This window comes from Streptopelia decaocto, assembly GCF_964273445.1.
Source record: "Streptopelia decaocto genome assembly, chromosome: 22".
Classification (NCBI taxonomy): Eukaryota; Metazoa; Chordata; class Aves; order Columbiformes; family Columbidae; genus Streptopelia; species Streptopelia decaocto.
In genome coordinates, this window is record NC_138677.1 from 5666054 (window position 1) to 5908868 (window position 242815).

General features: G+C 60.5%; 24 protein-coding genes and 2 long non-coding RNA genes across 42 annotated transcripts; 11 read left to right on the top strand and 15 right to left on the bottom strand.

The window, feature by feature from the left end:
• Window positions 1–2400: 2400 nt before the first annotated feature.
• On the bottom strand, window positions 2401–4634 carry LOC309448853. Its single transcript, XR_014185868.1, has 3 exons — window positions 4400–4634; window positions 4000–4087; window positions 2401–2463 (listed from the first exon to the last, which is right to left on the bottom strand). It is a non-coding gene; the product is annotated as an uncharacterized lncRNA (long non-coding RNA).
• A 5310-nt stretch (window positions 4635–9944) lies between these two features.
• Window positions 9945–14131, bottom strand: DHX58 (DExH-box helicase 58). Its single transcript, XM_082070884.1, has 12 exons — window positions 13944–14131; window positions 13637–13838; window positions 13355–13545; window positions 13034–13150; window positions 12661–12787; window positions 12395–12577; window positions 12055–12311; window positions 11702–11851; window positions 11303–11464; window positions 10959–11149; window positions 10748–10844; window positions 9945–10517 (listed from the first exon to the last, which is right to left on the bottom strand). The coding sequence occupies exons 1-12, from the start codon at window positions 14109–14111 to the stop codon at window positions 10338–10340; spliced, it is 2025 nt and encodes a 674-aa protein (XP_081927010.1). The 5' UTR covers window positions 14112–14131; the 3' UTR covers window positions 9945–10337.
• Window positions 14132–14777: 646 nt separating this feature from the next.
• KAT2A (lysine acetyltransferase 2A) lies at window positions 14778–21463 on the bottom strand. The gene is made up of 18 exons (XM_082070996.1): window positions 21208–21463; window positions 20187–20310; window positions 19952–20097; window positions 19670–19759; window positions 19377–19558; window positions 18960–19151; window positions 18697–18803; window positions 18480–18587; window positions 17957–18093; window positions 17648–17856; window positions 17447–17573; window positions 17125–17235; window positions 16902–17045; window positions 16674–16788; window positions 16539–16575; window positions 16338–16401; window positions 16059–16143; window positions 14778–15843 (listed from the first exon to the last, which is right to left on the bottom strand). Exons 1-18 carry the CDS (start codon window positions 21445–21447, stop codon window positions 15650–15652), a joined length of 2412 nt encoding a protein of 803 aa, XP_081927122.1. The 5' UTR covers window positions 21448–21463; the 3' UTR covers window positions 14778–15649.
• Window positions 21464–22409: 946 nt separating this feature from the next.
• On the bottom strand, window positions 22410–23335 carry LOC309449098 (heat shock protein 30C-like; the record flags this gene model as incomplete). The annotated part of the gene is given in 2 exon segments (XM_082071013.1): window positions 22410–23314; window positions 23316–23335. Coding segments are annotated over 2 exon segments (771 nt in total). The 3' UTR covers window positions 22410–22563.
• Window positions 23336–24139: 804 nt separating this feature from the next.
• LOC309449099 (heat shock protein beta-11-like) lies at window positions 24140–24988 on the top strand. Its single transcript, XM_082071014.1, has one exon. The coding sequence runs from the start codon at window positions 24252–24254 to the stop codon at window positions 24837–24839; it is 588 nt and encodes a 195-aa protein (XP_081927140.1). The 5' UTR covers window positions 24140–24251; the 3' UTR covers window positions 24840–24988.
• A 2058-nt stretch (window positions 24989–27046) lies between these two features.
• RAB5C (RAB5C, member RAS oncogene family) lies at window positions 27047–38934 on the bottom strand. The gene is made up of 6 exons (XM_082070748.1): window positions 38849–38934; window positions 31059–31302; window positions 29921–30072; window positions 29518–29640; window positions 28702–28795; window positions 27047–28225 (listed from the first exon to the last, which is right to left on the bottom strand). The coding sequence occupies exons 2-6, from the start codon at window positions 31222–31224 to the stop codon at window positions 28110–28112; spliced, it is 651 nt and encodes a 216-aa protein (XP_081926874.1). The 5' UTR covers window positions 31225–31302; window positions 38849–38934; the 3' UTR covers window positions 27047–28109.
• A 1331-nt stretch (window positions 38935–40265) lies between these two features.
• Window positions 40266–52040, bottom strand: KCNH4 (potassium voltage-gated channel subfamily H member 4; the record flags this gene model as incomplete). The annotated part of the gene is made up of 16 exons (XM_082071002.1): window positions 40266–40727; window positions 40811–40887; window positions 40966–41072; window positions 41405–41772; window positions 41871–41918; window positions 42873–43087; window positions 43185–43434; window positions 44095–44294; window positions 45010–45204; window positions 45815–46022; window positions 47178–47335; window positions 47538–47781; window positions 48581–48708; window positions 48891–49022; window positions 49152–49385; window positions 51965–52040. The coding sequence occupies 16 exons, from the start codon at window positions 52038–52040 to the stop codon at window positions 40266–40268; spliced, it is 3102 nt and encodes a 1033-aa protein (XP_081927128.1).
• A 279-nt stretch (window positions 52041–52319) lies between these two features.
• Window positions 52320–69523, bottom strand: GHDC (GH3 domain containing). The gene is made up of 12 exons (XM_082070865.1): window positions 69176–69523; window positions 68958–69088; window positions 68294–68870; window positions 67871–68054; window positions 67721–67792; window positions 67464–67597; window positions 67246–67334; window positions 57215–59707; window positions 56782–56985; window positions 56228–56303; window positions 54808–54917; window positions 52320–52857 (listed from the first exon to the last, which is right to left on the bottom strand). The coding sequence occupies exons 1-12, from the start codon at window positions 69390–69392 to the stop codon at window positions 52420–52422; spliced, it is 4725 nt and encodes a 1574-aa protein (XP_081926991.1). The 5' UTR covers window positions 69393–69523; the 3' UTR covers window positions 52320–52419.
• A 458-nt stretch (window positions 69524–69981) lies between these two features.
• On the bottom strand, window positions 69982–86543 carry LOC309448994 (signal transducer and activator of transcription 5B). 4 transcript variants are annotated; one of them, XM_082070897.1, is made up of 19 exons: window positions 86421–86543; window positions 76094–76230; window positions 75130–75286; window positions 74967–75056; window positions 74403–74577; window positions 74191–74321; window positions 73946–74097; window positions 73720–73875; window positions 73454–73633; window positions 73254–73341; window positions 72992–73114; window positions 72759–72851; window positions 72436–72642; window positions 71959–72053; window positions 71761–71891; window positions 71475–71630; window positions 71267–71318; window positions 70929–71036; window positions 69982–70859 (listed from the first exon to the last, which is right to left on the bottom strand). In XM_082070897.1, exons 2-19 carry the CDS (start codon window positions 76219–76221, stop codon window positions 70733–70735), a joined length of 2349 nt encoding a protein of 782 aa, XP_081927023.1. In that variant the 5' UTR covers window positions 76222–76230; window positions 86421–86543; the 3' UTR covers window positions 69982–70732. The 4 variants fall into 4 exon arrangements, with proteins under 4 accessions (XP_081927023.1, XP_081927020.1, XP_081927022.1 ...); XM_082070894.1 differs by having other exon boundaries at window positions 71460–71630; XM_082070896.1 differs by lacking the exon at window positions 86421–86543 and adding an exon at window positions 86263–86286 and having other exon boundaries at window positions 71460–71630.
• An 8031-nt stretch (window positions 86544–94574) lies between these two features.
• On the bottom strand, window positions 94575–110601 carry STAT3 (signal transducer and activator of transcription 3). Of its 2 annotated transcripts, none has more exons than XM_082071165.1 (24): window positions 110480–110601; window positions 104644–104790; window positions 103794–103938; window positions 103559–103657; window positions 103068–103163; window positions 102900–102981; window positions 102406–102500; window positions 102047–102198; window positions 101023–101181; window positions 100828–100920; window positions 100072–100131; window positions 99814–99843; window positions 99590–99683; window positions 99462–99509; window positions 98949–99032; window positions 98768–98866; window positions 98521–98656; window positions 98351–98403; window positions 98168–98262; window positions 97746–97885; window positions 96781–96993; window positions 96544–96586; window positions 96106–96218; window positions 94575–96017 (listed from the first exon to the last, which is right to left on the bottom strand). In XM_082071165.1, exons 2-24 carry the CDS (start codon window positions 104769–104771, stop codon window positions 95962–95964), a joined length of 2313 nt encoding a protein of 770 aa, XP_081927291.1. In that variant the 5' UTR covers window positions 104772–104790; window positions 110480–110601; the 3' UTR covers window positions 94575–95961. The 2 variants fall into 2 exon arrangements, with proteins under 2 accessions (XP_081927291.1, XP_081927290.1); XM_082071164.1 differs by having other exon boundaries at window positions 96778–96993.
• A 414-nt stretch (window positions 110602–111015) lies between these two features.
• Window positions 111016–125484, bottom strand: CAVIN1 (caveolae associated protein 1). Its single transcript, XM_082071212.1, has 2 exons — window positions 124893–125484; window positions 111016–113545 (listed from the first exon to the last, which is right to left on the bottom strand). The coding sequence occupies exons 1-2, from the start codon at window positions 125310–125312 to the stop codon at window positions 112868–112870; spliced, it is 1098 nt and encodes a 365-aa protein (XP_081927338.1). The 5' UTR covers window positions 125313–125484; the 3' UTR covers window positions 111016–112867.
• A 2683-nt stretch (window positions 125485–128167) lies between these two features.
• Window positions 128168–155069, top strand: ATP6V0A1 (ATPase H+ transporting V0 subunit a1). 3 transcript variants are annotated; one of them, XM_082070711.1, is made up of 20 exons: window positions 128168–128426; window positions 128631–128709; window positions 129407–129504; window positions 130035–130163; window positions 134155–134258; window positions 135050–135176; window positions 136394–136476; window positions 137097–137190; window positions 138394–138606; window positions 139240–139390; window positions 139592–139731; window positions 140468–140625; window positions 141043–141133; window positions 141925–142043; window positions 142344–142560; window positions 142686–142793; window positions 145832–145939; window positions 148003–148120; window positions 148584–148755; window positions 153486–155069. In XM_082070711.1, exons 1-20 carry the CDS (start codon window positions 128310–128312, stop codon window positions 153577–153579), a joined length of 2520 nt encoding a protein of 839 aa, XP_081926837.1. In that variant the 5' UTR covers window positions 128168–128309; the 3' UTR covers window positions 153580–155069. The 3 variants fall into 3 exon arrangements, with proteins under 3 accessions (XP_081926837.1, XP_081926838.1, XP_081926839.1); XM_082070712.1 differs by having other exon boundaries at window positions 134173–134258; XM_082070713.1 differs by having other exon boundaries at window positions 134176–134258.
• A 1397-nt stretch (window positions 155070–156466) lies between these two features.
• On the top strand, window positions 156467–160497 carry NAGLU (N-acetyl-alpha-glucosaminidase). The gene is made up of 6 exons (XM_082071003.1): window positions 156467–157041; window positions 157258–157405; window positions 157488–157634; window positions 157831–157916; window positions 158169–158425; window positions 158576–160497. Exons 1-6 carry the CDS (start codon window positions 156662–156664, stop codon window positions 159790–159792), a joined length of 2235 nt encoding a protein of 744 aa, XP_081927129.1. The 5' UTR covers window positions 156467–156661; the 3' UTR covers window positions 159793–160497.
• A 345-nt stretch (window positions 160498–160842) lies between these two features.
• Window positions 160843–162516, top strand: HSD17B1 (hydroxysteroid 17-beta dehydrogenase 1; the record flags this gene model as incomplete). Its single annotated transcript, XM_082071129.1, has 6 exons — window positions 160843–160939; window positions 161050–161211; window positions 161499–161678; window positions 161754–161847; window positions 161950–162133; window positions 162221–162516. The coding sequence occupies 6 exons, from the start codon at window positions 160843–160845 to the stop codon at window positions 162389–162391; spliced, it is 888 nt and encodes a 295-aa protein (XP_081927255.1). The 3' UTR covers window positions 162392–162516.
• A 220-nt stretch (window positions 162517–162736) lies between these two features.
• On the top strand, window positions 162737–167030 carry COASY (Coenzyme A synthase). Its single transcript, XM_082070596.1, has 9 exons — window positions 162737–163468; window positions 163795–164009; window positions 164117–164248; window positions 164496–164685; window positions 165098–165162; window positions 165591–165675; window positions 166232–166329; window positions 166417–166563; window positions 166818–167030. Exons 1-9 carry the CDS (start codon window positions 162865–162867, stop codon window positions 166860–166862), a joined length of 1581 nt encoding a protein of 526 aa, XP_081926722.1. The 5' UTR covers window positions 162737–162864; the 3' UTR covers window positions 166863–167030.
• Window positions 167031–167254: 224 nt separating this feature from the next.
• MLX (MAX dimerization protein MLX) lies at window positions 167255–172489 on the top strand. Of its 2 annotated transcripts, none has more exons than XM_082070603.1 (8): window positions 167255–167445; window positions 167790–167826; window positions 167923–168025; window positions 168694–168800; window positions 169063–169162; window positions 169384–169483; window positions 169857–170058; window positions 170417–172489. In XM_082070603.1, exons 1-8 carry the CDS (start codon window positions 167381–167383, stop codon window positions 170561–170563), a joined length of 861 nt encoding a protein of 286 aa, XP_081926729.1. In that variant the 5' UTR covers window positions 167255–167380; the 3' UTR covers window positions 170564–172489. The 2 variants fall into 2 exon arrangements, with proteins under 2 accessions (XP_081926729.1, XP_081926730.1); XM_082070604.1 differs by having other exon boundaries at window positions 167340–167445; window positions 167923–168012.
• PSMC3IP (PSMC3 interacting protein) lies at window positions 172010–174597 on the bottom strand. Its single transcript, XM_082070607.1, has 8 exons — window positions 174478–174597; window positions 174304–174407; window positions 173770–173859; window positions 173594–173705; window positions 173324–173469; window positions 172870–172923; window positions 172565–172624; window positions 172010–172489 (listed from the first exon to the last, which is right to left on the bottom strand). Exons 1-8 carry the CDS (start codon window positions 174509–174511, stop codon window positions 172430–172432), a joined length of 660 nt encoding a protein of 219 aa, XP_081926733.1. The 5' UTR covers window positions 174512–174597; the 3' UTR covers window positions 172010–172429.
• Window positions 174598–175130: 533 nt separating this feature from the next.
• On the bottom strand, window positions 175131–183086 carry RETREG3 (reticulophagy regulator family member 3). Its single transcript, XM_082070597.1, is given in 11 exon segments — window positions 175131–176647; window positions 177184–177316; window positions 177660–177739; window positions 178158–178295; window positions 178664–178748; window positions 179356–179482; window positions 180555–180585; window positions 181732–181838; window positions 182796–182985; window positions 182988–183002; window positions 183005–183086. Coding segments are annotated over 11 exon segments (1407 nt in total). The 5' UTR covers window positions 183072–183086; the 3' UTR covers window positions 175131–176213.
• A 92-nt stretch (window positions 183087–183178) lies between these two features.
• On the top strand, window positions 183179–191393 carry TUBG1 (tubulin gamma 1). The gene is made up of 11 exons (XM_082070599.1): window positions 183179–183326; window positions 183616–183728; window positions 184404–184571; window positions 184801–184869; window positions 185770–185849; window positions 186448–186574; window positions 187396–187482; window positions 188073–188222; window positions 189259–189411; window positions 189948–190109; window positions 190691–191393. Exons 1-11 carry the CDS (start codon window positions 183278–183280, stop codon window positions 190886–190888), a joined length of 1356 nt encoding a protein of 451 aa, XP_081926725.1. The 5' UTR covers window positions 183179–183277; the 3' UTR covers window positions 190889–191393.
• Window positions 191394–192252: 859 nt separating this feature from the next.
• Window positions 192253–200180, bottom strand: PLEKHH3 (pleckstrin homology, MyTH4 and FERM domain containing H3). Of its 2 annotated transcripts, none has more exons than XM_082070838.1 (13): window positions 199909–200180; window positions 197575–197630; window positions 196844–196932; window positions 196475–196669; window positions 196173–196330; window positions 195936–196059; window positions 195296–195593; window positions 194990–195197; window positions 194657–194784; window positions 194416–194530; window positions 193395–193844; window positions 193121–193312; window positions 192253–193032 (listed from the first exon to the last, which is right to left on the bottom strand). In XM_082070838.1, the coding sequence occupies exons 1-13, from the start codon at window positions 200059–200061 to the stop codon at window positions 192853–192855; spliced, it is 2346 nt and encodes a 781-aa protein (XP_081926964.1). In that variant the 5' UTR covers window positions 200062–200180; the 3' UTR covers window positions 192253–192852. The 2 variants fall into 2 exon arrangements, with proteins under 2 accessions (XP_081926964.1, XP_081926963.1); XM_082070837.1 differs by having other exon boundaries at window positions 194648–194784.
• A 1617-nt stretch (window positions 200181–201797) lies between these two features.
• On the bottom strand, window positions 201798–204172 carry CCR10 (C-C motif chemokine receptor 10). Its single transcript, XM_082070857.1, has 2 exons — window positions 204101–204172; window positions 201798–203066 (listed from the first exon to the last, which is right to left on the bottom strand). The coding sequence occupies exons 1-2, from the start codon at window positions 204110–204112 to the stop codon at window positions 201984–201986; spliced, it is 1095 nt and encodes a 364-aa protein (XP_081926983.1). The 5' UTR covers window positions 204113–204172; the 3' UTR covers window positions 201798–201983.
• A 2232-nt stretch (window positions 204173–206404) lies between these two features.
• On the top strand, window positions 206405–214925 carry CNTNAP1 (contactin associated protein 1). The gene is made up of 24 exons (XM_082071064.1): window positions 206405–206505; window positions 207666–207767; window positions 207935–208128; window positions 208229–208376; window positions 208569–208772; window positions 208844–209028; window positions 209115–209258; window positions 209557–209818; window positions 209898–210047; window positions 210136–210307; window positions 210384–210490; window positions 210577–210696; window positions 210830–211033; window positions 211294–211450; window positions 211550–211677; window positions 211759–211926; window positions 211994–212212; window positions 212290–212529; window positions 212607–212843; window positions 212969–213096; window positions 213182–213275; window positions 213385–213618; window positions 213701–213748; window positions 213823–214925. The coding sequence occupies exons 1-24, from the start codon at window positions 206427–206429 to the stop codon at window positions 214011–214013; spliced, it is 3915 nt and encodes a 1304-aa protein (XP_081927190.1). The 5' UTR covers window positions 206405–206426; the 3' UTR covers window positions 214014–214925.
• A 259-nt stretch (window positions 214926–215184) lies between these two features.
• On the bottom strand, window positions 215185–228371 carry EZH1 (enhancer of zeste 1 polycomb repressive complex 2 subunit). Its single transcript, XM_082071015.1, has 20 exons — window positions 228327–228371; window positions 227639–227759; window positions 226997–227125; window positions 226637–226756; window positions 225724–225844; window positions 225333–225506; window positions 224370–224472; window positions 223793–223956; window positions 222894–222985; window positions 221977–222157; window positions 221163–221359; window positions 220665–220756; window positions 219724–219764; window positions 219271–219396; window positions 218540–218718; window positions 218212–218307; window positions 217567–217648; window positions 217368–217448; window positions 217000–217084; window positions 215185–216917 (listed from the first exon to the last, which is right to left on the bottom strand). Exons 1-20 carry the CDS (start codon window positions 228335–228337, stop codon window positions 216857–216859), a joined length of 2256 nt encoding a protein of 751 aa, XP_081927141.1. The 5' UTR covers window positions 228338–228371; the 3' UTR covers window positions 215185–216856.
• Window positions 228372–228548: 177 nt separating this feature from the next.
• On the top strand, window positions 228549–234721 carry RAMP2 (receptor activity modifying protein 2). Of its 9 annotated transcripts, XM_082071070.1 has the most exons (9): window positions 228566–229160; window positions 229613–229651; window positions 229813–229839; window positions 230149–230290; window positions 231120–231446; window positions 232172–232250; window positions 233022–233132; window positions 233421–233523; window positions 234162–234299. In XM_082071070.1, exons 1-8 carry the CDS (start codon window positions 228854–228856, stop codon window positions 233472–233474), a joined length of 1086 nt encoding a protein of 361 aa, XP_081927196.1. In that variant the 5' UTR covers window positions 228566–228853; the 3' UTR covers window positions 233475–233523; window positions 234162–234299. The 9 variants fall into 9 exon arrangements, 8 of the variants coding, with proteins under 8 accessions (XP_081927196.1, XP_081927199.1, XP_081927200.1 ...); XM_082071069.1 differs by having other exon boundaries at window positions 229032–229651; XM_082071073.1 differs by lacking the exons at window positions 232172–232250; window positions 233022–233132; window positions 233421–233523; window positions 234162–234299 and adding an exon at window positions 230389–230509 and having other exon boundaries at window positions 229030–229651; window positions 231120–231246.
• Window positions 234722–235081: 360 nt separating this feature from the next.
• VPS25 (vacuolar protein sorting 25 homolog) lies at window positions 235082–238168 on the top strand. Its single transcript, XM_082071048.1, has 6 exons — window positions 235082–235201; window positions 235312–235457; window positions 235600–235653; window positions 236395–236483; window positions 236985–237060; window positions 237534–238168. The coding sequence occupies exons 1-6, from the start codon at window positions 235155–235157 to the stop codon at window positions 237644–237646; spliced, it is 525 nt and encodes a 174-aa protein (XP_081927174.1). The 5' UTR covers window positions 235082–235154; the 3' UTR covers window positions 237647–238168.
• Window positions 238169–240664: 2496 nt separating this feature from the next.
• On the top strand, window positions 240665–242123 carry LOC309449135. The gene is made up of 3 exons (XR_014185907.1): window positions 240665–240804; window positions 241661–241846; window positions 241989–242123. It is a non-coding gene; the product is annotated as an uncharacterized lncRNA (long non-coding RNA).
• Window positions 242124–242815: the final 692 nt, after the last annotated feature.

A 242815-nucleotide genomic window follows, 5' to 3' on the forward strand; every position in this document is an offset into this window, starting at 1 on the left:
GAGGAGGAGGAGGAGGAAGAGGAGGAGGAAGGGGGGATGAAGGCAGCGTGCGCGCCGCCGCGATGTGTCCCGTCCCCCCCCCACCGGCGCCGTGCGCCCGTACGGGGTTGGGAGGCGGGGGGAACCGCGGCGGCGCATCCCGGTGCTGCATCCCGCAGCGGGGCCCCCCCTCGGTTCGGGATGCCCCGGGCTGGGACAGGGCTGCTGCAGCCCCGCTCAGGGGAGCGCAGAGGCACCCCAAACCCTGCCCAGAAGATGTGGGAGGTCAGTAAGGCGCATGGCTGGGCACACGGAGAGGGGTGACCCAGCAAGGATATTGGGAGGACACTCCGATTTTGGGGCACGGAGGTGCCCAGTGGCACCAGCACAAGTCCCAGTCCTGCCCACCGAGTTTTCCCCTTCATCCTGGTGTGCGGGATGAGGGTCCCCGGCCCTGGAGCGCCAGGAAGGTGGGGAGATAGAGGGAGGGTGCAGGGAGATGCTGTTTGCTCTGAAATCATAGCTGGAACGCAAGGCACCCGCCAGGCAGAGGCTTCTCTGCTGACATACAGCTGCCTTGTGCTAAGATCAACATTTTTTTGAGTGCAAAAGCATGTGTTTTCCTATCGTTGTCGTTGTTATTAATATTTTAGCAGCTCCCAGAACCTTTAAGCGGGGCCGTGCAGTGTTGACATCGAAGAGCAGATATAAAAACGACCTGCTCCCCACCCCAAGGAATATACTGTCTAGACACATTATATAATCACATTTTGCCCTCCTCCAGGACATTTTTTCTTGCAGAGGATCTCAAAGCACTTCGCAAAACTGCTAATGAAGCTTTGCAGCGCGGCTGGGAGGGAATCGCTGCGGCCCGGAGCACTCTTCTCCAGCACAGATGCACTCAGGGGCTCTGTGCTCCAGGAGCTCTCGCCCGCTTGCTGCTTTGCCTCCACTAAAAAGTACAATTGTTGCCAAGATGGAGAAGTCTGGTCAGCCCCGTGAAGTCTCCAGCAGAGGGGTGGATGCTGCTGGAGATGAGGACAAACCCTATGGCTGAGAAGGGCTTGAGGACTCGCAGCTACCGGGGAGAAATGAGGAGCGGGGAGACCAGGCTTGGAGTTCCTCTCCTACAGACCTGGAAATAGCTCCTGATGTTGCAACACAAGCGGACGGCCCAGCAGCACTGGGTTAGCCCTGTCCACACCAGGAGCCCCTGTTCTCGCACCACCAGAGCCGGGGCTGTGTCCACGGGTCAGCAGCGCGACACCACCGAGCCCCAGCCTGGCTCTCATTAGAAATGACTTTGATTTTTAAGAATCCTTTCTCCCAAGCTTGGTGCATTTATTTGCCGTGCCGACTGATGTTCACAATGTAAAGTGGTCTTTTTTTTTTTTTAGCTCCCTATAAATAATTACAGGCACTCTAATGGATCTCAAACCTTGCATTACCTTAGCTGTCGGGAGCTTGAGGATTAAGGTGTAGCCGTCCTCTCCAAGGAGCAGAGACAGGGCTGCAGCTCCTCCACAGACTTCGCTTCGTTCCCATTACCCTTTACAGCCTCATCCTGCCAGGAAAGGGGTTGTACCCCCCTTCCATCAGCAGGTTGGGGTGTCTCACCCAGCCCACATCTCCCAGCATTCCAGCACTGGGGAGCACAGAAAACTCACTCCCCCTTCTAGCCAGTGAAGGGATCAAACAGACTTTGATGATTAAATTACTGATGAAAAAGTTTTCAGTAAACACTAATATCACAATCTGTTCTTTATTTCCATACAACCCAGCCCTGCCTCGCTCCCGTCTCCTTCCCACACAGACCCAACCTCAACTGCCTTCAAACAAAACTCCAACGGGCTGTGAGCAAACTTGTTTTCCCATCCAGAAACGCAAAGACAGGGCAAGGCAATCAATGCAATATGCACCTCAGCAGTGCGCTCCAATCCTCCCAAAGACCCCTCTTTTCTTGTGTTTAGCTCAGCTTCTCCCCAAGATATTGTTTGTGCCAAGGCCAACGGAGACTCATCGCCCTTCAACCTCTTGGTTCACTGCAGATATCTCTGAAAACGAAGACAAACGTCTAAACAAAGAGAAGGTCGTCCCCAGCTGCAGCACAGAGAAACGCTGTGGGACAGATTAGCGGGGGAACAGCACATCCAAACCCCCTGCGCTTGCTCACGAAGGTTCTCCCACCCCTGTGCTCGCTTCACAGCAGCTTTTTGCATTCAGAAGAGAAGAAATGAACCTACCAGGCAACACGGCTCAGACTTCGCCTTCCCTCGCGTTGCTGGACTCCAGCAGCTCGCATTCAGTAAACAGGAGGTTTTACAAGGAACCCGACGCTGTAGGCACTCAGGGCAGCGAGTGGGGGTCCCGCAGCCCGGGGGGCTCGGGGTGGCTCCATCCCAGCGTCACTTTCCAGGAACCCTCCGTGCTGAGTCCTGCCAAGCTGCTCCCGCAGCTGCCGCGGCCATTCAGCAGCTGTTAAGCCTGTAATTGTTCATCAAGTCATCTTTTGGTTTTGATGGTGACAGCAGCACTGTCAGGGAATTAAAAATCTTTTCAAGAGCCCATAAAACTTCATTAATGTTTCAGCTCCAGATCAATGGGGGAGGGGGGGGGGTGTCTTTGCAGCCAGAGGTGGGGAAATGGGCAGCAGAACGTCTCGACAGCCAGAAGCGGTTGAAGAAATGACACCAAAATGATTCCCTGGCTCTGACCTGATGCCGTTATTGGTGATCAACCATCAGACAGGGCGAACACTCACATTTGGCTTCAGAGGAGCCCACGGTGCCCCCAGAGGGAAAGGTTCGCACTCTGCGAGAGAAGCTGTAAAAACGGGATAAGCTCTTCCATTTTTCCCCATTTATACAGCCCTTTCCACACCAGCACTTTGCAAACAGCTCGTTAATTAAATCTCAGCACTCTTCTGCGAGACGAGGCCGTACCAGCAGCTCTCCAGGGTGCGTGGTTTGAAGATCAACCTGAGCTGAGCTCCCATGGGTGCAAGAAACCGCTCGCTGCGTGCAGGACAAGAGGGACCCCCAGCACCTGGAACCCCCCCCTCCCATGGCACCCGCACCCCAGCCCTGCTCCCCGTCACCGCTTGTCCTCGCAGCCCCGTGTCACCACCAGCACCTCGGCTCCCACAACAGGTACCAACAACCCGGCGGTAGCGGCGAGACTTCTATTCTTTTGTGGCCGTTGTTCTTTCCTTCCCATTGTAACTTTTAATTAAAATCTACAAAAGGAAGATAACTAAGTCCCTCTGCATAATTGCGGGGAGTAAATTTTATGGTATAGAGAAGTGGTTTTAATTTTTAATAGACTTATTTTTAAGGAAGAGCAACACTTTGAAGGGAGCCGAGAGTTCTGGTAACGTTATCAAAGGCGAGGAGAGAAACAAAGATGGGTTTATTACATGTTTCCTATAAAACTGTTATTTTAGGGGAGTTTTGTGCTTCCTCCTAATGAGAGATGAATTGCACCAGCTTCGTTTGCTGTAGGAGGAAAATTAAAATGAAACTGATAAGAGTCCCAGCCTCTAGCTTCTGACTTACCTCCCAATTATAAATGAAAGCTCACAGGCATTCCAAAGATGGGGCTTGATGTCTACATTAATTATAAATAAATTATCTACACTTAATGTTTAAATGAAATTCCAGATAAAGCTTTATATTTAGAAGAGCGCTGTATCAGCGCATAAATATTTATGCAAAGAGGCTGGACGAGCTGAGGCTGCTTCGGTGCGACGGCGGAGCGGAGCCGGAGCTCTGGATGGGCTCTGGGGGGGACAGAGCCCATGGGTGCTGGGAGGGGAGCAGGAGAGCCGTGTCCCAAACCCAAATCACCACCTGGTTTTGCAGAGGGGAGGCACAGGGACACGTTGTGGCTGTGCCACATGTGGAACAGCAGTGACATCCCCTGCACGTTCCAAGGTGACTGATGGAAGGGGCGTCAACATCCATCCTCCAAGTCCACGTCTTGTTGGGACACGTCAGAGCTGCCCCAGCCCCACACACCCACCTGTTCCTGAAGGTTCCTCCTGCCTTGGAGCTCACGAAACACCACTGAAGCCAACTCCGTCCCAGCAACAAGGGGCAATGGTTTGAAGCTAAAGGAGGGAGATTGAGGCTGGACATGGGGAAGGAATTGTGGCCCTGAGGGTGGTGAGAGCCTGGCCCAGGTTCCCAGAGAGGTGGTGGCTGAACCATCCCTGAGACATCCCAGGCCAGGCTGGACGGGGCTCTGAGCACCCTGAGCTGGTGAAGATGTCCCTGTCATGGCAGGGGGGGCACTGGGTGAACTTTGAAGTTCCCTTCAACCCAAACCATTCTATGATAACAATTTCCCCACAGAACAAACCCACTCTCTGTTCCTTCCCAACCCCAGGGACCACCAGCACCTCCCACCCAGCACCACTCACCTTTTAAGCCTCAGCCCAGGGTGGGGAGGCTGAATGGCCCCACCTGGGCAGAGGTTTTCAGTTCCTCAGCAGCAAGAAGGGACATCAGCTGTGCCGCAGCGTTTTCCACAGCCTTGCCTCAGCTGCTGCAGAAAGTTTTATGGCTCACACACGTTTGGCTCAGGCTTAAAAGGAGACATTTTTTATGCTTTAATGGAACTGGCATGGAAGAGGAGAAGTTTGACAGGCCCATGGCTCAAAACTGTAGAAAAGCAGTAAAAGGGAATAAATAAAAATTGCAGAAGTTCAGATGATGTCTGGGCGGGACAGACCCCACCAGTGTGCTCCAGCCCCCACCAGTGTGTGCTGGTCCCCCATGGTCCTCACCCAGGACACGAAAAGCATCCCAGTGAGGGCAGAGCATCCCAGACATGGAATAGTGTCCCGGATATGGAATAGCATCCCAGATATGGAATAGCATCCCAGTCTGGGCAGAGCATCCCTGATACAGAATAGCATCCCGGCCATGGAATAACATCCCAGCCATGGAATAACATCCCAGTCATGGAACAGCACCCCAGCCATGGAATAGCATCCCAGTCATGGAACAGCATCCCGGCCATGGAACAGCATCCCGGCCATGGAATAACATCCCAGCCATGGAACAGCATCCCAGCCATGGAACAGCACCCCAGCCAGGGTGCACCATGCACGTGTGACCCATTGGCGACGGTTGGGCAGCCAAACCCTGGTGCAGTTGGCCAGGAATTGCAGGAGGGTCACCTTTGGTATCACAGCACTGCACAGTTCTTACTCTGCAATGAGAACGGTATCTCATTTCTTCCTCAATTAGCTCCTGATTATCAGTGTCCCAGGGCCCCTTTCCAGTCTCTGTTTAATGCACCATTAATAATTCATTCCTCAGATAGCAAGAACGCAGCGCGAGGTTAGGGTTTTGTGACTAATAAGTATCAGAGCAACCCTCATCTCCGAGGGACAAACGAAAGGAACAGAAATTAAAGCAAAAGAATCAAAGATAATATGCTTTGTGGCCTTTAATCAAACACCGGATAAAGGTTTTGATTACCGGGTGCGGAACACACCGCTGCAGGGGGTGGGTGGGAGGCACAGCCCGTCCTGACCAAGGGGCTGTAATATCCCACCGCACAGCCCGAGGTCCTGCAGGGCCTCAGGGAGGGTAAATGACTTCGAAACACTTACAGGAACATGCGTAATGTGCTTTTTTCCCCTCCAAAACTGAGCATCCCAGGCTTTGGGGACAGAAAGTACAAACCAGACCTGCCCAGCTGCCCAACTGGAGCATTGGAGCATCTGTGTTACATGCGCTGTCCCTCCTGTGAGCCTGGCAAGTGTCACCTTCTCACATAAAACACACAAAGGACCCAAAAACCGTGATGCAGAGCGGCGCGTGTCCCGCACGCGATGGGGAGGAGAAGCGGCTCCTTGTTTCTCCCACCAGCACCACCAACACCACTCCGCTGGGCCCCGTTCTGAGTCACAGGAGAGAAACCACGGGGGAAAACCAAAAAACAAGTAAACAAACAAACAAACAAAGGCCAAAATAACCACGGCTCCGGGAGGCGAAGCAGCCGGGCGGGAGAGGGGCAGAGGCAGCACCGGCGTCTTGGCAGCTGCGCGTTAAGTGTGACGGGTTTCTGACAGATCCAATTATAAAGCCGAGTCTCAGCAGAATCGCAGCCCTGCGATTTAGGGCATGAAATTCTTGTTTGGGAATTTTCCGAATATTGTGACTTGCACCGCAGAACCCCGTGAGCCCCGGGCTGTGCCGGCACCCACCAAACCACCCGTGGGTCTCCCCCCCAGCCTGGTGCACCCCCTCCCTTCCCCATCCCAGTCACATCTGGTGAAGGGGCCCTCCAGCCATTACACAAGTGCCACCCAGCAGAGACACCTCCCCGAGCCCCCCAGGGTGAGCAGCCCCTGATCTCAGCATCCCCAGCGCAGTGCCAGTGGGGACCCCCAGGGGACAGAGCCAGCGCTGTCCCCGCCGCGCCCCAGGCATGTGCCCCCGGTGCCACCGGCACAGCTGGCATCCCCCAGCCACAGGCCAGGGAGCTTTTTTAGCCTAAGCAGAATAAAACCACGGCGATTATATTTCATGCCTCCCCACTCAGGGCGGGAGGGAAATTGTTTGATGCTAATCCCCTTGTTTAATCCACCGGCAACCTGATGTGCTAACAGTCAAGATTAACTCCCGGCGGGGAATCGTTAGACGTGGGTCATGGGGACGGTGGAGCAGAGTGAGATGAGGATGTCCCCACCAGGATGTCCCCACATACTTTGCAGGTTCCCGCGTGCTCCCGGCAGCAAAGAAGAGGGGAGGTACGATCAGCCTGGAGAGGGGGCTTTTGGTTTTCAGGACCGAGTCCCTCCACAATGAGAAGCATTCACCACGCTGGAATTTCCCCTGGTACAGAGAGGGAGGCTCCAGCTGTCCCAGGAAAGGTCACCTCGGGGGCTGACGTGCTCCCAGGCTCTGCAGAGATATTGTGTGACAGTGAGACTTTCAGAGGGGCCCAGGAAGCAAAATTCAGCCCCTCATCTCCCCTCACCCACGATGCCACCAGGCCAGCGCCTCGGGGACAGGACGAAGCACCCCCCATGTCACAACCCCACTCTTGGGTGCCCATGGTCCAGCCAGGGCATCACTTGGAGAACGATGCTCAAGGATCCTGCTCCAGCCCCTCCAGCCTGATTCTGAGTCTCAATTTGTCCGACTTTATCTTCAAACTCTCAGCTCTTATTATTCCTCTCTCAGCTAAGTTAAAGAGCCCTTTAATACCTGGCAGTTTTCTCCCTGGGAAGGTACTTGCACACTGTAATCAAGTCACATCTCAGGCTACTTTTCGATAAGCTAAACAGATTGAGCTCTAAGTCTGTGCTAAACACCCAGCCTCGGGAAAGGGCCAATCTGAGGCGCTGCCAAGCACAGCGGAGCTGGGCTTTTTTCAGCTGGTGCATTGAAAGGTGAATTGTTGCTTTCTGATGCACCGATGACAAAGAAATGGGCTGTATAAAAATAAATCATTGCATTGCCCTCGCTCTGCTCTGTGAGCGCACACAGCTGCTGGAGACACCAGGGCTGCTGGGGCTGCGTCCATCCCCACACCAACCCTGCAAAAGAACAGGTGGAAAACACCTTTCTCGCACTTTTGCCAGCAAAACTTGCTGCAGCAGCTGTTTGCTGAGGGGCTAATGGTGCCTGTCTCCACTTACAGGCAGGGAGTTATGATGGCCGGGAATGTAAGTGCTTCAGGGAGCTGAGATAAGCAAAGATGCTCTGAGGCACAGACTTAAATCCAGAGGTTATTGGCAGGGGATGTGTCAGCGCTCAAGAACCAGGCCAGCAGCCCTCTCTGATACCCAGCTATCGACAGCGCAATTGGAGTGATGAAGTGGGGCTTCAGGTTGATTTAATCACAGGACGAGCCTGCCCAGGGCTGCACCAAGGGCTGGGTACAGCTGTCACTCTTCTTGAGGACACGGCCACGCTGTGTCACAGGGAGAACGGAACAGGGTGGCACAGGGCAGGGTACAGCACCTTGGGGGAGCAGAGGGACAGGGCAGCCCCACCACACACAGACCTGGTGAGACATGGACTTTCAGTCTCCCCGAGTCCCTGTGGCTCCAAAATCGGTTTATCAGCACACTCCAGACCCGAATGGCTGATCAGAGGGGATCAGTCTCTCCCTGCCTCAGGCTGAGGGATGCAGTGACAGCCGGGGTGGATTAATGGGGTTGCAGGGATGCACATCCCTGCACCCTCACACGGGCTGGCTTGGCCAGAGGCAGCCTGGGGACTCAGCCACGCAAGGCCAGCTCTGAAGGACACGGACCCTGAAGGATGCCGGCCCTGAAGGATGCGGGCCCTGAAGGATGCGGGCCCTGAAGGATGCGGGCCCTGAAGGATGTGGGCTCTGAAGGACACTGACCAAGGTCGCAGCACCAATCGCTGCAGCTCAGCTGTTCCCTGCCGTCAAGCCCAAGGTGACCGAGCCCCCCGGAAGGAGAAGCCAGGTGGGGGCTGGCATTAAAGCTGAGATGCACAGGGAAGAACAAGCAGAGGCTGGATGCAGACCCACTTCCAAAACCTGCAGAGTCCCACAGAGCAGTGCTTGTCCTGGCCTTCTACTTCATAAGGCCAGATGCACACCCTCAAAAACAGGCAAGTTTGGGTCAATGTTACAGAAATTCTGGTTTTGAGCACCAAAGTGGACAACCTGGTCCATCTAGGCTGGTGAGAGGTTGTACCACGCATTGCTGCAGGCACCCATCAGGTTAACTCACAGCCTGGATTGCCTGAGCACAAATCAGGGCAATTTGAGCTTATCAAAAAGGATCTGGGGTCCCTGCAGGAGGGATCCTGCCTGGGGAGAGGTAGGAGAGGCCATCCCAGCCCACAGAGAGCTACAAATAACTCAAACGGCCTCGTTACCCACTTTCTGATGAACAGGAGATTGATTTCATGTTTCCCCCGGGGCTAACACCACCTGAAACTGGGCTACACCTCATTACAGCAGAAGCTGTTTTCTGCCGTTAAAGTCAGGCAGGAGTTTGCTCCAAGCACGCATCCTTGCTGGAGATAATGGTCCATAGTGAGAAGCCCCGGTGGTACCGGGTACCGCACTCCCAGGGGTGGCAGCCCAGAGAGGGGCTGAGATTTGGGCAGACATCACTCTCGGGCACCCAGGTGCCCCTGCCTGCACCCGCAGCCGCCGGTAGCCGGTGGAAAAGCCGCCTCTTGCCCTTCGCGGCAGCTCCTTGTGCCGGTAGGACCGGGCAGGGAGCACGGACAGACCGCGCCCCCCCGGAGCGACGCTGAACCGGCCGAACAACCGCGCTGCTTACCGGCACCGACACGCGTGGTGGGATCCCGCGGGGAAGGGACGCGCACGGAGCGGGTGCGATCGCCGCAGCTTCTTCCGCAGCCGCCGGGCACCGGCGGAGCATCCTCGGCACCTCCCGGCCGGACCCGCTGCCCCGGGCGTCCCCCGGCTCTCCCCGGGCATCGCCCCGTCCCGCGGCCGGGCCGGGCCGGGCCGGGGTTTCCCTCTAGCGACCGGCGGCGGGAGAGCACACGGGGAGGGGAGCGGGATCCGGGGCTGCAGCATCCCGGTCCGGCCGCGGGGAACCGGAGCCCCCGGTACCGAAAACCCCCCGAGGCCGTGGTCCTGCCGCAAGCCCCGCGGCCCCCTCAGGCTCCTCGGCTGGGAACAGGGGGTTCTATGGACCGGCATCCCCGGGGCAGCCCCTGCTGAGCCCGCAGAGCCCCACGGGGACACCCGGAGCTGCCGGGACATAAGAGCCCAGCCGCCCCGGATGGGCTGAGGCTCCTTCCATGGGAGGGTTCTACAGAGTGATAAGACGGTTGGGGTTGAAGGGACCTCTGCAGATCCCCCAGCCCAACCCCTGCTCACACAGGATCACCAGAGCAGATCACAGAGGGTCCTGTCCAGGCGGGTTTGAATGTCTCCAGAGAAAGAGACCGTGTCTGCGCCCAGCAAGTGAAACTGCCACCACTTCCTTCGGTCCCAGTGCATACACACATTTTTTAATGGAGGACCATTGCATTCCCAAAGCGGATTGCCGGCTGCCAGAGAAACGCTGCGCCCATGGGAAATGGCTGGTTCTGGCAGGGTCATGGATACAGTCCCCAGCATCCGGCAGCTTTTGGGGGCAGGAGGGGAAGGCAGCATCCCAGAGAGCAGATGCCACCAAGCAGGAAAGGGTTTTGGTACTTTCCCATCCCAATGTCTCAAAGTTTTTGCATGGACTCAAAGTCTCCTCCTGCAGTCACAGGCTCTAGCAAGGGATGCTACAGTGGTTCAGTCCAGCAAGGAAAAGAGGAGCCTGGAGGGTGGGTCCCACTATCCCAGGAGATGGCCTGGGAAGAGTCCTCCTGGGAGCAGAACCCACGCTAGAAGGACAGGCCGTGGGTGCTGGAGCAGTACTCCACATAGTCAAACTCCTTGACAGGGAACGTCACAGCGCTCCACTTCTTGTACCTCCTCTTCTCAGCCGGCGTCTCCACCACAAAGTTTTTGATGCAGAGGATGGGCAGCTTCACCTGCCGGTAGATCATCTCCATTCCCCAGTCCTGTGTGGGCAGGGAGGGGACAGTCACGCAGCGTCCTGGGCTGCAGAGCCACGCACACCGGGGATGGACGCAGCTCCTCGCTCCCGGGGTACGTCCCCAGCCATGTCCCCCAAGTGTGTCACACACACAATGTGTGCTGAAGGGAGACACAGCTCCATTCCTCAACCAGGAGCTGGGGCACAGGGCATGGCCGCTCCGGCCCCGGGGACATCCCCACTCGCCGCGCTCACCTGGCTGCACCCACTGCACGAGATGCGGCAGCCGGGCTCCCAGTCCTTGAAAGTCCGCTGGAATTGCATTTTCCCAGAGGAAACTCTGTAATACAGCCTGCAAGAATGGGACCGAAAGATGCTCTAAGGATGATGGGCCAGGAGACAGATGACCACAAAGCCCCCCTGACCTGGCTCTGCCCGCTCCCCCTTACCAGCACCCCGCTCCTACCCGAAGTTGGGGTTGACGTTAACGTGGTGCATGCCCTCCACGGTGCGGAGGTCGCTGCCGCGGCACACCGCCGTGTTGCAGTTGACGCAGTAGAGGTAAACGGCATCGGGGTCGTGCAGCTGCCGCCTCTCGCTGACCCTGGCCTCCTTCAGCAGCCAGCTGGCCACGGCCGCTCGCTGCAGCTCCGCGATCTGCAGGGATGGAGGGAGGACAAGGCCATGGGCAGAGGGAAGACATGGCAAGACACAGAATCACAGGCTGCTTGGTGTTGAAGGGACCTCTGGAGATCACCCAGTCCCACCCTGCGCTAAAGCAGGTGGCACAGGGTCGCGCCCAGCGCCCACCTTGAGGCGGTATTCCCGCTCAGGCATGGCTTGCACCGCGCGGATCGCCCGCTCCATCAGCTGCACCAGGTCCTCGTTGAGCAGCTCCCGGGAGACCTCTCTGCTGTTGGCTTTGGCGAGGACCGAGTAGACGCTGTTCTCGGCACGGGCACGGCCCCGGGCCTGCAGCACAAGGGCCAAAGGTGCTGTCAGCAGAGCAGGGACATGGCCAACCCCCCGCACCTCCCCGTGCCGCCCATGAGGATGGATCCACCCTCCACATCCCGCTAAGGAGGTGCTCTGCCAGCAGCTGGGCTCACCCCCAGGATGCAAGAGCCCTCGTGTGCCATCCCCGTGGCTTTGGGGCATCCCCCCACCATGGGACCAGGCAGAGCAGCCTAAGGGAGCCCAGGCAGCTACCTGCATCATGGCGATCTCGTTGGTCATCAGCCCATAGCGGACCACGATGTTGCACTCAGGGATATCCAGGCCCTCCTCGGCCACACTGGTGGAGAAGAGCAGGTTGAGGGCTCCCTCTCGGAACTGCTTGATCACATCCTGCTGCTCATTCTGGGAGGAGAGGGGGTGATGCTGAAGCAGCTGCGCAGGGCTCTGTCTCCCTGGCAGCACCGTGACACCCACCAAGTTTGCAGAGAGGAGTAGAATCATAGAATCATCTTGGTTGGAAAAGACCCTCAAGATCGAGTCCAACCATTAACCCAACCCTGGCACTAACCCGTGTCTCTACAAACTTAATCTCTGCATCCGCTCACCTGCGTCATGTGCTTGGTCTGGTTGCTGCAGCCGGCGCCGGTGAGGACGGCAGCCCTGACGTGCTCCCCGCGGAGCACGGCCGTGTCCTGCAGCCAGCTGAGCAGGCTGTGGGCGCTCTGCCGGGTCTTGGTGAAGACGATGCCACGAGAAGTACCCAGGGGCTGGAAGTGCTCCTGCAAGATCTGCTCCAGCTTGCCCAGCCTGGGATTCTCATAGCGCTGGTCCCTGGCAAACGCCTGCAGGCTCCTCCTGTTCTCTGTGCCGGTGAGTGGGGTGTCAGGGGAGGCTCCTGCCCTCCCAAACGCAGCCAGAACCAACCCCTCCATGCTCCCACGTTACCCTCAAACGTGGCGGCGAGGAACTGTTCAGTGGGGTCCTTTGTGTCCCTTTCGGTGGCATAGAACTGCTGGAGGCACTGGAAGGCATCGATCATCCGCACCGTGTCGTTGATCAGCAAAGCGTCGTTGTACTTGCGCAGGTGCAGCGCGCACACCCGCGTCTTGCGGCAAAACGTCTCTGCCGCTGGAGAGGGACAAGGACACGCCGCGGTCACAGCCTGGCCCCACGGCTGGTGGCTCTGCCCCACGGCACCGCCGCCTCCTCACCTCTCTTCTCCACCTCCACGATGCGCTGCTCGTAAATCTGCGTGCCGAAATCCTGCGGCAGGGCGGGCATCTCCATGTACCGCTGGATCTGCGCCATTACCTTCTTCAACCGCTCGCCAAAGGGGTCCTGGGAGCAGAGAGGGGCTTAGGACCCGAGGAATTGGGGACATTGCTCCAGAGAACCTTGGAGGTGCCTGGCCCAGGGTCAGGGGCTGTTTCTACAGCAGGACCCAGGTGGTTGTGGGATCCCCCTGCACCAAAGCTCTGGATAAAGTGATTCCTCTCCCTAGCCTGAGATAAAGAGATAAAGGACGGAGGGACACAGCCCCACGGGTCTTGGGGGTCTTGCCTTCCACCCGCCGGCGCCCCTCACCTGCACTCTCTCCTGGCACAGGTCGTACTGCTTCCTGGGCTGGGGGACGTGGATCTGCAGCTGCTCCACCTCCTCCTGTGCCGACGTGATCTTCTCGGTGTCCAGGTTGGCACAGATCTGAGAGGGCGAGACCCCACAGCCAGCCCTCAGCCCAGGGGATGCGGCACATGGCGCTCGCCGGCACCCCGGCGAGTTGGGGACATCTCCCCCAGGCCACCCAGCTGCCCAGCGCCTGCACGCTGGGTTATCAACACCCACCCAAGGGACACCCCAGGAGAAGCCACGTCAGGGCCACCCACCCTGTCTCAGCACAGGACCCACCTGCAAGATGTGCTCTACAGCCCCCTCGAAGGAGGTCGCCCCCCCGGTGCCGGGGGACGCTGTCAGGCCCAGGACCTGCGGCAGGTCCTGCTGCCCACGGAGCTTGCGCTGGAGGTAACTCAGCATGATTTTGTTGTAGACGGCTTCCTTGTGCGTGTGGTGGCACTCGTCTATCACCAGGAGCGAGAAATCTGCGCCGGGAGGGGAGCGGGGTGAGGAGGCTCAGCCGAGACAGTCCCACCCCAGCCTTGGGGACAGAGGCAGCGGGGGTCCCGCACCCACCCGTCAGCTCCACGTGCGTGTCCTCCTCCCCGCTGACCAGCGCGTTCTGCAGGATCTGGGCCGTGCAGATGACGACGTCGCTCCGCTTCACCACGGAGGCGAAGAAGGACTTTTCGCTTCTGTCCCCGCTGATGGCCGTCACCCTGAAGTCCTTCTGCAGCACGTTGAACTCCTTCTTGGCATGTTGCTCCACCAAGTGCACCTGCAGCCCCAAGACCCCGCTCAGCCCAAACCCACCACCCAGGAGCACCGCCCGGGAGCTGGCACCCCATTGCCACCAAGGCAGGGGACTGGGGACGGGTGGCACCTTGTTGACCAGCACGGCCACCCTGCCACCCTGCCGGCTCTCCAGGTGCTGCCGGCAGACGTAGACAGCAGCGCGGGTCTTGCCGGCACCCGTGGGCAACCAGATGATGCTGTTGTGGCCACGCAGGGCCGGGGTCACGGCTTCCCGCTGGTACCCCCGCAGCTCCATCCCGCTCCTGCTGCTGTCGGGGGCGGTTCCATCGGGAAACGAAACTCGGGGCGGCGCATCCTGTCCTACCGGAGCCCCAGCAAGGGGGGCTCCGCCGGCCGCAGCGCCGCGAGCGGGTGGGCAGCAGGGCCGGGCTGAACCGGGCTGGGGGGCACCAAACGGGGGGGCTGAGCCAGGCTGGACCGTGCTGCCCACACTGCCACCCCCCCCACTGCAGTGCCTGCCTGGCTGCAGGGGCCCGGGAACCCCCCCTGGGAGCCCCAGAGAGAAACCGAAACCAGGCAGCCTGTTCCAATGCCCCACAGCCCTTTACAGGGAGGAATATTTCCCAAGATCCAACCTCAACCTCCCCTGGCGCAACTTGAGGCCGTTTCCTCTGCTCCTGGCGCTTGTTCCTGGGGAGCAGAGCCCGACCCCCCTGGCTCCAAGCTCCTTTCAGGCAGTTCAGAGATCAGAAGGTCTCCCCTCAGCTCCTGTTCTCCAGCTGAACCCCCCAGGTCCCTCAGCCGCTCCATCACACTTGTGCTCCAGCCCCTCACCAGCTCCGTTCCCTTCTCTCCACTCGCTCCAGCACCTCAGGCTTTCCTGTGAGTCTTTCCTGTACACGCGCCCTGAGCAGCCCAGGCTGCCACCTGCGGGGTGACACACGGACGCAGCCGGTTCTGCACAAGAACATTTATTAAAAAAAAAAAAAAACAACAACCAAACAATCAACCAAACAAAACAACAGTCAAGTGGAACGGGGTGGCAGGGGCTGGTCCCACCCCCACGAGGTCAGTGAGCCGCAGGGCATCACCAGCGCCCACCCAGCGATGACAGCACGGGGCAAGGCAGCAGGGGACCAAGCAAGGGTGGGTGACAATCAATGCAGGGGGGGGTGCTCCCCAGCCCAGCACCCACCGAGGGGCAGAGGGAAAACAGCCCACGAGGTGCAAGGAGGGGGGCGAGCAGGAGCCGAGCCCACACGCAGGGGCAGGGGCTGGGCTGGGGGCAGACGTGCTCCCAGGGGGAGGGAAGAGCTGGTAGAGGCAGCTGCGGGTGCGGAGGCAGAGCCCCCATCCCCGCAGGACCCCAGCCCACGAGCAGCAGCTCTGCCCGCAGGCTGGGCAGGCAGGGCTGGCCCTGCCGTACATTCAACAAGAGGGACAGGGGCTGCCTGTGCACGGGCAGAAGCAGGAAAACAAACTGCCCCATCGTGGGGAGCCGGAGCAGAAGGCACGACCCTGGGGAGGGGGGAAGCACCAGTGCTGGGGGGCTCCCGGCCCCCAGGGAGAGGCAGGAACTCAGTGCTGCCCCTGCCCCGGGTAGATCCCAATGAGGTGGCTGGAGCCCTGCTGCTCACACCCCCATAGGAAAGGCAGCCAACAGCTCAGGGATAAAAGCACCAGCCCCCCCAGGGAAGTCCCAGCTCCCCCAAACTGCTCAGCAGCATCAAACCCTCCAACAGCCGCTGCCCACGGAGCAGGGCTGGGGCCCACAGGCTGCCCTGTCCCTCCCACAGGGGTCCGGTGACCAAGGAGAGTCCAGGTCAGCCCCCCCTACTTGTCAATGAGCCCCCCCTCCTTGAGCTTGAAGTAGAAGAACTTCTCCAGGGTGTTGGCACACTTGCAGTAGTCGCTGTCGGGCGGGTTGTACTCGCGGCAGTTGGTGATGATGCGCTGCAGGTCAGCGATGAACAGCTTCTTGGTGACGTAGTAGCGGTTCTTCAGGCGCTCGGTCATGGTCTTCAGGTCTGAGCGGGGGGAAGAGTCAAGTTCTCAAGGCCTCTGTGCCCCCCCACCCCAGGCTGGACACCAACCAAGAGTTCTGACTCAGCCCTCTCTCTTCTGGAGTGGCCTGGGGCTTCCAGCACCCCAACCATGACTCCCAAGAACAGACCCCACAATGAGGGGTCTGCAGCCCCTCCCTCCACCATCCTGCCCCGCGGTTCCGGGCACAACCACCTACCGATGGGGAAGCGGATGATTTCGTAGTAATCCGGCGCCTCCGACTTCTTCACCGGCTCCATGAAGGGCCACGCGCTGGGGTGGGTCTGGGGACAGGGTGGGGGCAGGTTAGAGCAGCCCCTGCCTGCCCCATCACATGGGGGCCCTGCTCCCCATGCCCCTGGGTCACCCCCCTTGCCCCCCGCCGGCAGAGCCAGGACAGCCTGTCCCAGGGGACGCAGCTCCGAGGGCCGTTGTGGGGACAGGCACCCCGGAGTGGAGGGTTCCCTCCTGTCTGCACCTTGATCTGGGCCAGGAGGTTCTTCAGGGTGTTGTAGAGCTGGTCTGGGTCCTTCAGCTCTTTTCTGCGGGACAAAAAGCAGCGTCCACCAGTCTGAAGGCAGGCAGACTCTGCCCACCGCCCCAGCGCTCCCACCTCCCCATCACCCAGCACCGGGAGCAAGAAGCAGCCCAAGCCGAGCCCCCACTGCACAGCACTCACCCCTTCTCCTTCCCCAGCGGTTTCCATCCCGTTTCTCCTAGAAGACAAGTGTAAACATCAAATCTTCCCCACATGCACAGAGGACAGAGCCCTCCTGCAGACAGCCCGTCCCGAGCAGCCGCCAGCCGGACTCACGGATGCCGGGGACGCTCTCGATGGGGATCTGCCGCACGCCCTCCTTGAAGCAGGTCAGGCCAGGGTAGACCTTGCGGATCTGCGCTTGCTTCCTCTCGATCAGCTTCTTGATAATCTGCAGTTGGAAGGGGGTGCTCAGGGCTGCAGGATGCTCCAGGGACCCTTCACCAGCTCTATTGCCCTTCTCAGAGCTCACTCCAGCGCCCTGGCAGCACCCGTGGGACAAACCTCCTTCTGCTTCTTGATGATGTGGGAGAGCTCAGTGTAGGGGATGCGGGGGTTCAGCTCACACTCCATCAGGGTTGCCCCCTCATAGTCCTTGATGTACCCCAAGTAGCGGCTCTTGGGGACTTTGATGTCCTTAGAAAAGCCCTAAGAGACAGAGGGGCAGGTGGGAGGGGGCTGGGGGGCAGTGGGGCTGAGGGGAGGCCCCCCAAGGGAAGGAGCCTACCTGCTTCTTGAAGTAGCCGATGGCATACTCGTCCGCATAGGTGAGGAAGTAGAGGATGTTGTGCTTGATGTGGTACTCCTTCAGGTGGTTCATCAGGTGCGTCCCGTAGCCCTGGGGGAGCCGCCATGAGCCAGGGACCCCCCCAGGTCAGACAGGACACATGGGCCCTCCCACCCACAGACACCTGGAAGATGCCCCAGAGCAAGCAGTGCGGCTGGGGCCAGCCAGTGCTGAGCGTATCTGCGTTGTGACACCCCCACGCTGTCCCAGTGAGACCCATCTTGCCCCCCAAAGCCCCCACCGCCCACCTCCCCGCTCTCACCTTCACTTGCTCATTGGACGTGACGGCGCAGAAGACGATCTCGGTGAAGCCCTGGGTGGGGAACATACGGAAGCAGATCCCCCCGATCACCCGGCCGTCCTTGATCAGCGCCAGGGTCTTGTGCTTCCTGCAGGCAGCACGGCCGAGGATGAGACAGGAGCCCCCCACACCAGCCCCAATGTGCCCCCTCCAGCCACGCACGGGTCAAAGACGAGGCGAGTGATGTACTCCTTGGGCATGCGGGGCAGCTGGTGCGAGAAGACGTTCTGCAAGCCCACCAGCCACATCAGGATCTTCTTGTTGGATTTCTGCGAGAGCGAGTTGCCGATGACGTGGAACTCGATGATGCCGCGGCGCTCCTCCAGCCGGGCCGTCTCGTCCCGCGCCGCGTTCGCCGACAGCAGGCTGGTCTGGGAGGGAACGGGGGGGTTTGTGGATGCCAGCACAGCTCCAGCAGCTCCGCGGGCCCTGGAGAGCACCGGTGTCACCTCAGTGTCCCCCGTCATGTACCTCGGGGCCCAGCATGGCAGCGGGGTCCGTGATGGTCAGCATGACCTCGTTCACCAGCTCCATGGGGATGTCGCCCATGACACGGATCCGTTTGGCATCTTCCAGCGTCAGGCTCTCGGGCAGCTTCCGCTTCTCCCCTGGGGAGCGGAGCAGAGCGGCACATCCATGGAATCATTTTGGTTGGAAAAGCCCCTCAAAATCGAGTCCAACCGTTCCCCCACCCCTGTCCCTGCCCCATGTCCTGAGAACCTCCTGTCCGTCTGTCCAGCCCTCCAGGGATGGTGACCCCAGCACTGCCCTGGGCAGCCTGTTCCAATGCCCCACAGCCCTTTGGGGAAGAAATTGTTCCCCACATCCAACCTCAACCTCCCCTGGCGCAACTTGAGGCTGTTTTCTCTCGCCCTGTCGCTTGTTCCTGGGGAGAGCAGACCAGCACCCTCCATGCTACAGCCTCCTTTTTCAGCACTGGCAGGGACCAAGGAAGGTCCCAGTTTCTCCAGTGCTGGGCTCACGCCGTCCCCACCTGGCAGGGGCTCTGGGGCGCTGGTGTCCATGCTCGCAGCGGAGCTGCTGTTGCTGAGCTTCTTGCTGAAGAGCGGAGTGGTGGGCACAGCGACGGTGCTGACGGCAGCTGGAAGAGACCAACCATGGCCATGAGTGCCGGAAAGCAGCGGCGGCAGCCCAGCCACCGCCACAGCTCCCCCACACCACAGCCCGTTATCCTGCAGTCCCCGAGATACCTGGACGAGACACCAGCTGGGCACCCTCTGCAGCCGGCACGGTGAAATCAGCCTCCCAGATTGGAGAGTTCTCGCCGTAAATCTCCTCCTCCAGCATGGACAGGAACCTGGTGGGGAGCGGCACGTCGGTCGGTGAGGGGGAACCGGGCAGGCACAGCCCCAGAGCTCCATGTGCCACAGGAGAGGGGAAAGGAGACGATGATGGAGGAGGAGGAGAAGGAGGAGAGGGGAGCATCCCCAGCCATCCCTGCATGGGCACCTACTTGGGGAAGTGGGTGAGGATCAGCGTTCGCTTCTCCGGCACCAGCTTGTCCTTCTCCACCCGGAACTTCTCCAGCAGCTGCCGGCGGGTGACGGTGAAGATGGACTTGAGGAGGCTGCGCCCGAAGACGTGGGTGGTCTCGTAGCGGGGGAGGCTGTCACAGCTCTGCGGCACGTGGCAGTAGCACAGCCACCTAGGAGACAGGAACACGCTGGGCCCAGTGACCCCAGAGCACCCGCATCTCTCGTGGGACAACAGTGCTGGAAGCAGGGACGAGGAGAGCAGGGGGGGTCACGGTTGACATTATTTGGGGTTGGAAGGGACCTCTGGAGATCACCGAAGACCCCAGGAGTCGGGGTCAGCCCCACACAGGGGTGGGAGGAGCGGGCAGACCCCCAGGCTGGCTCAGACCCCTCACCTGGTGTAGTTGACCTTGTAGGTGGCCACATCGTCGTTCTGTGAGCGCTGCCGGAACTGGGACGGTGTCTCCAGCTTCCAGTAGTTGAGGCAGAGCAGGAACATCTTGGAGAGCTCGTACATCGTCTGCCGCTCCTTGGGCGGCAAGTGGCTGAACTTGTACTGGACAAAGTTCAGGACGCCCTGGGGAGAGGAGGGGGCTGTGGAGGGGCTGCACGGGGAGGGGGCCGTGCCAGAGCAGCAAAGCACGGGACAAGTTATTAGTGCAATGAGTGAGCATGACAGCAGCCTCACCTGCTCGATGTTTGGTTTCTCAAAGGGGGGGCTCCCCAGGGACCCCTCCACCACTGGCTGGCTCATCTGCAGGATGCATTTCCGCAGCAGCTGCCAAGGCACCATCAGACACGGTTACTGAGGTCCCAAAATCACGCACACCATGAACGGGGGAGCAGCAGGACGTTGCTGCACCAATTCATGCAGAGGACAAGCAGCAGGACAGCCGCAGCGAAGCTGAGGGACCCTGCACAAGCCCCCCCTGTGAGCAGGGCAGCAAGACATGCCCAGCCTTAAACACACCTTGAACAGGTAGAAATACACCTGCTTGGTGTCCGTGTCCTCCTCCTTGTGCACCGACATGAAGAGGTTCTCCACGTCCACCACCATGCCCAGCAGGCGGTTGATCTCCTCCTCCGAGACGTTCTCCAGGTGGGACACATGGTCCGCTGTGGCAGAGAGAAAGTCACAGTGAGACTGGGGGGGTCAGCACCGCTCCCCCTCCCCGGGGCCACCCCGGGCGCCCCGTGGGGTTTACCCAGCGCGTGGCCGCAGCTCCGGCAGGGCTCGCTCAGGTTGGTCACCGGCTGCTGCAGGTCCATGCGGGGGGCGGTGGGAGGGTTGGGGTTCTTCCAGCCGTTGCATTTACAGGCATCGTTGGCCTGGGACAAGTGTCAGGAGAGGCCGTCGCGCAGCGGCCCATGTGCTGCTTCGCGCCAAGGCTGCCGCCTTCTCCAGCCAAACAGCTCCCCACTCCTAAAGTCTCCTTCACCCATCCCTGTTCACCCACCCCAGCTTTCCTCAGCTCCCAGCCTGCATGACCCAGCACCCCAACACTTTCTCACATTTCTCCTGTGCTCAGCCCCAGGATCCTGCAGCCCCTGCCCATGGATGTTCCTGCATCTCCCTTGCACAGCTCAGCACCTTCCTCCTGTATCCCCCAACCATGCATCAGCATCTCCTTCCTGCACCCCATGCACGGCCCAGCACCCCTTTCCTGCATCCCCCAACCATGCATCCCCCTCGATCACCCCCTGCACAGCTCAGCCACCCACTCCTGCACCCCCCTGCCCATGCACATCATTGGACCACCCTCCCAAACCCACCTCCTGCATCTCCTGCCCATGCATCCCCTTGCACCCTCTCCTGCACCCCCTGTCTAACTCAGCAGCCCCCTCCTGCAACCTCCTGCCCATACACGCCCCTGCACCACCCCCTGCACCTCCTACATGCTGCTCCTGTATCTCCTGTGCCCAAGCACCCCCTGCCCAGCTCAGCACCCCCCACCCATACACATCCTTGCATCCCCACCTCCTGCACCCCCTGCAACCTCCTGCCCAAGCAAGTCCCTGCATCACCCCCCTGCACCCCCTACATGCATCTTCTGCCCATGCTCCCCCTCTTCTGCACCCCCTGCCCAGCTCAGCATCCCCCTCCTATGCACGTCCTTGCACCCCCCACCCATGCACGACCTTGCACCCTCGCTCCCGCACCCCCACCCATGCACGACCCCTCCTGCACCCCCCTCGCCGGTTCTACCCGGTGCCGGTCCAGCCCACCTTGCAGGCCGAGAAGACCCCCAGTTTCTCCAGCTTCTTCCCGCGGGGGAACCCCCGCACCTGCGCCTTGCGCTGACTCGCCCGCTGCTGCTGGCTCAACCCGGGCCGCGCCGGGTCGCTGGACCCCGTTCCTCCTCCCGTCGCCCCCGCCGCCGTCCCGCTCCCAGCCCCGCCGCTCCCCGCCACCGCTCCCGGACCCGGCGGGGGCCGCCCGGGCTGCGCGGCCTCCGGCTCCGCCATGCCGGGCTCGGCGTGCGTTCCGCGCTCACTGCGCCTGCGCGCCGGGAACGCCGGGATCGGTAGTTCGTTGTTGGGTGGGGGGGCCAGGATCCGGTGCTCCCGGGGCCGGCGCACGCCGCCCGCAGCCCCGGGCGGGAGCGGAGCTCCCGCCCGGGGCTGCGGGCGGCGTGCGCCGGCCAGGGAGAGTGGAGGTCCAGGCCCGACAGGCATCGACAACACCGGTCCCGGTGCCGCGGAGCCATCACTGCCCGCCTGAGCCGCCCCTCCGGTAACCGGTACCGCGCCCGGTTCGGCGGCACTGGTTCCTCCAGAGCGCGCTCAGTACCCCCATAATCTTCCAAATATAGAGTGCGGCCCCGCCTTCTCCGCCATATATGGAGTGCGGCCCCGTCTTCTCCGCCAAATATGGTGCGAGGCCCCGCCCCTCAGCCTCATTGTAATAAGAGGTGTGGTCACACCGTCGCGCCGCGCCCCCTCTGCCTAATATGGAGTGTAGCTCCGCCTATCAGGTTGTTTAAATAAGCTAGGCCCGCCCCTTTTGCCCATTTAAGGGAGGCCACGCCTATTTGGCGGTGGAGGGGCGTGGCTTGGCCGCACGCCGCGTCGCGGAGGAGCGGGGAGCGCCTGGAAGTTGCCAGCAATGGAGCGGGACGGGGGGGCACGGAACGAATGATGCCGGGGCGGGCAGGGCACGGGGGATGCTGGCACTGGCAGGTACCCCCCGGGAGTGTTCCAGAACCATCCCGAAGATGCGGTTCGGCTGCCCAAAGGCTGCTGGGGGGGATGCTCAGCACCGTGTATGTGCTGGAGTCCCTCAACCAACCTTCCCGCCGCTCCACCGAGGCAGAGCTAGGGACAGGTGCCAGGGACATGCCCTGTGCCAGCACAGCCCGGCTCCCTAGGCTGCCATCCCACTGCACAGGCACAGCTGGGAGTCTCGCAAAGCACAGAAGCCACACAAATAAAAGGCAATAATATTTATTACATATCAAAAAAGCTACATGTTTTGGGCAGAGCCCCCCCAACCAGACTGTCACGCAGTCCCCATCACAGTCCCGCTCTGCGACCGGCAGCTGCCCCGGTAGCCGGGCTCAGCCCGGCCCTGCGCTGCTCCCATCACGCCTTGGCGCGCTCGGCTCCGTCGTCGGTGCTGGCTGCCAGCTGTGCCACCGCTGGCTCCATCTGGATGGGCACGTTCCTCTCGGGGGCGGCCGGCAGGGCCAGTTTGGGGGCCTCGATGCGGAGCTGCCCATCCTTGGACAGGGAGCAGCTCAGCGCCTCGGCGTCCACCTCCTCGGGAACGTCCCACTCCCGCTTCAGCACCTCGTACTTGTAGGAGAAGGAGCCCTTGTCATCCGTGCTCTGTGTCTCCTTCTGCCCCACCAGCACCACCTTCCTGCCCACCACCTTCACCGACAGCTGCTCGGGCGCAAAGTCCTTCACGTCCTGGCAGACGGAGAAGCCGTCCCCGGAGCCCTGGGTCAGGGCTGCGCTGGTGCTCGGGGCTCGCTCCGCGGTGATGCCGATCCGGCTGGGGCTGCTCCCACTGCTTAGAAGCTGCTCGAAGCTGCTCATGAACTCCCGAGCCCTCTCCATCTCCAGCCGCAACTCTCTCTCCAGCTCGGCAAAGAGGGTGCCTGGATGCGGCCAAAGGGTGCGGACGGGTCCCAGCCACGGGAAGAGTGAGCTGGATGCGGGCGGCATGAAGTGCAGGCGGCAAAGCATCTCTGCTCCCGGTGTGCGCTCCCGGTGTGCGCTGCGGGTCGGCTCCGTGCAGGCGCTGGAGCGGTTCTGGGCTGGCGCTGGGGAGCGGCGGGTTTTATCCTCTCCTGCCCAGGGGTGTGCCCCTTCCAGAACACTCTCTCCCCACGCACTCTCCCAGAGCCATCGCCTATTTTTGAGAGGCTGATTATCCGTCAGCTGAAATAGCAGCGCCTGTTTCTGGAGACGAGTCACACGCCACAAATAGGGAGCTGCAGTCACCGCTGGGAGCTCGGGTTTCCACAGAGCCGTCGTGGTGCAGCGGTGCCCGCGGGACCACCGGCCAGGGGGCGCGCAAAGCCCTTCCCGTGGCCCCCACGCTGGGGTCTCCGCAGAGCGCAGGTTGTGCTGTGCCAGGAGCTTGTCGCTGCACCCAGCACAGGGACAGTCCCCTCCTAAAGCAACATGTCCCTATGCCACCCGCTGCCAGATGCCTCTTGCACTTTCTAGGGGCCTCCATTCCCAGGGGATGCTTTATGGTCTGTCCCAGCACCCCACCTGTGCATCCCACCCATGGACGAGTTTCTGGTCTCACCTGGCGGCAGCTGAGGGTCCTGCAAAGGTGGGGGGGGGAGAGGGGCTCTCCTGCCTGCAAATTGGGGGGGACAGGCCACAGGTGAGGGGGCGAAGGCCGGAAGGAGAGGGGCCCAACCCGGCTCCCTGCCTGGGGAATGGGCCAGAGATTTTTGGCAGGGGCGGCTCAGGATTCCCGTTCAGAGGCTGAGGTGATGCTGCTAATTATAAGCCAGGAGAGCGGAGCCGCAAGACTCAGGGCAAAGGTATGTTGGGCAGAACCTCCGAGGTGCCTCTCCTCGGGGATGAGTAACAAGAATTAGCTGGAACGGGCTGGAAAGAGCCGAGCGCTTCTCCACGAGGGTGACGTGATGGGCGGGACGAGGCCGCTCCTCCCCGGGCAGGGAATAAAAGCTGCGGGCGGCAGAGCTGGGGCATCGCGCTCTCAGCTCAGCGGAGAGGTGACAGCGACACCAGCGACAGCAGCAGCCGCAGCAGCAGCAGCCACAGCAGCAGCAGCCGCAGCAGCGATGCTTTGCCGGATGCATCTCGCCCCGTTCGCCTCCAGCTCCCTGGCCAGCCGGCTGGGCACCGTGAGGACCCTCTGGCCGCACGCAGAGACCATCTTCAGCGAGCTGCAGCAGGAGATGGAGAAGGCTCGGGAGTTCATGAGCAGCTTCGAGCAGCTCCTGACCAGCCACGGAGCCAGCACCGCCATGGAGCGAGCCCCGAGCGCCAGCACCGCGCTGGCCCAGGGCTCCGGGGACGGCTTCTCCGTCTGCCAGGACGTGAAGAACTTCGCTCCCGAGCAGCTGTCGGTGAAGGTGGTGGGCAGGAAGGTGGTGCTGGTGGGGCAGAAGGAGATGCAGAACACGGATGACAAGGGCTGCTTCTCCTACAAGTACGAGGTGCTGAAGCGGGAGTGGGACGTGCCCGAGGACGTGGATGTGGAAGCGCTGAGCTGCTCCCTGTCCAAGGAGGGGCAGCTCCTCATCGAGGCCCCCAGACTGGCCCTGACGGCCGGCGGGGAGAGGAACGTGCCCATCCAGGTCAGCCCTGCAGCACCACAGCCCGGCCCAGCCCCTGAGAGCGGAGCCGCCAACAAAGCCCAAGCGTAACGGGAGCAGAACCTACGGTGCAGCAGGACCAGAGCGGAGAGCAGCGAATCTCGGCTTTTAGCCCAGACAAGCTCCACCAGCAATTATCTCTCTCTTTTTTCACTATACTGGAATGCTTTTGTATCCAATAAAAATACTTTTGCATAGAACCTGTTTTGCTCTCCTTGTGTTGATTGATAGGGAGGCTGGGCCCTGCTCTCAGCTGGTTAAGCCGGAGGATCTGGATGTGCAGAGAGGGGAAAAAAACCTCTCTTGGTGCCTCAGGGCAGCACGAAATGGGGCCGAGAGTGGACCCAGAGCAGGGGAGGGATCTGCAAGCGCTGTGATGCTGGGGAGAGGCAGGAAGGTTTCAAGGGGGGAGGATCAGCCCCACTCACCTGTACCGGGGCAGGGCAGCTCTCCCGGGTCGCTCCATCACCCCCTCATGCACTGACGCATCTGCACCAGCCCCACAGCCCCTCCCTGGGTGCTGGAAAAAACCACAGCAGACAGCCTGGCTGGGTGCTGGTGCCCCTGTTGTAGCCACACTCGGCTCCCACAGAGCTTGGAAAGGGGCTGCAGGACCCCCCGAGAGCCCAGTGGGTGGAGGGTGAAGCACGACTGCAGACGGTGTTTAAGCAGCACAGGCAGGCTCAGGCTCAGGCCCGGGCAGGCAGCAGGTATGCGGGCAGGCAGCAGGTATGCAGCCGGGCACACCTGTGCAGAGCCGCTCTGCAGCTCGGACAGCCCTTCCCAGCCGGCAGCGGGGAGGGTTTGCTCTGCAGAGCTCTGCTGCACCCTCTGCAGCCAGTGACAGTCCCCAGCCCCACACCGAGCGTCTCAGAGAGTCCCCAGCCTGGCACCGAGTCCTTTAGAGGGTCCCCAACCTGGTACCGAGTCCCTTAGAGGGTCCCCAACCTGGTACCGAGTCCCTTAGAGGGTCCCCAATCCACTTCTGAGTCCCTTAGGGGGTCCCCAACCCAGCACCGAGTCCTTTAGAGGGTCCCCAGCCTGGCACCAAGTCCTTTAAAGGGTCCCAAACCTGGTACCAAGTCCCTTAGAGGGTCCCCAGTCCACTTCTGAGTCCCTTAGGGTGTCCCAAACCCAGCACCGAGTCCCTTAGAGGGTTCTCAGTCCAATTCCAAATCCCTTAGAGGGTCCCAAACCTGGCACCAAGTCACTTAGAGGCTCCCCAATCCAGTACCGAGTCCCTTAAACAGTTCCCGGTCCGATTCCAAGTTCCTTAGAGGGTCCCCAACCCAGCACCGAGTCCTATAGAGGGTCCCTAGTCTGATTCCGAATCCCTTAGAGGGTCCTCAGTCCTATTCCAAGTCCCTTGGAGCATCCCCAACCCGTTACCGGGTCCCTCCCAGCTCAGCAGCAGGTGCTGAGGCAGCAGCCAGACCCCCTGCGGCAGCTGCAAACCCCCCCACGCCATGAGATCCAGAGCTTCCTACGGGGCAGTTAATGGCTGTTCAGCACCTTTTGTGCCCCTTTTGTCTCCATCCTCACGTACTCATTTTGGGTGCTGCCCACAGTCATGTCCCCCTACCCTGGGGCACTGAGACTCAAGTCCCCTCCCCCGGCTGGGGGGCAGGACCCCCGGTGACCAGCCGGGGTCCCCAGTCTGGAGAAGCTTCCGCACCATGTTCGTGGTGACCACAGCCAGATCCGACCGGGCTGTAACATGGGGCTCCCACCTGAGACTCCACATCCATCTCCAACCAGCTCATCAAACCTGCAGTTTGACTGTTGCCAGAGCGCTGAAAAATTGATAAATCCCCCTTTATAGTCGACTTTCTGCTAAACAGTCCTGGTTATTCCGTTTGGAGCGCATCACCTCCCTAAATTGCGTTCTGGGGTGCCTCTGTGAGACATCCCTTAGGAAACCACAGAGATGGAGCCCCAGAATCCTCAGAGAAGCCAGAAAGAGCCCAGGGGAAGAAACCAGCAGATGGCAACAGCACCTCACGTTCACCAGATCGCTGGGACCGGGGAAGCCCAGCACCATCTGTCCCCCAGGGGAAGCGATGAGACCTCAGGTGTCCCACAGAGGCCCCCAGCTCCTCAAGGAAGCAGCACCCAGTGAGCAAAGCCCCTGGGAGCCCCCCTGGACCCCCACTCCACGTGCAGCTTGTGCTCCAGCCAAGATGTCACCAGCCTCCAGCACAACCGTCACATTCTGCTCCACTCCCCTCCTGCTTCGAGCTGATTAAGAAACATGAACATTGTCGATTAGGACAGGTTTATAAAAATTTTTCTTTGTTTATCACACAAAACTGAAGTTCATGATGAACGCCAGAGTTGACAGTTCCTCTTAAATACCAGTATGCATAAGACATTGCATTAGGCACTAGGCAGCAGCCAACATCAGAGTCTGGCAACAGAAGCCATTTTAATACCTCCCTTCATACTTTGTGGATTTACAGGCTTTTGCAATACATATTGTTTCCCACTGGCAAGTTATCAGAGGTTTCCCCCACCCCACCTCTGTACATCGGAACCATGTGTGTTCACACCAGAGCAGGGTCAACAACATTAGTGGCATCACAACCATCCAAAAAAAGGACAATTTTCTATACAAGATCTTTTTTTTTTTTTTTTGCAAAAGTTGCAACAGGATTAGTGCATTACAACAGAACTGGAGATAGAAAAGAGTTGGCATGCTAGAGTCCAACACAAATAAAGACAACAGGCAGCTAGTTGTATGTACTATATTGACAAGATACTGATTGGTTACATGAAGAAACATACAATACAAAATACAGAAGAAACCAGTTTTGCTTCCCTCTGCCCCACCCCAGAATACTCATGATTGATTTGGTCAATAAGTGGCTGAAAAGCCAGAGTTTGTCACTATAATGCTACAGTTTAGTGGTTGTTCTAGGCAATATCATACTGGTATGAGCCTCAGCTTTTACACACGGGTCATTTTAAACAAGGTTTTCTAGTCTCAATATCCCTTTGTTTCCAATAGTGAACTACAGTACTGTGGGACCTGGGTGCCGCTGGCCCCCACCCACGGGCTGGCTGGGCAGACACCAGGCTGTGCATCCACCACCACCAGCAAGAGGGAAGAGCAGAAGTTCATATATTAAAAAAAGTGACTTAAGACTTAGAATTGAATTAGTATTTGTACAGAAAGGTGCAGGTGGAAGAACTCCCCTCCAGCCTATGATCAGAAAGGGATGGAGAAATCACAGCAGCCCCCGGCGGCGGCCGCTCTACGGTAAGTGCGATTGTTAGCGTGGGTTCCAGTCACGTCGTTCGGGGCTCGGTCGGGGCGGCTGCTCAATTGCTGCAGCACTGGCTCCTGCTGGGCTGACTGCTCTCCTGAAGGTCAACCACCCGATTCCTACCTGGCCCTCCAGGAGCGTTCTGGGGTTCATTTTTTGGCAGTTTCTTGGCTAGAAAGAAAAACCAGACATTAGTAGGCTAACAGAGGGCAAGCTGCTCCCCGCTGTGGGTCACAGGCTGGCTCAGCCCCGCTCTGACCTAAGGCTGTAAGTATTAAATATAGGACTGGATGCTGCCAGCAGCGTGAGTACAGCAAACCAACCCTCCTAGTGCTGTCAATTCCTTACCAGCCTGGATAAAGGGAGAGAGAACAGGCTTTGCAAGGCAAAGGCTCCAAACTCTCAGTGAACAACTGTTCACAAAAGTCCAGCAAGCCAGGTATCTAACCCAGTAAGAGCCTCCAGACCCCAGCTGATAAATCTAGTTGACTTTCTGCTAAACAGTTCTGGTTATTCTGTTTGGAGCATATCGCCTCCCTAAATTGCTGTCTGGGGTGCCTCTGTGAGATATCCCTTCGGAAGTCACAGAGATGGAGCTCCCAGTCTCCATTGCTACTCCCACCATCCCTCCGCGCACCAGCCGTTACCTATTGCCATGAAGATTTCGTTCACATTCATCGCTGTCTTTGCCGACGTCTCCATGAACAGCAAGCTGTTGTCATCTGCGTATGTTTGTGCATCCTACAAACAATCACATTAGAGTGCTCAAGGCATCCTGCCAAGAGGAGGTCCAAGCAGCTTTCACCCGTTGGCAAACTGAACACTGAAGAAACGCTCTGTCCCACCCCAGTTCCCCAACTGGGACAACTGGGAGACCCACAGTGACAATATCACGTGGCTGGTGTCCCAGCACTGAGCTGGGGTACAGCAGCACAGGCTGTTTGTGAGCTGCTTGAGCCAAATAAAGACACAGCGTGTCCCGAGCAGCACGACACCTTGTACTTTGGTTGGCTGGGAGAGTAACACACACTGTAAATGCACCACAAGCAACCCAGGGCTGAGATAAGAGCTTCTCACTGAATGTTTGACTTAGACAAGGAGAGAGCTGTGAGGAGTAGAGAACAAGTTGGGAATGATTCTTTACGTGTCTTGTATCTAAGAGATCCTGCTTCATAAAGACAGCCCCAGGTGAGGAAGGCACCAGAGAAGGCTGAAGCTTGTGCTCTCCGCACCTTATTCTCCACGTTTGTCACGTTACCAACAAGAGCTACAAGTGCTGTGAATGGAGTGCATGTGAAAGACAGGCTGAAATTCCCTTGGAACGGCATCCTGGGGTCCTCAGCAGCATAAATCTTGCCTCTGGCTCTCCCTCGAAGCGCTCCGCACATGCCAGCACCTCCATCGCTTCAGCAAAAAGCTGAGCTGACTTGCTCAGGTAACAACTGATCTGGATTCCCACTCACCTGGAAGTCCACAGCTCTCTTGGTAGCAAGGTCTGCCTTGTTTCCTGCTAGTGCAATTACAATATTAGGGCTAGCCTGCCTCTGCAACTCTTTCACCCAGTTCTTGGCTCGTACAAATGTGTCCTGGAAGCAAAGAGGAGGCAGCAGTCAGGAAGGGCAGCCTCTTACAAACCCACAGCGAAGATATGATTAGAACAAGTCTTTCCTGTAAGAAGTGTTCTGCCTCTACAGCACTTTGCAGCAGGATCCTCTATCAGCTTAGCCTTGGGCAGACTGAGGAAGAGGCCGTTAGTTTAAGAAACTCAATACCTGCAGAGACTCTGAACCCCAACGCTCTCCCGTGGAAACGAGAAGCACCAGCAAACACAGCCCAGTAACACCCAGAGCCCTCCCCAGCACTCACTGTGTTAGTGATGTCGTAGACGACGATGGCCGCCTGGGCGCCCCGGTAATACATGGGCGCCAGGCTGTGGTACCGCTCCTGTCCCGCCGTGTCCCATATTTCAAACTTCACCGTTGTGTCATCCAGGCAGACCGTCTGTGTGAGGAAGGCAGCTGAAAGACAAGGTGTGTGTTAGCCTTCCCTGCAGCCGGAGCGTCCCCGCAGCCAGGGCCAGGAGCTGGGAGCGGTTCTGCTTGCGCGTGGGAGCGAGCAGGAGCCCCACACAGAGGCCGTTTCAGTGCGGTTTGCTGTGGAAGTTGCAGCTCTTTGTCATAAGCTCCTCACACACAGGAGCACAAGAGCCACCATGCAGCTGACAGGGAGGTGGCCCACAAGCCCCGGTGGCCACAGGTGCAGCAGAGCCACCTCCTCTCACAGGTGACACAGTTCAGCTGCAGCGTCACCAGCGAGGTGCTCCCCAAAGCTCTGAAGTGAGCCCAGTTAACACATCACTCCCCAATTTAGTAATGGGTTATTTTCTTGCTTATTACAAATAGGATAAAGGCACCAGCCCTGGATACAGGCTGAAGCAGAACAGCAGAGTCTGCACAGCATTAAGCCCTTTGTGCCCATACTACAGCTACACTTACTCCCTGCATGTGTTACTATAGGGACAAATCAAAGCTTTTCTCAGCACAAACCTCCCAATATTGCTGCCCAGAGACCCGGGTGCTGACCAACCTTTGATTAGTGACACTGATAATGATTTCAAGCTAAAGAACTACTAGACCTGAAAGGGCTGTGGAAGTAGTTAATAGCATGAGGGTAGAAACAGCCTCAAAATCCCAGGTCATGGTCTGAAAAGATAATTAAGGGCTATAAACCAAGCTGAAGCGCTTGGTTCTAATTAGAAGCAGGAATTCAAGCACTGGAAGTGAAGATGCCTTAGAAGCAGAAGGCACAGTTGCCATAGCATTATTCTCTGCTGCGCTGATCTTCCCACCAATTTGTAAACCAGAAGTTAAAGCATTAGCTGCTTGACTCTATAGCAAAAAGAACCCAGACCAGACTGAAACAGTCATCATTACTTGTGACAGCCCTGGTGTGCATTAGTAAGGGCAGCACCTTGTGGCCACAGGCACCTGGAGCCAGCACTCACCTCCAATCGTGCTCTCCTGGTACTCGTGGAACTGCCCCTTGACGAAGCGCAGGACGAGGCTGGACTTCCCCACCGCCGACTCTCCCAGGAGAACGAGTTTAAACTGGCAGATTTTGTTCCCAGCAGCTGGTCCGTTCGGCCGGGCAGCTCCACCTCGACCTGCCATCGTGGCCTAAGCGCGGGGGCGCCGAGCGCGGAGGATGCTGCAGGCTCTGCGCTGGATCCACCCGGAGGCAGGTTGCAACTGGGAGAGGAGGTCAGAGTTAGCGACGCGCTCCTGGACCTGCTGCACCAGTTCGAGAAGGCGGGTTTGACTCCTGCCCACGGTGGGAAGTTATCAGCTGCATGTACCACAGCAGCATCAGGCTAGTTCTGTCCCTAAGCAGCATCTGGGATGTCTGAGCCTCCCTGGAGAAGGGATGTTGGTAACACAGGCTTTCCTCCCCACCAGTGGGCCCTCCAGCACTTCCACTGGTGTGTAGATGTTACACATACCTTGCTAGGGTGAGGCAAGTAAAGAACAGCCAGCACACCGACCGGTGTCATTAGAGCTGCATCTATTAAAACAACAATCACTTGGTTCATGGAGGTAACTAAGGTTGACCTTTAGCTCCTTCGAGTTCACAAAGCAGCGACTTCAGACTGTCAGTGCAATCTGGAGCTGCTGGGGTGCCGCACACAAGCCGCAATGGGAAGCAGCCGGTATGTCAGCCCTTCAGATGAAGGGGAGTTCCTACATTCAGTCTGTTGGCTCAGAGGCGCTCACACCAAGCCATTCAACACTGCACCTTAGAGCAGCCCTAAAAAAGGCCTTTGAAGCGCTACCTGGCGCAGGGAAATCCCTTGGCAGCAGCCGCTCGCCAGGCACACGCTGAGTATTCAGAGAATAAAAGCAACTACTGCTCCCCGTGCCTTGCTGCAAACGGCACAAACCGCTGACCGAGTCTCGGCAGCTCGATCCAAGCGCGGAGCCAACACCCAGCCCTTCCCACACCCCGTCCTGGTTGCCTTATTGCCCTTATTCCACACCGTTCCAGGTCATCAGGCTACTGGCCACATTCTTGACGAGGAGACGGTTCAAATCCAGCTACGCTGAGCAGTAAACAGGCAGCACCACCCACAATCAGCTGCCATCCCACCTTCCCAGCACCAAATCTGTGCAGAAGCACCAAACCACAGCGGAAGCAGCAAGACAAGCTGTCGCACAGTTAAACACGAGTCTCAGTCCCTTCCTAAGCACTGAGCTGGACTGCACACAGCAGAGAGCAGGAGTGTTTTCCAAGTGCACAGTTACACAGATTCAGGGACGTTTCCTGTTCTCATCACAACTCCCACTTCCTGACAATGATAAATGCTACACCCCATCGCATCTGTTCTGTATCGCCGCTTTCCCTCCAAGCTTCTTGTTCACAGAGACAACTGCAAAAAGAGACAAAATCCCCCAAACGCTGGTTTCTCCTTATGGTGAGTCCTGAGTGTGCCCCCAAGGAAACTCTGGGCGTTCACCCAGAACACCAGCACTCGAGCACACTCTGACCTGCAGACACATTCCACCCAAACAAATTGTTTTGACCAGGAGGCGAGTGAGAAAGCTGCTGTTAAGCAGCACCGTTCACTGAAGCTCACGGGTAGGGACGAAACCACGAGGAGTAACTTCGGTGCAGCGAGATGTGTCAGTAGCCCGAGCTGTGAAGAAGCCGTTGATTCGAGTGGCCTGTCCAGGCTTGGGTTAAGTCAGTGACGAGACTGCAGTTCAGAGCTGGGTCCTTGCAAAGTCCAGTAACACCTGTCAGGAGCCCCACCTCCTCAAAGGCTATTTTGACAGGACAAAAAAGCTTGATAAGAAGTAAATCAACACCTTGTTTTGCTGGGCAGTGAGGAAGCGGCATTTTGCAGCTCTGGGCAGGAGCGTCTTGGTTACCACCAGGCTGGAGAAGCACATCAGCAGCTCTACATCTATCAGCCTGAAAGAGTTCCCACCTTTTAGAGCTTCTCCTCCGACCAGAGTCTGCAAGGGAGCAGCTTTTGCTTGTTTAACCTTGTATTAATTTCCCCAGGCAGTCTATTAGCAACACGTAAGCTCTGTCGCTGTTGCAGACTAATGTTCTGCACATTAAATGCCGTGTCCACATGACAATTACCACATTAACCCCTGCATAAGAAAACTGCTTCACAAGCCTCCCCAGCGCAGGGGAGCTGCTGGTTTAGTGTCAGAAGTTACAGGATCTGATATGTTTGCCCTGTGTTCACTACTCTGGAAGCCGGCAATCCACAGAAACCCAGCCCTGAAGAATCTAGTTACCCAAGAAGATCGCCGCTGCTCTCATCTACGCAAGGAGCCATTTCGCTGGGGATTTGTTGGCTTCAAATCAAAATACTCAAGACAAAAGCCCCAGTGAAGTATTTATCTTGTTAAATAGCTGACAGCATTACATTAATTTCTTGGCAAAGCAACCTCTGAAGTTACTGAGTGGTTCTGCTCCACCTAACACGGGACGGGCAGCACGAGGCTGCTGCTCCCCCACTCCCACCCAGAACCGGTGACCCAGCTTTAGGACCCAGATTCACATGCCAGGGTTGGGTTAACGGTTGGACGTGATGATCCCAAGGGTCTTTGTGAACCAAAATGATTCTCTGATTCACAAGCAGCTTCCACAAGCAGGACCAGCATCAAGTGTGATAACACGGACTCCACGAGCCCAGATGAGCATGGCGTGGACCATCAAACCTGACTTCCCAACACATTCATATGATTAATAAGAACTCCAAAAGCAGGAGGGTCCACACTGCTGAGGAGGAAACAACAGGTCCAGCTCCTACCAACGAACCAGGAAACAGAATTGTAAGTACACACCTCAGTCCCATAAAGCCTGATCGGTTTTAATACTTCACCTTTCTCCAGACAAGATGCACTTCCCTCCACAAACAAAGACCACTCAGTCTCTTGATCAGTGAGGCTGTAATCTGGAGCTTCAGGAACAGCTCTGAATTGGGGAACCAGTCACTGCAGTTGTCAGGAGCTGCGCTACAGCCTTAAAATGTAGATTCCCAGACCTAAACCAGCCCAGAGAGCAGTTTCAGGAGTATTCTGATGGTTGTTAAACTACCAGAAATTAAAGTCACAATTTCTCTGTAGAGCCTCGTGAACAAGCCTCCCAAAGACCTGGGCACACTGAGTTTAATTTAGAGGAAAAGATTTACACCAGCAAAAAGTTAAATTACTTTTCGTTGGTAGCTAGCCCTAAACATGCATAGCAGGGTCTGTAACACCAGCTCCTTTTCATGCTTTTCCCACGTGCATCTGCTTCCCGACACCTGCAGAGCCGCGGCCTCCAAAGCGGCCCCAGCAGCCGCTGTTTGTTCAAAGCAGCTTTTCAAAAACAAGTTCTATCAGAGGTTTCAAGGCTGCCACCCCAGTTACCACTCGATCCCACACATGCTGGATACAGGAGGGCACAACATGCAGCCGCCCCTGGCTGCGCCATCGGGGCCGAGCCAGCAGCAGAGACCTCCCCGTCGCCCCTGAGCCCGGGCTGTGGAGCACACTGAAATGAGGGATTAACAAAGCCTTTAAGGCAATACAAACCCAAGGGAAGAAATCCTGATAAAGGCCAAGTCTCTGCTGCTTCTCAGGGTTCTTAAGTGGCCAAACTGAAGGTCTGATCTGGACGGGCAGCGATGCGCTTGGGCAAGAACTGAAGATCAAGCCGAATCGGAACACATTGCTAAATACACAAAGCTACTGCGCAGTTTGAGACCAAATCTCATCTGCGAGATGGCATCTGCTCGAACTAGGCAAGGCAGCTCTAAAACTGTTTGGAAACTGTGAAGCCAGCGTGCCCTACAAAGCTGATCTGGCTTTGGAAGACAAGGCCAAGATCCCAGCCTGCACGGCTGAGCCAAGCACAGAGCTTGGGCCAGCAAAGGGAACTGTGCTGCTCCCTCAATCCACCTTCCACCCAGTTTAACCCCATACACATCCCCTCCGAAGGGTTTCCTAGGTTTAAGCAGTTATCCTTTACCACAAATTCTTGAAAATGGCTCATGAGGTAAAAAGACATTACACTTACTGATGCCACCTTGGAGCTCCAGGTTTCATACACAGAGTTGAGTGGGACCAGCAAAAAAGAGTTATCACCCCGTTGGGTCACACAAGGAAGTTCCAAGCCTAGTCCAGTGGGGGTTTAAATTCTGCAGAATAGTGTGACTAATTGCTTTGGAAAGTGCAGTTTGTGTCTGTCAGACCAGCACAGCTGAGCAGAGAAGCGCACGGCAGGCGGAGGTGGCGCACGGGGCCACCGACCCCACAGTCGTGTTCACACAACAACAAGCGAACTCACACCAGACCCGAGCGAGGGAAACTTTCAGCACAGCTTCAGTCAGGCTCTACTTAGCTAAGCTTGGGCACAACACACTTGCAAAGATTGCTCTAAGAAGAGTGGAATGAGAAACATCATGAAGAGCAGGGTAAGATGTTTGTGGAAGGGTTTTGCATCATATTCATTTCACACCAGCTTCTCCCTAGTTGTCCCCTGTCCCCAGATTAACTCCCCCATGGAGGCCTCACCTACTTTTAGTGATCCTTGATACTGCAGGAACTTAATCCTGGTTCACAGGAGATGAAGCTCAGCTAGGCTGAAGGAGCAGCTCACCAGCAGAGTCTGGACCAGCTACAAACTGAACAACAGCATCAAGTTTTCAGTTCTGCAGACAAGACTCTTTATATTGCCGCTGCTCAGCACACCCTCAAAAGACACTTCATTTTGACCAGAAGCCCTGTGAACAAGGCAAGATCACGAACAACACAAAGCAGAAAACTGCCATCTTCACTGCAAGAGTCAGTGACCTTCATATTATCTTTTCCAGACTGCACAAAGATCTCTCGCCTCCAGCAGCTCCTGATTTGGAGCTCTACCAAACAAAAGCAAACACAGAAGTCGGCCTTTTCTTATCTGTTTATGCAGAACTACTCCAGCAGCTCATTCCCGTGCTCCAGGGGAGGAAAACGCTCCTTTTCGGATGTAGATGAAGCTTTATTCTTTCCCACACTGTCACTTCCAGGAAGGTTCATTGTTTCTGGCCAGCACTTGGAGTGGTTTCACGGTATTAGTCTGACGACTTAACAGAACTTACATAAGAGGACTTCAAACTTCATACCCCAAGGGAAGAAAACAGCTGACTCCACCGTTTCTACTCTCTTCCAGCTATGCTGACTGAGACTTTGGGCTACACCCACTTCATTAGAAGCCTTCCCATTTCATTTCCTCTGTCTGAAAGCACTTGGCATTCTTTCCACCCCCCCTCCAGGAAGATGCCACGACCACCTACACAAGAAATCAGGATCAAGAGCTGATGACCAGCAGGGCCTAGATCGATTCTAGAGCTTTACTGTGATGGAGATAACTCCACTGTCATCACAACACTGAAGTGTGGCCACACACACCAAGTACAAAAACATGACTAAACGGTTTTGTTTCAGACGATGCCCAAACCTGGTTTCACCAGGAAAGGGACCTAAATCAAACAAGCGCTATCAGCACCTACTTAGCCTGGAGGTACCTACACTGCCTGGCACTATCTTAAAACAAATGTTGCCTAAATTAGGCTGTAGTCTCAAAGACTGCCTCTAGAGGTAGATTTTTTGCTACAAAAGTAGTTATTCAGGCATAGTGTTGAGACCCAGGAGAAGTCTGAGATTATTTCAGCACCAAGACCCAGTTACTGAACCTAAGCGTTGCTTTTTTTAAGCTCCCAGCTCTGACTCGGGCTTTACCTGCTCTCCTCACTCCAATAACGCATTAAGGCCAACATCATCTTGTAGCTGCCTACGCTGCTCCAAATTCTTCACCCTTTTCAGTCAGTTCTTTCACTTTAGTGTCCAGCTACGCTGAAAAAATGCAAATACTTTTAGAGTCAAGGTAGTAGTGAATGTTAATGGGATATTCCACAGAGTTTCACTCAGACAGCACATGTCAAGCCAAAATGAACCAGAAGTATCTTTTTTTTTGGTCTCAAGCAGGCTGCAGAGTAGGGTCAGGATTCCCAGCTTAGTGCAAAGCAGAACTGATGTCACACCATAAGCGGGACAGCTCAAATACACGTTGACCCACCGCACATAAAAGCTAAGAATAGTAGATGCAACTTGTTCCACATAAGACTTAAAATAGCACCTCGGTGTATTCTCTTCCCTCCGATTTCCTTACGCGCTTGGAAACAGCCAAGGTCAGAAATCCAACAGCCACGTGCAAAAGCAACAAGTTAAAGGTCAGCAGAGAGGGGGTCAACACCGCGTTTGGTGTCGCTGCCAGAGCCGTTCACAGCGAGAACCACAGTTCAGTTCACAGAGAGAAACTGCGACTGTCACAGGTCCCACCCAGACACCGGGGGTTTTAGCAGCACCTTGGATACTCCCGGGAATAAGGGATTTAGCCCTACAGACCTGTTGCTCACGTGTAATCGGCACCGCCAGCCTTGGCACGATCACACAGCGACCGCGCTCCCAGTGTCGCTCCCGCTGCCCAAACCCCCCAGCGCAGCCTTATCTCCAGGCGCTCCCGGGCTCCCTTCCAGACAAGCTACAGAGCTTCCTCGCAGACTTTGTGCTCCACTTTTCACACCACAAACAGCCCTCGGGGGGAGCGCAGGGGCTGCGCTTGTCACCAGCGGCCATCCAGAGGAGTCTCCATTCCCCCAGCACCTATTTTCAGCAGGCAGAGTCACGTCCCCCGCTGAGGCGGCTCCCAGGGGCACAGCCGGGCTCTCACACTCCACAGTTTCTAGTCCCACCTCAGCAGCTGAGTGGCTACAATAAACTATTACCCCACATCTGTCCTCGCAGGTGCCACACCTTCCCCAAATCCCATTTACATTTCAGTCATCGCTACCAGTGATACTTGTATTTCTAATTATTAGGCTGTATTTCAAGGAATCGCAGAACTCATAGTTCAGGAGACAATTAAGGCAGCAACCTTTAAAGATCAACCAACCTCACAACCATAGAATTGTTTTATAAGCAGAGCTTGTAACCATAGAATCTTTGTACTTAGTAAACATACCCTATTCTTAAAACTGCCATAGATTTACAACATATTCTTTTAAAACAGGTAACTGAGAAGCATGCGAATGTTGCTTAGTGCTGCTTAAACAGGTAGCTTGTGTTAGAATAGGCACAGAATATGTTAATGGGTGTCAAGAATTGTAATGAATATGCAATTTTTCTGTCAATATAAGCCACGTATGACCTCGGGATTAAGAAATACTACTTTTAAAACCTTAAAACGCGGTTGTAAGCGTCCGTTACTTTGCCGAATTCACGGTATCAGCGGACACACAAAGGAGCTGGGGAGGAGCAGCCGGGCAGCCCAGCCCCGCAGCGGCCGCTCGAGTCCTTCCAGCGGGCGGGGAAAAGCGGAGCGGAGCCCGCACGGCGCGGACACGGCGCTCCGGGATCCCCGCCCGGGACGTGCCGATCGTGCAAAGGGCGCAGCTCCCGCCCCGCGACCCGCCGGGCCGGGGAACCCCGCGGCGAGCCCGGGAGCCGGCCGGGGAGCGGCACCGCGGGCAGCCCCCGAGCCCCCGCGCTACCGGGGGCGGCGCCAGCTCGCTCCGAACCCCGGCTCCCGCAACCCGCTCCGCTCCCGCCGCGGGGCGCACGGAGCGGCGCCGCCCCGCTGCCTCCCCCGGCCGGACGGACTCCGGGGCTGCCTCGGGAGCCGGGTCCCCAGGCCGCGCACCGCCAGGGCACCGCCCGGCCCCGCCCGCCCGGAGCCGCCGGTCCCGGCCCCACTCACCGCCCGGAGCGCCGCTCCCCCCGCCGCAGGTGAGTCTCGCAGGCCCCGGCCCTCACTTCCGCCTTTACCCGTTCCGCTTCCGGATCCGCCCACCCCTTCCGCCAGCAGCTCGTCGGCCACAGGCAGCGGGACGTGCCAATCAGAAGCGCCACGCCCCCCCGCCGGGGCTCCGCCCCTCTCCCGGCCTCACCGCGTCACGTGAGCCGGGCGGGGTGACGTCAGCGTGCGCCCGCCGCGGGGGGCGATGGGAGTTGTAGTCGGGGAGGGGACGCAGGGAGGCGGGTGCGGGGGTCCCGGGGAGTCCCCGGCGGGTTTGCGGGAGCGGGGTCCCGGTGCCGGGGAGTCCCCGGCGGGTTTGCGGGAGAGGGGGTCCCGGTGCCGGGGAGCGAGCGGCGGGGGAACCGCGGGCAGAGACACACCCGGAGGCTGGGCTGGAAAAATAGAGCCTTTATTTCCCGTTGGGGCGGGGGTAACGACGTCAACTGCAGCGGCCGGAGCGGCGGCAGCGGCGGCGGGAGGCGCCGTGTGTCCCGGACACCCCCTCCCGGGGACACCCACCCCCGAGCCTCCGAACCGGCCCCGCGGGTCCCGCTGCTCAGCCCCGTCCCACGGCCGGGGGTCCCGGGAGGGGCTGCCGGGTGTAAAAAAAAGACCTCGTGGGCATAGAGTATAAAATCGTATCAAAATCCCTGCTGGTGTCGGGCTGGGGCGACCGCTGCACCCTGGAGGGCTCCCGCTGCACCCGGGGGGGCTCCGGCTGCACCCGGGGGGGCTCCCGCTGCACCCTGGAGGGCTCCCGCTGCACCCGGGGGGGCTCCGGCTGCACCCGGGGGGGCTCCCGCTGCACCCGGGGGGGCTCCGGCTGCACCCGGGGGGGCTCCCGCTGCACCCTGGAGGGCTCCCGCTGCACCCGGGGGGCTCCCGCTGCACCCGGGGGGGCTCCCGCGGCCACGTCCCCGGGGGGCGTCGGGCTGGCGGAGTCGGAGAGCGAAGCTGGTGTGTCCTGGGTAGCGAGGAGGGCAGAGGGGGCAGCGGGCGAGGGTCCCCCAGGGTGAGGGACCCCCAGGGCAAGGGTGTCCCCAGGGCAAAGGACCCATGGGATGAGGGATCCCCAGGGTGAGGGACACCCAGGGTGAAGGACCCCCCCACGGTGAGGGATCCCCCAGGACAAGGGTTCTCCCGGGGCAAGGGACCCCCAAGATGAGGGTCCCCCCAGGCTGAAGGACCCCTAGGACAAGAGACCCCCAGGGCAAAGGATGCCCAGGATAAGGGTCCCTCCAGGGCAAGGGACACACAGGATGAGAGTCCCCCCAGGGTGAAGCATCCCCAGGACAAGGGATCCCCAGGACAAGGACCCCCCCAGGACAAGGGTCTCCCGGGGTGAGGCCCCCCCGGCGCCACCCCGGTGCCCGCAGGGTCAGTGGGAGCTGACCGAGCTGGAGCGGGGCTGCGGGTGGGCGCGGGGCCGACCGCCGGCCGAGCAGCCGGGGAAGGAGCGGGCAGAGCGGGGCGGCAGCAAGAGGGGCTGCGAGTCCGAGCCATGGCGGGGGTGCACGTCTGGGGTGTCCCCCCGCAGCGGGCACGGCCCCTCGGTGCCCACCCAGGGGCTGGCGGTGGCGTGGGCAGAGTGGCTGCGGACGGGGCAGCGCTTGGCGCGGGGGCTGGCGGAGGGGGAGCTGTGGGAGCTGTGGGGCGCGGGGGGGGGCGAGGGGGCCACCTGGGCGGAGGGGGGGGAGGGTCGGGGGGGTGTCGCGGAGGCTGCGGGCAGGCGGGAGGGGCAGGGGGGGGGCTGGGGGCGGCCCAGGCGGTTCTGGAGCAGCTCCATCATGCGCTGCAGCTCCTGGCTGAGGTGCGAAACCTCCTGGTTGAGGTGGTTGATCTGGAAGGGGAGGGAGAGCGGTGACCACCCGTCGATGCCCCCGGGTGAGCATCCCCGGTGCTTTCGGGGGGGCCCTGCCGCACCTCCTGGTTGAGCCTCCTGACGTTCTGCTTTATCTCCTCCGCTTCCATTGCCAGGGCTGGGCTGCTTGTGTCAGTCCCTGCTGAGGAAGACACAGCTGGTGACAGAGGGCTCCCCGAGCCCCCCATCCCCACGGCCACCGCCTCCGGAGTGGTACCTGACGTGGGGGAGTCTCTTGCCACGCTCTGCAGTGGGGAGTCCACGTTGAAACAGAAGGTTTGTGGCTCCGATGTGCCCCCGTTGTCTTCAATCCCGTCCACAACTCTAAGACAGGGAGGGGTCATTGTCACCCCCTGCCCCTCTGCCAGGGGCCTCCCAGAGCCCCACACAGCCCGGCTGGCACGGCGGGGGAATGAGCTGCTGGCGTAGAATCATAGAATCGTTTTGGTTGGAGAAGATTGTAAAGATCGAGTCCAGTTGTCACCCCACCCCTGTCCCTGCCCCAAGTCCTGAGAACCTCATGTCCGTCTGTCCAGCCCTCCAGGGATGGTGACTCCAGCACTGCCCTGGGCAGCCTGTTCAATGCCCCACAGCCCTTTGGGGAAGAAATTGTTCCCCAGACCCAATCTAATCCTCCTCGCGTGTCCCAGCCTCACCTGGGGCTGAGGTCTGGGGAGCCGTTGGCGTGCAGGGAGGGGATGAGGAGCTTGGGTGGCCTCCTGCTCGTGCCGCCCCCTCGCTCCGGGAGCCGGGCGTCCCTCCGGCACTGCGGCGAGGGGCTGCGGCCGCGGCTGCAGCGGGCGGGGGAGCGGCAGTTGCGGCGCAGGGCTGAGATCTGGCACAGCTCATCGCCCAGGAGGCTGCTCAGCGAGCCGTGGCGCGCCGGGCTGCTCAGCTGCGGCAGCAGCAGCTTGCGGCGGGTGATGGTGGTGGGCGAGTACTGGAAAACCTCGTCGGGTTCCTCCTCGTCTTCCAGGATGGAGGGAAGGGGCTTCTCCGGGGCAGCACCGCTCTCCGGCCGAGGCTGCGGGCGGGTGTGGGGTGGTCAGGGCTGGTCCCGTGCAGCTGCCAAGGTTGGACATGGCCACCCCTGCCCCGTCCTCTCCCCGGTGCGGTACAAACCTGTGGTGTCTGTGACAGCCGTGGGGACCGGGAGTAGCGGCAGAGCCCCTGTGGGGAAAGCGGACGATGCTGGTTCAGCAGCACATGGACCCTGGCCGCAGGCAGACACGGTGCCAGGCAGGTGTCCATCCGCTCCCCACTGGCCTCTCAGTGCCCCCCTGAACGACCAAACCTTCCCCTGGTCCCACACATCAGCCCCGTCCGCATCAGCCCCTTTCCTGCTCTCCATCCTCTGCTGCTCTTGTGACGCTGATGAGCTGCCAGACCTTGGTGTGTGTGTCCTGAGCTGGAACCTCATCTGCACCCCAATTCCCAACCCTGGCTCAGCCCGAGAATCTGTCCCCGGACAGAGGGCGCCCAGGGCTCCTGCAGGACCCCATCTCTGCTGCCCTTTAGCTTGTTGCTTTTGCGCATGCCCAGCTCTGTTTGCCCCCATCCTTGGTTCATTTATCCCTCTCCTGGGTGATGGACACGTTGCAGCTCTCTGGGATCTAGAGAGTGACCTCCCACCCAACTCGACAGAGCCTGGGGGCGGTGGGTGCTGGGGGGAGATGCTCTGGAAGAGCCCCCAGCTGCTCGGTGCCAGCAGCAGAGCCGGGGGAGGAAAAGCGCTGCAGAGCTATTTCTGCAGTGGAACAGCCCCTCGGCAGCGTGACTAAACCTGGCAGCCCCCAACGCCTCCTCCTGCGCACCGGGGGGGCCGTGCCCCGGCTGGCTGTCCTGCGGTGCCCCCCAACTCCGCTCCACCCCCATTTCCAAGCCCTCCATCCGCCCCAGCCTCCTGCATTGCAAATGTTCTGGCTTCCAGTTCCCTGCGTGGAGCTGAGAGGAGACGGGACAGGATGTACCTGCCTGGCCGGGGTCCCACAGCCACAGCCCCCAGCCCTCATTTAGAAGCCTGGGGACCACGAGCAGGGACAGACACACTCCCCTTCCATGGCCGCGCGGACCCCCAGACTCGCGAGGATGGGAAGGGACCTGCGAGGGAGGACACGCACCCACCTCCATCTCGCTGCCCTCCCGCAGGTTGAAGGTCAGGTCCTGGTGGATGTCGGCCGTGAACTTGCTGGCGTACTCGGGGTAGAGCTGCAGCACCTCGCACAGCCCCCGCAGCCCGATGTACTGCAGGTCGCAGTAGGTCAACGCCTTCACGTCCGCGTTGGTCTTGATCACTTGGTCCGTGCTGCACAGGTCGGCTCCGATCAAATCCCCTTTGCCTGCAGGAGGGGACCGGGGTGCGCTGATGGGGTGAGCGCTGGAGCCCTCGCCCAGCAGAAGGGGCTGGGGGGGGGAGCCCACGCAACCTGCCCTCACCCAGGATGGCCAAAACCACGTTGTCCTTCAGCACCTCGAGGGAACCGGAGCAGACGAAGTAGTTGGCCTGCAGCGCGTCCCCCTGGCGCAGCAGGTACTCCCCCGGCGCGCAGAACGAGGTCTTGATGTGCAGCGAGAGGGAGCGCAGGCAGCCCCGGCTGGCCGTCTCGAAGACGGGCAGCTGCAGGATGTCCTTGTTGAGGTGCATGGCCACGTCGGCGCGCAGCTCATCGGGGAAGTCGTGCAGCAGCTGGGGAGAGCGGAGCCGCATGCTTGGGGGGCAGGGGCAGGGAGAAGCCTCCCCACAGCCTGCTTGCCCCCAGGGGCAGGTTCCCCACCGCAGGAGAGCGTCTCACTGCTCAGCTGCCCTGACTGAGCCCAGGAGTCCCGTTTGGCAAACATGGGACAACTGTGGCTGTGGGATGGGCTGCGTGTGCTCCACGTGCCCATTGCACCCCGGTGCGGGCAGGAACCCGTCCCCACAGCTCTGGTCCTGCCAGCAGCAGGGGATGAACACGTGCATGTCTGCACACGCGTGTGCACATACAGACACACACACTTGCGCTCTCATTGCTGGCCCTGCCAGCCCCATCGCCCCCATGCTGGGGGCAGGTTGGGGGGCTGGCCCAGCCCAGCCAACATAGAATCACAGAATCATTTTGGTTGAAAAAGCCCCTCAAGACCATCGAGTCCAAACATTCCCCCACCCCTGGCACTGCCCAACATCCCTGAGAACCTCATGTCCGTCTGTCCAACCCTCTAGGGATGGTGACTCCAGCACCGCCCTGGGCAGCCTGTTTCAATGCCCCACAGCCCTTTGGGGAAGAAACTGCACTTCTCTGAACCCCCTCCAGCAGCTCAAGGTCTTTTGTCTTGAGAGGCCCAAAGTGAACACAGTAACATCTCCCACCTCGTTAGCATCAATGCCGTTGTTCACCGACCAGGTGGTCTGGAAGTACTCCAGCATCCTCTGCTTGAGCTGCTGGGGCAGGCGGTGGACGCGGATGAAGTCCTTGAGGTCCTTCATGCGGGTGTGGTAGAGCGAGCGGCGGGAGTACATGCGCTGGATGATGGCGGTGACGTTGCCGAAGACCACGGCGTGCATCAGCGCTGGGGGCCGGAGGGCAGCGTCAGGCCCAGCGAGGGGCCGGCCGGGGGGGCTGCAGTCTATGGGGGGCCCAGGAGGGGTCTGGGGTCTGCCCCCCCCAGCAGCACGGGGCCGAGGGATGCGGCACGGGGGGCTTCTTCCCTAACCCCAGCACCAGGGTCCCTGCTGCATCCACTGCTTGGGCAGCCGGAGGTAGAATCATAGAACCACAGAATCACAGAATCACAGAATAGTTTGGGTTGAAGGACCTTCCCAGCGCCCCCAGTGCCCCCCCTGCCATGAGCAGGGACATCTGCACCCGCTCAGGTTGCTCAGACCCTGTCCAGCCTGGCCTGGGGTGTCTCCAGGGATGGTTCAGCCACCACCTCTCTGGCCAACCTGGGCCAGGCTCTCACCACCCTCAGGACAACAATTCCTTCCTCATGTCCAGCCTGAATCTCCCTCCTTTAGTTTAAAACCATCACCCCCTGTCCTACCACAACAGGCCCTGCAAAAAAAGTCTGTCCCCATCTTTCTTATCAGCCCCTTTTAAGTCCGGAGAGGCTGCAATAAGGTCTCCCCGGAGCCTTCTCCAGGCTGAACACCCCAGCTCTCTCAGCCTGTCCTCCCAGCAGAGGTTTTCCATCGCTCTGATCATTTCTGTGGCTCCTCTGGCCCCGCTCCATCAGACCCGATGTTGCCGGAGCCCCCCGCGCCCTGCCCCGCTCCCCTCCTCACCCCCGATCAGCATGGTGCAGATGGAGAAGATCTTCTCGGCGTCGGTGTTGGCGCAGACGTTGCCGAAGCCCACGCTGGTCAGGCTGCTGAGGGTGAAGTAGAGGGAGGCGATGTAGGCGCTGCGGATGGAGGGGCCCCCCGCCGAGTTGTTGATGTAGGGAGCCTCCAGCCTCTTGCCCAGCTCGTGCAGCCAGCCTGCCAAGCACAGCCGGGGCTCAGAGCCCGTCGGGGGGCTCGGGCTCCCCACGGCTCCCGTCCCTGCCCTGGGGTCTCCTCTGAACAGCCAGAATCGCTGCCTGCCCCGTGGGACCGTCCCCTGTGCTGCTGGCAGGAGGAACCCAGGAGTCATAGAATCACGGGATGTCCTCAGTTGACCCACATGGATCATCGAGTCCAACTCCTGTCCCTGCACAGGACACCCCACAGGTCACACCGTGTGCCTGAGGACATTGTCATCTCTTCTTGAACACCTGTGACACCTCCCTGGGGAGTTCAGTGTCCAGCACCTCTGGGTGAAGAACCTTTTCCTCATGTCCAACTGACCCTCCCTGGCACATCTTCTGCCGTTCCCTGGGTTCTGTCACTGGTGACTAAAGAGAAGAGCTCATCCCTGCCCCTCCTGCTCCCTGCTGAAGCTGCAGCCCATGAGCTCTGCCCTCAGCCTCCTCCAGGCTGAACAGACCCAGGGACTTCAGCCGCTCCTCATACGGCTTCCCCTCCAAACCTTCACCAACTTCACCACCCTCCTCCGGCCCCCTCGGTGCCCCTGGCCCATGCAGCCCCTGCGGACGGGAGCCCCGCTCACCGATGTCCCAGGTCTGGGGGTCGTTGCTCTCCATCTCCTTGCGGCCGATGACGTACCAGATACAGGCCATCCAGTGGGCCAGCAGCGCGAACATGGACATGAGCAGGGTGAGCACCATGGCGCTGTACTGCGAGTAGCGGTCCAGCTTCTGCAGCAGCCGCAGCAGCCGCAGCAGCCGCACCGTCTTCAGCAGGTGAACCAGCGAGGTCTGGGGAGCGGGGCGGGCGGTGAACCTGGAGCTGCAGGCAGGGCTGGGGGGGGATCCTCCTCCACCTCCCCCCGGGACAGGGACCCTTGGCCACCCCCCACAGCTGCCAGGAGGGTCATGGAATCACAGAATCATTTTGGTTGGAAGAGACCCTCAGGATCATGGAGTCCAGCCATAACCCACCCCTGTCCCTGCTCCATGTCCTGAGAACCTCACGTCCGTCTGTCCAACCCTCCAGGGATGGTGGCTCCAGCACTGCCCTGGGCAGCCTGTTCCAATGCCCCACAGCCCTTTGGGGAAGAAATTGTTCCCAGATCCAACCTCAACCTCCCCTGGAGCAACTTGAGGCCGTTTACCCTCATTCTGTCAATTTTACCAGGTTTTGCCATAAAATAGGAAGAAGGCACCGCAGCTTGCCCAGCACAGGCAACAGCAGCGATGGCCCCGGCCACGGCTACGGCCACGGTTGTTTTCCTGCCAGCAGCACCGCTGGTGCATGAGCAGAGCTGAATTTGGCTTGGGGGGGCAGCACCATCCCCAAGTGCCCTTGTCCTCCCCACACGCCGCTCTGCCTCCAGCGAGCTAATTACAGCCTCTGCGCTCGCCTCCCTGCCCCAATTAGCAGGGGATGGGAAGGGGTGATGCCAGCATGCGCTTGCGCAGCTCGTCACACCCGCTGTGCCGCTGGGTCCCTGAGAGCCCGGGGAGGCTCAGGGTTTGTGACCAGCACGTGCCTGCGCGTGTGGCCACCCCCTTGCCAGAGCGGGCAACGTGCAAAACCCCCTTGCTCTTGATGGTGTGTGTGCATGGGGTATTTATATTGGGATGCAGAGCTGCTCGGCAGCCTGGGCGCTGGGTGCAGGGCGCTGGGTGCAGGGCGCTGGGTGCAGGGCGCTGGGTGCGGGGTGCGGGGTGCAGGGTGCAGGGTGCTGGGCGCTGGGTGCAGGGCAGGCGCCTGCCTGCAGCTCCTGGAGCGCTGCCTTGGCATTTACTGTCATTTGGGGCAGCCCCTGGTTAAATTGAGATGCGTGGGAGCCCTCCCGCTCCAGCTGCCATCCCTGCGGCCCTTGTTATCCGCGCCGCTCCGGGCACGTGCGCAGAGCGGATCCCCGCAAATGGGGCCATCAGCCCCCCGCACTGTCCCCCGCCACTCACCACGGTCACGTTGAAGACGTAGAGCAGATCGAAGGGCAGAGCGGCGATGAGATCCACGAAGAACCAGGTGGCCACGTAATGGATGCAGATGGAGCGGGGGTCGTACACCACCTGGCCCGACTTGCTCACGTATGTCGTCCGGAAATTCAGGATGATGTCTGCGCCGGGGGGAGCAGGAGCAGCCCTCAGCGCCCCCGCCGTGCCCAGGGAGCTGGACCAGTGTCCATGGCCAACACAGGACACATTCCCGGGGCGCTCAGCACCAGCAACAAGGGCAAAGTGATGCCAGCTCCACTCTCCATCACCCCTCTGGCTGCATCCCTGTCCCACCCCGTGTCCCCATCCCACCTGGGGCCCTACCCAGGATGAAGAGCATCTCCACGGCGATGTCGCTGACGATGGTGCTGCGGGCGGCCGAGAAGCTGTCCTCCGTGCCCGTGAAGCAGACGTTGTAGGGGACGGTGATGGCCACGTAGAAGGTGGCCAGCAGGATCAGCCAGTCCCAGAGGGCTTTGAAGATGCTGTAGTGGAGCAGGATGAAGCGGGACTTCTGCACGGAGGCCACTTTGTACTCAGGGATGGATGACTTGTTCTCAAACACGTTCTGGGGGAGCAAGCGGCAACGTGGCACACGGACAGCACAGGGGATATCGCAGATGAGGGGGTGGAGGCCACCGCAGCCCCAACCTCCTCCTGAATCCCACCAGCCTGGCCGACACCCCAATGCCATGGTGATGGACGCACATTTCCAATGGGGCACGTGGGCTGTGCTGAGGTCACCCTCAGAGATGGGCACAGAATGCCCAATTACGGCACATCAATTAACGCTGTGCAAATGCTATTAGCGGTAATCCACTGGCACCGCCAGCTGCTGCACAGAACCCTCCCAGGTGCCAATTCATGTGCTGGGGCAAAGCCACCCCCACCCTCCGCAGGGACACGGGACAGCTGGAACCCGGCGTGGGCGAGGGGAGAGCCCCAGCACCCCCAATTCAGGATGGGCACGTGTAGACTCCTCGCCTGCTCGCCAGCTCTGTGTCCCTGGCCACTGTGGGCTGGTGACAGGGCCCTGCCCTGGTCCCGTCTGTGGGCAATGCCCATCACTTGGGACCCTGCAGCCACACGAGCAGGCTGGCACAGAGGTGACACCGGTCCCTGCTGCTGTGGAAGCCCCACGGCTGCCGCAGCCTGGTAACGGTGATCCCCAGGGCCAGCACGCTGTGCCAACAGCGAGCAGCTGGGGCTCCCTGACAGCAGACGTGCGAGGAGAGACACAGCGCGGCCAGAGCTGCTGATCCGGGCACCCGCTGGTCTCTCTGCTGCTGTCGATGAGCCACGTCTGCACCCCGGGCCATGGTGTGGATGCTGGGGATGGAGGGCATCGCGGTCCCGTGGCTCCTTACGCGGTTGATTTTCATCTCCCCGCGGTCCCCTCGCGCGAACTGGCTGCTGAGGCGCTGCAGCACCGTCCGGCCCTGTCTCCGCGCCGCCCGCAGGCGCGAGCTCCCAGGTTTCTTGGTCTTCTGCTTCTCTGCAGCAGACAATACACGCTGGGTTAGTGGGAGCACCGGTGCACAGAGCAGGGCTGTTTTGGGGTCCCCTTTTCACACAAAGGCAAGCAGCACCCAGCAGGGAACCGGAAGCCCCTTTGCCGCATGTCCACTGTGCACACCGCTCCCCAAATCCTGTCCCCATCCCACAGCCGCCGCTCACCCTCCTTCTTGTCACCCAGGTGGCTCCTGCCGCGGCTCTCTGTGATGTCCTTGAAGGAGAAGAGGAAGAGCACCACCTCCCCCTTCTCGTTCTTGATGGGCATGATGTCCAGCAGGCACCAGAACGCGGTTCCTGCGTGGAGGAGAGGGGCGGTGAAGGCAGGACAGTCCCCCCGCTGCTCGGTGGCTTCACCTCGGGGCCAGCACAGGGTTGACCCCCAGCCGGAGCAGCGGGCACGTCCCATCCCCGTGCACCACTCACCACCCTTCTTGTAGAAGCAGACCTCGGTCTGGTACTCCTGCCTGCCGTCCAGCACCTTCTCGATGCGCTGCAGGACGGGCTCGCTGGTCTCGGCCCCGTAGAGGAACCGGCAGCTGCAGTTCTTCTGCATGACCTCGGTGCGCGCGAAGCCGGTGAGGTCGCAGAAGCCGTCGGAGCAGTAGACGATGGGGAAGCCGCGGCGGACCTGTGCGTTGGCCAGGATGAAGTTGCTGTCTGAAAGGAGACGCAGCTGCCCCTGAGGGCTTGGGGCCACCCTGGGGGGCACAGAGGGGAGCCCAGCCCTCCCAGTGCCCCGTGGGTCCCTCTGGGACGAGGAGCCAGGTCTCCATCCAGCTGACAAGTGCCCCCGGCTACTCCCAGAGCTCAACCATCTCCTGCACTGCCACCCCAAGTGCCTCGTCCCGGGCAGGACCTCAGCCCCATTTGCTGGAAGGGGAAGGAGCCTGGATCCAGCTCTTGGCTCCCATCGCCAGAGACGCGATCCCGAGCGAGGCGATTCACGCCTCCCCCTCACCATCTGCTGCTCCCACCTCCCGCCAGGGCTCAGGCAGCTTAGTGCGAGCAGCAGCAAACCCGGCCGGGTCCTGCCAGCCCAGAGGTGCTGGGCTGCGGTGCTGGGACCCCCAGCCCCAGGAACGGCACCGCGGCACCGCGGCAGCACCCGCTGAGAGGGTGGGAGAGAGGCCACGAGCCTGGGGTGAGCCAGGGCCCCACGTCGAGCCAGCACAGGATGGAGACACAGGGGAAACGCAGCGTCCTTGGTCTGTCCCAGCACCGCAGCATCACTCCTGCCCCGGCAGGGAGCTGGCACCAGGCAGAGAAAGTTCTTTCCAGCCCCCCAGCAGCCGTTTTCACCCCACAGGCCCCCAGCAATGGGTCAGGCAGGGGCTCTGCCCCTGGGGCCACAGCAGCTCCTTGCTGCAGGCTCCGCGCCAGCGGGACAGATGGCATGTTCTAAAAGGGTGCCAAGAAGTGGGGTGTGCGGCCGGTGCAAGCTGCGTTTGCACCCAGCAAGGGCAGCCCAGGGTGTCCCCAGCCCTGAAACACTCTCCAGCCCACAGGTCCCCAGGCCAGCACCCCTGCACCCCAACAGCCCAGGCAGCACGAGCCTGCAGATGTGTTCTACCCCCTCTCGCAGCAAAGGAGAGGAGAGACAGCAGGTTACAACACTCACACCGACAGCAGAGCCGTGCCGGGCAGGGCAAGGGCAGAGGAGGTTGCGGGAAGGAGGGGACGGCAGCCACAGGCAGCCCTGGTGCGATGGGGGTGCAGCGGGGCCACCACAGCACAGCTCAGCCCAGGATTAGCTTGGGAGAAGCAAAAATAGCTTGAAGCTGTGACTAAGGCCAGATTTTGGCTCTGGGGAGCCAGGATTATGGTGTTGTCCAGGATGTGTTATTAGAAAAGAAAAAAAAAGGGCTTGCCTTTGGGAGCAGCTCTGCTGGGAAGGGGGAAGCAGCTCTGGGGGGCTCGGCAGCCCCTGACTCGGTGGCCAGCCTGTCCGGATGGGCAACCTCAGGCCCAGCGGGCAGCGGCTGCCTGGGACAGGCAGGGTTAACTCACACCGGGTATCACTGCGGCTCAAGCCCCTCTCCATGGCAAATAAAGCCGATAAGAGACACATCAAACCCTCAAAGCTGGACTCTGTTTAAAAGCGCCTGCCTGGGAGGCAGGTGGGTGCAGTTGCAGGCAGGGTGCTGTGGGGCAAATCCCATCTCCTTGGGGAAAATTCCCAGAACTTTGTGTCAGGGCGTTGCAGGCAGGTCCCAAAGGGACCTTTGTCCTCAGAGGGCCAGATCCAGTCCTGGGGAGCCCAGGGCCAGCAGAGCTGGGGACACCGGTCCCTGCTGCCTCCGGGTGTGCTGCTACCAGCACAGCACAGCTGGGGGATCTCCCAGGCAGCTCAGCAGAGGGCCAGGGGCATGCGGATCCTGCCCCAGCACAGCATCACTAGTGTGAGGCACATGTGGTTTTCTCTGGCACTTCTGGGTGCAGCTCAGTCTGAGCTGGGAGGGCTCCGGGGGGCTGGATGCCTTGCTACGCATTGCAGTCTCAAAGTTAACACCCCAAACAAGAGCTCCTCTGGGCAAATGACACCTGTGTCAGCCGGGGTGCTCCGCACCACACCAGGCCAGCCCAGCATTGCGGGCGATGTGTGTCCCGGGGGTGCTGCCGGTGCCTCAGCTGTGCCATGGGAGGTGGCTGCAGGCTCCCAGTGCTGGTTTTGTGCTGGTCCCTCCCAGCAAGGTGGGAGACAAAGTGGGAGACAAGGGGGGAGACAAGGGGGTCTGGATCCCTGGTCCCGCCCGGCCCCTCCCGCCGCGCCCGGGCTCTGTCCCTGGTGCTGAGCGCGGCCGCGCCCGCACCGACCGCGGGTACCGGCACCGACTGGGGACACCGGCACAGACACCGCGGGTACCGACACCGACTGGGGACACCGGCACAGACACCGCGGGTACCGACACCGACTGGGGACACCGGCACAGACACCGCGGGTACCGGCACCGACCGCGGCACCGGCACAGACACCGCGGGCACCGGCACCGACCGCGGGGCTGCCCAAAACACCGGCGACACGGGAGGTCGGGGAGCACCGAGCCCGGTCACGGACGGTCCGCGGGACAGGGTGTGGACCGTCGTGTCCCGCCGAGCCGCGGGGGCTGCGGTACCGGGACCAGCCCCGGCCCTCCCCACCGCTTCCCGGGGGCAGCGCCTCCCCCTGCCTGGGCCCCGCCGAGCCCAGCGCGGACCCTCCCCGCTCCCTCCCGGCCCGGCCCCGGTCCCAGCCCTACGTGTGCCATCGAAGCGGGTGGCGATGGTGTCCAGGAAGGTGTTCTGCGGCGCCAGCAACCCCTTCATCACCGGCATGGTCCCGCCGGGCCGCCCGCCGCGGGGTTGCGGCCACGGGGATGGGCTCCGCCGCCGCCCCGGGCCCCTCCGCAGGTGCGGCCCCGGCGCCGCGGGCTGATCCCGGCTCGGCCCGGGGCTCCCGCCCCGCCCCCGCCCCGCCCAGCGGCACCGGGAGGGGCCTCTGCCCCGGGGGACACCGGGTTGGTGGTGTCCCCATCCCCTCCCCAGAGAGAAAGCAGAGCCGGGTAACGTCAGGCTACCTTTTATTGTAAAAGGTCAGCAGCGCCCTGAGCAGGCTCGGCTGGGGCCAGGAGGTATGTAAAAGTGCTATTTACACCAAGCTCTGGGCGTGCGGCCCTGGGGGTCCCCTCTCTGCTCCCGCTGCCCCTCACCCCTCTCAGTAAAAGCTCTTTGCAGCTCCCTGACTCTTGGTCGTGTCCTTCCCTGAGTGTCCCTGGCACTCCCTGGGGCTGGCCGGGCTGGTGTCACTGCCCCGCAGCGCTGGCGTCGGTTGGGCGTCCGTGTCCACGGGGCAGCCCGATGCGCCATGGCAGACGGTGCCAGGGCGCTCCCCGCGCTTGCCCATGGTGAGGATGCCCGCGGCGTGGTTGCCGGAGCTGTGCAGCAGACGGTAGAGCCGGCTCTGGAAGGCTGGTGGGACGCTCTTCCTCTTGCCCAGCGTGAGGATGCCGGCGGCGTGGTTGCCCATGCCGTACAGGAGGTCGTAGATGCGGCAGGAGCAGGTCTTCTGCCGGCAGCACTCGGGCAGACTCTGCCGGGCAGTGGCCGCGGAGCAGAGCAAGAGCAGGAGCAAGAGGCAGGCAGCGCGTTGGAGCTGCCGGAGCAACAGGCAGTGTTAGTGCAGCCGGCACACAGCTCTGACCAGCAGCCAGACATTGGTGCCCTCACCAGCACCCCTGCCATGCCCCAGCAAAACGCAGCCATGGGAAACACTGTCCCCTTGTCACCAAGTGCCACAGGATGTCAGGGACAGTGCCCACACCACTGTGTGCCTAGCTCTATCCCAAGGAGGGCTGAGCCCTCTGAGTGGCTGCTGGCCATGGTTGGGGAACCCTGGGGAGTTATTGCCGCACACTCGGGGCTTCCCAAGGAACCAGCCAGACCCTCCTGCTCCTCCAGGCCCCCAGTACCCCATCCCAACCTCCAACCCATCCCCACGAGCTGCAGTGTCCTGGCCCCACCTTGGCGCTGGGCACCTCCATCCTTCCCGGGGTCTTCAGGCAGCCGAGCGGTGCTGGGGCATGTCCCACCGGGCAGCTGAGAGTGCAGCGCCCTGCGCCGCAGACACCGCTTTATAGAGCCCGGCACAAAGCGCTGCCAAAAATACCGTCAGGGCCGGGCGGGAGCAGCCGGTCTCTGGGAGACACGGGCGTGCGGTGGCTGGTAGCTCGGAGACCGGCCAGGCCTTTCCCCTCATTTGCAGCTCCTCATTGTGCGGGGACCGGCGGGCGGGCGCGCCGGCCGCAACGTGTGGCGCTAATGAGGCTGTAATTGCCCGCGGGCCCGGCGGCCGGCCCAGCACAAAGGGGCTGAAGGTCGGCGCTGGGGACGCGCCGCCCGCTCCCGGCAGCGGCAGCACACGGGCCCGGTCTTGGTGACTCCATTAGACTAATTAACTCCTTGAACAAAGGGGTGCTGGGCAGCCGCTCGGCTCCATGACGTCGGGAGCTGTCACCCCACCAGGGTCCCCCGTCCCCAGTGCCACCCTCCATGCCCTTTAGTGCCCCCCTCCTGCGTTGGTCCCATGCAGGGAGGGAGCAGCAGGGTGGGTCTCTCACACTTTATAACACTTCGCAGCTGCGGTCCCTCACCTGGGAGGCTCTCGCCCTGGGGGATGAGCCCCGGTGGTTCCCTGATGTCAGAAGCCACATCTGCTGCCCAAGCTGGTCTGCAGCCACCCCGCTGCACCCCTGAGCCCTCAGCCCCTCTGCACAGTGGGGGCCTGGGGACGCCAGGGCAGGAAAGAGCCCCACTGCTCCATGGAGAGGGGACAAGGACCAGCCAGGACCCTTCTTGCCAGGCAGGTTTTCCCCAGGGCTGGCAAAGGCAAAACCCATGGTCCTGCATAGGGGCAGAAGCCCAAACCTGGGGCTGCTTTTACAGGGCGTGGGGTCAGGCTCAGCAGGCTGGGGGTACATGCACACAGGCCGGCATCCCCACCGGTCCCACAGCAGGGCACTCACTCCAGAAGCAGATGGGAGGATGGATGAGGCCCTGGGAGCTTGGGGGTGCAGACAGGAGCACGGACGCCCCCTCTGCAACCTCTCTGCCGGGCCCCCACAGCCCCTCGGCACGACAGAGTGCAGGCACCAGCCCCACACGCATCCCTCCCCACACAGCTGTCCTCCCTGGGCAGGCTGGGGCTCCCTTATCCCGGACCCTGCGGCCAGACGGGTGCTCAGTCCGGACCCCCAGCCCCATGCCGGGGTCAGCAGGACGATGTGTCACCCCCTCCTTCCGTCTCAGGGATGGGGTCCAGCGGGGCACGCAGATGGGAGGACTCCGGCGAGGCGGCGCCGTTCCTGCCGATGCCGCAGGACTGCCCCGCGTTGTGGATCTGCCACAGGTTGTCCAGCGCCTCCGCCTTGGCGTGCTTGAGGAGGTCAGCCTGGCCCTGCGCGGGGAATTGGGGGCTGATGGACCACAGGCCACCCTGCTGGCCACCAGCGCACAGGGAGGTGCGGGGGGTCATTGGGCATCATCCCCGCTGCTCATGGAGCATCCCCGGGGGCTGGGGAGGGGAGGGGTCCGTGCAGCCCCTCACCTTCAGCACCGTGATGTTCCAGGCAAAGCTCTCCAGCGCTTTCTGCAGCTTGCGGCCCCTCAGCCCCTCCTTGGCCTCGATGCGGTGCAGCTCCTTGTGCAAGTCCATCCCTGCGCAGGCAGGAGCATCGCTCAGTGCACAGGGACGGCCACCCCCCACCATGGACGGGGACAGAGCCGGAGGGACCCCCAGCACAGGGGTGCAGGTTGGGTGGGCTCCCCACTGCCCAGCAGCTCTGAGTGCTCTCCATGCTGGGACTGACAGGCTTGACGGAACTCCCACCACCCCAACACCGCGCTCAGCCCCAGCCCTTGCTGCTTTTGGACCCCAGAGACCAGAGGGGTAGCAGCTTGGCTCTTGCACACCATTGCCCACCCGGGGGGCTCAGAGCGGGGCTGCTGCCCCCCCCAGCCCTGCCGGAGTGTGGCCCCCGCGCCGTGCACCGCGTGACGTCCTCGTGAGCGGGTGCTATATTTACCCCTCCTGACGCAGCAGCGGCTCCGGGCCCACACGAGGGCTCCCACGCAAGCCCGCTCGCCCCCGCGCTGTCAATCAGCAACGCCCCCCCAAGCCCCGCACCCCCCAGGCAGCCAGCACCCCCCGGGCCCCACCGCATCCACCCGCCAGGTACAGCCCAGGCCGGCTTGTCCATGGTGCAGCCGGGTGAACGCGGGAGAGCCAGCACCCCGGGCACGGCGGTGGGGGTTACAGCCCCCCCAAACTGCCGCCTGGCAGCAGCGGCAGAGCCCAAAGCCAAGAGCTCAGGGAGGTTTCCAGGCTCCATGCAGGCAGGGAACAAACAGGGCTGCTGGCAGCAGGGCTGGTACTGGCGGGGGGTGGCAGAGCGGGGCCCCCTCCTTCCTCCCCGGCCCCTCCAGCTCCTGGTGGCTCTCCCGGCCCCACGGGGAGCCCCCACCCCAGCCCCCTGTGCACTGGGGTGTGGCCAGGGATGTCCCCAGGGATGTCCCTGTGGGCTCTCATCCCGTAGAGCGGTCACAAAGCCATTGGTGCTGGGAGTGGGGCTGGGGGTCCCGGGCAGCTGCTGGGGTGGGGGGCAGGATTTGGGGGGGACGGGACTGGGGCGGGGAGGCGGCAGCACCTGCCTGTGTGGGTTCAGCCATGTGTCTTGGAAGTCGTAACATTCAGTTGCCACTTCTACCGTCAGCCCCAGTCTGTTATTTCTGGTGCTAATTATATTCTGGCATTTGGCAGCTAATGACTCTTCCCTGCTTCCTCATCAGCCTCCTCCGCTCCCCTCCCCTCTCTTCTCTCCTCTCCCTCCCTGCAGCCCACCCACCCAGCACCCTGCCCTTGCCACCCCAGCACCCCGGCGGTGCCCAGACCCCTCGGGGACATGCCCGGTCCCCTGGGTCTGTGGCACAGAGCAGCACCAGGGTGGACTTGTCCCCCCAGCACCCACCTGCCTGCTGTGCCTGGGTGAGCTTCCCGTACACCGCGTCAGCGGATTCGATCAGCGTCCGGCTGGTCTGGATCATCTGGGGAGAGCGGCGGCGTGAGGAGCGGGGCAGCCCCCGGCCCCACGCACCCCCCGGCAGAGCGATGGGGAGCAGGGGCTGCTCCTCGCCCCGGCGTGGGGGTCTGTCCCTCCTTGTCCCCTCACACACATCCAGGTGCTGTGTGAGCAGCGCCGGGCCGGCAGCCAGGGCCCCCCCTCCAACACAAAGGAAGGAAGCGGCTCCAGCTGCGGCTATTAATGGGATTTCTCTGGCCAGGTGGGATCACAAGATGCCCCAGCAGCTGGTCCCATGCAGGATTTGGGCAGCAGGGGGGACAGGGACTATGGGCTCCCAAGCCCGCGCCTTGATGAGACTCCTCCCTGGGCAACCCCTTGCGCAGCCTCCCCCTGCACAGCAAGTTTGGGGTCCCCCATCCTTGGCAGGGCGGTGGTCCCGGTGCCACCAGCCCTGCAGAGCATCCCCAGGGGGAGCTGAGCCCCGGCAGGATGGCACTTACCGTCTCGTAGGCGGTGAGGACCTTGCGCAGCAGGTCCGGGATGGGGCCCTGGGCCTCCATGGGGGGGTACTGCTCTGCCAGGTTGAGGGTGACGCTGGGCGCGCTGTCACTGTGCAGCAGCCACGTGGCCACCGTCAGGATGCACTGCTTCATGTTGGCCGCGGGCGTCAGCCCGCACAGCTCCTTGAAGGAGACCAGCGCGTTCTGCGGGCAGAGACCAGCATCAGGGGCTCAGTCCTAGAGGGACCCCAAGAGCCGCCCCGCTGCCAAGAACAGCCTCATTCTCCCCAGATCTCTGCTCAGGGTGAGGTTCTACATCTGCGCTCCCTGGAGCTGAGAAGAGGGGATACATCTGGGCTCCCCGCTGTTCGTGGTCCAGCCCCATCCTCCCCCGCACAAGCCACGTCCCCAGGTGCCTCTGCTGGGTCCGTACCTGCACGTTCTCCCGCAGGTCGGTGGCCTCCCGCAGCGGCTGGGTGGCCGTCCGGAACACCTCGTCGATGGCCTTGATGCCCGTGGCCTTGGTGGAGGTGTACTCCCGCACCCGGCGGCCCCGGCGCCCCGCCAGCCCCCGCCGGTGGCCCTTGCCCCCCCCGCCGCGGCGGTCAGTGATGGCCACGTGCACGAAGAGGGTGGCGTGGGGCAGGGGCTCCCCGGCCAGCGACTGGAGGGGCACATGGCGGTAGCCGGGCTGCAGGCACTCGAAGGGGATGGTGTACTGGGCGATGAACTCGTCCCCGATGTAGTCATCATCCAGCACGACGAAGCGCAGGACGGCCAGCTCCGGCAGGTTGATCTGGAACTCCAGGCTCTCGTCGAAGATGGGGTTGTCCCCGCTCTGCAGGGCCGTCTTGGTGCGGTGCTCGGCGCAGTCGGCAGGGATGCCATGGATCTCGGCGCACACGTACGGCTCCACCACCTCCCCCTTGGCCCCTGAGCCCTTGGGCTTGGGCAGGTTCTGCCCGCTGATGACCTTGAGGTGCAGGAGCTGGGCCGGCACCCCGGGCAAGGAGTCCTTGGCGTTGGCACTGAAGTAGGAGACCTCCTCCCGCATGATGGCAGGGCGGAGGACGTAGCCACAGGCTCCGTTCTGCCGGAACCAGCCCACGTTCAGGTCCATCATGAGCCCCGGCGTCTGGTAGTTCATGGCCACCATCTGGCAGCCGCATTTCCAGAAGTCCTGGGGGTTCATGTTGCTGGCGTCGATGCGCATGGGGCTGGGGTAGACGCGGGAGAGGAACCGCTTGTTGTAGCTCACCAGCTCGGCCGGGCACTCGTTGGCGAAGCGTCCTGCCTCCACCTCGCTGAAGGAGCACATCTCCCAGTAACGCTGCCCGCGCCGCGAGCTCTCAAAGTCCTGGAAGGGGACGGCTTGGCAGAGGCTCACCAGCTCCGAGAGCTCCCGGCTGAGGCGCACCCGCCGCGGGCCCCCCGCCTCGGGTACCTCCCGCTCCTCCTGCCCCAGCCGCCGCGCCAGCTCCCAGCCTTCCTCCTCATCCGACACCTCCCCCTCGCTGTCCTCGCAGCTGGGCGGCAGCTTCTTGCCCTTGATGAGGATGCGGCCCTTGAGCTGCTCCGGAGAGGGCAGGTAGGACGCGCTGGGGTTGGGGGGCTCCAGGTAGAGCTTCTCCCCCAGCGTCTTGCGCAGGCACTGGGCGGCGAGGCGTTGCTGGGGGGCCGAGCAGCGCACCACCAGGCAGAGGATGAGGGGGTAGGCGGAGGCGGCGAAGGCGTGCTGGTCGATCAGCCCCACCACGGCGCGGAAGGGCACGCAGGAGGCGGCCGAGGGGCTGGTGTAGACCACGGGCTCGCCCTCGGGGCCGTCCCACAGCACCAGCTCGATGCTGCGGCAGCCCAAGCCCAGGGCGCTGACGTAGCCGCTGATGTCCGAGCGGCCCCAGAAGTTGTCCTCCAGCAGGCAGGCGCTGTGGGCAGAGCTGATGTAGTAGTGGGAGAGGGGCTGCGCCATGTCCTGGCACACCTTGCGGTGCTGCGGGTCGAAGATGGAGCAGTCGGCGGAGAGCAGGTAGCGCGTGAAGCCATCGATGGCCAGGTAGCCCTTCTCCCGGCCCTCCTTGGAGGGCTCATACTTGCCAACGATCTCCAAGCACTTCTCCTCCGTCACCCCCTCCATGCCCTGCTCCACCTCCAGGAACATCAGCAGGTCCTTCAGGCCCAGGTACTCCTTGTTGCTGGAGAACTGCACCAGCAGGAAGAAGATCTCGGGGCGGGTGCAGAGCTCGCAATACGCCTCCACAAAAAGGTCACAGGCCACCTCTGCACCCGAACGCTCGCTGGCCTTCTGCAGCTCCTTGAACTTCAGCTCAATGGTGGAGGTCTTCATGCCTGGGTTGAGCGCTTTGATCAGCTGCACAGCCCGGGACACGGGGATGCGTCCAGACTTCTCCAGGTCGGCGAGGTCAAAGACGGAGGAGATCCAGGAGGTCCGGAGGCTGGGGTGGCCAGTCCCCGGCGCCTCGGGCGTGTGCTTCCCATAGGACACCAGGTACCGCAGCCCCATCACCCAGGCACTCACCACATCGGCTGAGTTGGCCACCAGGTCCAGGGACTCGTAGTTGTCTCCATAGATGATGGAGAAGGCGCACTCATCCGGGAACTGGTCGGAGAGGCCGTTGCTGCGCAGGACGGGTGTCTTCTTGCCCACACGCACCTCTTTGACCGACTTGATCTCGATCTTGGCCTTCTCCGAGTCCTTCTTGGAGGGCTCCCAGCGCACGGAGCGCATGTCGGCGTCCAGCACGAAGAAGCGGCTGTACATGCGGGAGTTGGAGCGCACTTTCTTCAGCTCGCAGCCCTCCAGCATGAAGGAGATGCAGGCGGCCGTGCTGTTGATCTTGCGGTCGTTGGGCATGGTGCTGAAGGACACGGTCTTCTTCTTATGTGGCGGCCGCTGCCGGGAGCCGTCCTGCCGGGGCGGGAGAAGGAGGCAGAGCCGTCAGGGATGGGGCAGGCAGCACGTGCCCCGCCAGCTGCCATCGCCCTCCTGCTGATGCACCCCAGTGTGTCCCAGTGCCACACGAAGCCCGGTTTGCCCCAGTCCGACCCTGTCCCCAGAGGCTGGGAGCCGGCTCCAGCCTGGCCTCCCCCATGGCTTGCTGCCTGGCTTATTTTAACTCTGCTTTCCTTCCTTCCTTCCTGCTCCCGGCCCTGAGCTGGAGCTTTCTGTGCTCGCTCACCCGCTGAGGCACAGCCATGCACAGCCATGTCCCCATCTCCCCAACATGGGGACACCAGAGGAAAACAGGTGCCCAGCAGGACCATTCTGTGCCCACAGCAGCCCCATCCCTGTGGAGGGGCACACGCCACGGCCCCTCTCGCCTTCCCCTGGCCACCGACCCCGAGGGGTGCAAGGCTGCCTGGGGCACCCCGGGGCGATGCAGGGGCACAGCTGCTCCTGGGGAGCCCCAGTCAGACCCCCCCACTGCAGGACAGCCCCACACACTGGGGACGAGCGCAGCCCACAGCCCGTCCTGCAGAGCCCGCGGCTGCTGCTGCCTGCGTGGGGTGACGTTGGGGACGGGGTCTCTGTGCCCCGTGCCCGCAGTCTGCCCGTTGCCCTGCATCAGCCCTGCCCCTTGGCGGGGAACGGGGACCCTGCTGCCAAGGGGCTGGAGGGGGTGGGGGGAACGAGGGGGAACAGCAGGGCTGGGAGCATATTATGGGATGGATTTCATTAAGTAGTGCAGCAGGAGCTGATTTAATCCACGTCTTCAAGATTATGGTGAGTCACCTCTAATCTGGTGGTGTCGCTGGCATAGGCAGGTCCTGCTCAGGTGCCTGGGCTGGGGACACGGGGGTGTCCCCCCCCGAGAGCTTCCCCACCTCCTCGCTGCTGGGGCATTTGCTACCAGCAGCAATCTGAGCACCCCACTGACAGGCAGCCCCTGCCCCCCCGCGGTATGACGGCCGGCGCCGGGGAGCAGCCCCCTCCTGCCCCAGACCCCGAACCTCACGGACCCGCTCCCCGCCCCGGCGCACCCCACCCCGGGCGGCTCCGCACCGGGCCCCACAGCCGAAAACAGGAAACCCATCCGGAAAGGAAACCCGGGCGGGGGGGCTGCGCACACCCTGCACCCCCAGGGACCTGCCTCCAGCTGCACCCACCACAGGCAGCCAGAGCCCTGCCCCGTCATCCCCTGCTTGGGGTGAAAACCTGAACCCCTGTCCCCCAGGGCTTGGGCAGCTGCAGCGCTTTGGGATGCAGGTGCGCAGTGCAGACCTGAGCGTATCCCATGGCACAGGGGCTCTGCTTCCCCCATCCGCACAGGTGAACCCCCAAACCCCAGCAGGACCTCCTTTTGGCTTCACACCCCGGTTCAGGCACCGGTGGGGAAAAACTGCTGCTCCACAGCAGCCCCCTGTACCGGCGCTTTCCAAGTGGGCACCAACCCTGGGGACACCCCACTAAGTGTCAGACGTTGGAACGGGCTGTTCAGGGAAGTGGTGGAGTCACCATCCCTGGAGGGGTTTAAAAGGCAAGGTTCTTAGGGATGTGGTTTAGTGCTAGAGTTGGGTTAGGTTATGGTTGGACTCGATGATCCCGAGGGTCTTTTCCAACCGAAATGATTCTAATGACTCTAAGCGCTCCGCGAGGCGCTGGCAGGAGCGGGACAGGCAGGAGCAGCGCAGGCAGAGCTCCATAGGGTGACCAGGAGGTCAGCAGAGGACGCGGCAGGAGGACACGGCACTCCCAGCTGCGGGAGCCCGGAGCATCCCCGCGCACCGGCAGGAGCAGGGCACCCGCTCGCCGAGCTGCCGGGCTGGCAGCGAGCAGGCACGGCTCTTGTCAGCGCTCCCGCACACATCGCACCCACAGAGCCCGGCTCTGCGGAGGAAAGATGCACTGACCGCCATGCCAGTGCCAACCGCGATGCCAATGGTGAGCGCAGGCATCCAGCTGGGCACGGACAGCACGTCCGAAAGCAGCTGCCTGCGCCGTGCCCCGCTCTGCACCTCTTTAGCCAATTACCTCTGTGATTAGTGCCCTGGCAAGCGCGGCAGCCCTAATCTCAGCTGCAACGTGACTGCTGCCGTTACCAACCAAGCAACCCACTTCCAAGTGCAGGGATGGGGAAGGGCCCATTGGCCACCCATCCCTTCCCATTGTCCCCCGACGCCTGGCTTCAGGGGTTCCCCACCACACAGCAGGAGACAGAGGAACCGAAAGCATCTGGAGCTGAGACGTCTTGACCGCTGTGGGAGAGCAGGACCGTGGCCACCCCAGCAGCAGGACCCCGCTCCTGGCCATGGGATGTGCGGTGGAGCGACGGGGCTGTCCCCCAGCTTGGCTGTGATGTGATGCATCCGCAGCCGGTTTCCCCAGGTCCTGGTTCCTCCCGCTGCCCCCATCCCAGGCTGGGCAGCACGAGCAGAGATGCAGGCGGCAGCCGGCAGCACCGGAGCGGAGGCAGTGGGAGGCCAGGCACAGCCAGGGCTTTTCTACCAGCGTTTGTTTCCTGCCAAGAAGAGAGCGAGTGACACATCCACTTCCCGCGGCACCAGCTGCCACTACCCAGTGAGGGGCCGTGGAGCCGGAGCCCCGCGCAGAGGCACCGCACGGCTCCCGGGGCTGGTACGGGGTGGGGAAGGGGCCCATGCAGGGCACAGGGCAGTGGGACACGGGGGAAGGGTCACCTCCTGCAGCAGGAATAGATCCAGTACCACCACAGTCCCACTCCAGCATCCTCCCAGCCCAGCACAGCCCCAGCCTCAGCAGACCACAGGGAGCAGATCCTCTAGCCGGGGCAGGGGGACGCGGACACCCAGCACAGCCAGCCCTGGGCTCCCCCTGCACCAGCACAGCTGCTGATTCTTACTTTCAGATTCACTCCTCCAGCCTTTTCTGGAAATCCCAAAAAATAACAGAGCTGACAGCTTTTCCCACATGTGCGTCCACTTCACAATCTGACAGCCCCTGCCCAGCCAGCTGCCCCACTGCCCATGGCTCGTTTGTGCCCGCGCTCCAGGCTGTAGCCAAACTCATGGCACTGGGTCCCCTCCCTGTCCCACTCGCCATCATGGAGGGGAACAGCAAAGCTGCCACAGACCCCACAGCAGAGGAGCGGCCTTGGTGTCCCTCGTGGGTTTGGGGTCAGGCAGCTGCTTCCCAGGTCCTGTGGGGGCTGGTTGGGGACCCAACCTGCTGCGGGTCCCCCACAGACCCTTCCTGCCACCACCACCCTCTCCCCAGTCACTGTGCAGAGTCGGGCTGAGCCATGTCCCCCCAGACAGGGAGAGCCCAGGGTCCTGTGGGACCACATGCCTACGGGATTTTGCCCTCCAGCACAAGGGCAGGATCAGGCCCGGATGGAATTGGAGATGCATAAGGGACCGGCACAGGCTGGGGACACCAGCCTTGTCTGACCTGCCCCAGTGCCCCCTGCCCACCGCTGACCCTGGGCGACCCAACCTCCACATGAGGACAAATCCCTCGGTGACGCACGGTGGTGACCGGTGACAGGGGATACACCCAGCCCAGGGGTGAGGGAGGCATTTGCCTCCAGCCCGCAATCAGTGCCCAGGAGGAGCAGGTGACCCCAGCAACGTCCCAGAGGAAACCACGGCACAGATGGCACACTGGCACTGGCCTTCAGGTGCACGGGAGCACCGGGAGGTCTCCTCACCGTCACCGTGCTGGGCAAAGCCTGGCCAGTCTCTCAACAGTTTGCAGCGAGAGCCTGGGTGGGCGCTGGGGGGGGCACAGGTTCCCTCTGGCCACCCTGGGGATAAGCTGAAGCCTCTGCCCGGGGAACCAGGTCCTGGGGGCAGGAGAGCATGGCCGGGCCAGCACCATGGGAACAACCCCCACGCAGGGTATTAATAGCACCGGAGCAATCCCGGCTTAAAATAGGCTGCCAGGAGTGGGGAGGCGGGTCCCGGGCGGACGCGACCTATTGTGTCAGCGAGCAACGCCGGCATAAGCACAATTAGCGGGGGCTCATTTAGGAAAGCATGCATGTGACCCACTGCCCACCTGCACAGGAGATCCCCAGAGACCCTCCTTGGCCCACGGCCCCACCGGTGCCCACGCCACAGCTTTGGGGAGGTGCTGGGAGCAGGCTGGGAGCTGGCGAGGCTGAGCTCAAGGCTCAGCAGCTTCGCAGGAGGGACCATGGGAAAGCAGAAGGTTTTGGGAGACAGGAGCAGGCGTCTCCTCACCGACACCCATGGGTGCCCTGAGCAGGACAGGGCGATGCTGCGGTGCGACTCCCATGGCAGCAGCAGCGTGGCCGTGACCCATGGGAGCGGCAGCGGCCGGACGGGGCAATCCAGGGCTGTGCAAAGTGGACAGGCCTGGCCCGGTAACGCACGAAGCCCAAACCAAGCTTTGCCCTTGGCGCCCCACAATGCTGGGCAGGGCGATGGGATGCTGTGCCAGCCCTAGCAAGAGCATCCCCGGCGAACCCGGTGCCGCGGGCAGGGGGCAAACCCCGTGCTCGGCCGGGCAGGCGACCCCCGGACACCGACCCGGGGCTGCAGCTGCCCCGCGGCTCCACAAAACGGCCCCGCGGGTGCAGCGCCCGGCCGAGCACGGCGGGAGCCCGGGGGAAGCGGCGGGCACGGCGGGCATCGCGGGCGGGCAGGGCCGGTGCCCGCCGGGTCCGGGTCCGGGGGACGCGCAGCTCCCGCGGGGGACACGGATGAGCCCCCCCGAGCCGTGCGCAGGTGCCGGGTAGAGCCGGTCCCAGGGGACACCGGAGCCCGCTCCGGGGACGGGAGGGGAGCGCGGGAGGGGCCGGTGCGGGGCTCTCACCTTCATGATGCTGGCGCGGGGCGCGGCGGGCGCGGGGCTCCGCTCCGCCGAGTCCTCGCGGCTGCTGCTGCCCGAGCCCGAACCGGGGCTGCCGCCGCCGCCACCGCCGCGGGGCCCGTTGGGCAGCGGCGCGGCGGGGCGGGGCGAGCCCGGCGGCGGGGCGCCCCGGGGCCCCTCCGCCATCCCCCGCAGCCTCAGGGCAGCGGCCGCCGCGGGGCCCCGGGCGCCCCCGGAGCCTGCGCCCGCCGCCGCTGCGGGCTCAGTGGCGGAGCGGGCGGGAGGCGGCGCGGCCGGGAGGAGGGGCCGGGCCGGGGCGGGGACGCGGATGGGGACGGAGCGGCCCCCCCGCCCCGGGCTGCAGCGGCGGGGAGTGGGGACGGGCACCGGGCACCGGCACCTCCCGCCGGGGGGGCCCCCCCGGGCCTCCGCCCAGCGCCGCAGCGCCCGGGCCCGGCAGCCGCCCCATCCCGGTGGGAGCGGGGCCAAGCCCGCACCCTGCAGCCGGGCACCCCCACCCAGCACACACCCTGCAGCCTGGTACCCGAAACGAGCCCGCACCCTACAGCCTGGCACCCAAACCCGGCACACTCCCTGCAGTCTGGTACCCAAAACAAGCCTGCACCCTGGCACTTAAATCGACCTTGTACCCTGCAGCCTGGCACCCAAACCGAGCCTGCACCCTGCAGACTGGCACAGGCAGCAGGACCAGCAGCTCCCCCTGGGGTCTCTAGGTTGCACAGATCTCTGCCAACCCAGGCTCACAGCCCCCCCAGGCATCCCCCGACCCGGGCACAGGCACCCACCAGCGCCAGGCACCACTTCTCCCCACCATGCAGCAGGAAATTTGCCCCAGGCTTTTTAATCTTTTTTCTATCAGGGATGGGAAGAAGGGCCCTTATCCCAGATTCCATCCCTGAGGAGGTTTTGCCCGCACCAGGGCCATGCTTTTTGTGGACCTTGGTCAAGACATCGTCCTCCGCCAGCAGCCGGGGTTGCGCCTACCCCAGCAGCAGCTGCCTGCACAGCAGGTTCCCCAAGCACCGTGGCTCACCAGCCCTTAAAATAAACCTTAACAGGCAGGAGGGGAAAGGACCAGTCCCTCCCACCTGCTATATTTGCGCCTCAAAGGCACAAACAGCCAGATGTTCCCAGAGCCCCAGCCACTCGCTGAACTGGTTAAATATTCATGGCTGCCCCTTCACCAGCACCCCCGAGGAAACTACAAGAGCAACTTCTCAACCACCAGAGCAGAGTCAGGGCTGTCATCAAGAAATCTCTTTAATGAGGATTAAAAATAATAGTATAAAAAATAAATCCCAGAGTGCGGCCCTTTATTTATTTTTGAGAGATAATCCTCCTTTATTTTGCTTCTGTATTTTTAACCATTAAAAGCAGCCCCTGCTGGAGCTCATTGTTCTGTAAACCAGCAGACGTGCACTGGAACCCAGTGGACGTGGCACCTGCCACCCCCTGCCACCCTGTGCCCTCCCCACGGTGTCCCTGCCAGGGGACAAAATGCCACAGGGTCCCTGAGCTCAGTGCTGGGTTGAACCATGGGCTCAACGCTCCTCGGCTCCTGCTGGCTCCTGGGGAGGTTTGCACTGTCCCCTCCCCGTGCTGGCCATGGGCTGTGACAGCCAAGGTGTCCCTTGGGAAAGGAATGGGCACCCACGGAGCTGCCAAGGCACTGAGCGGAGCAGGAGGAGCCACGGCTGGTGGCAGCAGGACCTGGCTGCCCCATGATGCTCACAAGTGCCCATGGTCCCATCCTGTACACAGAACAGCCCCACAAAAGGGGACTGGGGCTGGGGCCAGGGCTGGGGTGCAGGTCCTGCCACATCCCCACGGGCAGCACTGAGTGGGTGCCCAGCAGTGCCTGCTGCCACCACCACAGAGCGGAGGCACAGCTGAGCTCGCTGGCTCCACCAGCTCCCCTCAGCCAAACCCTCCGGGGTTGGGCACCCTCACCCCCACACCTCCCAGCAGGGCCTTGGCCCCACTCCATTCCTCAGAGGGCACACGACAAGCAGAGCCCAGAGGCAGGAGGGCTGCGGGACCCCCGGGCTGCCCTACGAGATGACGGTGTTCTGGATGAGCTGCAGCAGCCGCTCTTCCCGCAGGACCCTGGGCATGGGGACGGCGGAGCCCAGCGCGTCCCGCAGCCGCGCGAAGGCCCCAGCCCCCACCATGTGCAGGCGCAGGGGCCCGATGCTGCCCTTGAAGCGGAAGGATTTATAGATGGGGAAATCCTCCTGGAGACACTGGTCCAGCTGCAGAGAGAGGGCAGACTGCTCATACTGATCCGATACCCGCTGTCCCAGCGCAGCCCCCCGGACTGTGCCCACGTTCCCTCCCATCAGCCCGGCAGCAAAGCATCATCATAGAATAGTTTGGGTTGAGGTGACCTCCAAAGCACATCCAGTGCCCCCCCTGCCATGAACAGGGACATCTTCACCAGCTCAGGGTGCTCAGAGCCCCGTCCAGCCTGGCCTGGGATGTCTCCAGGGATGGTTCATCCACCACCTCTCTGGGAACCCGGGCCAGCGCTCCACCACCCTCAGTGCAAACATTTTCTCCCTGGTGTCTCGCACAGCGGCTGTGAGGCCACCACTGCCACCGTGTGGCTGCGGCCACGCCGCTGCTCGCCCGCCTGGCAGGGCGCGGGACCCGCCTGCCCGCATCCCCCTCACCTTGTAGCGCTGCCCCTCCGACAGGTCCCGCAGGCCCCGCAGCTCCACGAACACCTCGTAGTGGGGGGCACAGGCCCCCGAAGATGCGCCTGCAGCAGCACCACCAGCATGTTAAAGCTGCCCGCAGCCCCCAGCCCCGCCGGGCACAGGAGGGTCAGAAGAGCCGAGGTCAGTGCCGGCCGTGCTTTTGGGGGCATTCCGCTCTCAGGGGGACTCACCCAGCAGGGCGCTCTCCACGCAGACATAGTCCACCAGGCGAGCGCCCGGCCACATGCCCACGGCGCGGCACAGGCTCCGGCAGAATCGGTCCTCAGGGATGCTCTCACCCCGTACGCTCAGTGCCTGACTCTCCCTGCAGCATGAGGGGGTCCACGGTGGGTGCTCCGTTTCGGGGGTGCCACTAGCACCATCCCACCCTGACCCTGCCCAGCACAGAGCCCCCCAAGGTGAGGGGCAGGGGTCAGGGTGTCCTCACCTGCGCACGAGCTCCACCACGGGACACTGCTTGTGGAAGCCGGTGACCCTCAGCACCTCCCCGGCACGGCACCTGCGTGGGCACGGGGAGCATGAGGGTCCGGTGCCAGGCACGCGAGGCTGGGGCAGGTGCCCCCCTGGACCAGCGCACCTGTACTCTCCGGGCCGGGCCGTCAGGACCAGCCCGTACTCGCGTCCCTCCCAGAGTTCGTCCAGCAGCACCGTCCGCGGCTCCTCCTCGGCTGGGCAGGGCAGGAACTCACAGAAAGCCCAGTCGGGGCACAGCAGGAACCGGGGCGCTGGTTCCTGTGGCCACAGGTTCACACCAAGCAGGGCTGGGCAGAGGGCAGCCTGGGTCAGTGTGAGCCCCCCCAGACCCTCCTGCCCCTGCCTGCATAGCATCGCTCCCCTTCCAAGGGGGAACCTTTTGGCCGGTGCGGGGACAGAGCTGTTTCTGGAGAGCAGGCAGGTCTCTCCAAGGAGGGATGGGGCACCGAGATGCACCCACATCTGCAGGGGCAGAAGGGGTTTGTTCCCCCACGCACCCAGGGGACAGGCCTGGGGGGACACTCACCTCCTGCCGCCTGGTAGAAGGGGCAGTAGAACGGCAGCCCCCTGCAGTCAGCCTGGCGGAGGGCATCGCAGTAGTGCTGCTCCGCGCCGTACGCCGTCCCCACCACCACCACCTCCAGCTGCGGCCACAGGCGCTGCACGATGCCCTCGAAGCCGCAGGCACACTCGGCCCGGACCTCGGCCGCCCGGGTGGCATCGGGGGCCAGCAGCGCCTGCAGCCGGCCCCGCGCGTCCTCGGGCAGCCCAGGCTGGGGGCTCACCCTGCCCAGCGCCAGGTCCTGCGCCAGCCCGTGCCAGCCCGTGCGCAGGGCCAGCAGCGCATCCTGCAGCTCGCTGGCCAGCCCGGCCTCCAGCACCCGCAGGGCACGCGTCCGCAGGGCGAAGAGCAGCTGCACCCGCAGCGCGGCGGCCCGCGAGGCCAGGGCGCTCGCCTCGGCCGGGGTGCAGTACAGGCTAGGCAGGGGCCAGCCCGCCGGGGCGCGGGGGCCAGCGGGTGCCCAGGAGAGCAGCGCCGTGCCCCAGGGGGCCAGCGCTTGCGGGAAGGTGGTACGAAGGATGTCCAGGTAGAGCAGGGACCCCTGCGCAGGGACAGGCGGGGGTCAGGTGGGGCAGATTGGGTCGTGTGGGGTGCCTGCGTTCCCCTCCCTGCCCCATCACCCCCATACCTGCAGAGGGGGGTCGGTGCCCCAGCAGCTGCAGAGCAGCGTCCAGGGGCGCAGCGGGGAGACCTGTCCCCCCAGCACCTCATCAGAGCAGCTCTGCCCCAGGGGGTATCGCTCCCGGAAAGCATCCGAGCCTGCCGAGAGAGGCGCGGGGTGAGGGGGGCGACCCCTCGGGAACCCCCCATCCCCACCCCAGCGCTCCGCCGCCCTCCCCGTCTCACCGCGGGCCGTGCCGGGGGGCAGCAGCCGCCGCAGCCGCCGCTCCTGGCTCCGCCGCACCTCGCTGCCCCGCAGCTCCAGCCGCCGCCGGGACCAGCCCGCGGCGCGGAGCAGCGCGGAACGGAGCAGCCGGTGCCGCAGCGCGGGGGCGGCGGGAAGCGCCACGGCCACGGCCACGGCCACGGCCACCGCCACCGCCACCGCCACCGCGGGCAGCATCCCGGGCCGCGCACCGAGCAGGGACCCGGGCACCGGGACCTTCCACGGACCCGCCCCGGGTACCGTTCTCGGCCCCCCCAGCCCGCCTCCGGCTATTCCGTCTCCGGCAGAAATGACGGCGAATAACGGCGACCGGTGCCACCCCCGCCGGCAGCTCCGCCTTTGTTTTTATTTTCATTTTCTCATTTGTACGAAAAACCCGCCCCCCCCCCGGCTTCGCTCAGCGGAGAATTAAATCGCAATTAAAACCCAAGAGCAACCGCCCTGTTTCTCCACCTCTCGGCGAGAGAAAGCTCTTTGTTTAAACAAATAAATAAATAGTGCGATTTGTCTATTTTGGTTTGGTTTTTCCCCTGGAAAACGCCCCCAGTCCCGCCCCACTCCCTGGTCCCCGGCCCCAGCCCCCCGGATCGCCCCCCTGCACTCCAGGGCGGGACATGGGGACCTGGACCCCAATCGTGTGCCTGGCCCCGGGGTGCTGCTCCCCTGCTGAGTGTCATCCAGAGATGGGGGGCACGGGGCCACCCGCAGCCCGGGGGGTCCCTCTCCAACCCCACCCCACTTGCCAGACACACGTGAAACCCACAGCTTTTGTGTTACAAAAATATTCCGTGCTTTATTTACTCTGTGGTAGAAAAATAACATGGCCAGGACCCCAGAGCTTGTCGGACAAGGCGAGGGGAGAGGCGGGGGGGGGACACAGAGGGCTCCGCTCCCCCCTAACTGCCCGCACTGCCCCACGGCCCTGGCTGGGGGCCCTCACACCTGCCCCACGCTGCACCGGCTCCGGATGGGGATGGCGGAGCCGGGGGGCGAAGGGGCTCCCGCATCCTTTTGGGGGGGTTGGGGTGACCAAAGGAGGAGACAAGGTACAGGAGGGGACCCCACCCCAGCTGACCCCCCCTTCTGCCCCACACCAGAGCCCGTGAGGCCAACGCACCCCCTGGGGATGGAGCCACGGGATAGAACAAGAAGGCGACACGTACATTCTTAGTGACGACTGTGAAAGCGAAGGCGAGGCCGGGTATTCCCCCCGGCCCCCACCCCCGGCAGCCCCTCGGGGGGAGCGGGGCGGCTCGGCGGCCGGTGCTTGCAGAAGCGGAAAGCCGAAGCTGGGCCGCTTAAAAAGGAACATACAGGAAAACCATGCGACAAATCCGCTGCCGTTTATACAAGGGCATAAACACCAAAGAGCCGGACGCCAGCCTGCGTTTCGGGGCAGCACAGAGCAAATCCGCGGGACGGGGCCCACCCGCAACCCCCCCCCCGGCACAGAGACACGAACACAGCACAGACCCCACGGTGCCGGGGCCGAGGGTGGGGGGCCGGGCGCCCACCCGTCACGATTGGGCATGGGGGATCCACTGAGTGTCCACGGGGCGCCGCAGCAGCTCCTCCACGTGCCTCGCCACGTCGATGCTGTCATCCAGGTCGAAGTCACCCTCGGGGTCCATCATGGTGTCGGGGCTGCGGGAGGCAGGGGGTGAGGAGGGGGGTCGTCCACAAGGGGACGGGGACAGGTGATGCGATACCTACTTCTGCGTGTACATGTTGTAATGGGGCTGGGAGCAGACGGCGGGGGAGGGAGCCTGGTCCATGTAGGTGGGCCCTCCGGGGCCAGAATCACCTGATGCGTTGACAAACCTGTGGGGATGGGGAGCTGGTGAGCGCAGGCAGGGGCTGAGATGGGCAGCCCAGGGGGAACCAGAACTGTTTTGGTTGGAAAAGACCCTCGAGGTCATCAAATCCAACCATTACCCCAACCTTGGCGCTAAACCATGTCCCTAAGAAACCTCATCTCTGCGTCTTTTCAACCCCTCCAGGGATGGGCATCTGGGGAACACACAGCCCAGGGGGTGCAGGGTCAGACTTACTCTGGCACCACTTGCTTGATCTGTGGCTTCACGTACCCATCCACGGCTTTAGCTAGAGGAAAGAAAGCAGCGCTAAGGGCCTGAATTGCTGGTACCTGTCAGCCCTGGGGCGGGGGGAGGCTGGGAGCCCCAGCTCCACGCCGGTCAGATGCGGGAAGGACAGGGACGCGTGCGGGGCGAAGGGCAGCGCTACCTGGCGTGGACTCACAGAGAACCGGCGTGTAGTACTTGGAAAAGACCTCGTCCTTGGGCCGGTCGGGGAACACGTAGATGAGGTAACTGAGATCCCCGAGGCGGTCAGCGAGGGAGCGGATGGAGAAATCCCTGGTGGTGAAAGGCATCAGGTTCCAGAACATCCTCTCGGCTGGAAGACAAGAGCGAGGAGCGTGGTGATGCTCAGAGCAGCGCCAGCGCCATGGACACAACACATTGAGTGCCAGGCTGGGGCCGAGGGACAGCGGGGTCGGGGGTGCCAGCCGCCCGCACACACTCACAGGAGTCAAACTTCCAGGCGATGGTGATGCCGCCGATCTCCGAGTCGCTGAACCGCAGCAGGAAGGTTCCGTCGGGCTTGTTGATGAGCAGGTCGTGCGCCTGCTGCTTGTTGACGAAGCCCAAGATGGCCCTGGGCAGAGCGGGGGGTCAGAGGGGGTGGGCGGGGGGCGGGCAGCGCAGGGCAGGACAGCTCTTACCCGTCGTTCCAGTGCGGCTTCAGATGCTTCTTCAGCACCTCCATCACCCCATCAAACCACTGCCAGAAGGTGTAATTCCTCCCGGGTAGGTTTTCCTGATGAAATCCCCAGAAAAATGAGCACTCCCAGCTCCAGCCTCAGAGCGGCTGTTAAACTGCACAGGAGTTCGGGGCAGCAGCGGTGACTTGGGGACCCAGACCGTGAGACGGCCACAGCGCTGGGGGAGCACCCGGGAGAACGCACACCCCGTTTGCAGCCCCACGGCACTCCGTGTCCCTCCAAGTGGGGAAGGTGACACCTCCCGCCCCACTGCAGCTGGTATTTGTCTCGGTTTTTGCACCACCCCAGCAAGAAACGGCTCCATCCAACCTCCCAGCGCGAGCACTGGTTCTGCGGGAGCAGCAAAACCTCCGTCCCAAAGCCCACAGGCACCCTGGGGCTCCACGACTGTCCCGGCACAGATCCCAGTCCGCTCACCCGGTTGAACTGGGACCAGGACACCGTGGTGCTGCTGTAGTCTTCCAGATGGGAGCTGGTGCTGTTGAAGAGTTTCTGTGCCAGGAACACCAAGTTCTCCTTGGTCAGCCCGCGGCTGCTCTGCACCTCGGCCTTGAACTTCATGTTGAGCGCCTCGCAGAGCTGCGGCCACTGCACCTTGTCGGGGACGGCGAAGGGGACGCGGCCCTGGGTGGACACAGCAGGGTCAGTCCTGAGCGCTGCCCATCGATTTCCCCACCCGGAGACCCCGAGTCACACTCCTGCAGCCCCCGGGGCAGTGGGGCTTGTCCCACCCCACTCACGGGCTCGGCAAAGGCGTTGTCCCAGAGCACGGTGGCCGTGGCGTTGTTGTCCTGGCTCCCGTGCACAATCACCACCACGGGCAGGGACAGCGTCTGCCAGGAGGAAGAGGAGGGTGGGCTGTGGTGCATGGCCGGAGCATCACCCATGGGCACCCCAGCCTGTATGGTCACCCCATGGCTTGGCACCCGTGGCTCGCCCAGCCCTGCAGAGGGGACAGGGCCGGTGGCTTTACCTTCACCTGAAAGACCAGCTCGTTGCCACCAACACTGAACTGCGACTCGAAGAGGATGGTGAACTTCTCCTCTGTCACCGACTCGGCCCCGCGGCGATCTGAGCGCTTGATCCGCTTCAGGGACTGCGGGGACACGAGGGGTGAGCACGGGGGGACAGACGGGGACACCAGCGTGAGCACAGGTGGGATGCAACACAGACGGGGACACAAGGGGTGAACACAGGGGGACATGCAGGGACAGGAGGGAGCTGACAGCGCTCACCATGTTGCGGAAGTGGGCGCTGAGCGTCCCCGTGGCCTGGTGATACTCCATCACGCAGCAGTTGTTGAGGATCTCCCCGCTGCTCTCACTGCCACGGGAAGCCACAGGCTCAGGGACTGGAGCTCACACTGGGGGCAGCCCCCCCGAGCCCCCAGATCCTGCTCCCCGCTGCCTCGGCAGCCCCGTCCCCCTGGCATTACTTGCGGGTGCTCTCATTCTTCAGCAGGGCCTTGGCTTGCTGCTCGCTGATGATGGTGGCCTTCACCTGGGGGGGGTTCATGTGCACGTTCAGCTTCCCCCCCACCAGGAGCCGCACGGTGGCTGCGAACTTGGTCTGTGTCTTCAGCACCTGGGGGGGCTGCTTCTCGATGATGAAGGTGCTGAGGGGGCAGGGGGATCAGGGGCTGGCAGACGGAGCAGCCCCAACCCGCCCCCCGCACCAGCCGAGCCGTGCCCCCACCTCTACCTGGTCACCAGGGCGGAGATGATGTCGGTGATGGTGCCGTTCAGCTCCGACAGCATCTCCTCCACGGGACCGGGGATGGGCAGCTGCTGGCACAAGTGCTCAGCCCGCCGGATCTGCTGCCGGTTCTGCCAGATGATCTCCGCCAGCTTCTCGCACCTGGCGTGGGGCACAGGGCTCAGCACCGCGCCGGGGCTCAGCACCCCGTCCCGCCGGTGCCGGCACCCACCAGGTCTGCAGCACGTCCAGGGTCCCCTCGGGGGGGCCCCCGTTCCCCGCCAGCTGCTGCCGACGCTTCCACTGGATCAGCTCATCGTCCAGGATGGTCGTTTGCTGCTTGCGCAGCAGCTGCAGCGTCTTCTGGTGCTTCTCGGCCAGGTCCTGCAAGGCGGGACAGTGTTACAGGGCATGGGGATGGCATTACGGGTGACAGGGATGGCATAACATGGCACAGGGACAGGTGGGGACACTCACCACACGGTACTGCTGTAGTGTCTGGGCCTCCCGGTGCAGCCAGGCCTCCAGCGACGCCTTTTTCTGCTGCAGTGTCGTCTCCCGCGACATGCGCTCCTGGGGGCCCAGGTGGGAGAGCTGGGAGAACTGGGCTGGGGGACGGGGCACAGCGTTAGTGCTGGCAGCACCAGCACCCAGCCCCTGCGCCCCCTCCCAGCTGCCTCCCCACCCACCTTGGAGGCGCATGTTCTCCTGGTACTGGATGATGAAGTATTCCTGCGTCTGCTGCAGCTTCTTGAGCTCGTTTTCCGAGTCCTGCGTGATGAGCCGCAGCTCCTCGAAGGTCTGGTTGATCTGCAGGTGCTTCTGGGACATGGCATCCACCAAGGAGCCGGCCGGCGAGGGGCTCTGCAGGCGGCACGGGGAGCGCTCAGCACGGCAAGAGGATCCTCATAGAATGGTTTGGGTTGAAGGACCTTCCCAGCTCCCCCATGCCCCCCCTGCCATGAGCAGGGACATCGTCACCAGCTCAGGGTGCTCAGAGCCCCGTCCAGCCTGGCCTGGGGTGTCTCAGGGATGGTTCATCCACCACTTCTCTGGGTACCTGGGCCAGGCTCTCACCACCCTCAGGCCAACAACTCCTTCCTCATGTCTTCCCTCCCCATCCCCCTGGATGCTGCAGGGACCCAGAGCACCCCGTGCATCAGGGCTGTTCCCACCATCGCGGTGCCGGAGCCCCTGAGCATCCTCCCCACACCGTGGGACCCACTCCCCAGCTCCCCACAGCCCCCACTCACATTATTCGCCTCCCGCACCAGCCGCTGCTCGTGGTAGAGGATGTGCCGGATGCAGCGCACCAGCTCCATGGGGCACCGGTCGTACGTGTTCTGCAGGGGGGAGCACAGCCTGAGCTGGGGCCCGGGACATGGACACCCCCAGCCCCACAGCCCCCCCATTCACCTGCAGCTGCGTGGCGTAGTGCCCCAGCTTGATCTTCAGCAGGAAGCCGTCTTCTCCAACTTGGTGATCCGCCTTCTTCTGCAGCTCCTGGATCAGCCCCTCCAGCAGCTGCGTCGCCTTCACGTTCTCCTGGGGGTTCTCCAGGTCGATGGAATCCCTGTGCGCATGGAGCAAAGTGTCAGGGCAGCCCGATCCCACACGGGGTTCCTGGCAGGACGTCAGAACCCCAGGGGAACAACCCCAGGGACCAGTACAGGTTGGGGTTGACCTGCTGGGAGGCAGCTTTGCAGAGAAGGACGTGGGAGTCCTGGGTGACAACAGGGTGACCATGAGCCAGCAATGCGCTCGTGGGGCCAAGAAGGCCAATGGTGCCCGGGGTGTGTCAGGAAGAGTGTGGGCAGCAGGTCAGGGAGGGGAATCCTCCCGCTCTGCTCTGCCCTGGTGAAGCTCCATCTGCAGAACTGGGTCCTGTTCTGAGCTCCCCAGTTTAAGAAGGACAAGGAATTACTGGAGAGGGTCCAGGAAGGGACACAAAGATGCTGAGGGGTCTGGAGCATCTTTGTGATGAGGAGACACTGAGAGAGATGGGGCTGTTGAGCTGGAGAAGAGAAGCTGAGAGGGATCTGATCAATGGATCAATATCTCAGGGTGGGTGTCAGAGGATGGACCAGACTCTGCTCAGTGGTGCCCAGCGCCAGGGTGAGGGGCAACGGGCACAGACAAACACAGGAGGCTCCATCTGCACACGAGGAGAAACTTCTTCCCTTTGCGGTGCCAGAGCCTGGCCCAGGCTGCCCAGAGCGGGTGTGGAGTCTCCTTCTCTGGGACATTCAAACCCCTGGGATCCTGTGTGATCTGCTCTGTGACCCTGCGTGAGCAGGGCTGGGCATCTACAGAGGTTCCTCCAACCCAACCACCCTGTGATTTTGTGGTTCCCCATGGGACGGGGACCCTGCTGACCTACCATGCCTGGCTCTCGATCCACTGCGACAGGTAGTGCCGCACCTCGATGGGAAAGTGCTGCCCGTAGAGCGCCTGCATCTGCCGCAGGGCTTCTCCCTGGAGCTGCTGCGCCTGGATCCACACCGCCATGGCTCACACCTGCCGCCCAGACAGAGGGGGGATCATCAGGGCACGCCGGGGGGGTCCGGTCCCCGCCACCCCCACAAGCCCTTTGCAGGAGCCTCCGGGCTCTCCGGTTCTGCTGGAGCCGCCTCCAGCTGCCGAACAAAAGGGGTGTGCAGGGGACCCTGGCTCTGAGTCACCCCCTCTGTTCTAGGAAGAGCCCTGGGGGGGGCCGGGGCTGCGGCTCCGCGCTGGCTCTGCGCATGGGGATCGTTTCCCCTGGCTGCGCCGCGGGCTGGCGGCCATCGCTGGCCGGGGAAATGAGGAAACGGGGCCAGGGGGAGGGAGGGCTGGCGAGAAACCCCGGGTGACGCAGAGCGGGGCCCCCGCGCTCCTGCCCACACCCCGGCCCCGAGGGTCCACAGACCCCAGCACCGCAGCCGCCACATTCCCTGCCAGCAGCACCGCGGAGGGGACACCAGCCGGGGTACAGGGCTTTCCAAAGCAAGTTTTGGAGCAAAACTGGCTCCATGCAGGAGCGCTGCCAGATCCCACCCGCCACGCGGCCCCGGCAGCCCGGCTCACACGGGCATGACGAAAGGACAGCCGGGATGGAGCTATAAACAGCCACAGTGTCCCCTGCTGCAGTTGGAGCTGCAGCTCGGCGGAGCCTGGAAAAACAACCCGGCGGTCGAGTCTTTTGATGGTGACACGATGGGGAGCGATGAGGGATGGGCCTTGCAGCCCCTCTGATGCAGCGATAAAGAGCATTTACACACATACCCAAAACACCTGGGGTTTCGTATCGTGGGGAGGTGCCTGGCGGGGGCACGAGGCCCTGGGCTGTGTCCCAAAGCTGGGTGACCAGGACAGGATCTGGTTACTGCACCAGCCAGTAACGAGGATGGGGAGTTGGGGACCGCACTGGGGGGATGCACCCCCCTTTCCCTCCCCAAAGCGCTTTGTTGAGCCTCAGGAACAGCCGGTGTCCCCCGGGGCTCCACAAGCAGCTGGTGCTGTCCCATGGGCGGGGGGACGCGCTGCAGGGGGGACACGGTGGGGGACGGTGACAGCGGGTGCAAGCGAGCGGCCAAAGCAACTGCGCACCCACCTCCTGCGCAGGAAGAGGAACAATAACCAAGAGTTGGCTAAAAATGAAGTTTTCCCCTATAAAAAGGGAGGAACGTTTCCACATTCACAGAAATGGCCCGAGCTGGAAACGCTGCTGGCAAGGGGGAGGTTGGAGAGGCAGAAAACGCAGGGGAAGGGAAGGCATGATGGCCGAGAGCAGGACGCACATGGGCGGTCAGAAATTGCAGGCTCTTGGTATGAAAAATCAGTGAGAAGCGAGGAGAGCGGCCATGGCCACCGCGCCACAAACGGCCAAAGTCCCCAGAGCAGCGGGGACGTCTGCACGGACGCAGAGCAAACAAAGGCCGCCCTGCCTAGCGAGAAAATGGTGATCTCTTCCCATCTCGCGGCGAAAAAACACTTCCTATTCCACTCCAGCGGGTTGTTAAGCAACGAGGCCGGGGCTGCTGCTGCGGTGAGCCGGCGCACACCCGCTCAGCCGCGCTGCCGGGAGCCGGAGCGGCGCTGCCGCGCGGAGGGGGACACGGCACCGTGTCGGCGTCCACGAGGGACCGTGGAGTGGCCAAGGGCCGCGTGGCCCAGCCGGCACGTGCCCGACCGAGGGCAGGGCTGTCCCCAAGCCGTGGTGTCCCAGCAGATAAGCACATCCCAAAAAAACCCTCGTGCCAGGCTTGGACGCAACCTCCACAGGCACCAGTAATAGAACAGTGGGTGTTTCTCCAAGCGCCTCATTTTTGTCTCGTTTCTCAACCACGGACTGACACCAAACCTCCCCGAGGGCTGCAGGGCACCCTGAGGGCCCTGGAAAAGTCACCAGTGTCACCTGCCATGAGCAAAGGAAACTTGCCGGCTGTGAGACCCAGCAACGCTGGGGCAGCATCTCTGCTTCGCCAAGAGCTACAGCACCGCAGGCCCAGCACGGTGGGAAGGGACCGTCCCAGCTCCCCAGTGTCACCCAGGGACATCGTCACCAGCTCAGGGTGCTCAGAGCCCCGTCCAGCCTGGCCTGGGGTGTCTCCAGGGATGGTTCATCCACCACCTCTCTGGGAACCCGGACCAGGCTCTCAGCACCACTCGCCGCGGCTCCCGCACCCCGGCAGGGACCGGCAGCGCTGCCGCAGCACCGCGCATTGCCACAGGTCAGCCGTGCTGCAGCCACTGGCCACATGCACGCCCAAACAACTGCAAAAGACAGATAATTGCAGTGGTTTAAGCTACTTTGCATTTACTTGCTGGCAGCAATCTATAACCCACCCACTACCGCAGCTCGGTTAACCAGCAGCAACTCAACAAGCCGCAGCAACGTGCTCACCGGCGCCTCGACGCCTGCGAAGCCGCGCAGAGGCAGCGTACCGGAGGCAGGAGCAGCGCCGCAGAGAGGGACCCCAGCCCTGCAGGGAACGCTGACACCAGCGGGTGTCACTTCTGCATCTGCCAGCCCCATTCCCCACTTCCGATGGGTAGGCACCATCAAACCAGCTGCAAAACGGGCGAAACTCACCCAAAAGGGCTGCCCAGAGGACCAGAGGCAGCAGCAGAGGAGAGGCTGGCAGCACCGCTGGGGCCGGAGGGGACCTGATGTGACCACACCAGGGACTGGCACGGCCACAGCAGCAGCCCTGGGGACAGCAGCCGTGGCACCTCCCGGCTGTGGTCACGAGCTGCAGGAAAGCCCAAGCGAGCCAGAGCGTGTCTGCGGGCAGACAGGAGGAGGGAAATGCCTCACGGGGCGAGGCCACCGGCGGCGCCTTCCCGTGTGCCACGGGCACGGCAAAACCCAAACATGGGCACAGCGCCCGCCCAGGGGCCGGCACGTGCTGCGCTGCGGGGTGGATGCTCGCAGGATGCTCGCAGGATGCTCGCTGCACGCAGCCGCGGGACGATGCTCACAGGATGCTCACAGCACGCTGCCGCGGGACGCTCACGGCGTGCAGCCACCTTGGGGACCCCGCGGTGGGCAGACACCCCTGCTTTGGCGCTGGCACCGACTGCATCCCCCTGGCCTTGCAGGGGCCAAGCAGAGCCCTGCGGGGGCCACAGCAAAGGGGTCTGGTCGTAACCCCCCAACTCGCGCACAGCAGCCCCTCCGCCGCGGCGGATCCCACGCTGCCCTTTGCCCGGGGGTCTCCGGAGCGGTGTCCCCCCGGGCAGGGGCGCGGTGCTCCCCCCATCCTGGGCTCCAGCAGGCAGCTGCCCTGCGCCCGCTGCGGCTGCCGCCTCTGCCGCAGTAAACACGGGGACACGTGGTTTCTCGGCACCTCCGGGAGCCCACGATCGCTTCCAGGTCAGAGCTGGCCCCGCTCGCGGGCTGGCGGCCGGACCCTGCTCGCCCCACGGCCGGTGCGGCCGGGGGGACGCGGTGTCCCCGGGAAGGACAGTCCCTCCAGGGCAGGATCCACGTCCCGTGCTGGAAGCCGATAGCTGCTCAGCGCACCGAAAAGCTCTAGTTCCCCGACACAGACGCTCGCCCCCCTGCCCACAATAATTCACCCCCTGGCCCGCACCAGCTCACCCAAGGGACCTGTTGGAGCCCCTGGACAGCCCGGTGGCCCCAATTAGCCGGGGCTCCCCCAACTTGGCCCCCTTGCACACGGTCCTGCCTGCTGCAGGCAGCAAACGCTGCCGTGCCCCACGTCCCACCCCACAGCTGGGGGGCACCGAGGGCTCTGCACCCACCCCACAGGCCCTGCAACGCCAGGGCCGTCCCAGCCGGGGCTCCCCGTGCTCGGCGGGGCCGGCAGAGCTCGGCACGGTGCCCGGCTCCTCCGGCGCCCGCAGCCCCAGCTCGGCGCTGGGTGCCCGTCCCGTGGCCGCACTCACCCGTGCTCAGGCACCGCTCTGCCCCACCGTCCCCTCCGGCGTCCCGGCCCCGGGGCCGCGGCTCCAGGCAGGTTCTGCCGGCACAGCCGGGCTCCCGGGGCGGCCGTTTCGCAGGCTCCGCGCTACAGGAAGGAGCGGAGAGCAGCTATTTCCTTCCAAAATGTCAGCTGCCTGCGCAGGGCAGCCAGCCCCAGGCTGCTGGCAGCTTCCTCTGCCGCTGCTGCCTGCGTGGTGCCCGCCATGGGGGGGCTGGCACCCCCGCCACGCTCCCCACCAGTGCCAGTCACAGCCCCTGCCCACGGTGGGCTGGTGGGGCTGAGCCCCCCGAGTCCCCACGGGTGGCTGGCAGCCAGGGATGGGACCCCAGGGACCGACGCAGGAGCATCGGCACAGATGTGACGGACTCACTCGCACCCCCAGTCCCGCTAACACCCCGCTGGGGCACAGCCTGTGCCTGGAACACCCGGGTGCCATTGAGCAGCCCCCAGACCCCCCATCCCTGCTCGGAGCTGGTGGGTGCTGGGGTGCGGTGGAGCCAGCACAGGGGGCTGTGGTGCTGGGAACGGGGGGTCTTGCCCATTGTACCCCTGCCCGTGGTTTCCAGCGTGGCTGGCTCTGGAAACACAACGTGCCCCCCAAGGGCAGAGGTGATGGGTCCCATAGCAGAGCTGGGTGTCCTGGCAACTTTGGGAGCCAAAAATGGAGAACTCGCACTGTTACAGGAACAAGGAAACCCCACGCAGGGCATGATGCTGCCTGGGGAGGAACCGGCCCCCCACGCAGGTGGAGTCACCCCAGCCAGGGATGGGTGCTGCCCCCCAAATGCCTGGGGGGTCTCAGGGCTGGGGGTGCCCGCGGCTCGGCTCACACCGCGGGGCTGTGGCTGTACCTGCCCAGTGACATTTGCTGCCCTGGGGAAGAGTTTTTCTCCCCTGTTCAGGTTTTCCCTTCCAACCACAGCCGCCCAGAAACCTGCGTCAAAGAAAAACCACCAAAATACCCAATGAAGTCCCAGCAAAATCCCTTGAATCCAGGGGCTGGGACCTAGAGAGAAGAAACACACCAGTGCACCCAGAGCCACGCTGGGGCAGCCGTGACCAGACACTGTCCCTGCCCCATGTCCTGAGAACCTCCTGTCCGTCTGTCCAGCCCTCCAGGGATGGTGACTCCAGCACTGCCCTGGGCAGCCTGTTCCAATGCCCCACAGCCCTTTGGGGAAGAAATTGTTCCTAAATCCAACCTCAACCTCCCCTGGTGCAACTTGAGGCCGTTTCCTCTGCTCCTGGCGCTTGTTCCTGGGGAGAACAGACCAGCACCCTCCCTGTTCTCCAGCTGAACCCCCCAGGTCCCTCAGCTGCTTCCATCACACTTGTGCTCCAGCCCCTTCCCCAGCTTTGTATCCCTGCCATAAACCCACAGACAGCATTAGGGAGGTCTGGGCAGAGCTTTTTGGCTCTCCAGGGCCAAGCAGCTGAATTACGCAGCTCCATAGGGAGCTGCCGGCTCCAACGCCTTGGGGTCCAGCGGGGGTATCTGGGGTAGATCCAGAGCCACTGCCCACCTGCAGCATCCCAGCTCCGGGCAAGAATCAGCCCAGTGGCACCGTGGCCACGGTCAGCACAGCCCTGGGCTCGCTGCTAATCCTGCTCAGCCCAGCACCAGCCCAGCAGGGATGGGCTGGTCAGAAGGACCCTGAGGATTAAGCTCATTTCAACATCGAATTAGTCCTGATTGGGGTCTGGAAGACACAATTTCATTTTATCCGGCACGCTCCAGTGAGCGCACACAATGGCACTAATCCTGTCCTCGGCCAGGCTGGATTTGCAGAGCAAGACCCAGGTGGGCTGGGGGGGGACACGGGGAGCACAGGCACTGGCTCCATCGCTCCGGGCGCATCCATCCCCATCCGGCCACATCCATGCATCGCCCTGTGCAACCACCCTGCGTGGGGACGAGTCACCGACCACGCTGCGAGACAGCACGGGGTGCGTGCAGGACCCACTGTGCACACTCTCACCTTTGGGAGCAAAACCCAAAGAGAGACTGCAAGGACCCAGCTGTGCACAAGGATGCTCAGGCATCGGGAACACCCGTCAGAATGGGAATAAACAACCAAAACACCAATGGTTTCTGCAATAAAATCCTCATTTGGAGCAGGCAAACGTCACAGCCAAACCTGCGCAGGGGTTAAATGCAGCGTTATACCCAAGGCACGCCAATGTGTCCAGCTTTCCTTGCCCTTGCTCTGCAGCCGCTGGCGGCGCCGGGGCAGAGCGGAGCCCCAGCTGCACCACCAGCATCTCACCGAAACGTTTCCAACGGGCTCAGGTGATAACGGGGTGACAAACGGAGCGTGCTGGGCCAGCACAGCTGTGCCACCCGGTGCCAGGGCCGCGTGTCCACCCGCCAAACAGGACAGAGACCATTTCATAGAATCGTAGAATCATTTCAGTTGGAAGAGACCCTCACAGTCATTGAGTTCAACCATAACTCTAACCCAACCATGTCCCCAAGAACCTCATCTAAACACCTTTTAAACCCCTCCATGGATGGCATCTCCACCACTGCCCTGGGCAGCCTGTTCCAATACCTGAAGAATTTCTTCCTAATATCCAATCTAAACCTCCCCTGGCGCAACTTGAGGCCATTTCCTCTTGTCCTATCACCTGCTACTTATTTTACAGCTGTTTTAGCGAGAAGCTTGGATTTGCCACAAGTGAGAGCTGCCTCTTGCTCTGCTAAAAGCTTTGCAGACAACCATCGAGCGAGAGGGACTAAAAGGCAGACAGCGGGCGCTCAGCGCTCAGCCGGGACTGCGCCGATGCTCTTCGAGCTCTGCCCCAGCACTCAGCTTTTCCCAATTCCCTCCTGGCAGAGCTGCGCTATAAACCAGCATCTGCATCTCATAACAACAGGAAGACGCGAAGTTGCAGCGAAAAATGGAGATTGCAAAACTCACCAGCAGCTGAACGGGGAGCGCGTTGTGATCGCGTTACGGTTTGGTTATTACCGGCGCGGCCGGGCGAGCGCGGTGAGACACCGCGCGGCAGCACATCGCTCCCGCTCGGCGGAACGCGGGAGCCGGTACCGGGCAAAACGCAGGGTAAGGACCGCACAGCCAGCGCTCCCGGCCCCTCCGGTGCCGCTCGACGGGTGGATTCTGCTTTATCAGCAAGTCGAGCTCAGCCCTATCGGCCAGGAAGCCGCGTTCGCATGTTTGCCTCCCCCTTGGCACTTCCCAAGGCGGCGGGAGAAGCGGCTCACGGCAGCCTACCTTTTATCAGCCAGCAGATGTTGCTAGAACTGTTGCTGCATGTAAAATTCAGGCATGCCCGGCGCCGCTTGGATCCCTGCGCCAGCCACGCGGTGCCAGGGTAAACACGCCCCCCCTCCGCTTTCCTCCCGGGATCAAAACACTTGGGGGTTGCAAAATAGACACCCCATGAAAGGAAAGGCATGCCACAGAAACACTACAGCTGTCGAGGCGACTTCTCCCGGAGCGTGCCAGAGCCCCCGAGCCGGCACAGCCGCCCGGGCCGGAGCTGCCTGAGCGGCCACAGAGCCAAGTCCTGACCCATCCCGGCGCAGTGGGGACCGGGGAGTCCCTGCCGCCGTCCCCCAGCACCGGCACCACCGCGGTGCATTCAGCCCCGTAACACAGATGCGGCTCCAAGGGCAGCGCCCACCGGGCAGAGGGTCCGCGCTCCCCAGGGGATGCTGATGGGACGGAGGTCCTGCTCGACCACAGCCCATCACGCACGCCCCGGCTTCCACCGGCTCCCGGGGCTGCTGCAAAGCCCAGCAAGCACAGCCCAGTTTACAGTAATTCCTTGCAAACCAGAAAGTCATTTCCCAGCTGATGGGGCCGCTTTACTGTACGCGGCACAGCACAGTCACCGCTCGCCGCCCACGCCGTGGAGGAGTACAAGGAGCAAGGGATTTTTCGCAAGCAGAGTATCTGGGTTTTGCTATCACTCGAGAGAGAGCTGGGAAACCCCACGGCGAAGATCTCGCAGCTGCTCTGGAGTCAACACTTCCCCTGCAGCAAAAGGGGAAGGTCCCTCCAGAGGCTCCATGCAACCCCACGCTGAGCATCCCTGGCTGCAGCTCCATGTCCCCAACGCCGGTACCAGCATCCCTTGTCCTGTCCTGAAGCATCAGCCTTGGGACAAGGCAGGTGCACTAAAGGTGGCTCTAGTGACAACTACCAAGGGGCAAACACCCCTCAAGGGAGGACACTGAAAGTGCCACGAAAGACGGCGCAGGTGCCAGCCGCCCGTCACGCCCCGTTCCCAGCCCGGCTCTCCCGTGTCCTCGGGCTCTTGGCACCTCGCAACCTGCACCACAGCTCCTCCTCCATGTGGCTGCACACGCGGCACGGCCCTCCCCGGCCCTGGGGACAAGCCACGCTCTCAGGGACGGTGATAAAGGAGATGGTCTCCATCCTCACACCCAGCACCGTGGGGACCTGGAAGCCACGGCAGGTCAGGCTGCGATCCCGACAGCTTTGGGAACACCAGGACTTGCTGCAGCCACCCGCAGGCAGGTGACCCCGTCACCCCCAACGCCTCCGCCTCACCCAGAGCCACGTGGATGGGGCAGAGCCAGGCTCAGCGCCGAGCCCCGAGCAAACCTCCCTCCGGTGCGGGATCGCTGTGCTGCTGCAAACACGTTGGAGCACGACGGCAAACCTTGGCTTGAAATTGCCACAGAGAGAGCACTGCAATGGCAGCCAGCCCTCCCGCACCAGCACAGGGCCACGCTCCCCACGATGGGCACAGAGTCTTCCTCATGGAGACGGGACATGGGGGGACAGGAGCAAAGCTCCTGCAGCGCAGGGCTGGGTCTCTGACGGTGACGGGCTCTCCAGACCACCCCTTGGCACATATGCCAAATGCCTCCACGGACACCAGCTGCCTGGGCTCGCAGAGCTCCGGCTGCAGCCACAAGTGCCACCGGGGACACGGGGCTGGTCACTGGCAGCTGGCGAGGTGAACCAGACCGGGGCCGGGAGTGTCCTGCTGCAACAAGGCGACCCATGATGCAGGGACTTCATGCACCACATCCCTGCCGGGGGCGAGCGACACGGCCCCGCACTGCGCTGCGGACCCGCCACAGCAGCGCCAAACCCTGCACCGCGCTGCGGACCCGCCACGGCAGCGCCAAACCCTGCACCCCTCGGCGATGCACCCCAACGACCACGAACAAACCGCTTGTTGTCACTGCCTGTCCCCTGCCCCCCGCCACGGGGCTCCCCTGAGCATGGCGGGGCACACGGGCTCTTCCAAGCCTCCCCGCAAATTCACATGAGCCAATGGCCCCAGCTCTGCACTGTCATCTGAGGCGCTACCGTCGTCAGCAGTTCAGGCAGAGTCGGGGAGCCCCTTGGTGGTACCAGCGCCTGCACCCCAGTGCCGACACGAGCTGGGTGCTGGAGACCCGGAGCCATTGGGTATTTTGGTGAGGTGCTGCCAGGAGCCCGGTCTGGCACAAACGCGGCGGCCGCTGGGCGCAGAGCCCTGACAGCTCCCGTATCCCGCCGGACAGGTGGCCGCTGTCCCCGGGCTCGCAGTCACCCGGCCGCGCACCCCGGCCGGCGCGCGAGCTGGGTGAAAGGCCACCGGGGCTGCGGTCCCCACGCTGTCACCGCTCCCGCCTCGCACGGGGCGACATTTTCCATCTGCCTTCCACCGCCTGGCAGCGCAGCGCTGTGCGTCCCGCTGCGGGGAGCGCGACCCCCGCTCTCCCCGTCGGGTGTGCTGCCCGCGGCGAGACCCCCGCCCGCCCGGGATCGGCACTCAAGGCCGGCTCCCCCCCGCACCGGGACGCGCAGCGCCCGTTTTAGACGCTCCCCCCGCGGCCGCCGCTCAGGCTGGGCCCGGCCCGGGGCGGCGGCGGGAACCGGTCCCGCTTTACCGAGCGACGAGCGCCCCCGCCCCGGCCCGCGCCGCGCAAAGTCCGGCCCCCCCCGGGAGCGCCGCGCCGGGGGCGGCCCCGCCGGCTGCCCGCGCCCCTGCCCGGCCCTGCCCGCACCTGCGCGGCCCCTTTGCGCGCAGCGAGGCCGCGGGCCCGGCCGGTCCCCCTGCAGCGCCCCGCGCCCGGCCCCGCCGCCCGGCTGCGCCCGCCCGGGAGTTACGAAACACCCAAAATATTTACCGACGGGCGGGAGGAGAGGAGAGGCGCGCCCCGAGCCCCGGCCGCCCCCGCCGCAGGTGCCCCCGGCCCCGCCGCCCCCTGCCCGGATGCGGTCGCGGAAAGCGAAAGCGGCCCCGGTCCGGTCCCGGTGGCGATGGCGGCCACACGCCCGCCCCCACCTGCGGCCGCGGCGGCGGCTGCGGCTCCGCTGCTCCGGCGGCTCTCGGCGCTCGGCTCCGCCGCCGCTCTGCCCCCTCCGGCCGCCGCCGCCACCGCCCGGCCCGCGCGGCACCGCCCCCCGGCGGCACCGCCCCCCGCCCGCCCCCGCCGCCACCGGCACCGGGCACGGGCACGGGCAGAGCCCCGAGCGGTTGGGAGGTTCAGCACCGGCTACAGCGCGGCACAAACTCACACCGGAGCTTGGCAGCGGGGAAGCCCAAACCAGCACCGGGAGCTGGTGCTGGGCACGGGGGCTCAAACCGGCGCCGGGCCCTTGCACCTGAGGAATCTCACTCAACACCAGCACTGGGGGAGCCCACAGCACCATCGGGCACCGGCACGGCATTAGTTCCCTGGTGCCAGGCACAGGCGGGAGCCGGAGCGGGACCTCCATCTGCACCTCTGCCTCCCCTGCATCCCCTCCAGTCCCTGCACCTCCAGCCATTTCCCCTTTGTCACCATCCCTGCCCACGGGATGGGCTGCTCTCCTGCAGCCCCTCGGCCGCCCACCCACCCGGCTGGGTGCCGGCAGCCCCTTACGGCACCGCGGCCAAATGCGGCTGCTGCCCATCGCACCTATCGATATTTCCTAATGGTTTCTTCGTGCTGCGTTGCCTGCAGGCCCCGGCTGCCTCCCGCTCACCCTGAACTGCCTTGTGCCCGCTCCCGCGCCCAGAGAGAACGGGTTTCCCGTGGGAGCCGTGCGGGCACTGCCCACGTTCGCACATGAGTCCGAGGGAAGGAAATCCCATTCTGTTAAGCATGGGATGAGTAACGCCGCCATCCTGGCTCCCTCCAGCTCCGCAGGCTTCCTCCCGTCTGGTCATGGGTACACAGGGGGCACTTGGTGTGAGAAATGGTTTATCAGCTCTGGCCAAGCAATTATTGTGCCAGACGTGGACTCCCCACATGCCCTTGGCTCCCATGTTTGGGTGTGGATGCCCTCTCCCATTGCAGCCTCACTGATACCATGAGGCCACGTTGCACGGCTGGGATCCATATTGTATCGGGGTCCCCAGTGCTGCCACAGCCTCGTACACCAACGGGGAGAGGATGCTGGGGGCGAAGGCAGCGAAATGGGTACCAATGCATCTCCATCTCCGGAGCTGCAAGGAGACCTGAGGTGCTACCTGCTCCTCCGGCATCCCCCAGACAGGGAATGGTGGCCGCAGCCATCAGAAAACCAGCCCGAGGAGCTTTTGCACAGCGCTCACACCAAACACAGCGATGGGGCACCCCAGGGCGATGGGGCACCCCAGGCAGTGGGTGGCTGCAAGGGAGGTGGCTGGGCAGGAAGCAATACTGGGTGTGCTCGTTTCTGCTCGAGCGCTCTCGCCAGCCGCATGGGATCTCCTGGGCTTTCGCTTTCATTACCAGTTAATCTTCTTGCGGCCTGAAAAAAACTCTGGAGGGAAATTCGTCAGACGCAAAGTGCCGTCCCCCTCCGGCCCGCGAGAAGTGCGAGTGACCCCTGCCCAGGGCTGGCAGGGACCCAGCGCTGGCCCTGGGAAGCCGCGGGAGAATCATGGAATGGAATCATAGAATTCAATCGTATCATTGAAGAGAATCAATAGAATCATACATAGAATCATATAGAGACAGGCTTGGGTCTCCTCGCTGGGGCAGGATTGTTCTCAAGACAGTTAATGCACCTGCAGTTGCGAATCGCTCGGCAATCGTGTAAGAGTGCATCCCAAGTTCTCACCTCTTCACTTTTTTTACCTGTTGTCTATATTTTACCTATTTAATACAATACCTATTGTATTAAATTCCTCTTTCCTTCGGGAGGATGCAGGCGTGGGAGCTGGTTGGCGGGGACGCAAACCCCGGGGACACCGTGAGCCCTGGAAGCCACAGCAGGGACACAGCAGGACACCCAGGGACCCTTGTCCACCTGGCAAAGCCACAGCCTGCCCGTGGCACCACGGCTTGTGGGGCTCTGCCGCACAAATGACACCCCCAAACAGCCCCAGTCCACCCCCAGCTCCACCGCCCAGCCCAGCTCCATGTGTCCAAGAGGTCAATACCTGCAGGCCGAGCAGGCGCCACCCAGCACCTGCTCCCGTGCAAATGCTGGCCACAAACCGCCGCTTTTTGGCTCACCTCCACCCCACCAGCGCTCGCTACGTGCCCGGAGCAGCCCGGGATGAACAGGGCGGCCCAGGGCTCCAGCTCCAGCTCCAGCAGCTCCCACCAAATGTTTTGTTGCCTGTGCATGGATGCTCGGGGGCATCTCGTGCGCACAGCGCTGACACGTCGCTGTGAGCCGCGGCCAGCACAGCCCTGGCTGCCGTTCCTAGTGCTCCCACGGCAGCCAGACCTCATGGGGACGTGAGGCGGGACCCCAGTGAGACGGGGACGGGTGCCCAGCGTGGGGCCAGCATCTCCCACCCCGGCTTTTCCCACTAAGACGAAGGAAAGGAATGGGGAAGTCGGTGAAAGGACTGCAGGCCTGCCCGCCCTGCCCCGGCGGGGACACGCATGCTCCTGCGAGTTGCATCACGCGGACAAGCGGCTTTCACAATTCCTGGCCCACAGAACCCATCAGCGGAGCCAGCCGGGCACCGGCCGCTCCAGCCGACCAAATCAAGGTCACACGCAGGGACCGAGGCTGCCGGACCCCTGGCTGGACCCAGCGGGTCCCAGGGACGCAGACCCCGTGATGCAGACCCCGTGGCACAGACCCGCACGCCACATGTGCTCAGGAAGGCTGGAATATGCACACAAAACATCCTCTGTTCCCTCTCCCCTCCAGCTTCTCCCTCCCCTTTTTGGTAGGAGGGGGATAAACAAAAAGGGGGAAGAAATTAGTGATGGGTGAGAAGGTGGTGAGTGCTCCACGCCAGGAGGGCAAACGGAATGAAATCAAATCAGAGTTTCATTTCAAATAGATCCCAAGGAAAACTCTGAGCTGGCTGGTGAGGGTGTTACCCAAGAGAGATTTTCCCTTTCTGGAGGAGGAAGGGAACAGGGGAACGGCAGCTGCAGGGGTGGATGATGGAGAGAGCCCTGGCACTGCCCTGGCGACAGCACCTGCACTGGGGACACTCTTGGGGACACTCTTGGGGACAAGGGGCCCATGCCAGACCCCCCAGCAATAGGCAGCCCCACGATCTGTCCTGGCAGGACGGGCTGTGCAAACACCGGAGAAGTTTCCTGGGCACGGCCGGTGTTTCCCTCTCCGTGTCCCACAACTGCAGCAAACTCCTGGTGCGCTGGGTCCCCGCTTTCAGCGGGACCTGCCTCGCACTGCTCTCAAAAGCCCTTGGGAAGGTAAACAGTGTCCAGGCTGCGCTGTGGCCAAACACATTGTCATCTCAGATGAGCTCAACAGGATGCTGAGTGACGCTGTGCGCTCAGGGGAGAGGGGGAGCATGGGGCTTCGTAATTGATTTCCTAGAAAATTGCCTCTGTGTTTGGAGCAGGAGCGTGAGGAGCGCGGGCAGCGCGGCCTTCGTCTCTAAGGGCCATCTCGAGGGTCTTAATTATTTCTCAGGAGTGGAAGCATTTATTTAGGCAGCCGCTGGAGAGCTCCCAATGCTGAGGCTGCTGCCCCCCCATCCCCAAAGCCCTCTCAGCACATCCCGCGGTCGGGGCTCCTCCTCACCCCCCTCCTGGGACACACGGGGCTTGGTGCTCAACCAAAGAGCCACCGCGGCCACCGCGTCACCTGCGGGCAGGACGCAGCCTCTGCTCCGTCCCCTGAGCTCACCAGGGACGTGGGAGACCTCGCTGAGCATCCCACACACAACTGGTCCCCGCTCGGGCTCCCACGCTGTCGCAGATCCGTGCTGAGGCCACAAAACCCTATTGTGATAATCCAGCCCAGCTAATGAAAACCAGCTGAATCCCCAAATTACTCACAGCTTCGTATTTTCCCACTCGGTTTCCAGCGCTGTGGGGGTGAAGCTTGGGCAGGGCTGTGCTGGCACCAGGACCCACAGCTCCCAGCACAGCGACCTCCTGCCCGTCCCGGTGTCCCCAAACCCTTTCTGCACCGGGTGTGACACCCACGGGCAGGGACCTCGTCACGGGCTCGGCCACGTAGGCTCATCGAGCTGCCACCACGGTCCCCATGGTGGGTGTCCCAGCACCGGAGCTGCTCTGGGTCTCCAGCCAGCGCCGTCTCCAGCTCATCGCCCTGTGGTCCCGCTTCCCGCGGGTCTGTCCCCAACCCAGGAAGGTGCTGTCCTGGTCCCCAGGCATGTCCTGTCCCGATGTCCCTGACACAGGCCATAAATCCTCCTCTGGGGCGAGGGGGACGCATCCAGTGCTGCCAAAGCTGGGGTGGCCGCTGGGCACAGGGACCAGCCCCGCTGTCCCCCGGGACCCGGCCGTGACGCAGAGACGCTCGGCTGGAGCCGGCCAGGCTGGTTCTGCTGCGGCCACCCCAGAAACGGCTTCCTGCTGAAGACGTGAAGGGACATCCCATGGGAAGCCGGCACGGATGGATCCCCCCCGGCTCCGACCCCACCAGGAGCGAGAGGACGCAGAACTGGGGATGGAGCTGACATGCAGGGGAAAGCGGGGGCACACGGGGGGGCGCCCGGGGAGCTCGTCACCAGCTCGGGGTTGCCCCTGCAGGAGCTTGTGCCTGTGGGAGAGGAGACCTGTTCCACCGAAAACCTGGGAAATGGTGTATTGTCCAAGGGGGAATTTCCACAGGAAACCTCTGCTTTAACCACTTGGACACGGCTGGGAACAACCCCAGCAAAGCTTGGTCTGAGCAGCCGACCAGTGTTACCGCCCGGGCAAAGGCGAGGGAACAAAGATATTCCCTCACATCACTCATCCAGGTCACAAAAACAGCCAGGCTGCTGCCTCCTGTAAAGCACGGGGCAGCAACAGCCAGGCTGGCTCTGCAATGGGAACCGGAGCCCTCGCCGCTGCACCCGGGGGGCGGGGGGGCCCAGCCAGCACCCACAGCCCCCAGGACCAAGGGCACGAGCATCTCGCACCCACCTGACGGGAGGGGACAGGAGCGGGGGCACCGGTGCGGCAGTCGGCCCCCGACACCGCATCCCCGCGGTCCCCTCGGCAGGGCCCGGTTGCCACAGTAACCGCTCGGTCCCCGGTTCCTGCCATAAACACGCTGCTGCGAGTCACCCCGACCAGCGGCGGCTGCACCAGGGCCAGGACCGTGTGGCATCGCGGCCACCCCAGTGGGACCGAGACCCCACGGTGCTTCTGCCGGCAGAGCCGGGGTCTCTGCCCTCCGTCACGGGCTGCGGTCCCGGTGTGACGTGGCACGGCCGAGCACAGGCTGGTGTTGGGCCAAACGGAATGGGAACTGGCATCCGGGGCTGAGGAGGAAGCACGAGGGGAACGAAAGCAGGAACCCAAAAGCGAGAGCAGCCCCGAACCCCCTTGCAGGGCCGGGCGGCTGGAGCTGGAGGAGGTGACAGTGGCGTGAGGTGGCGACCAGTGGGTCACACCCCTGGGGCACGGCAGCCGCTGGCGGGGCCGGCAGAGGGTGGCACTTGGGGACCGCGCTGTGCCCGGGCTCCAGGTCTCACCTCTGCCACACCTGGCAGCGGGTGCCACCGCCGAGACCTTGCTTGGCTCAGCTCTGCGTATTAAAGTTTGAGAGTGATGCAATATTTGCCTGTTGCTTTACGAGCGTTGGGAAGCCGGGATGGCATTTGGCTCGGGCAGCCGCGGCTTGTGCTCGGCCGCCCGGCTCAGAGCCGCCGTCGACGAGGAGGAGGCTCCGATGGACAGAGCAGAGCATCCCAACGCTCCTTCCCTGGTCGCCGTGACCGTGGCGCGACCGGACAGAGGAAGGATGGAGGAGGACGTGATCCAGCAGGTACCGAGCAGCGTCCATCGCTCCCGCCCGGGCGCCGCGGGAGGGCGGGCGCAGAGCTGGGGTGGTGGCTTCTCTGGCTTGTTGGAGCCACCAGGGTCATTACAACTGCAGAGGGAGGATCCCCCCAGCATGTCCCCTGGGGGGGTTCTGTCTCCCACCCCCCTCACATCACCTCTAGTTCAGCTGCTTGGCCCCAGAGATTGGGGCCGTGATCACGACTGCGCCCTGGCCCCTCTAATCTGCGTCTGCAGGTTCATCCCGTAGCATCGTTTGGGTTAGAAAAGTCCTTTAAGATCATTGAGTCCATTAACAATCTCAATATCCAGCTGCTAGAATGACGATGCCTCATCTCAACAGAAAATGGTGGCTTTTGCCTGGAAAGCTTTTAATAACATTCCCCACAAATTTAAGTCCAATGCCAGCATGTCTGCTAGCGTGAAATTTTAGAGGCCCTGTTACGCAGAATATTTAAATCACTTTTAATTCACGATGCCAAGAACATTTAGAAGCAAGTACGTTCATTAGTATGAACTTCATTGTAAGTGAAACTGCTACATTCACCCACATTTGAGTTGGAATTAAAGAAATGAGTAAAAGAAGGGAGACCAGGAGGGACCCCGCGCTGCCCCCCCCGCTGCCCTGGCAGGTGGCTGCCGGTCCCCACGGGGCTGCCCCGCTCCCGTTCCCGTCACGCAAGCATCTGCGTCCCAAGCGGCTTATCCGCCTCTGGAAACCCCTAATCCCTCGGCACGTTTGGCTCAGACGGCGGCCGCGCTCCCTCCCCGCCGCGCTGCCCCGGAGGGGGCAAAGCCACCCCCATGACCTCTTTTCGCAGCCACAAACAACCCCGTTCCCCCAGCCCGGCTGCCGCTGCAGCGCCCAAAACCGGGAGAACCCCCGAGATCAGAGCGGTGGCCAATTAACCCCGTTAACGAAGGGCCAGCCCGCCCCGGTAACCCCGGGGAGCGGGACAGGTTCTGACAGGGATGCAGCCGGGCATGTGGGTGCAGGGAGATAAGAAACGACTTATCGGCAGGAGCACGGGAGGGGACGCCGCGTTCCCAACAGCAAACGGCTGCGGTAACCCCAGGGTTTGCATATCGGTGAGAAAATTCCTTGTTCTGGGGGTTTTCCACCCCATCCTGCAGCTGGGAACTGGTGGGGAAGGGGAGGGGGCCCCTGGGGCTGCGCTGGTCCCCGTGTGGGGGAGCAGGATCACGATCACTTGGGGACAGCAAGAGGTTTGGTGGCTGCGTGTAGAGCCCTGGTTTGGTTTGACGGTGACATGGAGGGTGGGGGGGGGGAAAGGCTGGTTCCCCGAGCAGGGACACACAACGGCCTCAGCGCTCTGCTCAACGCCCAGCAGGATGTTCCAGGGGTTGGGGAGGGCACCGGAGGCTTCGGGGCCATCTCCAGCACCTCAAACCAGCTCAGCCGGTCCCACAGGGGCTGCGGGGGATTGATCGACCGTGACCTGCATGAAAAAAAGAAATCCCCCTGCTAATCCTGCCCTGACAGAGCAATAATCTCCCTCGCTCCTGGCCTGCCATGATCCTGCTGCTCCGCAAAGGCTGGGGGTGCGGAGCCTGGTGCTGTACAGGCAGCTGCACCCAGATGGACAGACACAGACGGACAGACACACACCCCAGCAAAGCTGGGGCCCCTCAGCCCCAGGGCAGCAGCGAGGAGAGAGTCTGGGGGCTGCAGAGGGTCTGTCCCTGCCGGGGACAGTGCCAGCTCGTGTGTCCCCACGAGAGGGCAGGACAGCCCCAGGCTGCAAATGTGACCGCAGCAGGTCCCCCCGCAGCCACCCCAGGGCCACAACCGAGGGACAGGACACAGTCACCTCCACCCGGAGCGCCCCAAGAGTCCCCCGCAGGGGTCCCGGTTCAGCCCCGGGTGTCACCAGCACAGGGAGCGGAGCCCCGGGCAGCGCCACGTCCTCCCACGCTGGCACCGGAGTTTCCTTCACACAAGCAGAGGAGACCCAGGCGCTGCCAAAAAAACAGCCCTGGGCTGTGGTGGGGTGATACACCCCCCGCTTCCCCGGGGAACAGCCCTGCCCGCCCCGATAACGCGGGCAGCCCACGCGCGCCGGGCAGCGGCGCAGGCAGCGGCGCAGGCAGCGGCGCAGGCAGCGGCGCAGGCAGCGGCGCAGGCAGCGGGGGGGCGGCTGGTTCCCGCCGCGCAAACCGCAGCTCTGGCGTCAGGGCCGGCGTTTCGCTGCAAGAGGCCCCGGTTTCCCGGAGCGGGGTGAAGGCAGGCGGCGCAGGCACAGAGCTGAACTCACACCCCGAGAGCCACGTCGCTTCAGAGCCTTTATTTCGGAGAAAGTTTAAAGCCTGTAGATACAGCAATAAAATATACAAAAAAATAAAACTTTTTTACAGTATCGAATGTTGCCCGGGGCTGCGGCGGCTGCAGCTGGAAGGGGCTGCCCGGGGCGAGCGAGGGGCACGGTCCCCAGCCCCTCTGAGCACATCCCAGCTTCCCAGGGCCACCCTGTCCGCCCTGCCTGGCCCTGTCCTGCGCACACCCACGGCGCGGAAAGGGCAGGAGGGTAAATACAGACCCACGAGCACCGGCCAGCACAGCATCCACCTTTCCTCGACCCCCCGAGCAAGGAAACTTGCCCTTCGTAACGCCCTCTCTCTACATCCATCCTGCTCCCTTCAACTCTTGCCACCTCCTACCTTAACAACGACGACCGACCTTCAACAAAAATGCCACATGAAGCCCCCAAGAAGCTGCAAACCCACTGCCCGGGACATCAGAAGCCCCAGGGGAGGGAAAGGGCCAGGCCAGGCCACCCACCGCTGGTCAGGTTGGATCCTGCAGCCCCCACCCTCCCCCGGTGGTCCAGCGGCTCTAATTGGGCACAGCAAGGGGAACACAGCTGCGATGCGGCCACGGCGAGAGCCGCGCTCAGAGCAGCCTCTGTGTTCACACCCAGGTCCCAAAAACAGACCCCGGGTGCACACGCTGCATGTTCACAAGCCCGCGCTGGTGTTGGGACACGTCCCTGCCCCAGGGCAGCCTCTGCGCTGCGGGGAAACCAGTTGTCCCGGCAGCAGCAGCGGGGCTGCTGGCGCCAGCCGGATCCCGGTGCCCGGAGCAGGAAGTCGGTGGCAAACACAGGGTGGCCACCAAAACTCCCTGTGACCAGCAGAAGCTCCGAGCCCCGTGCTGGTTCTCCTCACCAAATTTGGGGACAAAAGTGCGCAGAGGAGAGGCCTCCATGAGCTTTGGGAGGCTGCAGGGACCGACCCCACCGCAGCGGGTGACCTGTGGGGAGGGCAGGACCGGCCGATCCCCTCTCGGAGCCTGGAGGTGAATCCAGGCTCCTAAGATCTTCAAGAGCTTTTGGACTCTGGCAGTCAGAAAAACAGCTTTTGACAGCGGGGCTGGGGCTGCAGAAGCATTTGTAACAACGATCGGAGGCTAATAGGCACTTGAATGAGCAAAATAATCATAAAAATCTGTTATGGAAGGAAATAGAAAAAGGTTCAGTCCCCCCTCCCCCACAAAGAGACGTCTGGGTCAAACAAGGAATTGGTGACAAGGACCTCAGTCCCCAGCTCCTCCCGAGGAACAGCCAGAACAGCCGTGACCGAGCAGGGTGAGACTGGGGGGGTCAGTGGAAGTGGGAACTCCGAGTCCTGGGGGGGCCCTGTGAGCGCCGGGGTAGCAGCTCACATGGGTGAAGAAGCGCACTCGGGGGTCATCTCCATGTCAAACGTCAGCGACTCTGCAGGGAGACACGGCCGGGGGTTACGGGGCCCGTGTGCGGCCACAGCCAGGAGCCCCCCCGGGTGCTGCGTCCCCCCCAGACTCACCAAACTGCCCCCCGGCGTTGGCCTCCGCTCCCTCGCTGCTGTTGCCAAACTGCATGAGCGAGTCCAGGGTGCGCGGGGACATGGGCAGGTCGATGGTGTTGCTGAAGGAGGTGCTGTCAGAGGGAGGAAGGGGAGAAGAAGAGCACAGAGAGCTCGGGATCAGGGCCTGGCCTGGGCTCTCCGACACCCCCTCTTCCCCCCGCCGGGCCCCAGGGCTCGGCACAGCCGCTCCCATGCTCTCCAGAGGAAAGGGGCCGCGGGAGGGGAAGCCGGGGCCGGCGGGTTGGGCAGTGACCCAGCGCCTGGCTCAGCCCCTGCCGCCCCCCCGGCCCGCACCGGGAGCCTCACGGCACCGGGAAGGAACCCCCCGCGCTCAGATGAGGCTGAGCACACAAATTCCCCCCCCACAATGCTCACAGACACCCCAGAAACACTCACGGGGTGACACAGATGAACTTGGTCTTCAGATATGGAGCAGCACCTGCAGAGGAACGAGCAGCCTCGTCACCGGAGGAGGAACGCTGCTGTCCCCAGCGCCCACCCGGGGACCCCCCGCTGGTCCCACGCTGCGGCTGTGCCCTCTGGGGACACAGGATCCCAGCCGGTGACAGCTCTGCCACCAGAACTGTCCCTGGAGCCACCCGCCACATGGGAGCGCAGAAAGTCAACAACTACCTGAGTCGGTGGCTTCCGAGTGCTCCTGGCTCTCGGAGCGGCAGTACTTCCCAAACGCCTCCTCCTTGGGGATGTCCGGGTACAGGTACACCAGGGGGGACACCAGGATGTTGGTGGCATCCATGATTTTGTAGCCCATGATGATCTCGGCGAATGACATGTTGTTCAGCTGCTGCTTGGTGTAAGGTTCCACAGACTGGATCTGGGTCTTCCCTGTACAAGGAGAATTTCACACAGGGAAGACACCTGCGTTCCTCAAACACGCGCGGAGCAGCAGGGACGAGGCCTGGTGCTGGGATCAGCCCCAGCAGGAACCCCACAGACTGTGGGGCAGGACAGGGACCGGGCAGGTGGCTTCAAGGCCACAGAAAACTGCAGCACATGGGCAGGGGCACCCAGGAGGCAGAGACCAGCAAAGGGCACCCAGGCTCAAAGATCTAACCCAGGGAGGGGGCTTGTCAGGACAAGGACAAAGATGCTGAGAGGTCTGGATGATCTTTGTGATGAGGAAAGGCTGAGAGAGCTGGGGCTGCTCAGCTGGAGAAGAGAAGCTGAGAGGGATCTGATCAGTGTGATCAATATCTCAGGGTGGGTGTCAGAGGATGGACCAGACTCTGTTCAGTGGTGCCCAGCGCCAGGGTGAGGGGCAGCGGGCACAGACAAACACAGGAGGCTCCATCTGAACACGAGGAGAAACTTCTTCCCTTTGCGGTGCCAGAGCCTGGCCCAGGCTGCCCAGAGCGGGTGTGGAGTCTCCTTCTCTGGGACATTCAAACCCCTGGGATCCTGTGTAATCTGCTCTGTGACCCTGCGTGAGCAGGTGGGGCTGGGGATCTACAGGGGTCCCTGCAACCCCAGAACACCCTGGCATTCTGTGAAACGTCTCATCACGGGGTTTCAAGCCCCCTTCGGAGCCAGGAACGCCGGCTGAGCGAGGCACCGCACCCGTGGGGAAAGCAACATACCACTAATGTCCTTCTCCACCCACGTGAAGGTGATGCCGCCCTCCTTGCTGCTCTCACTGAAGCGCAGCAGGAAGGTTCCCGGTGGTTTGGTGCTCAGGATGGCTCGTTCCCGCTCCTTGCTGATGAACCCCATGATGTACCTGGGTGTCAGAAGAGAGGAGAGCAAGTGGGACAGGATGCCAGGGTGGCTGTTCCAGGACATGAACTCTGCCAGCATCAGGCAACACCCGGACCTGGGCACCAACATTTTAGGGATTCCCAAGTGGGTTTGCACTCTGAACCAGCCAACAGAGCCTGGACAGAAAAAGCATCCTGGAAGAGCCCACCTGCACCCAGACAAGGCATCAGGACAGGGTTTATGGGACCCCTCCCAGGGCCCAGCCCAACCACAGGTCTCCAGACCGGCACTGGCCAAGGCTCACCCTTCGTTCCACAGCGCCAGGATGTACTTTTTCACCAGGTCAATGATGTTGTCCAGCCAGACCCAGAAAGAGAAGCCTTTGCCAGCCATGTTCTCCTGAAGAAGAGGGCAGAGAAGCTGTGAGCGTGGTTTGGAAGAAGGGAACAGCCAAGGGAAAGCACTCAGGGAAGAGAGGGAGCTCTACCTTGCAGAACTTGGCCCAAGTGATCTGACAGCCGGAGTAATTCACACCAGGCCCTGGCGGAGAAGAACAGGAGTGTCAACACTGAGATAGAGATGTTCTTCCAAAGACACCACTGGTGGGGAACAGCCCCAGGGACAGCAGGGAGAGCCAGGACACCCCTGCTGCCTTACCCAGAAGTTTTTCTGCCAGCGTTGTCAGCTGCTCGATGCTGAGGCCACGTTTCGTGGTGGAGGAGAACTGCCAGCTCAGCACCTCTGCCACCTGGTCCCAGGTCCCAATGGGGGGCTTGGTGAAGAAGTTCACGTTCTGCACAAGAGAAAACACAACCCTGAGCAAGACACGAGACAGAAACAGGACCAGGTGCAGCCACACTCTGGTCCCAAAGCCTGCAGTGCTGCTCTGCCAGCCGGGCTCTACCTTGGGGTTGTTGGTCAGCATGTTGTACCACAGGATGGACGCCCAGGCGTTGGGCATCTGGCAGATGTTGGAGATGACCACCACAGGCAGCGAGTGCGTCTGCAAAGACAGGACGTGACATCTCCCAGGGCTCCTCCGCACCCTGACCCACAGCAACAAGAGGCAGAATCCCACAGCTCACCTCCAGGTCAATCTTCAGCCCCTGGTGATACACCTCTGTCTCAAAGGTGATGAGATGCAGCTCCTCGGTGACTATCAGCGAGGCCTAGGATGGAAGAGGATGTGATAAGCACGTAGGAGACACCTGCTCTCAGCCTGACACACAGCCAGGGCAGATTGAGGTTGGATCTGGGGAACAATTTCTTCCCCAAAAGGCTGTGGGGCATTGGAACAGGCTGCCCAGGGCAGTGCTGGAGTCACCAGCCCTGGACGGTTGGACAGACGGACATGAGGTTCTCAGGGACATGGGGCAGGGACAGGGGTGGGGGAACAGTTGGACTCGATGAGCTTGAGGGGTTTTTCCAACCCAAATGATTCTATGATTAGGCCCAGCGCTGCTGCTCAGGTGCAGGTGGAAAGGGCTGGTCCCTCCCAGGACACGGCTCCTGTTTCCCCCGCTGTGGTTCAGCTGCTCAACAAGGAGCAGGACAAGGGGCAGAGCTGCCAGCAAAGGGCTCTCACACCCAGCACTTACATCACAGTTGGCTCTGCCTCCATTACCGCAGCGCTGCTCCCGCAGGGTCTGCCGAGAGAAGGAACAGGCTGCAGCAACACTGCGACGCACGGCATCGACAGGAGCAGCCCAGAGCTCGCGGTACCTACCAGGTGCTTGAACTCCGCTGAGAGGCTCCCGTTGTTGGACTCTTCCATGTTCATGACCTTCGTGTTCGTCCCCAGGATGTTAAACTTCCGCGACCTGGAAAGAGGAAAGGCGCGGCGTGGCTGACAGGGCCCTCAGAGCAAACGTGCAGTAGGACTTTTGCCAGGGTTAAAAGCAGAAGTGAGAGGAAATAAAAACAAAACTAAAACCAAAACATTGCACTTACCCCCGAAGTGCTGCAACATCCCCAGAGTCCCTAGGAAAGAGGAGATGGACACTGGTCATGGCCATGGCCTTGCCACCCTGATGCAGACAGGCTGGACATTGAGTCCCACAGCCCCCCAGGCTGTCCCTCCACATGGGAACAAACCCTTGTGGTTTGTCACCTTTCTACCATGGGCGACACTGGCCCTTGGTGCAGGGATGGAGCCTGAACAACCCCCCGCTCCAGTAACCCCACCCCAGCTCGGAGCACAGAACTCACTTGTCAATGCAGACTTTAATTTTCAGCTGATAATTCAGCTCTGGAAACTTGACCAACAACCTGCAAGGAGTCAGCAGAGCGTGAGCGTGAACATCCTGCACACCCGAACAACTCCAGATTGACGCAACATCTGGCACAGACTGCAGAACAGCTGGATGCAGAGCAGTGTCGTGTGTGCCCCCCAGAAAGCAGCACTATGGTTCATCGCCCAGCTCCTCCAGCACCCCTGAGCCCCTCTGCACGCCAGGCTGTGACATGTCACCCCCAACACCTGTCCCCAGCACTGCTGCTCCCTTGAGACCCCTGGGACAGCCTCACTTGGCTGCCCAAACCACACAGACATCTGCTCTGAACAAACACCTTCCACGCTCCCAGCTGCTGCCACATGCCATGGGGACAACGGGCACACAGCTGGGAGCTGGTGAAGAAGCTCCAGGCAGAGCCTGGTGTTGGAGCAGCCGCTCTCCGCAGCGCCTGGCAGGGAACGCGGGACAGCTGAGAGGCAGCCGGCCAGGGACACGCTGATGCTTCTGCCGCCCGCCCCCGCAGCGGGATTTACCAGAACCCCGGCTGCCTCCAGGAACGCGGCCAAGCCCCGCACTGACTCACTCCTTCATTGAATCATTCTGGTTGGAAAAGACCCTCGAGCTCATCAAGTCCAACCATTAACCCAACCCTGGCACTGACCCCTGTCCCTGAGAACCTTATCTCTGTGTTTTTTAAACCACAGCGGGATCGCAGGGACCTGCGACGCACCTGACTTTGGTGGTGAACTGCACACCGGTTTTGATGACCAGGGGCCGGTCGGGGTGCATGGGCATGCAGGGCTGCCTCTCCACCACAAAAGCGCTGCGGGGAAAGGCAGAAAACATAGTCAAATCCCAGGCCCAGCCCTGCACAACCCCCCGGCCACTGCCGGTGACAGGGGACAGCCCAGAGCCCCCTCAGCACCTCTTCATCAGGTTCCTGAACAGCTCCACGATCCGCTCCTCCAGCATGGGCCGGTGTTGGACAATGGGGTCGCCCTTGTAGGACACTTTTTGCTGCAGTTCTTCCAATTTCTTGATCTGCTGCCGGGTCTGTAGCTGCGATTCGGCAAGAGAGGTTATCCTAGGGGAGCAGGAAGAACCGGTGTCAGCTCCGGCTGCCGAGTCCCGCACAGTCCCAGCCTGCAAAGCGCTCCTTTATCCTCTCTCATGCGGGGGAAGAAGTTCTCCATATCGAGAACACATATCGAGAGCCAGTCTGTAGCTCCCGGCTCAGGGCATTTTTCTAGGGCTGCATTAGAAAAGAAACCTGCAGGTGCCCAAGTTGTGCAGAGACACACCAAGACCTTCCACAGCAGCCTTAAAATCAGCCAGGCTGGGGCTGACCATCCCAGCACTGGCACCCGCTATGGAGGATCAGTCTGACTAGTGGATTATATCTACACGTCTGGGCATAAGAAAAGCCATTTTGCAAGGATATTTCACAGAATCACAGGGTGGTTGGGTTGCAGGGACCCCTGTAGATCCCCAGCCCCACCTGGGGTCACAGAGCAGATCACACAGGATCCCAGGGGTTTGAATGTCTCAGAGAAGGAGACTCCACACCCGCTCTGGGCAGCCTGGGCCAGGCTCTGGCACCGCAAAGGGAAGAAGTTTCTCCTCGTGTTCAGATGGAGCCTCCTGTGTTCCAGTCTGTGCCCGTTGCCCCTCACCCTGGCGTTGGGCACCACTGAACAGAGTCTGGTCTGTTCTCTGACACCCACCCTGAGATATTGATCCATTGATCAGATCCCTCTCAGCTTCTCTTCCCCAGCTCAACAGCCCCAGCTCTCTCAGCCTTTTCTCACCAGACCCCTCAGCACCTTTGTGTCCCTCCACTGGACTCTCTCCAGTAATTCCCTGTCCTTCCAGAGGCCAAGAGCTCATTTCACTGCAGGTGTTTGAATTCCACCTCTCCAGTGACTGATTCACCCCCAACCAGCTCCTACCAGTTCTCCAGCCGGTCTAAGCAGATATTGGGTGGGCCGCCAATGCAGGCGATCTGTTGCCGTCTCTTCCAGTCCGCCAGCTCCTCGTCTGCCAGCATCTTCTGCACGTACTCCATGGCTGAGAGCAGCCCAGCCAGCTCGCTCACAATCCCCTGCCAAAAGAGACAGCAGAACCTTCACCACCCTCTGATCCTTCCAAGATCTGCAAGATTCACATTCAGAGACCAGACAGGAGTCACCCAGGGCTGCGTTCCCAGCACTGCCCTCAGTTTTGGCCACAAAGAAACACCAAATTTTTACCCCAGAAAAAGGGCAGCGCTGCACCCCAGGGGATCTGGAGAACCAGCTGCACGACGTACCCTTCGCATTTGGTCCAGCGCCGTCAGCATCTGCTCCAGCTGCTGCATTTTCTGCCGGGTCACTGACTGGTTGTTTCCATTCAGATCCTGCATGTCTGTGCAGAGAGGGGAAAAAAGCTTCAGCCAAGCACATGGACTCTTCTGCCTTCCCAAGCATCACACAAAAAACTTCCACTGCAAAGCAACAGGGGCCCTAGAAAGCCATGGATAGCTAAGCATCTCACACAGCTTCCAAGCAACTTGCTGGCTTTCCACTGTCACCTCCAGATGCCACCTCTCTGCTCCCAGGCAGAGCTCCGGGTCAGCTCCCCTGGAGGCCGTGTTGGTTGAAGAAACAAAAGACGAGGTTTCTCTAATTGCCATGCAAAAGCCCTGAGCCTAAGCCACCCTTCTTGCTCGGAGAGGAGGCACCGGGCGGGCTGGAACGTGCCCTCCAGCAAGATTCCTTGCAGGAACACACTTTGGTTTGCCAGCTGCTAATGAGTTTCCATTACCTCCTTGGCTTTTCAAAGTCTTGTAGTTAAAATCAAAGTCATCCTGGAGATTCTCAACCACTTTCATCTTCTGCTCCAGATCCTGCAAGGCAGGAGATGTGGAATTATTCAAAGCACTAAAGCACTGAGGTGGGGAACAGAGAAGGTGCCCGTGCAGCACACACGTACCTGCACCCTCTTCCTCACATCCTGCAGATGCTGCTCCAGCATCTGTTGCTTTTCCGTCACCACAGCTGCTGTTGGATGTGTTGCCTGTCCCCCTTGCTGCAGGGGGGACAAGGAGGTCATTAGGTCGGAGCCACGACCCAGGGACGCTCCCCCACACAGCCCGAGGAGGTTTTGCAGGAAGGGACTTCACCCCCTCACTAAGAGAAGCCAGAGCGCCCGGCTGCTCGGTGCAGCATCAGCTCCAGGGCTGCACAGTACGGTGCAGGGTGGGGGACACGTCCCAGGTGAGAGGACAGACAGACGCACAAAGCAAACAGCCACCCCGGGCGGGGAGTGCCCAGGCAAGCAGAAGCGCTCAGCTCCACAGCCGGAGCATCCCCCAGCACAAAACAGCTACTGGAACCAAACAGAGCAAGTGGGGAGCTCTGTGCTGGAGCTTCCTGACACCATCAAGTACAGGACGGTGGCCCCAAGACACCCCAGGCACTGACCTGGGCTGCGGTAGCAGCCGTCTGGAGGAGCCGCGACTCTTCCCACAGGCAGCGAGCCACGATGCGGGCTATTTCCATCGGCTTCTCCAAGTACCTGCTCTGTAAAAGGTTCAGACCCCCAAGGTGAGCACGCACAGCGTAACTCCCGGGATCTCCGCATCATTTAAGGCTGCGGGCCCTGAGCTGTGCCGAGGCACTGGCTTCCCCCACACCAGACCAGCTCTTCCCCCCTCACCTGCAGGAACTGCTTGATGCGGCGCAGGTTGTGCTGGTACAAGACATTGGACTCCTGCAGGAAGCGGCTGTACTGCTGGTCGATCTCTCCCAGCAGGTTGTGGAACACCAGCGTGGCGTGGGACTCCTTGCTGGCAGCGTAGGCCCTGCGGGAGGAGCGCAGAGCCCTGGGTGCCCGGCCCGGGGACAGCGCAGGGCGGCTCTGCGCACACGCACCGTCCCTGTGCAATTAAACACCCCGGCATCTTCCCAACCTGCTCCAGAGCCAGGGCCAGAGCAAGCCTTTGCCTTCCAGCGCTTTAAAGGGGCCGATAAGAAAGATGGGGACAGACTTTTGAGCAGGGCCTGTTGTGATAGGACAAGGGGTGATGGTTTTAAACTAAAGGAGAGAGATTCAGGCTGGGCACAAGGAAGGAATTGTTGCCCTGAGGGTGGTGAGAGCCTGGCCCAGGTTGGCCAGAGAAGTGGTGGATGAACCATCCCTGAGACATCCCAGGCCAGGCTGGACGGGGCTCTGAGCACCCTGAGCTGGTGATGATGTCCCTGTCATGGCAGGGGGGGCACTGGGGGAGCATTAAGGTCCCTCCAACCCAAACTATTCCGTGATTCTGTGGTTCTATTCTATGACTCAACCTTGTTTACAACAGAGGCCAGTGTAAGTCAGCCCTGGACGGGGACATCTCTGCTTTGGAGCTCCCTCTTCTCCCAACCCAGGGTCTGACAGCACACACAGAGCCCCACACAAGCCTCAGGGACAAATCCTGCCACGCCAGGAGCCGAGGGAAAGCGGCAAAGCTCCTCCAGCCCTGCTGCAGTGAAGTCCCCGCGCTGGCGTTTCCCAAAGCCCTTACCAGTCCTGGCTCTCAATCCATGGGGCCAGGAACTGCCGCAGCTCCATGGGGAAGCTGTCGCTGTAGAGCTGGTGGAGCTGCTCCAGGTACCGCGTGTCGAGCTGCTGCAGCTGGTTCCACTGCGCCATCCTGGGCAGCTCCGGAGACCTGCCGGGACAGACACACAACCTGCTCACCGCTGGCACCCAGAGCCCACGGGGACCAAGCCCTGAGCACTGCCCCACTTTCAGGGGGGCTGATGGGGCCAGAACCAGGGCCACTCGGAGACCCCTCCTCATTTTCATAGCTCTAAAGCATCACTTCATGCTGTTCCTCATGCTGCAGGTTCAGCCCAGGGGTAAAAGTTACATCATAGGCAGCTCTTAATGTCACCAAAACCCCCAGACCCATGCAGGAGCTCCCTGAGCACACAGAAAGTGGCTTTGGGCTCAGCTTTATGAGCTGAGCTTCAACCTGGTGAGCACTGAGCTTCCCCGCATGGGAGCCGCCTGCCTTCCGCAAAGCTTTCTCCTGGAGAGAGGCGCCGTTTCCCAAAGCTTTCCCACCTTCTTGCCATGGGGGGAAAGAGGGATTTGGGGCACGCAGGTCACCAGCGATAGGTACACAGCTTTAATCTGGTGCCAGCGTCTTCCAGGCACACGTGCCTGTCCGCTCCGGGAGGCAGGGAAGGATCTGCAGAGCTTACAGTAAGTGCAGAAGGCGGAGACTGCCGGGAAACAACAGAAACAAGGAAGGAGCAATTTTCGACTTAGCGCCTCGTGCATGGATGGAAAGGGAGCTCAGGCTAAGGAGGGGACGGCGAGCTGCGCTCAGGAAGAGAAGGCACAGAGCAAAACGTCACCGCCCTGCGGAAAGCTGTTTGCACGTCCCAAAGGTCACTGCAGCAAGGGACGCGCCAGCTGGGTCATGGGGATGCAGATAAGGGGCTGGCACCGGCCACGAGCCCCAGGCCCAGATCAGGGCACGGTCAGAGCAAACCGCAGTGGGGGGGCAGCCCCACGGAGCAAAGCAAAGGCAAAAATATCACAGCGAACACCCCAGGAGGTGCCAAGGGGTGAGAAGTGGCCAGCACAGAGCGGCACCCGGTGCGCAGAGCCTCGCTCAGCAAGGACGCAGAGGGGAGGAAAAGGCTGTGCCGCCCCTCCAGGTGGGATTTACGCCCCTCCAGGTGGGATTTACGCCCCTCCAAAGAGTCAGCAGCTCTGCTCTGGGCTCCGGGATGGGCTGGGAGCCGGCAGAGACACCGGGAGCACACCCAGCGCTGCAGCGAGCGCAGCTGCTCCGTGCAGGAGCCAGGCAGGATTTCATTAGGCAGGACAGATATTGATGAGGCTTTAACGGCAATAAGACTTCCCTGGGCACGCGTCAGGCAGGCGTTTTGGACCTCGCTGGGGAGCTGGGTGCTTGTGCAGATTCCCAGAAGCACAAGAAGGATCGTGCTCTTCTGATGTTCGCTGCACCTGACTCCTTCCCTGGTTTTGTGGATGTGTTTTGTAAGAGAAGAGAAAGGGGGAACACCCTGCCATGGACTGACACACAGTGGGGGGACAGACGCTGGCACCTGACACAGGGTTAAAGAGTTCTTTAGAATTTCACAGCATTGAACAGCCCCAAAGACATTCACCTTGAACAACAACCCTCTGGTGCAATCGGCTGGGGTGACCACGTGAACCGAGCCCGTTTTCAACGGAGCAAGCAGTGAAAGGGACAAAAGACAGAGAGACCCTGGCTGTGCGGGAGCCTGTAAACAAGAGACGCCCCTTCAACCGCGGAGTAAGCGCCGTGGCTTGATGCGACGGGGTCACTGCGACCCCAGAGCTTTCGCTCTCTGTGGCTGCCGAACATAAACGGCTGGGCCGTCAGGTTGTGGTGAAGAACAGGGCAGCACATCAGAGCCCCCGTTGTGCAGGGGACTGGGCTCTTTGCTGCTGTCTGTCTGTCTGTCCGGCTGCAGCAGCGTGGGCAGCTCTGCCCCCACGCAGCAGCTGCGCGGTGCTCACAGCGCTTCTCGCTCGCTCTCGGAGGCGTGAACAGCGCGGTGCCGCTTCTGGGGCGAAATAAACAACAGATACGGGCCATGGGAAAGAGCTGAACACCTACAAGCCACCAGAATCCCAGTGAACTCTACCCACGGCATTTCCTATTGTGGCACCGTGACAGTGGCCCAGCATACGGGGGCACTTCAGCAGCCTGTTTGGAACTGGTAGCACTGGTGTGGCCAGCAGGACCATGGCAGCGATTGTCCTCCTGTGCTGGGCACTGGGGAGGCCAAACCTCAAATGCTGGGGGCAGTTTTGGGCCCCTCACACCAAGAAACTCCTTGAGGTGCTGGAGCGAGTGGAGAGAAGGGAACGGAGCTGGTGAGGGGCTGGAGCACAAGGGTGATGGAGCGGCTGAGGGACCTGGGGGGTTCAGCTGGAGAACAGGAGCTGAGGGGAGACCTTCTGATCTCTGAACTGCCTGAAAGGAGCTTGGAGCCAGGGGGGTCGGGCTCTGCTCCCCAGGAACAAGCGCCAGGAGCAGAGGAAACGGCCTCAAGTTGCGCCAGGGGAGGTTGAGGTTGGATCTGGGAACAATTTCTTCCCCAAAGGGCTGTGGGGCATTGGAACAGGCTGCCCAGGGCAGTGCTGGAGTCACCAGCCCTGGAGGGCTGGACAGATGGAGATGAGGTTCTCAGGACATGGGGCAGTGCCAGGGGTGGGGAAACAGTTGGACTTGATGAGCTTGAGGGGCTTTTCCAACCAAAATGATTCTAAGATCTTCCACAAGAAAGACACAACCCAGGTATTTCAGGGCAGTACCAGAGCCTCACGGTGCAGAGCACTGAAATGTCAAAGGCAAAGCCCCAGCAGCAACATTTGGAGGGGAATTGGCCACTTCTCGCTGCCCCAAACAGCCGCAGGACGAGCCACCGCGGCAGCCTGTGCTCCCGGCCCCTGCAGCGCATGCTCGGCGGCCGCAGGAAGCCGCTGCCCCGCGGGGGCCCCAGCGCCGCGCACAGCCGCACCGATCCCTGAGAAACAGAACTAGCGGGCAGCAGAACACGAGCAGCTCCCACCGCAGGCAGCTCCCGGAGAGGCAAACAGCCGGGGCAGCCAAGGAAGTCGCTGCCGAGCAGAGGAACGAGCCCCAGGGTTGGACACGTTCTCTGCTCCGTGTCACCGCTGCCTCCAGTTCTCACCTCGAGGATCTCTCGGCAGAAACAGCAGATCACAGCGAGTTTTTAAACCCAGAACCTGGCCTGGAAAACCCTCCATGCTCCACCGCAAGAGCAGGGAGAAGGGAAGAGCCTTGAGATATGTTTTGCTGGAATGCAGGCTCACACCAACAGAGGCAGCTCTGCCGCAGAGGTGACAGGAGCGTACCCAGCCCCGATCGAGGGGATCTGTGACAGAGACCACCCGTCCCTCGGCGGAGTCGGGAGGATGGAGGAAGGCAGGACTAGCTGGGAAAAGCCTCCTCTCCCTCCCAAAGGGCTGAGACGTTGCTCCTTCAGCACCAACGATAAGCAGCCAGGCAGCCTGAAGCACCAACCGTCCCCGAGGGAAAGGGTCCCTGTGACACTCTCACCGCCACTGTCACCAGCGCTGGCAAAGCTCTGATCTTCTCAGCCCCAAAACCCCAGGCAGGAGCCTCTCCCAGCCCAGCCCTGCCACAGGGAAGCCTCCCTTGCTGAGGTTTAGAGATCTGAGGGTTGAACCTTTCCGATTCTTCTGGGCTTGCCCGTCCCTGCGGTTTCGCCTCCCCTCCCGCCTCTGGAACGGAGCCAGGGAGCAACTGATGTGGCCAGGGCCAAGAACGACGTGACGCAAGCCCAGCGGCAAACACGCTGTCCAGAGCTCCGACAGAAGCTGCTAAAAGTAGCTCGAGAGGTAAAGTTCATCTTTCTTTAGCTCCACGGCAAGGGCAGCGCACAAGAGTGAGCTCTGTACACTCCAACAGCCTTATTCAAAATGCGGCTCCTGCCACGAAAGCAGCCCCCAAACTGCCGTCAGCTGCTTTCTGGGGTGCTCCTGGAATACTCCTCATCTGTGCCCCCACAACGAGCAGCAATGACTCCGGGGAGCAACACCAGAGGGCTCTTGGAAGGACCATGACATTCCCCATCCCTGCAGTGCCACGAGCAGCAGGAAGCTCCATTACTGCTAACGTTGCTCAGGTCACATTAACAGAGTTATCACCAGTGGGAGCATCACGGGCCCGTGACAGACGCCATCGACAACACTTCATGGGAGCCCCAGCTCTCCTAACAACAGCTGTACCAGGCTGCCCCGCTTCCACACAACCATCCACAGGCTGAAATTGCTCCAGGCAAACGCAAGCACGAGTTTTGAATGGGCTATTAGGAGAACTTGGCTCCGCTTCTTGTTTTCAAAACAAGCCCTGGAGGTGAAAAACATGCCAGCAATGCAGAGATTTGCAAAAAGAGGAGAAGGTGAGAGGGCAGAGGGAGGCTCTGGGTGACCTCGAAGCCACAGAACTCCCTGCTCAGCCCCACATCCCGCTGGCTGCTCCTCATCGCAGCTCAGCCGCTCCCCAGGCTCCATCCCAACACAACTCCAGCTGCAGGAGCTGCCAGTAACATGTTCAACCCCGTGGGGCGGAGGACGCCACATGCCCCTGCTGTCCCTGTCACCAGACAGATCCGGGGAAACAGCAGATGAGGCTGCGCTGGGGAGTGACGGTGACAACAACCACCTGCAAGGTGGGAATGGGGTCATCACACAGGCAGGGCCAGCGTCCCACAGATGCAGACGGGACCTTCTCTGGAGCGGGGCGACGCTCCCCAGCGCCCGCTGTGCCCCTCCAACAGGCACAGGTGTCACCCCCACCTTGGGACAGCACTGCAGCCCCAGCTCACCGCTCTGCCAGAGGTGTCAACCAGGTCTGCGAGCCTCGGTCTGCCCAGGGCCGGGCAGGCTCTCAGTTGTAAGTTATTTCATCAGCGTGGAAATTCCAGGCTGCATCAACATCTGTCCCAAAGCCTCGCTCGGGCAACCTCGGACCCGCGGCCCAAGGGCTGTCCTACGGTTAAACCCCCCAAACTGCACGGACCGCATGGGATCCCACCCCCAGTCCTCACTGAGACCAGACCAAGCAGCAGCTCCTCTGGCCCTGCCTGTCCAGACACTTCTCCCTCTCCAAGAAGCCCATTTAGGCTTCGAGCGCTCTGCTGGAGGCTGCGGGGTAAGCACAGCCACCACCAGGCCCAGCTCCGCACCAGGACCACAGCAGCACTCTGACAGCTCTCCAGCTCCCGGGAGCTGCCCCTGCCCAGCAAGAACTTGCTCTGTGCCTGCTGGGAACTGCAGGAAGGAAAGAAATCCCGTTTACTGTAAGACCAGAGAATTAGGTTAATTAGTACCTCCCTAATTACCGCTCCCCGGGAGCACGGAGCGCTGCCCTCACCTGCTGCTGGGGGCTCCGTGCACAGGCAACGAGCTGCCGCGTCCCAGCAAAAGCGAAACCGCCGGGTGTCCGCGGTGCCGGCCCCCGGGAAAGTCTCCCGGGAAAGACCCGGGGGCCGCTCTCCGCCCCCGAACACCGGACACCCCGCGGGCGCTGCAGGAGCCGCTCCCGGGGGGGCTGAGGCACCGCGGGGCGAGCAGCCGAGCCGAGTCCCCCCCGCCCCGGGCCGCCCCACCGGCCCCCCCCGGGCAGCCCCGGGGACAGCGGCACCTCAGGCCGCGGCACCGAGCCCTGAGGGGCGCCGGGGGCTGCGCACCCGCGGCCCTGACACGGGCTTCCCGGTGTCAACCAGCCCCGGGGCCCAGCACCGACAGAGTCCCCCGGAACCCACAGCCCCGACCCTCCGGGCCCGTCCCCCCGCGCTCACCGGCGGTCCCGGGCGGGGCGGGGCGGCGGCTCCCGGTGCCGGCGGCGATCGCTGCCGGTCCTGCCCGAGTGACGAGAAACCTGCTGCCCGCGCGGCCCCGCCCCGGCACGTCACGCCGAGCGCAGCCAATGGCGAAGCAGCGCTTCCGCTGCCCCGCGAGGGTCGGGCCCTGACAGCCAATCAGCGCGGCCGCTCCGCGGCTCGTCACGGCGGCGGCGGCGCGGGGGGGTTGCCCGTGGCGGCTGTTCCCGGACGGTACCGCCTCCCGCCGCGAGGCGGCGCTGGGGAGGGGGCGGTGCGAGACGGCGCGGCGGGGGGCGCGGCAAGTGCCGGGAACGGCCGTGCGGGAAACCCAGCTGAGTTCCGGGCAGCGCCGTGACGTCAGCGCGCGGCCCGCGGCCGCCGCCACCGTCTCTTAAAGGGGCAGCCGCACCGCTGCGCTCCGCAGCGCCCCCGTGTGGAGCACCGGGCTCCGGTCCCGCCCGGGGGTGTCTCCCCGCCCCGGTCCCCGCTGCCATGAACAGGCTCCACGCTGGTGGTTTAGAAAAGAGACTTTATTAGTTGTGCTGCTCGCCGGGGCGCAGCCGGGGGCTCGTCCATGCTCACCCCGCACTGTGCCCGCCGGGCCCTGGGGCTTCGTGCCCTCGATGCCAACTGCCCCGGCCCTACGTGAAAACCGGGACCGGGGGAGGCGGCCCGCGGGCTGGGAGCCCACGCCAGGCTGGCCGGTCCACGGGAGCACCGGCTCCAGTGGCCGTACCACCCTGGGGAGGCTTTTCCCAGGCACCGTCACGGGCCCCGGGGCCAGGCTGGATGTACTAGACAATAAGAAGGAAAATACTTTTTGGAAGAAAAGCAAGTTTATATATTGGGTTATGTCAGCAAGAGCCGCCTCCCGGCTGCGGGGGCGCAGGACAAGCGGCTGTGCCCAGCGGGCAGGGCCCAGCCCAGCGAGCAGCACCGGGGCTCTCCCTCCCTGCCACCGGGATCAGCCTCTCCCGGTGAACGGTGAACGGCGGCTCCCGGGTGAAGCAGCGGGGAGCGCAGCCTCCGGCCGCGCTGCCGGTGCCCGCCGGGCTGGGCCCGTGTGAGGAGCGCGGTGCGGCAGCCTCCCGAGCTGCGGTGGTGCTGCCCCAGCGCTGCTGTGGGGACGGGGAGTGAAGCTGCAGAAAGCAGGAAAAGGGGAGGAAAGCGCAGGATGTGAGCACGAGCCTGAGCCACGGCGGGACCTTTGGAGGTGCTCAGAAATACCCAAGGTCCGGCACTGGACCGGTGTCAAGATCCTCCTCACGTGGCATCAGCCATCCCGTATCCCTCTGGGAACAGGGCGCAGGTGGCGGTGGCTGCTCCGGCACCGCTGCCTGCGCGTCCTCTCTCCTTGGGCAATGAGCACAGACCTCGTTCCCTGCGGCCACCACCCCTACGGGTGTGGGGGGACCAAAGCCAGCACCCCATGCCTGCGGTGCTCCCTGACGTGACAAGGACTCGCCCATGGCCACTGGATTTGTAACCCAAGCAGGGGAACACGCAGCCTGTGCTCCTCCTGCCGCAGCCCCGGGGCTGTCACAGGGACATCCGCAGCGCAGCGGCAGGGAGCAGGGGCGCCGGCCGTGTGGTGCCACACGGGCAGCCCTGGCAGGAGGGCGGCTTTGTGGGGGCCCCGGCCGTGTGGTGCCACACGGGCAGCCCTGGCAGGAGGGCGGCTTTGTGGCGAAGCTGTCCCAGGCACCGCCGCAGCGCCGCAGCCCTCGGGAGGGCAGGGAGGAGCGGCCCCCGCTGCGTGCCACACAACCAGCTCAGCTTCACCCACGCTCTGCCCATCAGCAGGACTCGCTCAGCTCTTCCCTCCCGTACGCTGGGTGCATCACAGTCCCCTCTACTCCCAGCTCTGGGACTGGGGGTCCATCTGCTCACGGGACGGTCACACAGCCTGGCGCAGGGAGCTGGGGTGGCGTGGGCCAGCGGGCTGCTTGGCAGGAAGATTCTTGACATCAGGTCTTGGCGTACAGAGGACACTTGAGCTTTCCGGGTGTACAGGCGTTATCTTGGTTTTAGCACTCTCCAGCTGGGCCGGGTCCCGTCACTCCAAGCCCGTCTTCAGGTGTGGTGCTGGAACGCTCTCGCGCAGCCTGCGGCAGGAATGGTCTCCAAGGGTGATTTAAACAGTGTAAGAAAAACAGTCCCGTGTTCCTAACGTTTCTGTGTGCTAAAACTAAAATATAAAATACACCTTGTCCAAAGCAGGCAGGGGATTGGCGTCGGCTCTGCAGGGTAGGAAAGATGCATCGTGTACACTTCCCCTGGGGCACCAGGGCAGAGAGAGATCTTGAAATGTGAATGATAACGTCTTCAGCCGTCGTCCACAACCCTTCCGCGCTGCAGCCTGTCCTACTCGCTGTCGCTCTTGTCCACCAGTACCGCGTCGGACTCCTCCGTGATCTCCAGCAGCGTGTGCATCTCGGGGCTCTCCCCGCGCATCAGATCTGAGTTTTCTCCCTCCTCTCCACCAACCTCCACCAGCTCCGTGGCTTTCACTTCCACCTCGCCCTCTCTTATTTTCTTGACGTGGAAAGTGAAGGGTGGCACTTTGTAGACGGCTGTCTTGGACCTGGCATAGATGGTGTGGTCAGGGGTAAAAGACTTCCTCAGCTTGTCCCGAGAGGACTTGATCTTCTCTCTCCTTTCGTTAGTCACAATCTTGGTGCCCAGTTTGTTCATCCTCTTCTCCAAGTTGTGGCGGGTCTTCTCCAGGTTTTCCTTGGTCTTTAGCTTAGTCTTCTCCAGGTTTTCCTTTGTCTTTAGCTTAGTCTTCTCCATCTTCTCCTTTGAGAATGCCTTCTTAAAGTCATCCACTCTCTTCATGCCGCTCCTTTTGATGCGCTCTGCCCGTGACTCTTCAATAATCTCTTCGATCTCCACCTCTTCATCCGAGGAGAGCTGGATGTGGTCCTCTTCCGCGTGGTCCTCACCCACAGGCGCCTCCTCGCCCTCGCCTTCCTTCTCCAGCTTCTCACCCTCCTTCAGAGACTTGCTGATGCTCAGTTTAGACGGGAGCTTCACTTCATCCTGCAAGACACAGAGCGGAGCCAGTGAGACACACACGCACCCTCAGCCTCTCCAGCCTGGGAGCCAGTGCCTGGCAGCCACACACACCCAGGCCACGTCAGGCCGGGGCTCAGCCTCCCTTAGCACACCTGACAGATTACTGTAACGAGGATCTGCTCTACACGGAGCAGCTTAGGGCTCTGCTGTGTTTAAGCTCACATATACCAGCTCTGCTTGCTCTGGGCTGGCTCCGAATGCACCGGTGACTCCAGCAGTGCAGGAAGCACCGGAACTGGAGACTTTTCCCTTCCTCCTGTGCCCCTCTGGTTTCACCTTCACCCCAGGACCGGGCCATCACGCGTCCCCCGCTCCTGGCCCCAGGAAAGCCCTCGCCCGCAGCCCCAGCGCCTGCCCGGAGCCCTTCCCGTCCTCGCCAGCATTTCAGCTCCCTTCCCACGGGCGCTGGGAAGGGAATGTCTCTTGGGATGGACCAAACCGCCCTTTTATTTTTCCCATTTCTCCGCTGGGGAATAAGTCGGGGAATTTGTCCCAGCCCGTATCTGGAGACAGCGGCCCCGACTCGCACAGCCGGCTCTGCAAGGTTACGCTGTCTCTCCTCGGGACAGGAGGTGAATTCATTCAGCTTCTCCGCTCTCCCGGGTCAGCCAAGTCTCTGATCCCAGTGGCAGAGGACAAGCATGTGCCCAGGAGAGGGGCACAGGTCTGGGCTGGGATTGGTTTTCAACCGAGCAGCACATAGCGTGCGGCCCCACTGCAATGAATCACTTCTCTGTTCCCAGGACGGGCTGGAAATAGCCCATCACTGTACGAAGCGTCACAGCTGCAGCCCACGGCTCAGAAATTTATTGCCCGAGTGCTTTTAATGCACAGAGCTGGACGGGAGAGGCGTGGAGCTGCCGAGATGAGCGGTGTCAGAAAGGCGGCAGCGGCCAAAAGGCAGCATGTGGAAGGGCAGGTGGAGAGCGGAGCTGCTGGGCTGAGGTTTGGAGAGCAGCCTGGGCGGCAGGATGGCCGGCGCCATCCCCAGCCCCGGCACAGACCGGAGCGGCCGAGCGAGGCTCGAGGATCCCGGCACCGCCCAGGGAAATCAAGGGGCAGACCCCAGGGCACCCCAGGCAAAAACTGGCCGCAACTCGCCTTCCCCAGCTTGGGGATGCTGGGAGTGGAGCTGCCCCGTGTCCCAGGAGGTGGATTTGCTGCGGTGTCTTCCATGCAAAGCTGCACGCTCCATGTGTCACGCTTGCATGGCAGCAACCACTGCATCAATGCAGCCGCGAGCTAACGAGCTACGCAGGTGTCAAGAACCAGGACAAAACAGCCGCCGAGGCCCAGCCCTGAGGAGCTGCACTGACTCCAGCCCCGCTTCTCCACGGGCTGCTCTGGTGCTGCCGCGGCAGAGGACGTCCCGGTCCCTCGCGCAGAGATGGAAGGGACGGAGTGTTCGCACACCGCGCCCTGAGCGCTTTCCCAGCGCCGCACCGACACGCTGCTGCTCCAGGTGACCAAGGTCACTGTCACGTTTCTGCTCCAGGTGACCAAGGTCACTGTCACATTGCTGCTCCAGGTGACCATGGTCACTGTCATGTTGCTGCTCCAGCCTGAGTCCCCGGCCAGAGGCAGGACAGGGCTCTCCCCCTGCAGACACAGGTGCTTGGCTCGGCCAGCTACGTTGTCCCCAGCGTTTCCTTCCCTGACACGACTTGAGAACAGAGATAAGCTCATTGCATACGTGACTCCAGCGCAGCTTCACCTGGGGAAACTTGAGCAACAAGAAAAATTTGGCTCTGCAGAGCACCAGGCTCAGTGAAGGGACACGGGCTGCAGCGTCTGTGGTCAAAACACAGAGTCTGCCCGAGCAGGGGTTTCATTCCAGGTTTTATTCAGAGCAGAGAGCTGCACTGGGCAAAGCTCTTCACCCTCCGGATCACAGCTCAGGTCCCAAATACTTTCTGGAGATTAGGGTGAAGCGGCCAACATATGTTTTCTTCATTTGATGAGACACATCAGGGGAAAACAATACACATGCTCTCCCGAGGGTCAGGTCAGTCCAGAACAAATCCCCATCCAGGGAGGGCAGGATCCTGTTCTCCACAACAACACCTGCTGGAGCAATCCCAGAGACGCCGGGGACCCTGCCCCGCCGGGCCGGGAACATCAGGAACTCCGGCCGCTTCCTTCCCTCGAGTCAACACAATGAGCCAGAACAAAGGCATCCCCCTCTCGCCTGGCACGGCTGGGGCTGGAAACGGGCCATATCCTGCAAACTCAGATACTTATCAGCCCCTCGTGAGCTCCAGGAGCACCCTCACTGCTCAAAATCGTTACAAAGATGGAGCAAAGCTATTCCCATAAGTAAGGACGCCACAACCCCAACCTCCCCGCCTCGAGACTGTGTCCAAGAGCTTTTCTCCAGCTGCGCTTGGGAAACCCTCAGTAATCTTCACCTGTCCCCTTTTGCCGCATGGCCAGGGTGACGGGGTGACGTGCCCACCGCAGGGCTGTCGGGCCGGCCGAGGGCCCCGGACAGCGCGTCCCTCTTTCCTCCACCTGCTATAACCCCTGCATGGTTTTGCCCTGACTCCTCCTCAGCCCGACGGCCGATCCGAGCCGTAGATAAGCAGCCGAGGGCAGCTGGCGGCTGCTCAGCACCGCGTGCCGTGGGCTGCGCTCCCCACTCCGAGCCCACCTGCGTTCCTGCTGGTTTAGCGGCTCTGGCTCTTGCACGGGACAGCTGGTGCGAGAACAACCGGCAGCTCTGGCAGCTCTTAATGGGAAGCAGTAGGTTGCTGCTCAGCATCCCTCGCGTGTCGCTCCCCACCCAAATGCCACCCATGTTCTCCTCCTCCCTGCGTGGAGAAGCAGCCATGGTCACTTCTGCCTGTGGCTGGGATAATGGGACCTTGCTGGAACAATCAGGAACCATCCCAGGTCTAGGAGAGGCTGCTACACAAATCTCCGCCCTGGGCAAGGCACCATGTTCTGTGCACTTTATTTCACTCATGACTCATCCAGATGAGCCACATTTTTAACACCAGGCATTCCAACTACTCTATTTTTACTGGGAAAACACTGACCCTTGAAGTGGGCGAGTCTAAAATCCCAGGTCTTGGCATCCTTGTGTGTTGGGGCATTCGAACCCTGGCTCCCAGTCAGCAGACGCAAACCAGTTCTGTTCTCCAGGACAGTGTGAACCCAGCTGGCACAAAGACAGCCGCTAAACACGATTTCTCAGAAGATTTTTATACCAGCAGAAGAAAACTCTCCCTGCCCTGTGCACGAAGCAGATCTACGCCCGGCAGAAGGACAGACGGCGTCTCAGTGCTACTTGATGCGCTTCACGTAACGGTTGAGCTCCCATCCAAGTTCTACTTTTCTTTTACCCCAGCCCATTTCACAATCTGACGTGTCCAGCCGTGCTGTCCCTTTGGCACAGACCTTGGGACACAGTTTACTTTGGGACTGGCCGTCTGTCTGTCCGCAGACCCTGTGGGTGCCCAGAGGGGCCCCCAGTGCCATTCCCAGTGCTGGAGGCAGCTGGGTGCCAGCTGGCACTGGGATACTCCCTGTTCCTCCTGCTTCAAACAATTCCGAGCTGTAAGATCTGCCTCGCCTCGCTCCGCTAAGTGCGTTCTTTATCTGAAGCTGTTTTGGACTCGAGTTCCCCTGCAGTGAGTCACGCAGGCAGCCCGGACGCTCAGGGACAAACCACCCGGTTGCTACAACACATGTAAACACTTCCCCTGTCATATAAAAGGCCAATGAGACACAAAGCTGAGCTGCATTCCCAGCCTAGGAGAGATCTTCAGGCACCGCGGGATCACCAGCAAACCTGGGGAACATTGCCCAAAATGCAAGAAGGGCTCCTGGATTGCTCTTAGTGTGTAAACAACAAAGTCCCAGAACTCCCAGCCACTCCAATCTCCAGTTTGAAGGTTTAATGGAGGATTTTTCACACGCACATGCTGATCACATCTGTAACTCATTTCGTTCCGTTATTTTTACACAATCGCAGCAGCACAGAGAGCTGAGTTGGGTTGACGTGCAGCCGTAACATGCAGAACACGACCAGCGCCCATCCCCAGGCTCCGCTATGACCGAAAAGGGCTGATCCGGGTTGTGATGGGGTGAGGGAGCTCCCTGCACCCGTCAGCCCTTCCTCGGGCACGTCCAACAAGCTCCAGCCTGGGGAAAGGCTGCGAAAGGACTAAAAACACCTAGGCAGAAAACAGCTTTCCAGCTCAGACCGGGCCCTGCAGAGAAGAACAGCGCCGCACACACCACGGGTGACCCCAAAAGCGCAGGGGGATGTTCTCCAGTAGCCACAGAATAAGAGGAAGGCGAACATGGCGCTCTGCTGTTACCAGAGGCACCTGCAGTACGACGTAAGAGTTGGATAAACAGCAGTTAAAATCACCACCAGCTCCAGTCTGTGTGCAGAAGCCTGGTGAACAGCACCAACGGGCACAGATGCTGCAGTGCCTACCTGAGAAAACTGCAGTTTTATATCACAGCTTGTGCTCCCAGCCTGTCTTTTATCTATTTAAAACCACAGCTTCAAACTATTTCACAAACACAAACTAAACCTCACAAGAAGCCTGAGGAGGGAGGTGTTATCAGCGCTGCACTTCAGAGGGAGAAACTGAGGCTCAGAAAGCAGGATTTGCCCAGCGCCAGCAGAGCCAACTGCTCCTGGCTGCAAGCCCTTTGTGCAAGCCAGACAGCAATTCCTCCCTCCCAGGTGGCAGCCGGAGCGCACGACAAGTCCCGGAGCGCCCGAGAGCAAATCCCAGCTCCTCAGCGGCCGTTCTAAGTAGGGCAGCAGCATGCAGCGAGCAGCAAGCGCATTAGTCAACATGCGGAGGCGTTTCTGCCAACTGCAAGATCAGCCTTGCAGGTCCGAAGCAGCCAGAGGCTGGAATCGGCAGCTTTCAGAGTTTTCAGAAGAGGTTCAAAGCGATCTTCAGGGGTTATTCTCTTGCTGAGGCCCTAAACTGCTGCCTCCTCCCGTGTCTTCGGCTGGTTTCCGCAGCGCGGGCAGAGGGAGCCGCTCCCGGGGCTGGCTCAGAGGGCAGTCCCTGGCGAAGCCTCAAAGCGCACGCTCGGGATCTTCTTGGGCTGAGATGAGGAAAACTGGGTTTCAATGGCCAGCGGAAAGGAAGCACAATGGAAAAACTTACCTGTCCCCACTGGGAATCTGATCAGGAACGTCGCCAACAAAGGGATCCGGGTTAGCGGGAGAAGAGGCAGAGAGAAAAGGCACAGGGCTATGTTTTAGTAAAAGAGAAGCCAGATAGCAAAATTGGACAGAAAAGACAGTCAGCAAAGATTTATTAGCAAGAAGAGTGTCCTTCTCTAATTTATGGCCCCCGGAGATGCAGAATCCCTTCTATGGTTTCAGGCACGTTTATCCTGAATGCTGCCATAGGGCCAGATTCTGCTCTTTTTCACTCTCCTGTTCACAGAGCAGTTTGATGCGGCTGCTCTGGAGTTATCTCCGGTTCCTGGGGCGTAGCTGAAAGCCAAGTCCGCTGGTATGTGTAAGATTATGAAAAGACAGTGATCTTAAACCACTGTGTTTCTGAATTCAAACGCACAAGCTGGAGAGATCGCAACGGGCGTGATTCCAGAATTCCCTCCACTGGTTTGTCAGCGTGGTGACAAACCCTAAACCACCGCTGGGCAACACCCAGCAGCTTCCAGGCGTCCCGAAAAGAGGAGCCTCGAGTCCTGAGAGATAAGACGACTCAATGCTGCATTAAGAAGTCACCAAAGAATACTGCTGAGACAAAGGAAAAGATCTAAAATATTAGGGGGAAAGCAAAATAGGTTGGGATAATGTTAAAGGGATAAACTAGTTTGTTTTCAAGTAGGATCTCCCTGACAAGTCCTTCTAACCGCTGTAATTTTGCGTATTGTGCAATCTTCTTGGCACTTTTGTTTCTATCAGGTGTGTCTAGTGACTCTGTGTCCTGGAAGCGACGTCCTAAAAGGCTGAATCTTCATGAGCTGTGGAGAACGGGCAGCGTGCGGCTGGTGGTGAAGAGCGAGGGCGGAGGGCACGGGGAGAGGAGGAGGCTGCTTGGAAAAGCGCTTTTGCCTACCCGTGAGTCAGGAGAAGGGCAGGGCTGTAGAGACAAAGCAGATCGCAGAGTGAAAAGGCTTTTTATTCCCTCTGACAGCAGAAAAACGTTTTGATCCTATGATCAGTGTGTTTGTACAACTGGCTTTGCTCTCGGCCTGCTCCTCCGGATAAACCTGCCTCGACTGATTAATAACTCCAGAGCTATTTCTGAACAGCAAACCAGTAAAGATGGAGTTTGCGTTACAGATGATTTGCAGATAGACCTGAAATTTGCATCCCGACATAAAGCTATAGACTAAACATCCTGAGACTTCTTATTCTAAATATTTGATTTTCCCTCACCCACACTGAGCATCTTTGTTTCTGGCCTTTGTCTCACCCTGCAGCTGGACCCACAATTCTTCAGGTACTCTGCAAGTTCTAGAAGATCCTGCAGATTGAAGAGCACAACATTATCCCAAATGGGACAGAAGAGGGCTGAGCACAGCTCAGTGTGTAACTGGAAAGCTGAAAGGATTTCAGGAAAGTGAACAGTCCTGCTTATAAATAATACCTGAACAATGAAATATTCATGCAGCTGATTCCAGGCTGCAACAGAGAAGTCCATGCTCGAGAGCTGCCTTTTAGTGGAAAGACTGATGAGCTGCACTAAGAAAACTCCTGGAAGTGAAAGCTATTAACATCCTGACATTTTTTTAAGGCTCTGTCTCCTGTGAATTATTATCTTGAGACTTGTAATTCAGTGATGTGCGGAGAACAGGAAGGATTCTCTGCACATCAGGATGTTAACGTGGTGCTCCTTACAATGGATGGAGAATGTGCAGCTCAATTCACCCTGAGGGAACTGAGCTGAGCGATATTTCTCTCCTTCCCCTGGGATGGCATTTTCACCTCTAGTTTTGCTACTCCTGTGACCAACAGCAGGAGGACAGAGGGAAGACACTATAGTTTTTGGGGCTAAACCCCTGTGTTCCAGCAACAAAGGATCACAGCCAAACAATATTTACTCTTAATTACTACCAGTTTGTATGATTCCGATTTTTTGGTGGTTTTAAACAAAGGCTTCACAATTAATTATCTTTCGTATTTCATTTAAGAACTGAATAAAAAACCTCATGCTCCGGATGCAGAGAGGGGCTCAAGTTCAAGTACAGAACGTTTCTGGGAGAAGCACAACATGGGTGTCGAGCACCCATCCCTGCCCCCAGTACTATCATTTACATTTTATCTAAAATTGCTCTTTATTCTTTAATCCTGTAGCTGGGAAGCTCCACGGAATCCACGGCAGGTAACCACGCGGGCTGTTCTTTGCGCCCGCAGATCACGCCGGCTCTCACGAACCCTCTGCTCTCGTTAGGCTCATAAAGTTGTGCTTCAGAATGATTAATTTGGAACAGACCCCTAGCTCGGGGCAGCTGACACGCTCTTTAGGAGGCGCAGAAAGGGTGCGGCGGCTGCGGTCCGTGGGTCTCTACGTCCTCTGCTCCCTGTCCCGTGCTCCTCACCAGACCCTGCAGCTCATTTCCTCTTCTACGCTCTCTTTTGAGGAGCACAAAGCTAAAAATGAGCCAGTTCAGGCCCGGCCGCCCAATCTGCACGGGTTTGAAATTCATCCCTCCTCCCCACAATCGACAATCTCGTTGCTCTCGTCCGTATAAGGCCCACTGGAGGCACAAAAGCCAAGCTGTGCTATTTATATTTCCTCCTCCGGCCCTACCTACCCTACACATCGTGCAGCTGAGATTCACGTCCCACTCGGCTCTTGGAACCACCTGGCCCTTTTGCAGAGAAAATTCACGTCTCGTGAGGCTCCGAGCAGCCGCTGGAGCCACCTGGAGAGCAGGGGAGCCCCACGGGGCCCCCAAATCCGACAATGCAGGGAGCAGCTCATCCACAAACCTCGGCCAAAGCTGCTCGTTCCACCAAACGACGCCGCACGTCACGAGCCAAACTGCCCCGGAGCTCGGCGCCCACGTGAGCCTTGAAACAAAGGAGCGGCACACGTTAGAAATCCAATATTCAATATGCGTGCCGCGCGCTGCGAGCGTTTGTCTGGCCATAAGCAACCAGGCCTTTGACATTTGTAAGAATAAGTTGAACTGTTTAAAAACATTCGGAGGAAAAAGGCCGTGGTCACATAAGTGCTGACTTGTGCCGTCATACCCATGAATGCGGCACAGTCTGGTTTCAGAGCGGTAGTTTTTTTGCCTGGCACATCCATTATTTAATCATAAGCTGTAGTAACCAGCCCCAGATTTTTCTCTCCTAAACCCAGGAGATTTGGGCTGAAGCCGCTTGAGTTTGTTTTTATTAGCAAGCACTCGAACCAAATTTGTTGGTGTCCTAATTTCTCTGAAAGGCAGGAGGCACAAAGGGAGCACTGAGCAGCTCTGTTCCCATGGGCTGCTAACAAGCACACGTCGTCATTTGACATCAGACTTTTTAGGAAGGCAAGTCCTGTTTACAGTGCTGAATTTCTGCCTCCTGAGCGGTTCGTCAATAGTCTGGCACCTCTGCCTTTGCCAGGCTCCTTTTCCGAACAAAAAGAGGCGGTAGTTTGGAAGAGGTTTGTTTTGTTTTTTTCAGATTATATTCTCTAATTCCCTACGTTGGTAAAAATCAGACCAACTCCTGGCAAAATCGGGTAAAAGTGTGTTTGAGAGAGTGAGCAAAAGAGAAAACACACGCGCGTCTATAGGTGACTGCGATAACGGCCCCTAAACATTCTGCTTATGCCTCGTCCTTAGCCGGCCCTGGGGGGAGTGATTTTCCATTCTGCAATTTCTCCCCCCAAAACTTGAGATAATCCAGGTTCATCTCGACAGCTCAAGCTGTCCCTGCACACAATTTGATTTTCATTTCCTCCCAAGAGCTGGCAAAACACAACTCTGACATGCGGTTTGACCTCTTCGCCCAAGGTGCCAAAAGGTCTTATTTGCGCTCCTGAAATAGTCCCCCCGCAAGAGCCGGAGACTCGGGATTCGACGGCGAGAGAATAACCAAACATCTATAACTGATAAAGGACTGATTTATCTTGACCTCCCTTTCTTTCTTCATACAACAGAATCATTAAACCCTCATAGAGCATGACTGGTGTTTTACTCAGGTATCTTGCTTGAAAATAGCCACCGCTGGTTTTATGTAATACTTTATGTCTTATAAAATGAGTTTATCTCTTGTTGTCCAAAAGAAAAGGCTAATAAACCTTTGCATTTTTATCCATAGCAGCTGCAAATGCAATTGCACTGGAAAGTTAATCACAGCTTCCTAAAGGCTGAGTTAGACAGTAGTAATAATGTTGCTCACAGCACAGAATTAATTACATTATCAGGAAAATATCTGTTGTAAACTTCAATAGGTGGTGGGTCTTGGGAAGTGAAACACTGAATTAGAAAAGAGTTATTTCATAATTCTTTTTTAAATTATAGACACAGTTAAGAAACCACAGTGATTTTTCTTCATTTAAACTTCCAGAACTACTTCTGAGATCCATCAAAATGTTTAATTCTTCAGAATAAAATGCCTCCACAAACAGGAGAGACTCCTCTATGTGACTGATTATTTTCCCTTCCACCAACCCCTACAATTCATGTTTCTGTAATATGAACATTACATGATGACATTTTAACGCAGTACAGCCTGCAGAATAACACAACTATTAAACAACCCTATTTTCTATGTGAGAAATAATAATTAATATAGCTCTGAGACAGCCCGTAGGTCGCCAGAGTTCAGAAACATTCTCTGTTGACGGAAAATCTCCGTTTCCATCGTACGCAGGTTCCAGGGGATTCCCTCTGGTCCCTCCCGGAGTCCCTTGTCAAGGGATTCACCACTCTGTCCTTACACAAGCAGGAGTATCGCCCCTGATTTCCTTTAGAAGCAGGATCGCTTTTTCATATTCAAAGAGAAACTCGACCCGATATTCATAAACAGCAGCAAACCGAACTGAAAAGCTCCCAAAATGCCAACCTGCCGATGTTCTGGATGCTCCCAAAGGCCCCGGGAGCGCACCAACTTCCCACCTATTCCCATAACCCCCAAGGAATGTTGTATTAAAACAATTCCCTTCACTCTTCTCAGTTCCCAATGTTTGTTGCTTCTGCAGTACATTTAGAGTTCTATTTTATTCTCCCATGGATAGATTCACCCTCCCCCAAAAGCCTGATACAAAGAGGTTGTAATAAATAAATATATATATAGCTGTTTAAGTTGCCTGTATGATCTGAATAGGCTTGAGTATTTCAGCCTTTCGGGCATGATAAAACTACAAATGCTTAAGCTCTGAATCAGAGCTTCACAGGCCCCCGTACGTGTTAGATTCCTGAGCCTATTATGAGCAGCCCTCTCTCTAAACCCTCTAGTAAGAAGCATTTTCCCTTTTTTTCCTCTGTTTTTTTCCTCTCTCTTCCTGTGATCAGCACTGGATGCTTCTCTATTTGTCCCCGACGCTGTCTATTATTAACCCAGAGGCTTCTAACTGAATCATTAACTATTTCACTCACTTTTCTTCCACGGCTACGACTAACTCGAGACAGGAAAACTGATAGAAACATATTCTTCTCTTTCTTCTTGTTTAATATCAAAGGAAAAATCCAACACTTAGCGCAGGGGTCGAACATCAAGCACTCCAAAGCTGTTATTAAAACCAGACAACTAGAAGATTCAAGACTCGCAGGTTGCAGGAAAAAAACAAGGCCCTGGAAATCTGTACAAGCAGAAGGGGAAAGGCAGACCTGGGTACTAAGGAGCTGCGATTCCTCCGCCTGTCCTGGTGGGTGAGGTTAAACCCGGTGCCGGGGTTACTCTCTCTTGTTGTTATCAGATGCATGTCACGAATCTGAAATATTATCGCTCTCCACGTAGCAATACACATGTTGCCTCTCAGTAGAAAAAACGTTGGCAGACGGATTTATAAATACTCCCTTCCAGAACCCAGTGCATTCCTGTTCTTTTTTTAGTTAAGCAGCAAAATCGGGTTATTTTGATACTTCTGGTCCATCACAATGAGTGCTTAAGACTATTTTCACTATTATTATTCTCGCTAAATTCCTGTTAAATATAGCAACCCTATCGAACTTTGCCTTAGAACACACAGACAGTGTTTAATCACGAATGAGGGAGCTACTTCGGACCCGCCTCAATTTGGACCACCAGTCAGTCAGGGGAGTTTGGGAGAACAACCAGCCATGCAGAGTGACAGAACCCTTGGCAAAGGAAAAACCCGCCCACAGGACATAAAGAAGTTGTGAAAAAGCTCGTTACCTGGTAGATCATGACTTTGAAGTTTCTGCGTTTCAGCAGCTCCGCTTCGTTGGCCTCCAGCTTCTTTATCTGCCCAGCTTGCTTCTCCAGGTTCTGCCGGACGGTTTTCACGTTGACGCTCACCTTGCGCACTTTTTCCAGCATCTTGTTGACGGTGTTGCTGGTGGTGGTGTGTGCCTTTGTCAGCTTGGTTAATTCTCCCTGGATGCTGGTCACGGCGCTATCCATCTCTTGCTGTCTCTCCTCCAGCTGCGTTTGGGTCAGCTGGATCTGATCCACCGCTCCGATGATCTTGTCCAGAAGGGTCAGCACCATCACCCCATTGATCTGGTCTGATTTGATGGGTTCTTCAGGCGTTTGCTCCTCGGAGGCCTCAGAAGCGGTCGGTGGTTCGATAATTTGCAAAGTGGTATCCTCCATGATCACCCGGGAGTGCTGGTGAGCGGAGCTGGAGAAGCTGTCACTGCAGAGAGAGAGAGAGGAGGGAAAACTAAACCCGAGCCTCAGCTAAACTCTGCGCTGGGAGACACGCCAGGAATGGGAGAGCACAGTGTGTGGATGTCTGCGCTGAAATTCAAATGGCACAGCTCTGCAAAGCCGGCCAGTGAAACTGCCCTGCAAAATTTTCCAGGCTTGCAGGTCATTGGCTGACTCCACCTCAGCTATAGAAAAGGAGCCCGCTGCCAAATGCCTGATGACCCACCCTTGCTGAAATGATTAAAATAGTTGGAGAGGAGGCGATGGCTTTGCAAGCAAACACAGGCACAGCTCAGTGAGGAATGCGAAGCTCTGAAACTACAACCGCCTCTTCTTTACCAGAAGTCTAAAGGCGCTATAAGTAATGAGAGGAAAAAACAAAAACCTTGAGCAGACGGCTCGGGAAGCTGCTGGGAAAAAAGCAATCCCATCTGGGCACGGCTGTGTGGATTAAAGGAAGGCTGGTTTAAACAACCGCACATTAAAGTTCAGCTGGGTAATTCACATCTTTTACTAGCAGTGAGCTTTTTCAGGACTGTGAGAACCTGACTTTCAATACTTTATCTAAAGGCTACAGTTTGGGTTGAGTTATGGCACATAACTTCTGGATCATAAAAATACATGCTCCCACGTGTGTGAATATACACCACATGACATATACACAATATATACAGGGTGTACCATGTCTTTATGCAGATTTAACACAGAAAGAAGAGCTATAATTCACTCCCAAAGTGAAGCAGCTGGCCACTCTCACCTCAAAGCCTCTCCCTCAGCTCTGCAATCCTCATCCATCGACATCTCATCACCAGACTTTCAAATGCAGGACACGCTTCAGCATATGCCATGCAAGGTGGTGCTTGTCCGCAATGTCCAAAGACACTGAATTACAAAAGGCTCTATTGGTCACCATCCCTGGAGGGTTGGACAGACGGACATGAGGTTCTCAGGACATGGGGCAGGGACAGGGGTGGGGGAATGCTTAGACTTGATGATCTTGAGGGGCTTTTCCAACCAAAATGATTCTATGATTCTCCTGTGGTCTTGACAACAAGCAATTCATACTCAGCACATCTCCAGGGTTGAGCCCACCCTTGCAATGCGCCACCAGCCAGCAAATAAAACAAAAGCTGCACAACACTCAGGTTCTCCGTGCTCACAGCCCCCCTCAGGACAGCACTGGAAGAAACGCTTAATTCCAAGCTACAAGCTGGGAAACCCACGACGCACCCACAGATGTACAGGAACGTCATTTACTGCTGAATGCTCTTGACAGTCAGCACTTTCTGTGCCCCTGTGCTCTCCACCATGTGACAGTTTGCTTTTTACTGCACCACTGATCTAGATTTGGGTTCACTGTGCATCAGTAAATTGTGCTGTGCAGCTTCCACAATAGGTATTATGTCATGTATTAAAAATAGGTTGCTTTTCTATAGCCTGTTTTTTCCTGGAGGGACCTTTTTTCCTGAGGATTTATTTCCAGTGTTTGCTGCTGATGAGTCAGTGCCATGAAAAAAAATCCTCCCTCCAGCCAGATACATCGAGGCCCTGCAGTTGTTTCTCACTGGGAATATCTGCTTCAAAGTGGATTTTCCCCAAACATCTGCCGTGAAGTTTCGGGTACAGGACAGGACTCTTTCTAGGTCTGCCATCTATTCCATGCGTGACTTCAATGCAATCCCTGTGCCTGTGTTTCCCTATTTCAGAATAATTTAAAAAAATCAGGCTGAGTAGGTGAATCTACATAGAATCAGATAAAACAACAGAAGAGGAATTTATATTTGTTCTTGATAGTGAGTCGAAGAGACAAAGGGCCACACTCAGTGCTTGTTGTGCACGCAGCAGTCGCTAAAAGGCGATGAGTAATTTTCTGTGTTAGGACTAAGTCCATTTCAGGCATTTTCTGCCGTGGGGACATCCCCGGACAAGCCAATAGGTGGCAAACTGCAGCCTCCGCTCTGGAGCCTTCACCCTGCAGCACACAGGGCGCTGAAATCTCAGCCACTTCTAGCGCCAACAATTTCTTGCTGCTCTTGTCGCATGGTAGATAATAGTTTGATCTTTGGCTCTTTCATGCCTGAGATACGACTGATCATTCCCATATCCCAGCAGTTTTACAGCAGCACTACTGATTTTTTTCTGTGGGACAGTCCAAAGAACAAAAGAGCATACTGCAGCTTTGAAGAAAAGCTGTCGGACAACAAATGATGGCGATGTGCAACATCTGCTCCCCCGACAGCCCGTGGATGTTCCTGTGACTATAGGTAACATCTCAATTCATTAACTTCCTAATTAGCATGATCCTTAGGGCCTGTCAGGAATATGAAATAGCCGTGGCTTGCAGCAGACAGACTGTTAGATTTCCTCAAGTGTGGTTGACACAATTTGTCCCTTTGCCTGTAGCTCAGGTCCGGGGGACACGGACTGGACAGCGAAAAAGACATAAAATGACCCTCTTTGTTTTCCAAGGAGCTGGGGCTAAGTCCAGGGGCGGAAATGCGCCGTGTGAGCGCAGCTTTCTGTGCTCGTACAACCGTCCCCAGGCCGTACCTGCGCTCCCCCCGCCGCCTCACGGAGCCCCGGCCCGGGCTCTGCGGTGGGGACGGGCCGCGCCTTCGCGCCTCGCCCACGCTGCCAGTGACGTCACCAACGGCGTCACCAGCCCCTCGGGAGGAGCGGGAACGGCGCGGGGCCGCTGACAGGACCCGGTGACAGCACCCGGTGACGGCACCCGCCCCATCCCGCCCCGCCACCGTCACTTCCGGTGCAGGGCCCGTCGCTAGGAGACGTGCGCGGTGACGTCACGGACGGAAGCCGCAGCGGGTCAGCTGGCGGCGGCCGCTGCACTGCGGGCTCGGCGGGGGCTGCGGCAGGTGTCGCCGGGGCCGGGGCCGCATCGAACGCTCCGAACGCTCCTTCTCCTCAGAGTTTGTCGCCGCCATGGGGGAGCTGTTCCGCAGCGAGGAGATGACCCTGGCCCAGCTGTTCCTGCAGTCCGAGGCCGCGTACTGCTGTGTCAGCGAGCTGGGCGAGCTGGGGAAGGTCCAGTTCCGAGACGTGAGTCCCCGCGGAGCGAACCCAACCCCCGGTACCGGCCGCGGCCCCGCCGGGGCTGTGCGGGGTCGCCGGGGAAAGGGCCCGGGGGGTCCCGGTGACACCCGGGCCGCTGCCGGGGGTGTCGCTGGGGAAAAGGCCCGGGGGGTCCCGGTGACACCCGGGCCGCTGCCGGGGGTGTCGCTGAGGAAACGTGTTTTTCTGCAGCTGAACCCGGACGTGAACGTGTTCCAGCGAAAATTCGTTAACGAAGTGCGGAGGTGCGAGGAGATGGACCGAAAGCTCAGTACGTTTCTCTCTAAGGCTCGGGATGGCTCCAGCTCTGTAGATTTTAGGGGAAAAAATCAATGCGGGTTAAACCTGTGATGGGCGCGAATTGGAACACAGGAGGTTCCACCTGAACGTGAGGAGCTGGAGAAGAGAAGCTGAGAGGGATGTGATCAATGGATCAGTATCTCAGGGTGGGTGTCAGAGGATGGACCAGACTCTGCTCAGTGGTGCCCAGCGCCAGGGTGAGGGGCAACGGGCACAGACTGAAACACAGGAGGCTCCATCTGCACACCAGGAGAAACTTCTTCCCTTTGCGGTGCCAGAGCCTGGCCCAGGCTGCCCAGAGCGGGTGTGGAGTCTCCTTCTCTGGGACATTCAAACCCCCTGGGATCCTGTGTGATCTGCTCTGTGACCCTGCGTGAGCAGGGCTGGGCATCTACAGAGATCCCTCCAACCCAAACCGCCCTGGGATTCAGCAGGGCTGGATTAGAACACAAAGTGCTGGTGGTGAGAGTGGTGAGTGCTGCCCTCTGTGCCACGGGAATCCCCTCCAGGGATTCACTTCCCGCTTGGAAGAGCTTTAACCAAAAAAGAGGATCCTGGAAGGGGAGGTGAAAGAATTCACAGCTGCTGATCGGGCTGGGTGGAGGTTATGGTGACAGTTTAACACTGAACTGCCCTTTTAGTTAATATTAACAGCGTTGTCTCTCCAGGGTTTGTGGAGAAGGAGATTAAAAAGGCAAATATTCCTATCACGGACACTGGTGAAAACCCAGAGGTGCCTTTCCCACGTGACATGATTGACTTGGAGGTAATGATGTGTGTTAAGACTCAAGCAGTATTTGACTCTAGATGAAAATAGGGGAAATTAGCTCCGTTGGTTGATACCCATTGAATTTAGTGGCAGATGTGCCTTAACCATAGTCCCCAGCTGTCACTTGGACTGCAGCTCTACCAGCCTCACTCAGTTTGGTTTTGATTCACAACCATTGTTTGACAGCTAGAAGTGAAAGTATTTAAGAGGAATGTCACCCATTTAAATGAGTTAAAACCTGTTGGAACTGCCTGGTTTACGATGGGCCTGTTGTAAAGTTTATAATGGTTTTAATGATTTGAAGAACGCCGTATGTATCTACTCTATAAAAGACTGGCTGAGTGTGAAAAGTTTCATGTTGCCTGAAGAGAATGTAACAAATCCAGATCTGTTTACTGTAGCAGGAGTTGTATGCAAATGGTGTGACAACGTGCAACATCTTGCCTACATTCCTGTTTTAATAGACTTAGCACCTATTTATGGAATTGCTTTAAGTCCTTTTTCCTTCTCCTTTTCCCATCTTCCAGGCAAACTTTGAGAAAATTGAAAATGAGCTGAAGGAAATCAACACGAACCAGGAAGCTCTGAAGAGAAACTTCTTGGAGCTGACGGAATTAAAATTTATACTGCGTAAAACTCAGCAGTTTTTCGATGAGGTCAGAATACCGGGGGCGGGTTAACACTTGGGGAGCTGGTTCTTCTCCTACAAATTACCACTTCTATTCTCAAATATATTTTTAGTTGCTCATTGGGACAACGGGGTCATTTTTATGCTTTTTTTTTTCAAAGAAAGCTTCTCAAATGATTTTCCATTTTTCATGCAGTACACATGATTTACCTTTTATGATGTTGGTTTGGGTTTGTTTTAGTGAAGCGATGTTTTTTTCTCTGAACTGCGTAAGATAATTAAGATATTAGTAGTTTTTAAAGCACATGAAGAGACAAAACTTTGGTGCTACGGCGAGCATTTGCATCGGTGGGTAAGAGTTTCTTTGGTACATATGCAGATAAAAATGCCTCACACGGAGGAATCACGATCCAGCTGAATTTCTCTTCCGCCTTTGAGATGTCACGTGGATGTTACTCGTTAGGGTCACAAGCCAAAGTCTGTTGAAGTAATAGATTAATTATTTATTTGAGCCTTTGATCAAACCCTGATTTCTTCAGGGGTGAGTTCTGGAGCCAAATCTGCCATTTAAAATCTTCAGCATTTTGGCAAATAGCGTCTTGGCCAGCAACCGGCAGCTCTCTCACTGGACCTAAGCAGAGCTCCGATGTTGTTCATGATACAGACAGAAAGTCTGCGTGGGAGAAGACACAACCCTTTGTAAAGCTTCGGCATCTTTGAGTTTTCTCAAAGAGCTCCTGTGTGTTTTTGCTGAGTACATGTCCTGTTTCCTCTAATCCAAGGGTTTGATCAAAGAGTTCTCAACCAATACAACTTGTGGCCTTTAGAGAGGCTGCGATCAAGTGGAGCTGGGCTCCTGCAAACTTCAGACGCTTTATCCAACGGTTTGGTTGTGTTTTTTTTGGCACGGTTCAGGCGTTACGGTTGTTCCCGTGCCAACACGAGTCGTAGTTACTCGTGACATAGACACTGCTGCTTGTGGGATGGGTTGATGGGTCACGGGGTTGGTTTCAATACAAAAAAAAGTTGTCTTCGAGTGTTGAACGTTCACCTATTCCGTGGACAAACAGCGTTAACCTGATAATCTATTACTCAGCTGCGTTAAGGTGCCACTGCCCGCCTGTTCTGAGTGTTGAGTAAAACCTGGTGCAGCTCAAGTTGTGCACTTTTAAAATTAATTACCATCCTCTCTGCTTCTCTTCAAGTAAAATTTAAATTTGCATGCTAAATTTAAAGATCAAAATCAATTTTCTAAACAGTCCGTGTCAGGTCACCCACAGAAAAGAACTCACGTCAGTCTTAAAAGAACCACCACAGAAAGTTTAGATTTGTTCCTGCTCCTGTTTGGTAACAGTAACAATAAAATACAACAAATAAAATGTCCTGCTGTATGTAAAAGCAAACTGGACAGCTCCTGTGTGAAGTCCAGTAAGACATAAGTGTTGAGAATTTAAAATTGTTTCAGTTCACAGAATGTCAGGGGTTGAAGGGCCCTGGAAAGCTCATCCAGTGCAATCCCCCCATGGAGCAGGAACACCCAGATGAGGTTCCACAGGAAGGTGTCCAGGCGGGTTGGAATGTCTGCACAGAAGGAGACTCCACAACCCCCCTGGACAGCCTGGGCCAGGCTCTGCCACCCTCACCATGAAGAAGTTTCTTCTCAAATTTAAGTGGAACCTCTTGTGTTCCAGTTTGAACCCATTACCCTTTGTCCTATCACTGGTTGTCACTGAGAAGAGCCTGGCTCCATCCTCCTGACACTCACCCTTTAGATATCTGTGAACATGAATGAGGTCACCCCTCAGTGTCCTCTTGTCCAGCTCCAGCGCCCCAGCTCCCTCAGCCTTTCCTCACACGGGAGATGCTCCACTCCCTCCAGCATCTTGGTGGCTGCGCTGGACTCTCTCCAGCAGTTCCCTGTCCTGCTGGAACTGAGGGGCCACAGCTGGACACAATATTCCAGGTGTGGTCTCCCCAGGGCAGAGCAGAGGGGCAGGAGAACCTCTCTGACCTACTGACCACCCCTTCTAACCCACCCCAGGTACCGCTGGCAGTTCACACAGCAAACATCCCAACTAGTCCAGGACTTTTGATCCCTGCACAGCCTGTGATTATCCCAAAGTGGGGAACGCTTCATTTCTTCATGCTGTCATTTGCCCTGTACCTTCAACACTTGAAGACTTCAATAACCCGTGGTTAAGATTGTGTTATTCATAGTAATAAATTGCACAAGAAATGGCTTCACTCTCCAAAATTCTTCACACTCGGCATTTGCTCTTGGGAGTTTCTGCGCTGGGGGAGGGAGGATGGCAAAATTCTTTCATTTGTTCTTGTTCTGACCGTTCTAGTCCGAGTAGCCATTTCTTGTTTCAATGCACCATTTTGATGATTATGCTCCTTTTCTCAGTCTTCTTGTCTTTGCTTATGAAGAACGGTATGAGCTGGAGAGATTGCTCTGAAAGTTTTGCCTAGAGTGTGAGCGCAAAAGAAGACTGGAAAAGTAATGGTTAATGGCATGCAGTCCCCGCCTCTCCTTCCTCTGACTCTTCTCACCATCGCTTTCTTCTGTTTGTTTTGCGTCTGTCGTTTCTGTCTGGGCTCTGGGTTGATAAGTTAGATGGTGGAATGAATCCCATTCAGTTCTTGTGCAAATTGATTTGTATTCTGTTGGTAAACTGGAAGGGGTTTGAATTGTATGGTGTTCGGTGCGGCCATCCAGAGCCATTCCAGGCAGAACTGTAATCAACAGGAGGGAAAACGAACCTTTTTTCAGGCCTCGAGATTGAAGGTGCTGATCTGGGTGAACAATGAGCAATTTGAAAATGTTTAATAATGAAAGATCTGCATTCTAATTGCTGGCAAGCAAACCCTTGGGTTTTCCAATCCTGAATGACCTGGTGTAGTAAGAAATACTTCACAATATCTCAGATTTCACTCACTGCTGCTGAAAACTCTTATTCAGAGTCTTTCCTAGAGTCTTGTTTTTCTGCGTTGTGGCTGGATAGCTCTTTCATTTCCACATAGCCTCTCAATTCTGAATTCCTGTTCAATCTTATAACAAATGAGTCACTCATAGTTTGTGAATTGACTTGAGCATCCTCCCTGCCTTGAACTGCTGACACTTACAAGCTGTATTGCCAAGAATTTGAGCCTGCAAATTGGTTAAAGGACAATATAAATCTGTGTCCTCTTGTAATGCCTGGGTAGCCAAAAAGGAGGAGCAGCTTCAGATTTCCTTAAGCAACGCAACCTATGTGTCTGGCAATAATACATGCGGTGAATAAGCATCAATATCTTGAAGAATGAATAGGTTTAATTTAAAAAAAAAAAAACAAGCCTTGTTTTGAAGCTGGAAGTGCCGTGTGTTTGTCCTGGAAGGAGAACTTTGTAAAGCCAGTGCAGGAAATTACCAGCCGGTACGTGCAGGGTTTGTTGCTGACTCTGCCCGTGTCTGCGCGGATGTGGCGAGTCACCTGGAATTGATTGCGCTCTGACTATCGTCAGGTAATGCCAAAGGAGCAGGTGTTCCCTTTGCACCCGAGGGTGCCGGGGGCTTCTCGCATCTTGAATGCTCAGAAAACGCACAAGTAGCGCAAGAGGGAATCAGCGTCTACTTTGGCTTTTTCCCCGTTTAAAGGTCGAGGGAAGGATGGGGGTGAGCTGTGTCACTCTGCTGTGTGCCGTGGTTCTTGGGAACATCTCTTGTATTTAAAACTTGATATTTTTTTTTTAATTCTGCCTTTCTTCAGACTTTTATACCCCACAGCCCCGTTGTTCTGCCGCAGCAACCCTTCTTGTATGGAAGCTTTGCTGAGCCATTCCATATTCCTCTTGTTTTTCTCCTTCCTTGTGTGATTCTTGCTGTCTTTCTATCATCTAGTTCTCCTTTCTCCTGTCTTATATTCGTTCTTTTGTTTTTCTTTCTTCCTTTTTTTGTCTCCCCGAACTATCTCCTGGTTCCTCATCCCCTGCATGCCACTAACTAGTTTCATTAGATATTAATTGATTTGTGAATTCAGGCTGAATTGCATCATCAGCAGATGGCGGATCCAGACCTGTTGGAGGAATCCTCTTCACTCCTGGAACCGAGCGAGATGGGAAGAGGCGCCCCGCTGCGACTCGGGTAACTGTGCTTTTATTTGTCCGGTTTTAGAGTTGCCACCTCGTTCAACCTGTGGAATCTGCCACAATTTGAGCGCAGTCGCGGAACCTTCCAGACTGGCCCACTAAGGCTGATCCTAAAACCAGCTGTTGGGCTCTGGCTTTGTCCTGGGTACCTACATTTCCTGGGACATAGTTGCGCTTGGCGCGTTTCTCTCCGCACAATCAAATTTTACTAGTTTGTTCCTTTTCAATCTGCCCTGGTTGCTCTTGCAGACATTCTGAGCTCTCACAGCTTTGTTGAAACTAGTGATGAATACTCTGAAAAATCCTTATAGTCCTATATCGTCTTTATTAGCTGCTTCCAGGCTGTCTTTGCGTGTGTAATTCTTTATCTGGACGTAGGGTTTGAAGCAGTGAGCTCTTCTGAAGCACATGCCTAGAACACGGTCAGTGGCAGCCGTGACTGCTCTAATCCTTGCCATGTAACCTACCAGGAACCTATTGAAATGAAGACTGGCAGGCATAGAAACTGTATGTCTAAATGCATTTCTTTCTCCTTTAACCAGAGGTTTGTGGTTTTGGTGTTTTTTCGTAGATGATTTCATGCTGTGAAACGCAAAGTTTGTGCTCTGGTGAAGTTGTGTTTGTTGTGTTTTCATCTCTGTGTGTTTAGAGGACCTTCCATTTTGCTTGAAGAACTGATTTGAAACCCAGATCTGATGCTAAACTCCAGCTGCCGCGGGTGGTTTGGGTGTTAAGCCGTGTGTTCTCAGAGGTGCAGAACTGACATTGATTGTGTCCCCTCGGCAGGTTTGTGGCCGGCGTGATCAACCGCGAGCGCATCCCCATGTTCGAGCGCATGCTGTGGCGAGTGTGCCGAGGGAACGTGTTCCTGCGTCAGGCAGAGATTGAAAACCCCCTGGAGGACCCTGTGACGGTAAAAGGAACTATTGTTTACAGCAGCAGAACTCTCAGATGTGTAAAACAATTTTGCTTATAGATCTAAGCCTCTGTCTCAATATGCTCCATGCAGGAAAACGTTTGCATTGCATCCCTTCGCAGAGCATCCTTGCAGCCTCCGAGGCTTTAGTGACAAATGTTTTCCTGTTTTATTAGAACAAAAACAGCAGGAGGGATAATGAATGCTGTTGAAAGGGGGAAAAACAGCTCCAAATTTGGACTGCAGGAGGGCGTAGTTGCTTCTCTGGCATAAATTACAAGTGCAAGTTGTGATCTTCCTTGAAAGAGGCTTTGGGTGTGAGCAGTGTATCACATCTGTAGCTCATTTACTGCGAACTTGCTAAACATCCACCTGAGAATTGCCTTTATTACAGATAAAAATAGTCAATGTTGTGACGGGGCCTGTTTTACATTCAGTGTCCTCTTTGCTCAGATTAATGCCCGAACTTTGGGAACTTATAACCAGTAAAAGTAAAGTCTGTGTGTTGGCTGCACTGGAACAAAGACAGAAGAGTTTAAACTCAGTAATTGCCTCTTTGTTTCTAGTCCCACCAACTGCTGGTAGTTGACCTGTAGAACTATGTCTACTAGGAGAGACTTTGTTCTTATGGTGCAACACTTCCTTAAACTAAGGTTACACCTAGTGTAATTATTCTTGAAACATTATGTTAAAATTTCCTCAGTAAGGTCGAACAATAACTTGTCAACAAACGCAGGAAAGGGGACCTGGCTCCCGGCATGAAAACAGCTGTACAAGGAATGTGCCGTTGGCCTCTCTGGAGAATTAAAGTTGTTAAACTCCACTTCGTCTTCTGTTCATTCACTTGTTTAGCTTCTTGCTGGATCCTGTGGGTGAGCTGAATGCAGCAAGCGCTGATCAATATTTCATTGCATCTCTGTTCTTTTAGAGATCTCCCCGGGTTTTCCCCGTTTCTTGTGTTACATAGAATAGATAATTAGAACATTTTCTTCAGTAAACACAAATACGGTAGGGATATTCTATACTAAGATGAAGAAAATTGCTTTCCCTATGACTGTTTCAGTGTTAAGGTACATTCTTGACTCACTGTGCAGATGTGAGCTCTGTATGGACAGATTCAGAGGAAAGAAAGGTAGAACTGTGTTATAATTTGTTATTATACTAATTTCTGTAAATAGCTGAGCTATTACAGTGCAGCCTTTCTTCTGTTCTAGGGGGATTATGTGCACAAGTCTGTGTTTATCATCTTTTTCCAAGGCGACCAGCTGAAGAACAGAGTCAAGAAGATCTGTGAAGGGTATGAAAGTCTTACAGCTGGGCAGCTCTCTCACGTATTTGGAACAACTTGACTGAATATGGATATTTTTCAGCTCCTTATTTCAGAGTGACTGTAGGAGTACATCTTTTGGTAGCAAATAAAACATACCATAAGTAGTTGAAACATATTTTACAGTCACACTAGCCACTCCCCAAGCCTGTGATGCTCAAAGTGGGCGACTGCTTTGCTAGAGAACGCCTAAAAACAAGGGTGTTCAAGTGTTGAACCCTTAGACAGAATAATGAGAGAGATTGTCCCAGGGGAGACCAACAGTCGCCACTTCCAGCGGTGTCTGTGCTGGTGTGATAGCAGCGCCACAGGCCGGGCAGCTCGTCAGCTTTGTGACAGCGCCTTTGAGACACCGCCGGTGCGGGAACAGACCGTGCTCCCCCACTTCCATTTTCTTAAGAATTCGGCTTCTGTTTTGGCCTAAACCACAGTTAATTTAAATACTGAAACTCTGCTTGGCACTCTTTGCTGAGCAGAAACTGCTCTTAAGGTGCTGCTTGGTTGATTTCTGTGTTCAGGCTCAGCCGTTCTGTTTCCCCGATTTATCTCCTTTCTGTCTCTGTTACTGAGGTGCCTTGCGTGTCTTTCAGATTCCGCGCCTCCCTCTACCCGTGCCCAGAAACGCCACAGGAGCGGAAGGAAATGGCTTCTGGTGTCAACACCAGAATTGATGATCTTCAGATGGTAAAATAACTGGGGTCAATGCCCTTTTTTCTTTGATAATACAGTTGAAAACTTCTTTGGGCCCTATTAAAACAAGAGTTTAATTATAATGCACGTACGTACAACAGAACACTGCACACCAGGGAGCAGAGGGGAATACGCGTGTGTAAGGGGATACCATGTTTTATAATTGCCTGCTTCGTCCTCAAGAACTCTGAGAACATCTAGACCTATTTCCAAGGTGATGTAGCAATGGTAACTTTAATTTAACCTTTTTTCCCTGCCTTTCTCCCTGTTTTCACCTTGTGCTGCCCTGCGGAGCTTCTGCTTTAAACTGATCTCTTGTGCAGCAGCCTGAGTGTTGGTATAAAGTGACCAGCACACAAATCTACTGGCTGAGAACACTGAAAGGGAGAAAGGCAGGATGTTATAATGCAGGAAAATGTAAGGGATTTGAGACAGGATAAAATAATAAAAGGTTCAGAAACGAGAAGGAGAAACGGTTGCATTTGGACTGCTTATTTGATACAGAAACTGTCTCAAGCTGGGAGTTGTGTAGTGCAGCTGTTTAGCAATTGTAAAGTAGACAAGAACTCAGCAGCAGTTTCAGTGGGAGGATTCAGAGCTGCATGTGCCCTGTGTCCTCACTTCCCCTTGAGTCTGAGACTTTCCAGCCTGGAGATCTGACTTGGCCCGAATGAAGTTATGTTCCAGTTGGAAAACACCCTCGGTGGAAAAAAACACTTTCTCCTTTTCCTTTCAGTAGAAACTTTGATTGTGTTTCCTGAAGGCCGCGCTCACCGCACTTGTAGAACTCTGCTCTGTTAACCTGGGCGGAGGAAAAATGTTCCCTGTGATCTCTGAACAGTTCATTGTTTGAAATACCCACTGACCTTGGGATTGAAGGAGGAAAGTAGTGAAAGAGTTTCCCTGGGAAGAAGCTTTAAAACCTCATAGCAGAGCTAGTTAATACAGGCTAAAGTGTGTATTACAGACACGTGGCAGTTTTGTGCTTGGGATGGAGCACAAGTGTGATGGGGGCGGCTGAGGGACCTGGGGGGTTCAGCTGGAGAACAGGAGCTGAGGAAAGACCTTCTCAATATCTCCAGCTGCCTTGCTGGTTGTCTTGTCTTGCTGCTCAGCCCAGTTTCACTGTGCACTTCTGTATCCTGCGAGTTCCGGCTGAGGATTTTGCCTCATCTTTATCCTTCTTCCCTGTGAAAGGTGTTGAACCAAACCGAGGATCATCGCCAAAGGGTTTTGCAGGCAGCCGCTAAAAATATCCGTGTGTGGTTCATCAAGGTGCGCAAGATGAAGGCTATCTACCATACCCTCAACCTGTGCAACATCGACGTCACGCAGAAGTGCTTGATTGCTGAAGTCTGGTGCCCTGTTGCTGACCTCGATTCTATCCAGTTTGCTCTCAGGAGAGGCACTGTGAGTAACTGCCGTGCTGCAGCTCCCGCAGAACATCAGCTGCCAGCACACACTGCACACATTCATTGATTTTTCCCAACTGCCGTTCTCTAAAAACCACGTTCGAATCAGCCCTCACTGGGGACAGTTTATTTAACATGCGGGATCACGGCTTATAGATGAACTTTGTAACAAATACATTGTGTAAAGCTTTAAGTTCAGGAAGATGCTGTAATCATAAGGCATTTTCCTGTGTTTGAGTCCCTTGGTACACTCAGTGAGCCTCGCTGTGCTTGGTACTCCCGCTGTTCAGTTATTTAGTGGAACATATTGAAAGGCACCATCCAGGGCGTGAACAAGCTCTGCGCAGATAGATAACAGAGCTGGGTGTCTTGAAGTCCTTTCATTTGCTGTTTTAAAAACACAAACAAACTCTTGCACAAGTTTTCTCGTCTGTCCTAATCAGACAATGTTCATCCTCGCTACAAGTGCTTCTCCTCCCGCTGTGCAGAGTGGAGCGCAGTGGGAGCTCGGCCGCCTTCCTCAGCTGTTCAATGCATTTGTCATCGTGCAAGCACACTACAAAAACGCCGGATTGTAGTTTTCCAAACGCTAACGAGAGTTTTACTCTTGGTTTTTTTAATTAATTAACAGGAGCACAGCGGATCCACTGTCCCGTCCATTTTAAACAGGATGCAAACCAATCAGACCCCACCGACATATAACAAAACGAACAAGTTCACCTGTGGCTTTCAAAACATTGTTGATGCTTTTGGCATTGGAACGTATCGGGAAATAAATCCAGGTACATTCATACTTACAAAAGTCCAAGACGTTTATCTCGGTTTTTCATTGTGCTGTCCTGCATGAAAACTTCTACTGGAGTACTCAGGACCTCTCAGAAGCAGAGCTTGGGGGTTATATTGCTAAATTGCTTTAATTGTGCCGTAGTAAATCTGGGCTTACTCAAACAAGTGCACTAGGGGTGTGATCTCTTCTCTTCCAGCACCATATACGATCATTACCTTCCCGTTTCTGTTTGCTGTGATGTTTGGAGACTTCGGCCACGGAATCCTGATGACTCTGATCGCTGTCTGGATGGTGCTTCGGGAGAGTCGTATCCTGTCACAGAAGAGTGACAACGAGGTAAAGCGACAGGTCGTGCTGAGCTTTGCCTTTCAAACAAAGGGTTGCGGCTTGGTTTACTCACATCCTTCCGCCCTTGAGTTGACAATGCCCATCGCTCCTTACATCTGAGATTTGTGGAGCACGCAGAGCGTGAAGCCTGCAGACCAGAGACTGAGCAGCATAATTTCATAACAGTAGTGAGTTCCTTTGGTTTTCCTTTTGGATATTCGTAGGAAATGATTCCTTTCAGTCGCTTGAAGGAAGTTGTTTATCTAGTGTAGATAAGCTGTTGCAAACAAATCACCCATGATTAGATCATAAAGGGATTCAGTCACTGCAAAACTCCCATTTTCTGTACATATATATCGTATCTCCAAGATTATTCTCCTTTGCTGATGTAGGTGGGTTTTGCTTGCGCAGGGCTCAGGCTGACAGGAGGTGAATTAAGACCCATTGCCAGAGTGTGGAGAAGGCTGAACAGGGTCAGTTCCAAACAAACGCTGCCAGCTGGGTGCAATTTGTCCTCCCAGTTAATCCCAGGTCCTCTGCGGGCAGGCACGCCGCCTCATTATCCTCTGTATGCAGATTCATTTTTGCTTCTTGCACCTTTAATCCCCATCGTGGGGAAGCAGAGATTTTGGGCTTTTAGTCCATATGGCCGATTATTGTTTGTCCTGCAACCAACTGATTTCACTGTTTCCTCTTTGAGAGACCTTCCTTTTTCTCACAGAACATTCATTTTGTTTTATGCTAGATGTTCAACATGATTTTTAGTGGTCGATACATCATTCTGCTGATGGGACTGTTCTCCACGTACACAGGCCTCATCTACAACGATTGCTTCTCCAAGTCTCTTAATATGTTCGGTTCATCATGGAGCGTCCGGCCGATGTTCACAAAAGCCAACTGGACGTGAGTAAATAGTTGGTAACCCCATAAAGAGTGACAGGGATAAGCAGGTGACTGATCTTTCCCCATCGTCCTCCCAGCTCAGGAGAAGAAAAACCTCTGAACTCAGTCTCAGGTAGAATTGGAAGCAGGGTGTAAATACCCATCAAGTTTCAAAGGAGCTTTTCTTTTTTTCCCAGAAAACTTGTAAAGATGCAGTTTAGCGCCTTTCTCCTCACAGACAGAGCAAGATTGCTGTCCCTGCATCTTTCTTGCTCGTTTATTATTCATCTGGAAAATATCTAGGACCACACAGGAACCTTAAAGTTCTCTCACTTTGAGATATTCCTTGCTCTCCCAGGGAAGAATGTTGTTAGATTTACGGGGAGAGGACAGAACTGCTGGTGTTAATGTTTGTGTGATCTCCTTACACCCAAACAGAGACGCTTTGCTGGAGCGCACTCCCCTGCTGCAGCTGAACCCCGCGGTTCCTGGGGTGTTCGGCGGACCCTACCCCTTTGGCATTGACCCGGTAAGGGCTCTTCCTTCCTTTGCCGTCCTTCATGAACACCCTCTTTGTCAACAGAAAGAAAAGTGCCTGTCCAGTTCACTGTGAACGATTTCCACCGCCCAGCCCTTCCTTAGCAAGCTCTTTATCAGTGTTGGAAATGCTCCTGAACGATAAAATTACCTAATTTCCTACTGAGACATTAGATTCAGGATAGAGAGACGTGTCCTCAGGTCCATTAAAGGCTTCTTTTCCACCCTCTCTAACCTGCAGCATTTTAATCAAATCTGGTTAGATTTGCAAATCACTTTTTGAAGTTACGTTTTTACTATGGGGAAGTTAGTTAGCGAGTTTTTTCATTCAGTCTTGGAAAGGTGATTTTCCAAGTCATGTGTCATTTTGCATCTGCCTACACCAACAACCCTGCTTAGTGTTTGACACAGAGCTCGCGTGTGTTCCGCACTAAAGAGGAAGTGCAGAAAATCGGAGCCGTGTGCAATTGTTTATCTAAATGGATAATAATTTCTTTTCTCAAGGACACAGCCCCTTTTTCCTGCAGCTTTTGTCTGCCGTAAAGACCAGCAAGGTTGGATTCCCGCTCTGCTGGCAGGGTCAGTTGCTGTAGGACAGCGTTCCTAGCAGAAAAGGTTGTCTGCTCATTTCCCCAAAAGATATCCGCATGACAAACCCATCTTTGGAAAACACCTGCTCTTACAGCCTGATCCTTCCTGGGTGGTGAACGCTGTTGCGCTTACAGTGAACATCTTCCTTCTCTTCTGGTTTTCTTTTGGCTGACTCAGTCTTGTTCTTCGCAGATTTGGAACATAGCCAGCAATAAACTGGCCTTTCTCAATTCCTTTAAGATGAAAATGTCGGTGATTCTCGGCATTATCCACATGCTCTTTGGTGTCGCATTGAGTCTTCTCAACCACATGTAAGCGCTTTGCTCTGTTTTTCTCTTTGGGGGAAAACTCCTTTGTGTGTAATGTATTATTAGTTTAAGATGCGGGAGCCTTATCAGACTTTAATTTCTGATTGAAGTTGTTTGTCTGTGTATGCAGAACTATCCATGTCAGATAGTTAATGTGTTTAACTCCCAGCTGTTTTTTAAGAGCTCAGCCCCTGCAGTTTTGTTCCAAAGATGCTCTGCAAATCACTAACATTTTTTGCCCTACATATGCCTGATGCTGACCAAATGTAATGATAACCTCTCCTTTGTTCTTTTTTCCTGTAGCTATTTTAAGAAGCCACTGAACATATACCTTGGATTTATTCCAGAAATGATTTTCATGTCATCACTGTTCGGATACCTTGTTATCCTCATTTTCTACAAGTGGACAGCCTACGATGCTCACACCTCAAAGGATGCACCAAGCCTTTTAATCCACTTTATCAACATGTTTCTGTTCTCCTATAGTGACCCCAGTAATAAGATGCTCTATAAAGGGCAGGTACGTGCTTTTGCTAGAATAAGCTCAGAGATGCTTTACGATATTAGAGTCTTTAATTGACCTTCTAATTGTGAAATCAAGCGTGAAGCTGCCACTGAATCATCTGAGACTCGTTTCTTTTCCAGAAAGGGCTCCAGTGCTTCCTTGTGGTGGTGGCGTTTCTGTGTGTGCCCTGGATGCTGGTAGCGAAACCCCTGGTCCTTCGCCATCAGTACTTAAGGAGAAAGCACTTGGTGGGTGACTACCTCTTCTATATGCAATATGAAAATGAATTACGGTTGAAACATTATTTTTTCCACCTTAATCTTGGATACGTAGGTTCACGCTGCATTGTGACCTGTAAAACATGTTCTTTTGTGCATATTCTGGGCATGAAAGGCAGGTGGGTTTTACTGGAGGCAAAGTATTGCCTGCCTGCTTCTCAGATCTGCATCCAGCATCAAACCTGCTTTCAAAAACCCTTTATGTTGGTGGTGAATAGAAACTGGCTTGGGCTTTGTCAGCCTTCAGTCCTACAGGTTGCTGGATGCACTTCTGTGCCTTCACCAGGCTGACGATGTAGAAGCAGAGATTTAAGCTGAATTGGCTGGCAGACCTTCCAGCTATCTTTGGTAAAGCGGTTTGGATGGTAAAAAAGAACAGATAAAAGGAAAAAAATAGCCTGACGCAGTTATTATGTGAGACGTTGCCTTCTGGGGTGCTCTTCAAGGTTTCCAAGTGTACCGTGTAGTGTCTTGATATAAAAATGCAGGAACCTGGCACACGTGCACTGAGGATATTGAAAATTCTCCCTGCATGTCTGGCAGACGGCTTGTGGGATGTTGAGTGAGTCGAAGATCAGTTCAGTTAAAGACACTCCCTCTCCCTTCTCTGACCATCCTCCATCCTCCCATGTCCCCTCCATCCGTCTCCCTTTCTCTTTTTGTTTTCTTCCTCCTCCCTTTCTTTCTCTTCCATTCACTATCAGGAAGGGCAGCCCGTGGAGGCCCAGGTCAGCACAGTCCCGAACGAGCAGGCACTAGAGGCAGCAGCGCCTGCGACAGTGAGTGGATTGACACATAAAACCACCCGGTGGATTTAAAGATGGGAGTTGGCTTTCTATCTAATTATCGAGAGAGCGTGGAATGTGTCTGAATTTCCTAAGTGAATGACAACTGCACCTTTAGGGTGAAAAATACCCACTTTCTCTTGGAAAGAGGAAAGTTCAGCAAAGTTGATACATTTGGGAAGAACTACCAGGCTGAAGGAGAATAGTTATGTGTGCACAGAATGCAGAGACACTTCTTTGCAGGAGTGCTGCTGAAATCAAACCTGCCGAGCAGCACGAAAAGTACCTTCCCAGCACAGCCCCCCAGGTTAAGTTCCCCTTTTTAACTTTTCTTGCGTATTTGTCGAAGGATTCTTCTCAGTGAAGCATTTCTGTTTGCATTACGTGTTCCCAAGCATCATGTTTATGTGACGGCCTCCCAGCAACTTCATCTCAGAAATCACTGAGTGTCCTGGGGACAGCAGGGTGACCATGAGCCAGCACTGGGCCCTTGTGGCCAGGAAGCCAATGGTACCTGGGCTGGGTTAGAAGGGGGGGTCAGTAGGTCAGAGAGGTTCTCCTGCCCCTCTGCTCTGCCCTGGGGAGACCACACCTGGAATCTTGTGTCCAGTTGTGGCCCCTCAGTTCCAGCAGGACAGGGAACTGCTGGAGAGAGTCCAGCGCAGCCACCAAGATGCTGGAGGGAGTGGAGCATCTCCCGGGTGAGGAAAGGCTGAGGGAGCTGGGGCTCTGGAGCTGGACAAGAGGACACTGAGGGGGGACTCGTTCATGTTCACAGATATCTAAAGGGTGAGTGTCAGGAGGATGGAGCCAGGCTCTTCTCGGTGACAACCAATGATAGGACAAGGAGGAATGGGTTGAAACTGGAACACAAAGGTTCCACTTGAATTTGAGAAGAAACTTGTTCCTGGTGAGGGTGGCAGAGCCTGGCCCAGGCTGCCCAGGGGGTTGTGGAGTCTCCTTCTCTGCAGACATTCCAACCCGCCTGGACACCTTCCTGTGTAACCTCATCTGGGTGTTCCTGCTCCATGGGGGGATTGCACTGGATGAGCTTTCCAGGGCCCTTCCACCCCTGACACTCTGGGGTTCTGTGTGATTCTGTGCACCGTGGAGCAGCCGTTCCAGTGGAATGGCAGAGCGATGAGCTGTGACAGCAGACGGGTCGCTGGGTCTTAAACCTCCTTGGTTTGCATAGTCATCCCTAAATTCACAACGTCTGGATGTGTCGAGTTAGCCTGTTCACGTTCCACGTCACAGATGACACCCGTACGGTGCTAAAGCTGAATACGGGGCCTTTTCTTTCCATCTGTGGCGTTTCCATTGGCCTCTCCAGGTGGGTCAGACTCACAGGTTTTAATTTGTAGTTCCTTGAGTCAGTTGTGAGCATTTTCTGTGTTCAGAGCATCCGGAGGGAGATGAAAATCCTGCTGTCCAGCGCTCAGAGCCGCTGGCTGAACAGAAATCCAAATATAACCATGTGCAAGTCAGGCTTTTGTTGTCTAATATGCATTTACATGGCATATAAGCTCTGCTTATATAATGCCCAACAGGTCTGTGTATCCTTTCTTGGTGGTAAGAGGGTCTAGAGGAGGAAGCCTGATGTAAATGAAATATTAACTGCAGTGGGTACAGTTGTCAAGTGAGAGGAGCTCCTGACCATCAAAGTCTCAGCTTTGTGGGTTATTCTCTTCTGTTTGGAGTGCAGTGGATTGCAGGCGGGTGTCAGGTCTGGAGTGTCAGAGCAAACGCCTGGCACGAGGTGGAATTTGCAAGCAAGGGAAAGCCTGACTTGGTGGGGAGCAAGCATGTTGTGTGTATTTGTGTCCATCCGTTCTGCTTTGGGTCACCACGCTGTGACTCGTTTCGTTTGCAGCAGCAGTGCTGGGGCAGCGCTTGGCCAGCAAAACAACCCTTTGCTCTGTTGTGCCAGCAAATGTCCTCTTGAGAAACGTGCCTTTAATTTTCCTTGGGCTTGCCGTTACCTTGTAGAAATGCATCAAGCATTCACTCAGACAGACTTTTTTTCCCCAGCCCTAGCAGGAATCAGCACTTTCCCATCCAAGCTGGGAATTAGAGTTGTACAGCTGGCTTAACCTGGGCCTTACCACTTAATATTTGGTTTTCTTCTGTGAGCTGCTGCTGCACGTGGATCTTTAAGCAACACGCGCTCTGGAGGCAAAACCCCAACGACACTTTGCTCTTTGTTTTCTCCACCCGTGTTAGGGAACGCACAACTTCGGCGGGATCCGCGTGGGCAACGGGCCGACCGAGGAGGACGCCGAGATCATTCAGCACGACCAGTTATCCACCCACTCCGAGGAGGGGGAAGAGGTGAGCGCTGACCGTCCTCGCTCTCGGGGCAACGCAGAACCTATTGACAGGGGGGTTTAAATGTATTTACCAATTTCTGAGCTCTTGAAATAGCAACGTTTTCAGTGGAGTGTTTCCATCGCAGTTTTCGTACAGACTGTCTCTTGGTCATTCCCAAGGGCTCCAGAAAAAGCAGTGTAAATGGCATATAAAGGGAAATGTGGCTCTGTTTGTCCCCATTACAAAGAGCCGTCGATTTAGGGGCTGCGGGTGGCACGTGCACCTCATGCTCTGGCTGACGTGCAGTGTATTTGTGCTCCAGAGTCAGCCAAACCCAAGGGCTGTATTTCTGCAGCAGTGAAATCTTGCTTATATATTCATTTTAACTGTTAGGAGTAATATTAGTTACTTTACCTTCTGTCTGGTAGAGAGGAGAAAGGAGCTAATCTTATGTAATATGGGAATATTCCGGTGCCTCTTAATTCTCCAGCAGTTTCTCGCCTCTGTAGCACATGTGGTGTGTTCTTGCTTTACCGCGTCGTGTTTCGGAGGGAATAATTGAATGTGTTCATGATTAATGTTGATCAAGACACCGCACTAAATGTAAACTTATGTTTTCAAGCCTACGGAGGATGAGGTGGTAAGAAACAGCGGCTTTGCCTTCACGTGTACCCGGCCCATTCCCCATCGGTGTCAAACACATGCTGAATCAAACGTCTCATGGCATCTTGTTTTCCAAAAGATTGAGCTCTTTACATGTCGCAGGCCATTTTTAATTCTTCATACCTACATGCTCATTAACAGACCTTTAATTACTTCATCTATACAGCTTGTTTGTCTGTCCCCCGTCTGCAGACCTTTCTTAGTTTACCTGCAAAACTGTGAAGCTGGAAGGCTGAAACTGGAAGGTTTTTGCTTTGAAGTTTCTGAAGAAGTCCCACTTGCCTTATGTTGTGTCTTGGGTAATTCTGAACGGCGACAAACTGTTTAAAGCTGGTTTTATCCCAATTTTAAGGACAATACTGGTTGTTGCCGGTCAGCAAATACAGCCAAACCAGTTCAAGAACTCTAACCAGTATCTCTTTGTAAAAGAGGAGCTGTGTTCTGAGAAACTGCTCATTTGTAGAAACGCAGCCCTGCTGATTCTCCCCAAAGTGGGAACTGTCTCCATCTCCAGCAGCTGCGCATGGCTGTAAATGGTCACGGTTTCAATACTCATCGCGTGTGCGGGAGGTCGCGCTGGTCGCGGGACGGGCTTTAGTGAAGAGCTTTGCAGCTCAAGCTCTGTGGAGAAAGAATTAGGCTTTTGACAGTTAATTTAATGCAATTGTTTGAAATATTCCTTGCCCTGGGTGCACTAGGGGAGGAATAAGGCTATAAATAGCTTTCTGTGCGTGCTTAGAGCGTTACTCACTTGATTTATTTAAAACATCGTGTTCACTTAAATATGAGCAATCCCTGGAGCATGGATTAAATGCAAAATGTAGGGAATGCTTTCCCAAGCTGCAGAATAAGCAACCGTCCCACTTCCTTATAAGTTCTTTATTATTTAAACAAAACGACCAGGACACAGAGACTTCGCCAGGGAACGGTGCACAGATGGGCCTTTTTCAGGGCTGCTTTGGGCGGTGTTTTTGCTTTCGGAAGGAGGCAAGTTCACATCTTGCAAAACGTTCTTGCCGATCCCGTAGCAAAGGTCCATACGCAGTATCGACTTGGGATTCTGTCTCCTTTTTCATAGAGGTGCAGACAATTTACCGGTGAACTCGTGTGAATACCACGTTGTTGCTGAGCAGTCTTTTCCTGGCAAAGCCCGTGGCTGAATTTGCAATCTCTCGACTTGCACAGGCTAGAAGGTGCAAACACTAACAGTCGAGCTGCCGTTTTGCAAACCCAGCAGAACAAGAGAATATCTCATTTCTAAAAGCGACGTGGCAAACCAGGAGAAGACCGCCTCGGTGTTTAACTCCAAACACCGTGTCCTTGGTACTAGCACCAGCCCGTGTGCTCGTTGTGCCCCGTCAGCCAACCCTCCCAGCCGGCGCCGCTCGTGGGCCCCTTCATGTTCTCTCTTCTCTTTGCAGTTCGACTTTGGCGACACCGTGGTGTACCAGGCGATCCACACCATCGAGTATTGCCTGGGCTGCATCTCCAACACCGCGTCCTACCTCAGGCTCTGGGCTCTCAGCTTGGCCCACGCCCGTGAGTTTTCCTCCTGGATTTGAGCTTTATTATAATATATAATAATATAATAGAAAACACCTATAATACAGACATATATTGAGATTTATTATCATATATCCACGTGTCTGATGGCTCTGGGCAGGCGAACGGCAGGAATTGAGCCTCTGGGAGCTCTGTTGTCAAGCGCTGCCGGAGAAGGACGGAGCTGTGTCTGCATTAGCTGGGAGTCGTTAATGGGAAACACCAGCGTCTCTTTGCACAGCGCTCTGCTGAAGGGGGGATGGAGTTCCAAGCACTGAATAAAGCAAAGAGCTGCCGAGCAACGACTTTCCCTGTTGGAGGCAACATCCTGATGTTGTCCCTCTTGTTTCCCACCTCATTATAGTGGGAATTTGCTTTATTGTAGTTTTTGCTTTATGAGTAAACTGTAGCAACCCTCAGTTCTCTCTGAGTGTTTGAAAGGAGCCCTTTTCTCCCGCAGAGCTCTCAGAGGTGCTCTGGACCATGGTGATCCACGTTGGCCTCAGCGTCAGGAGCCTGGGCGGGGGCTTTGGCCTCTTCTTCATATTTGCTGCTTTTGCTACCCTGACGGTTGCGATTCTGCTGGTCATGGAGGGGCTGTCAGCTTTTCTCCACGCTCTTCGCTTGCACTGGTGAGTTATTGGAATGTGCAGAAGCTCCAAAGCTCTTCATAGCAAGATAATTGATGTTCCCTGGGCTACGCACTAATCCATCTTCTAAAAACTGTATTGACCCTTACACAGGAAAGCTAAGGCTATGAAATTAGAGTAGTGGATGGTGCTGAGCCCAGGTCAGCAATGCTCAGAGGTGCGGGAGTACCACAGATCTACCTAAAGCATCTAAAAGTGCAACAGTGGGTGTGCTCTGACAGCAAAACGTCTTCCAAAGGGTCAGAGGTTTCAGTCACTTCTGGCGACTCACCTGATCGAGTGCATAAAGATTGTGGAGAGAAACTGCTCTCTACTTAAAACCAAGTTGCACCAAAGCTTTGTGAGCAGCGGGACGGAAAGGCTGTGCAAGATAGGCGAGCGCGCTCGTGGCTTCCAGCAGGACGTCCCTTCCAACCCGAACTATTCTGTGATTCTGTGACATTTTGTTCTCTCCTTTGGTCTGTTACCTGGTTCTGAAGTTTGTTTTCCTTCGTGAGTGCAGTTTCCTCTGTGTGGTCTTGCTCGTCTTCGTAAGACCTTGCTGAACAGGGGCGGCTTTTCTTCCCTTCCCGTTGGGGTGCTGTGGAGTAACATCCATTTCTTGCTGGTCTTGCTTATTGGAAGATGCTTTTGTGGCCCCTTTCCTGGGATTCTGAGGCCCCTGTGTATGCAGGGAGCCAGCAAAGAAGGAATTACTAGAGCGCTCATCGCTTTCTCTGCACCCAAGTATGGAAAGTGTCTGAGAGCTTTCTCTGATATTTAAGAGAGCTCATTGTTCCACTTCAGATTCTCTGATGGGATCAAAGGAGCGATGTGGGAGTGGGTTTTGCTCACCTGGGGTTCTCCAGCCCTAACTAAGTCCACTCCAGGCCTAACTAACTCCAGGCCTAACTGTCCTCTGGACCGTTCTGGTTGCTGCTGTGTATTATCTTTCCTGCTAGATCAGGACAAGGAAGCGAAGTCCCATGAAGTTCACAGGGAGTATTTTGTTGCGTAAGTGGGAGGAAAAGGCTGTGAGTGCTTTTTAAAAATTCCTCTCTAAGTGAAAAAGGAAGCCAGTGCCTTAAAAAAAGGAAATAAAACCAGACTTTGTTCACTTCTCCCCTGCCTGGGGAAGGAAAAGTTCGTCCTTTTGCCCTCTGTGGGTGCAGAGTGGAGCGTCCACGCGTTCCTGGGTGTTTGTAGCTCGAGTGGAGCTTCTCCAAGGGCTTTAGGACTGTGGCCATCTTGTGCCCAGGAGCCGTGGGGGGGCGGCCGCTGCAAATGGCCGCGGGACTCTGCCGCTGTTTGTCCTGGCGCTCAGCCTAGAAATCCTCACCCCGGCCACTTGAGAACTTGCTGCTCGGCCGGCGGGTGTTTCCCCGTCCCGCCGTCACCACCACCCGGTTGCATCAGCGGGAGGAAGGAGCTTGCGAACCCTCGAGCGGCCCGAGGGGAGCGGGGAACGAGCACAACTCCCTGCGTGGGGTTTTCTGATCCGCGGCTGCTTGTGAATTAGTGGATTTCCAGAGCTTTGCTCTCCGCCCGCGGCGCCGCGTGGCGCGTTTCCCAGCTCAGCACACAAACAGCTCTGAGCGGCTTTGCTTCTTGGCAGGCTCCGTGTTTTCTCACTTTTTAGCCAAAGGGATGGGCTCAGATAAGAAAGCGCGTTTTTCCGGAGATACCTGTCTTAATATCCACAAACCGCACTTGTGGTTGCGGCTCAGAGCACCTGGAACAGGTGTGAACTGGAGCCTGCGGTTGGGCCAGGAGGCGCCTCTTCACTTTGCCAGGAGATCTCTAAAGGGCGATTAAAGAATCGGCTGGAAATGCGTTAAGGGGAGATGCATGTGGCTGAAATGGGATCACTGGTGCTGTGCAGGGCACCGAGCTCTTCGTGAAGCCGTATTTTCCCTAAATACATGTTCCAAAGCTGTAAAAGTTTAATCTACTTTCTCTAAGAGAAAATCTGCTCAAGCTTAGGGCCCGACAAGCAGGTTGAAGGTCATAATTGAGGCTGCAAATAACCCGCTGAGATTCTTGTGGGGTTTGGTGGATTTTCGTTATCACAGCGGAGAGGAAAGCACCTGCGGTTCTCCAGAAGAACATGCTGTTGACATTCCTTTTTGTTTCTGGATCAGGATGTTTCCAACGGGCGGTGTTCCCTTTTTGGGGGGGTTAAAAACAAGCTGAGCAGATGGGATTTTCTGGCTGTGGGAGACGAGTCACCTACGAGGAATCCCGGAGGTGTGGGTGGACCAGCCTTCCTGGAAAGGAGGAGGAATTTAGCGTTTGTCTTGCTGATAGGGGGGAAAAGAGCACAAATTGTTCCATGTGCTCTGCCCCTCAGTCCCAAATGAGGAAGAATCGTTTTGTGCTTTGTTTTTTCCAAAATCGTGCATTCTTTCAGCAGGTGGGTGGTTTTGGGGGGAAGGGCTCCGAGTGTTGCCCAATGCACAGGCGCGTGTGCCGTACCCCACATCGCGCCGTTAAATCCCTTCACCGGAACATCGCTCCTCTGAAATATTTTACCTGTTTGCTTTTCAGTAACGTAGTTTGACGTGAACGTTTAGATTCAATCAACTTCTCCTTTCCAAAGCTCTTGCAGCAGACTTTGCCCAAAAGGAGAAGTTTGCGACTGGCAGGGTCTCAACACCACGAGTTGACGCGGGGACGCGGTTTCAGCGGAGCTGTTTTCCTGTGGAAAGCGGTATTTTAGGCTCGGTTTTAGGCCTGGTTTAGAATGGGAAGCGCTGTTCCCTGCTGCCCGAGGGGGATGCTGCGTTTTGAGGGGCACGTTGGGAGCCGTGCAGCCCCGCTCGCCGCAATTCTGTTCTCCTTGGTAAAGGTGACGAGGCAGAGCTCGCGTTTGGCACGACCGCAGGAACACGCTGCTGCTCTACAAGGCAAACGTGCTGTAAACGCGGGATGGAATGACCCACGGCGCCGCGTGTGAAGCTGCTCCCCTTTTTGGGGAAAAAAAGTGATATAACAACCCGTACACAAACACCCCGATGGCTTTCGGGCTGTGAGGGGTTCTCTCGACCCCGGGTGTTGGCACAAGTCATTGAGAATATAAATACCAGCAGGAATTTGCACTTGTAGTAAATAGAAGTTGGGGTCCCTGCGGTTGCTTCCCACGGGAGCCGCCTCATTTTCCAGCCTGTGCGGCTGGAAAATCCCCTTGAGTGCAGTCCAGCGAATGCTTCAGCTAATTATTAATACAGAAAAAAAGCTGAAGAGTGGGTTTTTCTTTGGTGCTGACTGCCAGAACGCTTTCCAGTCTGTTTATTTACAACTGTCGAGTAAATTCTCCTGCAGAACTTGATCGCTGATGGGAGACGGAGCAAAGTTGAGCGATAGAGCTGGTGCATGTGATGCTGGAAACAGTGGTGTCTCCTACCAAAAAAAGGACCTTGGATTCTGGGTGTTCCAGTAGAAAAGTGCAGAAATAAAACCCCACACAAAATGCTGAAGCCTTGTTTTATCTGGTTAAACACACTTTTCACTAGTTCCCTTTCTAACAGCCTCTCCCTGAGTTTCGGGCATCCAGTTGTGTCCAAAAGGAGCTTCTAGATGTCAGGCCAGCTGGAACGCTTCACCAGCAGGGTTAGAGTGTCATGTACATGGGTTGTGTGTGACTCACAGCCAGCCCGCTGCCTCCTGTTCCCTACAGAGCAGCCCCTTAGTCACCAGATACTTGTGGAGATTATCAGGGTTCCTGAAAAAACGGAGCGCGACCTCCCCCGCGGAAAATCCCACTCACTCCAGGATTCACCGCGGGAATCTGGGTCTGGGTGAACAGGCGGCAAATCTGGGCACCAAGCTGGGCTGCTTTGGGTGTTCCATTACTTTTTGGGATGTTTCCCTCGCGCCTCTGTTGGGAAATCACTTTATCTGGCAGCTGGACACCAGCAGCTCTGCAGTTTGCTGGGATCCCCCATTTGGGAAGAAATAATCACCATCATTCAAGTCTGGCCTTTTTGTGCTTCACAAAAACACTTCTCCTGCGTTGTGTTGAATCGCTCGACAATTTGCTGTCGCTTCGTGGCTTTTTTTTAACCTTTTCGCTGGATCACGCAGTGGAAAGTGTTTCTCACGAGGCTCGGCGCTTGTTTTCACTGTGAATCACAGGATTCTTATCTTTTCCTTCCCTATTTGGCTGTGCTGCCCATTGGCCAGTTCTCCACATAGTTCTGGTTTTAAGCGGGGTTTAGTGGGGAAGCGGGCAAACAGGCGAGGTTAACGTGCGGCTGCAGAGCCCGGGCACGGCTCTGGCCGGGCAGAACTTGTCATGTGGGGTCAAGCAAACATACCGAAGTAAATAAACAGAAGTGGCTGATGAGGAGCTCTGAGCACAGCGTCACACCACGGGGCGTCGTGCAAACTAAAGTGTGAGCTTTGGTAATGAGATCCTATAGGAAAATGAGATCTTATAGGAAAACGAGATCTTATAGCGGCTCCGAGGTGCTGCTGCAGTCAGGGAGTTCGTTTTATCTTCGTTGGCCTTTTATTGCCCATGGGAATGGGATATCTGGACAGTTCTGCTCCGCTGCAGAAACAAACACAAATAGGGGCTCTGTGCCAAAAGATATGCTACGTTGTTATACCACTTTTTAAAGCTTCAATTCGTTGTAGTCAATAATCACGCTGTTAATGGAGTTCTTGCTAATTGCTCGCTCGTACCCGAGAGCTGCCGCTTTAGTGACCGATCGCTCTTCCCTCTCTTGCAGGATCGAGTTCCAGAACAAGTTCTACACTGGCACTGGGTTCAAGTTCCTCCCTTTCTCCTTCGACACCATCCGCGAGGGGCGGTTTGACGACTGAGGACGCTCCCCTCGAGCGCCGTTCGGCGCCGTGTGCTCCGGCCGGGCCCTCCCCGTGTGTCCGACTTGCATGTAACCCTCCCATAGCAAAAATAACTTATTGCAGCACCCCCGAGTGTGCCCGGGGCGTTTCAGAGCCAAGAGCTTTGACATTCCCGGGTAACGAGTGACACTGGATCAAAGAAAACGTTTCGTTCCCGTAAGTTTAGCACTGAAGATACTAAGAGCATGAAGTGTCTGTGTGTGTAATAGTGTAGCTGTCGTGTTGTGGATTCCCCCGCAGGGTTATCGGGGCAGCGTGAGATGCAGCTGGCGCTGAGCGGGTGTACAAGCACATGGAGAAAAGGCTGCGCTGCTCGGGAGGGGATTTATGTTTCCAGAAGGTTTTCCATGTGGATCCTGTGTCTCTGCCTCTGATTAAACAAATTCCGAGCAGTGGGCAGCGGCTGATCCGCGGTGTTGTTCTCCTGCCTCCGAGGCTGCCGCACCTGCCGGGGTTTAATCTGACGAAAACAACGTCTCATCCTGTGCAGAGATTCCGCTTTTTGAACTCCATCCAGGGCTTGAGGAGCCGCTGTGAGGGGCAGGACTTGGCCTCACTCATCACACAGTGATTCTCTGCCCACTGGTGACGGGGACGCACCTTGTCCTTGCCGTGGAGGTTGTTCCTTTCCTCCGTGGAGCCGAGATGCTCCCGTAACTGCCCCTGCGCGCTCTATCCCAGGCAAACCCAGCCCAGCAGCCGGGGTCCTTCCACCTCTTGTTTCCGGAGCATCGCTGAGGACGCGGCTCGGCTGCCGTGCGGACTGTTGTCTCAGGTGCCGACCCCTCGCAGTGGAACCGCTTGGGTTTCTTGTTTGAAAATGGATCCCTGAGGCTGCAAAGCACTCAAAGACACGGCCCGTGTAGACTTGGCATCAAGCACAGGTACCAGCGCCACGTCACGCAATTGTGTGCTCGGGGGCGAAGGAGCCCTTGGAGGCAGAACAGATAACCCCACGGACTGGAGTCTTGGTGATCTCTCCCCCAGTAGCTGTTGCTTTTTCTCCTGTGCAAGATGTGAATAGTTTCTCAGCCTCCTGAACTCGCTGTAGCTGTAGCAGCGGTGGTTTGTGTGTGTGTGTGTGTTAGTGCCGTGTGTAACTGTCGTGTTTCATTGTCACAGTGGATCTGAACTATTTGTGTAGGGACAGATAGAACGATAACCCGAATCATTGTAACCCGGAATCGGAGGGGAAACGCCACGCAGGGCTGTTTCAGATCATGTGAGGACGGCGTGTGTGCGCTGTACATCGCAGTGGGTGTACATCGCAGTGGCTGTACATCGCAATGGGTGTACAATGGTGTTTACAGGTAGATCAGCTGTTTGTTTACAGTGGTAAGAAAGACAAACTCCAGCCTGGTTTGCGAGCGGAGCGGTGACCCCGTCCCGCTGCCCCGGTGCAACGTGCTGCTGACAGGCACTGTGTCAATTAAACTAACTGCACTACAGCCGCTGTGGCCTCTTTTCTGTTTCCCCCGGGTGCTCTGGGGCCGGGGGGCACTTGGGACCTTCAGCTTTTCTGCCCTGGGCTCCTGTCACCTTGAGGGTCGGGACAGGGGGGCGGGCAGGGCTGGTTGGTGACATGAGACGGGCTGAAGTGTCGCTGCTTATGGAGCCCGGTCTGACACCCTGAGCGAAGGCGGCTGGGGCTGAGCGGGGCCCTTTTGTCCTGGAGCCTCCTGCACGCCCAGATAAATGCGTTAACTGAGCAAAACCAGCGGTTACGCAGGAAGAAAAACTTAAGGCTTGATGAAACCTGGCTGTTGTGGGTGTCTTTTCACGGGGATTGGAGCTGCTCGGCTCCTGCCCCCCGTGTCACCGGCTGTCCCGCATGGGGCCGTGTTTACTCAGGCCTTTCCTGCGGGGCTGGAGCTGCCGCAGGAGGTTTTTCCACATGTGCGGAAGGGAGGAGCAGAAGGGAGGTTTCTGTGTGGGTTTGGTGATTGTGTTTGGAAGCTGTTGCAGCCCGGTGTGTTTCCCGTCTCCTGATGTCTCCGGGAGGGCGAGGAGCTGCTCTGTGCTGCTGGACGATGCCCCTTGTCCTCCCGCAGCCCTCGGGTGGGGAGACGGGTCCCCTGCTGCTGCTGTGCCAGCTGCGTCCAGGGGCCGCTCTCCCCTTTCACCCATCCCGCTCTTGCACCACTCCCGTGCGCAATCACAACATTTCTGCCCGTTTCCATGGCTCTGCTTGGCTGGTTTCGTGGGGTTTCATGGGGTTTCATGCTTGGCTGGTTTCATGGCGCTGGGGCCGCAGGGGCAGCCCTTGCAGGCTGGGGGGGCAGGAGCCCCAGTCCCCTTGTGCTGGGGGGAAAGCCTGAGCTCCCCCTTCCCTTCTGCACCAAAGGAGGTGGCCGGGCCATCCCTTGCAGCCACACTCTGTCCCTCCTGGAGCCCAGAGACCCTGGGCACGTCCCTGCTGCCCCCACCCCGGGGCCCGAGGGTGCAAAACGGGTGCGATGCCGCGGGTGCACAGCGGGGCCGGGGCGCCCCCTCCCCGCGGGGATCCCCGGGGCGCTGTGCCCACCCGCTCCTCCGGCAGCAAGGGCTGAGCCCCCGTCCTGCCCGCGCCCCGGGCCGAGCCGGCTCCCGGGCTGCTCCGGGGACACAGCCGGGCTTCCCCAACCCCGGGCACCGGCCGCGGCCCCGGGAGCCGGCGGGGACCCTCTGCCCGGTCTCGCAGCGACCTCTTCAGGCAGGAGCGGCCCCGGCCGGGGGAGCCGCCGGGGTCCCGCGAGGGGCGGAGCCGGTACCGGTTGGGCAGCGCCGTTCCCGCGGGGTGGCGGGTGCTCCGGGGCCGCGGCGGAGCGGTTCGCCCCGTGGGTGGAAAATGTAAGACATGATTTCCAAAACCAGCTGGAGCCCCGGAGCCGCAGCTCCCCGCGGGGGTCCCGGGGCACCGGCAGCCCTTGTGTCCGTCCCGGCTGCCCGGACCGCGGAACCAGCGGCGCTCCCGGTACCGGCTCGGCCCCTCCCACCTCCGGTCCCGCCCCGGCCGTTCCGCGATTGGCGGAGCGCGGCGGCGCTGGGCCCGGGAGCGGCGATGGCGGCGGGACTGGGGATGTCGCTGTCGCTGCTGCTGCTGCTGGTGGCACCGCGGGGGGACGCGGGGGACGCGCGGCAGGAGGCGGCGGTGCGGGCGCTGGCGCGGCGCTTGCTGGGCCCCCGGGCCGCCGCCGTGGAGCTCTCGGTGGAGCCGGCGCTGGCGGCGGGCGGGCCCGACACTTACCGGCTGCTCTCGCCGCCCGGTGCCGCCGTGGCCGTGGCCGTGACGGGCTCCAGCGGGGTGGCGGCGGCCGCCGGGCTGTACCGCTACCTGCGCGACTTCTGCGGCTGCCACCTCTCCTGGTCCGGGGCGCAGCTCCGCCTGCCCGACCCGCTGCCGCGGCTGCGGACCGAGATCCGCGTCACCGCCCCCGGCAGGTAACGGGGCCGCGGGGGTCCCGCCGGGGCCGCCCCGTCCCGGGGGTGCGGGCCGAGCTCCGGGCGCGGGGCCGGGCACTGCTCACGCCTCGTTAGCCCAGGACAAGGCGCCCTTATGTAACGGGAACGGGGTCGGGAACGGGCCGGGAATGGGAATGGGAATGGGAATAGGAACCGGGGGGTCCAGCCCGCAGCCTCCCGCCTGCTCCCTCCCAGGTACCGCTACTACCAGAACGCCTGCACCCAGAGCTACTCCTACGTCTGGTGGGACTGGGCGCGCTGGGAGCGGGAGATCGACTGGATGGCGCTGAGTGGCATCAACCTGGCACCGGCTTTCGCGGGGCAGGAGGCGGCCTGGCAGCGGGTTGAGTACCGGGGCCCGCGGGAGCGGGCGGGCAGCGGGGTGCTGGCCGTGGGGCTGGCTGAGCCTCCACTGCCTCACACAGGTGTACCGGACCCTGGGGCTGAACCAGTCGGAGATCGACACGTACTTCACGGGGCCGGCGTTCCTGGCCTGGAACCGCATGGGGAACCTGCGCGGCTGGGCAGGGCCGCTGCCGCCAGCCTGGCACCTCAAACAGCTCTACCTGCAGGTACCGGGGGCACCGGGGCTCCCCACCCACTTGGGACAGACCTGTGCAAGCCCCTGCCCTGCTCCTCCGCGACAAAGTGCTCATGGAAGCTCGGGGGCTGCCGTTCCGTTCCCCAGGCTCCAGTGGTGCCCTTGAGCCCCTCGCGAGGAGGTGGGGGATCCTCGCCCCCAACTCGCTCCCTCCTTCTCTCCCCCAGTACCGGATCGTGGAGAGGATGCGCTCGCTGGGGATGATCACGGTGCTGCCGGCCTTCGCGGGCCACGTGCCCCAGGGGGTTCTTCGGTAGGTGCAGCCCCACGTGCTCATGGACCCCACGGGTGAATCAGCCCTGGCTGCAGCTTCTCCCCGGGGTCTCAGCCCTGGGCCTTTCCCGGGGTCCCACCTGTCGCCAGCACCAGCACATGGCTGCTCCTGGGGCTGTGGCAGCTCCTGGCTCTCCTGTGCCCACAGCGGCTTCCCCGGGATGCTGCTCTGTCCCCACGGGGGTGTGACAGTGCTGTCCTGCTCCCGATCCCCGTCTCTGCCACCTCACAGGGTCTTCCCACGTGTGAACGCCACTCGCCTCGGGGGCTGGAGCCACTTTGACTGCACCTACTCGTGTACGTACCTGCTGGACCCGGAGGACCCCATGTTCCAGGTGATCGGGACCCTCTTCCTGAAGGAGCTGATCAGGGAGTTTGGCACAGACCATGTCTACAGCGCCGACACCTTCAACGAGATGACTCCCCTCTCCTCCGACCCTGCTTATCTCTCCAGGGTCAGCAGCGCTGTTTTCAGGTCCATGACGGGAGGTGGGTCAGCGCGCGGTGCCGGCCGGGGGGGGCAGCAGCTGGTCCCAGACCCTCAACACCCCCTCTAAGAGGGGCGGTTGGTGTCCCCGGGGCATTGTGGGACACCCGCCTGCCCAGAGGGGACCCTCACCCGTGCACCTCTGTCCCCAGCCGACCCCGAGGCGCTGTGGCTGATGCAGGGCTGGCTCTTCCAGCACCAGCCGGATTTCTGGCAGCCGGCGCAGGTGCGAGCGCTGCTGCGCGGCGTCCCCCTCGGCAGGATGATCGTTCTCGACCTCTTTGCCGAGTCCAAGCCCGTCTACCAGTGGACAGAGTCCTTCTACGGGCAGCCCTTCATCTGGTGCATGCTGCACAACTTTGGGGGCAACCACGGCCTCTTTGGCACCGTGGAGGCCATCAACCGCGGCCCCTTCGCTGCTCGCCGCTTCCCCAACTCCACCATGGTTGGCACCGGGCTGGTGCCCGAGGGCATCGAGCAGAACGACATGGTGTACGAGCTGATGAACGAGCTGGGCTGGCGCCAGGAGCCCCTCGACCTCCCCAGCTGGGTGACCCGCTACGCCGAGCGCCGCTACGGTGCCCCGAACGCCGCGGCGGCCGCCGCTTGGCGGCTGCTCCTCCGCAGCGTCTACAACTGCACCGGGGTCTGCGTCAACCACAACCGCAGCCCGCTGGTGCGCCGGCCCTCGCTGCGCATGGACACGGGGCTGTGGTACAACGCCAGCGACGTCTACGAGGCCTGGCGGCTGCTGCTGAGCGCCGGCGCGGAGCTGGGCGCCAGCACCACCTTCCGCTACGACCTGGTGGACGTCACCCGGCAGGCGGCCCAGCAGCTGGTGAGCGACTACTACGTGAGCATCCGCCGGGCTTTCCAGAGCCACGCGCTGCCGGAGCTGCTGACGGCCGGCGGCGTGTTGGTGTACGACCTGCTGCCGGAGCTGGACAACCTCCTGTCCAGCCACAGCCTCTTCTTGCTGGGCCGCTGGCTGGAAAGTGCCCGCGCCGTGGCCACCAGCGACCAGGAGGCCGAGCAGTACGAGCTGAACGCCCGGAACCAGGTGACGCTCTGGGGACCCAACGGGAACATCCTGGACTATGCCAACAAGCAGCTGGGGGGGCTGGTGCTGGACTACTATGGCGTGCGCTGGAGCCTTTTTGTCTCCGCGTTGGTGGAGAGCCTCAACTCGGGCAGCCCGTTCCACCAGGACCAGTTCAACCAGGCTGTCTTCCAGGTGGAGAGAGGCTTTGTCTACAACAAGAAGCGCTACCCGGCCGTGCCGGCTGGGGACACGCTGGACATCTCCAGGAAGCTGTTCCTCAAATACCACCCCAGCGCCCCACGGCGCGGCCGGGCCGGGCCGGCGTGACTTGGGCTGCGCCTCCCCGGGGAGGGCGGGCAGGGACCGTGTGCCTCCCCTGCCCAGGCTCCCGCGGCTCCTGCAATGAAGGTGCAGAGCCCCGGTGGCCCCCGGCCAAGCTGGATGTGCGCAGGGGCGCTGGGAGCTGGATGGGGGGCAGACTGTGCCCCAAGGACTCATCCTGCGCCGTGCTCAGCCCTGCCCGGCTGGCCGGAGCATGAGCCCACAAGCCGGGCTGCCCCAGGAGGTGAGGGCTCTGCTGCTCCAGCAATTCCAGTTGGAAGCTCAGGGGGAGCTGGGACCGTGCAGAGGGACAGGGGACACTTGTCCCTGCCCTTGCTGGCTGGTGGGGACAGTGATGGCAGAGAAGCAGCCAGGGAGGCGGCAGCGGGGGGCACAGAGCACCCCCTGCCCCAGGGGGAAGGGGCGAACCAGCCTCACCCCTGGGGTGGTCCTGGGCGCTCCATGGACCCCAGTGCCCACAGGGACCCTCCGCTACACGGCCCTGGCCACACTTGGTGCCTTTTGTACCAAAAGAGACTTTGCAGAGTTTTCTGCAGCGACGCTGGGGCTGCGCTCCCTGGAATGGGTTTTCTGAGCCTTTTCCCCCAGCCGGGGGGCTGAGGCAGAGCCTGGCCGTGGGGCTGGCAAGCAGCTTTGGGGGCCACCAGCCCGCAGAGCAATTAAAGGCCTGGCTGCTGGGCGTTCTTTTCTCCCGTGTGTGTCCTTCTCCTCTCCCCAGCGTGGGACCAGCACGAAACGGGGCAGGGGAGTGGCGCTTGGCCCCCGAGCCTGCATAGCAGGAGAAGCGGGGTGCCTGGCACGGCGGGGCTGGCGCTGGCTCTGCCAACCCCCTTGTGCCCCGGGGTCTCCTCCCGCGGGGGGGTCCTGGCTGCGTGGGGTCTTTATCGCAGCAGCTGCACAAGCATCAAGGCGCAGGGAGGTGGGTGGAGGGGCCTTGAGATAAGGCGGCAGACACAACACCCGCGGCGGGGGGTGGGGGACCCCCCTCCCATCCCTTTTAAAGAGCGCGGCCCCCTCGGCCGGCACCGCCTGCCCATGGAGAAAACCACGGTGCTGATCACGGGCTGCTCCTCGGGCATCGGGCTGGGCCTGGCCGCGCGGCTGGCGGCCGATGGCGCCCGCAGGTTCAAAGGTAAAGGGGTGACGCTGCGCCGGGGGGGCCGCCACCCCCGGGGGTCCTGGTGGTACCCGGGGTGGGCAGCTCAGTGGCATCGGTGCGGGTGGCCGCGCTCTCTCCTGCAGTGTTTGCCACCATGCGGGACGTGGCCAAGGGCGAGCAGCTGCTGGCGCAGCTGGGGGGCTGCTGCCCCGACACGCTGGAGGTGCTGCAGCTCGATGTCACCGACCCGCGCTCGCTGGCGGCCGCTGCGCGGCGGGTGCAGGGGCAGCGGCTGGATGTGCTGGGTACGGATCTTCCCGGTGTCCCCATTGTCCCTGGGGCGGCTGGGGGGGCCTCTCTGGGGTCACCAACCCTCCCCAGGGCACTGGGAGCAGGTGCTGAATCACAGGAGGTGCCGGCAGGCCTGGGATGGGGTGCGCTCGGCGGCGCAGGAGCTGGGTTTGGGGGTGCTGAGGGTTGCTGGCCCGTCCAACAGAGAAGGGCCCCCACATTCCTTTCTTCTGGAACCTTGACGGTGCTGGGGAGTGAGCGGGGGGTGCGGTGCCCATCTCACCAGCACTGTGCCCTCCAGTCTGCAACGCGGGGGTGGGATTGATGGGACCCCTGGAGACCTGCTCCGACCAAGCCATGAAAACCGTCTTCGACGTGAACCTCTTCGGGGCCGTCCGCACCATCCAGGCGTTCCTGCCCGCCATGAAGCGCCGCAGGGCCGGGCGGATCATCGTCTCCAGCAGCATCGGGGGGCTGCAAGGTGGGACCCCTGGCACCCTGGAGCACGGGGAGCCGCGGGGAGGGACTCGGTGCTCAGAGTGCGGCTCTGCCCCAGGGCTGCCCTTCAACTCCGTGTACTGCGCCAGCAAGTTTGCAGTAGAGGGGCTGTGCGAGAGCTTGGCCATCGTCCTGCAGCCCTTCAACATCCAGTGAGTACCGCGGGGAACCCGACGGGCACCGAGGTGCAGGGATGTGGGGATGCTGGGATGAGGGGATGCTCACACCTGGCTCGGGGCTGCCCCATCCCGCAGCCTGACGCTGGTGGAGTGCGGACCCGTCAACACCAGCTTCCTGGCCAACCTGCAGCGCCCCGACCCCGAGGGCAGCGAGCTGCAGGACCTGGATGCTGAAACACGGGGACTCTACCGCCAGTACCTGCAGCACTGCCAGAGCCTCTTCCGTGAGACGGCCCAGGAGGTGGAGGAGGTCCTGCAGGTGGGATGGGGGCTCGGGGAGGGATCTGTGCCTGGGGGTGGCTGTGGGGACGTGCTGGGGACAGGTCTGACCCCTCTGCGGTGCCAGGTGTTCCTGGAGGCCATCAGCACCCCCTGCCCTCCCCTGCGCTGCGTCACCACCCAGCTCTTCACGCCGCTCTCACGCCTGCGGTTGGCCAACCCCGATGGCTCCGCGTACGTCCGGGCCATGCACGACTTCGTGTTCGGGCACAGCGGGGCCGGCGGGGCCCAGCCCTGAGCCCCCCGAGACGCGGGGGGTGGCCCCCAGCCCTGCGATGGCCGTCCTGGCTGGGGCATCTCGGTCCCACGGTGTCGCCAATAAAGCCCTTTGCAGCCGCACGGTCCCGGTTCCATCCCTCTCATCACAGCCCTGCCCAGGGGCTGGCGGGGATTCAGCCCGGTCCCCGGGGGGGTTCAGCTCTGGGGCCCCCGGTACCCGGCCGTGCCCCGCGGGGCTGGCGGGGACCGTGCCCGGGGGTTCCCCGGTGCCGCGGGCGGGGGGCCGGCTCTGTCTGTCTCCTCCCTCCGCGGGCGGACCTCGATCGCCGCGGGCGGACCTCGATCGCCCGCACCGGGACGCACCGCGACTTCCCATCCCCGCTCCCGGGCACCGGGCACCGGGCGGGCTCCCCGGAGAGGCGTTCCCGGGGCGGTCCGGCGGCTCGTTCCGGTGCGGCGGCGGCGGCTCTTCCGGCGGGGCCCGGCCCGGCTATGCCGCCCTTCGGCTCGGGGCTGCTGGTGCTCACGGCGCCGTTGGCCGCGCTGCCCCGGCGGGCGGCGGCGGCGGTGGCGGCGGCGGCGGGGGTGGTGGCGGGGCCGCTGTACGTTCACCTGCAGCCGGGGCTGCGCTTGGCCGCCCCCGCCGCGCCGCTCCCCGCCGCGCCGCCCGCCTGCCCCGCGCTGCTCCGCGCTCTGGCCGCGCTGTACGCGGCGGCGGCGGCTCAGCGGGACCTGGACCTGCGCGTCCTGCTGGGCCCCGGCTGCCGCCGCCTGTCCCGGCCGCCCCGCGTCCTGCTGGCCGCCGCCGCCGAGGCTCCGGGGCCACCGGGGCCGGTGCAGCTCGGTCTGCAGCACTTGGCCGCCGCCGCCTACGGCTGCCCCCCGCACCTGCCCGCCGTGCTGCTGGGGGACCCCGGGGACGGCGCGGGGGACCCCGAGGAGGACGCCGGTGCGGCGCTGCCTGACTTCTCCGACGTGGTGGTCGGCGGGACCTTCGACCGGCTCCATGGCGCTCACCGCCTGCTGCTCAGCGCCTGCTGCCTCCTGGCCCGGCAGCGGCTCCTGGTCGGGGTGGCCGACGGCGACCTGCTCCGCCGTGAGTCCCGGGGTGACCGGCCCCGTGCGGGGACAGGGGGAGCCGGGGTGACAAGGACAGGGCGGTGACAGGGGCCAGTGATGTGTTGGGTCTTGGCAGCCGCGCACCCAAAGCGCCCGAGCGGGGTGACGGGGGACCTGGTGTCCCGTCCACACCAGTGACCGAGGTGCGCAGACACGGAGCTGCGGGGGCAAAGGGAGCTGGAAGAGGGAGCCTCCCAAAGTCACAGATGGGTTTTTGTCTCCATCTCTCGGCCTCACTCTCCGCCGCCACTCTGGGAGCTCAGTGTTGTTAAACAGACGCTCTCCTGCTTCTCTTCCCTCCAGGCAAGGTCCTGATGGAGCTGATCGAGCCGTACGAGCTTCGAGCAGCGAAGCTGCGTGAGTTCCTGGAGGACGTGAAGCCCTCGCTGCGTTACGACATCGTGCCTCTTGTTGACCCCTACGGCCCCGCCATCACGGACCCCGACCTGCAGTGCTTAGTGGTCAGCGAGGAGACCCGCAAGGGGGGGGAGGCCGTCAACAAGAAGAGACTTGAAAATGTAATTTCTGCGCCGGAGCCCACCGGGCTGCCCCTTCCCACCCCCTCGCCTGTCCCGCTGCTGTGTCCCTGCAGCTCACGGCCCTCGGGGCGCCCTTCTCTCGGCAGGGGCTCCCCGAGCTGGCTCTCTACGAGATCCTCTTGATGAAGGACCCCGAGCACCGTCAGAACGAGGAGGAGAAGATCAGCTCCTCCAGCCTGCGGCAGAGGCTGCTGGGGACGCTGCTGCGGCCCCCGCGGGTGAGGGGGGACGCTCGGAGAGCCGCGGGAGGGGGGGTGGCAGCCTCGGGGGCTGAAGAGCCAGCTCGTCCCCCTCCACACGTTTCGGAGGAGCATTGGCTGCCTGTCCTGGCCCCCGGCAGGAGGAGCCCATTGCTCTGCACGGCCAGGACCTTCCATGTCCATCTCCAGGCTGGCTGGTCAGGATCCTTCTCCGGTATAGCCCGTGTCCTCCATCTGCTGGCAAAGACTTTCCTTCTTCCCTTAGCAAGACCCGGCCTTGCCTTCGCGCCCGTACGTGATCGGCCTAACCGGAGGAACCGGGAGCGGGAAAACCTCCATCGCCAAGCTCCTGGGGCGCCTGGGAGCGTTCCTCATCGACGCCGACAAGCTGGGCCACGCCGTCTACGTCCCCGGCGGCCCTGCCTACGAGCGGGTGGTGGCGGCGTTTGGGGCAGGTAGAGCCACCGGGGGCTGCGGGAGGACCGGGAGGAGGAGGAGCAGGGAGGGTGTGCATTGTCCCGGCCTGCGCGCCTCTGCCCGTGGGATTTGGCTCCACACCACCCAGATGGGGATCTGGAGCTGGTTCGGTGATGGTTGGGCCCGAGCGGGGCAAACTGCTGCTTTCCCCAAATCTTGCGCTCCTGTGAACTGGCTGGTGTGGAAGGTGAAACTGGGCTCCTGTTGGTCTAGGAAAAGCTCTTCCCTGTCCTTTTCTGGAGGTGGAGAGCTGCCAGGTCAGCTCCTACAGCTCCTTTGTGGGTCTCTTTGAGAGCCCTGTGCTGAACTCCGTTCTCTCTGACCGAGGCTTGCTGCGGGGACGCCAGTTGGATTCATTCTACTCAAGCCTGTTCTGCTTCTGTCTTGCAGAAATCTTAAATGAAGACGGGACAATTAACAGGAAAGTCCTTGGGGCCAAAGTGTTTGGAAACCAGGTGAGAGCAGCACAGACACTGTCAATGTTTAATCTCGTGAGCGGGGAGCTCTCCATCCGTGCTGAGGCTTTTTGTTTCTCAGCCCTTTGAGCTGATGGCGCTTTCCTGACTGTGCTTTCTGGCGGCGACGTACAGACGGGGCAGGACACGGAGATCCTGTCTCTGTAGCCAAATCAGCGGCCATGCTGGACATGCTCCTCCCTCCCCGGCAGCTGCTGCTGCCTCCTTGTCCCCATTGCCGTCCCCTCTGTCCCACGTGTGTCCTTCGCGGATCAGCAGCCCTGGCGTCCGTGGAACGGTGCGCTCTGCCCCTTCGTGGTTTGGGCTCATGCCCAGTGGCGCTCAGTGACGTGGCAGCTGAACCTGACCCTCTGCTCCTGGCTTTGTTGGCCGGGCCAGTAACCGAATCGCACCGCGGTCCTTTCTAGGAGCGGCTGAAGAGTCTCACGGACATTGTGTGGCCCGAGATCGCCCGCATGGTCAAGGAGCAGATTGCGGAGGCAGATGCTCAAGGTAACCGGGACGGCTCCCATCGCAGCACAAAGGCGGGAGGTGGGTGCGTGGTCTTGTGCAGGATCTGCTGCTTCTGGCAGCACCAGGAGTGTTGTCCCCCCTTTTCTCTGCTGGGGATTGTCACCAGCTCAGTGCTGAGCAAACCCCTGCGCTCAGCCGGGCCAGGTTCCCTCAAACGTCCCCCCCTGAGGAGGATGGAGGTTGCTTTATCTTTCCTGTGTGACTTCAAGTTGATTTTTGGTGTCGCGCTGCAGCGGTGAGTGCAATGTGTGTTCCTTCTGGGAGCAGAATTTTTCCAGCTCTTGGGAGATGCCGTTGGTAGCTCGATAGACATTTAGCTGCAGGCGTTGGCGTGACCTGCCACCCCAGGTGTGCCCTTTAAGCAAACACAACCTCCTCCTGCTGCTCTGTGCTCCACGCGAGGTTCTTTGCAGTAAAGCACGTGAGTTGCCGGTTTGCAGGAAGGCACGACTCGGAGCGCGTGGCTGGGCTGCACCCAGGAGCAGCCGCGCTGCCCCGTGATTGCCAGGTAATGAGGAATGGCCTCGTTCCGCAGGAAAAGCCGTGTGCGTGCTGGACGCGGCCATGCTGCTGGAGGCTGGCTGGCAAGACATGGTCCACGAGGTGTGGGCGGCCATCATCCCCGAGGAGGAGGTGGGCGATGCCCCGTTGTCACTTGCTGCTGGGGCGCGTTCTCCGTGTCCCCTCCGAGCGCCTGAGTGTCCCCTCCGGTCCTGCCAGGCGGTGAAGCGCATCATGGCCAGGGACGGGCTGAGCGAGGAGGCCGCTCGCAGCCGGCTGCGGAGCCAGATGAGCAACAGCCGGAGGGTGGAGCAGGCGCAGGTGGTGCTGTGCACGCTCTGGGAGCCCGAGGTCACCCGCAAACAGGTGGGACCCGGCTGGCTGCAGCGCTGGGTCGCTCTGGGGTGGCCAAGGGGGAGGCGGGTGGCTGTGATGGGGGCCGGCGGGCTCGGCGCTGTGCCCGGGTCACTCATGGTGCGCTGCTCAGCACGGGTCTGTGTCCGGGCACGGCCACAGGGGTGGATTCGGGGGGTAAATGCAGCAGGGAAGGGACGGGAAGCGTGGGACCCCCGTGGGACGCCCCGGGCCCTGAGGTGCCGCCCCGGCGGGTTCTGCGGCAGGTGGAGAAGGCCTGGGAGCTCCTGCAGCGGCGCCTGAGCCCGTGACGGGACGCGCTCCCGTGAGCCCGCACAGCGACCCGGCGGCCGCAGGATCGGGGCCGAGGGGCCGTGTCCTGGGTCACGCAGCGTCCCCGAGCGGCCGTGTCCTGGGTCACGCAGCGTCCCCGAGCGGCCGTGCGGGAGCTGGGGCGCCCGCTGTCCTGGGGACGGGGACCCCGCGGCGGCTCCGTGGACCGAAGGGCTGAGCCTGCGCCGGTGCCTGGACCCTGTGACAGTAAAGAGGTTTCTCCGTCGGTGCGTGTCCGTGTGCTGGTCCTGCCCGCTGTGCCCACCGCAGCACTGCTGTCCCTGTCCCCGCCCGGCTCTGGGGACGCGGGGGCCGGGGCAGGTCCCATTCTCTCTTGCATCCCCGACCGGGTCCCGGTCCCGCGGGGGCATCGAGGCGGGAGGCGCCGCGGGACGGAGCGGCCCCGCCTCCCCCGGCGGCGCCGCTGGCGGGCGCCCCCTGGCGGCCAGGCGGCGCGGGGCGGACTGCGTTTCCCGTCAGCCAGCGCGGCGGTCACATGACCGGGGCGGGCGGAAGATGGCGGAGCAGCCCGGCGGCGCGGCCGAGGACGCGTGGGGGAAGGTGGGGCCGCTCGCCGCGCCCGCGCTGCGCACCGGGGCCGGGGCTGGGACCGCGACCGCGGCCGGGGCCGGGGCCGGGGCTGGGCTGGGCCGGGCCGGCCGGTTTGGCCGCCGCCAAGGGGGCTGCAAGCGGGGGTTGGGCCGTGGCGGCGGGAGCGAGGGCGGGCGGGCGGCAGGGCCGAGGCCGAGCGGGGTGAGCTCGGGTCGGGGTGGGGGGCAGAGCCCAAAGCTCAGTGAGCGCTCGGGGACCGGGCGGCGGCGGGGGGGGGAGCCGGTGGCACCGGGGGGACCTCGGGACTGCAGGGGTCCCGGTTCGCTGATCTGTCTCCTCCGGCCCCGCTCAAGGTGGACGCGACGTACAGCGACAATGGGCTGGACTCGGGTAAGTCCCCCGTCCCCATCGTGGTGGCTGCAGGTGACCCAACTGTCCCCGCCCCCCACTTGTCGCTTGTCGCTGATTCTGTGAATCGTCCCCCAGCGCTCTTCATGGAGAACGCGCGGAAGAGCAGCATCGTGTCCCGGGCCAACAGCATCGGCTCCACCAGCGCCTCGTCTGTCCCCAACACAGGTGGAGCTCCGGGGTCCGTCCCCCGGCACCGGGGACTCTCAGCCCTGTGCTGGGGGGGCCCACCCCGGGAGGGTGGGGGAGCAGCGTCGGGGTGTTGTGGTGTCCAGAATGTCCTGAGCTGACCCACACGGATCATGGAGTCCAACTGCTGTCCCTGCACAGGACACCCCACGGGTCACCCTGTGTGTCTGAGAACATTGTCCAGTCTCTTCGTGAACACTGTCAGGTTGGGCTGTGACACCTCCCTGGGAGCCTGTTCAGTGTCCAGCACCCCTGGGTGAAGAACCTTCTCCTCTTGTCCCACTGGCCCTCCCCAGCACATCTCTGCCGTTCCCTGGGTCTGTCATTTCATCCCCAGAGAGCAGAGCTCAGCGCCTGCTCCTCCTCCCCTTGTGAGGCAGCTGCAGCCGCCACGAGCTCTCCCCCCATCGTGTGTTTGGAGCAGGGGATCAGTTGGGTTTTGATGCCTTCACAGGCACCTTCCTCCTGTCACGAGGAAAGTGGGGGGGGCAGCACCTCGAGGTGTTTGTCCCTGGTTCCTGGGGCTGTTTTGGGCCTGATCACGGCCCACAGGGCTCAGCCGGTACCTTTAGCCGTCACCCCCTCCATGCGCGTTCCCCCCCGTGCTCGGGGACTGTCCGCTGAGGCGTCTTCACGCTCACACGAGTCGTCCCCCCGCAGATGACGAGGACAGCGACTATCACCAGGAGCCCTACAAGGAGTCGTACAAGGACCGGCGCCGGCGGGCGCACACGCAGGCGGAGCAGAAGCGGCGAAACGCCATCAAGGTACCGCCGGAGGCCGCGTGTGCCGCCCAAGCGCAGCAACCTGCTGGCTCCCGGGCCCCCGCAGCACCCAGCGCCCGGCTGCTTTTGTCACGTTCCCCTTACATTTTGCTGCCGGATCCACCCTCCCCAAGCACAAGCGCGCTGGGAGCCCCGTGGCTCCAGCTGGCTGCCTGGTGGGCGCTGGGAACTGGCACGTTTTGAAACAACCCGTCTCACGCTGCTGAACTCCAAACGCGTTTGCTGTGTTTCTGCTTCCCCGCAGAAAGGCTACGACGACTTACAGGCCATCGTGCCCACCTGTGAGCAGCAGGATTTCTCCATCGGCTCCCAGAAGCTGAGCAAGGCCATTGTCCTCCAGAAAAGTGAGTCTTGAGGGTGCGGAGAGGGAAGGGGGTGTTGTCAAACCCCCAAAATGCCTTGTTAGAGCCATGAAACATGGAGGTTAAGCACTTTGGGACCTTCTGGTGTGATGATGCTCTCGGGGAGCTCAGGTGTTGGTGCTGCCCAGGCTCAGGCACCTTGTGAGGGGATCTCGGGGACTTGTGTGTGCTGTCAAATCCTCACTCTGTGTTTTCATGCTCAGCCATCGACTACATCCAGTTCCTGCACAAGGAGAAGAAGAAGCAAGAGGAGGAAGTTTCTACCCTCAGGAAAGACGTGATGGCCTTGAAGATCATGAAAGTGTAAGGGAAAGCTGTTGGTTGCTGCCCAGTTCTTCCTGCTCTTTCTCGCCGTCCTTTCAAGGCTCTGTGGGCGCGCTCGGTGCTCCACAGACAGCCTGGCACCCGCCGTTCCGAGCTGTCCCTGCCTCCTGTCACCCCTTCTTCTTTAGTGTAGGTCTATCTTGGGTCAGTTGGTGGAGCTGAGTGTGAAGGTGGATCCAATTTAGAAAGTCAATCTGCTCCTGGTGTCAGGAGCAGCTGCAGCAGGATTTTCTACCAACTCTTGGTCCTCTCCCTCCCTGCCGCGGTTCTCAACTGCTCCCATAGCTGAGCAGAATCTGGGGGTGCGAGATCTCATCCTGCTGCTGACCACGGGGCTCTCGGTTCCTTTCAGGAACTACGAGCAGATTGTGAAAGCTCATCAGGACAACCCGAACGAGGGGAAGGACCAGGTCTCCGACGAGGTGAAGTTCAACGTTTTCCAAGGCATTATGGATTCCCTGTTCCAGTCCTTTAACGCCTCCGTCTCCGTAACGAGTTTCCAGGAGCTCTCGGCTTGCGTCTTCAGCTGGATCGAGGAGCATTGCAAGCCTCAGGTGAGCGGGGATGAGAAATGGGGCAGAGACTGCTGGGCACATCTGGAGTGAAGGGGTCGGGGTGTCTGGTCTCTGCTCCCCAGGAACAAGCGCCAGGAGCAGAGGAAACGGCCTCAAGTTGCGCCAGGGGAGGTTGAGGTTGGATCCGGGGAACAATTTCTTCCCCAAAGGGCTGTGGGGCATTGGAACAGGCTGCCCAGGGCAGTGCTGGAGTCACCAGCCCTGGAGGGCTGGACAGACGGACATGAGGTTCTCAGGACATGGGGCAGTGCTGGGGTGGGTTATGGTTGGACTCCATGATCTTGAGGGGCTTTTCTAACCAAAATCATTCTGTGCCGGTGTCTCCCCTCTGCCACAGACGCTGCGGGACATCGTGCTCAGGGTCCTGCACCAGCTCAAGAGTCAGCTCTATGGAAACTTCCCCCTGCAGCGCCAGCAGCTCCGGGGCTGCCGCCGCCTGCACAGCCGCGGGGACGGGCCCCCTCCCGCCCGGGGGCCGCGGTGACGGGCGTCGCGAAGGGCTGGGCCGGCTCCCTTGCGTACGTTCCTAAAGCTTCTCTGAATTATTTATTGTATTAACTACGCAACCCAAAGGAGGCTGCGCAGCCACCTCTGCCCCGCGGGTGCTGTCGGTCAATATTACCAAATATTTGTAGGGACTTAGTGGGGGAAAAAAAAGGTGTGTTTTAAGGTCTTTTGAGGCGCCAGAGAGTCCCTGGCTCAGGTGGGTGCGCTGGGCTCGCCTGTGTCACCGACTCTCTCCGCTGTCACCTCAGGCCTCCAGTCTGCCCCCTTCTGCTTCCAGGGAGGGGGAATGAAACCAGAACGTGTGCGAAAAGCTGCTGGTTTCTGTTAAAAGAGACTCGGAATGGGCTTCTCCTGTAAATAATGGGGGTTTCTTGTACCTCCCTCTGAAGGGGCTCTTATGGGGCACGTTTGTTTTGGGGGGTTGGGGGAAGGACGAGCCAGGGAGATGCTGGGCTTGCTCAAACTTGATTGTGCTGCAGCCGTGGGTCCCCTGAAGGGGAATGAGCGAGGTTTCTGTTCTGTTCTGCGTGTGCTGGGAGGGCTGAGCCGCCTCCGGCTTCGTCTCCTCGGGTTTTGGTGCCGCTTGTGCTGCCTGGGGCCGCAGTTCAGCAGCTGCCGCTGCCACAAGCTCTTGCTGCTCCTCCCTAGAACGTCTCTGTATCCGCGTGTGTACATAACCAGCCTTGATTTGAGTTTTATTTTTATAAATCATGGAAATGATCCCGAAGCGTTATCGGTGTTGGCTTTGCAGAGGCGCTCGGGTCACTTTTCAACCTGCTCGTGCTGGGTTTCCAGACTTTGGCGCAGCTGCCGCCCCGGTGCCACCCACGCAGGGTTCGTTCTGTTCCCCTGTTCGTGCTCCCGCTCCGGGGACAGCAGATTATTGTTTGTTTTATTGTTTTTTTCCACTGTTGATGAGGTACCACTCGGCTCCAGGTTGTGTGAACGCTGGAGTGCGAATGTTTGAGCTCCCGCTTCTACCCACGTTTAGCAGCAAAAAACCCCTTCAGTGGGTTGATTTTTATACAAAATGATGCATTAAAGGCCACACTTGGGTGTCCTTTCCGACGCAACGGAAGCCTCAGAGGCCAATCTGCGGTGACACACGGCCACGATGGAGCAGCAGCTGCATCTCACCTGGAAGATGTTGCTTTGTGAGGAAGAAAATCCTCTCGGGGAGGGGAGCGGGGGGCACAGACCAGACCAGCTGCTCTGCGGGGACTTTTACAGACCTCACATCTGAAAGCAACGTATTTTTCTATTGTGAAAAGTAATTAAATAAACTTTGCTGAATGTTTTAATGATTTTCGGCTTTTATTCCTAGAGCCGGTCAGAGACTGACAGGCCGTTTCTGCTGCGCCCCAGAGCCCGCCCCTGCCCCGATACACTTTAAACAGAGAAAAACGCCACAGCAAAGCAGAGCTGAACCAAAACCCTGCTGTTTAATGAAGCACATTCTCGTGTATCGCTCTGTCAAGCGCCTGGAGCAGGGGCAGAGCTCTGCAGCACGAACAGGCACAAGTTTACTCCCCTTGCTGAGGCAATCGCTTCATTTTCTTGCTTGGAACACCAGGAACTGTACCCCAGTGCACTTACACCTCCCCCAGGACAGGCGACCTCCACAGCAAACTGCGCTGAAGGGCAGGAAAATACAACGTTCCTTGTGCCAGCGAGAGGGCGCAGTGTTGGGTTTTACTCACCCCAACTGCAAAGCATTTTAAACCAAACCCATATAAATACACAGGACCAGCCCAAGCCCTGAAAAAAAGAGGGAAAATACATCCCAAGAGCTGAGTTTCAGCATCAGCTGTGTCTCCGTGGGGCAAGGACCCCCCCGGGCGCCTCACACGGCCGCGGGCAGCGTGACGTTGTGCTCCTCGTCCGTCTCGATGCCGACCTCCTCCTGCACGGCGAGCACGGAGCGGCGCTCAGGGCACCGGCCCCGGCCCCGCAGAGCCGCCACCGCCCCGGTACTTACAAAGAACTGCTTTTTGCTTTTGGGGTACCCCTCCAGGATGGCGTCCAGCAGCTCGGTCGCCTGGTGAGACGGGGAGGGTTGTGAGGTGACAGTTCTTGGTGACTATGTCCCCTATGAGTCCTCCCCAAACCCGTGCAACCCTCGCCTGAGGTCTCTCCACATCGTGGCGGCCAGAAAGTGTCCAGTTTGACCAGGGGTCGCTCCCCAAGCTGCCCCACAGACCCACATCCCCCCCAGGGTGCCAGTGTCACCACAGGACTGTCACCACCCCTGTCACCACCCCCTCCCCGCCACTGCCCCGTTACCATTCTCTTCCTCCTCCGCCACTCCTTGCAGTACAGCTTCTGCTCGCTGCAGACCTGCGGACAGCACGGCAAAGTGAGAACCCACCAGCCCGCAGCCGCCCCGCGAAGCCGCCGTGAGGCTGAGGTGCCGAGGACACAGACGTCCCAGCTACAGCCGGTGGTTTATTTGACAGCACAAGCGCCTCAGGAAGCCCCTGCCGGGACGTAAATCTCTCTGTGAGATGGGTCACCCGATGGGCAAAGAGGGACTGACCGGGTGGCGGGTGAGCGCCCGGAGCAAAGGGTCACAAGGCAGCTCAGGGCGCCCCGAGAGTCGTTGCCATCACACAGAGTCAGGAACAGGCTGTGCGGAGCAGCCCGGGCACCCGCACACCCCCCGCCCCTGTCTGAGTGCTGTCAGTCGGACAGGGGACACAGGGAACACTCCGGAATTCAGCCCCAGGCAGCTCTTTACCTTCTCTTTTTCTTCCGGCGTCACGTGGTTGGTGGCAGATTTAATCCTCTCCAGTTTCTCCATGTAATTCGCACAGTCCTTCCTCAGCTCCTCGATCTCTCTGGCCACCTCAGGGGTTGTCATGGAGCCGTTCAGCTCCTTCAGCTCTGGGCGGGAGGCAGCGATCACCAGCAGGGCGGACAGCCCGGCGACCGGGGCACGGCTGCCCGTTATCCCCCAGCCGCTCCCGGTGCCGCAGGGGGGTCTCCCCGGTGGGGAGCGCACACTCACCCGCCTCCATGTGCCGGCAGCTCTGCTGCGCCGCCTGCACCTTGGCGGAGAGCGCGGCGATCGCCTCGTCCAGCCCGCGGAGCTGCGCGTCGCTGGCGGCCGGGAGCTGCTCCTGCGGCGCACGGGGGGTCAGCGGGGGCGGGGCCGGTGGCGACAGCGCCGGGACCGGGGCTCACCTGGTCGGCGAAGTAGATCTTCTGCTTCCCGTAGGTTTTCTCCCGGATGCGGCCCTGCTGCGCCAGCTGCTCCAGCGCCTTCACCACGGCCTGCGGGACCGCGGCTGTCACCGGCCCGGCCCGGCCGCACGGCCCCTCCACCCGCCCCGCACCCGGCCCCACGGTCCCTACCCTTCCCCAACCCGACCCGTGGTCCCTGTCCCGGCCCGGCCCCACGGTCCCTGTCCCGGCCCGGCCCCACGGTCCCTGTGCCGGCCCCACGGTCCCTGTGCCGGCCCCACGGTCCCTGTGCCGGCCCCACGGTCCGCAACCTTCCCCAACCCGGCCCGTGGTCCCTGTCCCGGCCCGGCCCCACGGTCCCGCCACCAGCCCCGTGCTCCCGGCCCCACGTTCCCAGCCCCACGGCCCCTGTACCGGCCCCGCGGTCCCCACGCTTCCCCGACCCGGCCCGTGGTCCCTGTCCCGGCCCGGCCCCACGGTCCCGCCACCAGCCCCGCGCTCCCGCCCCGGTCCCGGGGCCCCGGCCCCACTCACCGCCTTGCCCAGCCCGTGCTCCCGCTGCAGGTTCCCGAAGGCGTCCTGGGCGCTGTAGGGCCGGTTCTGCTCCCGCAGGTACTGCAGCAGGACTGCGGCGGCTCCTGCGGACACGCCCCCGCCGGTCACCGCGGCCGCCGGCCCAGCCGGGGGGGGGCGGCTCCGCGCACTCACCGCCCGCCGCGGCGCCTTCGCGGCCTTTGCTCATCCTCCGCTCTCCCCTCTCTGCTCCGGTGCCGTGACGCACTTCCGGCGCGCCACCAGCTCCCCGCCAATCGGGGAGAGCGAAGCGATACGGCCTCTGATTGGCGGGGCAGAGAAGCCACGCCTCGAAAAGGCGGGGCGCTGGAGGGGCCAGCCAAGCCCCGCCCCTCCCGGTTCTCCCCGTTCGCGCCCACGGTTCCGCCGCACCGGGAGGAGATCGGGGACCCCAGGGCGGGACGGGCCCTGCCGCTGTGGGGCCAACGGGGAAGCGGCGGCGGGAGAGCGCTGGGCCAGCGGGCGGGGGCTCCGCAGCCCCGGGGCAGGCGGGAACGGGGCCGGGACCCGCACGGGGGAGCAGCACACGCCGTTCCCCGCCACCACCGCAGCCCCGGGGCAGGCGGGAACGGGGCCGGGACCCGCACGGGGGAAGGAGCACACGCCGTTCCCCCTGGGGAACGTTCCACCACACCCCCGGGGAGCTGGGTGTTACAGTCGCATAAAACAGCCCAGTAATGGCCCCACGCTGCCCCGTTACCACGGCTGAGCCGCCCCCTCCCGCCGTGACCCTCGGGACAGCACAAGCACCGACACCACCACCACAGATTGACACAGAAAGCAGCAGATAAAGGGTTTTTTCCCTGAAGAGGTACGTTCTTTGCTGCACAAATGTGACCAGAAACGGGTTCTATGGCTTAGAAAAAGCGCCGGGAAGCTCGGAGGGGCCGCGGGGGACAACCCGGGGACACGGCGTCTGTCCCCTCGCAGGTGCTGGTTTGTTTAACGTGACCGGGACAGGCACAAGCTCTTCGGTCACTGGTGGCTTGGGCTGGTGTCCCCATCGGCTTCTTCTGGGCGGGGACTCGGGCAGGAGGCACCGGGGCCAGAACCTCGTCCCTCTTCCGAACACCCGTCCCTTGGGGAAAAGTGCAGCGTGGCCCCTGTCCACACCGAACGTGCGCTGGAGGAACACGGGGGGTTTAGCAAATCGTTAGTCTGTTATTTCAGGAAAGCGACACACAAGCAGCTGCCACACGTAGATGTTGTTTGCGGGACTCTACAGTTGTCACAGTCGATGTCTTATTGCCGTTACATCTCGTACAAAACAGCGTCACTAGAAAGCCGGAGATGGAGATGAGCAGGTCACAAATGTTGCCGTGCACCGTCAAGTCCACAAAAAGAGCGAAGGGTTTGCTTCTACCCGGAGCTGGGTATTGCTGGGAAAGAAGCAACTTGGATTCTGTGCACATCTGAGGAGCGGGGAATGGTTGTCTTAAATTAAATCCCAGACGCTAAGTCTGAGCGGAAAAAAAACACCCAAAAATCACTCCCGTCCACCTGGTTACGCATCAGCACCCAAAGGTCGGCTTCAGGATTGTTCTCGGCGACACAAAGTCAGTCTGAGCGGTGGTCTCCGGAGATTTATTGTCTTGGGTGAGGAATTTTGGAGCAAGCAGCATCCTGGCAGACAGTGCATGGTGATTGTGGAGCTATCACATCAACGTCTTTATGAATTACCAGTGTAGTTTATTTTAAAATCCAAGCGAGGCTACAGAGTCACAAGTCACAGTGGTGTTCCCAGCCACGACTGGCTGTCACGTCACTCATACTCACGCAGGAGACGATCTAGAGAACTGTGCGAGGCTTCTCCTTCCAGGATCCCCCTCCCCGATGCGCAGTAGAAAACCAGAGGGAACCGGTGGGATCGTTTACTGGCCCCGGGAGCCAGCGGGATCCAGCTGGTTCAGCTCCGACTGATCCAGAAGTTCAAAGTCATCCCCTTCCGCATCAGTGTCCAAATCCGAGCTGGCGGTTCGGAGATAAGTCTTTGCGCTTCTCTGGGGATGGTCGCTGCGCGAGGAGCTCGGCTGAGTGGCTCCCGACAGCGCCAGCTGTATCATCCCTCTGGTGACAAACCCCGCGATGTCGGTGCTAAGATTGTGTACGGATGGCAGCGCGCCGGCTTCTTCCTGGTCATAAGGGAGGTGCAGATCTTCCGCTCCGTGCGGGCGGTAAGCCAGGCTTGGGATCCCGATGCTGGTGTCGTCTTCGTCATCTATGCCGGTCGCTTCTGGGTTTATGGATGGGAAGTCGGGGAGATCCCTGGCGAAAGATTCTTCTGGGTCACTGTGACCATCCAGGTCTAGAAGAGGACAAAGCGCTTTAAATCCACAGTACAAGCCAAACAAAGTGCCATCCAGCACAGAAAGACTATTTCAATCTACTTAGGCTCTATGTGTTGCTGTTCACTTGTTACTTGAGGTCTCCAGCAGATCTGCAGAACCAAAGATTTCTGTAAAGGTAGATACTGTGGTCTAGGTACTTTAATATCGCACACAAAAAGGGAGAGGAATTGGAATGGGGTAGAATTGCCTTCTCAATAGTGGCCAAGAAGGTCTGGGCGAGGGAAGTGACAAAGCACATTCATTCCTCCACTCTAACTTTTAAAAGTTAAAACTAGACCATAACTTAGACCGGAAGATTTATCTCACAAAAACCTTAACTTGCACTCCTAGGAAAATGTCATCGTTGTGCAAAAAGGCGGTTTCTGAAGAAACCCCCACGCAGAAGATGCACTATTCGTGTCACGTTAAATGCTAAATACCAAATACCGCACAGCAGAGAAATTCCCAGTGCTCAGCATCCTACACCTCCCAGAAACCACCCGTGTCCTCTCACCTTCTGATCCCTCCGTCAGGGGAGTCTGGCCCCTCGAAAGGTTAAATATCCCGTTCTCGGTGTAGGAAACCTCAGCATCCGAATGCTCCGAGTCAGAGATGGTCAGTTCCTTGGCAACCACAGAGTCATCCAGCTTTGAAACACCAGATAAAAATGGAAAACATCAATACTGGAAAGCTTATTCCCGGGCCTCAAGACAAAACACACAATCCAGTGGCCACCAGTTAAACCCAGTCCTCATGGGAGGCTCATTTCATACATCGCTGCCCAGCCTGTAGTTGGAACAAGCAGCGCTGGACATACTTGAGTGAGACAGAGTAGAAAGATCTCTCTCAAATGACAATATTTTCACCTGATTTTCCAGCACAACCCTGCTACAAGGTGCTGCACACAGGGCCACACGCTGCGTGTCCACAAAACACAAAGAGTTTGTTCTATTCAGCTGAGCTCTTCTATTCCAGAGGCACGATTTTTACCTTGGGACAGAAGGCGGCGAGCTCCTCCTCGCTGTCACTCGCATCATCCGCATCCTCCTGACGAAGAGCTCGGCGCCGCACTGCCACAAACCAGAGTCAGAGCTCGTTACTGCTGCTGGGACGGGGATCTGTACAGAATCAGCTTTACCCGGAGCAGAAAACCCCTGAACTGGCAAGCTCAAACACAACGTAACACAACATGCTTTGTTCCACGGCAGAGCAACGCGATCATTTCTGATTTGGGCTGCTACAGAGCGTTCGCTGAGAGGAACATGTTTAGCAGCTGCTTTGCACTGAGTCCCTCCTCCTTTTTTCAGCGCAATAGGGAACACGCAGTTCTGGCAGCTGAGAAACGGAGCGGGAGAAGCTCGCACCTTCCCGAAAGAGCTATTTCCATCCCAAAGCGAGTCGCCGGTATTTGCCGAGGGCGCTGGAGCGACCACCGTGCCCCACGCGCAGCCCCGACCCGCTCCAAAACCAGGAGCTCGAGTCACTTACGTTGCTTCTCTCGCTGCTTTGAGATCATGTAGCCTCGAACGCTGAAATCCAGCCGCTGCAGAGCTGGCTCCAGCTTCCCGTACACGCGCTGGCCCAGCCTGTGGTACACGGCGAGGGGCCACAGCAGCAGGAAGAGCACTGAGGTAAGCGGGAATGCGGATTAGAAGTTCGTTCAGCCTGGCAAACACCCCGCAAGATCTGAGTACCGAAGGCAGCGCTGTGGGAGGCATCGGTGCAATCACCGCTGCCCATTTAACAAAATTCAGCGGCCAACCTATTAGCGCTCAGATCTATAGTTATTAAGCACTTAAACATGTTCTCTCTGGACCAGAGACCTTAGAGTCCTGGTCAAGAACCACCACACTGCAGGCAGAATGGATTATTTTCAGTTTTCAAGCAGTTTACACGAGCTTTTTGTTTGAGCAGAAGAGCCTCAGCCCTCGGACATTCAGATCCCGCTCATCTCTACCCCTTTTCACTTTGTACTGGCACAGAGATCTACTTACACAGCAAGTAGGAGAGCAAGAGTCCGGGGATGTACCGGCCCAGCACAGCCAGGAATGTGAAGACTCCACATGCTAGAAGGCAAAACTGAAGACACGGGAGACAGTGAGTGTCCAAGGTTAAGCAGCAGATTCGCTCAGTTCTTGAGTTTCACCACCTTCAGTGTCAAAAATTTCTTCCCCATGTCCAGCCTGAATCTCCCTCCTTTAGTTTAAAACCATCACCCCTCGTGGTGTCGCAACAGGCCCTGCTCAAAAGGCTGAGGCTAAAGACAGAACTGTTTGAGGTGGGAAGGACAGGGATGGTACCACCACGTTACGGGTTCCTCTTTGCATAAGCCTCAAAAAAAAGAAGAAAACTTTAAAAAAAGAAGCTTGCCACGCTTTCTCAAACTGTTAAAATCCAAGGAGGGAGATGAGCTTGACAAACACTTCAAAAACCTCAAAACCTCCAGGAGGAGCAGCCACATTTGCACTTCACTAGTGCACCCAACGTGCCGACACTTGTTTTCTCCTCCCTCCTCCACAACCTGATTGTTCTGCCGGTGCTTTCTACTCCTCTCCACCACTTAACCGGCGTGGCGGTGCTGTTGTGGGAGAGCTCCCGCGGTAACGCCCCACGGCTCAGAGGATCCCCGTGGTCAGCACGGGCTCTGCACCAACCATTCGATTTGCCCACGTCTGTACGTTCTCACCTTTCCAGGGTTTTGCCGCTTGAAAACGAAGAGATTACTGAAGAAGCTGGTCGCAGCCACCCATCCTTCGGCCAAATGGTGACAGAGCTCCGGCACTCCCAGCAGCCGAGGGTGAACGTAGCCCCAGCTGCAGCGAAGAATTCAGATATTACTGCATCAGTGTCAGCGCAGAAGTCACCGGTTACAAACCCTCCTCTCAACACAACCTTCTCCTCTCCCCCAGCCGCTGGGCTCTAGAGATGAGGCTCGGTCTCAAAACACCCCCTTGCCAAAAGCAGCACTTCTACAAGCACCCCAGTTCTCCCCCAGCAGCTAAGGAGCAGTAATTTCAGTCCTCCAGTGTCTCAGCTTAACCAGTTTCCAAGCTACTGGAGGGAAAGGGCAGCGCAGAATGAAATTCAGCGAATCTGTTTGCTTTCTCTGCATTTATTTGGGCAGCTGCAACCCCCAAGAATTCAGCATGAGGCTTACAAGCAGCCTTGTACCTTAATTAATATATTTGGTTACTCATCTTTGGCACGTTCTATTAGTGCTTCTTAACTGCTAGTCACAAGTATTTGAAGGCTGGGAAGAGCAATTCCTTTTGTACTTGGGCCTCTTGCAAAATAAAATAAAATAAAATAAATAAATAGTCATTTGGCAACAGCTCAAGTGATTTAATCGGGAGCTAAAGATCCAGAGCGGCTCCGCAGCACAGAAGGTGTGTCCGGAGTGGAGGGTGTTATTAGGAAGCCAACACCCCAACATTTCTCAACCCTTTATTAGCACTGCAGTCAGATCCTAACTATGCAACAACTCCTGGGACTCCTGGTAAATGTTCCCTAGGGAGTCTCAAAACACCCTGTTATTTTTAAAAAAATGTTGTTTTCCTGCTACTGAAAGGTGATACAAAAGGAATTGCTTCTGAGGCAGCACCTCTAAGTGAGGGGTGCAGGGGCGAAGTGGCGGGGGAACTTTTACAACACTCAAGCAAGAGTTACTGGAGGTCAGTACGAGGCAAAAATTAAGTATAATATAATACAATGGCTTGAGCAAGTAAAGAACTTGTCACAACAGCTTGACAGAGTCCAGGGCTCCATCAGCTCCTCCTCCCCCTTCCCTTGCTGCTCTAAGGAGCCAAAGTTACAAGCACGTGCAAGTGATAATGACACAGTATCACAATAAGCACCAAAAAGCAGAGGATTCAATTAGTTTCCTACCTCTCATTGTCTAATTCGTCAGGTCTCGCCACTAAAATATTAAGAACAGACACTACATTAGTTGCAAGGAATTTGCCATGAGAACGCTTAGCTCTTGGGATTTAAGTAAAGCTTTAACGAGCTGGGGAATACCTGGAACAGGCATTAATTAAGAACTGGAGGCGCATCACTCCATAATGCATTTTGAACGTGTACGTGTGATAGTACAAGGCTGCAAGAGAGTCTCCTCAGTATTTGTTGGACATTGTCTGGAAAGCTGCTCTGGTCACAGTGACGAGTATTAGCAAAGAAATCCCACTTTTGCCTCCCTCTCTTCCCCCGCACACCCAGACAGTGAAGAACAACAGTTTATGTACAGAGAGGCACCAGAGATTTAAGTTATTTGATACTTTCTCACCCAGGCTGGGATTTGAAAGGCGACGCGGGGATGTCTCAGTTATCCCGGCAAATAGAAACCAAGGATCTGAGGGATCTGAACAGACATTTCCTCATCACTTCAGCTGCAGAGCCTGAGCCAAGCTGCTGCTAGAAACCGAGAACAGCTTTAACGCCTTCCCGAGGAACCCGGAGAACAGGAGCTGGAGCAGAAACTGGGAGTTGTACGTGCTGGTGAGCGAGGAAGCGCCTCTGGGAGCACACAAACCAGCCACGCTGCTTCAAAACCACCGGCCACGCAGAGCCAGCGACACCCTGAGCTGCCAAGAGCGCTTATATTCATATTCATGTCACAAATGGTCGCTAGAACTGCTGCGTTTACTGAAAGCTCTAGACTAACTTCATTAGCAGCCATTGAGATGTCTCTTCTACAACACAAAGCTGGTTTATTACAGATTCTGAGGAGAAATCCAGATGTATTCCACGCACGCTTCAATTCCTCGCTCTCGTACCGAATGCTCGGAAGGTGAATCACCACGTCAAAACCTGCGCTGGTTCACGTACGCCAGATGGTTCAAGATTATGAGACAAAGACCAGTGTCACGAGCATGAAAAGCTGCTCTTATGTTTATTTAGGTTAGGATTTTCCTAACATGCCTGCAGTTCTTGCCTGCTCCCAGACTCACAAAACAAAAACTCCAGGATTTTAACTATTTAACTCCAGGCGGGGCTGAGCATTTACACCTCTAGGGCTAAAAGCAGCGCTGGATTTGATGATATCAACTCAAATGTTGCAACTTACCTCCAATTTCAGGCCAGATTCTTCTCTTCCACTGATCTAGGCAAACTACTATGATAAGTGTAAGCGCGACCAGGAACAGCAAACGGAGAGAAGTCAGAGCAAAAAACCTACGGGGAAGAAACAAACAGATCGGGACTTACCAGATCTGTGTGACACACACAAATGGGATAACGCAAACCAACTCAAAACGAAATCAGTCGTTCAGTAATGGTTGTAGCCAGAGAAAAGCGCTAATCGGTCAGCACCCAGCCTGGCAGGGGCTTATCAGGCAGCTGCCACTGGGCAGCTTTAGGGACCTGCTCGTGTCGCTTCTGGCAGGACAGCCCCGCTTTCCAGAGCCCAGCAGAACCTGCTCCGCTGTTCCCGGAATAGTTTGGGTGATTAGTTTTATGTTTCCAGGTTCCTTTTCTGCTGAATCCCAGGGTGGTTTGGGTTGCAGGGACCCCTGTAGATGCCCAGCCCTGCTCACGCAGGGTCACAGAGCAGATCACACAGGATCCCAGGGGTTTGAATGTCCCAGAGAAGGAGACTCCACACCCGCTCTGGGCAGCCTGGGCCAGGCTCTGGCACCGCAAAGGGAAGAAGTTTCTCCTCGTGTTCAGATGGAGCCTCCTGTGTTTGTCTGTGCCCGTTGCCCCTCACCCTGGCGCTGGGCACCACTGAGCAGAGTCTGGTCCATCCTCTGACACCCACCCTGAGATACTGATCAGCACAAAGCTCAGAGAAGTTTCCAGGCCGGTGTTGGGGTCCCAGCTCATCCACAAACCGTGCAGGGGAACGGGCAGCTCGGCTGGGGGAGGTTCCTCCCGGGGCACTCGCTCTCCGGGCCCCGGTGAAGGGGTTCGCGGAGCCGGGACCGACGGCAGAAGGACCGGTGGACAAGGCACCGGCTCCTCCTGCCCCCCAGACCCGCCGCCACGGGGGAGCCCAAACCCCGCGGCGCCCGCGGGGGAACCGACCGGGGGCTGCGCGGCCCCGCGGACCCTCCGGGGCGTCGGCGCGACCGGCACAGGCCCCTCCCGCCCCCCCGGCAGCCGCGGCCCGGGCCCCGCCGCCCCGCTCACCAGAAGAGGCCGTGAACCGCCGCCCAGCACAGCGCGCTGCGGCCCGGCCGCTCCCACACCAGCGCGGCCTGCGCGGCGCTCAGCAGCGGCTCGTAAGGCCCCAGGCGGGCCCGCAGCGCCGCGCTCAGCTCCTGCACCCGCCGCTGCCGCTCGCCGGGCCCGCCGGGCCCCGCCGCCGCCATCGCTCCCTCACGGCATCAACATCCGCCGCCCGGCCGCCGCCGACATGGCGGCCCCCGCCGCCGCCGGAAGTAGGGCCGCGCTGGCCGCCGCCATCTTGGGGCAGGCGCGGCCGTTACCGTTTGCTAGGACGCATGCGCGTTGCCGGGGCGCCTGGAGGGGCGCTGGCGAGGGGAGGGGGGGAGAGCGGCGCTGTCCCGGAAGTGCGCTCGCGCGCACGCGCAGTGCCGTTGGCGCCGGGCGGGAGACGCGGCGGGAGCAGCGGGCGGAGGAACGGGAGCGGAGCGGAGCCCTGGGCCGCGATGCCGCGGGAGATCATCACCCTGCAGCTGGGCCAGTGCGGCAACCAGAGTGAGTGGGCGGGCGGGCGGGGCGGCGGCGGGCGGGGCCGGGGCGGGGGGCGCGCGCTCCGGGCGGGGCCGGGATGCTGTGGGGGGCGTGGGCGTGGCCTCATGAATTGGGGCGTGGCTTGCAGAGGGGGTGGGGTTCGCGGAAGGGGCGGGGTTTGCAGAAGGGGCGGGGCCTGGCCAGCCCGGGGCGGGGCCTGCCGGACCGCGGCCGCTCCGGGCGCGATCCCGGGGCCACGGCCCCGTTCCCGGCCCCGTTCCCGGCCCGTCTGACCGGCCGCGTCTCCCCGCAGTCGGGTTCGAGTTCTGGAAGCAGCTCTGTGCCGAGCACGGCATCAGCCCCGAGGGCATCGTGGAGGAGTTCGCCACCGAGGGCACCGACCGCAAGGACGTCTTCTTCTACCAGGTACTGCCCGGCACGTGGATCGGGCACACGGTGTGACGGGACGCGCCATCATTGGCACCAGGCTGCTCCGTGCCTGGAGTGTCCCATCCCGGGAGACAGCCCAGGCCAGGCTGGACGGGGCTCTGAGCACCCTGAGCTGGTGCAGATGTCCCTGTCATGGCAGGGGGGGCACTGGGGGAGCTGGGAAGGTCCCTCCAACCCAAACCATTCCCTGGTGCAGGGGGGCAGGGGGGCTGTGACCGCTGCAGCTCCCTCACCAGCCCCCCAGTTCAGGGACTGGTGGGCTGACACTGGTTTGAGCGGCAGCGCCAGCCAAGCGCCTGCTGCCTGTGCGCTGCCTGTGCGCTGCCTGTGCGCTGCCTGTGCGCTGCCTGCGCGCTGCCTGCGCTCCAGTTTCTGGAAATGGATGTGTTGTGGAGGCAGAACCGCACAGCTGAGGCTGCCATAGATACCACCTTACGTAAAGGCCGCCCCCGCTCCGCCTGCCCAGCGTTCAGGACACGCTCTGGGCGCAGGAAACCGCTGTGTTACGGGCTGGCCGTACATAACGAGTCCCCTTCCTCCTCCCGGCTGTGCCGCACGCTGCCGCGGCCAGGGGGTGGCACACACACTCGCGGTTTCTTTTGCAAATAAGAAGCGGCTTTTGCATCGTGACCTCCCTGCTCCTCGTTACAGGCGGACGATGAGCACTACATCCCCCGAGCGGTGCTGCTGGACCTGGAGCCCCGAGTCATCCACTCCATCCTCAACTCGCCATATGCCAACCTCTACAACCCGGAGAACATCTACCTGTCGGAGCACGGAGGGGGAGCTGGGAACAACTGGGCCAGTGGCTTCTCTCAGGTAACAGCTCCTGGGTGCAAACGCACGTCAGCTGGTCAATCTTGAGGCTTTGTCGTGGCTTTCTCGTGTCACGGTTTCTGAAGAACACCTCGTCATTCAGCAGGGACTTCATTCTGACACTTGGTGGCACCCTGGGCGCAGGGTCACGTTGTGAATCTGACTTGGCTCCAGCAGCTCTGCTCCATTTTCTGTGGGAAAGGAACAAACCTTGCTCTGGTCTCTCTTGCAGGGAGAAAAAATCCACGAAGATATTTTTGACATCATAGACAGAGAGGCCGATGGCAGCGACAGCCTGGAAGTGAGTAAACCAGGGGATTTGGAGCCGATTGCCCTGCTTGGTGTTTTCAGAGCCAGGCTGCTGTTGTGTAAGGTCGAGCTCAGCCCCTTGATGCGCTCAGACGTCCTCAACTCCTTCTGGGTGCCAAGCAGAGGACACGTAGAGAGGGCAACGAGGGAAAGGAGGTCTGGCCCATCACTACATCTGCCAGGCTTCCCCAGAAATCCTCCTTATTCTTCTGCCCCAAATGCAGGAAGAGTTCTGGGCATTATGGTGCTTTTTCCTTTCCACCATTGAGATCCGTGGAGTGAGCGCAGGCTCACTTCATTTTCTCTGCAGCCGGGTTAAAAGGGCACCAGTGGTTCAGAGGACTCGTCGGCTGCGTTGTCCTGTGCCCCTGGCAGGACTTTGGCCACTGTCGCTGTAAATTTTCTGTGCACGGACAGACAGGGCTCCCCGGTGTTTGTGTCAGGCTGTCACACGGCAACAGGGGAAGGGAAAATGCCATTGTAACAAATAATTCGGCAGAAGATCCAAGAGGCCGTTTTGGGATCTGCCCTCAAGGCAGGTAGAGGGAGCTTGGTAGAAGTTTGGGAATGGTGTGAAGGGCCCGGGAAAGCACTGAGAACCTGCATTTTGTGCGACCGACTGGACTCCGAAGGTGACGTTGGAGCTGTTCTGGGGCGGGAGGAATGCAGGGGGATGCTGAGCAGCCGCTGCGCTCTGTGGCGTGTGCCAGATTGCAAAGCGGCCTGAGGAGCGCGTGGCTGCCGCTGTGGTCTGCAGGAGCCGCGACAAACCTCCCGTCCATCCGCGGGCGGCAGCTCCGCGCTCTCCCTGTCGCAGGCGGCGTTTTCACCCTGGTTGGTGACTCTCTGCTTTTTCTGGACCTTTAGCCGCCCGTGTTCTGCTTCCTTCCAGGGCTTTGTGCTTTGCCACTCCATTGCCGGCGGAACGGGCTCCGGGCTGGGCTCCTACCTCCTGGAGAGGCTCAATGACAGGTGAGCGTTCAGCTCTGTCCCTTCTTCCCTGGCGGCAGAGTCTGGCCCAGCCCGGGCGCCCGGCCAAGACGGGGAGCTGGGGAGCGCTGACTCAGAGCCGCCGCCCCCACCCAAACACTCTTGTGCAATCCCTGGCGCGCCGCCCGGGGAAGGGACGGCTCCCGATACGCCTGGGGACTCCAGAGGCTCTGAAACGGGACTCGTGCTGTCCAAACTCTGCTTTTCCTCAGCGGTTTTTATCAGGCCTCTCGACACCCCGAGTGCACAGGGGAGGGCGGGAGGCTCCGGCTGCACACTCTGAGCTGCCGTCCCTGCCTGTTGGAGCTTGCAGCCTCTTGAAAAGGCTCGTAAGCAGCTGCTTAATCAGCCTGCGGATGGCTCAGCCTCGCCTGTAGCTCCGTCTGGCAGCCGGTTCCTGCGCTGCTGGGGTAGGCACTGCCGGGACAAATCCCCTCCCTCCCCAGGAGCCGACTCTGGCACGTAGCGCCGGTGACTCACTGCTGTCCCAAGCCCTGGAGACCGCGAAGGGAGCCGGTGGGAGGAGAGAGCGCCGGCTCGGTGCTGTTAACGCTTGCGGTGGCCGGGCTTTTCTCCCCAGGTATCCCAAGAAGCTGGTAGAGACCTACTCGGTTTTCCCAAACCAGGATGAGATGAGCGATGTTGTCGTCCAGCCGTACAACTCTCTGCTGACGCTGAAGAGGCTGACGCAGAACGCTGACTGCGTGGTAAGGGCCCTGCTGCATCGCGCCCGCGGTGCTGCCACCTCCTGCGCGGCAGCCGTGTCCCCAGCGCTACAAACACAGTAGATTTGGTGGGACAAAGAGCATTTGGAATGAGTGCCGCAGCAGCCAGTGAAGCCCTGGGTGCTGCAGCGAGTGCATCCCCCGTCCAAAAGGACTGAGCAGATGTGGTGGCTCCAAATTCTGCCCCCTGCTCTGGTGAGACCCCCCTGCAGTGCTGGTCCAGCTCTGGGTCCTCAGCACAGGACACACAGGGACCTGCTGGAGAGGGGCCAGAGGAGCCCCAGGAGTGATCCGAGGGATGACGGGGACTCTGCGCTAACCCCAGCTTAGCTCTCCGTTTGCCGTTCTGCCGCCAGCATCCAGCACCTTCTCCCCTGGCGGCAGGGACTGGCTGTAATTCCCCCGCAGAGCTCTGCTGCAACCTCAGCCAAGCAGCATCTTCACCCTTCACCAAGGCCTTCGGTCAGTCCTAACCAAGCTGCTGCTCGTCCCTCCCAGCTTATCTCTGCACATTGCAGGGCACAAGGCGCTGCTGGGGCTGAAGGTTGCCGCAGGGTGCTGGCTCAGAGGCTCTTGGGGAGAGCGCGGGGAGCGCAGCCAAGGTGGGAGGGAGGGAAGAGCCTCCATTGACAGTGTCAGTTACGCTCTGCAGATGAGTCAGCTCGTGGTTTCCAGTGTCTGCCACCTGCCGCCAAGGGCTCTGCCCGGCTGCGGCACTTGGGGACGATGCTGGGTGATCTGGTGCCCTTGGACATGTGGCTGAGCCTCCCAGGCTCCACACAGAACTGGTTTTACTCTTGCAGGTGGTTCTGGACAACACGGCTTTGAATCGGATCGCGACAGACCGGCTGCACATTCAGAACCCGTCGTTCTCGCAGATCAACCAGCTGGTGAGAAGGGCTCTGCCCTCAGGAGAGGCCGGCGTGGGGTCTGTGGTTCGGTCTGAACCTGCTCCATGGGCTGGGTGCAGTGATGGGCAGCCTGGAGCCGCGAACGAGGGTCCCCTGCCCTTCCCTGGGGTGACCTACAGAGATAATGTGGGGTCTGGAGCATCTTTCTGATGAGGAAAGGCTGTTCAGCTGGAGGAGAGAAGCTGAGAGGGATCTGATCAGTGTGATCAATATGTCAGGGTGGGTGTCAGAGGATGGACCAGACTCTGCTCAGTGGTGCCCAGCGCCAGGGTGAGGGGCAACGGGCACAGACTGAAACACAGGAGGCTCCATGTGAACACGAGGAGAAACTTCTTCCCTTTGCGGTGCCAGAGCCTGGCCCAGGCTGCCCAGAGCGGGTGTGGAGTCTCCTTCTCTGGGACATTCAAACCCCTGGGATCCTGTGTGATCTGCTCTGTGACCCTGCGTGAGCAGGGCTGGGGATCTACAGGGGTTCCTTAACACCAACCACTCTGTCATTCTGTGTGACCTCCATGGGGACACTGCACAGCCACGCAGTGACAGGGACACTGACTTGGCGTCTCCCCCAGGTCTCCACCATCATGTCCGCCAGCACCACCACGCTCAGGTATCCCGGTTACATGAACAACGACCTCATCGGGCTGATCGCCTCGCTCATCCCCACCCCCCGGCTGCATTTCCTCATGACGGGCTACACGCCGCTCACCACGGACCAGTCGGTAAGGCCGCCCGCCGGGCGCTCCGCCCTTCCCCGAGGGCCGGGGGAGCCGCCACGCTCACCTCGTGCCATCCATCAGTCCCGCGGGCTCGCTGCGAGCTGTAATCGCGTGTTCCGAATCCCAGAGCCGTGTGTCCGCGCCACGCGACAGCCGCCTGCGATATGAGTCAGGTGTGAGCAGGCAGCTGTGCTTGTGCCGAGCTACCTGCTGCGTGTCGGGATCGCTGCGGCAGCTTTGGCAGAGCTGACGGTGTCCGAGCTGACAAAAACCCACCCTTAGAAACGATCAGAGTGAGCCCAGCAGTGGCCCTGCCAGTTCTGCAACCCCCAGGGGGTTTGGGGCAGAACACATTGTCACAGCAAGACTGATCGGGGGCTCCAGGCATCAGCCCCTTCCCGGGGTGTGATCTGTGTTCTGGGAGGAAATTCCACCCCCGGCTGCACCAAACGCTACCACTTGTGTTTAGCCAGTGCCCCCTCAGCCCCCGCGGTGTAAGGGGGGCGGTTGCGGTTTGCGAGGCGCTCACCTGCGTCGGCCGCGGCTCCGCCGGAGCTCACAGCTGCTGTTCTCCTCTCCTCGCCTGCGTTTCCTCAGGATGTTACTCAGAGGAGCAAATCTGAAAAGCTGCTGGCTCTGAAAAGGGTATCGAGTGTGTGATCTGTCCTCCCGGGGAGGAGTACGGTGCCTCAGTAGGGAGTGACCCCCTCCTGTCCCCCAGCAGCGGAACAGGACACAAGTTTGACGGCAAAAACATGAAACGCGTCCCTGGAGCGTTGCCCCGGCCCTTGTTGTGCTGCTGGGGGGGACACGGCTCAACCCCCTCGTGTCGGAGCATCCGCCAGTGCGGTTCTCAGCCTGGCCGTGCCTGCTGTGTGGCTTTGGGGTTGCCCCCTCCTGCATGTGGCTTTGCATGTGGCTCCATCCCCGGGGTGAGAGCTTCTCCCAGCAGCCGCCCCCGCTCCCGTGTGCGTGTGTGCGGCGGGGGGACGAGGGAGCAGCACGGCGGCTCCTCCTGACCCCCGGCTGGCGTTTGCAGGTGGCCAGCGTGAGGAAAACCACGGTCCTGGATGTGATGAGGAGATTGCTGCAGCCAAAAAACGTGATGGTGTCCACAGGGCGAGACAGGCAGACCAACCATTGCTACATCGCCATCCTCAACATCATCCAGGGGGAGGTGGATCCCACGCAGGTGAGCGCCCACACTCAGGTGCTGATGGGAACGGCGTGTCCTGCCAGGGAAGGGCATGGTTATAGAACTGTAGAACAGTTTGGGTTGAAGGGATCTCCCCAGTGCCCCCCCTGCCATGACAGGGACATCTGCACCAGCTCAGGGTGCTCAGAGCCCCGTCCAGCCTGGCCTGGGATGTCTCCAGGGATGGTTCATCCACCACCTCTCTGGGAACCTGGGCGAGGCTCTCACCACCCTCAGGACAACAATTCCTTCCTCATGTCCAGCCTGAATCTCCCCTGTAGATTAAAACCATCACCCCTTGTCCTGTCACCCTGCTAAAAGCTGTGTCCCTGCGCTGTGTGGGGACCCTTGGGCGAGACCAGGTGACGCCTGGGAACCGGCCCTGGTCTTGGGGACAGGCTGCCGGTCCCTTGATATGAGGAACCTCCCTTGAAATCCACCTTTCCACAGCTGTCCATGGTGTGAGGAGCAGCTCCCAGGTCTGCTGGGCCCAGGCTCCTTCCCCATCACCCCTTGCCGCTCTCATCCCCCAGGTTCACAAGAGTCTGCAGCGGATCCGGGAGAGGAAACTGGCCAACTTCATCCCCTGGGGTCCCGCCAGCATCCAGGTGGCGTTGTCCCGCAAGTCCCCTTACCTGCCGTCCGCACACCGTGTCAGCGGCCTCATGATGGCAAACCACACCAACATCTCCTCGGTGAGTGCCTTCCCTCTGTGTCACAGCCGCAGCTGATGTCTTTTCGGTCACAAAAGCATCTTCTCTGGGCTTTTCCCAAAGCCACGGCGGGTCCTGCGGGTCAGGGGAGCGTGGGCAGCTCCGCGCTGGGACTCAGCAGAGCTCAGGGCTGGTGGCCGGTCAGTCCTGCTGCACCCCGGTGCTGTTGTCCCAGGAACAGGACTCTGTGTAAATTTAGATGAGATATAAGGAAGAAATTCTTCCCCACGAGGGTGGGGAGGCCCTGGATCAGGCTGCCCAGAGAAGCTGTGGATGCCACATCCCTCGTAGTGCTCAAAGCCAGGTTGGATGGGGCTTGGAGCAAACTGGTTTAGTAGAAGATGTCCCTGCCCATGGCAGGGGGTTGCAATGAGCTCATCCTCAAGGTCCCTTCCAACTCACACTGTTCAATGATTCTCCCCGGCCAAAGGCAGCCTTGGAAGCACAAGCTGCTCCCGAACGCTGGCTGGGTGCGGGGCAGGAGCGCCCGGGGGATTCCGTGGGGTTGGGGGGTGTCCTGCGAGGACACGGGGCGGTAGCTCTGACCTCTGCCTGCTCTGCAGCTGTTTGAGCGGACGTGCCGGCAGTACGACAAGCTCCGCAAGCGGGAGGCTTTCCTGGAGCAGTTCCGCAAGGAGGACATCTTCAAGGACAACTTCGACGAGCTCGACAACTCCCGGGAGATCGTGCAGCAGCTGATCGACGAGTACCACGCCGCCACGCGCCCCGACTACATCTCCTGGGGCACGCAGGAGCAGTGAGCGCCCTGCCAGGGACGGCGGGTCCCACGGCCACCTCCACGCACGCTGGCAGGGTTTCATCCCTGCCGCGCCCACGTTTAGCACCCTCAGTGCTGCCCGGCCGCCGCGGGGCCGTCACAGCGGCCGCACGCACACGCCGCGCTCCTCGGCGCCCGCAGCTCTGCGGGGAGCAGCGCTGTCCCCGGAGCCCCGTGTCAGGGGACAGGCTCCGCTCCACCGCCTGCCCTGGCCCAGGACAGGACTGGGGCAGCTGGGAGGGATAAATCCACCCGTGCGAGCAACACTCGCTCGGAGGAGAATGAGAGCAAACCCGGGGGCTTGGAAGGGGCTTGGCCCAAAGAGTTGGGTGTACGCGACCCCTGCGGCCAAAGGCTCGGTGTGGCTGAGCTAGTCCTTGCCCTGGGCAGGAGCCTCGTTCCTCCTTCGCCAGATCAGGCCTGGGGCACAGGCTGTATCTATATTTTTGTAGGTTATTTTGCTTTAATAAAGGCTGTTCCTGCACTGACGCTGCCTCCACGGCTCCTGGAGCGAGCAGCCGGGCAGCGACGCAGCTGCAGCTGCCGCCAGGGCCAGCACTAGCCCGGCGGGCCAGCACTAGCCCGGCGGGCCGGCCCCGCTGCGCAGCCGCAGCCCGACCGTGTCCCGGCTCAGCGGGAGCGCAGACCCGGGGCCGCTGCTCCCTGCACGTCCCGGGGCGCAGGGCCGGCCCTGCCCCGGCCGGGAGCCACAGCAGCGACCGCTGCGGCAGAGCCAGAAATACCGGCAGGACCTGCCGGCGCGCTGACCAGGGGCAGGAGTGGCACCGCCCTGCCCGCGGAGCGCGGGGTGCCCGCGTTAGCGTTTCACCACGGCTGGGGGGGCCCTGGCTGCTCTGGGGTGGGAAGGACACTGGTTGGTGGCGATGGCGAGTGGGACAGACGGACACGGCCGCTCCGGGCCTGTGTGAGTCAGGGTGGGATGGATGGGGGTGCGGGGCAGCGCTGGCATCAGCCCAAGCCCAGGCTGCCCAAGGTGAGAATGAGCCTTTTCCTCCGACCCCGCGGCACAGGCTAAAAATACTGGCCCCGCCGCGGCAGCGCCGGGATCCCACGCCCTCTTTGGCAGCGGCCGCGCTGCCGGGGCAGTTCCCCCGGCCGGGCCGGGCAGTGCCAGGGGCTGCCGGGGAGCTGCCCGTGCTGTTGGTGAAATGCCAAAGGGCGCCGCGAGCAGCCTGTGCTGGCTGGAGCCACGGAGGGATGACAGTCCCTGTCCCCAAGGACATGCTGTGCTGCTCCTCCCCGCCACCGCTGCGCCCAGATCAGCCCGAGCTCCAGCGCAGGAATCCTTTCCTTTGTGCATTTATTTAGAAAAACAAACAACCCCTCCCCCCCTCCCCAAGACAGAACCGACAAACTTTACAGAGGCAACATTGAGGGGCCAAGCCCCAGCCGTACCAGCCACCGGCCACCCCCGCACCACGAGCCCTACACGGGGCCACCAAAGGCGCCCGCTGGTCCCCGAGGCGGCTCAGCCAAAAGCCGCCCGCAGCTTTCCAAGAGGAGTGGGGGGTGGGTTCAGCGGACAGACAGACAGACGATGGCACAGCACCGCAGCCCCCCGCCCTGGGCAAAGCCCCCCCGGGGTGGCGGGAGCCGGGGCAGAGCTGCCGGGCAGCACGAGCGCTGGAGGCGAAGGCACCGGGGTGCGAGGGAGGGGGACAAGCCTGGGGGCAGCGCGGGGGGACCGCGGCACGGCGGCCCCGCTGCCCTCCAGGGAAAGTGCTGGGAGACGTGGGGGACACAGGCGTCTCGAAATAAATTAAGGAAAATTAACCAGAAAGGCAACTGTGGCGTGGGGAGCACGAGCCCCTGGCCCCCCGCTGCGGGGAGCGCCAGGGACCGGCACAGACCCAGCGCTCGCTGCTACGCCAGCCACCCCCGTGCTGGCCATCGGGAGCACCATGTGCGGCTGCGCTGGCCACGGGGCTAGCTGTGGAACGAGCCCACGGGCGGCCGGTGCGGCCGCGACACTGGCGTGGGGCAGAGGCCCTGGGGAGGTCCGGGGGGAGCGGGGGGGCTGGTGGCCACCGGCTCGTGGGGCCGGGGTGGTCGCTGGGCGCCCGCTGAGGTGAGGTACGTGTTGAGGAGCTGGGCGATCTCGTCCACCTGCAGGGCAGAGGGGACACGCTGGGTCAGCCCCGGGGGACAGACAACCCCGGGGGGGACAGGAGGACAGAGGGACAGCTGCCTGTACCTGGGAGGTCTCGAAGAGCAGGTCCTGGTCCTCCACGGAGAGACGGAAAGTGCTGCTGTCGGAGGCGCCGAAGGAGGAGATGCGGCCGTAGCAGAAGCTGTCCAAGGGCTCGGGCTCCCCCGGCTTGTAGAGCGAGACGGCCTTGGCGCCGATGCCCAACCACAGCCGCTGCGGCACGGCGCCCAGCGCGCTCTGCGGGGGGACAGCGGGGCGTCAGGGCCACCCCCCGCCACAGCTGCCCCCCGTCCCCGTCCCCATCCCACCGCGGCCTCACCACGCGCAGGTTGACGTCGAAGAGCGTGGAGCCGAAGCCGGGCCACTCGCGCACCAGCGCCACGTAGGCGGCCATGGCCTCGGGCCGGCCCATGCCCTGCAGCAGCTTCCACTTCTCCAGGATGGCGGCCATGGTGCTGGCCCCCTCCTCGCGCAGCCGGCCCCGCAGGCGCTGGTCCCGCTCCGCTCGCTGCTTGGCCAGCGCTTGTCCCCAGAGCCCCCCGGCCAGCAGCCCCGCGCGCAGCCGGGCCCCCCGGCACTTGGGGGGCGGCCGGTGGCGGGGGGGCGGCAGGCGGGCGTGCAGGACGCGGGGCGGGAACAGCTCCTCCAGGCGTGGGAACGGCGCGTGGGTGGAGAAGTCGCTGTTGAGGCTCTGCAGGCGCAGAGCTGCCAGCGTCTGCAGCGTCTCCTCCGACGTGGACACGAAGCCCCGCAGCACCATCTCGTGCGCCTGCGGGAGGGGGGGAGCGGGTACAGTGTGGTCACCGCGGCACGGACACCCTGGCATGGCGCAGCACAGCCAACCCCGGAATGGAATCATTTGGGTTGGAAAAGCCCCTCAGGATCACCGAGTCCAACCATTAACCCACCCCTGTCACTGCCCCACGTCCTGAGAACCTCACGTCCGTCTGTCCAGCCCTCCAGGGCTGGTGACTCCAGCACTGCCCTGGGCAGCCTGTTCCAATGCCCCACAGCCCTTTGGGGAAGAAATTGTTCCCAGATCCAACCTCAACCTCCCCTGGCGCAACTTGAGGCCGTTTCCTCTGCTCCTGGCGCTTGTTCCTGGGGAGCAGAGCCCGACCCCCCTGGCTCCAAGCTCCTTTCAGGCAGTTCAGAGATCAGAAGGTCTCCCCTCAGCTCCTGTTCTCCAGCTGAACCCCCCAGGTCCCTCAGCCGCTCCATCACACTTGTGCTCCAGCCGCTCACCAGCTCCGTTCCCTTCTCTCCACTCGCTCCAGCACCTCAAGGCCTTTCTTGGTGTGATGGGAGGGCACAGCACAGCCACCCGACATGGCTCTCACCTGCTCGAAGAGGAGGGCGAACTCCAGGCTGTCCCGCGGGACGTTGTCCGTGTCCAGGAAGCCATAGTGTTTGAAGCAGAGCCGGCACGGCGGGTCCTGCTCCTCCCCGGCCAGGCTGCGGCAGAAGGGACCGACTCCATCAGCACGGGACAGAGGTGTCCCCACACCGTCCCCTCCCTCCCTTGGTCCCCCCAGCCCCTCTCCCATGTAGGCAGCAGAGCGGGACATTTACTTTTCAAACCTGGTGAGGACGTCGGCCAGCAGCGTGGCGTTGCCCACGGGCTGCTCCCGCCGCCGGGACTGCTCATAGAGTGCAAAGAGGTTGGGGCTCTGGGACAGCCCCAGGCGCGACACCAGCTCCCGGGCCACCTGGGGCAAGACAAAGGCAACCGACGGTGACTGCGCGTCCCTGGCCGCGGCGCTCAGGGCTGCAAAGGGGACACAGACAGGTCACGGCAGGCAAAGGCAGACGGCCCCCAGCCCCTCTGGGAGGGACCCGCAGGAGCCCCCCAGCACACCCAGCCCCCCCCGTGCCAAAACGCGCCGAGCGGCTGGCGCAGCCGCAGCCCCTCACCTCCTCGGCCGTGGTGTGGGAGCTGATGGCCACGCTGCAGGCGGGCGCTCCCGGGCAGTGCACGGTGCAGATCATCTCCTGCCGCCGCATCAGCACCAGGATCTCCTCCAGCGAGGGGACGCACTCCCGCCCCTTCGTCTTGCCCAGCGCCTCGCGGATGAAGCAGGCGTACTTGGCCATCTCCGAGGCGGGGAACCGGCTCTCCGTCCTGAGAGAGACGCCAGGAGGGTCAGGGTGGCACGAACCCAGCGGTGGCCCCGGCACCCGGCGAGCTCCCTGCCCGCAGCCCGGCTCCGCATCGCTCACCTGTCCAGGTGGAAGCGCAGGAATCGCAGGACGGGCGGGGAGGGCAGGAAGGTGCAGCTCATGCAGGTGAGGAGCTGCCAGTAGTGCAGGTCGCTCTGCCCGCCCGGCGCCGGCGGCTCCGTGGTCTGCTTCACCAGCTGGCAGTAGATCTCATCCACCAGTGGCGGCAGGTCCAGGCAGGTCTGCAGGACGCCCTGCATCAGCGGCACCGGGTCCCGCTCCGACTCCAGCTGCTGCAGCGAGTTGAACAGCTTCACGGCCTCGTCGCGCAGCGTGGTGTAGCTGCGGGGGCTGGGGGCTGCGGGACGGGGTCATAGAATCATAGAATCATTTGGGTTGGAAGGGACCTTCCCAGCTCCCCCAGTGCCCCCCCTGCCATGACAGGGACATCTTCACCAGCTCAGGGTGCTCAGAGCCCCGTCCAGCCTGGCCTGGGATGTCTCCAGGGATGGTTCATCTACCACCTGTCTGGGAACCCGGGCCAGGCTCTCACCACCTCAGGGTCAACAATTCCTTCTGCACGTCCAGCCAGGGTGGGTTAACACTCCCATGGGCTTCCCCATGCCCCCCCAGCACTGTACCTGCACCCAGGGCCAGACAGAGCCCAGCCCAGCACGTGGGACCCCCGCCCGCCCCTCACCGCTTTGGTCCAGGCTCCCATAGGGGAAGGGCAGCAGGGGAGCGTAGAGGGGGCTGCTGGTGTAGCGCAGGATGGGGTTGCAGCGGTAGATCTGCTCCAGGACCTCGGGGCTGCCGCAGTGCTCCTGAGGGGTGAAGCAACGGCAGCAGCTGCAGGGGGGCTGTGCGGCCCAGAGCCTGGCACGGGCACTCGGGAACCGTCCATCCCAGCCCTGCTGGGATGGGGCCACAGACTCACCTCGACGTCGCGCATGAGCAGCTGGGTGGGCGTCTGGACGGGCGCTTTGCTGTTGATGACCTTCTGCACGGCGCAGACCCAGTGCACGGCCTCGTTCAGGTGCTCGGTGTACAGGCGGTAGCAATGCTTCCTGCCAAACACCGTCACGCTCCAGTAGCCTGCGAGGGACAGACAGCTCACCCGCTGCCCCAGGGACCCCCAGCCCCTCCTCTGCGCCACAGTGGCCTCCCGGGGCGGGGAGGGTGACACAGGGCACGAGGAGCTGCAAAGGCACAGCCCAACCGAGGGCTGCGACACCCTACCTGTCTCCTTGTAGGTCTGCTTGTCTGGCCAGAGCACGGAGCAGAGGCTGGTGAGCACCAGGGAGCCCAGGCGCCGGGCACCCTTCTCGTTGCTGCTGTAGTAGTCCAGGGAGTCGGGCGTCAGCACAAACCAGTATTTCCGAGGCCGGATCCAGGGGGTCTTCACGCCGCCCCGCACCTCCCGCTGCAGCCAGCCTGGGGAGGGGAAGCCTCAGCCCCCATCGCCGGCACCATCCGCCCCACCGGCACAGGGCAGGGTCTGCCTGGCACCAGCCGGTGTCCCCGGCCCCTCTGGGATGGTATCAAGCCACGGTCGGGCATAATCCCCCCAGTCCTGGCTACCCCAGGAGCAGAGACCCCTGTGCCCACCTTTCACGAGAGCATCAGGATCATCGTCCACCGGCCCTGGGCCCTTCTCCACGATGAGGCTGCGCATCTCCTCCGCGACCAGCAGGGACCTGCAGAGGGACACGGGGCTGAGCCTGAGTGCCCACGGGTGCCTCCCGCGGCCCCCAAGCGGGGAGATGGTCCAAGGCTTGGGGTGAGCCAGGTCCCGAGGAGCTCCGGACACCCCAAAACCCCGCGGTGGGAACGCAGCAGAGCCATCGGGTGCAGATGACCCTGGCTAAAAATAAGCTGTTTGCAGTCGCGGCCCTGCCAAGGAATTCGGAAAATGAACAACCAGGAAGGAATGTTGGCAGCGGCGTCAGCGCTGGAAGGACAGGGAGCAAGCCGGCCCCTGTGCCCCAGCACCCCGTCTCCTCGGCCACGGCTCCGCTGGTGGGATGGCCTGGCAGAGCCTCCTGGCACAGCAGGGGACACCCACGGCACCCATCGGCTCAGCCTGCAGCAGCCAAGCCATCCCGCATGGCAGAGGGATGGAGACGTGCCCGAGGACGTGCCAGGGATGGGGACAGAGCGTCACAGTCCCGTCTCTGCCGCCCCCTGCTCCAGACTGGCACAGCACAGTGCTGACCCCGCGGGCAGGGCAGTACGGCACACACCGGCACCGGTGCGTCCTCCCACGGCGTGCCAGGCCCCCAGCACCGCGTGAGGGACGTGACGGAACGCCTGGTGGAACCGAGGCAGGGGACACTCACCGCTGCGAGCCGCTGTTGCTGCGGGTGGGCTGGCTCAGGTTCACCTCCAGGGACCCCTGCGGAAAGAGGAGAGGTCTCAGCCCCACCGTCACCGCCTGGCACCCCAAACATTGCCCCGATGATGGCTTGGCTCCTCATTAGCCCAACTCTGGGCCAACAGGGACACATTTGTGTCCTGCCACCACGGGGCAGGGAGTCCCCATGCCCCCCACAGCCAGGGCAGCAGCGGGGGCAGCCTGCGGGCGCGGGGGCAGCCGCTGGCCGTGTATCCTCAGCTGACCCAGCAGGCTGAATACCGTGCAGAATTGCACAAGGTCAGTGCTGAGTAATACGCTTACGGCACAAAGTCCCATTGTGCCGGGGCCGCTGACTTCCTGCCCGCGGCGGTGGGACGCGGCACAGGGAAGTCCCTGGCCCTGCCGCGGGATGGGAGACGGTTCCTCCTCGCGCAGCACAACTTGACGTGGATGATGCTGCTCACGTGATAACCGTGGCACATGTGCCGGGACACGAGGCAGTGCCCAGGCACGGGCAGACACCGGGAGGGGCAGGGCACCCCGGCACAGCGGGCGCGGGGACACGGGGACGCTGTCCCGGGAGATGCGCGCGTGCTCCTGCCAGCTGCGGCCCAGCAGGGCAGCCGGAGAAGTGACAGGGCAGAGCGCGCCATGAAACGCCAAGAAAAAGAGACGTCTGCTAAAAATAGCAGCAGGAAGGGGGGAGCCGCTGCAGGTACGGCTGCGCCGTGGGGCAGGGCTGGGTGCCACTGACCCATGGCATTAAGGGCACCTGTCACTCAGCGCTGGCACCCATGCACAGGGCCAGCTCCTGCAGTGACTGTCCCGCTGCCGGGGACGGCTCCGTGCGCTCCTGCAAGGCTGCGGGCACGGAGACAGCACCCAGCTCCTCAGCCACGGCCCACGGGAGGAGGTGGTGGCAGCGGTGGCCGGCTCCTTCGCAGGGATATAAATAAACGAGAGAGGAACCGCGGCGGCAGGGCCAGGGCCGCTGCTCCCACGCTCCCAGGAAGGGGCGGCCGGCACTGTGGGTTTCCAAGGACTCCCCAGCCACGGCAAAGGGCTCCCCGGGGAACTGGCGTCACGGCCGCCCACACTTGGACCTCCAGAGCCAGCACAGCCCATGGGATGCTGGAAGCCCAAAGACAGCTCCTGCGATTGCCGTGCCCTTGCCGCTGCCACCGGTGCCCAGAGGGCCCAGCTCCAGCCCCACTGCTGTCCCTGCTGCCCCCGGGGGGCTGGCACTGCCAGGGAAGGGGACATGCTGCCAGGGCAGCCTAGTGACAGCAAGGCTGTGCTGTAGACCCCATGGTGGTCAGTGGGAGAGGGGACACAGCAAGTGGGGTCAGGCTGTCACCACCTCCTATGTCCCCTCTAGGCAGGGACACAGCCCCGTGGCCCTGGGCGCAGGAGGAACCCCTGGGAGTCGGCATTCCCCCCGCCACCTCACACTATCAGCTGTCCCGCAGGCAGCCCGGCTGGAGGAAGCGCCGGTTTCCGCCACTCTGCTTCCCTAAACAGAGGAAGCAGCCGGAGCGGGGCGATCCAGGCCTGCTCCCCGCGCCCGGCACGTGCTCCCGGGGCGCCGTGTGCCGCCAACAGCCCCGGCCTGCCCCGACAGGTCTGTGCAGAGCCGTGGCCGTCCCGAGGAACCCGTCCTGTGGGGACCCTCTGTGCACCGGCCAACGGGACCCTGGCAGTAGCACAGGGCAGGTATGGGCTTCAGTGTGGGATCTGGCACCTCCAGTCCCACGGCTCCTGCCCCGAAGAGCAGGCAAGGGCAGGGTAGCGCAGGCAGCACAGCACAGGCAGCGCAGCACCCAGCTCCACCAGCAGCTCTGCCGCCCAGCTGGCCTGGCAGCGCCCCGGCTTCAGCTGCGCCCCAGCACCCACCGGGCAGCCCGGTCCCGCCACCGCGGCACCAGCAAGGGCCTCGAGTCGGGATGCAGCCGGCAGCGGCCCCCGCAACCCTGGGCTCTGTCCCGCGGGCTCCGGGACCCCCAGCGCCCGCCCGGAGGCCGCAGCTTCCCCGCACCCACCGGGCCGAACCCCCGCGATCCCCCGGCCGGCGGCAGGGACGCGCCAAGGGCAGCCCCGGCGGCGGGACCGGCGGGAACGTGCCCGGGCGGGCGGCAGCTGCTCTCGCCGGGGCGGCGAGGACCGGGACGAGCCGGGGCAGCGCCGCCAAGCACGGGCCCGGAGCCGCACGGCCGCGCCGAGCCGGGCAGAGCCGCGCAGCCCGGGCGAGAGGAGCCGCGCACCCCCGGTCGCGCCGCGCCATGCCCAGCCGCGGCTCCGGTGCCGGTGCCGGCCCCACCTGGTCTCCCTGTGCGCGGAGCTCGAAGGACGCCTCCTCCTCCTCCTCGGCCTCGCCGTCCGCTTCCCGGTCCGCGTCGCCGTAGTCCCGCCGCAGCAGCGTGAAGCCCTGCCGGCAGCACAGCAGCCACCACAGCCCGCCCGGGAACGGCATCGCCCCGCCGGCGACGGGACGGGACCGCGACGGGACAGCGACGGGACCGGCCCGCCGCCCGCCCGCGCCGCGCACCGGCCGCCGCCGCCACCGCCGGGACCGGCCCCACCGCCGCCGCCGCCGCCCCGGGCGGGCCGGGCCAGGCGCGTCACCGGCCCCCGCCAATCGCCGCGCGCGGCCCGGGGCGGAGCCAGCGCGCCCGGGGCGGCGGGGCCGCCGCTTGCGTCACCTACCGGGCGGGGGCGCGCGGCGGACGGGGGAAGATCCGGGGGTGTCGCACGATCGGGCTGTCACGGGGCCGGTGCTCCCGGAGCCACCGCCGGCACGATGCACCGGGCCTGGGCACCGGCAACGGGCACAGACCCCGGGCGGGGAGCGCTGGTTCCGGTAGCCCCGGGGTTCCACCGGCCACGGCGTCGAGCTGTCCCGCAGCACCGGCGCCATGGGCTGGCACAAACCCTCCGTGCCGCGAAGGCGGCTCAGCCCGGTGCGGTACCGGAGCTCCGCGGGCAGGTGGGCACCGCGCTTGGGCAGATCTGTCCTGCCAGCCCTTGCGTCCCCATGAGCCCATGTCACACCGGTGCTGCAGCCCCGGGCTCGGCGCAGCAGCAGAGAGTCCGCAGCACCGTTGAGCCATCGGTGCCGAGACAGCGCCCGGGCCCTGGAGCCCTGCAAGGGGTTAAGCACATCAGCCGCGGCTCTGGCTTTGCTACAGCTGTTGGGTCAACACCGTCTCTGGGAGCCTGCGGTGCTGGGATGCGCACGCAGGAAGCGCCGGCTGCCAGCTCTCCTCCCACGCAGCCAGCACCGGGCCTGCGCCGGGGGGCTGAGCCCCGCCGTGGGGCCGGAGGGCAGCGGGGACAGCCGTGGGCACCACTGGGGCGGGAGATGCTCCCCTACATGCCCAGCTCCACTGCAGAGACCCCACGAGTGGCTGCACCAGAGCTGCACCCCGTCCCACTGCCGGCACCCTGTGGGGGCGAGCACATCCAGGTCGTGCCACCCCCACCGCGGTGCCCTGGCCCCGGGGGAAGTGGGAGCCGCTGGGCTGGGAAGCGCCAGGGCAGAGGACTTCGTGGGGGAAGTGAGGAAAGGAGAGGAAAGTCCCTCTGGCCCCTGTGGCCCCCCACCTCGGGAGGGGATTTTCCAACAGGATCCACTGCAGATTTTTCCGGGGTAGGCTCTGCTGTCACCAGCCCGGGACTCCTGTCCCCTATAGCACCGTGCCCTCTGGGATGGCGGCGTGGGCTCTGCCGCTGCCTGTGTTGGCTGGGCTGTGTTGGGGGGTGCCCCCCGCTCCTGCCCCCAGTCCCCAGCTGCGCCCCCTGAACGCCTGCGCGGGGCTGGGGGCACCGCGGGACTGGGGGAGCCCAGGAAGGGGACCGCGGGGACAGGAAGGGCACAGGCAGGGCACAGGCAGGGGACTGCAGGAAGCGCGAGGTTGTGCTGCCTCCTGCAGGCATCATCCCGCCAGCGCCGGTGGGCACGGAGCTGCCCCCGCCCCGCTCCCCCGCACCCCGCTCCTGGGCAAATTCCCCCCGGCAGCACCGGCCCGTGTCCCCCCTCGGGGCGTTCCTGTCCCGCACGGAGACGCCGCTCACCCACCGCGGCTCGACCGGGCTTTATTGCGAGGGAGGAACCCAGCTGTGTGCACCCACCGCCTCCAGCCCCCCCGCACCGCATGGCCCCCCGAATACGCGTGTCATCGCAGGGTCCCCCGCGGCCCGGCGGCGCGCTGGGCAGTAGAGGCGCTTGCAGGTCCCATGGGTGCTGTGGGGCTGCTCCTCCTGCTGCCCACGTGTGTGTGGGCACCGTGTGTGTTGTCTGGCGCTGCCCTTGCCAGGATGCCCTGCGGGTACCCGGGGCACGTCCATGCACCAACGAGAAGCCACGGAGGGGCTGAGCCCCTGGGTGCTGTGTCCCTACACCACATCCTGGCAGGTGGAGAGCGACGTCCTCCGGCGGGGACTGGGGCAGCTGGGGCAGCGCGAGTCGGGGGGTCCCACACAGCCGGCGTCGCTGGCCAGCAGGCACAGCTCCCGGCGGAAACGTTGGCCCAGGAAGGCGTAGAGCAGCGGGTTGAGGCAGCAGCGCAGGTAGGCCAGCCCGCCCGTGACCAGCAGGGCCAGGTCCTTGCGGCGGCTCTGGGCACAGCTCATCTCCCAGCTGGCCAGCAGCTCAGCCGCGTCCAGCAGTACCATCAGGCTGTGGGGCAACTGCAGGGCCACAAACACCAGCACGAGGGCCAGCAGCACCCGCAGTGCCCGATGGGGCTGGGCACCACGGGTGGCCAGCAGCGTCCGGGCCACGGCCGCGTAGCAGCTTGCCATGACCAGGAAGGGCACCGCGAAGCCCAGCACCACCTGCACCAGGTTGGTGGCTCCCCGTGCTGCTCGTGAAACCGCCCGGGGGAAGACGACGCGGCAGAGCTGGAGATCCTGGTGCTGCTCCGCTTCCCCGTAGATGAACTGCGGTAGCGCCAGCAGCGTGGCCAGCAGCCAGGCCAGCCCTGCCGTCAGCCAGCCGTGGCGGCGAGCCCGTGGGCGCAAGCGGCAAGCAGCCGGCACCTGCACGATGGCCACGTAGCGGTCCACGCTGATGCAGGTGAGGAAGAGGAAGCCACTGTAGAAGTTGAGGGCGTAGAGGCCCTGCAGCACCTTGCAGGCAGCCGTGCCGGGGGACCAGCCCTGCAGCGTGTCGGTGACGGCGAAGGGCAGCGTGAGGAGCAGCAGGAGGTCGGACAGGGCGAGGTGCAGCAGGCAGACGTCGGTGATGCTGTGTGCCCGGCGGTAGCGGGTGTGCGTGACCAGCACCAGCCCATTTCCCGCTATGCCCAGCAGCGAGAGCAGCAGGTAGACAGCCGGCTGGTAGGTGCGGGCGAAGCCCTGCACCGCCTGCTTCTCGCAGAGCTCGGGCAGCTTGCTGTCCCCCAACAAGGACACGTCCCACCCGGCGTAGAAGTCGGTGGTGGCGGTCGGCTCCGTCGCAGTGGGGCTGAGGGTTGCCTGCAGAGAAGGAGGCTGAGCGAGGGATGCTTGGAGGCGGCAGGCGGCTGCACCGCACCCAGGGCAGCCGTCCCCCACCCAGCCCCGCTGCGGAACCCCGGGCGTGCCGCAGCCCCCAGCCCTGCGCTCGGGGAATTTTCCATCGCACACCCACACCAAGGCAGCGGGAGGTTCACCGCAATCACTCATTGCGAGAGCGACCACACGCGTCTCGAGCAGCTGCCTGCGGTGCAGAGCTGGCGGGGAGACGTGACCCCAGCCGCGGCGTCCCCGGCGCAGCACCACGTGCCACAAACTAACCGTGCACCCGCCATGGGGATCTGCTCCTGATGGCCCCTGGGGCTCAGCACCCAGCCCACAGCACCAGTTGCCCTGTGCAGCTGGGCCTTGGAGCATCATGCCGGTGTCCCCCGGTGAGTGTAAGCCCCCAAGGGTGCAAGCGGGGACTTGTCCAAAGCACCCACCCACCCATGCGTGGCCCTGAGGATCCCAGCGCCAGCACAGCCCCACATCGCCTCATCCTGCTCCCAGATGGGGAGGTCCTGGGACATCCTACTGCCTCACATAGGTTGCAGGCAGCTGTGCACAGTGTTCCCAGCTCCTGGCTTCTCAGTCCTGCTCCAGGGTGAGGAGACAGCCCTGCAGCCCAGCGCCGGGCGGCTGGGACCCCATTGCCACGGAGGTCGGGATCCGGCACAGCTCTGACTCACAGCAGCCTTGTGAGAGCAGTTTCCCTCCAGCTCCCACCAGCAAGCCCAGGCAGCCGGGCCTGATCCTCGTCCTGCTCCGGGGCCACAGGTGGGGTCTGAACCCCGTGCCAGGGCAGGCTGACACCCCAGCAGCTCCGCCAGCCCCTTCCCTGCTCTGGGCCCTGGGGACCTGGAGCACCAGGTGCTGTCCTGCATTCCCTGGGGCTTTGTCTTTCAGCCCAAACCCACAAGCTCACAAGAGAAACATTTGAAAGCAACAAGCAAACCCCACAAGGGGGTTCCCTGCCCATTCCCCAGTGAACCCCTCTCTCCACGGCCCCTCACCTGCTCCTGCATCGCACAGCAGGACTTTTCCCCTGCCCGGTGGGTCTGGAGCTGTCAGTGTCTCGGTGCTCTGCAAACCTGTGGTTTGACCACGTGCCGCTCCTGATACCAAGAGCGGTGCAGAGCACAAACCCAGCCCCGGGGGAGGAAGGCGAGGAGGCAGATACGACGCTGCTCTGGAACCCATCCTGCAGCTATTATTTTGTGGCTAGCATCTGTGTGCCGGGGACAGGAATAGCAGTTCTGCTCAACCCATCACGTGGGGCTGGGGGACAACTTGGGGAGCCCCGTCTCTGGGGAGCAGGGTCTGGCCAAGGGCAAGCAGTGCATTCAGGAGACCCCAGCCCTCCCTGGGGCTGTTTGCAGCTCCTGCCCCACGGCAAGAGGTGCCTCTGTGGGGCTGGAGGGGAATCTGGAGGGAGCACAGCCAAGGACAAGAGTGTGGGGTGCTGTGGGCTGGCGCTGAGCAGGACACTGGTCTGGTGGCAGCAACTGAGCTGTGTCCAGTCCAGGATCAGTTCGTCCTGATGGGAAACGTGGCGGTTCCAGGAGCTGGGGCAGCTGCTGGCGCAGGGCATCCTCCTCACCAGGGGTTCCAGCCCTGCCCAGCACCGCTGCACCCCCACACCCCTGCACCCCCATACCCCTGTTCCCCCGGCACCCCCGCGGTGCTGGGCAGGCATGTTGCTGGTTGTTGACAACAAAATTCCCAACTCCTCATTAAGGGACAGATTAGTTCCCGTGGAGCAGAGGCTCCGCTTTCCTCTCCCCAGGGGGAGGGCAAATTGATCCCTGGCTTTAACGGGCTTTCAGCTGTTTGCCGTGTTAATCCCTCAATCTCCCTTTCTCCCCGCTACAGCCGTCTTTGCGTGGCTTATCCCCGCTCGGCCCTCCTGTTGCCTCCAGCCTGTGGTGCAGTGGGACCCAGGAGCCGCTGCACCCTGGCTGGAGAGCAGCTGGGCAGAGGTGGGGACCCTGCATGTCCCCCTGGGATGTCACAGACCTGATCCAGGACAGTGTCGGACATGGGGCTGTGGCCAGAGCAATCAGCACCTCCGGGGCTGTGCCTCTCCTGGGGACAAACCCGCGGGTGCTGCGAGGGTCCGGGAGATGGGACGGCAGGTGCTGTGTCCCCTGGTAGCAGAACTCCTGGTTGCCACCGTGGCCCCACTGCACCTGGGCTTTTCTGTTCCCTCTTTCGGCCACTGGCCCCAGCCTCAGCTTTGCCTGCGCAGGAAGCGGCGCCGGCACGTGCTGCCCGCAGGTGACAGTCACACTGCCAGGCCCGGGGGACAATGCCCACGAGCTGCTCGCACCGAGCGCAGCCCCTGCCCAGCACACTGAGCCTGCTCGGACCCAGCACAGCCCCTGCCCAGCACACTGAGCCTGCTCGGACCCAGCACAGCCCCTGCCCAGCACACCGAGCCTGCTCGGACCCAGCACAGCCCCTGCCCAGCACACCGAGCCTGCTCGGACCCAGCGGTCCCCAGTGCATCCCTGTTCCTCAGAGATGGGCTTAGGGTGCTGCATGGGGCTCCTGGGAGAGGGGGACACCCCACAGACCCAGGGGGACACAGGGCACTGTGGGGCTGTGGGGTAGGCAGGGGATGTAGGCCACACAGCTGCCAGCCCCGCCATCCCCTCTGCGGGGGTGTCTTGGGAACAGACAGAGGCTAAATCCCGTCTCCTGCACCACTGGAGAGACGGGCGACCCCAAAACCCGCAGGCCTTAATCTGTGGCTTGATTACAAAGCGCCACCGCATCTGCTGCAGGAGGGCTGGTGGGCACCAGTCCAAAACCCCTCCCGCTGCCACCGTGGGCGCCTGGGCCACGTCTGTGGGCGCCGGGTCTGCGAGGGGGGCTGTGTTCCCCGGCGCGGCGGGGGCTCAGGACAGGGCTGGGCGAGTGCTGGGGGCTGCATGGGGTGCGGTGATGCCCGGGATGCGGTGATGCCCAGGGAACTCCCTGCACGGCCCCACTCGAGTCCGCCCTGTGGGCGGCCCACTGCTCCACTGCCCACAACCCGATCTACTGACGCACCCCGACCCGACCCACCGAGGCCACAGCCCAGGGCGGCCGGTACCGCACGGGGCCAAGGCCCGGGAGAACCGGGTGTCCGGGGGGAGAAGCGGCATCCCTTGGGGGAGAGGCAGCGGGGGATGGATGGTGGGGGGACGGGACTCTGCGCTGCGCCCAGCCCGGCCCCTGCGCCCCTCCGTCCCGGGGCCGCCCCCCCCGCCCCATGGGCGGAGCCACCGGCCCCGCTCCGCCGCGCGGCTGCAGCACCGGGAGCGGCGGCGCCGAGGGCGCTCGGGCCGCTCCAGCATGGGCGCTCGCCCCCTCCTCGGGCTCCTGCTCGCCGCCTGCGCCGGCCTCCTGCTCCCCTGCCCCGGCTGCCTCGCACGTAAGTGGGGCCGCAGCCCCGGAAGCGGCGGCTCCGCACTGCGGGACCGCACCCGCCGTCCCGGCCCCGCACCCCCGAGCCGCCCCGGCTACCCGAGCCGCCCACGGCTCCCCCGTTTTCCCGGGCATCCCCCATTCTCCTCCGGGCATCCCCTGCCACCCACCGGGGCACCGGTCCGCGTCATCCCCAAGGTCACCGCCGGACACCGGGCATCCGGGGCTCCCCCGCGCCCCGCTCGGGCCCGCCCCGCCGCAGCCCCCGCACCAGCGGCACCGCACCCGCCCGAAGGCTCCGGGTTGCCCGGGGGCGCCCAGTGGTGCCCCGGGTACCCTCCCCGCTGCGCCGCATCTCCGCTCCCGGTGCGGCCCCGTGTCCGGACGCCCCGGCGGGCGCGGACGGTCCCGCGGGACCCGGTCGGGCTCCGCCAGCACCTCGGTCAGCGCCGCCGCCCCGGGTCTGCACCGGGCTTGGTCCCGCTTCCCGGGGCGGGAGAGGCTTTGAGGCGGCTGCCCGCGCAGGGGAAACGATCCTGGCACCACCGAGCGGCTCTCTGCGGCCCTTTGGCCCCTTCCCCCAGGGCCGGGGTGACGCGGGGACCCGGTGGCTGCGGGGGATGGAGACGGGGGACGATGCGGGGAGAGGGTGATGCGGGCAGGGGGTGATGCAGCGTGGGCGCAGCGCCTCTGCCCTGACCCTGCAGTGAGGGCTGGGGGTGCAGCAAACGCTCCTGGGTTCCCTGGGTTCCCCCCGACCCAGCCGGGGGGGTGTCTGCGAGGGGCTCCCGACGTCGGCCCCACCGGAGTCCCCTCTGCAGATGCCGCCGGTATTTGCACAGCCCCCCTCACCATCCCCGGCCTCCCACGCGAGACCGTGGCCCGGCGGCTCCCCCACGCGGGGCGGGGCGAGGCGTGGCCGGGGGGGTCCCGACGCCCACGTCAGTGCAGAGGCGGCTGGTGCGGGCGGCGGGGCCCGCAGAGGTGTGTCAGCTCCGCTGCAGTGGGAGGGGAGAGCGGGAGCCGGACCCGCCACACCACGGCCCGCAGAGCCCGCAGGGTCCCCAGAGCCCCCGGGGTCTGCTGGACCGCGCCGGGGGGGCTGCCGTAGGGACACCGCCCAGCTCTGCACCCCGAGCCCAGCCCCCCGCCCCTCTCTTCCCGCAGGACCCTGCTACGATGAGCTCGTCGCGCCCCTCTATTCCTCATCCATCGGTGCCTCCTCCAGATACAACATCTTCTATTCAGCCAGCTTTGCCCGGCTGCACAGTGAGTCCCCCCACAGGACTGGGGTGCAAACTGGGGGGCGGGGGGGGTATGATCAGGGGGTGCCTCTGGTGCGGTCTTGCCTTGCATGGGGCTGAGGGGTCCGTGGGTACCCACAGCAGAGCCCTCAGCATCCCCAGGAGCCACTGGCTGAGCTGCTCCCCCCACAGGCACCAGCGGTTGGTCCCCCGACCCCCGGGACAAGCAGCCCTGGCTCCAGATTGACCTGATGCAAAAGCACCGGATCAACGCGGTGGCCACGCAGGGGACGTTCAACACCTACGACTGGCTGACACGTTACATCGTGCTCTACGGAGACCACCCCACCAGCTGGAAACCCTTCTTCCAGCAGGGCAGCAACTGGGTGAGGGGGTATCCAGGGATTTCTGCGGGATGGGGTCCCCTGGGGGGAGCAGAGACCCCCAGCGTGGAGCGGGATGCTGATGGCAGCCTGTTGTCCCCAGACGTTCTTTGGGAATGTGAATGAGAGCGGGGTGGTGCGGCACGATCTGCACTACCCCATCCTTGCGCGCTACATCCGTATCATCCCGGTGGCCTGGAACCCCCGTGGGAAGATCGGGCTGCGCTTGGGCCTCTACGGCTGCCCCTACCGTGAGTACCCGGTGGCTGCGGCCAGCTCCTGGCTCCGGCACACCCAGAAAACGCTTTCCCAGAGGGGATTGTCTCCAAGTGGTCTGCAGTCATTAGTTCTGGCATAAACCACAACAGATAAGAGCGTTCGCCGTGCCAGGGCACCTGCTGCTGCGGGCGGTGATGTGTCTGGGTCTGTTCTCCTGTCCCCAGGGTCCCACGTGCTCTACTTTGATGGGGATGATGCCATCTCCTACCGGTTCCGGGCCAAGAGGATCAGCACCCGTGAGGATGACATCTCCTTCAACTTCAAGACGCTGGAGCAGGACGGGGTGCTGATGCACGGGGAGGGCTCGCAGGGGGACTACATCACGGTGGAGCTCAAGCAAGCCCAGCTCCTCCTGCACATCAGCTTAGGTGAGCTGGGTCTGGGGGTCTGGGGGGATGCAAGACGTGGGGAGGCCATGGCTGAGGCTGCCCGTCCCCAGGCAGCAGCCCGCTGCACGCCAGCGAGGGCCACACCACAGTGGCCGTGGGCAGCCTCCTGGACGACCAGCACTGGCACTCGCTGCACATCGAGCGCTACGGCCACCACGTCAACCTGACGCTGGATGGGGAGGTCAAGCGCTTCCGCTGCCGCGGCACCTTCGACCAGCTCGACCTCGAAACCGAGGTGGGTCCAGCTGGTGGGGAGCAGCCAGGACGCTGACGTGCAGTGTCCCCTGGTGAGGGGTTGACCCCCCTCTCTCTGCACCCCAGATCTTCTTCGGGGGGGTGATCGACCAGGACAAGCAGCACCTCACCTACCGGCAAAACTTCCGAGGCTGCGTGGAGAACATCATCTTCAACGGGGTCAACATCGCCGACCTGGCCCGGCACCGGAGACCCAACATCCGCTTTGAGGTCCGGCCTGGGAGGTGGCCCCTTCCCCAGGGGTCCCATCCCTGCTGTGGGGGGACCCTTTTCCTGGGGGACAGCCAGGTCCCCAGGGCCATGTTCCCCCCGCGGGGGGGTGACACAAGGGCAGCAGCAGCCGTGCTCGGCTGAGTGGTGCCACATCGACCACACAAGGTCGTCCCTGGCCCGGGGCGCCCGGCACTGCCAGGCAACGGCATCGAGCGGGAGCGATGGGGGCTGTGGGGTGGGGGGGTCTCCCACCGCGGGAGCAGCCCCTCCCTCACCGCTCCTGCGTCACCCCCAGGGCAGCGTGGGCCACTACTGCCAGGACCAGCTGAACAACCCCATCACCTTCGCCGGCATCAACAACTACGTGAGGGTGCCGGGGATCCCGCGGAGGAACCGCCTGGCCGTCAGCTTCCGATTCCGCTCCTGGGACACCGCCGGGCTGCTGCTCTACACCAGCTTCGCCGACCGCCTGGGCTCCCTCGAGGTGGTGCTGAGCGAGGGGCAGATCAACGTCTCCATCGCCCAGCCCGGCAAGAAAAAGCTGGAGTTTGCCGCAGGTGGGCTGGGGAGCTGGCGCGGGGCCGGGGGCTGCTCTGGCAGCGGTGCCCCCCCACGCACCCCCCTCTCCCCGCGCAGGGCATCGCCTCAACGACGGCTTCTGGCACTCGGTGCAGCTTGTGGCGCGGGATGGCTCAGCCGTGGTGACCATCGACGATGATGACGGTGCTGAATTTCGGGTGGCGCATCCCTTCCAGCTCCGCACTGGCAGCCAGTACTTCTTCGGAGGTGGGCGGCGGGGCAGGGGCTGGGGGCGATGGGTGCCCCGGCGGCGATGGGTATCTGGGGGGATGCTCACCACACTGTGCCTTGCCAGGCTGCCCCAAACCAGCCTCGGTCACCGGCTGCCGGTCGAACCAGACGGCGTTCCACGGCTGCCTGCAGATGCTGAACGTGGACATGCAGCCTGTGGACGTGGAGCTGATGGTGCAGCACCGGCAGGCGCAATACTTCAACGTGTTCTTCAATGTCTGTGGCATCACCGACAGGTATTGGTCGGGACAGCGGGTGGGTGGGGGCCGGGGGCTGTGCCGGTGCTGGGACAGGAGCCCTCTGCGCCCTCAGGTGCACCCCAAACCTGTGCGAGCACGACAGCCGCTGCGTCCAGTCCTGGGATGACTTCATGTGCATCTGCGACCTGACGGGGTACAAGGGGGAGACCTGCCACAAATGTGAGCCTGGGGTCTCGCGGCTGGGGGGCACAGGACGGGCACCCACGGTTCCTCCCACCGACCCCAGCCCCGTTTCCCTCTTCCAGCCCTTTACAAGGAGTCGTGCGACGCTTACCGGGTCAGCGGGAAAACCTCAGGGAACTACACCATTGATCCGGACGGCAGCGGGCCGCTCAAGCCCTTCACGGTGTACTGCGACATCCGAGGTGGGGCGGCAGGAGGGAGTGGGGGTCCCTCTGCCCGGCCCCCCAGGGATGAGCCCCTGCCTGTGTTCTGGGGCAGGATGAAGGGGACAGGGCTGTCCCAGAGGGCTGGTCCTAACACCCCCCAACTCCACAGAGGACCGAGCGTGGACCATCATCCGGCACAACCGCCACTATGTCACGCGGGTGACGGGCTCCAGCGTGGACCAGCCCTACCTGGGCGCCGTGGAGTACTGGAACGCCTCGTGGGCCGAGGTGTCGGCGCTGGCAAACGCGTCCGAGTACTGCGAGCAGCGCATCGAGCTGCACTGCTACAGCTCCCGCCTGCTCAACACCCCCTGTGAGCACCGGGGGGAGCGGGGCCGGCCCGTGGGGCTGTGCCGTGGGGCTGAGCCGTGGGGCTGAGCCGTGGGGCCGGCCCGTGGGGCTGAGCCGTGGGGCCGTGCCGTGGGGCTGAGCCGTGGGGCTGAGCCGTGGGGCTGTGCCGTGGGGCCGTCCCGTGGGGCTGAGCCGTGGGGCTGAGCCGTGGGGCTGTGCCGTGGGGCCGGCCCGTGGGGCTGTGCCATGGGGCCGCGTCCTCACCCTCCCCTGTGCCCGCAGCCGGGCTGCCCTTCAGCTTCTGGATGGGCCGGAACGACGAGCGGCATTACTACTGGGGGGGCTCGCGGCCGGGCATCCAGCGCTGCGCCTGCGGGCTGGACAAGAACTGCGCCGACCCCAAGTACTTCTGCAACTGCGACGCTGACCACGCGCTGTGGTGAGCGGGGGGGCCGGCGGCACCGGGGGTGCAGATTCCGGGGGGTTCTGTGAAGCGGCAGATCCGCTCACGGCCCCTCCGACGTGTTGCCACTTGCAGGAGGACGGACAAGGGTCTCCTGACCTTCGTGGACCACCTGCCCGTCACCCAGGTTGTGGTTGGGGACACCAACCGCTCTGGCTCCGAAGCCCAATTCCTGCTGGGACCCCTACGGTGCTACGGAGACCGTGAGTGACCGGACCCGCAGAGGGTCCCCTGCCCACGGGGGTCCCCTGCCCGTCCCTCACCGCCCCTCCTGCTCCCCACAGGCAACACGTGGAACACCGTCTCCTTCAACAGGGGCGCAGCCCTGCTCTTCCCCACCTTCCAGGCCAACCACAGCCTTGACATCTCCTTCTACTTCAAGACCACCGCCCTGTCCGGTGTCTTCCTGGAGAACCCGGGCACCCGAAACTACATCCGCATCGAGCTCAACAGTACGGGCGGGCAGGGGTCCGGGGGGCGGCAGGGCTGGGGGCTCCTCCCGACACAGTGTCCCTGCAGCCACCAGGGACGTGGTGTTCGCCTACGACATCGGGAACGGGGACGAGAACCTGACGGTGCGGTCGGTGGTGCCCTGGAATGACGACGAGTGGCACCAGGTGAAGGCCGAGCTCAACGTCAAGCTGGCGCGGCTGCGGGTGGACAAGCTGCCCTGGGTGGTGCGGCCGGCGCCCCCGCAGAGCTTCGTCCGCCTGGACTTCGACAGGCCCCTCTACGTCGGTGAGACCCCCCGGCCGGGTCCCCGTGCCCCCGGGTCCCCGTGCGCCGCAGGGCGCTGAGTCTCGGCCCCGCTGCAGGCGCGGCGGAGCACAAGATGCGCCCGTTCCTGGGCTGCCTGCGGGCGCTGCGGATGAACGGGGTGACGCTCAACCTGGAGGGCAAGGCCAACGAGACGGAGGGGGTGAGGGTCAACTGCACCGGCCACTGCCAGGACCCGCCGGTGCCCTGCCAGAACAGCGGCACCTGCATCGAGCGCTACAGCCACTACAGCTGCAACTGCAGCATCTCCGCCTTCGACGGGCCCTTCTGCAACCACGGTGAGGGGCTGCGCACGCCCGGATTGAGAGCGGGGGGTCCGGGCGCTCCCGTCACGCTGCGGGTCCCCCCTCTGCAGACATCGGCGGGTATTTCGAGGAGGGCACGTGGGTACGGTACAACATCTTGCCCATGTCGCTGTACGCCGCCCGGGAGTTCGCCAGCATCGTCAGCAGCCCCTGGCAGCCCCTGCCCGGCTACAACCTGACGAGCGAGGAGGTCAGCTTCAGCTTCAGCACCACCTCGGCGCCCGCCGTCCTGCTCTACGTCAGCACCTTCGTCAAGGACTACATGGCCGTGCTCATCAAGGATGATGGTGAGGGTCCCCCAGAGCCTGCGGGAACTCCCCGAGGTCCACAGGCCACACGGGACCCTCCTCCACCCTCCCCAGCCCTATGGAGGGGGTGGTGTCGCCCCCCAAAAGCCCCGCTCTGCCCCCAGGGAGCCTGCAGCTGCGCTACCAGCTGGGCACCAGCCCCTATGTCTTCGCCCTCACCACCAAACCGGTGACGGACGGGAGACCCCACCGTGTCAACATCACCCGCCTGCACCGCACGCTGTACACCCAGGTGTGGGGGCTGCGGGGCTGGGAGGGGGCCCGGGCAGGGCGGGGGGAGGTTCAGAGGATGCTGATGCCATGCACATCCCTCCCAGGTGGATTATCTCCCCGTCATGGAGCAGCAGTTCTCCCTGTTCGTGGACAGCAAGCTAGACTCCCCCAAAAACCTGTACCTGGGGCGCGTGATGGGTGAGTTGGGTCCTACTCTCCCCCATACAGGGGTCTCCGGGGTCTCCTCTGCCCGGCGCGGTTCTTGCCCTCCGCGGGGGATGAGCCTTCTCCTCCTGTCCCCCCACAGAAACCGGCGTCATTGACCCCGAGATCCAGCGCTACAACACACCCGGCTTCTCCGGCTGCCTCTCCGGGGTGAAGTTCAACAGCCTCGTCCCCCTCAAAGCCATTTTCCGCCCCACCAGCCCCCTGCGGCCCTACAGCATCCGCGGGGAGCTGGTGGAGTCCAGCTGCGCCTCCATGCTGCCCCTCACCACCATCCTCATCCCCCCCGAGATGGACCCCTGGTACATGGGCACAGGTAGGTGCTGTGGGGGGGGGGGGCTACAGAGGGGGTGCCCGTGTGAGAACCGCAGCCTCAGCCCCTCGCTCTGTCCCCGCAGAGTTCCCGCACGTGCACGACGACGGCTGGATCGGGATCATCATCGGCTGTAAGTGAAGCCCCCGGCCGGTGTCCCCCCACCTTGTCCCCCCCAGCCCCTCACCACCTCCTCTCCCCCCACAGTCATCATCTTCCTGCTCCTGCTGCTGGGGGGACTGCTGGTGCTGCTGTATTTCTACTACCACCGCTACAAGGGCTCCTACCACACCAACGAGCCCAAAGCCATCCAGGACTACGGCGGCGCCGCCAAACCGCTGTCGGTGCGGAAGGACCAGAACCTGCCCCAAATCCTGGAGGAGGCAAAAGGGGACTAAGGGGGCCGGGGGTGGGACGGGCTCACAGCCCCCGCAGCTGCCCCGGGGACGGAGCGAGCGTCGCGGGACCAAAGGGCCGAGCGCACCTCAACTGCCAACACCCGCCGCCGCACAGACCGACCGGCACCTGCTCCCGGCCCCGGAGCGCGGCCACCGCTCACCGAGCCCCAGCCCCGCCGGCCCCGGGGACACCGGCGGCCCCCGTGCCGGGGCAGGCTGCTGCCAAATCCCGCCCCGCGCCGGCAGGAGCCCAACCGCCCTCGCGCCGGGGACCGCGCCGGGTGCCCCCGCTCACCGGTGCCCCCGGTCGCCGCCGTCCCGTTAGCGCCGCCCGCGCGTAGTTTACCCGCTGCTTCGCTCGCTTAGCCAGAGCCGTGACGGTGCGATACCTCGCGATAACCCGCAATACCACGCGATAACCCGCGATATCACGCGATATCCAGCCTCAGGGCACGCCGAGCAATATTTTGCCCGCGCAGCCGCAGCCGCTGCCGCGCATGACGCCACCGCACTTTTGCTGAGATGCTGCTTTCATACGATCAGGTACGGATCCTTTCTACCTTTCTTTTTGTTGCGTTGCCGGATATTCTACTACACTCTGATTTTTTTATTCTCTCGGTTTGTATAAAAACAACAAAAGCCCCGAAGGGAAGCTCCGGGCGGGCGTCGCGTCCCGTTCCGCGGGCGGGTGCGTGGTCTGTAGTCGCTACTTCCCTGTACAAGGTGCTGATCCCGCCCGTTACCTCCAGCGCAGGGAAAACTCCCATTCACTCGTTGTGTTGTGGTTAAGACGACGTTACAGAAATGCATTTATCTTCCCCCAAGGCCCAGCTCCGCTGGGCACTTCATTTTAAACAAAGAAACCAACCTGCTTTGTTGAATGAGATGTGAAGATGCTCAAATAAAGGCAGAATGATGGCGTTTGATGCTCCACAGCCTGGGGCAGCAGCTCCGATGTCCCCACTGTGGCTCAGCTGCACCTGGGAGAGGCTGAACATGAGCCAGGTGGCCACAAAGGCCACCAGCATTGTGGCTTGTACCAGCACTGGTGTGGCCAGCAGGCCCAGGGCAGTGACCGTCCCTGTGCTGGGACCTGGGGAGGCCAAACCATGAATCCTGGGGGCAGTTTTGTGCCGCTCCCCGGGGTGACAGAGACCAAAGCGAGGACGTTCGCTACCACTTTATTGTGACAAAGGCTACAAGCCATGTTAAAGTGCATTATTAACCGTCAACAAACCACAGACACAAGCTGGGCATAGTGCAGATACGGCCGAGGTGGCAGACGACGCTGAGGGGGGGTCGGGGGAGCGAGGGGGACGGAGGTGACAGGGGACAAGCGCCGCTCCAGACAGACCCAAACGCCTCCAGGCCCCAGGAGGGCATCACAGACAGCAGGGACGACAGACGGACAGACAGACAGACAGCCTGTGCTTCCCCAAAGGAGGAGGGTCCCTGGACAAACACTGCCCCCCAAAAGGGGGTGAGGGGCTCCTGCCCCCCCAGTGCCACAGCAGGGGGGGCTGTGGGCAGCATACGTGGCTTCTAATGGACATCCCCATCCTTTCGGGTCAGCCCAGGCCCTGCTGAGGGAAGAGCCCCCCATCCAAAAACATCCCTGCAAAGGGACCCCAGCCCTCTGTGGCCGCTCCAACCCCAGAGTGGAACACAGGGCCACTTGAGAATTATTAAAGTGCTTTTTTCTTTTTGCGTGGGGTGCTAAGGCCAAACCTCCCCCTGCCAGGGAACATTTCCCCTTTATCCCCAGGGCCGGTGCCACAAACCCCTCGCGGGTCCCCGAGGAGCCACCCCGGGTCACCGCAGTGACAGGTTCGCTGGGCCCCGTCCAAACCTCCGCCTGGCAACACCCAACACCAACAACAGGTTCTATCGCTTTGCGGGGACCTTCCTGATGTCCCCAACACTCCCCACCAAGGGACGGTCCTGGCAGAGGAGGTGGAAGAACCAGCTCTGGTACCGTGCGGTCAGGAAGCACCTGCCTGTCTCCTGCTCTGGGTGCAGCCCCAGATTCCCCCCCAAAAAACTCCCTGGCAGAACCGTCCCCACCCCAGCACAAAGGGCCGGGGAGCAGCTGGGGACAGGCACGAGTCACCCAGCCACCCCATGGCCACCAGAAAGGCTGGACGGGCCTCCCCAGGGCTCCTGCTGCCTCTGGATTCCTCTTGTGCTTCGCAGCAGCACCCATCACATCGTCTCTGAGCAGCTCAGCGCTGTCCCCGACCCAAAGTGACATTTTGCATAGTGCTGCTGTCCCCAGCCCCACCACCGTGCAATGGCCGGGGGGGTCTCTGTCCCCCAGCCAGCTGGGGCAGAAGGGAAACAGAACCTCAGTGACAGCAGCCTGGGGACCGCTGCGGCCACCTCTCTATGGCTTCCAACCCTGTCACTGTCCTTGTCAACATGACAAAACAAGCAGCAAGAGGTGGCACCCGAGGGCAGAGCCTGTCCCAGGGGACAGGGCTGGAGGGGAGCACCAGCCCCTCTGCCCCCCAGCTCTGTCTGCAGGCGATACCTCGCTCGCTCTTGTTCTTCCAGCCATCAGCAGAAGATGGAAAAACACCGAGAATTCACTTTTCTTCAAGCCCCAGCTGCCTCACTCCGTGGGCTCCCTCCAGAGCCGGGCTCCGGAGCCCAGGGCTGGAAAAAGCTGCTGGCCCGGCAGCAGCCGCTCACGGTCCTGCCCGAGTCCCTCTCTGGGCGTCTGGATGGAAAAGCAGCGCTCGTGACACACACAGCAACGGGAAGAGCAGCAGTCATGTCAGCGGGAAGCAAACATGGCATCGCTTATAAGGTGCAGCAGCGAGGTGTGCTGGGCACAGCACAGCCTAGATGATATCGGTCTCCCTCTCTATGCCGACGTACTTCAGGGCATCTGCCTGGCTGTACCTACGAGATAAAGTCACAGCCGCTGTCACCACCTCAAACGCACGCACAAAAAGCGGGGTCACCCGAGCACTTCTCGGGGTACCTGTAATCAAAGAAGAGCTCCTCGCCCGCCTGGATGGCCCTCTTGGCGAAGATCCCGATCCGGTGGTCTCCGTTCACCATCACGACTGCAAACAGAGAGACGATGTGAGGGCCGTGCAGCTCCAGCCCGGGGCGGATCTCACCGCGCTCCTGCCCTGCCCGGGAGCTGCCGGGCCCGGGGTCTGGATTTAGGGGTGATGAGAGGTCTGGAGCATCTTTCCAACAAGGAAAGGCTGAGAGAGCTGGGGCTGTTCAACGGAACAGAAGCTGAGAGGGATCTGATCAATGTGATAAGTATCTCAGGGTGGGTGTCAAGAGGACGGAGCTGAGCAGGACCCCAGAGGGGTCTGATGGGCAGGGATATCTCACCTTTGGCATAGCAATTGGGGTTCACTGAGTGATTGGCAAAGCGGATTTTATTTCCTTTGCGGGTGGCGTCGACAACAAAATCTATTAAAAAAAATAAAAAAAGAGAGAGAGAAAACTGCAGTTAAAGGCAGACCTGCCGCTCGGCCGACCCTGCCCGCCAGGACGCCCAAATCTCCTCCACCCCTTCAGTCCCAGTTACCGTTGTTGAGGTTGAAGAGGAAGCTGGACATGTACTTGTCATAGACCTTCCCCCGCCGGTCGGCTTCATCCTGCGAGATGAGCTGGAGAGAGAGAAGGCACGAAAGGCCTTGAGGTGCTGGAGCGAGTTGAAAGAAGGGAACGGAGCTGGTGAGGGGCTGGAGCACAAGTGTGATGGAGCGGCTGAGGGAGCTGGGGGGTTCAGCTGGAGAACAGGAGCTGAGGGGAGACCTTCTGATCTCTGAACTGCCTGAAAGGAGCTTGGAGCCAGGATGGGTCGGGCTCTGCTCCCCAGGAACAAGCGCCGGGAGCAGAGGAAACGGCCTCAAGTTGCGCCAGGGGAGGTTGAGGTTGGATCTGGGAACAATTTCTTCCCCAAAGGGCTGTGGGGCATTGAACAGGCTGCCCAGGGCAGTGCTGGAGTCACCAGCCCTGGAGGGCTGGACAGACGGACATGAGGTTCTCAGGACATGGGGCAGGGACAGGGGTGGGGGAACAGTTGGACTCGATGAGCTTGAGGGGTTTTTCCAACCAAAGGGCGAGCCCGTGGCCACGCTGGGGACATCCCGCTGTCCCCACTGGACCAGCAGCCATAGGACACGCTGCCCCAAACGCAGCCCCGAGCACAGGGCGCAGCAGCACCGACCTCACCGCAGTACTCGGAGATGAACTCGTTCTTCTGCACAGACTCCTTGATGAACGTCCCCCAGCCGGCCACATCCGACGGTGCCAGCAACAAATGCTGGAGTGAAAAGGAAACGGTTACAGTCAGCAGGACCAGCACCCCCGCCCAGATCATACCCCTCTCCACCTCCTGCTGCGCACAGCAGGGTTAGGGCACCATCACCAATTTGCACCTTTCTCTGCATTTCAGTCATTTTTACACGCTGTCCTTTGCTGTGACCAGCAGAACTGAAGACTTAACCCTCCTCTGGAGTCACTTTTCAGGCTCCCATGCTCTCCCCGTCCCTCACCTTTTTGAGCCCGCGCTGGATGCTGCAGTTCTTGCAGGACACCACCTTGCAGTCCCAGTGCTCCGAAGCGCCGCAGGTCAGGCAGAGGTCCGGGTCGCACTCCCGCACGGCGAGATAACACGGGCACTGCTTGGTGTTGCACTGGGTCTTGCAGCGGCAGCCGGGGAAGCGGTTCTGACCTGCAGCAACGCAGCCGGGGGTTTGCACTGTTCCAGAGAACAGAGGGGCCGTGCAGCGTCCCTGCCCCACAGAAGCTTCTACTGAGCCAGGTCTCACCTTGGCAGGCACAGAACTAAGGCTGTCCGTGACCAAGGGATGCATGGGATGCTGATCTGGCTCTCAGGACTAATTATTCTATGATTCTATACTAAAGGAGGGGAGATTCAGACTGGACAGGAGGAAGGAATTGTTGCCCTGAGGGTGGTGAGAGCCTGGCCCAGGTTCCCAGAGAGGTGGTGGATGAACCATCCCTGAGACATCCCAGGCCAGGCTGGACGGGGCTCTGAGCACCCTGAGCTGGTGACGATGTCCCTGCTCATGGCAGGGGGGGCACTGGATGCGCTTTGGAGGTCCCTTCAACCCAAGTAATTTTATGATTCTATTCTATGATTCTACGAATTACGCGCAGTTTAAAAACAAACTGCTTGGATCATGCAAATGGAACAGATCAGCACAGAGCATCTCAGAGCCTGAACTGGCTCCCCCCGCCCCGCCCCAGGTTTGCTCCTTACAGTCCGGGTTGCACTGGCAGAACTTCTCACAGAAATTCTGAGTCATGATGCAAGGGCAGGAGCTGTCACAAGGGTGCTCGGGGTGGTCGCAGGGCTGGTAGTTGTACACCTGGGTAGGCGAATTATCTAGAACAAGAGGAGAAATGCCCGGATTAAAAGCTGCACACTGCAGGAATGTCTAAAAGCAGCACTAACAGGGCGCTGGAGCTGAGACGGTGCAAGATCCCCGTGTGCCTGCAGAGGGCTGGGAGCCCAGCAGCACCCAGACACAGAGCCCTGAGCAGCAACACACGGCAGATAAATTACAGCGGGGCTGCACGCCAAACCTCAGCCAAACCAGAGCGCGGCGATGGCAGCAACGCCCGCTCGCTGCGCCAGTCGGAGCCAGAGAGCTCAACCCCATGGGCAGGTGGCCACGCAAACCTCACGTGACGCGGCCACGGCAAACGTTACCTTTCTTCAGCTGGATCTTCCTGCAGTGCGCAGCCCAGAGCCTGCAAGAGAAGCAGAGCGGGGCTGAGGGGACGCGCTCGGCACGGCCGCTCAGCGCACGGCAGGACCGACGGGAGACGCCAGCAGCACCGTCTGCAGCTTCATGCATTAATAACCACCCGCTGGGCAGAGAGCGGAGAAAGATGAGAACGAGGCAGCTACAGCATTAGTTATTTAAGGCGTATCATAGAATCACAGAATCATTGTGGCTGGAAGAGACCCTCAAGATCATGGAGTCCAACCATTCCCCCAGCCCTGGTGCTGCCCCATGTCCTGAGAACCTCCTGTCCGTCTGTCCAGCCCTCCAGGGCTGGTGACTCCAGCACTGCCCTGGGCAGCCTGTTCCAATGCCCCACAGCCCTTTGGGGAACAAATTGTTCCCAGATCCAACCTCAACCTCCCCTGGCGCAACTTGAGGCCGTTTCCTCTGCTCCTGGCGCTTGTTCCTGGGGAGCAGAGCCCGACCCCCCTGGCTCCAAGCTCCTTTCAGGCAGTTCAGAGATCAGAAGGTCTCCCCTCAGCTCCTGTTCTCCGGCTGAACCCCCCAGGTCCCTCAGCCGCTCCATCACCCTTGTGCTCCGGCCCCTCACCAGCTCCGTTCCCTCTCTCCACTCGCTCCAGCAGCAAACGCCAGAGCCAGGTGACACTGCCTGCATGGGACCAGCACACAAAAGCAGGTTATGATCAGGCTGCTGAGGCTCAGGCTGCTGTTGAGATGCCAGAGCCCCCCAGCCAGGGTGGCAGCCCCGGGGTGACAGGCAGGGACCAGCACCCACCCAGCACCAGCAGCCCCGCGCAACAGCAGATGGGAGCCAGATGGGGATTACCAGGAATGCTTTGGCACAAAAAGCAGTGGATCTGGTTGCATTTCAAGAACAAAAACAAGCTTGTCCAACACTTGCCTGTGCTTCCTTTTCTTCTTCTGGGATGGATTCATTAATTCGTTGGTTGGCAGTTTTGTTATAAGCGATTCTTTCACTGCAAACTGAAAGACCTACCAAAGAACAGAAGCAAAAAGGAAGAATTAACTTTGGTCTACTCAAGTTGTTTTTATCTAAAGCAGAGAGAGGGTGCAAACAAGCACATGCAGTGGGGCTCCTGGTTCTTGCAGCAGTTCTGCTCCTGGTTTCGCTGCCCATGGCTGATGCTGCTTGTCTCACCTGGGAAACCAGCACATCCACCCAGCCAGAGCACCCAACATCACACCAGGCAGCAGGAGGAAGAGAAAGCACCGAGCATGCGGGGGCTCATTCTGCAACAGCAGCAGTACAAACTAACAACTCTGAATTCCACAAAGCCTTCATGCAACATGTTCCTCACGGTGGTTTGGGGCAGAGAAGGAAAAACAAGAAGCAAACAGCGTCCCAGCACCGCAATGCTCATCCTCGCCCGGCACCCACCTGCTTGCAGGTCTTGGTGCCCAGCAGCCTGGCGATGGAGCAGAAGTTGTTGAAGTAGGTGCCGTGGAAGACGCGGAAGAGCGATTCCTCGGCTCCCGTCCACTCGACGGGCTCCTGCGGCGTCTCCACCGCGAAGAGCTGCGAGGAGGCCGGGCTCAGCTTCTGCTTGGTGGGCGTCTGGCAGCGGGAATTGGCCTCTGGTGGGGAAACGGAGACGTCAGACCAAACCCGCTCTGTGCCGCGGGGGGATGAGGCATCGCAGGGTGTAATTTAGGGTCTGCTTTAGGGGGAGGTTGAGCGCATCTCTGGGGACACGGGCGGGCACGGTGCTGGGCCTGATGTCTCTCGTGTTTAAGTCCAGCTCTAAACACCAGCTCTGTTTGCTGACTCTGAATCCCAGAATGTCAGGGGTTGGAAGGGCTCTGGAAAGCTCATCCAGTGCAATCCCCCCTGGAGCAGGAACACCCAGCTGAGGTTACACAGGAAGGTGTCCAGGCGGGTTGGAATGTCTGCAGAGAAGGAGACTCCACAACCCCCCTGGGCAGCCTGGGCCAGTGTTCTGTCACCCTTACTGAGATGCTCCACTCCCTTCAGCATCTTTGTTGCCCTGCGCTGGACTCTCTCCAGCAGTTCCCTGTCCTGCTGGAACTGAGGGGCCACAGCTGGACACAACATTCCAGATGCAGCCTCACTAGGGAAGCTCCACAGTCCACGCTCCATGCGCGGGACGCAGGGACGAGGCAGGGCCAGCCCCGGCTGCGAGGGGCCGCCTGCCCTGCGAGGAAAGAGGGGTGTCCCTGGGCTCCAACCCTACCCGAGGAGCTCGAGGCCCACTCGTTGCCGGTGTCTCGGTCGCTGTCGCCCTCCCTGGCCTCGGTGACGGTGGACGCCGGGGCGTTCGAGCAGGACGCTCCCACCACGTGGTGCCTCCGGCGGCGCCGGCCCGAGCACTTGGACCTGGGGTTGTGCAGCGCGGCGAACTCCTTGGCTCCTTCCTGCGGGCAGAGCAGAGGACAAGGCACGTGGTGGACGTAGGGGACACAGAAAGGCTTTTCTACAGGCCCTGGGACCAGCCCTGCCCTGCTGCCACCAAGAGAAGGGGGAAAACCCACCTCGTGTGGTCACCTCAAGTGCCGAGGCGCCGCCAGCTGCCTGCGCCGCACGTCCCCACTTTGCTTCTCTGGGAACTGCTGCCCCAAGAGGCGCCTTGTCCCTGTCCCTCCGCTCCACAGCCCCGTCTCTCACCCGTGCAGTGATGTTCTCCCACCCTCTGCTCCCCAGGACACCCCGTATCTCCAGCACCCCCAAACGCACCCACCTCCCCACAGCCAGCTCTTCCCTCTGCAGCTCTCAGCCCCACTCACACAGGCTGTATTACTGAAAATATCACTTGTAAAATCGTTCAAGCCTTCCCCACACATGCCAGACTCCTTTCTCAGCATTTTTAACCCAGGCTTCATTTTTCAAACGCTGCACTGAGCCCAGGGAAATCATTTCTCCCTGCAATTTCCCATCTGCTAGCTACAAAATCAGACTTCGCTGCAGATTGGCTAAAAGACGCATCTGCTATGGTCTGTAGTTGGATCCGTGCTCCCCACGAAGCCAACGAGGCTGAGAACTGACTCTGAAAACTCCTCGAGGCTGGGAAGAGGACCCGCAGGGCCCTGCAGAGCAGGGCTGGCCAGGCCGCGGCTCTCCTGGTTTCAACAAGCAGCGACACGAGAGACGTACCAGCCAGAGGAAACAGTCTGCGCCGCAAGGATCCGGCTCGATCTTGGTCTCTCTGTTCTTCCGTTTGTACACATTAGGAGTGGCGTGAAAAGCTGAAAAAACAATAGTTCTCTTTACTATTAGCATGCTCTAAGGGTTTCCCCAATTGCTGCAAGAACAGGGACAGCAGAGCTCAGGGAAGGTGAGGGGGAGTCACCGAGATGCCCCAGCAGTGGGGACCCCCCGGCCACCCCTAATCCAACCCATTGTGGACACTCAGCGGCGCTGGGGGTAGGAGAGGCCATAGGAAAAGAGATCTGCTTTCAGACTGAAACAACAAGACCACATGATCTTAACAGTTTATCTTTTAATAAATAATTCACTGGAAAAAAAAGAGTCCTGTGACTTTCCAAAGAGGCCCCTAGACCTGGGAAACTACAGGTCCAACAGCTGAACCAGGATCCCAAAGGCTTTTGGGCGGACAATCCGCAGGAACGTGACTAAGATGAAAGCTGAAAGTTCCAGCGAAGCAACAAAACACGGGGGGGCACGTCCAGACTTTTGGAAGTGAAACGTTCATCCCTTTCCCTGCTGAGCTTCTGCAAAGCAAGGGTACCGTCTATCTGCGGCGGGATTTCTGGCCCACGCCGCCAGGAGGCTCAAAGGCGGCGCGCTGAGCAGCGGGGACAAAGAGGGGACGGCCACGCAGGTGGCTTTGCCATCCATTTGAGGCCAAGAGCGGAGCCGTCTTTACAAAAAGGCACCTGGGCAACCTGTCAGCTCCTAGAAAGCTCCAGCGCCAAGCTCCGGGGAGGCACAGACACTAAGCAAAGGCGTATGTATAGAGGTGTGAAGCACCCAGGAAAGCAAACGAGGAGGAGAAGGGCTCTAGGGAAGCGTCCGGCCGAGGCTGCACTTACGATGCAGGAAACAGTCGTATTTGAAGCAGCGGCGGCAGAAGAGGGTGTGGAAGGAGTGCAGGGACTGCTCCCGCTGCACCGACTTGGCGCACGGCCCGTCGATGTTGGGCGTGCACTGCGGCGGCAGCACGTTGGGGTCCGACACCTCCGTCAGCTCCCGGTACCTGCTCCGCAAACAGAAACACTCACGGATGCGCCTATTTGCTAATTCAAGGCGTTTTACACGACTCCACGATTATCCGGGCTGTGGGGACTCTGGCCTAGACACCTTGAGGCTAAACTAAAGTTTTTAACGCTCAAAAAATCACTCTGCTCATGGAGCCTGCAGCAAATTGAGCTCCACTTTCTGCTCAGTGCTGTTTTCTGACATACATAAATACATAGAATCATTTCAGTTGGAAGAGACCCTCGGGATCATCGAGTCCAACCATAACCCAACTCTAGCACTAAACCACGTCCCTGAGAACCTCATCTAAACGCCTTTTAAATCCCTCCCTTTTAAATTCCACCACTTCCCTGGGCAGATTTCAGCTGTTGCTAACAAAGGTAACGGATAAGCTCAGTAGGGATCTCCTACCTTTCTTTCATATCCTCTGGGAAGCCGTATTCAGGAAACATCGACGAAATAGCAGTGAAGATCATGTCATTTGGAAACCGCTTCTTTGAACACTTCTTGTTACCTAGGAAGAAGAGATAATCCCTCGGTTAAGCTGGATGGGAACGTGTGTTTCCTCCTCCCACAAGAGCAGTTCCAGCAGGCGCTCAGGGCTGGATTTTAAGAGGCTGAAAGTTAATCCCATGCACAACGAATAAACCTTTTGTCCTGCACCCAGGCTGAGGCATTTCCAGACACAGTATCGATGGAAGTACTAACAATTTCTTAAGGACCACTCCTACTTATTTTTACCAAGACAGGATTTGCAGACGATGCTTTTCTACATTTACAGCAGGTCCTGGTATTTGTGCCACCCGTATGGCTACAAAACAAAGGCAAAGACAAAACTAGCAGTCAGCAATCCCTGAGGTCACGCAGGACACGTGAAAATCCCACAAATCAAAGCCTCCTCGTGCAACAAGAGCTGCAGGTGCACAGGAACATTAAATCCCTCCCTGTTTTCCAAGGGTTGAGGAGATTCACCTCCCGCAGCAGGATCAGATCTACCTGCACACTTACCGACAGATGCTTTGCCAGCCCGGCACTTTAAAAGCCCCAGGAGCAGAGACCCCGCAGGCTCCTGGGGTAACAAACACCCCCCTGCTCTGCTAATCTTGCCGTGAAATCATTTTCCAGATGACTCATCTAAATTCAGCTTTACGCCGATGATTTCTTATCTTGTCCACAGGGGACAATGAGAACAACTGATTTCCCTTCTGCCCGACCAGAACTCGCCAAGCTCGTTAGTGCCCTTAGCCACGCATTAATATAATAATAATTAATATAATAATAAAGAGTGATGGCGGGAGAGCGCTGGGCAGCCCTTTGGGCACGGCAGGATGGAAACACGGCCAACAAATTCCTAATTTCTGTGACCAAACCCACCTTCCGCTGCGGTTCGCTTTCTTTTCCTTGTGACCGGCAGCTCCTCTTTCCCATCCTCCTGTTTACCCTCAGAATCGTTGTGTCCTTCCTCCTCCTCGTCCGAGTACTGATTGAGGGCGTTCACCAGCTCCAGGAACACGGCGTCGCTGATAAGGACCGACCCCGAAATCATTTCTGAAGCACAGAGATGTGAGCCAGCAAGGGTAAATCACAAACCCGCCGCACGGTACTTTTAGCAACTAGAACCTGCCTCGCTATTTTGTGGGGATAAAGGGGATTTTTTGCTCTAAGAGCTCCCACAGTAAAGCTGGTTACTGCTGCCACCTTCTGATTTCTTAACTACTTTAACATGTTATTTGCAAAGGGACAGTGCTGACTGCTCCCACGTTACCTTCCTCTCCGTGAACCTTCCCGTCATAGTTGTTAATAAGCTCTTCGATGAAAGTTTCGTCTTCTTCCTTCACCTCGTCTCCCATGTAAGGGATATTGCACAGCACGGTTTCATCCTCCACCTGAAAAAGAAACGGGATTTAACTCAGAAAAGCAGCAAAAAGAGGCTGCGTGTCCCAGCTGAACTTTCAGCTGTCTCGTCACCGTTATCCCATCCCGGCACCGTAACTCCGACCCCTGAAAGCGCAATTTGCTTTAAAGAAGAAAAGCTGCGCCTCTGAAGCTCAAAGAAACTCAGAAACACACACGTTGCCAAGAATAACAAACAGCCAAAAATCGTCAGAGAGGTTGTGCTGGAGGAACTGCGAGAAGCAAACCGGTAACTCACAGCCAAAACTGAGGAGAACTCTTATATTAACCACAGAAACAAGGACATGGGACCTTCACCAAGCCAGCCACGCACCCCAGCTTATTTAACCAAGAATCTTAACGCCGCCGCCCCAAAATCCCCATTTAAATCACTCCCCGCACTTTTGCAATGGAGAAACTGGTCCTCAGCATCCTTACAGGGAGACCAGCAGGATAATTCAGTTGCGAGGGGAAGGGCCTGCCTAAGAAATAAACCTTTCCATTTAAAAAGGAAGAAAAATCTTAAGAAAAAAATAAAAGGAAAAGATGTATTCACTCCTTGGATGGTGCGAAATAACGGTGGCCCTACCAGGGAGCCAGGTGGAAAGGAGAGCCCAGCTGGGTAAGACAGCATGGATACAAGGCTGGTTTATGGGATTCAATTATAAAAGCAATTAAAACAACACTATCTGTCATCTCCTGAGCAGATATTGTTTGAAACAAGAAGGTGTAATCGCTCCACAAGCACGTAACAATCGCACGCTGACCGCACCAAGGCCACGTACCATGAAATTCTGCTGAAGAGGGGACCAGGAGTACATGATGGGCACCAGCGCCACCGTGTTCAGGGTCCTCATGTACAGCGTCTGGCTCGGAAATCCTGGGAAAATGCTCTCAACGGTGCACTGGAATAGGAGGAAAGAGAAAGGCAGTGAGGAAAACGCTCTTCGGGACAAACAGTGGAGCCCTGGGGTCTCTCTTTCACAAGAAAAGCTTGTTTTCTTCTTTTTTTTCCCCATTTCTGCATCCCAGAAGATGCTGGCACAGGACAGCACACACTGCAACGATCCTGCAGCCTCACAACTCCCTGCAAAGCCCCGGCTGGAGTCCGGCAGCTGCCGCCGTGTCCCTTGTGCTCTGCGCACCTGCTTTAGGAAGGGGTGTCCGCTGACCGGCTTCATCAGCTGCACCGGCTGCACCCGCAGCTTCTTCCAGTCCTCGTTCAGAATCTGAGTCTTCTCGTGGACCTTCGCGAAGTTGGCCACAAACAGAGCCTGAAATGAGAGAAAGCGGCGCTCAAAACGTTAGGAAAACACGCTGGGGACACCAAAAACCCTCCTGAGAGCATATATGCAAGGCAGGGCATTTCAAACGGATGATGCTGGTGAGAAATAAAACTGATAAAACTCAGCGCTGGCACAAAACTGGGCTGAAAATCTACCCAGGGGCTCTTGAGAACTCCAGATTCCAGACGACTGCTTCTAAAATCCCGAAACCCACCAGCACCGAGAGGGAAATACATTAAAGAACAAGTGGAAACGAGTCCTCCCGCTGCGGTTATTGATGCCAGAGCTGGTTTTCTACCTACAACAGACACAGCCCGCGGCTCGAGGCTCATAACGGACCGTGAGGAGAAGTCATACATCTTCCAACTGATCCAGCATGCAATTAAAATACAGCTCATCGATTCGCAGGACGGAGCACCCATCAGACAGCTCCCCAATCACCACAAGTGAAGAATTTAGACGATGTCCTTTCAGCTCGAGCTCCCACCGTTATCTCCGTACCTTGGCTCCCATGTTCGCCTGGAACCTCTTGAGCTGCCGGAGGCGCATGTATTCAGACTTGACTTTTCTTTTCCAGTACATAATGCACTTCGATGTTGGGGGAGTGGCAAGCTCCATTTTTCTATAAAAGTACGGAAAGAATAAATAGCAGAGAACGGAGAGCTTAAAGCTGTAAACAAGGGCTATTAGGGGAAAAAAAACCCTGCGGATTTTAAATGCACCACAAGAAAAAATAACTGCGTGAAACCGCGCTGGAGCTGGTTCTGGAGCGACCACGGCTCGAAGCGCACGGGGAAGGCGGGGGGACCGTGGGAACCGGCGGCTCCTGCCCGCCCGACCCCCCGAGCCCGGCGGGCAGAGCGGGGAACGGAACGGAACGCACCGCGGCCCCGCGCCCCCCTGCACCCCGAGAGGCCCCGGGAGGGGCTGCTGGGCTCCCGGTCCCCCGGCCCCGCATCGTCACGGCCCCGGGGGTTCCCACCCGGCCCCCTCCGCACGGGGAGCCGCAGCTCGGCTGTGCCCGTGACCCGCACCGGAGCGGGCCGAGGCCGCTTGGAGACGGGGAACGGGTCCCCCCCCGCCCCGCGCGGCCGCTGCTCCCCAGGCCCCGGGGGCACCGCGGGTGACCCGGGGACTCCCTCGGGGACCCCCGGCCGCGCCGCCCCCGCCGCCCCCTCCCCGCACTCACTCCTCGGCCATCGCGCCGGGGGAGGCCGCGCGCCCCTTGCGCAACCGCGCCTGCGCCGCTGTGGGCCCGCCCCCTGACACGCCCTTATTCTACGGTCACGCCCCCACGCTGCGGCCACGCCCCTGGACACGCCCCTCATGCTGCCGTCACGCCCCCACTCTGTGGCCACGCCCCCAGGACACGCCCTTATTCTACGGTCACGCCCCCACCGCGAGGCCACGCCCCCACGCTGCGCTCGCGTCCCCGCTCCGGTGGCTGCGGCCCTTCTGCCCCCCGGCCGGGGCCGCGGAGCGCGAGCGGCCGGGCCCGGTTTCCCGTAAGACGTGGGTCCCGTATCGCTGCGGGACGATGGGGGACCGGTCCCCGCGGCCGGGCGGGCCCCTGGCTTCCTGCGGCGGCGCCGGACAGGAAGCAGCTGTTGGCGGCGGCTTTCCTGCTGCGGGGGCCCCGGCGGCGGGGAGCGGGCGGTGCTGCGCGCCGCCCGGGGGGGCCCAGCCCTTCCCCTCCAGCCCGGCGGCAGCTCCGGGATGGCGGGGGGCGGGGGGCCCGCGGAGGTGACCGCGGGGGACGAGCCGGTGCCCGCAGCCCGCATCCCGTCCGAACCCGCAGCCGATGCCTTCGGAGCTTCGCTGAGTCAGGCGGGGCGGGAGCCCGGCGTCCCCCCGACCTTCCCGGGCATTGGCTCGGGAGCGGGCGGGCAGCGCTGGGGTGGGCCAGGGACCGGGATAAAGCCCCGGGCTCAGCCCCAGCCCGGCAGCAGCGGGCCCGGCGGCGGGAGGATGCTCCTCGGGGTGCGGCTCCTCGGCTGCCTGCTCCTCCCTCTGCTCCAGCGGGGTAAGCGCAGCCCGGACTCGCAGCCACCGGGGCCGCCGCTGTGCGTTGCAGCATGGGGGGTGTCTGCACGGAGCCGTCCAGGGGGTCAGGCACAGGGGCTGGCTGGGCAGCGCGTCCCCACGGTGACCCTGGCTCGTTTATCTCCCCTATCCCAACTCGTCTGTGCTCCAGCTCCCCTTGGAGGGTGCTCTGGGCAGGGTCTGCCACATGTTTCCCTGCCCATGGGTTGGTGAAACTGCTCTGCCCTGGTTGCAAAGGCCAAGGCAGAGCCAGGAGCATCCTGCTCTCCTTCCCTCTGCTTGGCCTGGTCACCTTGGCTGTGCTCAGGTTGGCCTGGGAGGACAAGGGGTGTCTGGTGCGCTGGCATCACCCCGGGTCGTGCTTCAAGCTGGCTGGACGCTGGGGCTGTCGCTGGCTGTGCAGCCCTGGCACCCCGTGTCTCCTTGCTGCAGGGCGCGGGGACACTGAGTACGGGGACCTCGAGGAGGAAGGTAAGACCCAGGTGCCATCGTCCCAGTGTAGCTCTGGCCATGGCTGCCACACATCATGCTCTGCTGCTGGTGGGGGTGTCTGCACCGCTGGGGGACAGGGACATGTCCTGGCATGGTCCTGCAGGTCCTGCCAGCGCTGACAGCACCGTCTATCCTTCCAGGTCACTACTTGTACATGGACGAGGACGGTGAGTCGAGCTGCCATCCTGGCTGTCCTCCCTCTCCGCTCACGGACCTCAGTGGGTCCCCTGTGGTCTGTGCTGGGCTCACAAGAGCTCAGGTCCCACCTTGGCTGAGCCCGTGAGGCCCCCGCAGCCCCAGCGTGGGATCCCCAGGGCCATGTGTTGGACTCCCGCATGGCAAATGGGGCACCGGCCCATGCTGGGCAGAGCTTGGAGTGTTCCACTGGGGTCATCACAAATAACCCACCCAAAATCAGGCTTGGGGGCAGAAGTAGGGGTAGGGTGGCATCCCAGAGTCTGGTGGGTGCTCTGCAGGACCACTGGAGGTGCTGGAGGGGCCAGCTCGCTGTCAGGACACCTACCAGGACTGGATCTCCCTCTACTGCTGGGCCCCCTTCCACGCCGCCCTCATGGCCACCCCCGAGGGCAGCCGCTGCCGCTGGGACCAGATCAGCAGGTGGGTCCTTGTCACCCGCGGTGCTGCCAAACGCACGCTTGGAGCGGGACGTTTGCAGGGCCACGGCAGTGGATGTGTCCCTGTCCCCGTGCCGGCAGGCTGGCCTCACAACACCCCCTCCGCAGCACCTACAGCGAACTCTCCAGCTGCACACAGCTGCTGGCCCAGCTGCTCTCCTGCCCCTGGCCCTGCGCTGTCCTCGACGCCTTCTTCCTGCAGGTCCATGCCGAGTACTTCAGCAACTGCACGGGGACCGGGACCCCCACGCGGAGCGGGGTGCCCCCCGGGATGGCCGTGGCTGTGGCTGTGGGGCTCAGCTGCCTCGTGCCCCTTGCAGCCGCCCTCACGCTCAGCAGAGCCCGCAAAGGGGCTCAAACCCCAGCGGGCAGCTGCCTGGCCCCTGCCTGCCCCCCTGCCTGCGAGGGGCCGGCAACAGCCCTCCTGCCCCCCAGCCCTGGGAACTAACAGCACGACAAGGGGGCAGAGGGTGACGGGGACAGGGCTGAGCATGGGCGGGGGTCTGGGTGTCCCTGGGGATGGAGTGGGTTCCGTGGCACAGGGGGAGGCTGGGCCTGGGGCTCCGGGTGCCTGCATCTGCCCTGGGGTGGGGGGAGCATTGGAAGAAGGGTGCTGGGTCCTCACCCTGTATGGGCTGAGCCCCTTCCCGGGCACCCCGGGCTGGGAGCGATGGGGATGCCAGGCTGGGGCGGGGGCGAGCGCAGGCTTTGGCTGGCAGCCACCATCCCGTCCCTGCCCATCCCGTCCCTGCCTGTCCCCTCTGGATGCCACGGGGGGGCCGCGCTGAGATCATTGGGTGTCTCCCTGGCAGAGGCTCCCACCGCCCGGCCAGAGGCTCCAGCGGCTCCAACAAAGAGCAGGACCACGGGGGCTCCAACCCCGCGGCCCCCGGAGCGCCAGGGCCTGATGGCTTCCAGATGCAGCCGCTCGCCTCTGAAAGGTCCCGCGGTGCCCTGGAGTCGTGGCCCGGGGAGGGTCGGGCAGCTCTGCCAGGACATTTGCCGGGGAGCGCGACGCCCGGCGAGATCGTCTTTCTGCAGCAGGGAGGGTCCCTCGGAGCCGAGCTCCATCAGGCTCCGATTGACGCCCGGGCTGTTAAAGGGGAAGCTTTGGCTTCGCGCTCCGCCCTGGGCCAAAGGTGCAATGAGCTCAGCCGGCCTCAGCCCGGTCCTCGGGGGGCTGGGGTCGCCCTCGGTGCGGGGGGACGTGGGGGGGAGCTGTGCCGGGAGCGGGGGGCTCCGGCAGAGCCGGGCGGTGCGGGAGGAAGGCATCAGGGCTGAGGACCGGCAACCCCGGCCAAGTCTCTGCCCTCTCCCCACCTCCCTGCCTGTGTCGGCCTCGCACCCACGGGCGAGTCGTGCCACCACCCTTCCCTCCCCAGCCCCAGCAGGGGCTGCCCCGATGATACCGGCCATGGGGCAGGTGCCCGGCTGAGCCAGAAGCCACCATGTCGGGGCTCCGGGTCCCCCCGCCCCGCCTGCCCGGGGACATTACGCTTCCCCGTCCACTCCCCCCGGCTGCCGGGCTGCCTGCCCTCCACGCAGGAGACGAGGGATTTCACAACCCAGCCCAGACAGGATTAAAGAGAAATACACAAGTAAACAAATAGCGGCCTCGTAAAACTGGACGCGCTGCGCGGGGAGCGGAGCATCCGGGCCGCCGGTGAGGCGCGGGGCGCCGGGGCGCGGGAGCGATGCCCGCGGGGGCCGCACCGCGCGGCCGCGGGGTCCCGCCGCGAGAGCCGCTGGAAAGCAGCGCTGAGCGAATCTCATTTTTCACACGTCTCCTGTAGTCAAACTGCCCCTGTCAGAGGAAAGGAGTTGCTTCCTGTTATTTCCATTGAAATACTTGTCCGGTCGTTAGCCGGCAGGATTTTGCAGGATGGCACTGTGCGCGCAGATGGGCTCCGGCCGGCTGTCCCGAGGGCTCCTGCTGCTCTGGGGTAAGTGCGTGGCGGGTGCCCCTGGGGCCGCGGGAGGCTCAGCGCCTTTCGCCACCCGCACACGGCCGCCCTACGGTGCTGGGGGCCCGGGGCCGGGGTCTCAGCTCAGTCCGGCAAGTCGGTACGGGTACGGGGCCAGCACTGAGGGTGACTGGGGTGGCCGTAGCCTACGTGGCCAGGGGCTGGTGGCAACAGGCACTGCGGGGTGTCCCCCACCATCCTCACCCCTGATCTTTTTGTGAACGACCCATGAGAGCGGCTGGGGAGCTCTGGATGGGACAGAGAGGGGTTGGACGGGGCTGACAGGGACCGGAATAGGGCCAGCTGGCCTTGCCACAGCCACCGTACCAGCCAGCAGCGCCCCATGGCCAGTGCCAGAGATGGACGTGAGCAGCCCAGGCAGGGCCCGCCGGGTGGTTCACCACCTGACTGGCACCGCGGGACCACGGCCAAGGGCGGCTGATGGTCGGGGTGTTTTCCTTGGGCTGTGGGGCTCCCGTGAGCAAGTGGCTGGTGGGACAGAGGGGACACATGCCCCACGGGGGCCGTGCGGGGCAGATGGTGGGTGGAGGGGCTCCCCGACAGCGCCGCCGTGGCCAGCGCTTCCTCTTCCTGCCCCAGCGCCGTCCAGATGCGACACAGCCGCCCAGGGCGATGGGGCGGCCCCCAGCGCCGGCTGCCCATGGGTGGGGGGCAAAGCTCACTCCTGTGCTGTGACCCACACCCCCAGACAGCCCCGTCCCCCGCTGACCCCGTCCCTGCCCTCTGCAGCGCTCCTGGGGCCCGGGCTCTGTCACGTGGGTGCCGAGGCAGAGGGCTTTGGCCAGGACACCGGGACGAGCCCGCCCGTGGCCGTGTTCAACTGGACGGCCCAGCTCGTGGGTGAGTGCAGGGCCGCACGGTGACCCCCCTTTCTCCTTGGCACATGTTCTCTGGCTGTCCCCAAAACAGGCTGGTTGTGCCATGGAGCCTTCCCTGGCGCGGGTCACAGCGGAGGCACCGGCAGCAGCCTGTCCCATGTGCTCCCAGCATCGCTCCGGGGCTGCCGTGGGGTCCAGCCCCGCACTGTGCCCGTGTCCCCCCATGGGGCCGGGTGCCAGGTGTCCCCTGCGAGCAGGGACAGGCTGTGGCAGGGGTGCAGTGCCCGTGCTCAGCGCCTTTCCCCTGCAGAGGAGACGTACACCAACAGCACACAGAAGTGCTGGGAGATCTTTGTCGACCTGATGAGGAACGTGACAGTGTCGGAGCTGTGCGAGTGGAAGGTCATCAGCAGGTACGGGGCGGGGGGATGGCTGGAGAGACCCTTTGGTGGGGGTATTGCCTGTGGCTTCTCCGTCCTCGCGGCTACACGAGTGGACCATTTCCCGAGAGAGCAGAGAGTGATTGATGGGGAGACCTTCTGATCTCTGAACTGCCTGAAAGGAGCTTGGAGCCAGGGGGGTCGGGCTCTGCTCCCCAGGAACAAGCGCCAGGAGCAGAGGAAACGGCCTCAAGTTGCGCCAGGGGAGGTTGAGGTTGGATTTAGGAACAATTTCTTCCCCAAAGGGCTGTGGGGCATTGGAACAGGCTGCCCAGGGCAGTGCTGGAGTCACCATCCCTGGAGGGCTGGACAGACGGACATGAGGTTCTCAGGACATGAGGCAGGGACAGGGGTGGGTTAATAGTTGGACTCAATGAGCTTGAGGGGCTTTTCCAACCAAAACGATTCTATGTGGGCAGAGCCCCCAGGCTGTGCTCATGGGTCACCAGCTCCTGGTTCCAGGGACCCAGGGCCACCTTCCCCTCTGGCAGCTCCAGCTGGTGCGGGCAGTGGGTGCAGGACAAGCTGCTGGGTGCTGCTTGGTGCCACCCGGCGGGTCAGTGTCTCTGGTGTCCCCGTCCCCTCCCAGCACCCCGCTGCTCTCTCCCCAGGCCCTACAGCGTGCTGCAGGCCTGCCTGGAGGGCTGGGCTGACCACCTGCACTACGGCTACCCCAACGCGCTGGCCGAGCAGTACATCTTCCGCAGCCACCGCCGCTACTTCCACAACTGCACCCTGCAGCACCAGGTCTTTGACCCCCCCCAGGACGTGCTGCTGCCCATGATCATCGCCCCCATCTGCCTCATCCCCTTCCTGGTCACCCTGGTCATCTGGCGCAGCAAGGACGGCAAAGTCCAGGCTTAGCGCTGCAGCGCGGGGTGGCTCATTGCCCACTGTCCCCCCTGCGACGGGAAAAAATGGGCAGAAAACGGGCAGAAAACGGGCAGTGGCAGCCCTGCACCCAGGAGCTGCCCCACGGTTCTGCCCCGGGGCTGCGGGGCCACCGGCTGCTTGAGCAGCTCCGCAGGCCCCGGGAATTGAGGTGCCGCGGGGAGGGGGTCCCGGGGTTACTGGCACATACTGGTTCCCGCTGTGCCGCCGGCGGTGCTTCCCGCCCCCTCCCGGCTCAGCCGCCGGCCCCGGGGCTGCGGATTAAACGCTTATTCCCCCATGCTTGGTGCTGGTTCTTCCACCGCCCGTTCCTGCCGCCAGCGCCGCCCCGGCACGGCCTCGGGGCCCAGCGGGGCAGCGCTGGGCGCGGCCGGAGCCCCCGCACGCCTCCCGGTGGCACCGGGGACCGGCAGCCGGGCAGGGGCTGGGCCGCGGGGCGGGGCGCCGCGGGGGCGGGGCTTCGTAGGGGCGGGATGGGGCTCCAAGAGGGCGTGGCTTTCATATGGGCGGGGCGGTCTGGGGCGGGGCTGCGTAGGAGGGCGTGGCCTCGCAGTAGGGTGGGGTTCGGCGGGGCGTGGCTTCGCGATAGAGCGGTGCCCCGTAGGGGCGGGGCTGCGTATGGGGGCGTGTCCTGGCGGGAGGGCGGGGCTCGGTGGGGCGGGCCGGAAGCGGCGCGGAAGGCGGCGGCGGTTCCGGCGGTTCCGGTGGCGGCGATGAGCTTCTCGTGGCCCTGGCAGTACAACTTCCCGCCCTTCTTCACGTGAGAGCGGGACCGGGACGGGACCGGGGGAGCGGGGATGGCACCGGGGGGGAGAGCGGGGCCGGGCTGGGCGTACCGGGAGCCGCGGTGACCGAGCGGAGCCCCCGCAGGCTGCAGCCCAACGGCGAGACGCGGCAGAAGCAGCTCTCGGCCTGGTGCGCGCTGGCCCTCGCCTACAGCCAGCGGCAGCGCCTGCCCGCCATGACGGTGCGGGAGGCCCAGGACAGCCCGCTGTTCGCCAACCGCCGCCTGCAGCGTATCCTTTGGGGGCCGCCGAGCCCCGACCCCGCTGACCCCCCGGGCCCCGCTGTCCCCTCAGCCCCGCTGCCCCCCTCCCACCACCCCGGGCCCTCCCTCTCCGCCCCCCATGGGTCAGAAGCTCCTTAACCCCTGCCCAGGGAAGCTCCCGTTGGAGTCCATCCAGGTGGTGCTGGAGGAGCTGCGCAAAAACGGTGGGTGCTGCCTGTCTGTCTGCCCGCCCATCCGTCCGTCTGTCTGTCTGCCCATCCGTCTGTCTGCCCATCCGTCCGTCTGTCAGTCTGCCCATCCGTCCGTCTGTCAGTCTGCCCATCCGTCCGTCTGTCTGTCTGCCTATCCGTCTGTCTGCCCATCCGTCTATCTGTCAGTCTGCCCATCCATCCGTCTGTCAGTCTGCCTGTCTGTCTGTCCATCTGTCTATCTGTCTGACCCGTAGCTGCCGGGCAGGCTCCATCCCACCACCGGGACCACCACCTGGGGTTCACCCGACCCACAAAGCTCCCTGCCCACAGATTCTCAGGGTCACCGCACCCGGGAGCCAAACCGCGGCCTTTCGGGGCAGCAGAGGCTGTGGGAGGAGGTGTGGGGCTCAAATAGAAATGAAATTCTGTACACCTAGAGAGATCTTTAGGAAAGGGGTGCTGGATACTGAACAGGGAGGTGTCACAGCCCCAACCTGACAGTGTTCAAGAAGAGACTGGACAACGTCCTCAGACACACGGGGTGACCTGTGGGGTGTCCTGTGCAGGGACAGCAGTTGGACTCCATGATCCTGTGGGTCCAACGTGGGACCTTCTGTGATTCTAATTTGGCACAAGCCGAGTGCCCGGAGCTGCCTGTGGGTGTAATGACTGGCCCATGTCATAAAATCTGCAGGTTTGATTGTTACTGTAAACTCGTGCTTTGGCTAAACACCTTTTCCCTGTTGGTTTCAGGAAACCTGGAATGGTTAGATAAGAACAAAACCAGTTTTCTGATCATGTGGAGAAGACCAGAAGAATGGGGGAAGCTCATCTATCAGTGGGTGAGGACGCAGGAGCTGTCTTGCCCGCAGACCAGGCTCTCTCTGTGTCGGGAGAACGGGTGCTATCGGCTGCCGTTTGTGAAAAAGGCCGCTGGAATATTTCTCTCTTGCTTCCTCGCTGCTGTTACGTACCCTCCTCCATTTCTCTCTGTGGCAGAGACGTTAATCGCTGTGTAAGGTGCCGTTTGAGCAGCGGATGCACAATCAGGGCTCCCGCTGTGTTTCTCATTCCATAGTGAGGACAGGGCAGTGTTGCTGCGTTGTCTTCGTGCAGCACAAATCCTTATTGCGAAACACACCGACAGAAAGAGCAGAAGGGCACGGAAAGGAACCTTTTAAGTTTCTTTATGTGTCATTTCTTGACTCTCCACAGTGTTTCCAGGCTATTTTTGCCCATTGAGTGCTGCCCACACTGTGGCTTGCACTGAGATGTGTGAGAGATCACGTTGAGGACGTCAGGTCACACAATGACACTTGCTACGATGATTTTTGTGTTTCCAGGTGTCGAAGAACGGCTTGACCAACTCCGTATTCACGCTGTACGAACTGGCCAGCGGAGATGACACACAGAATGAAGGTAACGTCACACGTTACGATCCAGAGCGGCTTTTCAGAGCACACTTGAGTGCGTAAACAGTTGATTGTCAGTTTATAGCCTTGTTGATTAAATACTTCAAAACTGCTTATTCCGGCTCGCACCGACCACCACTGGCAAATTCCGCTCTGAATCTTTTTTACCACTTTGCGTCTCCCTTTGTTATCACTGTTTATGTTTTAAACCGCCCCGTGCTCTTTATCTGCTGTTTTGTTTTGATGCCTTTGAGGCTGCTGTGACTCATTCCCTTCTGTCTTGTTGACCTTCAGGCTTTGTTCCTGATGCAGCAAGGTGGCGATGAGCCCGTCGCTGTAGCCGTGACTCCGGATTTGCCGTAGTGTTACGGTGCTGGAGTCTGGAAGGTGCTTTCGGAGCCCTCCGTTCTGCTGCCGCCAGCCACTGATTTATCAGCCTCTTTGTTTCCTGATGCGATTATCACCTCTGTCCTTCCCTAGAGTTCCATGGCTTAGACGAGGCGATGCTGCTCCGCGCCCTGCAAGCCTTGCAGCAAGAGCACAAGGCGGAAATTATCACGCTGGATGATGGCCGAGGCGTCAAGTTCTTCTGACAGGAGCCCCCTCTGCTCCTCCCCGGCTGCTGACGTGGGTTTGGCCGGGAAGGTTCGCTCTCCTGGCCCCGTTTCAAGCCCTGACTGCGAGCAGCTGCATACTCGGGATTTCTTGGGGGCAAGGAGAATCGCGAAGCCTTCCAAAGACGTGACTTCTTAGAAGTGTTCGGAGATCCTCTGTCTTTTCTCCCTGGTGATTGTGTTTGAGAGGCTAAAGCTGCTCTCGGTAGTTCTGAGCGGGGACCACCCAGAAGTGGGATAACGGGACTGCTCCTGTTGCTGATCCCCGCTCCTGGGAAGGCCACGGAGCGGCTGGTCCAGCTTTGGCCTCCAAGGGCATCTCCTTCCCTGCTGCCAGCCCTGGGTTGGGCTCCGCCGCCCCCGCTGCGCTGCCGATGGGCTGGAAACAAGCGCAAGGATCTCACCGTCACTGCTGCGCTGGAGGAGACTGATCTGTGCAGCGGGGGGCGGAGGCCAAGGAACTAATTCGAAGTAATTAAAATGAGATGTATTTATAGAGCAGCCTGGGTGGTTTCTTTCCCTCTATCTCTGTTTTTCCATCAGAAACGAGACAGAGCAGCGAACCAGCTTCTTGCCGTTCAGCTGCGTTTCCTGACGGCGCTGGGTGAGCGCAGCGGCGTGCTGGGGAGGGGGGGGCCCTGCCGAGCCCCCGCCCCGTGGGCAGCGCGCAGCACAGGTGCTTTTAATCCGCACACCGGAGCCGTAGACTGTGTGTTCCCTTTGCTGCCTGTCTGCAGGGCAACATTCATTTTCCACGTGCTAATGGAAGCTGATGGGTTTGTTGCAGAGGTGGGGAAACTGTACAGCAGCGGCTGGTGGAGGGTATGGCTGAGTTTTGAGATTCTCAGTGCTGATAACAGAGCACCCGGCTTGTCAGAAACCACGGCACAGGTACAGCAGAGATGGTGACTCCAGCACTGCCCTGGGCAGCCTGTTCAATGCCCCACAGCCCTTTGGGGAAGAAATTGTTCCCCACATCCAACCTCAACCTCCCCTGGCGCAACTTGAGGCCGTTTCCTCTGCTCCTGGCGCTTGTTCCTGGGGAGCAGAGCCCGACCCCCCTGGCTCCAAGCTCCTTTCAGGCAGTTCAGAGATCAGAAGGTCTCCCCTCAGCTCCTGTTCTCCAGCTGAACCCCCAGGTCCCTCAGCCGCTCCATCACACTTGTGCTCCAGCCCCTCACCAGCTCCGTTCCCTTCTCTCCACTCGCTCCAGCACCTCAAGGGCTTTCTCGACGCGAGGAGCCCAAAACTGCCCTTGGGATTGGAGGTTTGGTCTCCCCAGTGCCCAGCACGGTGGGATGGTCGCCACCCACACTATTTCTGATATAAAAACCGTTCCGAAGCGGGTCTACCTGCTTCTACTGCCCAGGGTTTAGTATGAACGTGCTTGTGCTGATGATCCCAACAGCCAACAGCATGAAATCTTCCTTTACTGTCAAGAGCTTGGCTCCGTGCAGCGTGCTCGGTGCAGACGGGAGCCCGGAGGGGCAGCGCGTGTCCCTGCAGCCGGCGTGGGCTCCGCACGCCCCAGCGGCCGGGTCCTCCCTCTGTGTTTGCAGCCAGAAAGTCTCTGTAGGAATCCTCTGCTACCAGCGTCTGCCCTGGGCTTGTTTCCATGTCCAAGATCTGCCTTTCCCTCCCTCTTCCTGCTCCCCGCATTGACTTTTCCCCTCTCCGCTTGCCGTGCAGCTTTCATACCCCTTTTTGTCCCCTTTTTCGTCCCCTCTGGCAGCCTTTGCACCCCTGCAGTGGGCTGCGGTTCTGTGCCCGAGGGTGGCAGCGTTGGATCCCAAATAACCAGCCGGGCCGGGGCCGTTTGGGTTTCCCACCGTCCGTACGCGTGGTGCCGACCCCTCAGCGTTGCGGGGTGCGCGGGCTGCGCGTAACCCACCTGTCCTTGAGTGAGCCTGTGCTCTTAATTAAATTTGTTCCCTTCTTCGGAAATGGCTGATGTGACGTTAGATAAGCCTAAACCCAGCCTTTTTCTTTCCAAGGTGCTCCTGGCAGCGATTCACTGCGCTTTTCCAGCTTCCCACTTAGCGACAGGAGGAGGAGGAGGAGGAGGAGGAGGAGGAGGAGGAGGAGGAGGAGGAGGAGGAGGAGGAGGAAGAGTACGTCCCCTGCTCCAGAATGAACATGATGTAGGATTCCTTTTCCACAGACTCGCTGGTTATGAATGGTCAGATCCAGCGGTGCTTGTGAGGTCCTTGTGGGGACCTCACGATTTTCGGGGGCCGTGGGACGAGTCCCGGGGCTGGAGGAGCCACCGCTGCCCTGGAGGAGCAGATGTTCCCTGGCTGTGACCTCTTGGGGGACGGTGACGTTTTGTATCTCACGGTGATCTAAGCCGGTGAAACAGCCTTTTGATTGTCCTCTGAGCCTGGCTTAGAACCACAGAATCATTCTGGTTGGAAAAGACCCTCAAGATCATCGAGTCCAACCATTCCCCGACCCCTGGCACTAAATTGTGTCCCTCAGAACCTCATGTTCGTCTGTCCAGCCCTCCAGGATGGTGACTCCAGCACTGCCCTGGGCAGCCTGTTCCAATGCCCCACAGCCCTTTGGGGAAGAAATTGTTCCCAGATCCAACCTCAACCTCCCCTGGCGCAACTTGAGGCCGTTTCCTCTCGTCCTATCCTATTCCTTATCTTTATTCAGCGCTTCCCAATGTTTGGTGTTGTAATCACGGGACTGGGACACCTGAGCCAGCCCAGAGCTCCTGCACGAGGCTGCTCAGACGCTGAAGCCCTTGGGCACTGGGTACAGACGAAGGAGATATAATTAGTAATTAGACTGCGCAGAGGGAGGGAGCGTGGCAGCCGCCAGCCACCGCAGTCCTGGGAACAGGAGCGGTCACGGCTCTTCCTGGTGCTCCAGAGCAAAGCAAAGGGCGGGGAGGTCTGTGGCCATGGAAGCTGAAACCCACCTGGGTTTTGGCTTTACAGAGTTTAAAACCCCAAATCTCTCTGTGCTCGCAGTTGTACCATCATGGACTCGGTTCTGGCTCCGGCAGCCAGAGCTGCTTTTAAGCCTGTCCCCATGGAGCGGCTGGACAGAGGAGGTGGCGTTTGCTGAGCTCTTCTCCCTGGTGAACAGTGATAGAATCCCAGGGCATGGCAGAGGATGTGCTGGGGAGGGTCAGTGGGACATGAGGAAAAGGTTCCTCACCCAGGGGTGCTGGACACTGAACAGGCTCCCCAGGGAGGTGTCACAGCCCCAACCTGACAGTGTTCAAGAAGAGACTGGACAACGTCCTCAGACACACGGGGTGACCTGTGGGGTGTCCTGTGCAGGGACAGGAGCTGCACTTGATGATCCATGTGGGTCCAGCTCAGGACATTCTATGGTTCCCATGGTGGGGGGCTGGCACAGGCCCCCACCTCTGGCCCCTGGCCGCTCTGAGGCCATTGCCACATCTGGCCAGCGCGATTAGGGCTCGCTGGCCACGGCGAGGCGGAGGCCGGGGCGCTGGCGCTGAGATAAGGCCCTATCACACCTCCACACTCGGATCCCTCTGGCCGAGGAAGGAGAAACGCCAAGAGGGTTTTTATTTAATGTGGCTCTTTAGGAGCAAGAGTTGTTTCAGTTTGATAAATGTATATGTTGGGATAAACTTGCAGGCGGGTTACGGCTGTAAGTCTGGGCTGAAGAAATCCTCCTGAGTTATCTGCCTGGGGTTAAAGCCGTAGCTGAGGTTTGGGTGACATCTCAGGCGCGCCAGGGCAAGGAGGGATGCGGCAGGAGGAGGGTGGGAGCTCCCGTGGGTGTGGGGTGCTGAAGCCAATGCTGAAACAAGCCCTGGGTCACCCCCATCCGTGGGGGACACCTGCATTTGGACCCATCCCGGCCCCTCTGTGATCCTGCCCCAAGCTCTAGGATCGGAAGGGACAATTCCTGGCAGGGCTCACTGGAGCGGGGAGCTGAGCAAAGCTTTGATTCATGATCTAATCCCCAGGAAAGCGATTACACAGTCCCCTGTTCTCTTCCTGGCAGCCAAATGCAAGTGAGAAATGGGTTACGTCGCCTGATTGCAGCGGTTCCTCAAAGCCAAGGGCTGGCGCTGGCACCCGCAGCCCAGAAATGTCACCCTGATAAGGGCCGGGAGCTGCGGGCACCACTGCGGAGCAGGAACCTTCTGTTTTTGGGCCAAGCTGGTTCCAGCTTGGTGTCCCAGGCCAGGTCAGGAAGGGACCCTCCAGGCTCAGGATCAGGGACAGCATTTGGGGGGTGGTTGGGGACCTTCTCAAGTCGTTCCCCGGGGAGGGGTGGGAGGGCAGCCGTCCAAGCAAACTTCACCCCGAATTTTCTCTCCTGTCTGCAGGGGCCTCAGCAGCACCGGGACACCCCCCTGCTCCCCTGGGATCTCCCGAGGCATCTCGGTTCATGATGAAAACACATGTTAAGGGGACACAAACCTACCAGAGATCCCTGCCTGGCTCCTTGTCTCTCTCCGAGAAGCTGGGACGTGGTTTAGCACCAGCATCGGGTTAACGGTTCGACTCGATGACCCTGAGGGTCTTTCCCAGCCAAAATGATTCTGTGATTGTGCAGGAACAGCCGAATCGCCCGGTGTCCCCCCGCGTGGGCCGGGCTGGCGCGTGAGGACGAACCTGGCTGTGCTCCCAGGCTGATCCTCTCCTGAATGTTTCCGGTATCGTTGAGTAGAAACAATCTGTCCTTAGGGAAAAGAAATTAGCGCCGGTCTCAATTGCTTTGTGTTTTGTGTAAACAGCCTCGACGGGTAGAACAACCTCCTCGTTTAACCTGGGCACACAAGCAGCTCTTGTCCGGGCTCTTGGCTCGCGCAGGGCTGACACACACGTTCGTATCTCCCTATTTGCATGACGCTAATTTCGGGAGTTTGGACCAGAGTAAACGCAGAATAAGCTGCTGCTTGGGATGGTGCGGGCAGCGCAGAGGCTGAACCCGCCCAGGGAGCGGGACGGGGCTTCTCCTGGGCGTGCTGCTCCAGAACCCAGCTCAGGAGCTCCGAGGAAATGTCTAAACCAGAGACTTTTCTATGACTTGGGCTGCGTCGCCCCTTCTGGAGCCATCGCCCGGAGCCCCTCGGGGGACGGGGGGCGGGGTGGGTTCCCTGCGGGGAGGGGAAGCCCCGGAGCCCCCGGCTGCGATCAGGGCAGCGTCCCC

Excerpts from the sequence above, each read along its gene's own strand:
- TUBG1 (XM_082070599.1), top strand. The coding sequence starts at position 183,278 with ATGCCGCGGGAGATCATCACCCTGCAGCTGGGCCAGTGCGGCAACCAG. Across the intron at positions 183,327-183,615 it reads GGGCCAGTGCGGCAACCAGA|TCGGGTTCGAGTTCTGGAAG; the intron begins GTGAGTGGGCGG and ends GTCTCCCCGCAG. Across the intron at positions 190,110-190,690 it reads ACCACACCAACATCTCCTCG|CTGTTTGAGCGGACGTGCCG; the intron begins GTGAGTGCCTTC and ends CCTGCTCTGCAG.
- MLX (XM_082070603.1), top strand. The coding sequence starts at position 167,381 with ATGACCGGGGCGGGCGGAAGATGGCGGAGCAGCCCGGCGGCGCGGCCG. Across the intron at positions 167,446-167,789 it reads CCGAGGACGCGTGGGGGAAG|GTGGACGCGACGTACAGCGA; the intron begins GTGGGGCCGCTC and ends GCCCCGCTCAAG. Across the intron at positions 168,801-169,062 it reads AGCGGCGAAACGCCATCAAG|AAAGGCTACGACGACTTACA; the intron begins GTACCGCCGGAG and ends GCTTCCCCGCAG.
- KAT2A (XM_082070996.1), bottom strand. The coding sequence starts at position 21,447 with ATGGCGGAGCCGGAGGCCGCGCAGCCCGGGCGGCCCCCGCCGGGTCCG. Across the intron at positions 19,559-19,669 it reads AGAAACCAAACATCGAGCAG|GGCGTCCTGAACTTTGTCCA; the intron begins GTGAGGCTGCTG and ends TCCTCTCCCCAG. Across the intron at positions 16,789-16,901 it reads TCATCAAGAAGCAGAAGGAG|ATTATCAAGAAGCTGATCGA; the intron begins GTTTGTCCCACG and ends TTCCAACTGCAG.
- PSMC3IP (XM_082070607.1), bottom strand. The coding sequence starts at position 174,511 with ATGAGCAAAGGCCGCGAAGGCGCCGCGGCGGGCG. Across the intron at positions 173,860-174,303 it reads AGCACGGGCTGGGCAAGGCG|GCCGTGGTGAAGGCGCTGGA; the intron begins GTGAGTGGGGCC and ends GCGGTCCCGCAG. Across the intron at positions 172,625-172,869 it reads GGCGGAGGAGGAAGAGAATG|GCGACCGAGCTGCTGGACGC; the intron begins GTAACGGGGCAG and ends CCGTCTCACCAG.
- RAB5C (XM_082070748.1), bottom strand. The coding sequence starts at position 31,224 with ATGGCAGGTCGAGGTGGAGCTGCCCGGCCGAACGGACCAGCTGCTGGG. Across the intron at positions 28,796-29,517 it reads AGAGAGCTGTGGACTTCCAG|GATGCACAAACATACGCAGA; the intron begins GTGAGTGGGAAT and ends GATTGTTTGTAG. Across the intron at positions 28,226-28,701 it reads CGAAATCTTCATGGCAATAG|CCAAGAAACTGCCAAAAAAT; the intron begins GTAACGGCTGGT and ends TTTTCTTTCTAG.
- CNTNAP1 (XM_082071064.1), top strand. The coding sequence starts at position 206,427 with ATGGGCGCTCGCCCCCTCCTCGGGCTCCTGCTCGCCGCCTGCGCCGGC. Across the intron at positions 209,029-209,114 it reads AGCTCGACCTCGAAACCGAG|ATCTTCTTCGGGGGGGTGAT; the intron begins GTGGGTCCAGCT and ends TCTGCACCCCAG. Across the intron at positions 211,451-211,549 it reads GACGCTGACCACGCGCTGTG|GAGGACGGACAAGGGTCTCC; the intron begins GTGAGCGGGGGG and ends TGCCACTTGCAG.
- LOC309449099 (XM_082071014.1), top strand. The coding sequence starts at position 24,252 with ATGCTTTGCCGGATGCATCTCGCCCCGTTCGCCTCCAGCTCCCTGGCC.
- ATP6V0A1 (XM_082070711.1), top strand. The coding sequence starts at position 128,310 with ATGGGGGAGCTGTTCCGCAGCGAGGAGATGACCCTGGCCCAGCTGTTC. Across the intron at positions 136,477-137,096 it reads GTCAAGAAGATCTGTGAAGG|ATTCCGCGCCTCCCTCTACC; the intron begins GTATGAAAGTCT and ends CGTGTCTTTCAG. Across the intron at positions 140,626-141,042 it reads TTCACAAAAGCCAACTGGAC|AGACGCTTTGCTGGAGCGCA; the intron begins GTGAGTAAATAG and ends ACACCCAAACAG.
- STAT3 (XM_082071164.1), bottom strand. The coding sequence starts at position 104,771 with ATGGCGCAGTGGAACCAGCTGCAGCAGCTCGACACGCGGTACCTGGAG. Across the intron at positions 101,182-102,046 it reads TTAGACCGGCTGGAGAACTG|GATAACCTCTCTTGCCGAAT; the intron begins GTAGGAGCTGGT and ends CTGCTCCCCTAG. Across the intron at positions 98,657-98,767 it reads TGCTGACCAACAACCCCAAG|AACGTGAACTTCTTCACCAA; the intron begins GTAGAGCCCGGC and ends TCTCTTGTGCAG.
- PLEKHH3 (XM_082070837.1), bottom strand. The coding sequence starts at position 200,061 with ATGCCGTTCCCGGGCGGGCTGTGGTGGCTGCTGTGCTGCCGGCAGGGC. Across the intron at positions 195,594-195,935 it reads TGGGAGCCTGGACCAAAGCG|CCCCCAGCCCCCGCAGCTAC; the intron begins GTGAGGGGCGGG and ends CCCGTCCCGCAG. Across the intron at positions 193,313-193,394 it reads TCGACGTCAACCTGCGCGTG|AGCGCGCTGGGCGCCGTGCC; the intron begins GTGAGGCCGCGG and ends GTCCCCCCGCAG.
- RAMP2 (XM_082071069.1), top strand. The coding sequence starts at position 229,213 with ATGGGGGGTGTCTGCACGGAGCCGTCCAGGGGGTCAGGCACAGGGGCT. Across the intron at positions 229,652-229,812 it reads CGGGGACCTCGAGGAGGAAG|GTCACTACTTGTACATGGAC; the intron begins GTAAGACCCAGG and ends CTATCCTTCCAG. Across the intron at positions 229,840-230,148 it reads CTTGTACATGGACGAGGACG|GACCACTGGAGGTGCTGGAG; the intron begins GTGAGTCGAGCT and ends GGTGCTCTGCAG.
- GHDC (XM_082070865.1), bottom strand. The coding sequence starts at position 69,392 with ATGCTGCCCGCGGTGGCGGTGGCGGTGGCGGTGGCCGTGGCCGTGGCC. Across the intron at positions 68,055-68,293 it reads CTTCTACCAGGCGGCAGGAG|CCCTGCTTGGTGTGAACCTG; the intron begins GTGAGTGTCCCC and ends CCCTCTGCCCAG. Across the intron at positions 67,335-67,463 it reads CGTGGAGAGCGCCCTGCTGG|GCGCATCTTCGGGGGCCTGT; the intron begins GTGAGTCCCCCT and ends GTGCTGCTGCAG.
- NAGLU (XM_082071003.1), top strand. The coding sequence starts at position 156,662 with ATGGCGGCGGGACTGGGGATGTCGCTGTCGCTGCTGCTGCTGCTGGTG. Across the intron at positions 157,042-157,257 it reads CGCGTCACCGCCCCCGGCAG|GTACCGCTACTACCAGAACG; the intron begins GTAACGGGGCCG and ends GCTCCCTCCCAG. Across the intron at positions 157,635-157,830 it reads TCAAACAGCTCTACCTGCAG|TACCGGATCGTGGAGAGGAT; the intron begins GTACCGGGGGCA and ends TCTCTCCCCCAG.
- DHX58 (XM_082070884.1), bottom strand. The coding sequence starts at position 14,111 with ATGGAGCTGCGGGGGTACCAGCGGGAAGCCGTGACCCCGGCCCTGCGT. Across the intron at positions 13,151-13,354 it reads CTGTAGAGCACATCTTGCAG|ATCTGTGCCAACCTGGACAC; the intron begins GTGGGTCCTGTG and ends TCGCCCTCTCAG. Across the intron at positions 12,312-12,394 it reads CCTCGCCGCCACGTTTGAGG|AGAACAGGAGGAGCCTGCAG; the intron begins GTAACGTGGGAG and ends TCACCGGCACAG.
- LOC309448994 (XM_082070894.1), bottom strand. The coding sequence starts at position 76,221 with ATGGCGGTGTGGATCCAGGCGCAGCAGCTCCAGGGAGAAGCCCTGCGG. Across the intron at positions 74,578-74,966 it reads TGGTGCGGGAGGCGAATAAT|AGCCCCTCGCCGGCCGGCTC; the intron begins GTGAGTGGGGGC and ends TGCCGCCTGCAG. Across the intron at positions 72,852-72,991 it reads AGCTGGTCTTTCAGGTGAAG|ACGCTGTCCCTGCCCGTGGT; the intron begins GTAAAGCCACCG and ends TCCTCCTGGCAG.
- EZH1 (XM_082071015.1), bottom strand. Across the intron at positions 218,308-218,539 it reads TCCAGCGCGGGCTCAAAAAG|CATTTGTTGCTGGCACCGTC; the intron begins GTGAGGGACGGG and ends TTTTCACTCCAG. Across the intron at positions 216,918-216,999 it reads GAGCTCTTCTTTGATTACAG|GTACAGCCAGGCAGATGCCC; the intron begins GTACCCCGAGAA and ends TTTATCTCGTAG.
- CAVIN1 (XM_082071212.1), bottom strand. The coding sequence starts at position 125,312 with ATGGAGGATACCACTTTGCAAATTATCGAACCACCGACCGCTTCTGAG. Across the intron at positions 113,546-124,892 it reads TCAAAGTCATGATCTACCAG|GATGAAGTGAAGCTCCCGTC; the intron begins GTAACGAGCTTT and ends TGTGTCTTGCAG.
- VPS25 (XM_082071048.1), top strand. The coding sequence starts at position 235,155 with ATGAGCTTCTCGTGGCCCTGGCAGTACAACTTCCCGCCCTTCTTCAC. Across the intron at positions 235,202-235,311 it reads AACTTCCCGCCCTTCTTCAC|GCTGCAGCCCAACGGCGAGA; the intron begins GTGAGAGCGGGA and ends GAGCCCCCGCAG. Across the intron at positions 235,654-236,394 it reads GGAGGAGCTGCGCAAAAACG|GAAACCTGGAATGGTTAGAT; the intron begins GTGGGTGCTGCC and ends TGTTGGTTTCAG.
- COASY (XM_082070596.1), top strand. The coding sequence starts at position 162,865 with ATGCCGCCCTTCGGCTCGGGGCTGCTGGTGCTCACGGCGCCGTTGGCC. Across the intron at positions 164,010-164,116 it reads ACAAGAAGAGACTTGAAAAT|GGGCTCCCCGAGCTGGCTCT; the intron begins GTAATTTCTGCG and ends TTCTCTCGGCAG. Across the intron at positions 164,249-164,495 it reads CGCTGCTGCGGCCCCCGCGG|CAAGACCCGGCCTTGCCTTC; the intron begins GTGAGGGGGGAC and ends TTCTTCCCTTAG.